This window comes from Camelus bactrianus, chromosome 13 (genome assembly GCF_048773025.1).
Source record: "Camelus bactrianus isolate YW-2024 breed Bactrian camel chromosome 13, ASM4877302v1, whole genome shotgun sequence".
Taxonomy (NCBI): domain Eukaryota; kingdom Metazoa; phylum Chordata; class Mammalia; order Artiodactyla; family Camelidae; genus Camelus; species Camelus bactrianus.
Window position 1 is genome coordinate 41,192,167 of NC_133551.1, and position 224,096 is coordinate 41,416,262.

A 224,096-nucleotide genomic window follows, 5' to 3' on the forward strand; every position below is an offset into this window, starting at 1 on the left:
AGCCGACCAGAAGTGGGGCTTCTTTATGTCATTGGTTTGGGGAGCAAATTTGGTTTTTCTCTGGCTAGTCCTGAGTTGGAGGTAGAGGCAAAGATTAGGAAAGCTGACCACTACGGACCCAGCCCTGACTGTTTTGGGCTTATTACTGCAGAGGCTGTGGGTCAGAGTTCAGTCATCATGTTTGGTCAGCCCACTATCTGTTTATATATTCGACCTCCCAGCACACACAACATCCTCGATTTTCATTTTTGGATGTTTTGAGACATTTATCAAATAGGGCACAAGTTAGAGGCAAAACTGGATTAAGAAGTGAAGAGAGGGGTTCAGCACAGTGATGAGTAGGCAGCTGACATTCAGTAAGTCCATGGTTTGTTACTGAGGCTGGGAGATAAGTCTAGGACATCAGGCTTCTATTGAAGCCCATCTTCATCTCTTCAACTCATTCCATTCATTCAACAAATATTTCTATTTGTTATTGGTATGTTAAAGTTGTCTTCTGTTTGTCCATTAGTTCCTTCCCCCAATAAGCCATCTGTTCTGATGTTTCAGCTTGGTTTCCCTCCTCCAAGTTTCTGAATCTACCTCCCCCCAGTTTATGAATTCTTCTAAGTGGCTTGCAGTGAGTTGAATACAGGCTCTCCAAAAAGATATGTCCACATCCTAATCCCTGGAATCTGTGAATGTGACCATATTTGGTAAAAGGGTCTTTGCAGATGTAATTAAATGAAGGATTTTGACATGAGGAAATTCTTCTCCATTATCTGGGTGGGCCCTAAATCCAAGGACAAATGTCCTTGTAAGCATGCTTCAGAGGGAGACCACACAGACACAGAGGAGAAGCAATGTGACTGGAGTGATACGGCCACAAAACAAGAAATGCCAAGGATTGCTGGCAGTCACCAGAAGCTTGGACTAAAGGATGAAACAGATTCTCCCCCAGAGCCCATGGGAGTGGGATGGCCCTGCTGACACCTTGATTTAGGACGTTTGGCCTCCAGACCTCTGAGGGAATAAATTTCTGTTGTTTCAAGTGGTAATTTTTTACAGCAGCCACAGGAGAACAATATAGTCACCCACAGGAAAAAATTACTTTTGTTTAGGTCAAATCATTGTGTGATTTTTGAATACTATGTTTATACAAACATTGTTAAAACCATCTAACAGTTTTTTTCAAAAGGAACAAAAAATTACCCATGATCCTCACCAGACATGTTGACCATTTCCATTTCTTCATAGTCTTTTCCATTTATTAGGCTTATGTGTATTGTAAAACTAGTATTTGTAATTCTCCATTTTCTTTATTTTTCTTTTTTTTATTGAGTTATAGTCATTTTACAATGTTGTGTCAAATTCCAGTATACAGCACATTTTTTCAGTTATACATGAACATACATACATTGTCACATTCTCTTTCTCTGTGAGTCACCACAAGATCCTGTATATATTTCCTTGTGCTACACAGTACAATCTTGTTTATCTATCCTACATTTTGAAATCCCAGTCTGTCCCTTCCTACCCCCCTGTAATTCTCCATTTTCATTCAGCTTTAGAAAGCAGAGATTGTCCCATGTGGCCTCATTGTGGTCACCATTGTGTCATGATTGTATTTCATAGAGTGACACTGTAAGCGTTCATGACTTAACCATGCCCCTATTGTTAGGTATCTGGGCTACTTCCAAACTTTTTGTTACAGATAATGTTGCAATGAAAAATAACAATAGTAACCACCATTTGTGCTGCGCCTATGACGCCACCTACTCAGACACGTCCCTCCATCTGGTTTTTATCTGAGACTCTCGATCAATAATTTTTTGAAGCAAGAAAGTATTTGTTTGAAGGAGGTTATGGGTATACAGATAAGAAAATGAGGCTCTAAGAAGTAAATCAACATGTCCCCAAAGGCCCATCAAGTCAGGAATCAGGGGAGCCTGGGTTGGAATTTGGTCCGTCCGACTCTAAAACCACGCTTTGTCATGAAGCCATACTGCTTCCCAAAAGTTAGTATAACTAACATGTTTAATTTGTGTCATATCCTCAGACTATGTTTCCAGGAGTGAGATGACAAAATGTAATCCCACCTGCTCCCCACCAAAAAAAACCTTACAAAATCTTACTAGAAGCTGGGGCCTATAGATTTGCCTATTTTAAAAAAAAGAAGAGGAGGAATTTAAGGCAAGACTAGAGGAGAATAAGTGCAGATTAGGACTCAGAAGGCTTAGGTTTATCTTGTGCTTTCTAGCTGTGTGACCTTGGGGAAGTTACTTGACCTCTCTGCCTCAATTTCCCCATCTGAAAAATAGGGATAATGAAAACATCTAATAAAATCGTTGTGAAGATTAAATTAATTAAGGCATGGTAAGTGCTTAGAATAATGCCTGACACATGTTGAATACCCAATAAATGTTAGTAATTTATTGTCATCACTGTTATGAACAACCCTGAGTAGGTCACATAACATTTCAGCTTCAGTTTCTTCCCATGTAAAATGGGGGTTAATTATAACATCTCCCTCATGGGTAAAGCCCAAGTGAGAAGAAGTAAGAGAAAGTACTTTATAAACTAGGGGGAGCTTAAACTGGGACTCAAAGCCTTTAGCGGGTAGCTGTTCAGGGAACCCAGGGAGATGAGTGATGAGGTGGAAGGAGATGCAGTCATGAGAACTACGAGCAGAGCGAGAAGCCAGCACTTAGTTCCAGAGACTATGGTCATACAGATGTTTCTAATGAAGCCACAAATCCAGATTTTTATGTAAGATCTCTCCTTTTTAAATGTTGGCAATTAAGTTGGATTTTTGTAAAACACTTTGAAAGCCAATCAAAACAAGGATACAGGCTGCCAACTTGTGACCTGTTGTAAACTTTCACAGCTATTACTTAATAAACCAAGGCAGGGGGGACAGGGAATCTATCAAAACAGCTGATGCAATAACTAAACTGAAAAGCCAAGAAACAACTAACATTAATTGGGTGCTATGTGTCATGCACATTATAGCATTCGATTCTCCCGGCAGCCCCAAGAGATAGGCACCCGCATTCTACAGATAAGGAAACTGAGGCCCAGAGACATCTAAGGTCGCACAACTGGTGAGAGGCCAATAGGGTTGGTTGCTACCTCTCTGTGACTCTAAACCCAATCTCTTTTCACTCCTATGGTGTTTCAAGATTGCAACACGGTCACCTGAGCCCACCAGCTCCTAGACTTCACTACAGAAGTAAAATGTCATGGCAACGGCCATAGTCAGTGGGCCCAGCATTCAGACTCATTGCCCTGCCCTGCTTCACAATGGGGGAAACCTACATGAAGGCCATGAATGTCAATCAACACCTGAACTAGTCCTTGCCCAGAAAAGGGTTTTTTGGGCTTGAAGGTGTTTTTTCAGTGAGGCTTCTGGACCTGCAATAGGCAGCCTAAAGAGTAAGGAGAGAGAGGGCATCAGAGTCTCCAGATCAAAAATGGTCTCAGAACCAGTCCCAAAAGCAATGTACAAAAATGCAGCAAGCTCTCTAGATTAATATATTTTATGTTTATAATCCAAACCGTAAGTCTCTACATTGCTGTGGCTTAGACCAGTGGCTTCCATCACCCTCAACCCATTGCTGAGTCCACCCCCAAATTACATCAAAATTTGGGCATTTGCAAACATTTGGTTATCATAGAAGAAAGAGTAGGGAAGGATAAACTAGGATTTGGGGATTAACATATATAAAATAGATAACCAACAAGGGCTTACTGTTTTGCACAGGGAACTATATTCAACATCTTGTAATAACCTATAATGGAAAAGAATCTGAAAAAGAAAAGATTCATATATATATATATATACAATGATTTATAAATATATATACATACATATAATGGAATCACTTTGCTGTACACCTGAAACGAATACAACACTGTAAATCAATTATACTTCAATTAAAAAAAACCTTGAGCATCTGATGGGGGCACTGGTAAGTTTTAAAAGCTCCTCAGGTGATCCACCAAGAATCACTGACTGAATGTACACTAGGAGAATTCAGCAGACACTGTATTCATTCAACAGCTATTTTTTGAGCACCTACTATGTGCCAGGCAAAATAGTTGTGTTGGAAATCGAGTCAGAAGTAGAAAGGCAATGCCCTTACTTTAGTCTAGCGGGGATGGCAGGGGAGGGGGATGAAAAGCAAGTAAACAAAATAACATCATTCTAGGCATAATAATAATAATTGTTATAAAGAAAAACAAAACAGTTCAAGGGGATAGAGAGTGATGGAAGGGTAGGTTATTTTAATGGCACATAGGGTTTTTTTAAACTGAGAATTTTTTGAGTAGGTAATATGTTCACATGTTTAAAAAAATCAAAATGATAAGAAAAAGATAAACCCTGAGAAGACTTCTCCAGCCTCTGAGTCTGTCTATTCCATTTTCTGGCCCAGTAGGTCTCAAAGTATGATCCCCTGACGGGCAACCTGGGAACTTGTTAGACACGCACAGTTTGGGCTCCATCCCAGACCCACCGAAGCAGAAGCTCTGGGGTGGGAGCTAGTAATCTGTTTTGTAACAAGCCCTCCAGGTGATGCTGACATGCACTGGTGTTTGAGAACCATTGCTCTAGATTGATACATAAACATTTTCTTCATTTCTGATATATCCTTCCAGTGTCTCTTTTGTAAATACCAGTAACATGAATATTCACTCTTTTCCCTCCCTTCTTACACAATTACTATTCTGCACCTTAGTTTTATTACTTAGTATATGCTAGAGATCTTTCCATTTGAGCACAAAGTTCATTCTTTTCTCTACATTCCTCTCCTTTCCTTGCATGGATGTACCATCGAGCATTTAACCATCTCTCACGTGATGATTGTAGGTTATTTACACCATTGTTATTACCCAACTTAATGACCTTGTGCATGTGTCATTTCACAGTTACACAAGTCAGAGGCTGAATTCCTAAAAGTGGGATCAAAGGGCAAATGAATTTGGAATTTTCATGGATGGTGTTTGCTGCTCACAGAGGATTTTGCTTTCTTGTCTGCAATGACAAGAATGTCTGTTTCACCACAAATTCACCAAAAAAAGTGCTGGATTTTTGCTAATCGTTAGGTAAAAAAAAATTGTAGCCTCATGTCATTTTAATCTGTATTTCTCTTATTCTGAATGAAGTTGACCATTTTTGCATGTGTTTAAGGGCCATCTGTATTTTACTGTGAACTTCTCATTCCTGTCTTTTGCTGAACTTTTTCTATTAATTGATGCTCTTTTTCTCTTCTATTTCTAGAGGCTTTTTATATATTAGGGGGATTAATCCTTTGTGATATGAGTTAATCAAATAATAGTTTTGATTAAATAATCAATAAATAAAAATAATCGAATAATTTTTCCCAGTTCATCAGTCACCTTTTGGATTTTATGGAGTTTTTTTGTTGCTTAACTTTCATTTTTAGTTTTAATAATTGTTTTCTACTTAAAATTTAGTTCTTAAAAATCTGAATTTGGGGAAAAAACCCTCAGTATTTTAATTACAAAATTTAATACAAGTATTATTTTTATTGTTGGAGTATTGTCCAAGTATACATCACAGTTATTTTTAGCATAACACGGAGAATTAAAAAAGCTTGATCTTATAGTAAGTATCAATGACTCCAAAAAATCTGGGCAGGATGTTCTATTTTTAAGAAACGTCCAGGTGATTGTGATGCATGCTGAACTTTGAGAAGAATCTTATCTCTGAATTCAGTTTTTAATTTTTTAAGACTTTAAATTCTTAGTTTAATAATTAAATTCTTAATAAAACATGATCATTTAAATAAAAAAAAAATCTGAATTTGGTTACTCATCTAAGATCAACTACAAGGCTCACCAGAGCCTATCAGAAGCAAGTGACCAAGTCCTGAGGATGGCAACTGAGACCAAAAAAAATTAGGTTTTTGTCTACAATATTTTGTTGACAAATATTTTGTCTACAATCATTTATGTATCTACCATGTGTCAGAAACAAACAAGTGGGTTTTTTATTCTGAGCTGTATATTTTTTCCTACAATTTTTCACTGCAAATATATGTCACTATATATAGTTATATATAATATATTAAACATTTTTCCATGGATGGGGCCAGGAATACAATATAGAGTACAGTGTGTAACTTTTTATTCCCTCAAAGAACAACTTATTGTGAGAGCCAAGCATTGGTTTACAAGTGAAATTCTGGAATGCTTATAGGTTCACAAGTGGGTTGGTACATTTTATGTCTGCAGCTCAGCTCTAAGCTCTGAAGGCAGAGCCCAGGTCCCCCACAGTGCTCACTAAATACTTCTGAGAACAATTTACTAACTGCTCAGTCATGGAGAAGGTGGCCTCCTTGAGGGCATCATGTCTTTAAGTGTCCACACCTGTGCCCAGGCTGTTCCCCTAGTCTGGGGTCCTTCTATGCACCTCTTCTAAGATGAGGCCTTAGCCAGCTTTCTGGGCCAGGGCCCCAGGCTGGGGGCTTGTCACTTTTGGATCACAGCCCCTGTGCCTGGGAGGGACCACACCCAACCCCTGTGCCCGGGAGGGACCACACCCAGCAGATGAAAAGTAGATGCTTACCAGCTTTGGCCAGAGCCTGAGAACTGGTCTCAGAATTGAGTGCTTCACACTCTGAGCCAGCTCCACCCCTTTGGCTCAGAAGCCCCCTATGAATACAAAACCCCCTATGAGCTCAAGATAATCTTTCTCTCTCTGAAGCTTCTAAAAGGTGACAGAGGAAGAAAAGAGAAACCCCACTGAGGTTGGGGTTATCATGAATCCCCACGGGTAGCCTGAGGAATCAGAGGCCCAGAAAGGAGAGGGACTTGCTTATGGTCACATAATTAATAGCAAGCTGGTCTAGAGCACTAGCAACAGTAGTAACAGTAACAGCCAACGATTATTGCATGTTTACTATGGGCCAGAAATGGCCAGGCTGTTCTAAGAATGTCCACACCAGATATGAAGTGGTGAAGTCACCATGGCCACAGGAAGAAACAAGAACAAGGCTCGAAAGGAAGATGCTTATGTTGCTCACAGATCCCAGAGAGGGCTCAGTGTGGCCGCAGGGGAAAACATCGATGTCCGTCAGGAACCAGAAAGGAGCGAAGGAAAAGTCTAGGCCAGAGCCTTTCTGGGAGTTTCTGCGGTAAAGACGAGCCAGGCCAAGGTAAACAGGATAATTCTGGTGAGCTTTGGTCTCTAGTTGCCTGGAACCTACCCTAGGATGATTGAAGGCCGGGAAGATACTGGCTTCTAGTATGAGAGTTAGATAAGGAGGTGGTAAGGGAGTAGAGATGCGGGACTAGCTGGTTTGCGCAGGAAAGACGTGCTCATGGGTAGGTTATTATTTTTCGGAATCAGCTAGCCCTGGGAGGGGCAGTCTCTTCCTGGGTCTGTAAAGCCCCCAGATGCCGGAGCATCAGGAAAACAAGAAGCTATAGTTAATATAATTGGACCTGTGATGAATGGATGCCAAATAGACCAATACAGAATCTAAGAAAACAAACTTATGGTTACCAGGGGGGAAAGGTGGGGGTGGAGGAATAAACTGGGAGTTCGGCATTTGCAGATACTAACTACTATGTATAAAATAGATAATGCCATTTGTAGTAACATGGATGGACCTTGAGATCATCATTCTAAGTGAAGTAAGCCAGAAAGAGAAAGAAAAATACCGTATGCTATCACTCATGTGTGGAATCTAAGAAAAAAAAAACTTATTTACAAAACAGAAACAGAGTCACAAACATAGAAAACAAACTTATGGTTACCAGGGGGAAGAGAAGGTGAGAAGGGATAAACTGGGAGTTCGAGATTTGTAGATACTAACTACTACATGTATTTAAAAAAATATATATATATAAACAACAAGGTCCTACTGTATAGCACAGGGAACTGTATTCAATACCTTATAACAGCCTATTATAAAAAGGAATATATATGTATAACTGAATCACTACATTGTATACCAGAAACTAACACAATATTGTAAATTAACTATACTTCAACGAAAAAGAAGAAAACACTGTTGTAACGTGTTTTTCATGTGTAATGCTACTTAATGCTCACAATGGCCCTCGAAACAAGAAACTATATCGCTCCACAAGTCACTGATAAGGGAACTGGGCTCCTGAGAGGTTAAGTGACTGCCCAGCGTCCTCCAGCTGGTGGGTGGTGGAGCGGGACTGACACCTAGGTTCCCGTCACTCCTGGGCCCTCTGTGCCCCCTTGATGTCCCCCTGTACTAAGTACCAGGGCTCAGAAGGGAATGGGAGGGAACGTGGCCACACCTGCATCCCCTCCCACCCCCTGCTTTCCTGGCTGCTCCATGTCAATTGAAAACTCTTCTCTACAAAAGCCTGGTTCTCTGGTTTCTCCTTCAAACAAGAAGGTAAGAAGTGCGGGTTCCAAATCCTGGCTCTGCTACTTACTAGCTGAGTTTCCACTGGAAAGTCAACTTATTTAGGCCTAAGTGGTCTCATTCATAAAATAATGATAACATCTTCCTTGTATAGATTAAATGAAATCAGGTATGACAAGAATAAGTGCTGGATGAATACATGGGTTTTCTTCTGCTGTGTTGTTGAGACCAACGCCTTCATCCATGCTGGGGAAGGCTATTTCTCTCAGGGTACAGGTGTCTGCTCTCTTAGCCCAAGAAAGTTATTCAGCATCAACCAGTGAGGAAGGGGAGGTGGCCTCTCCTTGGATGTGTGGGGATGACATCTGGGTGTGGAGAAAGCCTCACCCCCATGTGCCTGACCGGTCTGGCTGCTTCAGAATCAGTTAAAAGACGGCTGTCCACACCTTCCTGTTGAATCCAGGACTGATGCAGGAGAAGCTGGCTGTGCTTCACACTCCACATACGTGGAGACTTTGTACCTCAGAAAAGAAATTCAGAACCAAAAGCATTTCACATTCCTCTACTACGTACATCTATTTATGTACTGAAGTTTCCTAGGTCTGTCTGACTTCGAAAGGCAAAAGCTTCTTTCTCTGTCATGTTTCTGCCTCCTTATACAAACAATGCATGATTTGAATAACCTGTTAAGAACTTGTTAGTATTCTCTGGCACCCCAAGGAAAAGACACTGCCAAGTCAAAGACGATGTCCTGAGATTAATATAAGGATGTGAGCCTGGCTGGGAGAGAAAGGGAGGGAAAGATGCTATACAAAGACACTAACTGTTTTTGGTGGCATTTATCACCTCACCAGATCAAATCTTCCAAGTATACAGTCCCTGGACTTCCTCCCTGAAAGATATCACTGCCTGACACAACAGACTTAAAAAAGAAAAAATACTGTTACAGATAAAGAGTAAATGGTAAAATGATCAGATCTCAAGGAAAACTTAAATAACACAGCCTTGAAGTATATAAATTACAAATCAAAAGGACGACAAGGAGAAAAAGACAAATCATATCAGTAGATTCTAACATGCCTAAGTCAGTAATTGATGGATCAAAAAGACACAAGAAACGAGTCCAGATATGGAAGATTTCAACTAATGTATTCTCAAGTTTGATTTAATGGATCTACAAACAACACTACGCCATCATCTGCAGAATATGCATTCTTTATGGGCACATGATGAACATTTATGAAAATCAAACATTCACTGGGTCATAAAGCAAATATTTACAAAACTCAAATGATCACTCTTATATATCCTCATTCTCTGTCCAAAATAGGGTTATTAGAAACCAATAACAAGTTTTTTTCAACAAAAAAATTGCTGGAACAATTGAATATTCATATGCAAAAAGATTAATTTAAACCCTTAACTCATACTTTACACAAAAATTAATCCTGAATGGATCATAGCCCAAAATTTAAGAGCTAAAACTATAAAACTTTTAGAAAAAAATAGGAAAAAATTTTCTTGACTTTGGATTAGGCAGAGTTCTTAGATGTGACATGAAAGGCATGATCCATGAAAGAAAAAAATTGATAAAGTTGACTTAATAAAAATTTGGACTTTAGAAGTCACTATTAAGAAAATGAAAAGATAAGCCACAGATGGGAAAAAAAATATTTGCAAGTCATAATTCTGATAGATTGTGTAGTCAGAATCTAGAGAATTTTTACAACTCAAGAAGACAAGCAACACAATTTTTTAAATAGACAAAAGATTTTGAATAGATATTTCACCAAAGAGGATATATGAATAGCTAATAAGTACATTAAAAGATGCTCAGCATCATTAGTCATCAGGAAAATGCAAATTAAAACCACAAGGAGATGCTACTAGGATGGCTATAACCAAGAAAGACAGACAATTATAACTGTTGGAAAGGATGTGAAAGAACTGGAATCCTCATAGATTGCTGATGGAAATGCAAAATAGCATATTCGCTTTGGAAAATAGCTTGGCAGTTTCTTAAAAAGTGAAACAATTTAATTATGTTTAAAAACCTAGTAATTCAACTCATAGATATCCATTCAAGATAAAAATATATGCCCACAGAAACTCTTGCACAGGAAAGTTCATAGCATCATTATCCATAAAAGCCAAAAAGTGGAAACAATACATTCACTTGTAAGTGGAGAAAAAATGTGTTACATCCATTCAATATAATACTGTTCATCAGTAAGAGGAATGAACTACTGATACATGCTACAAAGATGGATGAACTTATGCTAAGTGAAAGAAGTCAAATGAAAAAAAGAGCACATATTGTATGGTTCCATTTATATAAAATATCCAGAAAAGGCAAATCTACAGAAAGAGGAAGCAGATTGACGTTTGCCCAGGGAATGGGGATTGACTAAAAATGGGCATAAGGGGTCTTTTGGGATGGTGGAAATGTTCTAAAATTGGATTGTGGTCATGATTGCACATTCAGTCAATTTACTAAGAACATTGAATTGTATGCTTAAAAATGGGTGAGTCATATGGTATGTAAATTATACCTAAATAAAGCTTTTTAAAGACGTAACAAAAAGATAAGTGGGAAAACCTTATGCTGGGAAGTTAAGAAACATCCTTATAAAAAAAGCAAAAACCCTTTTAGCAAGTTAGGAATAAAAAAGAACTTCCTTAACCTGATTAAGAGTATCTACCAAAAAAAAAAAAAAAAAAAAGAAAAAAGAAAACTATCACAATAGGAATACTTAGTGATAAAATGTTGAAAGCTTTTCTCCTTAAGTTCAGGAATAAGACATGGATGCCCCAAATCATGATGTTTTCATCCAGCTTTGTCCTGGAGGTCTTAACCATGGCAGTAAAAGGGGGGGGGGGGGAGTATAAAATGTGTAAGGATTGAAATGGAAGGAGCAAAGCTATCATTATTTGCTGATAATATGGTTGTCTATATAGAACTTCTCAAAGCATAAGAGAATTTAGTAGTCAACAGGATACAAACTCCAGGCACAAAAAATTTTATTTCTATATACCAGAAACAGAAAATGCAAGCAAACAGGATACTATTTGCAATATCGTCAACAAATACAAAGTATGTAGGAGTAGATCTGAAAATAGATGTTCAACACATGGAGAAAAATGATAAAACTATTGAAATAAGACCTAAATAAATAAATCATGTTCATGAATTGGAAGATTCAATATCATAAAGATGCCAAATCTATCAGATTGATAAAAATAATTTCCATGTAATTAGAATAAAAATCACAATTTTTTTTCCTGAAACTTAAACTTTTTCCTAAATTTGTTTGTGCCTTTATTGAAAACTATTACATTTCTGAAAAGGAAGAAAATGATAAAGAGGCTTGCCTGGCAAAGTATCAAGAATTATCACAAACTTAGCTCACAGCAAAAAAAAATGTGACAATGAGTATATGTATGTTCATGTATAACTGAAAATTGTGCTCTACGCTGGAATTTGACACAATATTGTAAAATGACTATAACTCAATAAAAAATGTTAAAAAAAAACATTAAAAAAAAGAATTATCATAAACTTATAGTAATTAAACAAAGTGGTATTGCAGACCCAAACACAAACAGAACTTAATTTTACTGCAGAGAAGGCATTTTAGTTCAAGGTAAAAAGATCGATTTTTCAACATGTGGTACTGGGACAATTAGCTAACTTATGGAGAACATGATATTAGACTCTTTAACCAGGTCTTTAACCAGGTTGGTTAGACTCATATGAGAAGAGTAAAAGCACACAATTCTCAGAAATTTTCATAGAAGAATAATTTAATTAGAGGAGAAAATTTTTTTAAAACAAGATACAAACGAATCATAAAGAAAAAGATTGATGCATTCAATTATATTAAGTTATAACTTCTGTTTATCGAAAGATATCATAGATAAGCCATAAACAGGGAAACACATATAAATGATAGAGTTAATATCCAGATTATGTAAAGAAGATCTATAAATCAAGAAGGAAAGATAAACAACTCAATTGAAAATAGGCAAAAGAAATGAACAGGAATTTCACTGAAAAGGAAACTGAAAAGTGTCTCACAAACATATTAAAAAAGATGTAAATTCAGTATTCAGGAATGCAAATATACACCATAATGTAATACTACTTCATACCTACCAGATCAGCAGGAGTTAAAAATTAATCAAAATCAAATGCTGGTGTGCATGTGGAGCAAGGGAACTTTCAATATAATGTGGATGAATGTATCACTTGGTAAAAGTAACTTGGAAAACAGGTGGCATTACCTAGTAAAGCTGAATATCTGCATAACCTATGACCTAGTAATTCCAATGCTATGTGTATAACCTAGAGGGAGACTTACACATGTGCACTCGTAGTTAAGAATGTTTCTAGTGGCAACATTTACAATAGTCAAAAATTGTAAAAACACAAATGTCAATCTACAACATATGATAAATAATACTCCATTCATACAACAAAATATTACATAACAGAAAAAATAAATTATAGCTATTTTCAGTGACACTGAATCTCTACAACATGATGTTAAGTGGGAAAAAAATTCAATGGCATCATTTACATAAGTTCAAAATAGGCAAAACTAAATATATATTCAAATCTATTCTTAAAAGGCAATGCAATGATAAAACACAAAATTGGGAGAGAGGTTACTTTGGAAAGAGATGAAAAGACATAAAATAAAACCGTAAAACCTCCTCTTTTAAATAACCAGCATGTGAGATAGTTAAGACTCATGTTCTCAATTATGGCATCCTTAGATTTCATTGGTCATAGCCTGGGGCCAAGGGAAGCAAAACAGCCCTCTGCTGTAGTGAAATTGCCCCTTCTTAAGAGTTCGGCTGCTGTCAGGGGCCAAGCAACTGAGCCAGCCTTACTGACCCCAGCAGGAGCCAACCTCTGACGTTGACCTCTTGATGCTTGAGCTAATGGCTAAAGATGCTACGCACCATTGCCCATGTTGTCTTCCTCAAGTGCCACTTAATCACAACCAATCAATCATTCAATCAGTCAATCACTAATGAGTCCTGGACTTGATGAGAAAAGATGAGACTGAATTACAACTCAGAGCCAGCTCACTTCTGATCTAGGGTAAGTCCCTTTCCTTTGCTGGCCTCCCTTCGCTCCTCTGAAAAACACTACTCGGTCTAGGTCACAGTTACTTGATCCTTCCAAACACAAACTGTCTTTGGAGGGACAGAAAAGTTTCACAGTCCCCAGAGATTATGATGTGGACCTTCCCAGGGAACATTCTCTCTCCCCCAGCACTGGGAATTTTCTTGGCTGATGGGGTTATGTAGAAAGAGTTCTGCCAGCCAAGAAGTTCTTGTTGAGTTTAATTCTGTGGAGTAAAAGAAAAGGGGATTTGTGTTTATTTTCCAAAAATGAAATTATGGTATTGTGGATACTTTTTAAAGCAAAACCTTCCTCAGAGGTAGCGCCATGCCCCTCAAGGTTCTGTGCTGCTCCCCTTTCTCCCAGAGCAGAGAGTCTCTCGATCAGATGATCAGTCTGTGGTTGTGCCCAGCTCTGGTGTCCGGTCTGGTGGTCTGAGAAGGCCCAGGAGGGGAGGTTAGTGAGCTGCTCCCCCAAGCTCCCCATTCCTGCTCCCATGAAAGCTCATCTCTGGTCTGGAGATTCTCACTAATCACCATAGGCTCATCTTTTAAAAAAAATTTTAACTGAAGTACAGTCAGTTTACAATGTTGTGTCAATTTCTGGTGTACAGCATAATGTTTCCATCATACGTGTACATCCATATATTCCTTTTCATTTTCTTTTTCATTATAGGTTACTGAAAGATATTGAATATAGTTCCCTGTGCTATACAGAAGAAAGTTGTTATTTATCTATTTTCTATATATAGTAGTTAGTATCTGCAAATCTCGAAATCTCAATTTATCCCTTCCCACCCCTTTTCCCCCCTGGTAACTATGAGTTTGTTTTCTATGTCTATGAGTCTGTTTCTGTTTTATAAGTTCATTTGTGTCTTTTTATAGATTTCACATATAAGTGATATCATATGGTATTTTTCTTTCTCTTTCTGGCTTACTTCACTTAGGATGACAATCTCCAGGTCCATTCATGTTGCTGCCAATGGCATTATTTTGTTCCTTTTTATGACTGAGTAGTATTCCACCATACAAATATACCACAACTTCTTTATCCAGTCATCTGCGGACATTTGGTTGTTTCCATGTCTTGGCTATTGCAAGTAGTGCTGCTGTGAGCACTGGGGTACATGTATCTTTTTAAATTAAAGTCCCTCTGAATATATGCCCAGGAGTTGGATTGCTGTTTTCCCCAAGAGTATTCCTCAGAGTCAAAAAAGACCTTAAACCTTTGTCCTTCCCCTGACTCGTGCACCCTCTGCCAAGAGCCTTTATGTGTTGGCCCACTCTCACCCCAACTTTCATCAGAAACCAAGGCTGAATCCATTCCCTGTTCAGTTTCTTAACCTGATTCTCGAGCTAATCTGTGGCCCCAACTGCCCAAGATTCGTCTTTTCCCAGCCACTGACCACTGTGGCTCTGCAGACAGCTGTCCTGTGTCTCCCGCCCTGCCTCCCCCATTCAGCAACCACTGGCCTCAGCACCTTCCCAAAGGAAATGAACATCTGGCAGCCAGAGGCAGCAAGTAGCAAGAGCATGGACACAGGTTGTACAGGAAGCTGAGGTGGGCGGGGGAGGGGGCGGGCAGGAAGAGAAAGGTTATTCCAGAAGAGGGGCCACACAATTACTGCTGTGCAGGTTAAGGGGTGGAGGCAAATTCTAGACCATAAAGGAGACAGAGGCTGCAAAATCACAGCCAACAGCAGAATGATTCTTTGAGGAATGTTTTCAGGTTTAGTGAGGACTGAAGAGAAAGGAGGGGAAGTTCTGTTCCTGACCTGGCACCTAGTTTCCAGGTGGCTTTGCCCAGGTTCCTTTCTTTCTCCAGGCCCCAGAGAATGGACTAGAATGTTCCTAAGGCTCCCTGTGGGCTTTAAGCCTGGGTTCTGAGTGCTGGCTCCCTGAATTGGTGGCTTTGTGGGCCCAAACAAGCGAGAAGCAGTGGGCTGAGAAGGACAAAGAAATAACCTGGACCAGACAGTAGCCTGCAGTCTGTTCTGAGCCCACTGTGGGTGGGGCCCCAGGTGCCTGCTGCCCTAAAGGGGAGAGGCAGACAGCAGAGAAGGCAGAGCAACAAGGAGCCTTCAGCAGCCGCTCCTAAGTTCTGGCGCTGCCTTATAGGAGAGAAGATGTCACATGTTTTATACAAGAAGGAAAACAAAGCCAAAGTGTAAGCACACCTTGCCAAGAGCTGAATGACAAGAATAATGTACTAGATATTTTGCTGTGTCTATTCAGTCCACTTTTCTAACTGTTCCCGCACACATCTACAGGGTTACCTTGCAAGCAGTGATTTTAAACAATGTGACCCTCCCCCTTGCTGCCATTGGCCGCAGATGATGGGTCCAGGCTGGGCCAATCAGAACCTCCCCTGGGAATTTTGGACTTGGAGTGAGAAGGAGCTACTGGTAGCCACGTTTCCTCCACCTGGACCAGAGCAGTGGTAGAAATGCTCCATTTTCTCCATTAGAGAAAGAATAATGTAGCACAAATGTCGCCACCAAAATGTAAGCTCTGTGAGAGCAGAGACTGTTGTCCATTTCCATTTATTGCTGTATCCCTAGAATATGCCTGGCACGTAGTAACAGTGATAATAATAGGAACATGTATGTAGTGCTTATAATGATCAGACATATGCAATTCATTCAATCCACATAACAACCCTGTAAGATAGAACATTAGTATCCTCCTATTCCATATGAGAAAACTGAGACACAGGGTAACTTACCAAAAGTCACACAGACAGCTGGTCTAGGAGCTGGGATTCAAACACAGGTCCTCCAGTTCCACAGTCTGTGCTCTTAATCACCAGCCTACACCACATCTCAGTGAACCTGTGCTGAATGTAGAATGAATGAATGGATCAGGCATGCAGAAAGGAGAGCAAGTAAGAGAGAGAATTTTATGAACAACTGAGCACCTAGTGCAGATGGTCTTTGCAACTCAGTTCTACCCTTTGCCCTTGGGTTCTGTGAAAGCCTTGCCATCCAGTCTTATAAACAGGACTGGTTTCATGGGCATCAGAAGGGTCCCATGCTTGGTTTAATGCTCTGCTATCACCACCTCTAAATTCATAATAATTTTGTCTTTGAATCTGTGTTTTACAGGCAAAGTCTGGCAGGACAACGGAGCATGCACAAGAGCAGACACAGTCAGTGTGGTATCACTGTCCACTGCTGTTCCCAGCCTCTCCATCCACGGACAGTGTACATGATGCCCCATGAGCTCAGAATCTCTTTTATTTGCATTTAAAATTGGGGTTGCAAAGGAAATTAAAGAAGACTTTAAAAAATGGAAAGATATCCGATGCTCCTGGATTGGAAGAATCAATATTGTTAAAATGGTTGTACTGCCCAAGGCAATCTACAGATTTAATGCAATCCCTATCAAATTACCCAGGACATATTTCACAGAAATAGAACAAATCATAGTAAAATTTATATGGAAGCACAAAAGACCTAGAATTGCCAAGATTACTGAAGAAAAAGAAAGAGGCTGGAGGAATAACTCTCCCAGACTTCAGACATTACTACAGAGCTTCAGTAATCAAAACAGCATGGTATTGGTACAAAAACAGACATATGGACCAATGGAACAGAATAGAGAGCCCAGAAATAAACCCACAAGCTTTTGGTCAACTAATCTTCGACAAAGGAGGCAAGAATATACAATGGAATAAAGGCAGTCTCTTCAGCAAATGGTGTTGGAAAAACTGGACAGCAGCATGTAAATCAATGAAGCTAGAACACTCCCTTACACTATACACAAAAATAAATTCAAAATGGCTTAAAGGCTTAAACATAAGACAAGATACAATAAACCTCCTAGAAGAAAATATAGGCAAACATTACCTCACATACATCCCAAAAATGTTCTCCTTAGGGGAGTCCACCCAAGCAATAGAAATAAAAATAAGAATAAACAAATGTGACGTAATTAAACTTACAAGCTTCTGCACAGCAAAGGAAACCATAAGTAAAACAAAATGACAACCTACAGAATGGGAGAAAATTTTTGCAAATGAAACTGACAAAGGCTTGGTCTCCAGAATATATAAGCAGCTCATACAACTTAATAAGAAAAAAAAAAAACAACCCAATCCAAAAATGGGCAAAAGACCTAAACAAGCAATTCTCCAAGGAAGACATACAAATGATCAATAGGCACATGAAAAAATGCTCAATATCACTAACTATCAGAGAAATGCAAATCAAAACTACAATGAGGTGTCACCTCACACCTGTCAGAATGGCCATCATTCAAAAGTCCATAAATGACAAATGCTGGAGAGGCTGTGGAGAAAAGGGGAACCTTCCTACGCTGCTGGTGGGAATGCAGATTGGTGAAGCCACTGTGGAAAACAGTATGGAGATTCCTCAAAAGACTAGGAATAGACTTACCATATGACCCAGGAATCCCGCTCCTGGGCATATATCCAGAAGGAACCCTACTTCAAAATGACACCTGCACCCCAATGTTCATAGCAGCACTATTTACAATAGCCAAGACATGGAAACAGCCTAAATGTCAATCAACAGATGACTGGATAAAGAAGAGGTGGTATATTTATACAATGGAATACTATTCAGCCATAAAAACCAACAACATAACGCCATTTGCAGCAACGTGGATGCTCCTGGAGAATGTCATTCTAAGTGAAGTAAGCCAGAAAGAGAAAGAAAAATACCATATGAGATCGCTCATATGTGGAATCTAATAAATAAATAAATAAATACAAAACAGAAACAGACTCATAGACACAGAATACAAACTTGTGGCTGCCAAGGGGGCGGGGGGTGGGAAGGGACAGATTGGGATTTCAAGATGTAGAATAGATAAACAAGATTATACTGTATAGCACAGGGAAATACATACAAGATCTTATGGTAGCTCACAGTGAAAAAAAATGTGACAATGAACATATGTATGTTCCTGTATAATTGAAAAATTATGCTCTACACTGGAATTTGACACAACATTGTAAAATGACTATAACTCAATAAAAATGTTTAAAAAAAACTGAGGTTGCAAATATAAATATGAATGGGAAAACTCATGCTCATAATTTAAAATTTTTATTTGCTTAAGAAGGCTATTAAATAGCAAATAAAAAAACACTTCTGATAAGTTGAGAAAGCGACTGTGGAGAAAAGAAAAAAGCTTCATGTTTTAGTACATTTCATGCACTTTCCCCTGTGCTTTTTGAACAAAAAGCCCCATGTGTTAATTTTGAAGTGGGCCCCACAAATTATCTAGTCAGTCTTGCTTATAATTTTCTTTTTACTTAAGCCAGCTTGATTTGATTTCCTGTTATTTGCTAACAAGAGTCTTAATTGATTTGGAAACTTTAGCTGAACTTGCCGGGGGTTTTAACTTTATACTTTGTTCTAACCATTATATTCAAATAACTGGGAATGTGATGCAATGTAGAGAACGCAGGCTTTTATAGATGTAGAAAAGAGGCTCAGAGAGGCCTACTAATTAGCTTAGCTTCTAGGGTAAAGTTTTAAGATTTGTTTACTTACTTGTTTATTTTCACAGGAAGTACTGGGGATTGAACCCAGGACCTTGTGTATGCTAAGCATGCATTCTACCACTTGAGCTATATCCTCCCCCGAGATCTAAGATTTGAATTCAGCTCAGTGTGACTCTAGAAAGTTCAGTAGAAGTTTCTATGATCATGGAAATATTCTGTATCTGCACTGTTCAATATGGTAGCCACTAGCCACATAAGGCTATTGAGCCCTTGGAATGTGGCTAGTGCAACCAGATAATTGATTTTTTTCTGTGTAAAGCAGGACATTTATTCTCCTGGTTATCTTAATATTTTCATCTCATTGCAAATTGATTAGTGTTGTTTCCAGTGAAGAAGACTCTACTGAAGTAAGTTTAAGTGTGTGTGCTTGAACAAATCTAGTCCCAAATTCACACGGGTGTGGCTAGCAGTCCACTTATTTGATTCAATGGCTCAAGTGATGACAACATTGGTTTGATACCAGTTGTCCTTGTCAAAGTCCTATATACATCCAGTGACCAGAAACTTTTTTCGGAGACTGCGATAGTTAATTTTATGTGGCAACTTGACTGGATCAGAGGATGCCCAGCTATCTGATCAAGCATTATTTTTGAGTGTGTCTGTGTGTTTCTGGCTGAGATTAACAGTTGAATCAGCAGAGTAAAGTAGATTGCCCTCCCCAGTGTGGGGAGGGGCATCCTTCAATCTTTTGTGGGCTTGAACAGAACAAAAGGGCAGAGAAAGGAGGAATTTGTCCCTTTTTTTCCTGCCTCATTGCTTGAGCTGGGACAGCTCATCTCATCTTAGAGAACTGAATTTTACACTTTATTTCTTTTTCACTACTTTCACTTTAAATAGTGCTGCTGTATTGGTGTGCACAGATCCAGAACTGGTGTCCTTCCCCTGCACCCCAACACTTGATTGGATTCAGTTGCTGCCTATGGAGGGGCTGAACCGGTCACTGGCGCCCTCTGTTTCGAGGCTCTTTGGCAGAGTCTGGCACATAGTAGGTGCTCAACAACAGCAGCTGAGTGGTTTTGTAGGTGCTCCGGCCTGATTTCTACAGATGAGGAATCTAGATGTGGGTAGGGGGCTGGAAAGGGAAGAAGAAGCGGGTGTGAGTGTGCCTATCACCGAAGCATCACTTTACCCCGACCCCCAATGCAAACAACGGAGAGGACCAGCCTCAGCGGAGGTCGGACAGCCCCTCAGTGACTAACGCTCACAGGAATCCACACCCAGCTGGGTTGGTTGTCCACAGAAACCTTCCGGGAAGGGCCTAGCCTACAGTGAACTGGGGAGACGTGTCAGGGAGGAGATTAAGGCGCCTCTGGTATGTCTCTGGAAAGCAGCCAACAAACCCAGAGCTGTCATCACCATAAACCCAGCTGGGAGCTCAGACAGCTCAACCTAAACTCACTTTGATACACGGTGGAGGGGGTGAGGCCCCAGGCCTGCTGGTTTCCAGAAGCAGCTCTCGGACCTCCAGCCTGGGCCCCTCTTTGAAACCAGCTCTCCTCTTGCCACCCCATTGACCAACACCCCCTTCCCTGAGTTAACTCCTAGCTTATTCAGGTCTCTGACTATATGACCCCTTCTACACCCACCCCTCCTATGCCTCCTGTGCTGAGTCGGCCCCTCTGTTGACCCTGGGGAATCATTAATAATTAGCAAATACATCGACCTTGCTAGTTTCCACCGTGGCATACCCGGCACAGCCCAACTGCAAACTCACTTCTGCAGAGTGGGGCAGCTGCCCTTGTGATTTGGGGCTCATTTTTGATGACACTCTGTATCTTCTCTACCAATAACATCTTAATCGGTGCAGCTCAAGTCTCCCAGGAAGCATCTTCCGGGCGTCCTGCTGCCCAGCAGTTTCAGCTGCTCTGGAGGGCAACTCCTTGCTCTTTGGGGCTCCCAGTTCCCCCCAGTATACCATCTAACTTTAAGAATGATCCATCAAGTTGTTTCAAATGACATGGTAACAAATGGAGACATTTTATTCTCACAGATTTTTACTTCCTTGTCAGAGCCATTCACAAGGGAACTGGGGTTAATCCCAGATGGTGACTGAGGAGGGGCCTGAGTTAGTGGGAGGAGGAGGGGTTGTTGTATCTGGGGTGATCAGGGAAGGCTTCAGGGAAGATGGGGCATTTGACCCGGGCCTTTAGAGACATTCCAGGCAGAGGAGGTAGCACGGGCATGGGTGCGGAGACCTGCGAGAGGATGCCAGACTCAAGGAACTTCAAGTTGTTTGGATTATAGAAGCTGGAGGTATGATGAGTGGGAGGAAGTTGCGTGCTGAAGGGGCGAGGTGAGCAAATACAAACCCCTGAGGACCTCACACACGTCCCTAAGGAGCAGGGACTTCATTCTGGAGGCTAGAATGTTCCAGAGTGTGTTCCCCAAACCCCAGACACATGGAATTCTCTGCTCCAGAAGAGAACTTTGCTTCTGTACCCACTACTGGAAGACTTCCTCCAAAATATTAGTTTTGTAAAGGCTCTGCTAAAATGAATAATAACTGCCTGTGAGTGTCTGCAAGGCACCAGGCAATGCTCTAAGCGTGTAGCACACATCACTGTTTTTGACCCACATCACAACCCTATGAACTAGGTACTATTGCATTATTCCTATTTTATAGAGAGTTTAAGAAATTTTATAGAGTGGTTATGGTCACATAGCTAGTAAGTGATAGAGCTAAGATATGAACTTGAACAGTCTGACTTTCCTGGAGCAAAGAACAGGCTTAACTTTGTTTCATCCAGCTTTTTTTAATTATGGAAAAAACGTTTTGCATATCTAGTAACATTGTAAGGCCATTGATTCTGTGGGCAATGGGCACTATTAAAGAGTTCTTATCCAGGAGCCTTTCTTTTTGATTTGCAAATATCCTTAGTAAACTCATTATCAGTCCCTTACACTTTAGTGTGAATTAGCCCTCGCTTAGAGCCCCTCAGTTTTCTTATAAGCTCCCTGAAGGCAAGTACTGTGTCAACTCATTGCTGTGTCCCTAGTACCCAGGAGGGGTGACTAGGGATGGTGCTATAAGAATATTTGCCTGAATGAGTTGTAACTTTCCCTGTTGAAGACAGTGGGAATGATGGATAGAAAGGCCTGGAGTCTGGAAGGCAGGTGGTGGTCGTGTTGGAGTGTGAGGGACAGGAGGCAGGAATGGTTGTGGGGGCCCCACGGGAATCAGAGTCTTGGAGCTGAAGTGGAAAGCAAGATTCACCTACTTCATGGCATGACTAAAGGCCAGGCCTGGACATTGATTGAAATGCAAATCCAAATATCTACTCAGAATGGTTTCCCCTCTAGACAGTAATTAAACCACCTGGTTAATTGGAAAATGAGGCACTTGTTGGAGCTGAAGGAAGAAAAACTCAGACTTGTAGAGCCCCTTCACCCAGAAAGCTACTGGCAGTGAGCAGGGGATATAGAAGACTGGCTTGTTGAACCGAGGGATCCTTAGAAAACACCTAGGCTGTTTCTGTCATTCTAAGGAAGGCAAGACTGAGGTCCAGAGAGGTCAAGTTCACAGAGCTGGTTAAATTGAGACCGGAACCCTAGGGTACCCTCCCAGTCAGGGGCTCTGCCCATGGCTTCAGGGCCTGCACCCTGATCCCCTCCACCCGGAGCCCCCATCCTCACCTTGCTGTTTGTTGGCTCTGTCCCCTCTGTCAGGAGAGGCCAACTTGTGCACACCCCGCCCTACCACAGACCCACTGCACTCCCTGCTGCCACCTGACTGCCCCTAATGAGATTACAGACTCCCGGTGAAATGGACGAGAATTAATTCCCTCTGGCTTTAAAGGGCAGGACAGGCCACAAGAAACAGCAAAAACAAAAACAAACAAAACCCCTTTCTCTAAAACAGCTAAATGTAGAAGATGATCCTAACAGCCCTTCCCCTCCTTGGCACACTGCAGTTCAGCACTGCTTTCACAAGCATTCTCTGGATGGAACGCCGCACCAGCCCTAAGGAAAGAAATGCTATTTTTATGTCTGGTTGGTGGGGGACCCTGAGGCACACTGTGTGCTTAGATGGCTTGTCCAGGATCACACAGCTAGTAAGTGGCAGAGCTGGGACTTGAATGTAGGTCCTTAGGGCTCTGTCATCTTTAAAAATAGCAAGCCCTGAGAACCTACAGGGTTCCCAGCTTTAGGCTTAACTAAAGCAGCCCTGAAATATACACATCACAGGGGGTGGCAGAGCCCAAACTGGAGCTCAGGTCCACTGGACTCAAAGCCTACATCCCCCATGGTACTGGGAAGCATCTTTGAACCCATCCACCTATTCATGTGGTAGAAACCAAAGCAATGCAGGCCTGAATTCCACTCTGCCTCTTTCTAGCTCTGTGACCATGGCCAAGGGACCCTGGCTCCTGGGTCTCAATCTCCCTTTCTGTAAAATGAAGGTTGGAACTCTAGAGTTGTTGGGAAGATTCCCGAGGGTTCGCATAGGGGAAGCAACTAGAGCAGGCCTGCCACACAGCACATACTCTTTCCTCAGCCTCTCTTTGCCTCAGTTTCCCCAAGTGTAAAAAATGATATGTGTAGTACTTACTTCTTGGGATTTGTATCAGGATTAAATGTGCTAATACAAGTAATGTGCTCCTAGAACACAGTACATGGTGCACAATAAGTGCTCAGTGCTGGCGACTGCAGCCTTGTTATCTATTGATTGTTGCTAGTTGGTTGTTACTTATTATTGCTAGTTATTGCCTTGCCTTCAATTCTTTCTGAAAAGACATGGAGGTAAAAATCAAGCCAACCAAACAAATGTTCCTCTTGCTCCTCCCACCAGTCCCTGGGCCCCTCCCCTGTTTAAGAGGAGCACTTGGCTTTGAGGTCTGAACCCCCAACCACGTGGCCTGCTCTAATTTCCCAGGCTCTAATCTGCTCCCGGCTCCTAATGATGCAGCTGGTAATAGGATTGTGGCTTCCCTCTAGGGCAGCCACGCAGGCCATGGCTATGGGGCTGGCGACAGGTGCTTAGCAACCCTGACCACCTGCCCGCTGAGAAGCCAGAGCCCCCAGTCAGGACCCTGTGCCTGGGCTGGCCTCCCGTGTATGGAATGGTGCTGTGCCCCAGGCCAGCAGGCTGGGCTCACCATGGCACTGGGTGCCATCCTGGCCCGAGGGCGGGACGTGTGCAGGCGGAATGGACTGCTCATCCTGTCTGTGCTGTCCGTCACCGTGGGCTGCCTCCTCGGCTTCTTCCTAAGGACCCGGCGCCTCTCACCACAGGTCAGCCACCCGGGGCATCACAGGTCCCCATCTTGGAGGGCTGGGTGGGCCTTAGGGATCTGGAGGTCACATTCCCACTCTTTGGCTCCCTGATGACATGACAGTGGGAGAGTCACTTCACCTCTCTGGTTACCAGTTTTCTCATCTGTAATGTGGATGTGACAAATACATTGCAAGACTAGAGTGACAGGGCAAGTAGCTATAAATCAGCATCTCCAGGTGAATAAGAGGCAAGGATGCCTCATTAGAATAACCACAGGCTAAGAGCTGGCGGGGAGGGGAGACTTGGGTCCCTAAGCATGCAAAGCAGGCATCGGATAACACCTCCCAAAGCAGCTCATGGACAGACTCAGAAAAGGGCATTCTAGGCAGAGGGGCATGAAAGACTTCCAGGGGCATTGGAGCAGGATGCTCATTGCAGCTAGAATGTAGGCTGTGAGGCAGGGGCTGCACACAGGGGCCATCAGGCCTCTAGATCCCATCACCAAGCACGTACTCGGGGCAACCATGAGAAGCTTGGAGCAGGGCAGTGATAGGTCAGACCTGAACTGGGAGACATCCCTCTGGTGCTGAGTGGAGGAGGGGGGAGCGGTGGGACGGGGAGGGGGCAAAGTGAGGGGTGAGACATGACAGTGGGGCTGAATGGGGCAGATATGAGAAGTGTTTCCAAAGAGGAAGCTTCAGGATGTAGCGGCTTATTGGATGTGGAGTTGGGGGATGGGGAGGCAAGGCAGGCCCCCAGGGCTCTGGCTGGTGTGACTGCAACAGTGAAGATGCTTTGCCTGGGAAAGTGCCCTTTTCTCACTTAGCACCATCTCCTACAGGAGAGGGAGGGCCACTCATCTGGCATGAAGGGAAAATTATTGACACTTTCTATCGGTAAGGAAGACTATTCAGGATTCACTATAGGCGTCAAGGCTCCAGCCATACAGGAGGGTGATCAGACTCAACTCCAAGTAAAACAAAGACAACTGGAGATTTACAGCCAATCAGCACAGTGAGGGGCCAATGGAGAGAAAATGACTAAGAGGAGACCTCAAGGGTAGAGTCGGGGGATTCTTGCTAAACCCACTTTAACAGGACTCTTGTTGAAGGCCAAGTTGGGGGCTGGATTCTAATTAAATTGACTTACCTGGGTTTTTGCTACATGTAGGTGAGGCAGGACAAAGAATCAGCCCAAGGATGAAGCTTAGTTGAAAAGAGGGCTCAGAATAGCCTATCTCAAGTTTCGTCAAGGAGAGAGTCCTTGTCAATGGGCTCCTGGGAGACTCCCTATTTCATAAATTCCTCTTCATGCAGCTCAGCGATATCCAATGTGATCTCAACCACTGGGGCTCAAGGCATCACAGTCCATCTTCCATTAAAAGGAAAACACCCATCTCTGGGAATTTAGCCCAATTATTCTAGTGACACTGTTAAGCTGCTATCAATGGTTCAGGGAGAAGCATGGACTCTGGAGGCAAAGGAACCCTGAACTTTGACTCTACTAGTGTGGCCCTAAAATCCTATCTCCTTTATGGGCTTCAGTTTCTTTATCCGTAAAATGGAATGGAGGGCACTCTCTGTCTGCTAGGCTTGTCATGAGAGGTAAACAAGTGTTCAGCAGTGCCTGGAGACAGTGGGTGCTTAGTGGGTGTTACTCCACTCCTCCCTCCCTTCCCCGCCTGTCCAAGTCCCACCTACATTAAGAACCACCTCATATATTCCCTATCTTATAAAAATTCTTCCAGACCTGCCCACATCTGAAATAATACTCTCCTCCCACATTTACTCCGTGCTCATTCCACCACCGGAACCCAGCTGCTAGCGGTCTTGCTTCAGAACCATTTGTTAAGTGTCTATTTCTCCCATCAGACTTCGACTTACTGAATATCACATGGACTTTCTTGAACCAAAATGTGAGCCTAGCTCAGTGTCACAGAGAGAACTCTCAGCTAATTGCTGAATGAAACTGGCAATGGCACAAACATTCTGCAATCCCCTTTCTTTAATTTTCCTCAGCAACTAAAATATATTTCTTGCAGGAAGATTATTTTGTGAAAACAAATTGGAATGCCTGCTATTAAAAGCCAAACTCATCTGGGACCTCCTTCGCCAAAGCTGCCTTCCCCATCTGTTTGGAAACACAAACGTGGATTAACTTGCTGATAAATTGAAGGAAGGATGTGGAGTCTTAGAACAGTTATTTGGCAGGAATTGGCTTTCTCAGCATCTTCCTTTGAAATCCAGGAGTTGTTTGTTTGATCTCTGCTTATGACTCAGAAACCAAACCCTTCTTATTTTGTAAGCTTATGCAACAAGGCAAAATTCATAAACAATATGCAAAATGGTAGAATGTCCTATTTGTGAAAAGAACTGACAAAAATTACCAAGATTTGTCTTTAAAGATGAGTCTCTCATTTAAAAACATAGATCCTTTTGAGAGTTCCAGTTAAACCATGATGAACTTAGAATTGCATCCATTTTCCTTCCTTTCCTGGATTTCCATCAAAATTATAGTAATGGAATTTTTAAAAGATACAAACTCCCAAGAGCAAAGATGATATATAAGGAGACAACTGAGGAAAGAAGTTGAGGGATTACAATAAATTAGACAAGATGGGACGTGGATAGAGTAGAAAGATCTCATTTGGTAGAGCACAGAAAGCTGAAATCATGTGTCTGTAGAAGTAGATGCCATTTGAGTTTGTCTTGGACTCTGAACTTGAACGTGCAAGTGCTGCAGGAGGCAAGGGTCAAGCATGGAGTTGAAACTGGGGACACTGGTTAGAATTTTTGTAACTGGAGCAGTTAGACCCCTAGGTCCCTTCCAGTTCATGTAATTGGAGGACTCCTTATCCACTCTCTATCCCCCTGCCTGTCCCAAGGAACCAGAGACGCTTGACTTGGGATATTAGGCCCATCTGTGTGTACTGGGGAGGGGAGGTGGTGAGGCACATGCTTCAGATGAATTAGTGGACAGTGGACGTCTGCATCCTGAGTGTGGGGTGCCCATACGATAGCTGTCAGCTGGGCTTAGGCACAGCCCCACCCCCCAGCCAGAGGTAGGAAGGGACTTCTCTCACTGAAGCTTCAGAGACAAGACCTCCAAATTCTGATGTGAAGGAGAATCCTCCTCTATCCCACCCTTCCTGCAGTGAAAAAGCCAGACCCCCACCCATCACCCTTCTTTGAGGAACATCAGTTGATAAGTTCTACTCACACACACAGAAGCTTGGTGCTTCACACTTACATACAAGCAGAAGCTGACGTCAAAGCTTCTGATGTGGAGACAGAGACCAAACGAACAGAAGAGGGGGTCTCCAGTGAAGCAGAAGCAATGAAGGGAATAGAAGGGAGCTTTTTAAATATTTTCTTAAGTTATTCAGAGATAGGAGAGAAAATATAGTGACCATAAAACAGAACAGGAGGTAAAAAGAAGAAACAATCCAAGAGCAAGAAGGAGATTTTTGAAATTGAAAATAGGTGAGCCAAGATAAAAATGCAATCACTGGGATAAAGCTGCAAAAATCTCCCAGAAAGTAAAACAAAAAGAGATGAAAATAGAAAAAAATGAGACTGTCCAACATTCAACTCACTAATAAGAGTTTTAAAGAGAGCTAACAGAAAAAAAATGGAGAGAAAAATGTCACAGAGAACACAAGAATATTTCTTAGAAGTGAAAGGTGTGTAAGCACTATGAATTGTAGAAAAAAGGAAAAAAGAAGAAAATCTCATACCATGGTCCATCACTATGAAAATTACAGAAAAACTGGAGATAAACAGATGATCCTTAAATGGTTCTGAGGGAATAAAACAGGTCTAATGTACAGAATAGGAAATAAGAATGGCTCCGAAGATCTTAAGTAATACTGGAATCTAGAAGCCAAAGAGAAAATGCCTTTGAAATTTGGAGGGGAAATTATTTTAAACTAAGAATCTTATATATAACCAATCTATTATCAGAGGTAAAAGTAGAATAAAGGCATTTTTACTATGTAAGGATTCAGAAGTTTCTCTCTCATTCACCCTTACTGAGGAAGCTACCAAAGGAGATGTTCCAGCAAAACAAGGAGTAAACCAAAGAGACAAGGAATCCTGGACAGAAGGGATCCTGCACAGGAGAAAGCCCCAGAAAAAAAAAGCAAAGAGGGGACCCATGAAAACCATTGGGGCTAGAGAGCAACCTGTGCAGCCTGAAACAGGAGCATGGAGAGATCCTGGACTGAGGTCCTAGGGGCCTAAAAAGGGACCAGTGTGTTTGAGTAGGTAGAAAATACTATTGTTAGGCATTTTACAAGAGATGTTAAAGCATTTGGAGGAAATCGATGAGTGGGTCACAGAAAACAAGGAAAATGAAAAATCAGTCAATTATTAACTTCAGGAAAAAAGTGAAGGTTGCACAGAAAGGAGGCATGTGAACAATATTTTGTGATCAAAACATTTTAAACCTTGGCAATTAATTTAACCAAAAATCGATATAATAGTGAAATGATAGGAGGAAAAAGGGAGTAGGAATTAATCCTCATCTGTCATGGCAGGGAAGTTAACAGATGTCAAAAAAAGATATATCTAGAAATAGCATTATAGCCATATTCTTTACAGATAACAATACCTAGGGGAACAGCTAGAGTTGTTGAGGATGGTCACTCCTGGGGTCGAGGATAGAGATGGGTGAGGAACGGCTGCCTTATAATCATTATAGTACTATCTAAATTAAAGAACATACACAAGGATTAAAATTAATAAAAAAGACATAGGCATGATGGTTATATTTTTAAAAGTAGATTTTCTGGTGCGTTGGAAATGGTAGTGGAACGGGACCAGGAGGCCTGCACTGTGGCTAACTCACTCTGTGGGCAAGTCACGTCCCTCTCCTGGCTCCACTTCTTCATCTATAAAATGAGTCAACTGAACCAGAGATCTTTAAAACCCCTTCTCAGCACCAAAATTCTATAATTTGGGGCTTTTCAAAGCATCAGGCTATTAACCTTGGGTTGTATTTGGCTTTGGTTTAAAAAAAAAAAAAAGAAGGCAGTTAACAAGTACAAAAATTTAAGTCAGATGGTGTTTGAAAATCCATGTACTGGCCTTACCCACGAGCTTACCCTCTGAGGAAAGCAGACTCCAGCAAGCATTGCCAGAAATAGCAACATTGAATTAAATTAAATTTAAAAAGTTCAAAAACAGCGCACTCAGTTAAATTTGAACTCCAGACAAACAACAAATAATTTTTATAAGTAAAGTAACAATATATGATATGTATAAGTAAAGAACAAATATTTGTGGCTTATCTGAAATTCAAACTTAACTGGGCGTAGGGGTTCCTTCTTCTTCAGCTATCAGGTTCTGGTCATGTGACCAGTTACTCTAGAGACAGCTGACTGGGCAAGGACTTGACGCCCTCAACCAAGGCCTGGTTGATAGGCTGGAACCAGCAGCCTATGAGGAAGCCGGAGGCAAGAACTCTGCTCAGTAGGGGCTCTTTAATACAGAGTGGTGTCTCACCAGCCTAATCCAAGTCTCTCTTTTTCAGCATTTTAAAAGTGAGCAATGTTTCAAGGGGCTGGTAAGAAACTGTGAAAGTGTAGGGTGAGGGGTGCTAGACAGGAGACCTAGGACAGAAGGAGAAACTGACTCAAGAAAGCCATGGTCAGTGAAGCGGGTGAGAAAGGATAAATTGGGAGTTGGAGATTTGCAGATACTAACATATATATGTAATACATAATGACAAGTTCATACTGTATAGCAAAGGGAACTATATTCAGTATCTTGTAGTAACTAATGGTGAAAAAGAATATGAAAATGAATATATATATGTGCATGTATGACTGAAGCATTATGCTGTACACCAGAAATTGACACAAAGTTGTAAACTGACTATACTTCAATAAAAAATATATATATATATATATATACAAAAAAAAAAAAAAGAATGCCATGGTCTATTTATGAGGCCATCTCCTCTTAAAGCAGACTGACAACTTTTCCAGTGCAGGAACTGGGCCTAACCCATTCTTGGGTACCCAGTATGATGCCTTGCACAGTATGGGTTGAATGGAGGTATGAACACTATGCAGCCCTGCCCTCTTGCCACTTACATGAGACAGATTTATACCACAGCTAGGTGGGTGAATGGTGCAGAGGTGGGGGAGAGCTGTTAGTTACTGTGATTACTGACCATCTACTCTCATCCAGGCGTTCTGCCAAGTGCTTTACACACATCCTCTCATTTAAGCCTCTCGGCAGCCCTATGAAGTGGCTATTACCTCATGTTACAGATGAGAAAAACTCAAGGAGGTGGAGTAACTTGCTTAAGGCCACACAGTAACTTGTAGGGGGCCAGGATTAGAACCCAAGTCTATTTGACTGCCAAGCCAGTGCTTTCCCCATGGATTCTGCTGCCCACATGCTAGACGGGAGAATGCAGGTGAAATGGTGCTTTGAAGATTGTAAAGCAGCTGTGAAGTCTGCGTGCCTGGTATAACCCCAGCTCCTGCTGTGTTTTCAGGAAATTAGTTACTTCCAGTTTCCTGGAGAGCTCCTGATGAGGATGCTGAAGATGCTGATCCTACCACTCGTGGTCTCCAGGTGAGGGGCAGGGTGTTTGGCTGGGAGGTCTGGGGAGAGGGGTGTGGGGAGAGGATTCTGTACAGAGCTTGCAGGTGCCCTGCTCCTGCTGGGGTGGCTGGGCTGCAGGCCCTGCATACTGTGACTGCAGGGCTTTTAGGAGGAGAGGGCTGTGGTGCGGGCTGCTGGAGTCTGGGTCGTTCAGTGGTACCCGTTGTTTCAGTCCCATTCAGGGGACATTTCAGTGACCTGAACAAGTGATCTGGAGTCTCAGGGTGTGACCTGACTCCAGGGTAGCTCAGGGCCAGGGAATTCAGGGATTGCTCCCAGGGAAGGACTCTGTGGTGAATGCGGCAAGACGTGGAGAAAAGATGACCTTGGAGATGCTCATGAGATGATGTCCTGGCTCAGCTGTGTGTGTACTGGCTTTGCAACCTTGGGCAGGTTATCAAACCTCTCTGACCCTCAGTCTCCTCATCTGTAAAAGGAAAATAATAACACCTTACTCCAAAGGGTTGCTGCAAGGATCATAGGAGGCTATCTATTTGCGTGAGCTGATTCCGGGGCTGATCACAGGGTGTAAGGGCGGTGGGCGGGAGATGAAGTTGGAGAATGGGTTCTTGCTCAGTCATGAAAGACCTTGAATACCAGGCTAAAGAATTCAGACTTTACCCACTAGGATGAAGGCCACAGAAAGTCCTTGGAGATCACCTGGGCCCTATCACTCATGTGCTGGGTGACCTTGGGCAAGCCCCTGCCCCATCTAGGTCTCAGATTTTCCAGCTGTGTAATGAGATGGCCACTCCAGATAGTATCTGAGAGCCCTTTGCTCTGAGGCCGTGTGTTCAGAATCCTCACCTCCCAGGATTTCTCTGCAGGAAGGGAAGTGGACAAACCTCTGAGTCCTGGGAGATGTCGTGGGCTCTGTCCCCTGGGGCAGGGTCATCAGCCTTCCCAGCTTCCCTGCTGCTGAGGAGCCAGCCAGTTCCTCTCCCCTTTCCCTCTAAGCTGGTGGAGATTATGCTCTCCAGGCCCAGGAGGCCAGGTAATGTTACTCTCTGCTGCCCACAGGTGGCTTTGTCAAGCTCAGTTCAGCTTAATGCAGGCAGCATTTGGGTCTCTCAGGACTCAGCCTTCAGGGCCCTACTGCTACCTCCCTCTGGAAGCCTTCCCTGCCTCCTCAGCCCTCTCCTGTTTTTGTCTCCTCTTCACATGTTCTTTGAGTCATTCGCTGAGGCAGGGAATCTGTCAAGGTCACCAGGAGCCTCCATTCTGTGAACCCCAAAGGACACTCTGAGTGCTTGCTGGACACGATCTGTCCACAGAGTGGATACACCTGGTACAGCAGTTGACCTTTCCCTCTTGAAACACTCCTCCCTATGGCATTACCCTCTCCGGCTTTGTCTGCTCTCTGCTCCTCCATCCCATTTTCTCTCCTTCTGCTCAGCCGCTGAACGTTGGCGATTTCTCAGGCCTTTTCCCATCTGTCCTCACAGTGTTAAGATACTGCCTGCAAGCCCAGCACTTCCAGACAGAGCTCTCCCTCCCAGACCTCCCCTCCGAGCACTGCTCAAACTCCCCATTTGACACCACCGCTTGATGTTTCACCAGCATTTCAACTCAGCATAACTACTTGAGATTTTACCAGCAAACCCGTTCCTTCTCCTGTTTCCTGCTTGTCAGTGAGCATCAGCTCCGTCTACCCGGGGATTCAAGCCTCCTTGCTCACCCTTTCCCGCAGAGCTATTTAGAGCAACTCCAGCTGACTTCCCCCAGCTGGATGGAACCCGGCGTCACCCCCACCACACAGGTGCAGGCTCCGCAGTAACCTCACTGGTCTCTTGCTTCGGTCTGTGTTCCCCTCCCCTCCATTCCCCACCTAGCGCCCAGGATACCTCGTGCAAAGTCGATCAGGCCCTGCCATTCATTCATCTAAAACCCTTCGATGGCCTCCATGGCACTTAGAATAAACCCTCACATTCTTCATCTAATCAGGGAGGCCCTGCAGGATCCTCCACTCCACCTCATCTCATACCTCACTCACCCCAGTTCCCTGGGCTCTTAGTTTACTAAGCAGATGCAATCCTCCCCCATCTCAAGGTCTCCACCCATGCTGTTCCTTCTGCCTGGAATGTGCTTCCCCAACACTTGACATGTCTTCCCCTTCCTCCTCCTTTATGTCTTCATGTCCCCTCCTGAGAACGTCCCTCCCTGCCCGGCCCCCTCACCACCACCTGCACTCTGCCCCACCACGCCCTCTCTCTTTTCCAGCACAGCACTTATTATATGTTGTTATTCTGTACATATTTAATATTGAGCTTGTTTCTCTATCTTTCACTGGACCATGAACTCTGTGAAGGCGGAGACAATATTCTCTTGAGGTTCCACTCGGGACCTCGCCCAGTGCCTGGCGCATCATAGGTGCTCATTCATACTTGTCAAGAGGATTAATGATTTCAACAGTCATGTGTTGTGCTTGCTGGGTACTTGGTCGTGTCCTGGTTACGCCAGATGAATGAGGTCCTTCCCTGAGAAGCTCACAAGCTGTGAGGGAGACCGATGAGAAAATAGACAATTACACGGCAGCCAAGTGTGCATGTTGGAGGAAGCACAGGACTCTTTCCTGTTGTTTCCGTTTTCCCCAGGTGTGGTGCAGTGTTGTTAGGCAGCCTGACCTTCCTTTACCGTGGACTTTGCTTACTGCTTGGGTGTTGCCTGTTACTCAGAACAGAAGCCCCTCAAAGGCAGAGGCCCTTGCATGGGCCCTGGAGTCAGACAAACCCAGGCCCCCATCTTGGCCCTGCTGTTTCCTAGCTCTGTGACCTTGGGCAAGTTATTAACTCGAAAAAAATCCTGGAGTCAGAGGGTCAGAGGCCTGGGTCCTACACCTGCTTCCAGCACAAATCACCTTGTGATCTTGAGGAAGGCGTCCTCACCCTGGGCCTCAGTTTACCCAGGTTACCCAGTGGCTTCGGTCCGAGTCCTGGCTCTCAAAGACCTGGTCTCTCCATCAGACTCAAGTGCTTTCTCTTGGCTGGAAACGGAATGTGGTATTAACTTGAGAAAAGCCAGTGTGTCTTCATATGTTTTGTTTGTTTATTACACAGTTTGGGCTGGTGCAGAGCAACTGTGTCACTGAAAAATGAAAGTGCTTTAAAACTGTTCTACTAAGCAAGAATTAAACCTTCTTGCAGGGAAATGACACATTTCTGTGCCGCTAACCCCTCCATCCCTGAACCTTCCTTCCTTTAACTTCAACTGGTCTATAACCCATCCATCCCTCCATCCTGCCACCCACTGTAGTTCCCTGAGCCCCTGCCCCTGGCCAGCCCAGGGGGCTGGGCATTCCTATCCTCAAGGAGCAACCACTCTGGTGGGGGGTGTCTCTCAGGACAGAGCAAAATCATCAAAGCGACTTTGAAAATTCAGATGTCAGGCCTCAGGCCAGGCTTCCTGAACCAGTGCTGCCAAAGGGCCTAAACAGGGAGCTGTTTTAAAACATCCGCGAGTGTTCTAATGATTTAAAAAAGAAACCCTGATGTCTTGGGATCAGGTCTTCTGGCTGGACAGCTAGAGAGCCTGGCACGAGGGCTGCTGCTCTTCTGTCCCCAGGGGCTCCGAGCCGTAACCCCAGGAGACAGAGGTTTTCTGCAGTGTACTTGCTCCAGGGCAGTGGGAAGGTACACATCACAGCACGTTTGCTTCCGTTCCAATAACCTGGTCCCCAAAGCCTGGTACCCATGACTCTAAATGCTCCCACCTCTTTTCCAGGAAAACCTGCCTCCCTTTCCTATGCCAAGGCCCTGGCATCAGGCTGGTCACCTCATTAATCCCTAAACAAGCTGAATACAACCTTCACTCTTGCTGCTCCCCTTCCTCAAATGCCTTCTCCTCTTAATTAGTTAAGCCCCACTCTGTGTCAAGATGCATATCAAGTGTCTTCTGTGAAATCCTCCCAGCTCTTTTATTTATGCATAACTACTGATGATGACCCAACTGCATCCCTGATGCTGCTGGTAAACCTGGATGGACTCGGTACCGTTAGCTAAATGACTCAGCTGGCATACCGCATGATGGGGCGCACACATCATTTTTTCCACAGTAGTGACGTAGATATAAATCAGCATTCTATCTGGACTAGCCACTCATGTTGCTGAACAAGAAATGGCCCTGCCAACAGGTAGGACCAGTCACCATGACCCCTCCTTGGAGAAGGGCCAGGTGCATTGCTGTTTTCATGTAAGATACTGGGAGGCGGTCATCCACACTAACTTCTACGTGGTGGTCAGCGTAATAGATTTTTTGCAAGAGGTGAAAATCTAATAGCAAAGAGAAGATGAGATGTAAAGAAGTATGCGCAGTAATAGTGGGGTTGGCATGAGGGGCGAGAAGACCCTGTGCCTGCCTTGGAGGGTCTGTCTGGCAGGGAGAATGGCACAGAGATACTTTGTTCCAGAGAACGGAGCCCCAGGGGGAAGAAAGTGGGGCTCGTGGCCTGGGTTAGAGCCCAGCTGAGTCACTCTTCCCACAATATGGCATCTTCCAGCTCACAGGCCTCTTTTCTCTAGCATCTACTCCAAACCAGCCCCCAGCCTGAGCCCCTCCTCAGACAGGCACGCTATGGTCCAAGCCAGTGCCACCTACCCAAGCCAGTGCCACTTCCCTCCCAATGAGGGAGGCGAGCAGGCAGCACAGGCTCCAGAGGAAGAACGGGGCTTTGGAGTCGCTCACAGACATGTGAACTTGACCAAGTCTCTTAGCATCTGAGCCTCAGTGACCTTATCTGTAAAATGAGAAGATCATCTATGTCCTTCTCAGGGTTATTCTGAGAACAAAATAAGATGATGCACTTGGAGCACCCAGCATAGCTCCTGATACATTATGGATGCCACATCTTTTTCCCAACTTATTAAAGTATCACCAGGCTTCTTCAAGGCCCAGATGAGATAGTTCATGAAATCCTCCATCTGTTTCTGCTCTCAGCAAGCAGACCATTGGGGTGACTTCTTCCCTCCTCGGGCTTACTTAGCACCTGCGGCTTACTTGTCACTTCCTCTGGAAAGTCCCTTGATTCAGGCACACTTGGTGCTCCCTCGGCACTGATACGGATACAGTGCACATAGCACTCCTCCACCTGAGTCCTGCACATCGGTGTTAACGGCAGCCTTCGCAGGGGCACGGACCGGGTCCTGCACATCTGTCCTTTGCCCAGAGCCATTCCCCATGCCATGATTGTCAAAACTGCCCCATTTCCCATGAATTCCTAGTTCTTTCTGCCTCTTGCTTTTCTCTGCCCTCATATGCCTACAACCAGCTACAAGGCGCAGCCTTTGCCAGTTTCCTATTCAAGTGTAATCCCTTGCTTTCAGCGGTTCATAAATTTTGCAGCTTCACCTACAGATGGGAGCAAGATAACAGGTAAGGATTACATTAAGAATTGTAAGCCCTTCAGCCATCTCTTGGTGTTCGTCCTCTCTCTCTCTCTCTCCCCCTCTCTTTCTATGTGCTAGTTATCTATTGCTGTTAACAAATTACGACAAACTTAATGACTTAATACCATTTACCATCTACCAGTTTTCATGGGTCAGAAGCATGGCTGAGTTGGATCCTCTGCTTAGGGTCTCACAGGGCTGCAATCAAAGTGTCACTTGGGCTATGTTCTCATCTGAAGGCTCAGCCAGAGAAGAATTCACTTCCAAGCCTATTCATGTTGTTGGCAGAAGTCATTTCCTTGTGGCTGTTTGTCTGAGGGCCCATCTGCTTAATGGCTATCAGTTGGAGACCACCCTCAGGTCCTAGAAACCACCTGCAGTACCCAGCCTTCTCGGCTTTTCCAAAGGCAGTTCCCCTGTGGCTCATTGCTTTGTCAAGGCCAGGAGGAGGCTCCCTCACTCGCCAGTATTCTAAGACAAAGTCTTATGTAACATAATCTTAGGCATGACATCCCATCGCCTTTGCCATATTCTGCTAAAAGCAGGTCACAGATCTCACCCACACTCAGGGAGGATTACACAAGGGCATGGATCACTGGGGGTTGCCTTAGGGTATGTCCACCTCTCTCCCTCTCTTTCTCTCCACACCTTCCTTCTCTCTATCCCTCTTCCAAGACCAGCCAGAAATCCTGCCCTCATTGTCCTTAAAAGTCACCTCCACTCATGCCCTGTTCCTGGAGTGGGGTGGGGTGGAGGTTCTGTTCAGCTTCTGGTCCAAGTGGTTCATCAAGGAATTTCTTCTGAACAAGGACAACTCCCTTACCATAAAAAGAATTCTGAAGAATATGAATTTATCTCTTTCCCAGGGACATCAGAGGGTCTGGTACATAGTAGGTGCCTAAGAAATGTTTATTAAATGAATAAAGAGCAGTGGAAGGGAAGTTGAGGCAGAATTCAGGGATGTTTCATGACCGACATTTAAATTGAATCTTGGAAGATGGTTAGGAATTGTCTTTTTAAAATATTTTATACTTTTTAAGTTATATAAGCAAACACAAACATTGTGGATAACCAATAATAATAATAATCCTATCATCCCACAACCCTAATTCTGCCACTGTTCTCTTTTTTCTTAAACATGTTCTTATTCTTACTTGTGAGTTTGCTAGGCCCAGGGTGTGGCCCTTGGCTGACTGGTTTGGAAGCTCAACCTTGCCTGAGCCTCTGAGCTGGTCAGGCCTGTCCTCTGATGCTGGCAAGAGGTTACCAATAAACCAAATGCCAATTTATTCATTCACAGAGATAAATACAATTGCTAAGAAGGACAGATGCACACAGCCTCTGGCTAGAGCATTTCTCCCTGCAGGCTTATCACTTGGGGAATCCACTGGTTAAATCTATCTGCTGGCAGGATAACTTAATTATTTAATGTTATAACAGGTCTGGGTCCAGGTTTGCCATTTTCAGTTAATTTCTGGGGCCCCACATGATGGAGTCCCATTCTATGTGCATTTAACTTAAGTGAATTCAATTACATGTGCTATGAAAAAGAAAAATAATTTAAAGGGGGCAGGCAGCTTCCCCTGTTCAAAGAGCTAGCCCGGGGTGAGCGTGCCTCACCCTGAGGCAGCCTGAGCTCCCACGTGCCCTTCAGAGCAGCTCCCTTGGGCAGCCGTGGTTCTGAGCCACGAAGAGTGGGTTGTTCGGTTTCTCTCTTATATCATGGCCTCTACGTGTATGCTGACTGCTTCAGTTGGTGTTCACCTAAAGAATCAGTAACTCATTCCAAAACTGGGAGAGAAAACTGTCTGGAATGAAAGTATATGAAACAAAACCTCCTGAACTTTATGGACAACGTAAGGGATCTTCAAGGGCAAATTTAATTACGCTTGGTTTTTGCTCTGTGCACTGACATGAGAACTTAATATGCTGAATATGGTCCTACTCCTCCACACAGACAGGAAGCCCAGTGTCTTCCTCTGCACCTCATGGGCTAAGGTCGGCTTATTTCATTCAGTGGAAGTAGATAAAGCGAGAACAGGAACATCTGATCTCCTTGGACTAGCCCTGTTGCTCTGCTTCCTTCCACATGGTGTCGCTGTTGAACACAGGTCCTGCATGGTTTGGTTAAAGCCTGCACACAGCCCCTTGCAGGCGCATGTTCCCGTTCAAGCCACAGGGATGCTCTGCGCTGGCTCCTAGATTGCACCAAAGAGCTCAATCGTCATTCCTCAAAGCAGCTTCAGTTATACCCTGAGCTTAGCTCCCTGGGGTAGAGCCCTGAGTCCATTTTCCCTCCTGGCAGGTTAGCCTTTTAGTGCTGACAGGCCTTGTTTATGGACACCCTGATCCTAACTTCAAAACTGCAGGGAACAGGGGTTGGAGCCTTAGTCTTTTTTTTTTTTTTTAACATTTTTTATTGATTTATAATCATTTTACAATGTGTCAAATTCCAGTGTTCAGCACAATTTTTCAGTCATTCATGGGCATATACACACTCATTGTCACATTTTTTCTCTGTGAGTTATCATAACATTTTGTGTATATTTCCCTGTGCTATACAGTGTAATCTTGTTTATCTATTCTACAATTTTGAAATCCCAGGCTATCCCTTCCCACCCTCCACCCCCCGGTAACCACAAGTCTGTATTCTCTATCTGTGAGTCTATTTCTGTCCTTATTTATGCTTTGTTTTTGTTTGTTTGTTTTTGTTTTTGTTTTTTAGATTCCACATATGAGCGATCTCATATGGTATTTTTCTTTCTCTTTCTGGCTTCCTTCACTTAGAATGACATTCTCCAGGAGCATCCATGTTTCTGCAAATGGCATTATGTTGTCGGTTTTTGAGCCTTAGTCTTTTTTCTCTCGGAAGGCCCCTGAGCTTCTCATGCAAATTGGTGCCCCTTTCCATAACTCTGCGGAACTTAAGGTCTCAAGGAGGACACGTCTATCAGACCACCAGTCCCCTCGCCCTTCCCCTGGACAGTGTGTGCCTTACTGCCTTAACTATGCCATCTGAAAAATTCTTCAAAAAAAAAAAAAATTGACTGCAAGGAGACTTGCTGTCTCTACCTTTGAACATAGAAACCTCAGGTGAAATTTAGAAAACTCTGCCTCACGTTACATTGGCATGGGAACAAGTAGTATGATGGTTAGGACCTGCCACGGAGTTATCATGTCCTTGAACTAGGGCCCCCCTCCCATAGGTGGTGTTCGGATGGGTGCTGAGTGTTTTGCCACTCTCACCTCGCTTCTCTGTGCCCCACTGCTGACTGAGTCCATGCTCATTACATCTTTTTTCATTAGAAAAGTCAAGCTTTGGGGACCTGGGAGCCTTCCTTTCCCATTTTCTCCCAGTAATACTTGTTGCTACTCTGATCCCTTTTGCTTTTAATTTATAGTTTAAACCAAAGAGTATTGGCAAATTTCTGTTCCTTTAAATTCTTAGAGGATACCTTACTGTTACTTCTGCAAAAGTAAGTCTATCTGCTTCTTTTTTTTTTCACTCAACATAATGTCATAAAAATTGTCCATCCCACACCCTTATCTTTGTACTCCTGTTTCACTCTTCCACTCAGGGGCTGGAGCAGAGTTTGCAGAGCCCTTTTCTTTTCACTAGACACTTAGGCTGCTGTTGGATACCCTGCTGGGACATCACTCCGCCCTGGGACTCTAGATTTACCTCACCTTCTGTTATTGAGCACACTCTTGGCCTCAGCCATAAGATAGACACAGCGCCATCTGCAAACTTACAAAGTTCTGAGCCTTATTTTCACACGTCCCCAGACAAAAGCTACATGAGGAACCCAGGGTGGGTCACCCCTAGCATCTGAATCCAGCTAGGTCCTCCAAGTCTCCACTTGCTTTTTGCCAAACCCTCCTCTCCCCTTGTTCGTCAATTTCTTAAATCAGGCATCATTGAAGGAAAACTGGATCCATGTGTTTGTGATTCACTGATGCTGAACATGGCAGCGTGTTTTGTAAGCTCCACATCACAGCAAAGAAATCAAGTGCGTGTGTGGGTGAGGATGTGAATGTGCGTGGGTCTCTACATGCATGTATGGTGTGTGTGTGTGTGTGTGTGTGTGTATGTGTACATGTGTAGGTATTGCTTTCCTTTCTATTTCTTGTAAGAATTTTGAAGTGATTTTTCTTAGAATCAGGAAGTCATATTTGGCCAAAGAAACTCAATACTCCCTTCTCCCCCTTCCCAAGGAACTCTAGTTTGGCAGAAAACTTCCAAACACCCACATTCTAACTTACTGGAGATGGTCCAGGGCCAAGCAGCCATCGAAGTCTGGTTTGGGAGCCAGTGTGCAGGGGGCAGCTGCCCCAGGCATCCGAGGATAGACAGTGAGCGGGAGGAGGCAGGAGGAAGGGGCAGCCTGGGCTTCTGGGCTCTGCCCCGCAAGCCAGGGGGCAACTGTTCTTAGCAGAGCTCTGCTGACCTCTCTGATGGGAGCCCTGGGATCTCTCTTTGGCCCTCTTGCCGAGTCAGCTGACCTCCTTACTCATCAGGAGGGGAATAAGGCCCAGCTGTGGGCTGTGGGTGGGGTCAGAATGTTAGCCTGGTGACTCCGAAAACCTCCTAGATTTGATCACCCATCACAGATTCCCATGCTCTTTCCCCCTTCCAGTTAGAGGATCCCTACCCCTCCTTCAGGATCTAGTCAGCAGTCACCTCTGGGAAGCCTAGCCTGCTTCTGGCCTCTCTCAATCCCAGCCGTGACCCAGGGTTTTGTGTTGTCCAGCCTGCTGGTCTCCACCCACTTGAGGACCACAAACCCACCTCCTTCATTTCTGGGACTCACACACACAGAGCAAGTGTTCAACATGGGGCACATCGGGGACCTATCTGAATCTGGGGAGGTGGGTGAGGTCTGGAAAAAGCTCCTTCTGCTCTTCTCTGTGGAGGACCACCTCACAGAGAGGGTCTCATTCAAGAGCCTTGGGCGGGCACACCCAGCAGAGCCTAGGGGGAGTAGACACCAGCAGCCCCCCTGGTGGAGGGTGGGGACGAGGAGACCTGTGTTCTCATATACTCTGGGTGGGGTCTTTCCCTCCTTCTGGAGGAGGGCTCCTAACCACAGCACGATGGCTCTGGTCATAACCAGCCATGACCATGATGGGCATCCCAGGGAAGTCATTCCTAATGGTGGAGATGACAATCTGCAAAGGCAGAGCACAGTAACAGTCATCCGAGGGGATGCTGGCTCCCTCTCACCTGACATTCTTTGTCTTGTGGGAAAGAAAGGGGTAGAGGTTCTTCTCATGTGGACTGGGAACTAGACTGACCCTTATTACACTTTCCTGGTAGAAAGTGGTTGAGACTGGTTGATGGTCAGACGGTGAGCTCTCTGAGGGCTGCAGCTCCTCCAGCTTTTGCTTTTGACTGAGTTCAAGCTTGTTATTTGCACATTCCCAGTCGATCTCCATCCCATGCCCAGGGGCCTGGGAGGGAGGGGCCTGCAGAGGGCAGTTGGGGTTGCCAGGGCAGCGGCAGCCCCCTGGGCCCATGCTTGTCTCTGTGCCGCCCCTACTCCTCCCTCTCCCCCCACCCCACCTCCCACTCTCCGAGCCCTGTGCTCCCTCCCCTCATGGTCTCTTAAGTGGAACCAAAGAGAGCAGGGCTGGGCCCAGTGTGGGAACTCTCTTCCCTGGAGACAGATTTCATTCTAATAAGCTTCACTAGCCCACAGTAGAGGTAGTGAGTTCTCTGTCTTCTGAGCTATGTAAACAGAGGTGGTAGACAAATTTCTGCCTTTGGGAGGTGGGTACTGGGACCAGATGACCCAGACTTTAGCCAAGTGGGAGTCTGGGCATCCTGCCTCAGGTCTTAGCAGGAGCTGGCTTGAGGGGGTGGGGGTAAAGCTCAGTGGTAGAGCGTGTGCTTAGCATGCATGAGTCCTGGGTTCAATCCCCAGTACCTCCATTAAAAAAAAAAAAGAAGAAGGCATTGGCTTGAGGGTGGGGGTGCAGCAGAGACATGTGGGGAGCATAATTTGGTACTAACATGGCACTTGCTATCAGCTGCTGGGCCTGTCATCTGCTCAGGGGAAGGAAGTAGGCCAGGATACTTGGAGGGGCTGACAGGACTCTCACAGATCCCCAGATACTGCCATCTGGTTGCCTGTTGGGTGGACTCCCTGCAGCTACATCCCGGGGGTCAGCTTGGGAGAGTCTCAGCTGAGGTCAGCCGAGGCCAGAGCCCAAGGACTCCTTCCTGTCTCTAACATCCCAGGGCCAGGCTGTTGTGACTATGGATGTTGTCATGCTAAGTAGACCAGGATTCAAACCTGCTTACTCACTGTGTGACTCCAGCAAGTTGCTTGCACACCTCCAGTGACTGGGAGTTCACTACTTCTCAAGGTGGTCCCCTCCAGGGCAGGACAGCTCTGTTTGCTAGAAAGTTATTCCTGGTCCTGAGCTGAGATCTGCTTCCCTATGACTTTCCCCATCAGCCCCAGTGTTCCCCAGGTCTGCTCTGCTCTACTCCACAGCCCCTGCCCCACAGGCTGGCATCACTGTCACCTGCCACCTATCCCAGCTACACTCTTGGGACACACACCTCTCCCCTGTCCCTTTCCCAGTGAATCTCAACATCAGGGCAGGTCTGTGGGCTCCTCAACCAGCCCTCCAGGCTTCTAGCCCCACAGGCTGAGGGCCCCCCAGCCGTTTGGCAGCCTCGTTCCCCAGTGACTCATCAAGCTGGCTGCAAACCCCCAAACTTCCCCTCCCATGAGCTGCCGCTGCAGCTCAGGCCCCCCTTCACCCCAGAGCTTGTGCTCTCTGAGCTGTTGGAGCCAAGTGTGGCTCCGCATGTGTCCGTGTTCACTTTCATCGTGTCAGTCAGAACTGGCCTGCGGTCCCGGCCTGCTGGGGTCTGCTTATTCCCAACTCCCTCGTCCAGCACATGAGCTGTTCCTCCCAGTTTCCTGTCATCTACAAATCTGATCCACATGCTGTCAGCAGCCTTGGCCAAGCCAAAAATGGCCAGGAAGGAGAGAGCTGAAGGCCGAGCCCCACAGACTCCAGAGACCCTGTCAGGTTCCCATCACTCAGAAGAGGGCACTGCTCACAATAATCATTCCCCCAAATTCCCAAAAGTTCCAGTGCCAACTGCCCCGATGTCACACAGATACACAGTGCCAGGGGCATTCCCCTAAACCTGGCTGGTCCAGGTGACTTGTTCTCTGGGAATGCACAGGAGGTGCACTTGGTCACCAGAGCTCACAGTTCAACCCTTTTCACAGTCTGGTCTAGAACTCCCCCTTGGCTTCACATCACACACACACCAACAAACCTGCACCCAGGCGAGGCCAGGCCCTGGGCTCTGAGGACGTAGAGCTGAGCCAGATTCAGCCCTTCCCTGGAGGAGCTCACAGTCTGCTGGGGCCGGTGGTCACAAAACAGACAATGACACCCCCGAGTGGATGCTCATAATTGGAATGTGTTGAATACTTGCTATGAGGCCGGCACTCATCTAAACCTAGATTAGCACTCACAATAAACCACCATTATCCTCATTTTGCCCTCCAGTGGAAACTGAGGCACACAGAGGCTCAGGAACTTGCCCAGGGCTCCCAGCTAGTGAGGGATGCATGAAGGAGCCCACGGGAGCTGCCTGGCCTGGCTGGCTCAGGGAGGCATTCCAAGGGAGGTGGTGCCTGACTGGAGACTGGAGAGCAGCAGGAGAGGACCAAAGCAGCAGGAGGATGAGGCAAGGGGACTGGGGGCCTTCAGTGTTCACTGCTACACTTAGCACGCCTTCCTGCCAGCCCCCCATGTGCCAGAGCTGGGTGGGCCCCAACGATTTAGGGGTGAGCATGCCAACAGAGTGCCCTGTAACAAACTGGGAAGCACCAGGTGCCTTAGGGAGATGGGTGAGGTGGACACATCAGGGAAGTCTTCCCGGAGGAGGTGATGTCTAAGCTGACCTAGGGAAGGGCAACTGGAAATTTGTTGGTTTAGGGAGGTATGAGAGGTGGGGGTGGGGGAATAGAGAGTTCCAGGCTGAAAGAACAACTAATGCAAAGGTGGCTGAAGGAGCAGCAGGGAGAACAGGGTGGCCGGAGCAGTGCTAGTGAGGAGGAGGGGAGTGACCCAAAGCCATGAAGGAGTGTGAACAGAACTGGGGAGCCACTGAGGACTGCAAATAGGGAGGGACCCCCAGCAGTCTCAGCAGCCTGACTGCCCGCCACGGTGAGGGATGGAGGCAGCGGTGGGTGCCTCTCAGTGTCATAAGGGGTCACAATACTCACCTCAGGGGTTGGTGTGAGAACCAGGAGAGGGTCAGGAAGCAGCCTTTTCCTCCTTCCCTGAGGAGCCTGGGCAGCTGCTGCCTCCCTTCCCCCACCCCTGCAAGCGGAGCAATTACCAGACTGAAACAGGCTTGCCCTGGAGTGCAGCCGGCTCCCGCAATCTCCTGACCAACAATCCCTGGGCCCTAGGGGTGGCCAGAGGGCTTGGGAGGGAGTCCCAGACCCCTGGCCTTCCAGCAGCTCCTCCCCAGGGCCCTCGAGGATGTGGGGGCCTCCCAGGAGCACCCAGCCATCGTGGGAGTAAGGGAGGCAAGGTTTCCTAATCTTCTCTCCCCATAAGTCACAGAGCCAGTAGGAACATTTGAAGTCATCCTCATGGAATCTCCCAGTCATTCTGGAAGCCTTGATCTAGCACCCCAGCAGGTGGCCAGCCAGGTTCCACTTGGATACCTCCAGAGATGGGGGACTCAGCAGCACAAATCTGAGGGCTGTAGCCATGGGGCGGGTCATGTTGAATCAAAGAGCCGTTACGTGGACTGAATCACATTCGTGGCCAGCCAAAACCAGAGAACATTTTTCTTCCACAGGAGTTAAACCAGGTCTGTACCACGGAGAGCCACTGTGGGAGAGGGGAAACCCCATAAGGCCGACTCCCAAACCCCTGTTCCAGTCTTAACTCTACTCACCAGCCGGGCGGCTTGGCCAGTTATCTCCACCCACTGGGCTTTGTTTTCCCCGCCTGTAACTCAAACCGCTCAGCCCAGTAGGGTTGTCACTAGTCATAAGTGACTAGTGACCCCTTGAAATGTGGCTAATGCAACAGAGGAACTGAACTTCTTATTTTTAATTCATTTAAATTAAAATGTTAAAACCAGAAGCAGTTTTTCTAAGCATTTTTATATTGATTGCACATTTGAAATGGTAATATTTTGGATATACTGGGTTAAATTATCATTAAAATTAATTTCACCAAAAATGAACTTCACTGGCTTCTTTTGACTTTCCTTCTGTGACTACTAGAAAAGGCTCCCATTAGCATTCCGCAAGACAGCGCTGACTTAGAACGTTAAGAATCAAAAGAGGTGGGTGTTCAAGTGCTTAGGGACAATTAAACTCCAGACAGATTGTGACTCCTATGGCTGCTGGGCACTTGGGAGTGGTGTTTTTTTTTTTATCATACAAGCAAGACATGCTTATTCTAGAAATAATAGAGAATGTGGAAAAAAATTAAAAACAAAATGAAAATTTCATACCACCCAAAGACAGCTACTGTTCAATGTTCTAGCTTTTTTCTTGTGAATGTCCATATGACCTAGCATTCCCTGCAGACCCCCTACCCCGGCTTGTAGGTTCTCAGAAAGTCCACTCTGACAGCTTGGCCCAGAAGTCTGAGACCTCTAGGAGCCCTCACCAGCCAAATGGCAGGAGCTCGAGCCTCCTTTCTTGTTACTGTGAGTTCCAGGAGTGGCTGCTGTCTCACGTGGAATCCATGCCCTCGCCACACTTGGCTCCCATTCTCCTTGGCCTCCGCCATCACCTGCAGTCACCCTGACGCTGCAGGCACCAGCCCAGAGAGGGGAGGTTCTGCTCTGTCAGCTCTTTTCAGCAACTCCTCCCCAACTGCCCCATCTCCGCTGCTCACCTCTGACTTCAGCCAGTAGGAAAACCCTTTCCATTTTGGGGGCTGGGAGCGAGGTTCCAGAGTAGAACTGCTTGGGTCTCAGGTGATGGAATTCTTTCCATTTTACCCATCAGCCTTCTCCTTTCCAGAGCTATGTCCAGAACCTGCATTCCCTCCCTTACCACATCCCATCTGTCCCTGAGTGGGCACCACCCCCGTGTGAGACCTCTTCTTCCTCAGAGAGGCCCTCCGAGGGGCCCTTTGCCCCTTTCTGAAATCTGATTTTCATCAGCACTCCTCATCTGCACAGTCCCTCAAGCAGGACTGTGTTTAACTGGACCGCAGACCTAGAGAGGAGTCACAGGAGTACCAGGGGGCCTCCACAGAGCTACAAACTATCCTGTATCTTGTTTTCCCCACTTAACTCTAAATAGGAACATCTTCCCAACGACACCATCACTTCTAACGGCTGCTTAGAACTCCACTGTATGGATATGCTATAACTTTTACTCTAGTCTTCACTGATGATTTAAGTTGGTCCCAGGTTTTTGCTCTTACAAACCACTTCAGTGACCCTCCCTATATATTTTCTTTACTTTGATATTCTCAGATTTAAGGAATTCTTAGTTCTCCCTTCTCAGACATCCAGCAAATTCTGCGAGATGAGTTGTGTTGGACCCCACTCTCCCCTGTGTCCCCCTTGGCCTGGCACTCAAGGCCGCTGACACTCCTGAGTTCAGTCTATCTTTTCTGCCCCACACATCACTGTACCTCAAATATAACCTAAGCACTGGCCACAGTAAATAGCAAAACGTCCTCAAACTTTCCAGCCTCTCGCCCTCCCTGTTGGCTTCTGGTGTCCCACTGCCTGGCACATCTGCCCCATCTCCAAAGAACCTCACATCCTAAGAACCAACTCAAATGCCCCCTCCTCCAGGTAGCCCTTCCTGATTCTCCTAGCTAGAAGTGACTCCTCCCTCCTCTGAATACAGATAGCACATTCTTGTCCCTTCCCTTATGTTACTGATGCATCCACCTGTTCACTGTTTACTTGAGTCCACTTCTGTCCTAGTGTCCAAGTCCATGTCCTCCTCCACCCCTCTGCTGGACCAGGAGCTACCTGAGGTTGAGGACTGACTCTGATTTTTTTCTGTGGGCACAGGGCATGGCACCAAGTGGGCTTGTGCTGAAGAACTGAACAACTACATGGATAAAAGGGAACAGGTCTGGAGTTGGGGACTGAGTTCTGGTCCAGCTGGCCTCTAGTGTCCTGTGTGACTTCTAGCAAGGCATCCTCTCAGGGCCATGGCTTTCCTGTGGCTTGAAGTAGTTGAACTTGGTTATGGGAGATTTTGTTGTGGTCAGAGGCCTGCCGGACCCTGAGTGGATGTGCTGGCCCCCTTCTGGGGATAATCTCTCTCATGGATAATGTTGTAGGGTGGCCCCCCATTTCCCCAGGCCACACAATCTCGTTATGAGCCCTTCAGGATTTATGTCTAAGACCCACCCTAAGCCCATCACTAACATATGGCGTCCTGGCAGACAGAGATGAATAGAGATTGTAAACATTGACTCATTCATTCATTTATTCACGTCTTCATTCAGCAAACCACACTCCAACTGGGCCCCTGCCTGGCTCAGTGGACCCAGCATTAAGTCAGACCCAGGCCCAGCCCTGGAGGCACTTCCAGTAAATATCAGCTCAGTGAGGTGGGGCTGGGCAGAGGGCCGCACAGGGGCTTTACCCTTGCCTGGTGGTCAGGGAAGGCTTCCTGGAGAAGGGGACCCTTAAATTATGTCTTAAAAGAGGAGTGAGCCTTTGCTACAGTGAGCAGGGAAGAGCAGGGTGTTCACAGGCAGTGGTTACAGCCTGGAGTGGGGGAGAGGTTTCTGTGCTCAGCCCTGAAGCTGGAGGCTGCCTGTATGTGACCTCATGATAAGAGGAGTGTGGATGGGGAGGGATTATCTGCTCTTGTTTACATGATTAAAACCAGGCAAATATTTCTCTTATCTGAAAGAATGAAAGGGCTTTGGGGAAAAATCCTTTTGGCAGCAAAGCAAAGTGCAAGCATCTCCGTAACTAATCTCTCACTCCCCACCTGCCCCACAGCACTCCTGCCCAAATAGTCATGTAATGAGTAGCTCTGGGGCTGACCTGCTCTGGTGGGCAGAGGGCCCGGGTCAGGGCAACAGGGGTTGGGGAGAGAGATCCCCAAGCCCCCTCCACACAGCCTCCCATGAGGGGAGCCTGGGTCGGGCACTAACCCAAGATGGCCACAGGGTGGCACCTCTCAGGGAAAATCTAACCATGGCCCCATTTTATAGATGGGGATCCTGAGACCCAAAGACGAAGGAGTGATCTGCTTGCCTGAGGTCACATGGCCATTGGGCAGAGCTAGGACTAGGACCCAGGTCACCAACTCCCAGCCCAGGGCTCTAACTCACTCACTCACTCACTCACTCTCACTCAGTTCGTTCTAAAGCTTGCAGTAGTCACCTGCTTGGTGGCAGCACCCAGCGCTCATGAGGCACTAGGGACCCACAGAGAAGTCAGATCTGCCTCTCTTCTCACAGGTCCTCAGTCTGATGTGAGAAACAGGTGACAGTGACAACCAGGGTTGTGACAGAGGCAGCCAGGGGCTGTGTGAGACCCAGAAGGGGCTCCTAACTCTGGTGAAGAGGCAGGTAGTCCAAGACAATGTCACCAAAGAGGTGATGCTGAGCTTGGTTTTACCTGGGGGGTAAGTGAAGGGAGCTGCTCAGAGCGCCCCAGACAAAGGAGAGAGCTCCCGGAAGCCTCCAGGTGTGAACGGGCTTGGCTGGTGACGGTGGGCAGGGTGGGGGGAGCAGAGCAGAGCGAGGCTAGACGGAGCCGTGGGGACTGGACTGCTGGGCGGATTCGCAGGCCTGCACTTGCCCCGGAGTGCTGTGAGGGTGCGGGGGCAGGCTGGGGGGTGGGGGCGAGAGCGGGTACGCCTGAGCGCCTGGCCGGCCGGCCGCCCATGGACCTGACCCGCGTCACTCTCCCAGCTTGATGTCTGGCCTCGCCTCCCTGGATGCCAAGACCTCCAGCCGCCTGGGCATCCTGACTGTGGCATATTACCTGTGGACCACCTTCGTGGCAGTTATCGTGGGCATCATCATGGTCTCCATCATCCACCCAGGCGGTGCGGCCCAGAAAGAGACTACGGAGCAGAGCGGGAAGCCCATTATGAGCTCAGCTGACCCCCTGCTGGACCTCATCCGGTAACCCTCCCTGCTGACACCCTGCCTGGAGACGCCACGCCTGGGCTGGGGCTGCTGGCTCCACAAGCCCAGCCCCACATGGCAACCAGGGCGCAGGAGAAGGTGTGGGGACAGGGTGCTCAGGGTCTGCTCTTGATCACTCATGGTAATGAGGGGGTTGGCCACAGAGGTCATTCTCTGAGCCCTCAGCCCCCATGCTTCCTGCTGGGCTCACTCTGCACCATCCGCCCCCATCAGGGTGAGTGGGAGGGCACCGGGGAGGCAGGAAGGGCACCCCCAAGAAGCTGACAGCTGTGCAAAGACCCTTAGCTGGGAGGGAATATTGTGGAGGAAAGTCATGGCCCATTCAGTGTGACTGGGGCAAGAAGTGTAAGGAGGGGAGTGGACAGTCATTGCTGGAGAAGTTGGTTGTGTCCAGACCACGAGGAGCCTTGGGAACCAGGCCCCAAATTGTGTTTTATCCTAAAGGCTACAGGAAATGGGTTTTAAACACAGGAGTGGCAAGGTCCAACTCAGGAGGCTCACTCTGTCTGCCAGAGTGCTGGTGGATCAGAGTGCGATGCATGGTCCGAGGAGAAGACAGAGGCAAGGACTGGGCCAGGGTGCTGGCCAGGGACCTGGGGGAAGTAGAAAGACTGAAGGCTGCTCAGGAGGTAAAAATCAGCAGGAGATGGTGAGATGAGGGAGGGGTGGAGGAGGTGGTGGTGCTGATTGCAAGGACATGAAGGTCTCTGGCCTGAGCACCAGAGTGTACAGCAGTGTGGTCACCAATCCAGAAGACAGTGCTGGAGCAGGTGCAGACATCCCTGGGGAGATGTCAGCTGATGGTTGGCTAGTGGATTTGAGTCCTGTGGGGGAGTCTGAGCTGAAGACAGAGGTACAGAGATCAGCAAATAGCTAGCTGATGACGGAGGGGTCTCCCAGCACCGTGTGGGTGAGGAGAGCAGGGCTGGGACAGAGTCCCGGGAAGCACCACACTGGAAACGGTTTATTGGGCTCAACAGCCCCCATTAAACTTGCTCCCTAGACTCCTTTTAGTCCCTTTCATTTCCTCACCAATTTCAGCTGTAAGTAATCCAGTCCAGTCTAACATTAAAACTCCAGACTCTTCCAACTTAAAATGAGTCCTGGGGGAGGGTATAACTCAGCGGTAGAGTGTGTGCTTAGCATGCACAAGGTCCTGGGCTCAATCTCCAGTGCCTCCACTAAAAAATAAAATAAAGTAAAAAATTAATTAAAGCATACATAAAAAATCCTAATTACCTGCCCCCCACCCCAAATGAATCCTATCCTAGCCTTTTGCATCTGATGCAAACTTGGAAACTTGGAGCAGGAAGAAGGTCACAGATTTCTCTCTTTCTTACTCCACCTAATCCCCTATTGCTAGCCCTGGGGTTGGCGCAGCAGAAAGAGGAGCGGGAGTGAGCTCAAAAGATCTTCCTTTGCTGGTAGTGGAGTGCACTGGGGTAGGTGCTGCCTGGCTGTATTTCTTCAGGGGTGCTTTTGTGGGTTCTTTGGAGCTCACCCTATTGCTGGTGTCTCTCACCTTGATCAGGCACTCCCTGCTGCAGCTGGCTGCTTGCAATGCCCTCCTTAGGCCTGACCTCTGGTCAACTCCTCTGCTGGGGTCACCTCACCCCACTCCCACCCCACAGGTGATCCTCTTAGGCAGGGTCCCTCCTGCAAGGGCCACATTGGCCCATGGGAAGCACACAGTGCAGGCCTTTCCCAGGGCCTTTGGACATGAGTCAGGCACTAGCCCCTACATGCCTCAAATCTTAGGGGACACAGCCAGTCTTTGAGTGGTCCTCTTGGCATAAAGTCAGGGAGAAGAACTCCTTTACTCCTTTATGGGGATAGATGCTCAGCATACAATCTCTCTCTCTTTCTGTTTCTCTCTGTCCTCTCTCAAGAAACTCTCACCCTCTGTAGCTATTAGCTGTTGCTGTGTAACAAACCAGCCAAATCTCTAGTGACTTACAACAACAACCGTAAATCTACAGGTCAGCTGGAAGGTTCTGCTGATTTGGACTGGGCTCAGCTCATGTGTCTGCAGGCAGGTAGGGAACAGCCGATCTAGGATGATCTTAGCAGAGATAACCCAGCTGTTCTTGCGGTCTCTCATCTTTCAGCAGGCCAGCCTGGATTTATTTTATGATGGTGACAGGATTCCAAGAGACAGCTAGCCTGGGCATATTCTTACGATGACAGTAGAGGAACAAGAGAGGAAATAGAAGCCTGCTAGTGTTTTACCAAGTTCCTGCTTTTGTCAAGTCCGCTAACATCCTATTGGCCAAAGCAAGTCATGTGGCCATGCCCAGACTCAGGGTGGGAGGGGACTGCAATGTTACAAAGCAAATGCACACATTAGTCCACAATCAAGGCAAACAAGCTACCACTCCCTCCATTTTCTCCATTCTCCCAGTTCTTTTTATCCTTTAAGATGTGTGATAAAATAAGGATCACAAAAATACTTGCAGTTTTATTCCTATTGTACGGTTCTTGCCCGTGGGTTATAGAGCCTGAGAGACCCAGGCAGACTCTGTTGTAGCTACAGTTACCTGCTGGTGATTTCATCCACACCATGGCATTGAATACTTTCTGTACACTGACACTTCCGAATTTTGTTTCCGGTGGAAACCTCCTCCATGCGCTCCAGATTGTTACATACACTTGTCCAAAGGCATCTCAAAATTAACTCATCCAAAGGTAAACTTTTGATTTTCTCCATAAATCTGCCCTTTCTTCAGTCCTGCCCATCTTAGTCTGATGTTTCTCATTCTCTCATATCCTGCATCCAATTTGTCAGCTCTACCTTCAAAACTGTATTCCAAACCTTGCCCCTTCTTTCCCCCTCACTTCAACCATTGCTCAGACCACAATCACCTCTCACTCGAGGGTCCAACATGTTCACCTGTTATCTCTCTGCTTCCCTTCAGACTGGTCTCAGCACAACAGCCAGAGGGATTTTTTAAAAAAAAAACCTGCACAACCCATCCGCAGTGTTCACCATGACCTACAGACTCTTCCTGATGCCCCAGCCACACACGTATCTGTCTCTGACCTCTGCTCTACCTCTTCCTCCCCTGGCTCCAGCCACGCGGGCCTCCATGCATCTCCCCAAATGTCATCAGAGGGTCCCACCTCGGTGTCTTATCCTCATGGCTGCCTCTGCAGGGAGAGCCCATCCTGTGGAGCATGTGTGGCTCCTCCTCTCTCCCGAGGGGCCTCCCAGCCTCCATCACTCTCTCTCCTCATGCTTGTATGGCTACCTGACATCCTGTCTGTGTATTTCTCTGTTTCTTTTTCTGTCTCCCCGACTGGAATAAAATATGCTCCAGGCCAGAGCTTTAGAAATCACCCCACCATATCCCAGAGCCTAGAACAGCCCCTGACACAGAGGAGGTGTGGAGTGTTTGCTGAGTACACCAGTGGGGTGCAGGCCATTGGCGGTGCTGGGGCTTGAAGCCCCCAGAGAAGAGACACTGGCACAGCTGAGCGTGCGGTGCGGAGGCTGGGGGTAAACCTCGGCCCACAGCCACCCTGGAGCTCTGGGCAGAGCTGATGGAGCAGGAGCAGAACCAGGAAAACAGACGTCCTGGAAGTCAAGGGGAGAGGAATTTCGAAAAGCTTTCATTTTTAAGATCCACTATGTCTAAGATTTGGTGACTCTGACTCATCATTTCTTGGAGCCTATGATTTGAAACAGCCTTTCGTTGTGGTGGAAGGAGGGTTGGTGCTGGGGAGCTCCCGCCCTCCGCACATGGCCTCCCCTGCTCGGGGGCTGAGGGCTCTGGATCTGACACACGTGTCAGAGTCAAATGTTCCAGGAGGAGTTCCTGCTCTCAGCTGCTTTTCACGTGGTGAAAATTGATCCTTCTGGTTTGAAGTTTTTCCCCTCAGTTGTTCTCAACCCCAAGGCAAGTTGTTTTGCAAAGCTGGGTGATTGGACATCACTGTCACCGTTTCTTAGTCAGAGAGTGGGGCTGCAGGGGAGATCACGTGCTCCTGCAGGGAACCCAGACCTTGGAGATGAGCGAGTTGGGCTCAGCTCTGCCCATAGGCTGCTGTGTGGCTCCGGGCAGGCAGCTGCCTCTCTGGGCCTGTTTCCCTTGAGGTTTTCAAGATCCCTTCTAGCTCTGTAGTTCTGAAATACAAAGTCCTAGAGGCCAGTGAGGAGGCCGCTGGGCAGGAGCAGAGGGTTCTGGAGGCGGGTTCTGGGAGATGAGGTTGTGAGGACAGTGCAGAGCTCAACCTTGAAGACCTTGATTACAGGCTGTTACACTTGAGAAAGGGGAGGCCAGTGAACTGGGGAAGGATGGATTGGAGCAGGGTAGAGTGGAGTGGACAGGATGTTCCCAGAGGCAAGGGGATGCCCTGGGAGGAGGCACAGTCACTTCTGTTCCACTCAGCCCACCTTTATTCAGTAACTGCTCTGAGCAAAGATACTGTGCCAAGAGCTGGGGGTGGGGTCGGGGGTGGTGGAGGGATAGGGGAAACATACAGTTCCCTGCATCTTACTGTCCACCAACTTAGGACAGACAGACGAGACAGGTGCCCTGGACAGCCACTCTCTGAGACCTTTTCTAGCTCTGACGTTCTGAGAGGCTGTGCAGAAAATGAGGACCCCAGCAGTGAGAGTACGAGCAGCCCCCTCACCCTTGCTCTGGCCCAGAGCAGCTGCCTACCAAATGTTGAAAACTGAACAAGAACACGGAAGAGGAACACTGGAAACTGGCGACTGGAGGCAGGTGTGACTAATGAAAAGTCAGAAAGATGAGGGGTCCCACTGAGCAGGGAAATAAGGCCCACAGCACCCCTCAGGGCGGGAAGATTTACATCCAACTCTCAAAGATGATTCCAGAGGAACACAATGGGCCCTGTCCCTGGATGACTCTCCAAGACATGAGTTCATTTCCCAGGGCTCTGAGCAGGGGCTCCAGAAAGCTGACGTCTGCTCACAGCGCAGCCTCCCAGGAAAAATCCCAAGCGGAACACTAACAAGAGCTGGGCCCCTTCATTTTTTCCCAATCTTTCGAAAACACCAGAGAGATGAAGTAATGACTTGGCTCTACTTGTAGCTCCCAGTTACCCCCTCAGGGATTGGACGACGCTCTCGGGAGCTGTGTGTGGGAAGGAACAATTCCCACCTTTGGAGCTTGGGTTGGGGACACAGGATTGGGGTGAGTTTGGAACCATCACAGTGGGAACTGACAAATAGTGAGGTGGACTGTGGCCTTGTCCCAAGAGATGTGCGGGGAGGCCCAGGGCAGAGTGTGTGTGTACCCGATGGGCTGGGCTATTCCTATCTCCTAGGCACATTTGGTCTGCATTTTGTGTAACTGCCACCAGGAGCACAGGCCTCATAGGGCAAACAAGAAGGCTTCCCATGGGTCTTCAAAGCCAAAAGAAAATGTCGTATATTTTCCCATTTCATAATCAAAAATATAATTCCTTACTAAAATCTGAGGATAAGTTCATTGATAATTAGCCAAGCACATGTATTAGTCAGGAATTGCTTTCAGCTACTAATTAAGAGAAACTTGAAGTGGCACAGGCATAAGTTAAGGCAAAGGCCTGCATTTTCTCCCAAAGAAGCAGCCCAGAGGTGAGCAGCTCATGGTCTTCAGGATCCCATGTTCCCTCCCCCTCCCTGCTTCGCTGTACTTATTTAGCACTTGGCTTTTATCATCAGTGTGTCACATGGTTCAATAAGGTTGCTGAAGCTCCAGCTATTATGTCCAGGTTCCAGGCAGAAAGAAAAGAGCTGGAGGAAAGGACCAAAGGGTCCTGACTGCATGTGCATCTTTTCAAGATTTTTCCAGGAAACACAACCCAGTGACTCCCACTTACTTCACATTGGCCACCCTTTGGCAAGAGAAGTTGGCAAACAGCTTGACAACAAGGCCCTCTTGGTCTCCATAACATCCCTGGGTTTCTGTTAGTGAGGAAGGAGAGAGAATGGAGACTGGATAGAGAGCTAACCATCCCAGCCATAGCACATATTTTAAATTATTCTCATTTTAAAGGATGTTGTAAAGAGATGTACATACCAGGTATAAGTTTCATTCAGTTTCTTACATTTGACCTTTTGATGGCTCTCGGTTTCTGCTCAGGCTAAAGCAGCCTTCCCTCTAAGTTTCATTAGAAAAACCACTTTGTCACTCGAACCTGCCTAAACTGTAACCAGGAGACATCTTCAAACCGTTGCCACTTGGTGCAGTGTGGGCCTCCTCCACTCCAGCCACGAGCGCCCCGGGCCGGGGGCCACGCACTCTGGCAGGCTGTGGGCCTGGCATGAGCCTCGGGTCTGCTCGTTGATGTCCAAAGCCCTTGCAGGCAGCTATTATTCTGGTGGCAGAAATCTGCTCGTAACTCACTGAAAAAGAGCCTCATGTGAGCTTCTGCAATCTCAGCTCCTGACCCTGCTTCTTCTCTCCCCTTGGACGAAGCTGAAATCGGGGTAGAAGCTGTGAGCATTCTCTACCAGTTTTCTGCCTTGGTAGCTCATTCTAAGCCCTCGTCCTCCTGCCTTATGCTTACACTGAACCTGCATTTTAGCAGCAGTGAAAACTTTCCAACAGTGGCTGCTGGGGTGTAAAGCTGAGAAAGAATGCACACTCATATTCATGGATATAACTCAGCGTATGTGTGGGCTGAGTCTTGAAAGAGAGACTTGCCAAGAACAAGCGGCAAGTTGAGTGGAAAGGAGGATGCAGGCAGAGGAGGCAGTGTGAGCACGAGGCACGTGGCCTGTTCAAACATGGGAACAAAAATTCTTGTTAGCATCTCAGATGCAGGATGGATTCCTAAAGCAGAGTGTAAAGGCAAAGACCTCAATAGGAACTGCAAATTGCTTTACACAGAGTTTGCTGCCAGAACCACGTGAGGGTGCCCACATCACCAAGCCTCCCGGGCGGTGTGTATCGTCATTTGAAAAATTCTTTACTAGTATGATAGGTGAAAATTTATCAGTGAAGCCGAATATTTTCAAAAAGTTTTTTTGGCTACTTATGTTTTTCCTTCTGAGAAGTGAATTACCCGGTCATAATGTTCCATCATTTTTCTATTGAGGTGTTAATGTTTTTACAGTCCATTTATTTATGCAGCAAATAGTAAGTGCCTGTTAGGTGCCGGGCACTCTTCCAGGTGCTGGGGACACAGCGGAGAACAAAACAGAGATCGCTGTCCTCCAGACAGCTAATGTCCCAGCGAGGAAAACAGTGAACACCACGAGGCCAAGATTTGTAAAAATTCTTTGAACGTTTACAACGATGACATTTGGTCATATACGTCGTTGTTTGCTTTATTATTTTATTTGTATTATAATCTGTCTTAGCGAGTATCTTAATTTTTTTTACCTTTTTATTTTGGTGTAATTTTAGGTTTACAGAAAAGTTGCATAGAGTCCCCAGCTTCGCCTGATGTTAGTAACTTATATCAAGCACATTTGTCAAATTTAAGATATTAAATCAGTACAAGGCTAATAACTAAATTGCTTCATTGGATTTCACCAGGTTTTCCACTAGTATCCTTTTCTGTCCCAGAATCTAATTCCAGGATACCAAGTTGCACTTAGGAAATTCTTATTTTTAATGAAGTAAAATCTATTGATTTTTTAAAATTACTCATTTTGTTCTTAGAGAGTCCTTCCATATTCTAAGAGCTGATGAAATATTAACCTATATTTTCTTCTAGCTTTTTAAGGCTTCATTTTAAAAATTATTTGTTCCTTTAACCCATCTGGGATTTATTTTGGAACAAAGTGTACATAAGGCTCTAGCTTTTAGCATTCTGAATAGTTGGTCAGCTGTGCAGTTCTCTAGAATGAGTCTTTCTTTATTTACCGATTTGTGCAGCAACGTCTATCAAATACGAAATACTTAGATGTCCCAGGTTCTGTCTCCACGCTACAGGCTCCATTGCATTGATCCTTCTGTTGACGGCTGTGTCAGTAGCTCACTGTTTTGACAGTTACATCTTTATAGTGTATTTTCATTTCTGATAGGACAAGACCTCCTCCTCCTTTAGCTTCATGAAAACAATATGAATAAGAATAATGATCCCATTTATGTGCCAGGTTCTGTGTTGAGAGCCACAAATAAGATATGGATGACCAAGTCCCGCCTTCAGGAAAGCTGGTCTGTGGGGGAGGCAGACACGTGAGCCAGTGCCACCGGGCATCGCGTTGGAGTGCAGGCGCCCCACAGGGGAAAGGCCACAGGGTCGACCTGGAGCAGTCAGAAAAGCTTGGCCTCTGCTTGATTGGAGCAGGAGTTAGTCAGAGAAGTGGGAAGGGCATTTCAGGCTGAAGGAACAATGTGGACAAAGGCCTGGAGCTGGAAAAGTATGCAGCACATCATGGGAATTGTATGCAGTTAGTGTTGGAGCTTTAAGGGCTGGGGGTCGGGGTGGGGGTGGTGGAAAGAGGTCTGACTGCAGAGGGAGGTGGGGCTGGGTCATGGAAAGCTGCCACTGCCAGGGAGGTGTTCAGATAACCCCAAGGGCGCTCCCGCTTTGGTTCCCTGGAATTCTTCAGTTGCTGACTCTCTTTCCAGGAACATGTTCCCAGCCAACCTGGTGGAAGCCACATTCAAACAGGTGAGTGGGTCCCTGGGCAGTGGAGGGGTGGGCAGGCTCAGCCAGCGGGCCTTGCCAGGAAATAGCAGGTTTGCCCAACCAGTCTCCCAGCCTCCTGGGGAGCAGGATGCTCCAGGGGAGGGGAGGTGGGAAGACCTAGATCCTGAATGCCTCTTGTGGCCACACCCCTGCCCTGGGTTCCAACTTTTTGTGAAGAATTATGAGAAGCCCCAGCTGGGTACCCGCTCTGCTCTGTTTACACCTGTGCTCACACAAACTCCATCTCTCTCAGTCCTCACATTCACCCTGCCCCGAGGTAGGGCCAGCCCCTGTCCTGGAGGAGGAAACTGAGGCTCACAAGGATTAAAGGATTTGCCTAGTAGCTGGAGGGAACAAGGGATCCCAGACCTGTCTGCTTCTAAGCCTGCTTTCTCCATCTTTTTAAAGTAATCCTTTCCCTCTAATAAAAATAGTAATAATGCTCACTGTAAAATGTTAGGAAAATACTAAGAAACATAACGCAGAGAATAAAAATCACCTCTAGTTCCTGCACCTGCTGATAGTAGTGGTAGAAGGTATGTTTCTAGTCTCTTTCTTTTCCCCTCTGCGAAATGTTTTTAAAAAATAAAATTGGGATCATAGTATATATACAGTGTGCATCTTGCTTTTTTCCCCACTCCCATTATATCATGAGCACTTTCCATGGTTATTAAATGTTTCTTAAGAATACAGTATTTTCTGATGGTGTAATAGCATGTTATAAGGCTGGGCTGCAATTTATTTCCCCATTTCCACTTTTGGTTGGTTTCCAAGTTTTCCCCTTTTAGAAATTATGGTAAACAACCATGTACACCAATCTTTGTCTGCACTTTTAAAAATTTCCGATTCTTTTCTTATTCTAAAATGTCAGCCAGTTTGCTGACTCCATCCAACAGGCATTTCCCGATCCTCTTCCCTGTGCTGGGCCCTGTATTGGGCCTGGAGACACAGAGGAGGTGGCTGAGGGTTGAAGAGTCTCTGAAGTAAGGAGCTGTGAAAACTTGAGCTAATCACTGAATCTTTCCTAACCTCCTAGGTCTTCATCTATGAAACGTCCAAGTCATGAAGGGCCCTGAATACTAGGCTAGGGAGTTTGGATGTTATTCCAACAGTGATGGGGAATTATTGAAGATGTGAGAGAGAAAGAGAGAACACTGCTTTACTTCATCCTTGCCTGGAATACCCTTTATCTTTTGGCAAACTCCTACCCATCCTTCAAGACCCAGCACCTAGCACAGAGTGTTCAATACAGGAATGATGCTGATGCTGATGACAATGATGGTGGTGATGGCAATACTAGCAGTAGTGGTTACATAAAGCTTATCATGTGCTGGGCACTGTTGTCAGCACTTTACATGCACTGTCTTATTTAACCTGACAAGGTAGATAACCATTATGACCCCATTTTACAGACAAGGGAACTGAGCAGGGAAACTTTAGGTCCCATGAGTTTTCTGGGTTTTTCCATTGCACAGAAGCCTTGCCTTATTGATGCTATGGTGTAGGGAGGATAGGAGACCCCCTTGCTTGGGCTCCTAGTACCTGAGGAATGACAGGAAAAGACCCAAGGAGCTGGGGAGGAAAGGTAGGCAACTCAGCTAGTCAGTTCTTCCCAGCTGGGGCCTCATCTCATCAAGAGAGCTCAGGGCGAGCTGAGCTTTTCAAACTGAAAGTCCAAATTTCCATCAGAGGAAGGCAGGCCTGGCTGGCTGCTAGGTGGATGGATAATGGATGGTTGGAAGGGGATGAACAGGTGAATGAAGGGTTATCTAGGTAGATTATACAGGTAGGAAATGGATGGATGGTTAGAGAGCGGCCTCGGTGAGTATAATGGTACACAGACAGAAGAAGAGGGAAGGAGGGATGGAGGGAGGTGTAGCTGGGTAGTGTGTAGATAGATGAAGCAATTGCAGTTTTGTTTTTCTGAAATAGTGATAATAATCCCTGTCCTGCCTGCTTCACAGAGTTATTGTCAAATAGTTCATGAGCAGATGCAAATGTGCTTCCAGGATGTTATTACTGTTGTTGTTGTTGATATTAATAACAACACTTGGCTCTGACTCATTCCTAATTGTGGTGTCACCCACCAGTACCGCACCAAGACCACCCCCATCGTCAAGTCCCCCAAACTGGCATCAGAGGAAGCCCCTCCCCGGCGGATCCTCATCTACGGGGTCCAGGAGGAGAATGGCTCTCGTGTGCAGAACTTCGCCCTGGACCTGACCCCACCACCCGAGGTCGTTTACAAGTCAGAGCCTGGCACCAGCGACGGCATGAATGTGCTGGGAATCGTCATCTTCTCTGCCACCATGGGTACGTGCCACCTGCCACCCACCCTCCGGCAGTGCCCTGGAGCCTGGCCTCCTTGCGTTTACCCCTCCCCACATCCCCGTGTCCAGTAACCTGAATAGCCTGGAGTCTCCCCATCTTCCAGATGGTTCCTCCCTTTCCTTTCCAATGGCTCAAGCCTCCATTCGATTGGGGGAGGGGGTGCCTCCTGCCCTCTTCCTCGTTGGAGGTAATGTTTCTTAATCAGAATTCCCCATCCTTGTGTTCTGTTTGCCTCCAGGGGCGTCAGCCCTCCCTCAAAGAAGACCACGCCTCTGGCCCCCTCCCAGCTGCTGTTAATTTAAAGCCCTCACTCCTCCCCTCCAGCCTCAACTGCAGGCCTTCTCACTGGCCACCTCTCTCCGCAGACCACTTCTCGGGGCCCCCTGACCACACCTTTCCCTTTGCTACTCTTCTCTGGGTCCCCAAGTCCCACCACAGGCTACATACCAAGAAACTGGTGAAGCTTAACTTGTACCAGCCCCTGCGGAAGCCTGTATCATTTTTCCTTTTTTAAATTTTGTATCCTTTTTCTTCAAGAGGGCCCCAAACTGTGTGAGCTTCAGAAAATCCACAAAACCTGTGGATATGCCCCTGCCTTCACTGCCTGCCACCACCACCACCGACATCCACACATATTTTTTTATTCTTTGGAGTCTAGGAATTCCTAACCTCTCCACGACAATCTAGCTTGTCAGTCCCCACCTTGTCCTTCTGGGCCGGGCCAGGGGTCATCATGACTCTTAGTATAAAATTGGCATCAGCTTCCCCACCGCACCAGCCTGGGCCTCAGGGGGCCTCTCTGGCTTCCCTGGCTGCTTGCAGGGTTTTCTTCTCAAGTGCAAAGCCTCCCCATCCTCCTGGTTGCTCAGGCACAGAACCCGGGGTCAGTTTCTACCTCGCCCTCTGCCTCAGCCCACTTCCAAATCCCAGCACGCCCACCTCTGAAATCTCTCTCCAATCTGTGCGCTTCCTTCTGCCCGCCGCCCGAGCCTGGTCCAAGGCCGTCGTCATCTCTCACCTGGTTTCCGCAGAAGCTGCCTGAAGAGTCCCCTGTCCTGGTGTGTCCTCCCCATGAGGTCACAAAGTCCCACATAAAGCCTCCCCTGGCTCCACTGCACTCAGAGATGGGTCCAAACAGCCTGCAGAGCCCCGCGCTGGGCCAGCTCGTCCTGCTTCTCTGGTCCCGCTCACTTCCCGCCTCCGCCGCTCACGCGGCCTGTCAGGTCCCTCCCCACCTCCCCCAGCTGGGCTGCTCCTGCCCCTTCCTCTCCCCTGCACCTTCCTCATCCTTGAGGGGCTCTAGATGAGCAGCACGTCCTCGGGAAAGTCTCCCTGACCCCCTAGACTGGTCAAGTCCTCTGTGTCACTCCTTAAACGTCTGGCCTGAGGCAGTTACGCAATTGTGTGGCTGTTTAATGCCTGCACGGAAGCTGTGTCCACTCCCTGCAGGCAGACAGACCTTGTTCTCCATTTATCCCCACAGCCACCACGTGACTGGCTTGTACAGGTGCTCAGTAAAGTCTGCAGGAGAGATGGGTAGACTCATGGATGAATGGATGGACGGTGATGGATACTGAATTTCTTATCATCTTGGTCAAAAGGCCAGGCACACAGAGGGGCCAGGACCTCAGAGACTTCAGTGTGTGAGAGGGAGGTGTTTGGAAGCGCCTTCAGCCCATCTGTAAATCTGTTCCCAATCCTGGACTTTCTTCCTCCTCCCCAGCCATTGCCCTCTCTTAGCAATTGGCAGAGTGAAAGAAACCTTTGAGACCCTTTGACTCAGTTCACTGTCTACTGAGCACGTGTAACTGTCCACATGTTAGTTGTATATTTGTGTGTGTGTGTGTGTGTATGTTCGTGTGTCCGAGTCAGCACGTGTCGCACCCATGTGTGCCCAACTCTAGAAATGTAAAAAGGCCAGCGCTGCCTGAGCCTAGTGCGGAAGGGAAAGAAGGATGGAGGTGGGAGTCATAGATGGGGTCAGATCAGTGGGACCTGAAGCGCAGGGAGCTTGGTTATGGTCTACAAGCTCAGGGAAGCCAGTGTAGGGTGTCTGCAGGGAGCATTTTTATCTTAAGAAGATGGCACTTGCTCTGGTTGGAGCAGGGTTAGAGCAGGTTAGATGAGAGCCCTGTGGGGACGTCACTGCCCTCGCTCCAGCCTGGAGGCTGAGGAGGAGAGGAGAAGTGGAGGGGAGGTGCCGGTGCATCAAAAGCTGCTGGGAAGCCCACCAAGCGCTGAGATCTGTGCATGCCGCAGCTCGTCCCTGCTGGGCCACCAGCGTGCATGAGCGTGGGCATGTCTGCATCCTGGTCTGCGGCGTCTGTGATGTGCTGTGTCCCTCTCCCCCCACCTGCAGGCATCATGCTGGGCCGCATGGGTGATAGCGGGGCCCCCCTGGTTAGCTTCTGCCAGTGCCTCAATGAGTCTGTCATGAAGATCGTGGCGGTGGCTGTGTGGTAAGTCTGGTCATGGGGGGCCGGGGCAGGGTCCTCGTCTACCCACCCCACCCCCTGCCAGATCTGCCCTGGGCAGTCAGAGGGACACCATGGGCCCATCCTCTGCTCTCACAGGAGTGAGCAGAAACCTGCATGGGAGGCTGCATGCCCCTGGATGTCCCAGCCCTGACCAGCCCCGGTTCCAGCTCTGGGCCGGCCACTTCTGGCCCCATCAGGCCCACTGGAGGAGAGCTAAGAGCTAATAAGCCTGGGCCTGCTCTCCCATCCTCAGTTTCCCCATCACATGGGGCTTCATCAGCTCAGCTTTCGGAGAAAGGAAACACTGGAAGTGACAACCAGCTGCTGCTCCTGGGTTCAGATTTCAGACCTTAGGAATCTTCTAGTCCAACCTTGCACAGTCAGAAGGGGAAATGCAGAGGCCTGCCAAGGTCACCCATGGGCCTGTGGCATTGCTGGGCTGAAATGCGGGCCTGAAAGTGGAGAAGGCAGAGGCGTGAGAGGTTGTGCTGGGCTGGGCTGGCTGAGGTGGTGTTAGTCACACCATGTGCTGGGCACCTTGATACACAGTCTTATTCTGTCCTCATAGGAGCCCTAGGAGGCTCGGGGGGGTCAGGCCAGGCAGTGATGTGGTGCCAGGATCGCCTGGAATCTTTGGCTGCCCAGCACTGAGTTGGCTGCCCGGCCAATTCCAGGTACTTCCCCTTTGGCATCGTGTTCCTCATCGCTGGCAAGATCCTGGAGATGGACAATCCCACAACGGTTGGAAAGAAGCTGGGCTTCTACGCAGTCACGGTGGTGTGCGGACTGGTGGTCCATGGCCTCTTTATCCTGCCCCTGCTCTACTTCTTCATCACCAAAAAGAACCCCATTGTCTTCATCCGAGGCATCCTCCAGGCGCTGCTCATTGCGCTGGCCACCTCCTCCAGGTAGCCCTGGGCAGCAGGCAGGATGGGGGAGGAGGCCGTCCTTCTGTCCAGCCATCATTTGCCCATACCCACAGAACCACAAAATGTGTCAGCGTGACCTGCTTCACAAACTTGGGGGTAGCTATGGTAACAAGACCTATTCTTGCAAATGCAATGCTTGAGCCCCCACCTGCCCGAATGGCAGAAAGCCCTCCCCAACTTGCCCACCTCCCCAGGGTTCACTCAATCTGCATGGGGTCAGCTTCCAGGCACCAGTGGCAGAGAGAGCTGAAGAGTGATGAGTCTGCAATCACTGTCACCTGTCGCTGCCATGCAGTGCTTCTGCTGGAGTCAGGCCCTGTACTGTTTAGGGACCTTGCCTGTCTTCTGTCACTGGGACACTGGCAGGTTTCCCCATCACAACCATGGCAGTGTCTCCAGACAGTGGGAATTTGAATCACGGTTCTGTTACCCACTAGCTGTGTGACTGTGGGCAAGTCACTTGACCTCCCTGGGCATCAGTTTCCTCATATACGGATTGGGGATCAATGTAGCCTCCGCCACAAAGGGTCGCTGTGGGGATGAACTGAGATAACCCACTAAGGCCAGTCTGGGCTCAATGAAGGAACACCTGCCCAAGGATCCCAGACTGCAGCTGAGTGCAGAAGACCCAGAGTCATGCAAACCCAGCTGTTGAGCAAGGGGGAGGAAGGAGGTGGTCACTTACTGGGCATCTAACCCTGTGAAGAAAGAGTGGTTCTCCCCACAGAGAGTGTCCAAGTGCCACGTGGGGGAAGTGGCCCAAACTTGAGCCCAAGACTTTAGCACCAAAGGCCTGGCTCTTCTCTCCATCCCTTACTGCCCTCTCTTCCCTGGGCCTCGGCTCACTAATCTGTAAAATGGGATGAGGGCCACCACAGACCCCCTTCCCCAGCAGCCACATGACCCACCCTTGGCAGCAGAAGCCCTTCGTGCAGGACTCAGGAGGAGCAGAACCCCAGCGAGGAAGAGCTCTAGAAGCCTTGTCTGGGAACCCCCACCCAGGGCAGAGGGAGGTGGAGAGAGGGAAAGACAAAGCCCCAGGCACCTGCCAGGCCCCGTGCTGCTGGCCAAGCCCTGCTGGAGCCGCCCGCCCTCACCATTCCCCGCTTGGCAGAACCACAGCCCTGGGCGCAGCACGCCCGGGGCCCAGGAGGGCCTCTGGCAAGTGGAAGTGGGCTTCCCAGGCAAGGGCCTGTGGGAGAGGAAGGGCTCTGGGGCCACACTAACCTGGGTTTCAGTCCCGACACTGCCACTGGGAGCTCTGGTGACAAACACAGTAACAGTAAGAGCACCACTGACAAGCGCCTGTGACGTGCCAGACGCTGTTCTAAGTGTCGCCCGTTGACTCCTCCTACTGGCTCTGCAATGGACATGCTGTTTGGGACAAGGATACTAAGGAGGTGCCAGGGCCACTCGGCTAGTGGGAGGCTGGAATCTGGCCCCAAGGCGTCTGGCCCAGAGCCCTGTGTTGACCTCTCCACCTCCACTTGCTTGCTAGCTCAGCACGGTCCTGAGATGCTGGGTCAGCCCCTCCTTCCCTCAGTATCTACATTTGTAAATGGATCAAAGCCCTGCCCTCGCAGGAAGCTGTGAGGATCAGATGAGAGTTTGTAAAGTGTGGTGCCTGGCACATAGTAGGTGCTCTGCTAGTGGTAACGGCCTTCCTGGCCTGTGTTTGTATCGGTGAGGTGGGGGGGTGTCTCTGAGGCCCTGGGCCTGGGCGAGTCTGGCCATGTGACCATTTTCAAAGCCCCTTCAGCCTGTTCTCCCCCTACCCCAGATGGGCCAGCTGCCTGGGGTTGGGGGGTGGGGAGAGCGTCCATCCCTGGCTGGCGGGCACCCTGGAGGCCCTGACCATCCTAAGGAGGGTGGTCGGCAGAAACTGGCCCCTCTGCCCACAGCTCAGCCACTCTGCCCATCACCTTCAAGTGCCTGCTGGAGAACAACCACATTGACCGGCGCATTGCCCGCTTTGTGCTGCCCGTGGGCGCCACCATCAACATGGATGGCACCGCGCTCTACGAGGCTGTGGCCGCCATCTTCATTGCCCAGGTCAACAACTATGAACTGGATTTCGGCCAGATCATCACCATCAGGTACACTCCTGACACCTCACACCCAGTGTGTATTGGGGGTAGGGTGCACTGGAAATGCCTTCAGGATTCTTGAGCTGAGGGAAGGGGGCTGGAGTGAGGGGAGCAGGCCAAGGGGAAGGCCTCACATGCCAGCGTGAGGTACAAGTCTGACCCTGGGGACCAGGCCCCCAAGGGAGGCTGGGCAGATCTCTGCCAATGGACAGTCAAAGTCTCTGTGAAGCTTCCCAGAAACTTACAGAGGCAGTGGCTCCAGACACAGGGATTTCCACTAACTGCTCAGGAGGTTCTGCTGAGGCCAAGGATGGGGCCTCTGGGACCATAGGTCCTTGAGGGGACACATGCCCCCTGCCCTAACAACTTCTTGATGTGACAGTCCTAACAACTCCTGCCCCACGATGCCATCCCCAGAGGCCCTGGCATTCTGGCTCCTTCCTTGGGGCCAGGGCCCAAAAACGCTCCCTGCCCCCCCTACAGCATCACTGCCACCGCGGCCAGCATCGGGGCAGCTGGCATCCCCCAGGCCGGGCTCGTCACCATGGTCATCGTGCTTACCTCTGTGGGACTTCCCACAGACGACATCACCCTCATCATCGCTGTCGACTGGGCTCTGTGAGTGGGGGTGCTTCTTGGGCAGCAGGCCCGCGGGGTGGGCTGAGGAACTACCGTGCTTTGGCACAGTGCAGGTACAGTACTATTGACACAGGCCCAGCTATATAATTTGTGGGGCCCAGCTTTCAAAAATGAAAAAGCAGGATCCTTTGTTCAAAAATTTTAAAGAATTTCAAGAGTGGGAGCTGAGCATCAGACCGAGCCCAGGCCTTCTTAGCACAGGCCCTGAGCCACTGCACAGTCATGTGCCCGAGAAGCCCGCCCCACATCCCCCGCTTCAGCACCACCAAAGGGGTGGTGGGCGGGGAGGACCAGGAAAGCGCCTGGCTGCGGCTCGCCCTGGCAGCCATCCCGTGGGTGCTGCCGGGGTGAGCACTGCCCTCTTCCAGCTCCCCTTACAGCAAAGTGCCTCCTGCTCGCCGCTCACCGCCCACCCTGTCCCACTAGGGACCGTTTCCGCACCATGATTAACGTGCTGGGTGATGCACTGGCTGCCGGGATCATGGCCCATATCTGCCGGAAGGACTTTGCTCAGGACATGGGCACCGAGGTGAGAACAGTGCCTCCCTCCCAGCGCAGCTGCCCAAGGGCCTGGGGGTGGAGCCGGGGTTGGGTAGGCAGGGCACCACATCAGCCACCCACCAGCTGGGCAGCCCTCAGCCGATCCCTCCATGCCTCCAGGCTTTGGTCTCCTCATGGGCACCAGGGGTGACAGATTTCCCTAACACCTAGTAGTTGAGCACCCACAGTGCTGATCCAGACACAGGAAGAGCAGTGGTGAACAGAGTCCACTCCTTCAGGGAGCCTGTGCCCTAGTGTCCTGCCAACCACAATGCCAGCATTTGTACGTCTGCTCAGGGCTTCGTGGTCCTCAGGGCTCCTTCAGTAACCAGGTGGGCCAAGCTGCCCCACTCCATGGGGAGGATGCTGAGGCCCAGGCCAGGGAGCCACCCGTTCCCTCACTGGACCCCGTGGGTCAGGGGTCCTCCTCTACAAGGACAGTCCCAGGAGGTGGCAGGACAGCTTGGAACTAGAGCCCAGAGAGGCCCTGTGACCTATCAAGTTTCCACAGCATGTCTGTAGGAAAACCAATCATGTTGTTCCCAGCCCTATGCTGGTTCAGTCCTCCCTAGTATCTAACCTCAGTCTCTCCTGCTGCTGCCAAGACTGTTTCCCTTCCCCAGAAACTGCCACCCTGCGAGACCAAGCCTGTGAGCCTCCAGGAGATTGTGGCGACCCAGCAGAATGGCTGTGTGAAGAGTGTGGCTGAGGCCTCAGAGCTGACCCTGGGCCCCACCTGTCCCCACCATGTCCCTGTCCAGGTGGAACAGGATGAGGAACCAACCACCTCCAGTCTGGACCACTGTACCATTGAGATCAGTGAGCTTGAGACCAATGTCTGAGCCTGCAGAGATCCAGGGTTAGGGGCCAGGGACAGGATCTCAACTCGCTACTTTCCTGAGCATGGAGGCCAGGCGCACACAATTGAGAGACGGGCTCCACTCAACAGAACATGGAGTCTCAGAGAGGGGCAAGAGTGTATGTGGGAAACCCAGCCAGACAGTGACGGGCAGACATCACCCAAGCCTGGCTGTGACATTTCAGCAGACAGAGATTATGGTCCTTACTTTCCAGATACAGAGTTGAGGCTCTGAGGGCTGAAAACACCTGCCCCAGGTCTCAGAACAAGTAATGTCAGGGCCAGGACAAAGCTAGTTCAAGTTCAAGCTCTAGTTCAAGGCTTTCACTTGGAGGACAGGGATGCCTACAGGGCCAGATGCCCAGATAGAGAGGCTCTGCCCCTCTCCAGGAGCCCCGCTGTTTTCAATTTATGAAGATGTAACAATGTCCTGGTTCTGCCCCAGCTGTGTCCCAGCCCAGGCCAGCCCCCACCCTGCCCCATAACACGTGGCCTCAGACAAACAGCTCTCCCCAAGGATGGGCCCAGTCCAAGGCCAAGACCTGCTGCCTTCCACATGCCACAGCCCGTCCCATCGCCTGTCCTGTTACCTCTCACAGATCACCTCCAACATGGAGACAGGGATGTCGTCAGTCTGGGCTAGCCTGTCCCTGGACAGGTGGGCCAGCTGGGACTGGGAAGGCAGGCTCACTGGGATGCTATAGTCAAGCTGCCCACGTGGCCCTGAGGTCAGCACTCCCCAAAAGCCTGCGTGATAGAGTGGAGGTAGATTTTCTATTCCTTTCTGTGTTTGCAAATTCAGTGATAGCTAAATAAAGGTTTTTTTTTTTTTCAAGTCTTGTGGGCTCAGCAACCATACTCCAGCCAGCATCTCTTTATTGGACTAATAGAGGCTGTCAAAGTGCAGACTGGTCTGTCTGAGCAGCCAGAGTTCAGACAGGCCTGTCCAGGAAACCAGAATGTAAACAGCCTTGTCCATGTAGCTAGAGTGTAGACAGATCAGCCTAAGCCGTCAGTGTGTGGAGAGGCCGGCCTGGGCAGCCAGAGAGCAAATGAGCCTGTCCAGGTGGCCAGAGTGAGGACAGGCCTGTCTGAGCTGTCATGTGCAAGGGGCCGAGTGCAGACTGGACTGCCCAGGGCCTGTGTACAGCCACAGTGTGGACAGGCCACTCTGCCTGGGCTCTGCTCTGCAGGCAGGGCCCTGAGGTCAGTCCCCACAAAAGCCAGCCTGGCTCCCATTAGTGAATGCTCTGCTTTAAGGAGGGGATACGCCCATGGACATTTGAAGCTGTTTCATCCCTCGATCTCCTCAGCCCTAAGGTGCCTTGAGGAGGCTTGCAGGGGACACACAAGATCCTTGGCCACGCAGCCTGCTCTGGATGTGCTTTGGAGTCTTGTGCTGTGGAGTCCATGAAGACACTGAAGCTCCCAGGGTCTCTCAGAGCATCAGGAGGGTACCTGCCTCCCAGCCCCCAGTCCTGAACCACCTCCATCCTCCTCCCAGGGCCATAGTCTAAGGAGTCCACGAAGGGCCCCAGGCTCCCCCTCACACTGCAGGGCTGGGGGCTATAGACTCCACCATGGGAGCAGCCTTCATTCCTTAAGGCCTAATCACTAGGAGGGTCAGATTGCAAGCCATTGTAGCTCCCATCATTGTGTGGCCTGGCTGAGTGGCCCCTTCCCTGTGTCACATCTCTGAGGCCCTTTGAGCAATGGAGTCTGCCCCACACAAGGCAGGAACCTGCTCTTTACTAGGCTCGACAGAGCATGCTCACACACCTCCAGTAGCAAAGCACCACTGCTTCCTGGGCACCTCGTCCACTGTGGGGCAGCTGTGCCCATCATAGGTTCTTCTTTGCTCTAAGCCAGGTGCTGCCTTCTGGTCCAGCTCTGGCCCAGTTGGGGGTGGTGGGCACACTGAACACGTTTGCCACCTTTTCTTGGGCAGACCTGCAGAGACGGGGGCCCCCAGGTGGGCTCTGCCCCAGCTCCCAGGCCTGCCTCCGGCCCCCTTCCCATTCCAGTGTCCCTATGGGACAGTTCCCATCAGTAATGCCCACTCAGTGCACAGGAGCCCTGAGTAGCCCAAAGCTGGCAGGTCCTTTGCTTGGATGCCCAGCTTCTGGGGGTGCAGAGGGAGCTCACAGGCCCAGTGTGGTGCTCCCATCCCAACCTGCTGACCCCTACCAAGCTGAGGGGCTGCACATGCCTCCAGGCCACCTTACCTTCAACTAAACCCTGCATCCCTGGATGTCTGCCTGAGTGATTACTTTGTGGGCCCCGAGAACTGAACTTGGCCCTGACTGCTGCTGGTCCAGAAGGCGCTGAGGTGCTTGGATCCTGCCCACCCCAGCCAGGCAGCAGCCAGCACCTGGCAGGAAGCACACACAGACACGGCCATGGGCAGCCAGACAGGGGTAATGCTTTTATATTAGTTTTTCTGTAACAGGAAAAATCGGCTTTGAAGTTTTTAACATTTTTTTTCTTTAAAAAAAAAAGAATAAAAAACCAAAGGCATCCAGAACTCCTGCAGGCCCAAAGAATAAAAAAAGGTCTCTCATTGGTGCAGCTGTGCCCTTCACTCTTGCTCGGGCCCAAGGCCCCCAGCAGCCCCAGGAGACCTTCCCTCTGGCCTCAGGGGGGCCTGCCCATCAGACATGCCTGGGGCCGGTCAGGGTGTAGTGGGAGCGGGGCAGGCGGGCCAGGGCAGCAGTCCCAAAAGTTCCTGTCCCTAAAAGGAGGGAAAGGAACAAAAGCCAGCTTTTGTGAGTTCCAGGGGGCTCAGGCACCTGGCTGCAGAGAGTACAGAGACAACTCTGTGTCTTCTCCAGGGGACAGACAGACAGATGGGTGGGCAGACAGCAAGCCGTTCTGACCGTTTCTGGCTGGGACAAGAGCTGTTGGTGGCGTAGGCTGAGGGAGGCTGTTTGCATGTGACTTGTGTGTGTGTGTGTGTGTGTGTGTACACATATGAGTCCACAGGGCAGAGAGCAGGCACCCGTGAGTGCCAGGGCTGGTCAGACCCTTCCCGAGTCTGCAGGACTCGTGGTGGGTCTGGGGTGGAGAGTGGGACATTTAGAGGACAATGTGCAGCTGGCTGTGTGAGCGTGTGGTGTGGTGTCTAAGCGTGTTCGGTTATGGATGCACTGCAGGAAGGGCAGGGATGGGAGACTGGGTCCAGCCTGTGTGTGGAGGGGGGCCCGGCAGGTGCTGCACTGAGTGTGTCTGTGAGGATGGCAGAGTGGGGCTCCTGGGGCTCAGGCACGTACTGCAGAAAGTCTCCAGCGGTCCATGGTCCTGCAGAACACGTGGAGAGTCAGGGGAGGCCAAGGCGAACCCTCCAACCACAACCAGCCTGGGGGAAGTAGATTAGACCTGGGGGCCCACCAGAGGGGCTCTGGGAGAGCCAGACAACTGCAGGCATGAGGGGGAGTTGCCCCTGGGAGCCCAAAGCCAGCAGGCCACCCACTGGGAGGTGCTCGTGGAGGGTCTGGTATGGGCTGGAGGGCCTTTGGGTGCCTCTGGACTCTCCCTGGGGCATCTCCCAGGGCCCTACTCAGCAGACCTGACTTTGGCCAATGTCCTCCAGAGGGGGCAGATTCTCTCCACCCCAGGACCCCCAGCACCCTTCCTGAGGGTCACAGCATCCTCACTGAATGGTCAGTCACACCTGTCGCTGACCCCTGGCTCTGCCTGAGGACAGTGCTTGAAGAGAAGGGGCCCCACCTTCACGCCCCAGGGCCCCAGGAGTCGAAGAAGGTGATTTCCAAGCACTGCCTCTGGGCCTGGCCTCTACGCTCCAAGAACCCCCGCCCAGCACACTCCTCTCTCTGTCATCAGCTGGACCCCTTTCCCCATCTCCCTCTTTCATCCACCCATGGGGTCCTCAACCCTCCTCAGGCTTCTCTCTGACCCAGGTCCTACTTCAATCCAATATCCTAACAGTGGCCCAGTGGCTCCCTCCCATGGCCACACCCTGGCCCTGGGACCCCCCATTTAGCTCACTCTGATACTCCTTCCTGACCACACCTCTCCCCCTGGCTACTCAACACCACCTGCCGACTCTCCAACATTCTCCTCGCCCACCAGCCCTTCTGTCTGCACCCACTTCCCTTCCCAGCCTGAACCCTGGGATTCATGATGCAGCCGTTCTATAGTCAATACTCTCAATTTGTTTGTTACTTGCCCTCCTGTCCCACACATCCGGCCAAAAGCCATGGATAGATCCAACTGTCTATGGTCTCCAACACCTGCCGGAGTCTGCTGAGCACCTCCTGCTGCACTGAGAAAACAGAAGGCTGAAGGCATCAAGCAGATGTGACTTCATGTCCAGCCACCAAGCCACTAGCCTGCATGTGACTGCAGCCACTCAGTCCTCCATCTTCCTGCCACCGTGGAGGGAGCACTGACCCTGCTGCCCAAGCTGGTCCTTCCTCCAGTTTACACAGGGATCACTATACCCAGCTCTCCTCCCTTAAATCTTTAACTCCTCCCTCCACACTGGCCACTCCCCACCAGCATTCAAACCTGCTCTATTCCTTAAAAAAGGCATAACGTGAACAGAGCCCTGCCTGAGTTTCATGCCCCCTTTCTGACTACCGCCTTCTCTCATCTCTTCATAGCAAACTTCTTGATAGAGAAGTGACCCCAGGTCACGGTGACCTTCTTGTGGATAAATCTGGTGGGTCCTCGGCAGTGCTCAGCTCCATCAATTACTCAGCAGCACTGACACGGCTGATTCCCCCCACTTCCAGAGAAGCCTGTGCATGGATGTGTAACGGGCATGCTCATTTTTGTGTGTGTGCACATGTGCACACAAGGGCACGTGTTCCTGGGGAGGCATGTGTGCATGTACTCACATGCATGCACACATGTGTGCAATGGTGCACCCGTCCTGCATTTGTAAACATGCAATGGAGTATATGCATGTGTGTTCAAGTGTGTGCTTTGGGCATGTGCACAAGGGCATGTGTTCCTGGGGAGGCATGGGTGCATATACTCACATGCATGGACATGTGTGTTGGTGCCCCCTGTGCATGTGGGGGTGCTTGTGCTGCATGTATGTATAATCCCCCTCTGTCCTTAGCTGTCTGCAGTTTACCTGCCTCGTTCCCTAGGTGCTTTGTCCCAGCTCCTTCTGTCACTCCCCTCTGGCTCGCCATGCCCTCCCACTCACTCTCCCCAGGCCAGCTCCTCCAGCTTCCTGTGGCCTCCATGACCATTTCTAAGCATTTGATGCCTGGATCCCCATCTCCAGCTCAGACCTCTTTCCTGAGCCTCAGACCCACATAGCCAGCCCATCCTGGGCAGTTCCCCCAGTACCCTCCAAACTCAATATCCCAGACATCAAACCTGCTCCTCCTAGTACTATCATCCACCCAGAATTCCAGGCTAGAACCAGGATCTGGTCTTCTCCACCCAGCAGGACTGCTTGAGCCCTTTAAGCCTGCACCCCTAGACTCCTTTCAGGCCCATCTGCATCCTCACTGCCTGTCACCATCATCTCTGGCTTGGATTACAGCAGTGGCCTACCCCTGGGTCCCCACATCCATTCCCTGCTTCCATCATAGCAGCCCCTGCGCATGTCCCATCAGGGCACACATCACCCTCGACACAGTCTCCCAGCACGTGCCGCCGGCCTCCCTCAGGCTCACCACCATTCTCAACCTCTCACCCAGGGCCTGGCGCACACGAAGTACTCTAACAGGCTTGCATAATGAACGATGAAGCAGGGGACAGAGGGTGAAAAGTGAACAGAGAGACCCTAGACTGGGGTCAGGGGCAGGAAACTGGTGAGCAGGTGAGTGCGCCCCCACACAGACCCCCTACCTACGTCAGATCAGCTTGGTCAGATCCGTTCACTCTGTCACTATCGCTTTTCCTCTTCCTCCTCTTCCTCCTCCTCCTCCTCTTCCTCCTCCAACCGGCTCCGGTCCTTGGAAACGTCACCAAACTCAAAGTTGCCTTCTATGTCCAAGACCTGCAGGTGCTTCAGCCTCCGGAAGGCACTCTCCACCACGGAGCCCACAGCCAGCTTGTTAAACCTGTGCGGGCCACCCACGGGGTCAGCGCCATGGGCGGGACCTTGTCCCCACTCTCAGAAGGGAAGGGGAGGGAATGAGCCCTCCAGGAAGATGCGCAGCAAGCACAGAAGGGGCTTAGAAGTACAGTGTGTCACAGGGAGCTCAGGCTGATTGGTGTGGCTACTGCTGGGGGCAGGGCCGGCCCTGGGCCACTGGTCTATACAGGGAGGGGAAGGCCTCCTCCCATCTATGCTCTCGCTATGATTTGGGGGTGGCAGACATGGGCACCTCCTCTCTGTCTTCCCTCTGGCATTGACCCTGAGGCTTGAGGCTCCTGGGCTGCCAGCCTGGGGTCACCAAGGTACCTAGTGTGGAGGGACATGCAGGCCAGGACAGGGCCAAGCTGCACCAGGAACATACTCAGATTTGGGAAGGCAGAGGCTGAGCTCTGATCTCAGGCTCCCTCAACTCTCTGTGCCTCATTCCTCTGCAGGAGCTGGGACAGGTCATACTCCACTCCAGCGACACCCAACCTGGGCCTTTTTGGCCACCAAGCCGCTGGGAGGGCACATACTGCCTTTCTCTGATCTGTCTCCTTCTCTCTGGCTCAAGGGGTAGGGGAGGGATGTTCGGAAGAAACAGGCTCTGCTGTTCAGAAGCTCCTCATCTCCTTGGGGAGCTGGGTCCCCTGAGTCATTCTAAACCCCCAGAACCCAGCGAGGACTTGAACATCTGCTGTCCTGGGTCTGAGGCCCAGGCCTAGCCTGGGTGGCTGTGGAAACAGCAGCCACCTGTGCTCTCTGGGCCTCAGCTTTCCCAGCTGTAAATTGGGAAGATGTTCTCTGTGGTCCCTTCCTATCATAGGAACATCAATAATGCCCACATGCACCGCTTTTTAAAGTTTCTGAAATCCTTTCACAAACCTATGAATGTCCCCAGGCATGGCCAGCACTGTCCCCACCATTGAGAGATGAGGAAACAGGGGCTCAGTGGGGTTCTGTGACGTACCCAGAGTCACACAGCTGGTCAGCAGTAAAGCCAGGCTTCAAACACTGACCTCTCCCTGCAAGCTGTTCCCATCTGCCTGGACTATCACACTAGAGCCGGAGCAGACCCCAGAGGGGCTCAGGCCTACCTGAGAAAGATCCCTTTGAGGTTGGGTGTGGAGTCGAAGGCATTGGCAGGCACGGTGCTAATCTTGTTGTTCTGCAGGTACAGGTACTCGAGCGACTTGGGGAGCCCCTCGGGGATGTCTGTGAGCTGATTCCCGGCAATGTCTAGCAGCTGCAGGGGTGACCAGGGGAGCCAAAGCACTTAGCTTGCAAAGCTCCTACCAGTTCCCCACCCCCTGCCTATCTAAATCTCATAACCCTGTGAGGTGTGTTACAGACTACCCTCACTTTCCAGATGGGGAAACAGAGAGGTTAAAAGATCTATTCAAGACCACACACACAGCCTGTACAGGCTGGAAGCTGGTGCACCTGACTCTGAACCCTTATCTAATTGATGTATAGCCTCCCCAGTCCCTGCCTTCCCACGTGAATTCACGGCCAAGGCGTCTGGTATCAGAGTCCTCCCTCCTTAACACATCTGTCACCTCATCACACTAAAGACCTCAAAAGGGCAGGGGCTAGGGGTACTCAAGTCTTTAAATCTCACCCCACTGGTGTCAGATGAAGGGTAGGGGGTGGCTACTCATTTGTGGACCTCAGGCCATGTGGACAGGGCAGGGGTAAAGGTTTGAGGCCCACAGTGACCCTGGTATGGCAGCCAGGTCCTAGGCTGGTCAGTCTCAGAGTCATCACAAGCCTAGAGCCCAGGAAGCAGGTGGCCAGGGAAATGGGGTAGCTTTCCCAGGGGGCAAGATGCACCTGCAGCAGACAGCAGACTCAGACGCAACCGGGTGCAGATCACGGCCTGGCCCTCGGGCTGTCAGCACGCCCTTGCCCGGACACACATCTGTGCAGCCACGGGTGGGCTTTCGTCATGTCTAATCTCCCTCCTCACCTAACAGGCTGGGGCTCAGGGACAGGTAACTGGAGGCCATGAATCCAGATTCAAGATTCAAGGGGCGCACACACTTCAGGTACCTTAGGGAGCCTCCCAGTCACTGCCCCTACCCAGCAGGGACCCCTGCTCTCCACTGTGTTCCTTCCACATGATTCCAGCACTTCCTCATTCATCCCAAACATCCTCACTGCCCCTGGGTGTTGGGGACATGGAATCCACTGAGATCTGCCTCCGCTCTCAGAAAGCCAGGCTGGCAGGGGATATCGACGCTGCAGTCTGACAATGACAGCAGCAGAACTGGGCTGTGATCAGGGAGCCCAGGGAAGGGGCCTGATCCAGCCTCAGATGGGGTGGGTTGATGGAGCCAGTGCAGCCAGGGGCTCTGAAGCAGCAAGAGCAGCTGCTTATAGAAAGATCCAACAGGGTGAGGAAGAATCCCCCACACCAGACACCCCATCCCTGACTGATCTCACCCAGGCCCAGGCAGGCATCTAAACTGCACATCACTGGAGACTTTCTGCAGGAGGTGACACTTGAGCTGAGTCTCATGTATATTATAAGCTCTAGGAGGTTGACCCTGATCTATCTTATTCCCCTCTGAGTCCTCAGTTCTAGAGCTGTGTCTGCACATGGTGAGTGCTCAGTACAGACTTAAGGAATGAACGAGTGAGTAGGTGTCACTAGGGTGGAAAAGGAGCTTCCAGCAGAGAGGCCAGTATAAGCAAAGCCCAGTGTGCCTGGGAAACTAAGAAGCTTGTCTAGGAACAGGAGCAGACCAGGCCTTGAAGGCTGTGGCAGGTATTCTGATCTGGGTTCTAAAAGCAATGGGAAGCCACAGAAGAGTTCTGGGACGGGGTGTAAGGTGAGCATGTGTTTTTCAAGATACCCTCTGCATGTGGAATACAGGACTGGAAAGCTCCTAGGAAGGTCGAGTCCAGGCAAGAAATGGGGGTGGCTTGAGTTGGTGGTATGAGCAGTAGGGATGGAGAGAACTGGAGAGACTGGGAGATGCGATGGTGGAGTTGGCAGGGTTTGGTAACAATGGGTACTGGGGGGCAGATGCCGTGAGAAGAGGATGTCATGGGCAGCTTTCAGGTTTCCTGTGGACACCTGGTGGGTGTCGCCTCCTCCAACGAGTTAGAAAATGCAGCAGAAGGAGCAGGTGTGGAGGACAGGATAATGGGGTTTGGGCCCCTTAAGAATACCAAAGAGAGCTGGCACAGGGGTTGGATCCTGGGGTCTGGCACTCAGCAGGGCTATCTGGGTGAGGAGAGACCCTGTTGCTCCTGCAGGGCCAGTTGCCTCCCCGCCAGCTCCCACCCTGCTCCACTGTCAGAGCTCTGCTCCACCTCCCTGCCCCCACCCCAGGGCCTCTCCCCTGCACTCCGCTCAGACACCTCCGTCCTGACAGCTCCCTGCACAATCATGTACTGTGCGCCTATATGACGAGGGCCCTGCATCCAGCAGGGAACACCACAGACTAAAATGCCTGCCCCTTATTCTAGCAGGAAGAGCGGGCAACAAACAAGCAACAGATGACCTACTGTCGGAAAGGATGAGGGCTATGAAGAAAAACAAAGCGGAGGACAAGCAGCGAAGGAAGACCTCCCTAGGAGGTGACATTTGAGCAGAGCCCTGAGAAAAAAGGAAGGGTAAGGCCTCAGGACCCCTGGGAGAGAAGGGCCTGGTAAGGTAGCAGAGCGGAGAACCCAGCCCTGCCTCCCAGATTTCTCTAATGAAGTTCCTTTTTGGCCCCTCATTGAGTCAGGAGGTTTTGCTTGTAACCAAAGAGGCTCAGTTCACTTGGCCTGATATCCCTCCTGTCTCTGTGGCCGCAAGAGCCATACCCACTGCCCAGCCTAGAAGCCTCAAGTAGATGCCCCTAGACTCTGAAGACTGGTGAGGTCAGCCCCGTCACCAACGTGCCGTTCTCCCCACTCCCAAGCCCAGCCTGCTCCAGGCAACTATTCCTGTGCCCACAGGTGGGTGAGTCCACTCTCCCATGCCACCTGAACTGTCCTTGTCCCCCATTTCCCCCACCTGCAGCCATGACTTCCTCTTATCCCCACGGCGCTCCTCAAGCCTGTCCCTGCAGGTGTGAAAGGGGCCTAGCCATTCCCCTGAACTCTGCCCTGCACTCCTGCACCCTCGGGCATGGTCCAGCCCCCTACCCCAAGGCCTAGCCTGCCTGACAGGTGGGTTCTTCCCTCCCGCCCAGCCCTCCCGCCCACTGCTCGCCGGCCACCGCAATGGGTGGGCTCAGGGCAGCCAGACCAGTAGGACTGCATGGACCCCCCACCCCCTCACCTGCAGATGAGCCAGGTCGGCCCAGGCGCGAGGGCCCAGGGCCCGGCTGCGCAGCCGGTTGCCGGTGAGGTAGAGCTCCCGCAGCTGGGCCATGCCGGCCAGCGCCCCGCGAGCCAGGGCGACCAGCTCGTTGCGCTTAATCTTCAGCACGTGCACGTTGCGCGGCAGCCCGGGCGGCAGCGTGTGCAGCCGGTTGCCCGACAGGTCCAGCGAGCGCAGCAGGCGCAGCTTGCGGAAGGCGTCGCGGTGCACCTGCGGGCTGGTGATGCGGTTGTAGCTGAGGTTGAGCTCCTCCAGGAAGTAGGTGGTGGCGAAGTCATCGCGGCCGATGCCCGTGATCTGGTTGTGCAGGATCATGAGGGTGCGCACGCGGCGGGGCAGGCCGCTGGGCACGCGCTCCAGCGCGTTGTTGTACAGGTGCACTGTGTGCAGCCGCTTGAGGCCCTGGAAGGCCCGCGGGTGGATGCCCTGCGCGCGCAGCTGGTTGCTGTGCAGTAGCAGGTACTCGAGGCTGCGGATGGGGGTCAGCACGTCCGCGTCCACGCTCCGAATGACGTTCTTTTCCAGGTGCAGCAGCACCAGGCTGCGGGGTAGCCCCGCTGGGACCCGCGACAGGTTGTTGCTGGACAGATCCAGGTACTCCAGGCTGGAGAGCTTCCTGGGGGCAGTGGAGGGGATTAGGCTGGTTGGCAGGAGCAAGTGGCGCACGTGTTTCCAATATTATTCCCAAGGGAGGTGGCAGGGGATCTGTCTCTAATTCATCCCAGCTTCTGCCATTAGCTGACTGGGGGTGTCAGTCCTCTGCAAACCTCTCATTGGATTGATTCAATGATATATTGGTGTAGGAAGGATCTAGCATTGGTTTCTGACACATAGGAGTTATTTGAAGACTGACTGTTTAATGCCTTTTGTGGTTACCCTGGGCCCTAAAAACTGAAAATAGATTCACCTTCAACAAGAATGCTTGAGTTTCTATTTTGTACCAAGAATCCAGCCTGTGCAAACACTTCCTTGCCACACGGGAATTTTGTCAGGCCTTACCTACACCTATCACTATTCATGGGGACAGAAATGTCATCAAAGGCACAAGCCTCAAAGTTCCTTCTCTGGGGAAACTGCAGGGGCAGGTGAGCAAGGGCCTGGCCGGTGAGCCCTGGGAGGGGCTTCCCAGGTGCTGTACTCACACCAAGGGCCCAGGTGGGGACTCACCAGAAGGTCTCATTGTCCAGGCCCTCATCAGTCAGGTAGTTGTTCTGCAGGTACAGCTCACGCAGGTTGCTCAGCTCGCTGAAGGCGCCTGGCGGGATCTTCTCCAGCTTGTTATTCTATGGGGGCGTGGGGACGGTTGGGAGGGGAGCATGGGGGTCAGCCAAAAGGCAAGGACAGACAGGGCCTTGGGATCAAGTGTGGAGAGGGGTCTGGGGGAGCCATAGGGAGGGGGCCTAGGCCTAAAGTACTTGGTGTGGGGCTGAGTCAGCAGCCCAGGCTTCCGCCTGCTTCTCTGCAATGGATTCTTTGCCTACCATCACGTGCCTGAGGCCCCGCAGCCTGACTGCTGTGCCCAAGTGGGCCTGGGCTCCTCCCCTGATGCGGGCCCCTGCTCCAGCTGTGCTCCTCCCTGCCCTCTCCCTCCCACCTTGAGGTGCAGCTTGTAGAGGGCAGGTGGCAGGTGCTTAGGCACGTGGCGCAGGAAGTTGCTGGACAAGATGAGGATCTCAACGTTGCTAGAGCCATTGAACATGTTGTCCGGCAGCCCGGCGTCTGCTAGCTTGTTGTTGTGCAGGTACACGGACCTGGGGGACGAGGCACAGGTACTCACCCACCCGGGCCCCCGGCCCCAGCACCAGCTCACCTGGTGAACCTCCAGACAGACCTTGCTCAGATTGGGCCTGGGGCCCAGGAAACCTTCCTCCCTCTGAAGGACCTGAAGAACCTCTGACCCCACCAAATCCAGTCCAGACTACATAGCCTAGGGGACTAAGGACATGCCACACAAGTTAGTGGAAGAAACAGGATTTCTCCACCCCGAGTCCCTGCTCCTGCATATCCTTCAAGGTTCTCAATTGTTCCCTGACTGTTGCAACCCTGAAGTCCCTACCTGTCAACTCCACACAGCTGGCTCTGAGTTCTGTAGGATTTCCTGAAGACAGGGCCTGTCCCTATCACCTCTTTGTCCCCAGTGCCCAGCACAGGATCCTGGCTCAGAGGAGGCGACCCTTCATCCATTCAGCAAATATACAGTGAGTGCTCATACATACCAGGACTGTTCTAGGCCCTGGAGATATAGCAGTAGACACAATCAAAAAGACCTTTCCCTCATGGCTAACACACTAGAAGGAGAGAAGACAAGGAGCAAGAGAAATTCACAGGAGATATTGTTCATTCTTGCTGTCTGGTCTCTCCTGGGCCTCAGCCTTTCCATCTGTGGGATGGGGCCATGCACAGCAACTCTGGCTCTTCCAGGGGTTGGAGAGAATCAGGATGACAGACTCAGGGACAGAAGTGGCACCAGAGGTTGTCAGTACTTTCCCCTCCCCAGCCCCACCCTGTTCTGCTCACACACCTGTGCTGTGGGGCCTCTCTTGTCCCAAAGCAGCTCTCATAGAGGATGACTCTGCCTGTTGGAAGATGCTTCCTTCTCCCAGGGGCTGGGGAAGGAGGAAAACACCCTCACCCAGCTCCCCACAATTCTCTGGAAATCACCCTCTGTTCTTGCCTCCTGGACTGATTCCTCCTCATCCTTTACGTGTCAGCCTTCCAGATCCTGTGCCCCTGCAGCCCTGGGTGACCGTGACCACAGCCTTGAGCATGGGGAGTCATGCCTGCACTGCACAGCCCCTCCTCCAGGGCCTATCTGGGTCCCCTGTGCCCCACTCAGGGCCTGCAGCTTCTGCCTCAGCTCCTCCCTTTTCTCCAGCCTAAGTCAAGGGTCCCCTCCCCGACCTCTGACCTCAAGTTTGGCTTCTGGCCAAAGGTGAGCCCATAGATCTTGGTGAGATAGTTGGCAGCGAAGTCCACACTGATCAGGGCATTTGGCAGGAACCGGGGTGCCAAGGTCAGCTGGAAAGGGAAGAGTTGGGGTAGAAAAAGCAGTGGAGGGTCAGAGGCCAGCTCTGAGTCACACTGCCTGCTGCTCATCTGAGCCCTTTCAGTTGGTCTCCTCCCTGCAACCAGAGACATCTTTCTAGAATGGAAACCTGTCCCACCCCCGATTACACAAGATCAGAACCTCTCCAGCTTCCCACAGTCCCGAGCTTGGCATTCAAGGCCCTCTGGGCCTGTCCCCTGCCCTGCCTGATCCCCTGGCCTCTCCCCTCATTGCCCCAGACACCAGCCCTCTGTGCAGCTACAGTGAGCACACACACATCCCCAGACCCAGCCCGTGGTGTCCCCCCTTCCTTCATTCATTCAACAGTAGTCCCTGAGTCTGCAACATTCCAGACACGGTTCCAGGCACTGGACATGTCCTGGGGAACAAGACACAGAGGTATCTGTCCCCTCCTCCCCCACCACCAAAAGCTTTCATCCTAGTGGAGAGGACAATAAACAAGGAATAAAAGTATCTGAGAGTGACCACAGCTCTGCAGGGAATTCAAACAGCCTGATGACAGAGTGACTGGCGTGGGTGCTCAGGGAACAGGTGACACTTCAGGCATGACAGCACCCTGGATGCCATTTGCGGGGAGAGCACCACGCAGCAGGGGCAGCAGGTGGAGGCCCTGTGTTTGGGGTCTTCTTGGCTTAGGGTGGAGTGGAGTGAGAGGGAGCCAGTGGGGAGATGAGTTAAGAGAGGCAGGCAGGCCTCAGGGAGAATGTGGGTTTCTCCCTGGGCGGAGGGTGAAGCCATGGGAGGGTTTCAAGTGGGGAGAGGAGATGCAGAGGTAGAAGCGGACATGATTTTGAATAGCCGCTCTGGCTCCTCTGAGGCAAAGGGGCAGCAAATGAGGAGGCAGGGGGGTCCCCTGAGGAGTGGTGGTCCTGTGCCGATGGGTGGGGGGAGCTGAGGGCCTGCAGTGGGACCAGATGTGCATGAGCGAAGCACTCCCAGATCTGTGGCTCTGACTGGTGGTGCTGTAGGTGGTCGGAGATGCTCTTTACAGACATGGGGTGATGACAGGAGGATTGGGGTTTGGGGCCTGTGGTAGGAAGTAGGGGTTCTACTTCCATTAGACATCGAGGGGAGTGGTTAAGAAGGCAGGTGGATCTTTGCGTCTCAAGTGGGTGTGGGGAAAGGCTGGAGACTGCCCCTGGACGTGGCCATGATGAAGATGGTAGATGGGCATTAAAGACCGGGGAGGAGACCAGTCACCTTGAGAGTTCAGAGAGAATGGGCCAGGACAGAGTCCTGGGGCAGGCCAGATATCATTTTGAGGTTGAGTGCCTTTGTGCCTTCACTTATGCGGTCCCTCCCCCTTGAGGCCTCTGGCTGAAATCCTGTTACCCTTCATGGCCCTTCAAATGCCCTTCCCTCCAGGAAGCCCTCCAAGTGCCCCCTCCCCATAGGAATGAGCTCTCACCCCCACTACACCCTTGTAGGCCTTGGCCTCTGTTCTCATCATCTGACCACTCTGATGCCCTGGGTTAAGGTGTGGGGTCTGGGCTGTGTCTGAACAGCAATGGGGACCCAGCAACCAGCCCAGAAGAGGCCCTGTTCAAAGTTCCCTGAGCTCAGCCCCCGACACCCAACCCTGCTACAGGCCCCTCACCTTATTATTGGCCAGGTACAGGTAATTGAGGTTGGTCAGATGCTCAAATGCCTCTTCCGGGAGCCCTTCAAAGGACAGGCATCGGTCAGAGCCCTGGATGAAGGAGACGCTACAGGGCAGCACGTGAGTACTTACGGCCCCCCACCCACCCCACCTGTCAGGACAGGGAGGGCACTCCCCGGGGCAGGTGAGGCTCTGATCCCTTCCCAGCCAGTCCCAAAATGCCTGTCCAGCACATCCTCCTTTCCCCCTGGCTTGCAGGGGCCCAAGTTCAGAGGAGCAGGTGGAAAGCATCCACTGATAGATGACTGATCCTTGACCAACTCAGGGCAGCCTGGATGGAAATGGGTCCCTGTAAGGTCAGGCATGGGGCAGCAGACCTGCCAGGAAGGAGTGCTCCCCTGGGGGCAGCCCCAGAGGGTCAGAGACCCTCTTCATACCTGCCCCAGGGCAGGGCAGGGTGGGGTGACCTCTGAACTTCCCCGCCACCTGGCCCACCCCTGCCCCATCTGGCAGATATAGTGTTAGAACTGGGCTGTCACTTGGAGCCCAGCCAGGCTGGCTCTTCTCCAGTCCTAAGGCCGGCCTCTGACTCTTGGTTCCGGGTTCCCAGACCCTCAGATGCTGGGACTCACCCAAGTATCTAACAAGAGGGAACAGTTACATAAACTGTTCAGCATCCCTCCATGGAATACCCTGTTGCCAATGTGCGAGAGTTTTCAGCAACGTGAGAAATGCTCCTGAACTAATTGCTAAGTGAAACAAAGCAGCTTTAATAGTTAATGACATCAATGCTGTAAGTCCAGCTATGAATTTTAAAAACGCAAAGAAGAAGGACTGGATTGGATTGTGGTGATGGTTGTATAACATAAACTTACTAAAACTCATCAATTGTACCTTTAAATTGGGTAAACCTCATTGTTTATAAATTGTGCTTGTTTAAAAAATGGAAAGAAATATACTAAAATAGCCATAGTGATTAACTCCAAGTGGCAGAGTTATGAGTGGCTTTTTTTTCTATTCCATTTTATTCCCTACATTTCCAAATTTTCTACAATCAGAAACTTCTCAACATCAGAGAAAATAACTTTTTAGAATCTGAGGCCTCCACACTTTTTGATTCTAACAGCCTTCTGTGAACTGAAGGGTCTGGGACTTGTCAGGCCCTACAGTCTAAGCTGCTCTGAAGCCTCCTCACGCCACTCCCAAGTCTCAGAGAGCTCCGGGGGTGCCTGTCAGACACCCACAAGGAGCCAGCCCCCTGCCGTGGGGCCTGACACCAGCCCAGCCAGGCCTGCTCTTTCCCACATGCCAGGGTCTGCAGGGCGGGGCTCTCCCCAGCGGCATCCAGTTCCCTGCCTGGGGGCTTGTCCCCATCTTGGGGTGATCCCTCACCTCGGGAAGTCAGGCGGTTGTTCTGGAGGTTCAGAGTCTCCAGCCGATGCAGCCGGGAGAGCTCCCTGGGGTAGATCTTCTCCAGCTGGTTGTTCTGGGGGATGGGAGGTGGAGGCGGTGAGGAGGCAGCATCTCCAGAACTGCTGTCCGACGGGAGGCCTGCATCCACCCTCAGCCCGAGTCCCAGGAGCCAGTTCTTCTGTGTCCCCTGGGATTCTCCCCCGTAGTGGACAGCCCCACATGTGGGCATTGGAGGCACAGCAGTGACCACAACAGAAGTGTAGGTCCCCCACTCTATGAGGGGGCGTACACACACACACACACACACACAGGGCCTGACTCTACTGGCAGGCCTCAGCCCAGACTCCTCCCCATGAGAGAAGGCTGGTTACATCATGGTGCTCTGTCCCCAGGACATCAGAGCGGGGACGCCCCGAGGTGCAGCCAGCCCACTCTGTCTGCCTCGCACCCTGTGTCAGGAGGTGGGCAGCCATGGGCAAGCAGGGAGCTATGGCTGGCGGTTCTGGGATAGGAAACACATTGTGGGAAGCAGCCTCTGGTGACCGCTGGCGCGGCACCGGCCTCACCTGCAGAGACAGGTGGTTGGTGTGCTCGGGCAGGTCCCCTGGGAACTCGCGCAGGTCGATGCCACCACAGTCCACGACACCCTCCTGGGAGCAGGCACAGTCTCGGGGGCAGTCGATGGTGGCCGGGCCGCGCCCTGGCTCCTCGGGGCTCAGGACCAGTACCGGCTCCTCCTCCACGAATTCATTCTCTTCAGGGCTCAGGCTGTGGGCACCACTTCGGCCAAACACCGGGGCTCTCACCGCAAGCACCAGTCCTAGCTGCAGCTGCGGGGGCAAGAGCAGCAGGAGCAGCAGCACCCTGCTTCGGGCCATGGTGCCTGCGGGAGGGGTCCGGTCAGACCACCTGGGTCCTCGGGGTGTCAAACCTGCTAGGCACAGCAGGCAGAGGGCTGCGGCCCACGAAAGCTGTAATGGGGCCCTCCCACGCACAGGGCAGAGCCTATCTGTCCCTGTCCTCAGCGTACATCTGATCTGCTAGCTGCCGCCCTCCTCTCCCCACCTGCCCCATCAGGGCTGCCCTCTGGACTGGTGGAGGGGCGGTGAAGCCCTTTCCTTAGGCAGGTCTGCAAAGCCTCCCATAATCCTCACCAGGACTGGTCCTGAGGAATCTGTACCCCCATTTTACAGAGGGGAAAGCTAAGGCTCAGAAAGAACTGTGACTTGCAGGGCTTGCCCTGGACCTTGCTGAGCTCTCACTGCCCTGGTACAGACAGTACTGGGAGGCCCTGTCCCTCCTCCAGCAGCCACAGGCCTGTGTGGGCCAGCACCAGCAGTGTGTGTCCCAGCTCTTCAGCTTGCCATTCTAGGGCTCTTGAGGATGTAGCTCTGCCTCTCTTCCAACTCCCCCATTCACCTGCCCCAGTTATACAGGTCAATTGAGTAGTTCCTCCCTCCAGGCCTTTGCACATGCTGTTCCATCTGCTTGGAATGCCCTCCTCCTCTCTTGTATAATCAGCAACTTCTCCAAGAACCAACTCCAGCATCACATCCCCTAGGATAACTAACTCTGAGATGTCCTAGGGCTCTCCATCACTTTGTTCAGCCAGGGCTTGGCATGAGTTGGGTTATGACTGTGTGATGGTGTCTTTCTCCCACACAGGGCTGTGAGCCACCCTCTGCCTCTGTGTGCCACCCTTTATCTCTGTTTGCACAGAAAAGTCATTAGCAATGGAGCTGCTGCTGCCCCCAGGACCTCCCAAGTCCTGTTCCTGCCCTCAGCTGCCCTTACCAGGGCCTGCAATGCTCGCACGACCACTGCCATCTGCAGGAGACCACTCCCCAGCATGGTCCCCTGGGGCAGCAGGGGAGGATACAGGATCGACTTCAGGCCATTGAGGAAGATGCTGGGGTTCCATCGTCCCAGCAGGCAAGGGCCTGGGCTGATCCCTGGAGTTCTCTTTGTAGGGACTCAGAGAACACCTCTGCGGTGTGGTAAGTTGTGACAGGTGGTAGCTCAGCTGCACTGACTCTGGAGTCATACAGACCCCGTTCAAGCCTCCCTCTATGACTTAGTGGCTCTGACTGCTGAGCCTCAGTTTCTTCGTCTTACAATGTAGATAATACGTCTAAACTCAGAGCTTCTGTGAGGACCCAGCAAGATAGCAGATGCAAAGCACCTGTTACTGCTGCAGCAATTATGAGCACAGGTGCATGACAAGCGTCCAAGCCTCTCTCTCCATCATTATTAGATCAAGGATCAGAACCCAGAGTGGGTAGAAGGGTAGAGCCAGAGAGCGGGGGTGGCGAGCTGGGCTCTGGCTCTTATCAGCTGTGTGACTTTGGGCAATTTTGTCACCCTCTGAACCTCAGCTTCTCACCTATCCACTGGGTGGTCACAGAACTGTCCTACTGGGGAGACTGTGAGAGTGTGTGCGATGCACGTTCTGCACACAGTAAGTGACCAATAATGTTATCTACTCTGATCCATGGGCACTGTTCACATGCCAGCCACACCACACCACACCCACCTTAGAACCCCCTACTTTTTCCCTGTCCCTTGTCACTCTTGATTGTGCTTTCCCTCCAGTCCTAGGCCCACCTCCTCCCAGAAGACGTGCAGATTCTAGCCACCCATGAACCCTGCTGGCCTGTGGCTGCTTTGATATTTCAGATACTGCTTTGCCTTACTCTTGGCTTGGCCAGCTCTCTAAGGTAAGGCTCTATCTGCCCCCAGCCATGTGTTGAGCATGGGGGATACAGGTAAAGTAGGTAAGGACCCTGCCCTCAGTCTGCAAGAGGCAGTAGACCCCAGTACCAGACTGGGTGGGCCCTGTAAAAGGGGTCCCAAGATGCACAAGGCCCCAGAAAGAAAGCTGGGAGGAGAGAGAAGAGGGCCGGCAGCCGGGCTTACTTGACCTTATAGGAAGGTCCACAAGGCCTAACTGACCTGGGCCCCAGCCATTGCCCAGCAGAGAACCAGGGAGCCCAGCACACACAGCTCCCAGGCTCCCAGGCTCCATCGGCAGCAGTGAGTGATGCATTCTGCAGCCTGGCCCTATGCCCACCCTACCATGTCCCTGTTGCTCCATTTCCTGATCAAAAAGGCAATAAATCCTTGGCCAGTCTACAAACCATTATTCCCACGGCAAGTTATAACCCCCCACCTAGCTCAACAGCCTTCAGCCCTTGAAGACACCAACCAGCATTAGACCAGAGTCTCCCTGCTTTGCCTGCCTGCCTGCCATCTGTCTGACCCACTGCAGATCCAGACTCTGGGAGGTGGAGTGCGGGCATAGGCCCAGGCCCCAAATTCAATCAGGGCAGGAGGCAAAGGAGAAAGATCCTCCCCACATATCCTGTGCACTCACTGGATCAGCTTATTTTCCCTCCCTCACCTTCAGTTCTGTATCTGTAAAGATCTGTAAACTGCACCTGTAAAAATATTTATATTATGAACCATATTGAAAATGTTATCACCACCACTTTTATATGTTAAGGAGCTGAGGTCCAATGGGATTGGCCAGTGTAACCCAGCAGTTAAGTGGCAATGCCCAGCTCCCAGCCTAAGTCTTAACCACAAAGCTACTGGGCCCTTCCCTGGGCCAAGCACAGTTGGGCACTGAGGACCCAGATGACTCAGGTACAGTTGCTGCCCTTAAAAAGCTCACACCTGCACTGTCCAATGTGGTGGCCACATGTGGCTACTGAGCACTAAATGTGGCTACTGTAAACTGAGAGGTGCTGTAAGTATAAAATGTAGTGTCCACTGGATTTCAAATATTTAGTACAAAAAAAGAATATAAATTAGCTATCTCATTAATATTAATGATATCTCTTAAAATACCTTTTATTTTTGTAGTGATCACATGATAATATTTTGGCTATATTGAGTTAAATAAATTATTAAAACTTTACCTGTTTTGTTTTGTTTAACAAGGCTTCTAAAAATTTTACATTACATGAGTGGCTTGCAGTTGTGACTCACACTGTATTTCTATTGGACAACGCTGGTCTAGACATTATGTGTAAACTGAGTATTATAATCCCAGTGTCATCAGAGACTGTAGGGTCCCAGAGGAGGCCTAATTGTGGTCAAGAAGATATCCCAGAAAAAGTGATACCTTATCTAGCCATGAAGGATGAATATCAAGCAAAAAGGAAAGGGTGATACAAGCGGGGGTGGGGGGGGTGTCAGCATGTGCAAAGGCCAGGGGGCAAAAGAGCCCATGCTATGACCTCTACAAACCTCACTAGAGTGCCTGGTGGTGGTTGAGGACTGGGAGTGATGCCAGTGGGCAGTGGCCTTAGTCCAGGCCAAGAAAAGATTCAGAAGCCAGGTTAGGAAGAGTGACCCTTATCTTAGAAGAACTGAGGAGCCATTGGAGAGCCAGAGTGTGGCACAGGCAGGTTTATGGATGGACCAGCAGGGACCTCTCAGAGGCTGTGCAGTGATGCAGGCAAGAGATAAGAGGCCTGATCTGGGCAAAGGGAGGTGCTGGGCTGCAGGGATGGAGAGGAGGAAAGCGGATTCAAGGGAGAGGGAAGGGAGAACAGACAGGACTTAGAGAGTGGTGACCCCAGTGCCACCTCCCCCTCCTCCTGGCTTGGCCAGCCACCCTCAGGACTTTGGGATCCTGGGCAGCTCCAGCTCCACCGTCTGGTTTGCTGTGTGACTTTGCAACATCATTGCCCATCGGAGTCTCAATTTTTTTTTGTTTCCTTAAGAATGCTGAGCAAGATAAGCCCCCAAGGTCCCTTCTTTGTGCCTAGCCATGTTGGAGCTGTGTGTGGGATTAAGGGCAGAGAGACTTCCTAGTTTCTAGAAGTCCCCAGAGTGAGGAGTCCTCCTGGTGAGGAACAGCTCACACTGTTGGGACAGCAAATGCTGGGTGAGAGGGGCAGCTCAGTCTGCGGTGAGTTGTTCCAATCTTGAATGCTGCGTGGGCTTGGACGAGTCACTTCACTGCTCTGAGCCTCTTTACTAGTCTAGGCAATGGAGATGGGAGCTCCTCATAAGGATTAAATGAAATGACATGCCCAGCTGATGCTGGCACCCAGCAAGTGCAACACTGCCAGGGACACTGAGGAAGTACCTGGGACCTCCTGTCTCCCACCCCAGGGAACCAAACCTCATGGTCCTGAACGGTTTAAGGGGGTGATTAAGGCGGGACTAGGGAAAAGGAAATCCAAATCAGGAGGCAGATTCTCAGCCTCCAGAACCACCTTCCTCTTCCACTCAAATTCAGTGAAGATTCGCTGATCACCTGTTCTGTGCTGGGCCCCGAACAGCTGCATCTTACTGACTCCAACAGAATTCCCAAGACTAAGAGTTAGTGTTCTTATTTTGCAGATGAGGAAACTCAAGCACAAAGAGGCTCACATTGCTGCCCATCCCCAGTAAGCTCCTACTCAGAATCTGCCCTGGGAAGCTGCTCCTGCCTACTTGGCTGGTTTAGGCAGTTCCTTGATGCTCCCAAAGCACCCCTGGCCCTCTGCATCCTTCAAGGCTCAGCTGAGTCTTCCCTGATTCTCAGCAAGTAGCAGGTGCTCAGGCAGTGTTTGCTGAATGAAGGTATGTACTTATGAAAAGCAGAGTTGGAAAAGATCTGCAACACTATTATCTGGTCTGGCTCTCTCAGTTTATAGATAAATATTCTAAAGGCAAGGCCAGAATTAGAATTTGTGATTTCTGACTCCTGCCGAGAGCCTCGAGTTGGTCTTGAAGACTGAATAAGAGTTCTTCAGGTAGACAAAGGGGAGGAAAGGCACTCAGGGCAGAGGGCAGGGCACGAAAAAAGGTGAGCCAAAGTGTGCGGAGGGCGAAAGAGGGAGGTGTGTTTAAGGAAGGGTCAACAGAGAATGGCGGTCCAAGTCTCCTACGGCATCAGCCACTATGCTAAGGGGTTGATGACAGGGAACTATCAAGTGTTCCAAGCAGATCATTGTCCAAGCTCTTATATAGGACTCTACCAGGCCCGGGTGCCACCATTAGTCACCCTCTCCCAAATTCAGATAGAAGGGACAAAGTATGCTCCAACAAGATTTCATGAAAACATTCATGTGAATCTGACATTTCTTAACTTGCACTCTAGTTTAGAATAGGCTGGGTTTTGGGCCCTAAAAGGGGGCATAACCGCCCCGGGTCTCCTGTGGTGCCTCCTGCAGCCGGGTCAGCCACAGCTTCACTTTCCCGGGCCGGCGAGAATCGAAAGGCAGATGCTCAGGTTGTGTGGGCCTCCACAGTGATGCCCTGCAAGCGCCGGGGGGCGCATCCCTCTGCGCCTCCGGACGCGAATGGTCAGCGCCGCACGCATGCTTGCGCCCACTCCTCTCCTGAAGTTCAGGCTGCAGCAGCTTCCCGCCCCCAGCCCCAGCGGCCGCCAGGGGCTCGCCGCCGCCACCACTTCCACCTGACGGCGCACCAGGTATTCTAACGCCACGATCTCGTCCCCCGTCCAGGCCAGCCTGGGGCTTCAGGGACCTACAGCCTGGGGGCTTCGGCCGCATTCGCTGGAGCGCGCCGGCCTCGCTGCTCGCGCTCCGCGGCCACCTGTCTGCCTCCTCCTCAGTCTTGCTGTCCCAGCAGGGAGGGCAGCCGTATAGACAGACAGACACCAGGCCACCGGTTGAAAGCTCTGGCTCAGCCAGTGCGCGGCGCGGGGCTGGGGAGCCGAGCCCCGAGCGGGTCGGAGATGGACACAGCGCGGGCTCCGCCTCACCTGTCCGCGCGTCCTGGGGGCAGATCTCTGGCCCTCTCTAGGCCTCAGTATCTCTGTAAAGAGGTCGAAGGGTGGGCTAGCTGGGATGAGCTAACGTGTTAAGACACCGGGATAGTTTACGCCCAGGCTCTAAATACAGGGGGCTTCGCCCTCCCCAATTCCACCTGCCCCCCACATTCCCAGCTGCCCGCCCGCGTCCTTCCACTCCCCTCTCCCATCCGCCCTCAGATTCTTTCCAGATGTGCGCAGCGGGAGGGGCCCGGGGCTGGGACCAGCCTCTGGCCAGAGAGAACAGGCCCCTGCCGGGTCTGGATCGCAGAAGGTCGCGCCCCACGAGGGAGAGCTCTCCGGCCGTACTCTCCGTGTAAGGCTCAGACGGGGGGCGAGATGCGCGACCCCGCCCGGGCCAGCTGCTGGAGCCGTCCGGGCAGGGCGGAAAGTTCGAGTCGGCTGCCCAGCTCGGCCCCGGTCCTCGGCTCACCCGGTCGCCCGCGCCCGGTACCTGCTGCGCCCCGGCGCCGCGCCGCGCCCTGCCGGCCGACCGCGCTCTCCCGAGTCTCGGCTGCACTCCGCGGGCGCGGGCTCCTTCCATTCAAGTCGAGCCGTGCGCTCGGCGACGCAAGTTTTGTTGTGGGTTTTCTCCTCCCCGCCTCTCCCCCGCCCCTGCCCCCCCGCGTGCATCTGCTGGACGCCGGCCTCCTCCGGACACAGGCGTAGGGTCCCGGCAGGCGCGGGCCGGGGAGGGCCTGCCTCTCCCCGCGTCGGACTGGGCCGAGTTCCACTTTCCGGGAAGGCAGAGCCGCCGCACGACCCCTCACCCCCTCTCCGCCCCGGCGGGGCCGCCGTACCACGCCCCCCCTCCGCAGGAGACTCGGGAGGCGGGGTGTCTAGCCCGCAACGCTTCCTAGTTCGTAGCCTTCCGAAGTGGAACTGGACCCCTTCTAGGCCCCAGCACCTGAAAGGAGGGCCGGTGAGCGAGGCCCCTTCTACCAATGGCCTCTGAGCTCAGTTTCTTCCTCACGGCAGAGGATTTTGCCACGGCTCCAATCATGAGTACCTTTCCGTTCACTCTCCCACCCTGGGGTCCTGAGCCGTGGCTAATAGGGGCAGCCAGCCAAGAGACCCTACTGGGCCCCTTCCCGGAAAAGTTCTCCGCCCCACCCCAACGTTGGCCCTGGTGAGCCTTGAAGGACGATAAATTGGGCTGGGAGTAGGTGCATGCGGATCCCAGTCTAAGGGAGACAGGGGGAGGGTGAGCCATGAGCCCTCATGGCACCATATTGCTCCCGGGAGCGGGAAACGTTTCCAAGTAAAGGAGCATTAACTACTAGCAGCTGAAGCAACACCGTTTGGCGCCAACGTCTTTGGCGGTAGAACGCGGTTCGGCTGAGTTTAGGTGGTACTTGGCACCTCCACTGCCAAACAAGGCTCTCCCCTATACCTGCTCTGGCCTGTGGGCAGAGCACCCACAGCTACCTTACCTGGCTGCCCTCCTGCTGGAGAGGAAAAGGATAAATAATTCAAACTTGGCACTACTTGCTCAACTTAATTGCCAAGGCCAGGAATGAATGAATGAACAAAGGAACGAATGAATCAATGAACAAAGGAACGAATGAATGAATGAAAGGCTTATGTAAAGGCTCCAGACTTTTTCACTCGCTTCTGCTGCCGCATCCTGCTTGTACCACATGCATTACTCTCCCTAAGCATCACAACCCTGCAAGAGAAGAATTGCTGTTGCCTCCATTATAAGTAAGGAGACAGCCTTGAAAAGGATAAATGACTGAGTGAGTAAAATGGCCAGGTTTACTCTTCCCACAGCCCAAGTTTTTTCCATGATGGAGACAGGAAAGTAACCTGAGCAGCCAAGTGCAGAGTCTGGATTTGAACCCAAGACTGTCTATTTCCATTACATCAAGAACTCAAGAACTCAAGAATGGAAAAGGGGAAATATTTTGCCTTCTTTGGCCTCAGATTCCAGTTCTCTCTGAGCTTGAACTTATGAGAGTTGGTATGATTCACAGGACTGGACAGGAGCCAACACAAAGATGTGTCTCGTGTCTTCTCAACATTGAACCTAGATTCAAGTGCAGCTAAAAGAGTAAGATTCTACTGGCTTGAATACCCATGAACTAAAGAAACTCTTCTAGAAGGACAATGAGAACCAGCATATACTGAAGGCCCACTAAGTGCCAGGCACCATGTTCAATCCTTGAAGATATTAATCATCCCAACCCTGTGGGGAAGGTATTCTCCAGCCACACCACATCCCCCTACCCCTGCCCACCCCTCAGAGCAATAGGGTCTTCTGTGGAATGCCAAGCCAGTGCCCACACATGCTCTGTGGCTGTCCAGGGCTGTAGGTACAAACTAAAGGCACCTGTCTGAAGTCTAATGTGCAGGAATCACTCTGAGTGTCTCTGGTGGAAAATGGAGGCAATCCTGGTACTCTAGAAGCAGATAATCTAACTCTCACATGGGCTGTAGAGACAGTGGAGTTGGACATTTAGGTTTCCTAAATCTGCTTGTGCTGCTTTGGCTCCCTCATGCTGCCCCTAGGTTTCAGCTCCTGTTTAATTACTGTAGTGCATGGTGTCTAGAACAGGCTATGGAGTTAGATTTGGGTTCGAGTCCCAGCTGAATTCAAATGAAGAGAAATGGGACGTATACCTCACAGAATGTCTAAATTAAATGAGCAAATGGAGGTACAGGACTCTGCAAAGCACCCAGCATGTGGCAAGTGCTCAGTAAATGACAGCTGCTATTATTACAAAACTATAGCCAAGATCTGACTAAACATCCAGGAAGCATTATTAAAGAAGAAATGACCAGTGGCAAGAATTAAACAGAAACCTCTGCATTGCCCCTGGGTAAGTGCCTTCTAATTCAAAACAATAAGAAACAAGAAAACTCAAAAAAGAGAAGTAAAGACAGATACATGGACAGAGAGAGCTAGGCGTATAGGCCAAGAAGGCTCTCAGCTGGGGTTTGATGAGGAGAAAGAGGAGATAAGGAACAAGATGAGGCGAGATAAGGTGGTGTTATACTTCATCATCAGAGAAGAAAATAATTCCTCTTACTTTGAGCTGAGGGCCCAAGACCTTTCCTTATTAAGTTACAGGGCCCCCAATACTGAGCTATGGCAGCAGCTTAATTTTCTGGACATTGAGAAATTAAATCGCATGGTGGTGTTTTGTGCCTATGGATTCCACCTGAAGGATCTTTATCAAAGATGAGACATTGAAGAACAGGCAGGGCATGATGGAAAAACCACAGGCCAAGTCAGGTACAGAAAAAGTCTTCTGGGCTCCTATAACATGCCATACAGACCCTTTATTATTGGACTTTTCTTGCTGTATATTATGTTTCTCAGCTCTCTCCCCTACTGGATTGTAAACCGTTCAGGGTAGGAACCTCATCTCATGTACCGTAAGGTCTCTTTCTAACTCTAAAATACCATCACTGTTGTAGGCAGAACAGACCCCCAAAGATGTCCAGAGCCTAATCCCTAGAGCCTGTGGATAGTCACATGATATGACAAAAGGGACTTTGCAGGTGTAATTAAGGTTATGGACCTTCAAATAGGGAGACTATCCTGGATTAACCAGGTGGTTCTAACCCAATCACAGGGGCTCTTAAAAACAGAGAACTTTCTCTGGCTGGAGGTAGGAGAGATGAGGCAGAAGGGCAGATCAGAGAGATCTGACATGTGAGGACTTGACTAGCCTTAAAGATGAAGGGAACGCAGGCCGCCTCTAGATGCTGAGAACAAGCCCAGGTTGCCAGCAAGGATATGGGACTACAGCCCAACAGCAGCATGGAACTGAATTCTGCCAGCATCCTGAATGAGCACGGAAGCAGGTTCTCTCCCAGAACCTCCAGATAAGAGCCCAGGGCCGCCAACACCTTGACTTTGGCCTTCTGAGACCTGGAACAGAGGAACCAGCTGAACCCACCCAGATTTCTGAGCTACAGAAATGAGATGATAAATTTGAGTCGCATTAAGCCACTAAGTTTGTGGTAATGTGTTACAGTAGCAATAAAAAACTAACACAAACATTAATAACTAAAACTGGAGCATGGTACATTTACCCACACACATCATTTCACTTAATCTTCACAAGCATGATGGTGTTATTGCCACCTTATTTTAGGAAACTGATGCTCAGGGAAGATAAGTGACTTGCTCAGGTGACTGGCTAACCAGTATATATTTGAGCCAGAATTCAAACTCAGGCCTTCGGGTTCTAACTCCAGTGAGAATTGTCTCTGACACTGCAGCTACCATTTGGTGGCTTTCAGATTGTACTACCTTAAGCTAAACAACGAACTAAAAAAAAGGACAAAAACTCCGGCTGCTTTCACACTATGAAAACTTAAACGCTTCTAAATACTCACTTCTTTCTGTTTCTCCTGAAGATATCTCAGTACATCAGGGCACAGGTCAGAGTATAAACAAGTAAATATAAAAACATCAAGTCTTCTTTCTGACACACAGAAGAAAAAAAAAAAGGTTTTGATAAATGGCAAAAGGAGAAATCCTCCAAAGAGTGGCTATCCGTGAAAAATATTTTCTCCCACTCAGGTGCTCTTCCAGCCCCTTTAAGGTACATCTTTCTCAAAAGAATGCCCTTCTTTGCCAGCTCGGTTTAGGAACATCTCCGTGGTAGGAGCTTTTAGTCCACTCCTGACCAATTTTTTGTCAGAAATTAAGCTGATTTTCAGTCTGAAATTTCCCTTTGTATATTTCTTCCCATTACTTCTAATAACTAAGCAAAGTAACACTCCTCACCCTTGGTTTGGTCTTTCCATCTCTCAAATATTTGTGAACCGTTATCACAACCTGCCCTTGGGTATCATTTTGCCAAGTGCAAGGCTCCTTTCAGCCTGCCTGAGTCAACCTTTCTCTTATACTGCTGTGCCTTCACATCTGAAATTCTTTTCCACATTTTCATGTTTTAAATGAGGTGCTTAATCTTGACCCAGGTGTTCTGTACACTACAGAAGGTGCCATATTCTAAAAGGTGAATTGTACAATAACTTGCAAAGGAAAAAGAAAACTTACAACTGTTTGATACCTGGTTAGAAAACTGTTGCACTTACTGCTTCTCTGCCTGCAATTTAAATAAACAGCAGACTACAATGAATTTCCCCCAGTTTTACATAAAAGTTTACGGCCACAAATTCGGGAACTAAAAGGTCAAGCATTTTGCTACGAAATATTTAAGTGACTGTTAATAGAATAGATAGACTAAATGGACATCACTTTTTGCAGTAAGTTTTGGATATGTTACATTAAAAAAAAATATTTCTCCAAGAAGTTTGGCTAAAGTTCTATACCAGATTAAACTTCCTGCCAAATGAAATCAGACACCACATTTCTTAAGGGCCAGAAATCTGGCCCAATATTCTCTGTTCTTACCAAGAACTAAAGAGCTGTTTGTTTGCAGCAGTCTCCAGATAGACATTAATACTGGAAATTTCCAATGGATTTTGTAACTCTCTATTGAGAAAAACCCTCAAATTTGGCTAGACGTGGCTATGGTTCCTGATAGCACATAAATCTTTCTGGACCCTCATTAGCTGTTCAGTAGTAGACCCAAAGGTCCTACTTCGTATCAGTGTGGTCTTTAAACAAACTCAGTTCCATGGAGTAGTTTACCCAGAGGTACAATCTGGCTAATTACCTTTTTTCTTCCAAGTCAATAACATCAAGCAACTTCTTTGTGTTCAAAAAGCAGCCATACCATGGGCAGCTGGAACTGTAATCTTTGGCTGAAATGCATACCTTCTGAAAGTCTAAATAATTCTATATCCATTCACTTGGTTACAGAGACTATTACATTGTAATGATTCTTAAGAAAAATGTAAGGATGTAGATAGTAAGAAATGCAAATTTTTGACACAACATTGTAAAATGACTATAACTCAATAAAAAAAAAGGTAGAAAAAAAAGAAGAAATGCAAATCGTCCCCAATCCTGAAGTCAGCTGATTATTTGAACTCAAAGGATTATCACAAAATTGTTCCAATGAATAAACTCCTTTGTGTTAAAAAAAAAATTCTCAAATAACTTTAGGCACCATCTATTGAGTACCCTCTGTGTCCCTGACATTTTACAGCTACAATTGTTAATCCTCACAACCAGCAAAGTCGGCATTATTACTGCCTTTTTACAGAGTGAGAAACAAGCTCAAAGTCATTATTAGCTCAGAGTCCCAATCTTTAAGTGTCAGAGCAAGGACCAAAACCCTCATCTGATAGGCCCCAAATTCCCCCACTATACCAGGCTGCTCTAAATGTATTACTTTCTGAAACTGCTAAAACTTTAGAAGATAAAGCTGTTAATTATAGGATTTAATTTCATATTTCAAGAAGTTTATGTTTATATGTGATTGAACCTTTTACAAGGTATTTAAAAAGAACTTTAATGGATCATTGTCTGCTCATTTGTTTGAGAAACCTTTATTGATGCTTACTCTGGTAGACATAGTATTCATACTAGAGACAGAATTGAATAAGAGATTCCTATCCTCAAGGTGTTCACAGTCTAATGAGACTACTTTAAAAAAATATTAAGTGTGCACCTTGTGCAGAGGAAGAAACTAAAGGCTGATGAGGCTTAAATGCCTTGACCTACCTTAGCTTCCTGGAGGCAGACAGGACCTGATCTGAGGTTCTTCTAATCACACATCAGTGACTCCCTGACTCTGCCACCTCCACACTCAACTTCCCAATCCTGCTCTCCATTACAGTTCTTCTACATATGGAACAAGGATTACAGAAACCTAAGATTTTAAATTCATCTGGATAGGTACAGCAATAAGACTAATGATTTTAATGCACACACAATCCACACTAAGCTACTTTGTTTTTACAAACATGTAATAAAACCACAAATAAACGTATTACTTCAAGCTGCTTCACTCTTAAGTTGAAAGACTATTTTGAGAAGCTGCAAATATTTTCAAAGAAGGAGCAGGGTAAGTCAGGCTAAAGGAGAATTAATAGTCTCTTTCATCGTCAGGGCAACAGAAGGTCACTGTAATAGAGAATGCTTTCTATGATGAGTTCCTATCTTCAGAAATGCCCTGTGAGTATAGAATTGTTATTCGGCTTGTCACATTCATTCACATTAGGACAGAGAGCCAAGACTCTGCGCTGGGGGTAGCCAAAGGGAGGCATGAAATGCAATCCCTGCCCTTACGGAGCTCTCTGTTCAGTGGGAGACAGAAACAAATTATCACAAAGGAATGATTACATAGTTCTATTTGTGGCAAACAGGGACACCTTCCCGAAAGCTAAGGCATGAAAAGGATGAAAAGGAATTTGCAAAGTGGATAAGGTGGGGGGCAGCAGGGGGAGAATGGTGAGGGTGGGCACAGAGAACAGCATGTGCAAGATGACCTAATTTAGAACTAAAAGTATTAGCTAATGTGCTTGCTCTGTATTAATCACTTGGAAACTGAACATATCACTACCAAATAGAACTTTTCTGTTATTATTCATAGCTCTTTATGACACCAGTTCCAGTCTAGCATTGAAATTGATTTTGTAGGAATCACCAGTGACTTCCATGCTGCCAAATTTAATCCAATAGACACTTTTCAGACATCTTAATTGACTTCACAGCAGCATAGGACACAGTTGACCATTCCCACTTTTTGGCCATATTCTTTTCTCAGGAAATTTCCCTCCACCTCTGTAGTCCTTTTCCTCATCTCCCTGCCAGATCCTCCTCCTCCACCTGATCTCTAAAAGCTGAAGTTCCTCAAGGCTTACTCTAATTTCCCTTCTTCCCTCCCCAGGTGATACCATCCATTCTTACAGCTTTAAATACCATCCATGTGCCCATGACTTCCACATGTGCATCTCCAAGCTGACCTCACCCCTGAGCTCCAGTCTTGTAAATCCAACTGCCTCCTTGATATCTCACCTGGCAATCTTTCAGGAATCACAAAATCAACATGTTCAAAAGTGGAGCTTATGTTCCGTGACTGTGCATACACCTGCACTGTCCAACTTGGTAGCCACCCACCAACTGTGACTATTGAGTAGTAAAAATGTGGCTAGAGCAATTTAGGTGGAATGGAAAATACATCCAAGATCCTGAAGACTTAGTATGAGAAGAAACAATGTAAAATATCTCATTCATAATTTTTATATTGATTATACGTTGAGATGGTATTATTTTGGATCTACTGAGTTAGATAAAATATACTATTAAAGTTAATTTCACCTATCTCTTTTTTACTTTTCTTAATGGTATAAAACATAAAATCACATGTTTATATTATATTTCTGTTGGATAGCACTGGTGTTAGAAACAAAATAAAATATTCTAGAAGTTAAAAAAAAAGAGGGGTTTAAATTATTTCAACCACTCTCCCTAAAACCTGCTGTTCCCTCATCATTCCAGTCAAGACCCACCCACCTGGCCAGTCACCATCTTCTTGCACCTGGACATCCATTCCCCAGCCCTTTGCTCCCAGTACATTCTCCACTCAGCAACGACTTGGACAGTTTAAATCATTTCATTCCCCCGCTTACAGCCCTTCTGTGATGGTCATCAGTTCCTTCACAAATATTCCAGCTCCATTCTCTTCCCCGGTACCTGGTAAGACTGTCAAGTTGGGTGGGGCACATGACTTTCTTTGGACAATGAAATGGGAGCAGAAGTGATACGTATCACTTTTGGGTGGAAACTTTAAGAGCCAACACATATTTCACGTTTTTGTCTTCCTGTGCCACGACAATCACAATGCTCCAGACAGTAACTGCTCCATTAGCCTGGGTTCTAGACTTAGGATATGATGGTGAAGCAGATATACAGCATGAGTGAGAAATAAACATATGTAAAGTTACACCTTCAACAGCTCCTGACCGCAAGAAGAATGAAACACAAACGCCTTACCATAATGAACAAATTCCAATCCAACTGGCTCCTGTGTATCTTTCCAACCTCATCTTGGGCCTGTCCCTTCAGGTCACCATATTCCACTCACACTGGCCATCTTACAATTTCTAGAACAATCCAGGCGTCTTTCTACCCTTTGTTGCATGGTTCTTTGCATGGTTCACTCCTCAACCCGCAGATCTCAACTTAAATATTACCTCCTCAGAGATGTCTCCCTTAACTAGTTTATCAAAGGAGGCCCCTCATTGTGACTCCCCATCACCACACCCTGACCATCTCCTGCATGGCACATCAGTGTGTAATAATTATTCACCTCTTCGACTGACTGTCTCTCCCACTAGACTGTAAGCACCATTAGGGGAGGAGCTCTCTGCTATCTCCAGTGCCTAGCATTGTACCCTCAATATGGTATCCTATATATAGTAGGCACTCAAGAAATACTTGTTCAGTGAATGAACAAATGAAAAAAGACTCCAAAAGTGGGATGTAAAAAAACCACTACAGACATCATACCACATATCACAGAGACAAAAGGTGGGGATAGTAAGGGAACTCACATTTATAGTAAGGGAACTAAGAATGACTGTGACGTACACCTAACACTAATTTAGGTACTTTACATATGTTATCTCTCTAGATTCTCAATAATCCTAGGAGGTCAATATTAATATCTCCACATTCTAGATCAGGCAACTGAGACTCAATCTGCTCTAGCAGCAAAACCAGTAAAAGCAACAGTTTCAACCCAGACCTGTTAACCTCTTTCCTCCAAACCATGCTTCTCTAGAAGTTAAACTGCTACTATATTTTATCATTAAGTACTTTTCTATTATACATATAAGTTGCACTTATATATGAATACATTTCTACTCCAAGAAGCAGTTTTTGTTTTTCTTTTTTCTTTTGTTTGTTTTTTCAAGTTCATCCTAAAGCCTGTAACAGATACCTCCTATTATCTGGGACAAGTGAACGCAGAATAATGCAGCAAATCCAAACTACAAATAAATCACAGACATTCTGTTGGAACTTTTTTCTTGAAGTCTTTTTTCGTCTCAGAGTAAGAAGCCACTATGATTAGGAAGTAGGTCTGTGTTCTGAATTCATTTTATGGGACTTGAGATCAATTTACACTGGCTTAATGTACCAAAATACTGTTCTGCTGGTCACAGAACATGCAAAACTAAATGGTCTAAGCAGATTGGGTCCACAGCCCTGACTTGATTAGCACAGGGTCCAAACATCTAAGCAAACAAATGAAACCACCTGGCTTTTACCCCAACCACCTCTGGGTGAAGTAAACTTGTTAACAGCGGGCTGGTGGGGCCCGGATGACTACCAAACAGTTCTGCTGGGCTCTGAGGAGACTCACAGGAGTGGTCAGAGCAGAAGGGGCTCTTAATCTTAAATGCCTTCTATTAAGAGTTTAGCAAACAGGCCCAAGCAAGCAGTTACTTCCTTGCCTAAGAGAAGCAAGACTCCTGGCTCCTGGTCAGGTGCTCTTCCCACTGAAACACAGTACCCTCCTAATCAAGAGCCTAGTGATCGATATTGCCAAAGCAACCAGTAGACAGTAGCCTAGAAACACAGACTGTAAACCCCCAATGTTTCTCTTACTCACCATCATTTAGAAATCCCTGGACAAACAGAATATACACAATAAAAACAAAGCAGATGAGGAAGAGCTATTTTAATTTTCTATTAAACATTCTTCCAAAAACATTATTTTACCCCATACTTACTGAGTTATTAGAAATAACATTTGCATTAGAAAAACTGGGAAGACAAATGTGGATAGTTAAACTAAACATATGAAAAAGGAAAATTAAAAACAAGGGCAGGAGAGCTTTACAAATTTAATTAAATGAATATGAGATTATAATCTGAAAACTGTGCATCTCAAAGCAAACATTTTTTCAGTTATTTTTAACAACAGTGTTTTTTGATTCTAATACAGTGATTTTTTTCAAGAATGAAAACCATTTAAAAAATATTTTTATTTTAAAAATAGGCCTGTGTTCAGCTATAGATTTTTTTTCTCCCAAGCTCTGATCATATTTCTTTGATTTGGGAAGAAAATATCATTTTGATGGCAAGAAATGCAAAATTTTAGTTTTTTTAAAATCCCAGTACAGAATTTTAAAAATTATCAATGGAAAATAGATTAAGATCATTAAGTGCACAACACTAATTATTGGCCAGCTACTTGTATTCTGCTTCTTCCCTAGTTCTCCCAAGGAAAACTTAAACTGAACCTTCAGCAGAATAATCCTCAAATATACTTTATAAGCAAAATGAGAGCTTTCGTTTACATAGTTTTTGGATTTTGCTGTTCCTAATTTTATTTTAAAACTCAATTTTACTCCAAACCATAATTACCATATTAACTTTGTAATGCACAGTTGTATGTAATTCAGCAAAGCAGTAGTGTACCATCAGGTTCTATTCACCCAGAGCTTAGGGAAAACAAGACTGGTCATACCCATTTAAAAACAAATCTCATGCTATTTGCCAATGTGCAGTTTCAATCTAAGTTCTGACAATGAAATATATGGATATATATCTATATATCTCATCCTGATTTTCAAAGGTGAGCAAAGGTAGTTCTTCACAGCTTAGCTTTGCCTGGTTGAAGCTGAAGATTTTGTAACTTCATAGCCAGACCCATGTTGCCAGTGATTTTCAATTTGCCTTGAAAGAAGGCCTGTGAGTAAGAAGAAAGAAAATGTATTATTGGGTGGTTTTTGTTTTGAGATTGCTGTTATTCCTAGACTATCCAGCTCTGAGAGGATTTATTTATCCAGGTCTCTTAAACATTCTTTAAAATATGAAAGTTGGCTTTCTGGAATAGATTTAGAAACAGACTCCTCAAAAGGATGAACTTAGTGGGGAGGGTAGAGCTCAAGCGGTAGAATGCATGCCTAGCATGCACAAAGCTCTAGGTTCAATCCCCAATACCTCATCTAAAAACAAATAAACCTGATTACCTACATTCCCTGCCAAAATAAAATAATTAAATAACATAGTAATAAATAACTAAAAATTTTTTTAAAGGATGAACTTGTAAAAGCCGTTCTTTACATAGAGCAGTCAAAAGTTACATCTTTCCCAAATATCTTCTCTTAGAAACTGAGTCTGCCTTTAGCTGCCTTCCTCAAAGGTGGTACATTTTCCAAGTATCAGGCAAAGTGGGTTCATACTAGATTGATTTTGTTTAAAAATATTACATGTGGATCAGGAATATGAACTGAAAACTTCAGTAGTCTGCTAACAGGGAGAAAAAGTACATGCATAACACAAAAACTCTTGGGATTCAATACCATGTGGGTGAAATGTCACCATCTCTTTTTCCTTTTTTGGTCTACATGATAAAGATCCATTCCCTACAGAGGAAGGTCAGGCAGCCTGCTCAGACTGAGGAGCCTGTGTTAATCTTTGGCTCGAAAAGAACAATCAAACCGATCCCAAGTACAGAGCCACAATTTGTTCCATTTAACAACTGCCTGAGATTAGGTCACATGATATTTGCTAAATTTATCATGTAACAAAATCCCAGGAAAACTTTAAAGAAATAGCAAAATTGGGAACATAGCATGATTTCCCTGCTATGATCTCAGTCTTTTAACTCGATCTTAAAATAAGGAAAAGCTAGAGAAGTTTCTGGTAGTCTTATCTTACTAACAAGCACATGAAGAAGTGAGGAGCTCTTCTGCCCCATCCACAGGAAAGCACAGAGCTCTGCTTTCTTTACACCTTCTGGTAAGGGTGACTAATTCCTTTTTTTTTTTTTCCCTCCTCTGTCTGGACAAACTAAGTATTTCCTTTCTATATGGCACATAGCCTTCTGTCTGATGACTTAAAGGTCACGTGTCTCAGAACACAATATATTTAACATACGTCCTTGAAAAATATGGACCAGTAGTACCTAGAAAAAAAACTCACCATCTTTTCCTTTTTTTAATTAAAAGGGGAAATGACTTTTTATTTAATAATTATTATAGAGAAAGACGAATCTTTATCCTTTAGAGAATCCAAAACATAAGAATCATTTTAATCTGGCCCTTAAGGTGTTCTTCATGTGTGCTTTCTGCTGGAGAGCATATTGCTTTGTTTCAACTGCAGCCAAACACTGAAATTATAATTTCCACTGCATTTAATGGTTTCCAGTCAAATCCTCTACCAAGCATAAGGGAAGGCCATTAGTCCATTAACAGAAAGGTTTCCCATTTTTATCTTTAATTCCTTTGGGTGTTAACAGGTGTTCAGGAAAAGTAAGCTGCCATTTCATTCTCCAAAACGGGTGGTGAACAGATAAACTGAGAGCATGAGGGTAGCTGAATGTGAAGTCTGACTACCCTGCCAAGGAAGCATACGGTGGAATGAGCAGCAGTGCGTGGGAAGGAGGATGTCGGCCAGCTCCAAGATTGGTGGCCTCTGCTCTGTCCAGATTTCTGGAGAGCGTGCAGTGGGCGGAAATATCAGTGTCAATGGTGTGTATTCAGTTGAAATGTCACAGATGTAAGTCTCTCAGCTGAAATAGGTTTAGTTGCTTAGAAAAAGCATTTTTAAAAAAAGGGAATACAAATCGAAGTCAGATTTAGTTGTTTCATCCAATCTTTTGAATTACAAGGGCATCACAGAAGGACCTAAAACAAATCAGGCTGAGGCAACAACAACAAAAGGTTACAATGGAAAGAAGAATCTTAGTTTCCTTTGTGTTTTCTATGGCTAGTGGAAAGCTCAGTATATCATGTCTGTTCAACACTGTGCAACTACAGAGTATATGAAGACCCTTGACAATCTGGGGACCCAGAAAAATCTATATAAGGCATAAATACATTTTAGACAAATACCAATTAATTCAGCAACTGTGAAAACCTAAAAACACCAGGCATCATGCTAAGTTCTGGAGACACGAAGACGAACAAGATGTGGTTTGTTTCCTTGAGACAGTCACAATCCAATGCAGAGATAGGCACATTATGACTAATATAATGAGACCAGTGCTAAGCTAGCAGTCCAGCGTGTGGCCCAGAAGAGGGACTGACTACAGCTCCCCTACTATGTGATAGGAAGTCTTTGGACATAATACCTAAGCTCATTTTGAAAGACAAAGAGTTTGTCAAGGAAGGACAGTTCAGGCAAAAAGAGCACAGACAAAGATATGAGACATAAAAGGTCATGCCTCTGTTCATACCAGTCCCTCCTTCTACGTGAATCGCTCCTACACACCATCTGTGCACTGCTAACTTGTAATCACCCCAGCACTCAGTGCAAGTATCACTTCCTCTGTGAAGCCTTCTCTAATGGCCCAGGAAGGCATGGCTGCTCCTTCCCCCACCCTCCCTGACCACAGGCCAGGCAGGGTGCCTGGATATTTGGCTGCTACAGATCTGCTGCATACCAAACTGTGGATGCCCTGAGCATGAGAACTACTTCTTATTCTTCTGGACATTTTCAGCAGACAGGGCAGAGCTGGTACATGGTCAGCCCCACAACTGTTTGTCATTTGTTAAGTGAACATTCTGGGGAACACTGAGTTTTGTGGCTTTGACCACTCAGCACTTTATGGGATGAGGCTGAGGTAGGTGATGAAGTGGGACAGGCTAAAAGCCCCAGCTGATGGAAGGATATAAGCACCATCATACTTACCGACTGAGGATTCATTTTACCAGTCATCAAAGCCAGTAAGTCCGAGTCAGCCATTGTGATTGTGCAGTCGGCCTTCTTATCTAAAAGAGAAGGAAGGAGAAGAGGTGAGTGCTCAGTTTTATGCATACATTTTAGTCAAAAGCCACTGACTGCAGCAGAATCACAGGCAGTATTAGGGCAGGACAATGGGCACTCATGTACACTTCAATGGCAGTCTGGTAAAATGTGGCACAGATCACAAGCAACCTTGGTATTTAACAAGAAGGAATTTATTACATTAGCCAAGGTATATTCATAGAATGGGATATAATGCAGACATTAGATGATGTGGATCTACATTTTACTGACCCGAAAAGATATTCATGTTACATCATGTTCATGATACTGTTATTTATATAAGCCAGTTACAGAGCAAACTGTAAGCATGGACCCATTTTTTTTGCTGAAAAGCAGATATTCAATTATACATGCATAGAAAAAAAAATCTGTAAACTCAGACACCAATATATTAACAGCAGTTATTGCGACGCACAGACTCTAAGGTGACCCCTGTGATCCCTGTCTTCTGGTGTCCATGACTTTATATAACCCCCTACCCTCAAGTGTGGACAGGACCTGTGACTTACTTCTAGCCTAAAGAATGTGGCAAAAGTGATGGGATGTCATTCCTGTGTTCTGTTACATGTATCAGACTCTGTCTTGCTGACTAACTCACTCTCACTCTCCTGCTGGCCTTGAATAAGCTAGCTGCTTTCCTGTGAACTACATACGGCATACGAAGAGGGCAACCTGGCAGAGTACTGGCCTTTAGGAGCTGAGGGCAGACTCTAGTCTATAACCAGTAAAAAACTAAAGCTATCATTCTCATAGCTGCAAGGAAATTAATTGTGCCAGCAACATGAGTTAGCCTGGACATGAACTCTGCCCCAGTCAAGTCTCCAGGTGAGGACCCAGCCCTGGCCACACCTTGATTTCAGCCTGTGAGACCCTATGCAGAGGACCCAGCTAAGTTGTCCTCAGTCAACTTATGATGGAAACTGTGAGATAATAAATGTGTGTGTTGTTTAAACATTAAGTTTGTGGTAATTTGTTATGTGGTAATAGATGATGAATACTTATCTAGACAGGGATTAAAAAACTTTTTCTGTAAAGGATCAGACACTAAATTATTTTAGGCTTTGTGGGCCACGAGGTCTCTACTGCAAGTACTCAGCTCTGCACTTGCAGCACACAGCAGCCACAGATAACACATAAACAAATGAATGTAGCTGTGCTCCGATAAAACTATTTTCAAAATAGGCAGCAGATCGAAAGGTAGAAGATATTTGAAACTCACATACCCAACAAAGAACTTGTATGCAGAAAATATAAGAAACTCCTATCACTCAATTAGAAAAGGTTAGATAATCTGATATAAAAATGGGCAAACAGCATAAACAGGCAAATACCAAAGATCTTCAAATGGCCAAAAAAAAAAAAAAGTCCATGAAACAATGTTCAACTTTATGAATTACCAAGAAAATGCAAATTAGAAGTATGGATGAGATACTACAACATACCTACTAGAATGAATGGCTTTAAAAAAAAAAGACAACACCCAGTGCTGGTGAGGATGAGGAGCAAAGGAAAATGGTCAATACCATGCTGGAGGGACTGTAAAATGGTGCAGCCACTTTAGAAAACAGTCTGGAAGTTTCTTAAAAAGCTAAACATACACATGTCATATGAGCCAGCAACCCCACTCTTAGGTGTTTACCCAAGAGAAATGAAAACATAAATCCACACAAAAATTTGTATGTGAATGTTCATAGAGGCTTTATTCAAATTGTCAAAAGCTGGGAAAAAACCAAATATGCACCAACTGATGGATAGATAAACTACTCAGAAGCAAAAAGGAACAAACTACTGATGATACGTGCAACAACATGAAGGAACCTCAGTGAAAGAAGCAGGCTCAAAAAGCTGCCTACTGTATGACTCCACTTGCACATTCTGGAAAAAGTGAAACTACAGAGACAGAAATCAGATTAGTGGTTGCCAGGGCCTGAGGGTAAAAGAAGGGGACTGACTACAAAAGGACATGAGGACATTTTGGGGAAATATTTTATATCTTGATTTTTGGTAATCGTTATGTAGCTGTATGCATTTATCTAAATTCACAGAATTGCACATCTATAAAAGGTAGATTTTACTGTATGTAAATTATACCTCAATGAACTTGACATGATAAAAAACAGATATTACCAAGTACTGTCAAAAATGTAGAGCAAATAAAACTCTCCTATAATGTGGAAGAGAATGTAAAATGGTTTATCAAAAAACTGGCTATACTGAACCTCAGGACTTAGTATTTCTACTCCTGGTTATATGCCAAATGGAAGTAATAAGCACATATGTCCACTGAAAGACACACGTGAGAATGTTCATAACAGCTCTATTCATAAGGCCCCCAAATGGAAATACTGCAAAGATACAACAACCATCAAACAAATAAATAATTCCTGGAGCATTCACATAGTCAAAATGAAATACTGCTACATGCAACCATATAATGAACCTTACAATGCTGAGCAAAGGGAGCCACACCTAAATGAGTAAATATTGTATGGTTCCATCTATATGAATTTCTGAAATAAATAAAATCAATCTACGGTGACAGAATTCGGACTAGTGGTTCCTTTTGGGAGCGGACAGTGATGGGAGGTGGTGTGAGGGAGGTGTCTAGCAACACCTCTGGTGCTGGCAACATTCTGCATCTTAATCTGGGAGATATATTCATTTGTTAACATGTATCAAGCTGTGTGTTTCAGATTTATGCCCTTCATTACAGGTTGGACTTCAGAAAATTTTTACATGTAACCAAACAAAAAAACCAGGCGGTGGGATGGATTTGGGCCCCAGGCCATAATTTGTCAATCCCTAATGTAGACAGAGGGATTATAGACAAGTAACTTTTTCATTTTGTTTCTCTATCTTTTCTGATTTTTTCTGCACTTGGTATATATTACTTACATAATACAAAGTTTTAAAAATGTTAAATTTTAATAGTATAATCTAATTATAATGAAAAAAAAAAAGGCCATACAACAAAGACTCTAATATCTCATTGCTAAGTCAGTCATATCTACCTTGGACAAACGAGATATTTCAAGCGCAAAGGGAAAAATTCACAAGAAATCAAAATTTTCAGCAGTCGTTATTTTAGGTAATCAACACAATAATACTCTAATAGTATTACTGCTACTAATAGTAATAACATCAAATTACAGCCCAATAGTCAATCAGATAATCTGTGCCTTAATAAAAATGATAGGGGTTGCTATGGTCTGAATGTTTCTATCTCCCTAAAACTCATGTATGTTGAAATCCTAATGCCTGATGTGATGGTATTGGGAGGGGTGAGGGCTTTGGGAGGTCATGAGGGTGGAGCCCTTATGAACTGGATTAATGTTTTATAAAAGAGCCTCCAAAGGAACCGCTAGCCCCTTCCACCATGTGAGCCCACAGCGAGAAGGCATTGGCTAAGAAATAGGAAGAGGGCCCTCACCAAATGCGACCATGCTAAAGCTTTGTTCTTGGACTTCCACCCACCAGAACAACAGGAAATAAGTTTCTGTTGTTTATAAGCCACCCAGGCTGTGTAGTGTGTTCAATATGGCAGCCCAAATGGGCTAAGATAAGGATAAACTATTAAAGCACAGCATGCCCACATTATTAAACAACTAAAACAAGAAAATTTGAAGTTTTCATTACAAGTCTTAGCACTCAGGGACAGCGCCTAAAAAGACTGTGGTTCAATGGCCATTCCACCTTTGCCTCTAACAAAATCCTCTCTTATTACTTGAAAAAAGGTCTGAAGTCTTAAAAATTAAGTTATTTACAATCTAGAAAATCCACTTCTCTTGTAGATATATATAACATCAAAGAGCAGGGAGAAAAAAGGCTGGCAAATTGAGATACTTGGACTTGATTTATAGTTGGACTAGATCCTAATATTCCAAGGAAGGACTCCTGGTCAATAAAAAGTTGATTTTAGAAAGTACAGTCTGCTGTTGCTGCTGTTACTGTATCAGCATTTACTGAGCTCTCACTATGCTGATTACTTCACATGGACTCATTTGATCTTTATAATAATTCTATGAGGCTCAGAGAAGTCAAACAACTTGCTGAAGGTCACACAGCTAATAAGTGGCTGAGTGAGGTGTGAAAGCAGATTACTGCTCCCTAAGTTCATACTCCCATCTCCTGAGCTCCTGTTACAGGAGGGGTACAAACATTCAGCAGCTCAGTTTTAACTGGGCTTTCACCAATTCATCAGCATCTGATGAATCCCAGATGCTTTCTCAGCTCTCCAAGTCCTTTTGAGAAGTCATAGACAAGACTGATGTGTTAAAGCAAAACTAATGTTTAATATATGGGCTGGGGAGGAACAATGATTTACCGAGCACTTACCACACCAGGTGCTTTACATACCTTATCTCATTTAACCTCCACAACATATCCATTGATAGACATTATTCTCATCATTTTCTAGGTGAAACAGTTGGACTCAGGGAAGGTATATACCTAGCAAGTGACAGAGCCAAGGTTTGAACCCAGGTTTGGGTGTCTGCAAAGGCTATGCTCTTTTTACTGTATTTTGGGGATTGGAGACTCTGAGGCTTTCTGCATCATGTTACCCACAAAGGGGCAGGGTTGAGAACTCCAATAGGTGCTGAGAGGGCAGAATAAAGGAATGTAAGAATAATATCATTGTTAAATTAATCAAAGTTGGTTTCCTGGAGATATGCTATGTGAGTAGTTTCAAAAGCGGGTGGGTGTGAGTAGAATTCATGGAGAGGCACCCAGGCAGCAAGAAAAGATTATGGAAAAACGCACAAAATTGAAAAGCTCTTGATAAAATCATCTGTATCATTACCAAACTCCTAGAATATAAGCAAATGAAACACATTTAAGTAAATCTTACTTTGTTAACAGAAAGTAAAACTCTCATCAGTATGGACATGCCAAAAAGAACGAGCAATTCTCTTTAAGATGCCAGTTCAAACTAGGACAGGTTATTAGTACTTTAACATAGCTGATCTCTAACAAACGGTCATTTGTTGGCTGATGTAAATGGAGCTGGCAATTTCTCATGGTAGCTTTTACTGGTAAGTCCATATTTCAATGCTACTCCAGGCTGCCAACATGTATCAATTTCAGCAGAAATTCAGGGTATAATCCCTTCAGGTCTGGGATGGGGCACCTAGTGCTGGGAGAGCTCACTGCCAGAGTCCATGTGCAGAGAACAAGGCTTTTCTGAAATTATGGAATACATTTCCATAAGCATATTATCTTTCATAACACAAATAACAAAACAGGAAAGATTTCCTTTAAAAATGACCTTAGTGACTGTCTGGGCATATCAATATAATCCTGAAGTTACTATTAATCTTCAGTCACAAAAAAAAAAAAAGGCATTATTTCCCCAAAGTTCTTTTTATTTCGAAAAGCTAGAGTCCAGATGAAGCATTTAGTTTTCTTCCTACACCACAATGGATGGCAGCTCATAGAATGTAAACGTAGTTATTTTTCTGCCCACTCATTTAAGAAAAAAATGCTGCCCACACCAAATGCCCTTACTACTCCTCAGCTTTTCCTTCATTAATCTCTAGTTGATTTCTTATTCAACAGTGCATATAACACTGCTCTTAGCATTTTCTCCTTTCTCCAGGCTCTAAACTATTCCAGGAGTTCTGCCAGCCTCCTCTCTACTTCAAAATGTCCCTGAGTATTTCTCTACCCTCTTTGGGAAAGAGCATCCGTCCCTCCTCACTGAAACTGTCCTCCTTCCACCTGTGCTCCTGACGTCACCCTCTCCTCCAAGACCTCCCTCGATAACGAACCCTACCATCTCCGACAGACCTCCTTCTCCTTCACAGTTTCTAGGTCCCATCAACTTCACCCTAAATATCCCTGGCGACTACCATGTAGCAACACCCTTTATTTCTCCTCACTGCCAACACTCAGGCTATCCTTTTTGCTTACTTAGATAGTAGTACCATCCATCTTCCTAACTGTTCTCTCTGCCTCTGATTTCTTCCCTTCTAATTAATTCATCAGGTCTAATGCACCAGCTTCATCCTCTAAAACACAGCTTTGACTTTCACTTTTCTACTTAGAATGCTTTAATGGATTGATTATATATCAAATCACTTTCAAAGTTCATAGGGTAGCCCTCTAAAAAGGTAGTTCCCATCCATCATCTTTCCTAATCACACCAGGCTCTATCCAACAAGAGAAACGTAACATACAGTATAGCTACCACTGACTGAATGCTTACTAAGCATCATTCATTCATTCTGCTGTTCATTTTTCACTTATTTATTTTACTGAAGGCCTTCCATGTATCAGGTGCTATTCCAAGCACTGTGAATGCGGCAGTGAACCTAAGAGGCAAAAGTTCTGCCTTCATGCAGCTTTCAACTCAAGTGGGGGATGGACAACAAGCAAATAAATAAGATATGGTATCTGACATGCCTGTAAGTGCTATAAAGAAAAATAAGGTGGGAAAGGGGGTTAGGGAATGGTAATGGGTGTGATTTAAAAGTGTGGTGGGGAAAGGCTCACTGAGAAAGGTAGCATTTGGGCAAAAATCCTAAGGAAGTAAGAAAACAAGCCATGAGGGTATCTGAGGGATGGCGATTCCAGGCAGTGGAAAACCCCTGAACTAGGAACACCCTATATTCAAGCAATAGCTCAGAAGCCAGTGTGAGCAGAGCAAAGTGAGGGAGAATATAGTAAGACAGAGAAAACTAGGCCCAGAGTATGTGGTGCCACTGTATGGACTCTGCCTTTTACTCTGGGTGAGCTGAAAGCCACTGGATGCTTTTGAGCAGAGAAGGGTCACAACCTGACTTAAGTTTTAAAATGATCACTCCAGCTGGTGTGTGTGGAGAACCTGCAGGGCAAGGTTAGAAACAGGGAGAACAGGCAAAAAAAATGGTGGAGACTTAGACTGAGGTGGTAGCAGTAGAGGACAGAATTCACTGATGGATTAGACTGGGGAGTGTGAGAAAAAGAGGAGCCAATGATGACTTCAAGGGTTGTGGACTGAGGAATCGGTAAGACAGAGGAAAAGTTTACTCAGACAGAGAAGACAGTGGGAGGAGAACATGATTAAACGGGAGTGGGAGGAAAACCAGGAGTTCAGTCTCATACATGCTAGCTTTGGGATACCTATTAAGTATCCAAGTAAACTTGTCAGTTAAACAGCTGGATATACACCTTGGAGTTCAATGTCTGACTCCATGCTGAACATATCTGGGAGTCATCAGTGTAGAGATGGTTTTAAAAGCATGAAACTAGAAGAGAGCCCAGGCAGTGAATGTAGATAGAACTGAGCCTTAGAGCACTCCGGCATTTGGAAATTTAGAGATGAGGAAAAGACAGGAAGAGAGGCCAAGAAGAAACAGCCAGTAGGTAAGAAGAAAGCCTGAAAGAGTAATATTATCATGAGGGCTGGGAATTAACCACTGAATTTAGCAACATGGTGGTCACTGGTGACCTTGACAAGAACAGTTTTGGGATAGTGATGAGGACTAAAGTTGACTGGAGTGGGTGCAAAATAGTGACTGGGATGAGATAGTGGAGACAGTGAGTACAGACAGGTCTTCTGAGGACACGTAACCATGCACTGAACCATGTGCTTTACAGGTTAATTAGGAGATAACTCTCTTAATCCTCATATCAACTCTACAAAATAGGTACCATTTATCATTCCCATTTATAAATGGGAAAAAAAAAAAACCCTGAAGCTCAGAAAAGTTAAATAATTCACTCAGTGGAGGAATCTGTGATTGGCAAGACCAGCAGCCCAAACCCAGATTTGTCAAATTCCAAAGTCTAACCCTGGTGAGGAAGCAGCTGTGACCTATTTCTGTTTCCATGGATTCACCAGTTCTTTAACAAGGTCCTATACCTCTAAAGCCAGCCCTCTCGGGGAACACCAAAGCAGACCCCCGTTTTCCTTTGCGCACCTGTCAGCGCTTCTCTAGACGAAGTCATCACTGCACTGACCTGAGTTAGGGAGCACTGATCCTTTGCCGTTCTTCACATCCACCACCCAGGTGGCTTCTTTACCCTCAGGGCCATCTTTCACCTTGAAGGCAAAAATACCACCAATTTTCTTCACAAACTGCTCCCCTTCCTGGAAAGAAAAATGATACAGTTATATTAAGTCCATTTCCCTGGCTTTTCCCCCAAACTAAATGTTTAAATAGATACATGACGTGAGCAGCTGGGCCAGCAGGCAGTCCCCAAGCTCCCTTAAGATCTTTTACGCAGAAAAGTCTGAAAGACAACCAGGCAACAACTCCCTCATCTGCCAAATTTCTTGTTAAAAATGGCTTTCCGGATACAACTGGTGGAAGGACAGGGAAAATGGGGGAGTGAGTGGCACAGCCAGCAGTATTTTACTAAAATAGCCTTCCCTTGTCTCAATAATTTCTCAAAGATTCACTCTGGCCTCTCTAAATGTAGGAACCCTAACTCCTCTTTTTTCTGGGGGGGGGCGGGGGCAGGAAATTTCCTTCACATATATTTTGGGTGTTCCACAATCAGAATTTTTTTTTTAATTTATCCATAGTCATACAGGACTTACGTATTTTTTTCCACTTTTTAATTGAAGTATAGTCAGTTTACAATGTTCTATCAATTTCTGGTGTACAGCATAATGTTTCAGTCATACATATACATATATATTTCTTTTCATATTCTTTTTCATTATAGGTTACTACAAGATACTGAATATAGTTCCCTGTGCTATACAATATAAACTTGTTTATCTGTTTTACATATAGTAGTTAGTATCTGCAAATCTCAAACTCCCATTTTATCCCTTCCCACTCCCTTTCCCCCCTGGTAACCATGAGTTTGTTTTCTGTCTGTGAGTCTGTTTCTGTCTTGTAAATAAATACATTTGTATCTTTTTTTTTAGATTCCACATATAAGTGATATCACTTGGTATTTTTCTTTCTGTCTGTCTTACTTCACTCAGAATGACATTCTCCAGGTCCATCCATGTTGCTGCAAATGGCATTATTTTATTTTTCTTTATGGCTGAGTAGTATTCCATTGTATAAATATGCCACAACTTCTTTATCCAGTCATCTGTCAATGGACATTTAGATTGTTTCTGTGTCTTGGCTATTGTATGTAGTGCTGCTGTGAACATTGGGATGCATCTATCTTTTTGAATTACAGCTTCTTCTGGATATATGCCCAGGAGTTGGATTGCTGGATCATACAGTAAGTCTATTTTTAGTCTTTTGAGGAATCTCCATACTGTTTTCCATAATGGCTGTACCAAACTACATTCCCACCAACAGTGAAGGAGGGTTCCCTTTTCTCTACACTCTTTCTAGCATTTACACAATCAGAATGTAAAGATAAATGGTTCAACTTATTTCCTGGATTAGTATAAAGAATTACACAGGAATAAAGTGTAGAGAATTATACAAGTAATAAACCACCTACCACCTACTTTTGGATCTTGGGGAATGAAGCTGAAAAAATAACCTCAGATCCACATCTCTGTAGGTTGGTTTCCTTTCTCCCTCCTTCTCCCTTCATTCCCACTCTGTTTCATCTTTCCTTACTGAAATATTTATTGACTGAAACAATGACTGGCACTAGATATTGTTCCAGGCATTAAGGAGTAAGAACTGTAAATGATAATACACTCTGACCACTATGACAACATACTGGGATAAAGGAGAACACAAGGAGAACAGAGGAGCCGCTAGGCTGGCTGGCAGGATGAATAACTCACACACCTTAAAAAACACACACACAATCATTTTATTGCAATTATTTTCTTCAGAGAAGACATACATTTTATTGTGGAAAAATAGAAAATTATTGATATGCAAAAAGAAAATATAAGCCATTCATAATTTCACCAGAGAAAAAAAAATTGATATAAATGCCCTCCATTTTTCTTCTCTGCATATATATTTTTTAAATGAGATCACAGTGTATATACTGTTTTGTAATTCACTTTTCAGTTTAATATAGCTATCTTTACTACTGTGTCATTAAATATCCTTCTACATAGTTTAAAATGACTATACGTGGTCTTTAACTGTAGAAGTATACTATACTTTATTTAACCTGTTAAATAAATTAATCTCTAAGTCTATTTGAATTTTCTTATAATTTCTAATAGTTTTTATTCCTCATCTTTAATTTTAGCCCTATACCCCTACAGTAATTTATGTTCAAGATTATTCCTTTTGGTATCATAATATTTGTTCTTTTAACAGACATTTAAATGCTTATTATGCTCAGGTACTGTGCTAGGTACCTGAAATATTCAAATAATTATCATTAGATACTAAACTCTAATTCTATGTATGCAGAGAGTCTGGCCTAAGTTCTTTCTTTTTGCTGTGTTTTGTTTGTTTTACAACAACTTCATTGAGATGTAATTAACATAACATAGAAGTTCCTTTTAAAATATATAATTCAGTGGCATTTTAGTTTATTCAAAGTTGTGCAACCAACACTACTATCTAATTTTAGAACATTGTCATCACCCCAAAAAGAAACCCATACCCATTAGTAGTCATCCCCTGACTCCTGCCATTCTCCCCTCCTGCTCGCCCCTGACAACCACTAATCTACTTTCAGTCTTGGTGGATTTGCTTTTTCTGGACATTTCATACAAATGGAATCACACAACATATGATCTTTTGTGACTGGTTTCTTTCACTTAATGCTTTTAAGGTTCATTCATGTTGAAGCACGCAGCAGTAATTAAATCCTTTTTATGACCAAATGAGATTCCATTGTATGGATGTAGCACATTTTGTTTAGCCATTCATCAGTTGACGGCTGTTTCCCCTTTTTAGCTATTATTAATACTACTACTACAGACATCTGTGTACAAATTTTTACATGCACATGGGCTCTAATTCCTCTTAAGTATATAGTTAGAAGTGAAAATTTGGGTTGTAAGGTGATGTTTAACTTCTTGGGGAACTATCAAACTGTTTTTTTAAAGTGGCTGCACCATGTTACAATCTTACCTGCAATAAATGAGGTTCCAATTTCTCCACATCCTTACCAACATTTTTGTCTGTCTTCTTGATTTTAGTTATCCTAATGGGTGTGTCAATCTTTTTCTCATATATAGATAACACACCTGAACGAATCCAGAATCAACCATGGGTCTCAGGACTTCAAAAAAGCTATTCTAAAAATATTCAGTCTAGGCCTACTTATCTCAACAGCCATGGAGGCAATTCTTATATGTGAGGGTCCTTAAATCAACTACCAACATTTTCTAGTTAAATCAAGAAAACAAAATGACTGTCAGATTTTTTTAAAGGTTATATGTACTTTTTATTTTTATACAATTTTTAAAGGTTATACTCCATTTACAGTTATTACAAAATATTGGCTATATTCCTCATGTTGTACAATACATCTTTTAGCTTATCTTATACCCAATAGTTTGTACCTCCCACTCCCCATCCTTATGTTTCCCTTCCCCACTCTCTCCCCACTGGCAACCACTAGTTTGTTCTCTATATCTGTGAGTCTGCTCCCTTTTTGTTATATTCACTAGTTCATTGTATTTTTTAGATTCCACACATAACTGCTATCATACATTATTTGCCTTTCCCTGTCTGACTTATTTCACTCAGCAGAATGCCTTCCAAGTCCATTTATGTTGTTGCAAGTGGAAAATTTTTACTCTTTTTTTAAAAGCTGAGTAGTATTCCACTGTGTGTGTGTGTGTGTGTGTGTGTATACGTATAGATAGATACAGCAATATATATATTGACAAAAGACATAGATCAATAATACAGAATCAAAATCCCAGAAATACACCTACATGAATGCATTCAACTGATCTTTGACAAAGAAGCAAAGGTACTTCAATGAAGAAAGGATAGGTTTTTCAACAAAAGGTGACGGAATAATTGAATGTCTATAAATAAAATAAGTATGAATAGGTTTCCATTTTGTAAATAAGTTCATTTGAGTCATTTTTTTTCAAGATTCCACAATATAAGTGACATCGTATGGTATATTTCTTTCTCTTTCTGGCGACTCAGATTTTTTTCAGTGAAAGAGAAATTCTCTTATTTTGGCTTCCCTTAAAAGATCTCACTCAAATTGTTTAAGTGAACTTTAGGAAAAATCATTAACAACAATAATAATCTTTGGGGAACTACAAAGTTTTCAAGTGTTTTTTATATACATTTTTCTTTAATTTCATAAAACCCTGTAAGTAGCTGGACAGGTGTTAATAGTAGCTCATTAAGCAGAAAAAAACAACTGAGGCTCAAAAAGGTTAAGAATCCTTTAGACTGTTCTCTATCCTAGTGCTAAGAAACTCATCTACGATAACCCACCTAACAATACTGTAATCCATCTAATATCACTTTCAGGTTTGAATTTAAATGGCTTCCCAAAGCCTCGAGGATTAAAGTCTGTCTTTACATATCATTCAAGATACTTCATAATCTCAAGGATACTTATTTATTCTTCTCTTCAGCCCCTTTTTCATCCCCCTCAGGTTTTTTGTTCTAAAAATATTGACCATTTTGAATACCATGAACACACATGCCTCTATGCCTTTGCTCATGCCCTGTCGTGGGTCACTCACCTCCTCCTCTTCTCCATTCCCACTCCAACCTCATCCAGTCAAGTCTCAACTCACAGGCTAACTCCTCTGGGAAGGCTTCTCTGTCTCTACTGGACACCCTGACGGTCCTTTGCACATGCACCCACATGTAAGTTCCTTGCTAAAGCAGTTATTCTTTTCTGGGAAAAATTTTCCATGTCTATCTTCCCACTACACTGTATGTTCCCTGAGGGGCAGGGACATATGACAAGTAAGCAGTCCAACCAGAACTCAATTTCAGGTTGGTTTAGCTTCAAGTTGAATGCTCTTTCCATTTGATCATACCATACGACAATGCAGGTTACATCAATACTTCCAAACTTTAGTCTATGAAAGTAGTTTCTGTCACCACAAATGAATTAAAAGAAAGTTCAAAGTCTTTTCCACATTCCTTGAAATCTTTTATCATTCAAGGTTCTGTGGAGATAATCTAGAAGAGTAGGTTAGTAACGCTGGTGTGCTGAGCCACCCAAAGAGTCAGGCTTCCTTTGGGGCCAATGGCTGATGAACAACTACTTCCAGCAGCATCCATGCCATCTGCTTGCACAATGCATCAGGAATAGAGTCATGGCAGACACCAAGTTAGACCCAGGAAAACACCAGCAGACGTTTAGAAATTCTACCTGAAACTTGGAGAGAAATTTCTCCCACTTCCTTAAGAGAGGTGTAGGTTAATTCTGCACTTGCTGTTCCTTTTGAGAACCAACTGATCTTCTTATAGAATCATACCCTTTGGTCAATAAAACACTTTCAGTTGAAGAGGGAGTGAGAAAGGGTAAGGAAACAGACAAAGAGGAGAGAGTTAAAACGGTAAAAACATTTGTTGTGAAACTGGAGATCACTAATCCTAAGAAAATTCTAAGTGCCTCCTTGCTTGAAGAAAAGTACTTTCTGAGTAGGCAAAAGGTCAAGGAGTAGGTCCTGTCGTAAACTTAATAGGAACAAAAAATTAAGACAGAATTCAAAGAAGGGCAATGGGGTATTGCTAACAAAGACAAAAGTGGAAATAAAATCTCTTGCCAGACTTCCTTTGCTGATGCAGAAAATGCATGAATTGACAAAAGATTTCAAGACTTTCACTTTCTAGTGCTACAAACATTTAGGAAACTGACAGTCGTGGGAAGGAGAAAGAAACAAGGGGACAAGGTCCATGCCAGTGAAGTTATAGCGGGAGTAGAAAAGAATTAAAATGGGAGCAAGAGGCATTCATTTGCAAAGCTAAAAAAAGACTGAAATAAAAATAGACTGTTGTTAATCTCAATAATAAAGTATTCAATGACTGATATACAGCCATATCAGATACTCAGTATTTATTTATTTGACAGAATAAAGTTGAAAAAAAATGGGACAACTTGGCAAAAGCAACTATCCTATAGGTTACTCTGAGGGCAATAATTGGTAGCATGAAAAAACTTTTTTTCAAGCTGAGCCCTTAGAGAGTCTACCTTCATTTTAGTGGACACTTGTAATGAAAGAAATTTAAAAAACGATAATGAGATATATTTTCCTACTAGACTGGCAAAGATTTTTTTAAAACCAGCCAACAAAGCACTGGAGACAGTGTGAAGAAAAAACAGTCATTAAGTCTGTAAATTAGTACCCTCTTTTTGGTGGGTAGTTTGGCAATATGTATCAAAATGCTAAACATCCGTATCTCATGACCCAACAATTTCCCTCTCTATTTATGCTAAAGTGATCATGACATTTTTTTACTTAAAGACAGTACAAAAGGAAAACATACTATTTTTTTATTTGTAAGATTTAACAAGATACAACACAATGTTCATCATAGGAGGCTAGTTAAATATATTATGTTACATATATTCAAACATGTACTATGTGGTCATTAAAACCAATGGTAAGGATTTATATTTATGGGCAGGAAACATACTATCAAGAGAAAAAAGCAAGTTATAAAACAATGGGTAACTTGACAAAATTCAACACTCATTTATGATAAAAACTGTTACCAAAGTGGGTATAGAGGGAACATATCTCAACATAATAAAAGCTATTTATGACAAACCCACAGCCAGCATAATACTCAATGGTGAAAAACTGAAAACCTTTCCACTAAAATCTGGAACAAGACAAGGATGTCCACTCTCATCATTTCTATTCAACATGGTCTTGGAAGTCCTAGCCACAGCTATCAGGCAAGAAAAAGACATAAAAGGGATCCAAATTGGAAGAGAAGAGATAAAATTGTCACTATATATGGATGACATGATACTAAATATAGAAAACCCTAAAAGCTCCACATATACTAGAGCTCATAAAAGAATTCAGCAAGGTAGCAGGAAACAAGATTAACACATAGAAATCAGTTGCATTTCTTTACACTAACAATGAAAAAGCAGGAAAAGAAAGTAAAGAAACAATCATTTTAAAATCACATCCAAAAAATAAAATACTTAGGAATACATCTGACCAGGAAGGTGAAAAACTTATACATGGAGAACTATAAAACACTGATGAAGGAAATTAAAGATGACTTAAAGAAATGGAAAAATACCCCATGCTCTTGGATTGGAAGAATCAATATTGTTAAAATGGCCATTCTGCCCAAGGCAATCTACAGATTTAGTGCGATCCATACCAAATTACCCATGACATTCTTCACAGAACTAGAACAAATAATTCTAAAATTTATATAGAATCACAAAAGATCTAGAATTACGAAAGCAATATTGAAGAAAAAGAACAAAGCTGGAGAAATAACCCTCCCAGACTTCAGACAATACCACAGAGCTACAGTAGTCAAAACAGCACGGTATTGTCATAAAAACAGACAATATGAACCAATGGAACAGAATAGAGAGCCCAGAAATAAACCCACAGACCTACAGTCAATTAATTTTTGACAAAGGAGGCAAAAATATACAATGGAGAGAAGACAGTCTCTTCAGCAAGTGGTGCTGGGAAAACTGGACAGCACCATGTAAATCAATGAAGAACACTCCCTCGCACCATACACAAAAATAAACTCAGAATGGTTTAAAGACTTAAATATTAGACAAGACATGATAAACCTCCTAGAAGAAAACATAGGCACAATATTATCTGACATAAATCTTAGCAATGTTCTCCTAGGGCAGTCTACCCAGGTAACAGAAATAAAAGCAAAAATAAACAAATGGGACCTAATTAAACTTAAAAGCTTTTGCACAGCAAAGGAAACCATAAGCAAAACAAAAAGACAACCTATGGAATGGGAGAAAATATTTGCAAATGATGCGAATAACAAAGGTTTAATTTCCAGAATAAACAGCTCATACAACTTAACAATAAAAAAACAAACAACCCAATCCAAAAATGGGCAGAAGACCTAAACAAGCAGTTCTCCAATGAAGACATACCAATAGCTAATAGGCACATGAAAAAATGCTCAATATGGCTAATTATCAGAGAAATGCAAATCAAAACTACAATGAGGTATCAGTCAAAATGGCCATCATTCAAAAGTCCACAAATGATAAACGCTAGAGAGGGTGTCGAGAAAAGGGAACCCTCCTACACTGCTGGGTGGAAATGTAGTTTGGTGTAGCCATTATGGAAAACAGTATGGAGATTCCTCAAAAAACTAAAAATAGACTTACCCTATGATCCAGTAATCCCACACCTGGGCATATATCCTGAGGGAACTCTAACGCAAAAAGATACATGCACCCCAATGTTCAAAACAGCAGTATTTACAGTAGCTAAGACATGGAAACAACCTAAATGTCCACTGACAGATGACTGGATAAAGAAGTTGTGGTATATTTATACAATGGAATACTACTTGGTCATTAAAAAGAATCAAATAATGCTATTTGCAGCAACATAGATGGACCTAGAGATCATCATTCTAAGTGAAGTAAGCCAGAAGGAGAAAGAAAAATACCAGATGATATCACTTATATGTGGAATCTTACAAAAAGGAAAAAAAGGGCACTAACGAACTCATCTACAAAACAGAAACAGACTCTCAGACATAGTAAACAATCTTATGGTTACTGGGGGGAAAGAGGTGGGAAGGGATAAATTCGTTGAGTTTGACAATTGTACTTCAATAAAAAAAAATTTTAATTAAAAATAAAACAACATGGGGGAGGGTACAGCTCAGTGATAAAGTACGTGCCTAGCAAGCACAAGGTCCTGGGTTCAGTCCCCAGTACCTCCATTAAAAATAAACAAATAAATAAAAGCCAATTACCTTCTCCCCAAAATAAAATAATAAATAAATTTTAAAAATAAAATAAAATTAAAACAACAGGTAGATCCACACACGTGTATCCCTGTAAGACAGCGGTAGGATAGGCCTGCAGTTCCTGGGCCAGTGCCTGCCTGCTGGGAACTGTCAGCCCTGGCCCCTTCTACCTCAGGAAGGTTGTTGATCATTATGAAAATTCTAGAAATGCAGGGTACTTTGTCAAGACCCATCAGTCACATTAGCTGTTTTCCCATCTAGGGTGTAATCACCTCAAGATGTTAAGAAATCCTTTGTGCTACAATAAGGGAGTTAGGAGATAGGCATGATGTTTGTCTTCACACTGTAGCTCTAACATGAGAGAAATGTGCACCTTAAATGTTTTGAATCCTTTTCTTTACTTCAGCCCACTTTAGTCAGCTTAATAGACGTGTAATTGGAATTGTGTGACTCTGGCTATAACTGTGCCTTGTTGGTCTCAAAGTTAAAATTAATTATGAAATTCCAGGATGCCTTTAAGTTTGAAACAGTGAAGTAAATATCTAATTTGGCCTGAAAAGAATAACTCTTTTTGGAGAAAAATTACTGTTAGGTTGCCTTAGTATGATTATTAGATAAACATAGGTCTGCATATATAATAAAATTAAAAACTCAACGTATGTTGTATGATCCTAGTTATATAAAACTGTATGTTCATATACATAAAGATGTCTGAAAGAATGTCAAATCACTGTTAACATTTTAGTGAACTCTAAGTAATGGCATTTCGGGAGATTTTTAATTTTTCTTTTTTATATATTTCTGTATAAATTTTTAATTAGCTCATTTTTGCAACAAGAGAAACAAATTTTAAAACTTTGAAAAACCCAAGCACAAAATCTTTCTTTCCAAAAGGAGTTTTGATATAAGGTACCTTTAAAGGCTCCTTTAATTATTCTTTTGAATGGTTCTAAGTGAGATCTTCCTAATTCAGAAGGAAATTACACCAAAATAAATTAGAATCCCTTTATATAACTCAAATCTGAAGATTTATACATGTCTGAAATGTACTCTTACCAGAATTATAAGGAAGCCAAAATACACACTTATAAATCTAATATACAACAACAATACTTGATAACATGGTATAAATTTTCAACTTGTACTATTTCATGACAACACCTGAAATCTGTATCTGCTTCCTTTAGCCCCAGGGTCCTCCTGGTAGCATTTTATATGAATCTTACTTACCTCTTCAAGCTTCTTCTCAATCTCCTTAAACACAAGATTTGCCTTAAATCCATCAACTGCAGAGCTGGTTGGAGCAGCCTCAATTTGATGAGTTCTAAAAGAACCGGGGAAAAGAACTCATTTCAATCCATGGAGTCATATAGGTCCTAGGTTTTTTAACATTGATATAGTAGTAACTTCCAAAAACCCTAAGAATGGAAATATTGTGACTCTTATCCAAAGGAAACTGTTATTAAGCCAATAAAACAATTAACCTTTTTTTCCCATTTTTTTCAACCAATACTGAGTGCTCACTAGGTGGTAGGCACTGTCCTTGAAAATACTGTAAAACCACCGAATCTACTCCCATGAAGCCTCTATGCCGGGGGGGAGGGGGGAGACAATGAACATGCAAAAACACGCAAAAAAAGTAAAGAATATCATTACTATGAAGAAAATAAGGCAGTTTAAGGGGATATAGAGAAAGTATATCTATGTGTATTGGGTGGTCTATTTTAGATAGCCTAGTCAGACAGGCCTCTGGGAGGAGGTGATATTGAAATTAGATCTTAAATTATGTAAATGAGCCAGCCATGTAAGGATTTAGGTGGGGAAGCCAGTTCTATACTTCTAGTATAAAGAACTTGAGGTAGAAACTACCTTATAGTTAAGGAACTACAAGAAGACCAAGCATGGCTGGGGCAGAGCAGAGGAGAAGGATCTAAGGTCACAGAAACATACAGGGCAGGATAACAAGGGGCTTTGCAGGTCGTGGTTAGGAGTTTGGGTTTTAAGTATAGTGAGAAGAACGCTGGGGTATAAGCTGGAGAGTAGCACAACCCAATTCACATGTTTTAAAAAATAAATCTGGCTGCCAGCTGGAAAACAGACTGTAAGGGGGCAAGTGGGGAGGCAGGGAGACCAATTCAGAGGTCACTGCAGTGGTCCAGGCAAGAGATGATGATGATTAAACAGGGTACAAGGAAGTGGGGAGTAAGCAGAGGTTGGACTCAGGGTTTATTTTTTAGCTACGGTGCAAGACACGAATTTAACACTATGAGCCTACTGGCTGTTACTTACAGAACAATTCTAGACAAGTGGCCTGGTGTGGCAGAAGGAACACAGCCTCTGCAGCCACAAGGGCTGGGTTGGAATCCCAAGGCTTCCTCCGCTCACTAGCTGTCTGATTCTGAGCAAGCTACTTCGTCTCTGCAATGTCTAGTGGGAAGGCAGGGAAGGAGGTGGAGAGTGCCAATAAGGTGGCAGAATTAAATGGAATCTTGGGTGTAAGGTAGCTAGCAGACTCTGGCCCATGGTTAAAAAAAAAAAGAGACAGCCATGGCTGTTATGGGCTACAGAGCCTCAAGAATTACATATAGATGGAAACTCAAAGGGTCTGAGGAAGGTGACAGCATCTTAGGATGTTGAGTAATTCCTCTGATACACCACAAGTGTGCTGTTGATGGCTGGGGCTGCAAATGAAACAACCCACATGGGAAGAATATGTCTGAAGATTCAAGGGCACAGCAGCGGCTCAGCAAAGCGTTCCTTTCTTCTTTCTCTACCCTCTCTCTCCTTCCTTCTCTCTTTTTCTCTCTCCCTACCCACCCAATCCATTTCTCCTTCTTCTTCCCTTTCCTTCTTTCTATCATTTTGTAAATATTTAATGACTGCTTGCTACATGCCAAGCATTGTTCAAGGTACTGGGAGTATAATGGGGAACAAGTCAGACTCAGTCCCAGTCCTAAGTTTATATTCTTCTGGGAGAAAAAGAAGTAAACAGACAAAATAACTGCAAGTATTAGGAAGCAAACAAAAAGAGGAACCTACTTTAGGTAAGGCAGTCAAGGAATAATGTCACTGAGCAAGTGAGTTTAAGCTAAGACCCAATGAAGGGTAGAAAAGGAGCTAGCCATACAAAGAGGAAACTGCAAAGATCCTGAGAGAGAAAAGAGTTTGGTTTGTCAAAAGAAAGTAAAATAGGTCACTAGAGTACAGTAACTGGGGGGAGAATGACATGAAATGAAACTGGAGAACTGGGCAGGGACCAGATCATGCAGGCCAAAATAGGGAATCTGGGAAGCCACTGAAATGATTAAATAGGGAAGTGAAATAGTTTGATCTGTGATTATTCTTACAACAGTGTGCAGAAGGAACTGGCGGGGTTGGGGTGCAAGAAACTAGCAGGGGAGAGAGTTACGAGGCTGCTAGAGTAGCCCAGGTAAGCAGTGATGGTGACCTGGACTACAGCATGGGCAGTCTGCTAGTGGAGACGGAGAGAAGTGGTTTCAAAGTATATTTTGGAGATAGAATCCAGAGGTCTTGCTGCTGGGAATAAGGGAGATTTAAGAGGGAGGGGAAAGGGCAACGATGACTTAGCTGCTTGGCCTGAATAACCAAGGGGATGGTAGTGCCATTTATTGACAAAAGGAAGAACGCAATGGGAGTAGAGGGGATCAAAGTTCCATCTCAGGTATGGTCAGTACAAGATGTGAGACATGAGACAAGAGGCAGTTGGATATGAATCTAGAGCTCAGAGGAGAGGTCAAGGCTTGAGATAAAGCGGGGTAAATCATTAGCGCAGCGAAAGCATTTAAATCTGTGGAACTCAACAGAGTAATAATTTAGAAGTCTGGGAGAGAGGAGGAAGCAGCAGCCAGTAATGCAAGAGGAAAGCTGGAAGAGCACGGTCTCACAGAAGCTGAGAGGGGAGAAAGAATCTGGGAGGGAGGGAGGGAGGTGTGAACTCTGTCAGATGCTGCCAAAGGTCAAGCACTCACTAGATTTAGCAACACGAAGAGTTCAGGTGACTTTGACAAAAGCAATTTTAAGGAAGAGCTGGAAGGTAGAAGTCAGATTACAGTAAGTTAAAGAGTGAATAGGAGAGGGAAATAGAGACAGTGTGGCTCTTTTGAGACATTACTTTTAGGGGAACAGTGAAATGGAGCGGTTTCTGCAGTGGAGTGTGGTAGTAAGGAAAATCTGTTTTTGTTTTAAGATGAACATACCAGAGCATGTCTGCCTGCTGATGGTAATGAACCAGGGAAAAAGAGAGAGGAGATAAATCTTGAGAAAGTGATGGGATGAGATCTAGTGGCCTGTGAAGGAAGAGAAGACGCAAGGGAAGAAAGAGGATCAGATGAGTGCAATCCTAGACAGGTCTTGGGATGGAAATAAGGGAGTTTGGGTCTAACAGCTTTTATTTTTTCAACAACATACAAAGCAAAGCAATCAGCTGAGAAGGAGGGTGAAAGGTGCATATGGGAAGTCCAGGAGGTTGAAAAGTGAGCCTACTAGAGGAAATCATTACTATCACAACAAGGAATGGAACTCAGCTCCCACCAGGCTGAAAAATGGGTCCTTCTCAGAGGATGGCATGCGACTCCACACACCCACACCTTTGCCATTGCTGCTCCCTGTGCCTGGAATACCTCTGGCCTAGCAAACTCCATTCTACCTTCAAGATCCAGGACAGGAAACTCCCTTTTTACGAAACGCTACTAAATGCCAGCTTCTCAAGAGTAGATACCAAAGCTTAAAAAAAACAAAAACAAAAAAACACTTTACTTATATTCCCAGTTCCTAGCACACAATAGGTATTCGGTAAATAGTGACTCAATAGAACTGAATTACACTGAATTCTTCCTTAGCTAAGTTCTAATTTTCCTCCTGTTCCATTTAGAGCAGAATTATCTATGGTACACCACCTTCTCAGTCAAAAGTCTGAATGAGTGATCTAAAATCTAGGGACCACAACTAGTCCTCCACAAGCCAATTTCATTTCATTAATAGTCATTATAAATAATAATTTAGAAGTCTGGGAGAGAGGAGGAATTTTCAGCCTTTAATCATAATTATCACTGTGCCCTTTTCTAAGCATGCCACTTTCTAACTGTATGTGATAAAATAACAGACCCTTTTCACTGTATGTACAAAATATCTTGATACGTGATGGGGCAGAGTCCAGACGAGTTCCCACAGGTCACAGATATTTATATTGCTTGTTTTAAAAAGCTCGTCAAGCTAATAGCCAACTTTTCATCCAGATTACAAAAAAAATTACTATATAAAGTTATAGCAATACTTTCTGAAAACCCCTCACATCTGACAATTTGCTTGATGTATGCCCTGCTCTAGGGAAGCTATATAACTTCAGCAAACTCAGAACAGAGATTACTCATATTACAAAAGGATGCTCCTCATGATTTCTTTATATACGAAGTTCTCTTAGTAGAAACTAAAATTTGACTGTATTTTTTTAACTTGGTTTATACATAAGTTCCCTGAAATAAATTTACTATAAAAAATTTTGGAAGGCACTCTGAAGATTAACTATTTGGTGTATGAATTCTCTCTCTGCTTCCTGAAATTTTCATTCTAAGGCCTAGAACACAGGCACTGTTTCAACAATGTCAAAGGTCAGAAGTGCAGCGCAGCCAACAAGACAGTAAACTTTGAACTCAGACAGATAAGGGTTAAAATGTTGGAAGGTACTTTGAAGATTAACTGTTGGGTGTATGAATTCCCTCTGTGCTTCCTGAAATTTTCATTCTAAGGCCTAGAACACAGACACTGTTTCAATAATGTCAAAGGTCAGAAGTTCAGAGTAGTCAACAAAACAGGAAACTTTGAACTCAGATAGAGGAGGGTTAGAATCGTGACTGCTAGGACTTATGACGCCTGTTAGATAAATTGTTTTAACTCTGATCATCAATCTCCTCATCCATAAACGAGGTACAAAACCTACCATGTGGTCTTTTTTAAGGATTAAACAAAGAAGTACAGACAAAGCACCTAGCATGGTCCTGGGGCTCATATTAGGCCCTCAAAAAGTAGTTGTTAAAGAACTATTATGACTCAATAATAAAAAGACAACTCAATTTTAAAATGGCCAAAATATCTGAATAGGTATTTCTCCTAAGATATACAAATGGCCAATAAGCACATGAAAAGATGCTCATCATCCTTAGCCTTTGGGGGAATGCAAACCAAAACCACAATGAGATGCACGCCACACTCACTAAGATCAGTAAAATTAAAAAGACGGGCAATAACAAGTGTTGACAAGGGTGTGAAGAAATCGGAACCCTTATCATGAATATTATTCGGCCATAAAAAGGAATGCAGTGCTATATTCATTCTCATAACATGGATGAACCTTAAAAATATTATGCTAAATGAAAGCAGCAGCCACAAAAGGCCACATACTGTATGATTTCATTTACATGAACTGTCCAGAATAGGCAAACCTTTAGAGACAGAAAGTGGATTAGCGGCTGCCAGAGCCTGCAAGAAGCGGGGCTGGGAAATGACTGCTAATGGGTACATGGTTTCTTTTAGGGGTGATGAAAATGTTCTAAAATTGATTGTGGTGATGACTGTACAACTCTGTGACACACTAAAAACCACTGAATGTACACTTAAAATGGGTGAATTGTGTAGCATGTGAATTATGTCTCAATAAAGCTGTTAAAAATAATTTTTTAAAGTGGTTGCTGTTATTCATAGTGTTTAGGAAGAACAAAGAATGCTACATTTTAATCAAATCTCCATCCCTAAATCTAATGTTTTATCAGTAATTAGTCTGTTCAAACTAGAGATGGTTGTTCAGTGCACACAGGACTAATGAATAAAGTTCATTTGCAATCAGCAACTGCCCTTGACTTCAGAGAGAGCACAGAGTCCCATCCTGAACAGAAACCCAGCCCAAAGAGCCAAACTGTGGGCTTCAATGAGTTGGCTATGTTCCCCACTCTGAACTAAAAATTAAAGTTCATTTTTTCCAAACCCCTTGGTGATATTTATAATTTAATAAATAAAACCATTTTCAACCATTTAATCAGTGATGTGAACTAGAAAAATAGGGAAGAAAAATGGAAAATGCACAGGGAAATCAGAAATCAACAGTTTACTGAGCAACTACAATGTGTGGCAGGTACTTTGTGTTAAGTTTCCAAATCCATAAAGTAGATACTCTCTTTTCTAACTTTTCTAACTGAGGGAAAGGTTAAGTTAACACATCCAAAGCAAGCAGCATAATAGAAAAGCTGATGGGGCGCTCTTTCCACTGATGAACACTGCCTCTCTGATTAAAAAAATAAAAAGAGATGTCACATATAGTTGACATTTCAGTGGTTTTGTAATTGCTTCATTCTAACTGCTGACTAGCTGGTGGCTACATTAGCATGAAGAAAGATAAAAATCATGTAAGATTTTTGCACATGTTCTTAAATATCTCTTTTAAAACAAAACTAAAACTGTGTGTGTGTGTGTGAGTCCACTGTGTCCTCTGAGAAGGCCTGGAAGTTAATAAAGACAAGCACTCAGCTAGCAGCCACACTGTGGTTTCTAATTACCATTCTCTACTAAAAGGAACCCGGGCTCTTTGGAGAAATAGTTGATCCTAGGGCTGGGGCATGGAAAATACAGGATGAGCCTAGAATACCTTCTTGAGCTATAAAGCAAGGAAGTATTAAAGAGAATCATAAGACAGTACAAGTCAGCTAGAAGGGGTTCCCACTAGCCAAAGCTGAGACATTTTGAGTATCAAAATAAATGACACTAATGAATTATAACCCACTGAGTAAAATAAAAATGCATGCATTCATACTAATATATTTATTGATAGGTATAGATAGCCATGAATTCATTTTAAAATGGGAGAGAAGAGAATCTTCCTTACAGCAGAATGCCACTTAATAAACATTAGGTACGATTAAGTTAGAAAAAAATTGTCAATGGATGCTAAAATGAAAGAATAATGGGTAAAAAAGCTGGATGAGGATCAGGCTATTTATATAATCTCAAAGCATCTCACCACAAATTACCTATTAACTAGAAAGGAGAAAAAGAGTAACTTTTTCAGAGGAAAACATGGTAGATACCACGTTAATCAAGTGATCAAAGCTAAACATCACCAATATGGGACAATCCACATCACGTGCTTCCAGATATGATGTGCAGATCTATCTAAAGTGCAATATAATCACATAATCTTTTGCTAAAACTCATATTCTATAGGATAAGCTGCAAACTCCTAAGCATAGCATTTGAAGCATTTCAAAACCTGAATCCAATCTACTGTTACAGCTGACTCTCTGGTCACCTATATGTTACTGACTCTGCCCTACTACCCAGGTACAAAAAAATAATCTACTCTCTACCCACACAGTACAACCAGTCACCAAATCTTGTATTTTCAAATCTCTGTACCTATGTACAGGCCTGGAATGCCCTTCGTCTCCCCTTCTGCTGGGCAATCCTAGTCATCCCAGTTCAAATTTATGTTCTTCATAATAATTTCTTCTTCGCATCTGCAGCATTTTGAAAAAAGTATGTCTGCCTTCCCCATATACTCGGAGGGGAAGGCCTAAGCATGTAGCTGCTGCTCCAACAAAGTTAGAGAAATGAGAAACTAAGGAAATCCGATCATCTGCAATGAGTATCTTAAAATTACTTTCTTTAAAACCAAACCACAACCTCATTTTAAAACTATATTTGCACCATCAGAATTAGAATTATTTTCCCAACTTTGAAGTGGGTTATGTTCTATCACTAAAACTATCAAAAATGTCTTCAATATTTCAAGCCAATTTCTTTCAGTCATTAATATATCATCTGAATTTTTTCATACTTTAGACTTTCCAAAAATACCAACTGTAGTTATTATGAACAATTCTATCTCCCAATTATTTTGTCTCCTGAAAAATAAAAGAACTATTAGAATTCCACGTTTAACATAGAATTTATTGAGGGGGGGAGGGTATAGCTCAGTGGTAGAACATGTGCTTAGCATGCACAATGTCCCAGGTTCAATTCCCAGTACTTCCATTAAAAAAATTAAAAATAAATAGAATTTGTTGCCCAAAATGCATAATCTTCTATTCTGAGTAAATGAGATAGCTATACTAATATGTTGACTCTGGTAGCTCTTTATAGTTTGGTGTTTACTATGGGTTTTCAGCTCCAAATACAAACTAGATGGAATTCCAGAGGCCAATACAAATTAGACTTAGATGGGAACTTAAAATTCACCATTTTAACATATTTTTATTTGATTCAATTTAGTAAACATTTACTCACTATGAGAGAGATCCTTAAAGGGGTAGGGAGAATCACAGTCTTAGATCTCAGATTTCAAGGGCTTCACATAATAAAGGGAATAAAAAAACCCAGCTAAATACACTACAACTAAACAAAAATTGGATAGGGACCCAGGAGTTACAAAGTGCTGTGAATATTCAAAGGGAGGTGTTACCTAAGACTGGCCTTAATAGGAAGATAGAACTTTCACAACAGAACAAATATTCCAAAACTTTTAATGAAAAAGAATACGAAAATGAATATATGTATCTATATGCATGACTGGGGCATTGTGCTGTACACCATAAATTGACATATTGTAACTGACTGTACTTTAATTAAAAAAAAAAGAAGAACTAATATTCCAGGCAGAGAAAGAAGTGACAGAGAGAAGAGACTCAGGGGCTTTTCATAAAACATAAGGATATAATGGATTCTGTAAAAGAAGTGTGTCACATACTGCTATGGAACCAAACGTGTGAAAAAATGAATAACTAATTACCAAGAATTTCAGGATAAAAGAGGGAGCCAATTAGTGTTGAAAGCCATGGCAGGGTTAAAGAGAATAAAGCTGGAAAATAAAGACAAGAACATTTCATGATCAGATCATTGGGGGCCTTACCTGACCTCAGTGGTGAGATCAGAGACTAAATCTAAGACATTTCAGAGAAGAAAAACAAAAGTGGCTCAACATAAAAGGCTCATCATGAAAGAGAATAATTAAGGTAAGGAGAAAACATATTTTTAGAATACGGAAGACCTAAACATGCTTGTTGACGGGAGGAAAGGAGCCAACGGAAAGGCAAAAGTGGAAAGATTCAAAAGGGTATAATTAATTATGTTAATTATAACATAAAGGTATAATTAATATTTGGAACAAAGTTACAGAGAGTGGTTGGAAACAAAAGCATGCAAAGACAAAGCTGAGCCTTGGAATGGAAAGGGGAGTTTTTTCCTCTGGGAAGGATGAGGACTTTTCTGAAAGAAAAGTAAGGAAGTCAAGGGATCCTGAAAAAGCTTGGAAAAGAAAATACTTGGAAATTTGGGGGAGTACAGGCATTTGACAAGGGCGGGAAGAAAACCAGCAAGACAAACAGAAAATCAGCAGCAGTGAGGGCTTAGCTGGAGTCAGAAACATACATTTGCAGAGATACAATAAGCATATTTGATAATCTTCTCCAAACAACCTCAGAAGCCTGGGAAGCTATGAGGAGAAAGTAAATTGTGGTAAAGGAAACCAAAAAGTGACCTGCCTAAATTAAAATTACTCAGGTTGGCAGGGCTGAGACAAATACCCAGCCAGCCTGGGCTTAGAGTTCAGCACTCTCTTTTGACTATGTTGCTTCCTATTTGAACAAAATTTTCCTAAGGCTGGTTAAGTTTAAAAGTTAATTGCCAGTTTTAAAGCCATACTATTAAAGCAAAGTTAACAAGATACTTGTTCTTTGAGTAGTAAGACAATAAAATAAGGACTTTTTTTACATTGTACAACGTCATCAGTTGTGAAAAGTCACACTGCCAGACAAAACTCAGAATGCCACTTACCTGGCAGCTTCAGGAAAACCCATCTTGTACAGCGTGACAACTACAGCTCCTCCAAGGCCTATATTATGCTGCAGAGCAACCTTCGCACCAGGAACTTGCCTCTTTCCGGCTTCCCCTCTCAGCTGCCAGCAGAGTTCTGCGCACTGAGCCAGACCTAACAAATCGAGCACAGAGCAGTCAGATTCCGCCGGTTTAGAAAGCTGCCCAGCCAATTTTCTCAAACCAGATAAAAGCTAACGTTTAATTGTGACTTTAAACTAAACCATTTTATTCAGCCGAGATGACGTCTGCCTAAGTAATAACTTCTCTTAAAAGCCTGGTGGGTTTTTGCAGCTAGTTATATTTAGTCCCTAAGTAATTCTCTGTATTTAGGCAATATTCGGGCTTAAGAAGTTCCCTGCGCTCTTTAAACTTAACCAGCCTGTCATTTTTTGGCAACGTTGAAAGAGATAACATGGAATATAGTGTTCTATGGCTCAGGCACAAGTATGATTTTAAGTTGATTTAAAATAGTAATTATTTAATTAAATTATTTAACTAGATTAAATAAATTAAAAATTGAAAATAATTTAACTTTTTTTTATACCATTTTTAATGTATCAAAGGAAAATAATCTAGGATTTGGGAGTTAGCTTTCCCTAAAAAATTCAGCTGGTATGGGAAATTTTCTTATTATTCTCAAGTAGTTCCTAGCAGGAATGAATTGTTTTCCAGACCTATTCACAGCTATTCACAAAAATATCTTTTCGTCCCCTGGATAATAAAATCAGAGATTTTTTGAGCTGGAAGAACTTAATAATGTTGAAACTGAGCACCCCAAAACCGAGTTCCCTTACCGAGTTTATGACTAATCTATCTAAAACTTTATTCTCTGGCTTGTCTCCTCTGACCTCAATCCTTTTCTTGTCCCCTCTGACCTCAATCCTGCGCTTACTGAACACTAATCAACCAGAATCAGATGACTAAAATTCTTATTGTCAATAAAACTGCTAATAAAACTGCTGTTGTAGGTATTAACGTACAAACTCAGGTTGTTTTTCCAGGGCAAGATGAATGCACAGACTCCTGAGCCATGGACCACCTGTCCAGAGAATAATAAACCAGAGACATCCTGACTCCTAAAGCCATGACTAAGAAATGTCACAAGATTAAACTTAATCCTAGTTTTTTTGTTCTTCCCCTTTAAAGCATCTGTAACTCAAAACACCAAGATGGAGTGGATCTGAGACTTGTCTCCCAATCCCTTGCTTGGCACCCAGCAAACAAATCCTTACTTTGCTGCTAACACCCACTACCAGAGTTTGGATTTTTGTGCCACGGGTCCTTGCTTGGTTACAGTGTTGACAGTGAGAAACTGTAAGATTAAGTAATTTGTGAAGAAGTTTTACAAAGCAGCCTAATTCCAGAGTAGAGGTTAGAACCCAGGTCTCCTGATTTACATGTCTTTCAACCACACCAGCTAATCAAGGACAGATGCGTTAAGAATGTTAGATCAGGATAGACAGGTTTCAATGTCCTGAAGGCAGAGCTACAGAGGTCTACCTATAATGCCTGTCTTTCCACCCACACCCTCAATCACAGCTTCTGTTTCCCAAGAACTTATGACAGTTTCCTTTATAACCTCAACCTCCTCAAGAAATTTAACTGCCATTTCTTATTTTTGAGCAGTGTCTATATTTTTACAGAATATATATATTTTAAATGCTGTTTTAAGCTAGGTAATTCCACATCCTGTAATGATTTTTTGAATCGTGAACATTTCAAATATTGAGGTCAAAGTGAATGATTCTACTAGTACATCCAAACTTTGGGGCAATCAGTTTTACTTGAAATCTGCTGTAAAAAAGCTTAAACATTTATAAATATGTAAGACCAAAAAAAAATATTCAAACTGGTCCTGTATATACATGGGTGGGGAAATATAGCTAGCTGTCTTCACAAAAGAACGAATACACATAGTTTATAAATATTTCAGAAAAATACTTACTTCATCTTGATCAAATAGAAAGATGCTGTTTTTAACCAATCAAATTGGTCAGGATGTTCAAAAATGGAACTAATCAATACTGGGGAGACTATGGCAAGACAGCTGCGTTCATACACTACAGGTAAAAGTTCAAACAGGTACATTTTTGTAAAGCAATGTACAAAATTATTAAGAGCATTTAAAATGCCTTGAAAAACCATTCTATAGAAATAATCAAGCATAGGCAAGATCCTACATGTAAAGCTATCTGTTCATCACATTGTTAGAACAGTGAAAAACTAGGTCACCTATAAGTAGAATAACTGAGGAATGGTTATATAAATTATGATCCATCCATATGACAAAGTACTATGCTCCTATTTAAAATGATGTTTACAAAAATTTAGGAAGATGCTTATGATATAATCTTAGTTAAAAATTCAAGGAACCAATTACATATTCATCTACCTATCCATCAAATATTTACTGAATGCCTGTTACGTGCTGACACTGCTCAGGGCTCAGAAGATCTAACAATAAACAAGATAGGCATATAAAGGAACATGGCCCGCTTAAGGAATAGAAAGTTAAGTGAGTGAGGCCTAGAGAGTGCTCAAGACAGCCAATGAGAGTGGAGGGGGGTGATGGAGGGAGAGCGGGAGGGGGAAGCTAGGCCCAGAGAGAGTGGAGAGGAGAGGAGAGGAGGGAGAGAGGACAGGAATGAGCACTTCATTCAGATTCTGCAATAATCTCAGTTGCACCATACCACTGATACTGTGGTACACGGCATTAAATTTCTACCCATGATTTGCTTAACTGACAGAAAAGGATTAGAAGGGAGGGAGGGAATAAGGACCCATGCTAACTTATCTTGTCATTTATTTGCTCTGACAAAAGATGAGCATCAGTGAGAAAACATACTGATTACATGAGCTTTATGGTTGCCTGATTTCAGAATAAACTGGCATTTCTTGTATTTCTAGAATCTAGATCTGTGAAGGGTGGAAGTCAAAAGATGGCCTCAAATTCACTTGCCAAGAAGGTGCAGCAGACAGTTACGAAAGCATCAACTATGTGAGCAATGTTTTCTTTTTTTTTTTTTTTAATTTTCCTTCTTTGGATAACTTCTGGCACTGAATTGAAAACTGTATTTTTCCTCTGCTTGGAAAAAAATAAACTACCAAACATGAATACGATGTATCTATAAACTGTGGATGGGCATGGGAATGGCATTCTGTCAAAGCAGTATATTCAAACAGAAATGCCCTTCTTATAGTCTCTTATGAAGGGAAAAACACTTTTTAACTTGATTATTTCATTTTTACTACCATCTTGCTGCAAAAATTTCCTACAAGATGTTGGTCAATCTTTTTATATAAAAATAATTAGCCTAGGACTCAGCTACAAAGGTATATAGTCTGGTTGCTACTGAAGATAAACTATTCAAACATGTATCAAATACTCTACTAAGTACTAAAGATAAAAAGAATTCACTGTGTAATAACATAAAATGCTAATAAAGATAAGAACTAAATGCTATGGAAATCCAGAGTGGAAAAACAACAAGAGATAATATCTTAAGATATAACCCGAGGTCTTTTCTTCTTCCTGCTTCCTTGAACCCCTAATTCTTCCTATACCATTAAGACTGCCAAGTACAAAGAAGTCATAATTCATCTTTAGTTTCAAATTAGACATCTAAAGGCCTTAGCGTGAACAACATAAAAAAAGCATGTTTTTCTACTGTTGGAGCCTGGCTTTTTTATAAAGTAAAGGTTTGTCGAACTATAAGGGGAAAAAGCTTTGATGGACTCAGCATACACTGAAAAATGCATATTTATATAAGAGCAGTTTTTCCCTCCAGAAGTCATAAAATTATCAACCTAGAAGGCTATCAAATATAAAGTACATTTCAAGTTCAAAAGCAATATGAGGATATTTTCAGACAAAACAAGCTGAAAGAATTCATCACCATACTGCAACACCCACACTGTAAGAAATGTTAAAGGAAATCATTTAGGCAGTAGGGAAACGATAGCAGATGGAAATACAAATTTTTCACAAAGGAATGAAGTGGTAACTACATAATTAAATAGATACGGTTTTCTTCTTATTGTTTAATCTCTTTAATAAAAAGATAAGTGATTGTTTCAACAAAAATAATAGTCTCTTGTGGGGTTTATAACATGTGTAAAAGAAAAATTCACAACAATAGTATTATAAGGCCTAGACAAGAGAAATGAAAGTATGCTATTGTAAGGTTCCTTTACTACTAATGAAGTGGTATATATTACTTGAAGATAGACTATGATAATAAAGATAAAATGGAGTAATAAGAAAATAATCCAAAAGTAAGCTGAAAAAAAAAAGAGAGAAATGGGAATAAAGAACAGCTGAGACAAAGAAATAGCCATACTAATAATCTCATCAAATGTTAATGGTCTAAACACCCCACTCAAAAGCAGAGATTGTGAGTAGGAAGAGGAAAAAAGCAAGACCCAACTAAATACTGCCAATGTGCTTTAAATGTAAAGCCACAAATAGGTTAAAAGTAAAGGGATGGAAAAAGATATACCATGTTAGCACTGGTTAAAATTTGGAAGCTGGAGTGGCCATATTAAATCAGCCAAAGTAGATATCAGAGCAAAGAAGGCCATTTCATAAAGGTAAAGGGGAAAATGTAAAACTTTTTATTCACAGACAATATGATTGTCTGTATAGAAAAATCTGATGGAGTTTCTAAAAAGCTACTAGAATTATTAAGTGAGTTTTAGCAAGGATATGAGATGAATATATAAACATTGTTTGTAGTTCTACATACTAGCAATGAAAAATTGAAACTGAAAAAATACCACTTACAATAGCATCAAAAATATGAAATACTTAAAGATAAATCAAACAAAAGATGTGTGAGACCTGTATAGTGAAAACTATATTACTGAGAAGAGTTGAAGACCTAAATAAATGGAGATATATATTTGTTCATGGGTCAGAAGACTCATTATTGTTTAAATCTCAATTGTCCCTCAAATAAATCTACACAGTCAACATAATCCCAATAAAAATACCAGGAGAATTTTTTGTAGAAATCAGCAAACTGATCCTAAAATTTCTATGGAATTACCAAACAACCCTGAAAAAGAAGAATAAAGTTTGAGGGCTAAGGCTACCTAATTTCAAGACTATTATAAAGATACAGTAATCAAAACAGTATGGTACTCATGTAAAGACAAATACATTAACTGAACAGAAAACGGAGTCCAGAAATAATGCCCACATATTTATGAACAATTGATTTTTGACAAAGGCAATACAGTGGATAAAGTCTAGTCTTTCCACAAATGGCACTCAAACAACTGGAAATCCATATATAGAAATTGGGCATGAGTCCATACTTTGTGCCATACACAAAAATTAACTCAAAATGAGTCATAGATATAAATGGAAGACTTAAACGATACAATATCTAGGAGAAAACACAGGAAAAGAGCTTTGTGATCCAGGGTTAGATCAAGATTTCTTAGTTACGCCAGAAGTAAAACCATAACAGAGCAAACTGATAAATGGGAATTAAAATTAAAAACTGCTCTTTAAAAGACACTAGTAAGAGAATGAAAAGGACAGTCACAGACTGGGATAAAATCTTTGCAAAGCATATATCTGATAAAGAACTCGTATACAGGATGTTTAAACAACTCTCAAAACTCAACAAAAAGAAAAAACCTATTTTGCCCCCAAAATGGGCAAAAGATTTGAATAGACACTTCATCAAAGAAGATATACAGATAGCAGATAAGCACATAAAAAACTAGCCAGTAGGAAAATGCAAATTAAATCCACAAGAAGATGCCACTATGTACTGCTTAGAGTGGCTAAAATTTAAAAGACTGATCATACCAAGTGCTGGAGAGGATGTGGAGGAACTAGAACTCTCATACACTCCTGGTGGGAATGTAAAATGGTACTTTGGAAATCCACTTGACAGTTTTTTAAAAGTTAAACCCACACCTAGCATATGATCCAGTCATTCTACTCCAAGGTATTTACTCAAGAGAAAACATAATCTATGTTCATACAAAGATCTATACATGAATGTTCACAGTAGCTTTATTTGTAATAGCCAAAAACTGGAAACAACCCAAATATCCACAAACAATAAACATGACATACCCATACAATGGAATACCACTCAGCAATAAAAAGGGGTGAACTATTGGTACATACAAAACATGGACAAATCCTAGGCAGACAAAAAGAAAGATAACATACTGTAGGGTTCCATTTATATAAAGCTCTAGAAAATGCAAACTAATCTACAGTGACAGAAGACAGATCAGTGGTTGCTTTGGGATTAGGGATGGGGAGAAGTGGAAGGGAGGGATTACCAAAAAAGTCTATATAAAGAAACTTTTCGGGTTGATGGACATGTCCACTGTCTTGACTATGGTGATGGTTTAACAGGTGGATATAGATGTAAAAACTGATTAAATTGTGCAGTTAAATATGTGCAGTTGATTGTACATTGATTTTTACCTTAATAGAGCTGTTAAAATAATAAAATAAAATTTGGGATATATAGGCACTATCTTCTCTCTCTTCCTTTTACTTGGCAAGAGCAATAAAAGCCAGTGCCTGCTTCTAGCTATCTCTACCTGGCAATAGGTATCAAGAGTAAATGTTTCTCCTGGCACTCAAGAGTGTCCATTAGAGTCTAATGATAAAACTTACCTCCCCTCACATCACAGTGGTAAACATACAAAATTCTGAGCCATGGATGGGTGCCCAGAGGATGGGGGACCTCTAGGATATGATGAAAGGTGAAACAGATGCTTTGGTTAAAAGCTATTTAGGCTTTGCTGACTTATTGAATTTTTAGAATCAGTACTGGATTTAGGTCTTGCCAGTCATCTTCCTAGAATGTATTTATTTTGGTGACCTCTTATAGAGTAGAGGAGCCAAGACATGGTTTAAGTATGCTAGGTTCCCTGGCTAAAATTCTATTTACTCTCATTTCATTTTAACCTAAATCCTTAAAATCTAAGTTTATAATACCTTTAAAAGTACTGAAACATTTTTTAAGTCACACAATAGAATAATATATGTATCATTAGAAACAAGAAGAACTCAGGAGATTCAGGAGGAACATCATTACATCCCTTTGGGGGATCAGAGCATTTTAGAATTAGAAAGTATCTAATTGCTCATCAAATCTAAGGCCCTATCAGATGGGCAGTTCTCCTTACAACATTTCCATCAAGTTGTTAACTTGTATTTCTCATGCACAGCCTCTGTGGTAGCCAATGTATGCTCTCAGGAGACAACCAATTCCATTTTTGAAAAGGCATGTTAAAAAGTTCTTTACTGCATCAGTCCCAAATCTACCTTCCCATGAATTCTTCCCAATGATCGTAACCATCCTCACACTAAACAAGTTCATCCCCTCTGCCTCATACCACATTTCAGACGTTAAAGGAGCAATAATTTATTCAACCATCCTCTTTACACGTGCAAAGTCTTGTATTGGGCACTGTTCAGGGTACAGAGACAAATGAAATATGGTTCCTGTCCTCAACGGCTCTCAGTCAAATAGAGGAGATTTTTTAAAAGCCATAAATAATTATAACATGTACTAAAAGCATAAATAAAAAGAGAAGTATTAATAAGAATGTATAGTAGGAGTTCAGAAAAGGGAAAGTTTCATAAGATGGGTAACACCTGAGATGGATCTTAAAGACAGGCATTTCCACTGGGGAAAGGGGACTGAAGTTAACATGTTAGTGGGGTTAAGAGCTTGGATTCTAGAAATACACTGCCTGGATCTGAATCCTAGCTTTGCTACTTTCTAGCTTGGTGACTTTAGGCAAGTTACTCTGTATCTCTATTTTTCTCTTTTATAAAATATAAAAATAGATATGAGGTTAAGTGCATTTATACATGAAGAATAATTGAAACAGTGCCCAGCACTTAGCATTGGATATGTGTTGACTATTGTTATTATTGAGAAAACAGCAAAGCCAGCATTTGTAGAGGTGAGAAGGAATTAAACACATCTGGGAAAAGCAGAGTCTAGTTTAGTTTAAACATGCTTCCTATTTCTTTATCTCCTCCCCCAAAACCCAACTAGATATGAATGCTAGCATGGAACATGGCATGTGGTGTGTATTTAGTAAATCTCCACCCTTCCCATTCTCCTTTTCCTTTTTCCTCTCTTCATAGTTCTGGTTTGTGCTTTGCCTAAGGCACTTATATTCTGCCTTGCATTCTAATTATTTGTGTTATATTATCTGCCTCTTGTATGCTTCTTGAGGGCAATGGTTACCTTGTGTACTCTAGCCGTAGTTCCCAAACCTGGCTATACATGAGAGGCTCTTGGGAGAACTTAATAAAAATACAAATTGTTAGGAGCAACCGACCTAGGAATCAGAATTTCTGAGGGTAGGGCGGGATATACATGTTTAAAAGCTACAGGAGATCCTGAGTCAGTCCACCAGTAGACTCCCATCTTTGAAAAGCAGTTACCTACAGCACCTAATGACAGTGTGGGCACACAACAAGCATTCGTTGAACATTGAAAAGTAGGAGACTAGGATGTAAAACTAGCTTGAAGTCATACTGGAAAGGCAATAAATGCCAGGCTGAACTGGTACAAAAGACCAAACTAAATACCCAACTTACAGCTTCAAAGAAACAATCCCTTGTTAGGAGTTTTATCTCAAAAGCACTTTAATGCCCTTTCAGCAGATCACAGGTATTAATATGCATTTTCGAAAATCAGAGATAGCTAATAATAAGCTAAAGTTAAATTTTACTTATTCATTTTACACAAATGTTCAGATTAAATGTTGTACAATATATGTGAAAGCACTTTAAAAACCAGAATAAAATATGATACTATTATTTGGATACCTTTGCTTTTTGTCATATGACCATTGCAAAGTAAACAAACAAAGAAACACTATTTCAAAATGTAGAATAGATAAACAAGATTATACTGTATAGCACAGGGAAACATATACAAGATCTTGTGGTAGCTCACAGCAAAAAAAATTTGACAGTGAATATATGTATGTTCATATATAACTGAAAAATTGTGCTCTACACTGGAATTTGACACAACATTGTAAAATGACTATTATTCAATAAAATAAAAAGTTAAAAAAAAAAGATCCTGGAAGAATCCTACTAAATAGCCTAAAAATAACAGCTATATAGAATTCAACTTATTCCAAGTTCAATAAAGCAAAAAAGCTTCTGAGAATACACTTGGAGGCACATAATAAATAAATAAATAAATAAATAAATAAATAAATAAATAAATAAATAAATAAATAAAAAGACAACCTACTGAATGGGAGAAAATATGATATGATTAGCAAGGGATTAACATCCAAAATATATAAACAGCTCATGCAACTCAATATCAAGAAAACAAACAACCCAATTAAAAATGAGTAGAAGACCTGAATGGACATTTTTCCAAAGAAAATGTAAAGATGGCCAATAGGCACATGAAAAGATGATCAACATCATTAGTCATCAGAGAAATGCAAATAAAAATCACAATAAGATAGCACCTCACACCTGTCAGAATGGTTATTATCAAAAAGACCACAAATAACAGCTGTTGGTAAGGATGTGGAGAAAAGGGAACCCTTGTACACTGTTGGTGGGGATATAAACTGGTGCATCCATTATGGAAAACAGTATGGTGATTCCTCAAAAAACTAAAAATAGAACTATCATATGATCCAGCAATTCCACTCCTGGGTATATATCTGAATAAAACAAAAACACTAATTCAAAAAGATACATGCACCCCAATGTTCATAGCAGCATTGTTTACAATAGCCAAGATACGGAAACAACCTAAGTGTCTATCAAAAGATGAATGGATAAAGAAGATGTGGTAAATATAAATGTATGTATGTATGTGTATGTGTACACACACACACACACACACACACACACACACACTGGAATACTACTCAGCCACATAAAAGAATAAAATCTTGCCATTTGCAACAAGAATGGACCTGGAGGGTATTATGTTTAGTGAAATAAGTCAGGGAAGACAAATACTGTATGTTATTACTTATATGGGTAATCTAAAAAATAAAACAAATGAATGAATACAACAGAACAAAAATAGATTTTTTGTTTGCAGATACAGTGAACAAGCTAGTGGTTACTAGTGGGGAGAGGGAAGGGTGAGGGACAAGATAGGGATGGGGGATTAAGAGATACAAACTACTATGTATAGAATAAATAAGCTACAAGGATACATTGTACAGCACAGGGAATTGTGTCAATATTTTATAACTTTAAATGGAGTATAATCTATAAAAATTTTGATTCATTATATTGTATACCTAAAACTAATAAAATATTGTAAATCAACTATACCTCAATAAAAAATTAAAAAAAATGAAAAAATTTAAAAAAAAGAAACACTAAGGTTTAATGTGATTTTTCTTATTGGAAAATCTAAAAGGAATCCATGTTTTTAACTAACAATGAACAAAGGACTATTCAATTCAAATACATAAATCTTTTTTTATTCTATTACAGGTAATATTATGGAAGCTACAAGTTTTTTTTTCACCCAGATCTCAACAAGTTAAGATCAGAAACTAATATTATGGAAATATAATTTTAAAGCTAATTCTCCAATGCTGAGTTCCCGCCAAAGTAGCAGTATCATACAATTAAACTAATACCATTTGTAGAAAAGAACTTTACACTTTCCCTACTGCATCTTAACATGTTTTGGAAACACTTACTTGACCATTTTCTGATTCTCTCTGAATCCTATTGCAGTTTGTTATCCAAGTAACTAGGGCAAAAATATTTAAACAACTTCAAACTGTCACTCTGATATATTTTCCAGGAGTCTGAATTCTTTATGTCTTTTAATGCCTACATAATATTCTGATTGTAAGAAATTTACCTAGTCATTCACGTATTGATAGACATATAGGTTGTGCCAAGTTTGTTACTACAGGCAGTGTTGCCCTAACCATCCTTGTCTTTACATATTTTTGCAAGTATACCCATAGGATAAATTCCAAACAGTAGACTCAATATGTCCAAGGACATTATGTATTTAAAAATGGATGGATATTGCCCAGTTTTCTTCAAAAGAGATTGTACCAATGCATATTCCCAGCAATAGCAAATGAGAGTGCTTCTTTTTCTACAATCTTGTCAACATTGGATTTTTAAAAATCAAATGTAAACAATTTTGACAAACTTGACAGATCATCCAGTTCTTTCCCCCAGAGACTAAAAAGCTAACCTAAAACACCCAGGAAGATGGAACTTACACAATTTTTAAATACTCCAAAGAGAGACTCATACCTTCTGCAGTATTTTTTGAAAACTCTCTTCAATATTTGAGTCTACACTGTTGGTAACATTTTCTCTTATCATCAGTCTTTGAAGAGAGTGTTTAGTGGTGGTGTAGCATTTTAGGGGGAAAAAGTTATAAATCTTGATGACTTTATTGGTAGTCTGAATAAGATGAGGAATTATTGAAGAGTAAATGTTTACTTGCTACATACTGAGGATCAGGATATAATTCAAGTAAATCTGACACGTGGCCATTCGCTGTAGCCCAAGAAAGAATTCAGACTCCTGGAAAATATATCAGAGTGACAGCTTTACTTTTACTCAGACCCTGAATTAAAGAATCCAGACACAAGAGTACATATATACACTGTATTATTCCATTTATTTGAAGTCCTAAGATCAGCAAAACTAATCTATGATGGCAGAAGTCAGTAAGTCTGTTTGAGAGGCAGGGTCAGAGAGTGAGGGAGAGGTGTTCAAGGGAGGTCAGGGGATTTCCTGGAAATAGATACAGTGGAACTTCCTTGAGTGATGGAAATGTTCTAATGCCTTGTTTTGACTGGTAGTTACATGGGTGTATACAACTGTCAAAACCAATCACCTAGTTAAAGCTTACAATTCAGTGGTTTTTAGTATATTTACAAATATGTGCAAGCATCACAGTAATCAATTTCAGAGCATACGCATTACCTCAAAATGAAATCCCACACTTTTCAGTTCTCTCGCCCCATCCTAGGCCACTACTAATCTATTTTCTGTTTCTACAGATTTGCCTATTTTGGCCATTCCATATAAATGGAATCATGTAATATGTGGTCTGTTGTGAAGGCCATCTTTCACCTAGTGAAATGTTTTCAAGGTTCATCTATCTTGCAGTGGGTTATCAGTACTTCATTTCTTTTATGGACAAGGAATATACCACTGTATGAGTATATCACATTTAGTTTATCCATTCATCAGCTGATGACAGATATCTGGGTTGTTTCTATATTTCGGCTATGCTGAATAATGCTGCTACAAACAACTGTGTTTTTGTGAGAACCTTGCATTTTACTTTATGAAAATTATACCTCAATTTTAAGAAAGAATATGGATATGAAAAGTCATGTTGTTACAACAAAGCATGACTTCTGAGTGTTTTAGTGGATGGCAGAACAAAAATATCTCAGATGGCCAACAAGTCAATTATAATAAAAACATGCTCTTTCAGAGGAGAAAAATGTATCAATAGAAACAACTAGCCAAAATGTCACATTCATCTCTTGATAAAACGTAAGTTTCCTATATGAGAGTGAAGAAGCTGTCTGGAAGGAGAATTTTAACCACTGTCTCAGACACAAACTGTAACTCTTTAAGGCTTCAGTGACCATACCATAGAAATATTTATTATCACCCTGGCTTCTCTATGTCCCGTTAGCAACAAAATCAACACTGAAGTATGACCTCATTCTTTTGAGGGATAAAGGAAAAGGTTTAGTCTATCTTCCAAAGGCAGAAAATAATATAAAAATAATGTCTGTGTAGTATTGGGCACAATATTTACAAAGAAAAATTGATGCCTTGAGGCTGTCATACTAGAAGGTAAATTATTTTCTTTACAAATTGAAGAATGTTCTTTTCCTGAAATGGTTACAAATTATTTTTCAACTGTGATACAAATAAGTGCTTTATTTCTAGCAACAGTTAACTGGATCCCTGATGGCTTCCTTTTACAGGAAAAGTGGGAAGAGAATACTAGCAATGGTTGCTTTCCTATTCTGTTTGGGGGACTCTGCTATATACTTCACACACAAGTATTTACTCATTTGATCCCCAGCACAACCCTATAAGGTAGATTCTATATTGGATTCCTATTTTACAGATAAAATGACTAGGACTAATGAGGCTATAAACTGAAAAGAGTGAAGAGGCAAAGATCAAAGCCATGACTATCAATTCATGCAGAACATATACTAACAATTGAGGTACACCCACCACATAACCCATTCCAATCACAGCCTAGTCCTTAAAGTTTATCTGCACTATTGTTGCTACTTTTTCACTTCTAATTCTTTCCAAATTCCCATTTGCTTCCCTGCAAAACATCTATGTTTCACTAAAATTGCTCCAAGATTGCCAATGACTTGATAATATCCAAATCCAGAAGACACTTTTCTTCACTCTTTATCAATGTAACTTTCCTGGCCTGACCGCTAAACTTTGAAACACTCTCCTCCCTTGGATAACTGACCATTTCTTCTCATCATTTTTAAATGTCTCTTCTCCACCTACAGCTCTAATTTTTATATCCCTTAGGGTTTTACCATTGATCTATGTGCCGGATTTGCCAGCATGGTATTCCACGTAGTATTTCCTCTGATTAAGAAGTCCATTTAACAGCCTGAATAAATGAAACGCAGGAATGAACTCCTGCTTACAGCATGTACTGGGCTTAACATGTATTCTATTACTCCGAATCAGATGGTCTGACAGAATGATGTAAAGGCCATTTGAAGACTCGATAATGGAGCCAGCAACACTTTGCAGGGCTGGGGTAATATCCTTCAACATGTGGAGGATGTGCTGAATCTATGATGCTGTTTCTTCATAGCCAGGATACAAAAAAGATCAAAGGATGGAAAGGGGAGCAGTTCCTCTATTACCCCGAATTATCCACTAGCGAAATTTTATTTGCCATTCCTGAAATTTTGGGCTCTGCTGGTTTAGAAATCTTAGACAAAACTGTGGTTACACTGAACTGGAAGCAGAGACTGCCCCTGGACATTTGGGGCTCTTCATGACACTGAACTAAAAGGGAAAGAAGGGGATTTATTGACTGAGGTGACTGACTTGATTGTCATAGAAATATTGGGTTGCTACTATACAGTGAGGACAAAAAAGATTAGCCTAGAACCCAAAAGACACCAAGGGGTACCTCTTAGTATTCCTATGTCTTATAGTAAAAATTCTGATAACTTTTACTACAATAACCCAAAGAAGCAGGGCTGCTAGTTGCACAGACTATTCAGGAATGAAGGCTTGGGTTATTACACTAGATGGAAAACTACAAATGAGATGCTTGCTAAGGGCAAAAGGAATATGGAAAGGGTAGTGAAATACCAACTTATCACCACCTACAAGTTGCAGAAATAAGGACTTTAATAATGACCAGTAGCAGAAAAAGGACTTTAACACTTACACAAAAGTATCTTCCTTGTTTTGATAGGAATATATTTGCATATATTAACTAATTTTGTTTTTCTGTCTTCCATCACCTATCATCTAACATAAATATATATTAATAGAGATTAACTTTTTTTCTAAAAATACCCTTTATTTTGTAGAGTAGTTTTAGGTTCATACAGCAAAATTTAGCAGAAAGTGCAGATTTCCTGTACACTCCCTGTCCCCCACACATGCATAGCTTCCCTCAATATCTGCATCCTGCCCTACAGTGGAACATCTGTTAAAACTGATGAACCTATATGGACACATCATTATCACCCAAGGTCCACAGTTTACATTAGGGTTTGCTCTTGGTGTTGTATACATTTGCCAAATGTATAATGACAGGTAGCCACCATTATAGTGCACAAAACAGTTTCACTGCCCTAAAAACCCTCTGTGCTCTACCTGTTTATCCCTTACCAACCTCATCTGTTTACTGTCTTCATAGCTTTGCTTTTTCCAGAATGTCATATAATTGGAATCATACAGTATGCAGCCTTTTCAGATGACTTATTTTACTTAGTAATATGCATTTAGGGATTCTCCATGTCTTTTCATTACTTGATAACTAAATTTGGAGGGGGAGGGTTGAATAACACTGCATTGCCTGAATGTACCACTGTTTACTTATCTATGCACCTAGTGAAAGACATTTTGGTTGCCTCCAAATTTTGTCAGTTATGAATAAAGCTACTATAAACATCCATGTGCAGGCTTTTGTGTAAATGTAAGTTTTCAACTCATTTGGGTAAATGCCAAGGAGCACAACTGCTAGATCATATGGTAGGTGGATGTTTCATTTTGTAGGAAAATGCCATATTTGGTGTTGTTTCAGTTTTGGATTTTGGACAGTCTAATATGTATGTAGTGGTATCTCATTGTTGCTTTAATTTGCAATTCCCTAATGACATGGGAATCTCTCCATATGTTTGTCACCTGTATATCTTCTTTGGTGAGGTGTCTGTTTGGCTCTTCTGCCCATTTTTTAATCAAATTGTTTATTTTCTTATTGCTTAAGAGTTCTATGCATATTTTAGATAACACTTCTTTAGCAGATGTGTCTTTTGCAAATATTTTCTTGTAGTCTATGGCTTGTCTTCTCATTCTCTTAAACTTTAGTCTTTTTTAATCCATCTGTTTCTCCATTATTTCCTTCTTTTGTGTTATACAGGTATTTTCTAGGATACCTTTTTACTCCTTTGTCATTTCTTTTACTATATATTATTTAGTTATTTTCTTAGTGGCTGCTGTAGGGATTATAATTAATATCTTAATTTATAGCAATCTAGTTCAAATTAATACTGACTTGATTTCAAGAGCACATACAAAAATTTGCTCCTATATAACTCTGCTCCTTCCCCTCTCCTCTGTGTTACTGTCATACAAATTATATCTCTATGCATTGTATACAGATGATTTTAAATCAGATGGGGGAGAGAAACGTGATAAACAAAAAAATACACTTATATTGTCTTTCATATTTACCAACGTAGTTACATTTACCAATGCTCTTTATTTCATGTGCTACTTCACTGTCTAGTGCTCTTTCGTTTCAGTCTGATGAATGACTCTTTATAAAGCATTTCTTGTAGAGAATGACTGCGATAAATTCTCTCAGTTTTTATTTATTGAGGAATGTCTTACCTTCTTCATTTTTTTATTGAAGTATAGTCAATTTACAATGTGTTAATTTCTAGTATACAGCATAGTGATTCATTTATTTATATATATATTCCTTTTCATATTCTTTTCCATTATTGTTGAAATTGTTGTAAGCCTTTGGCTAATTTCCAAAGTTCTGGAAAAGCTGATCTTGACAATTTTTGCAAGTGTTCTTGGTAAATTTATAACAAAGGGCATTTTCAGATGTTGTTATTCTGCTACTCCCAGTGACATCACTCTTGTTTACCTCATTTTTAGATTACTTTTAAAGATATTAAATTACTTAAAGCAATAATAATTAGTTTCTTGTGGGATTTATAACATATTTAGAAGCACATGTATGACAGTAATAAAAGGATGGAGGGGTACATGGAAATATGCTGTTGTAAAAAAATCCCTTCCATTTTATGTGAAATGGTATGGTATTGAAAGGCAGACTATGGTAAATTAAAGACGCATGCTGTGAACCCTAGAGCAACCACTAAAAAACAAGAAAAAGAAATAATTCAATAGAAGAGAGAAAATAAAACACTTTTAAAAATACCCAACTAATAAAAAAAGATAGACTGAAAGAGAGAAGAGAACCAAAGAACAGAGAAGACAGAAAACAAACAGCAAGGCGGCTCGTTATACGGCAACTGTATGTGCCTCTCTGTCTACTTCTCTCTCTCTTACTCTCTACCTAGGAACACCCATTTTCTCTAGTAGATTATAAGCTTACTTAGTTTGAGTAATAAACAGAAATCAACCAAAGTTAATTGCTGTAATGAATACACTAAGAATTCTAACTTCTCTATTTTGGAATTTGTGATAATTTATAAAACGTTTTATTTACATAGAAGACAATATGGAAAAAATACAAAACTCACTTATCTTCATAAAATGAATTCCAGAATGTCAGTGCTAAGTTATTTCATAAACTGTTTTGTACAATTTCTTCATTTTACAATTAAGGAAACAAGAATCAAAGTGATTAATGGACTAATTGTTAATTAATCAGAAGAGTTACAGGGCCAGTCAGCAGTAGACCCATAGTGAAATTCATATTTTATACCTTTTAGTCCAGTTCTCTCAAAAAAAAATTCCCATGTAACACCAACTACATACACAACTACAGATAAATAATATGTTCATTTCAAATGATTCTTATCCAGTAAGATTTCTATTTGGAAGCATCTTGTTAATTAAGTTGTATACCTATTTTAAAATAATCAAACTTTTAAAAAAGTATATTGTTGAATTTAGAGCTTCAACTAATTCAAATTCTCATCAATTAATGAAGATTATTGAAGTACACTACACTTAAAGAAAATCAAAAATACTGTGGCTAAACAATCATTTAAAACACTGACTACCAAGTTCAAAGAACCAATCTTTCATTCAAATGAGTGACTAAGTCATTCACACTTATGCCAAAAATGATTTAAAAATTATGAAATCTGTATCCATTATTACCTGTAGCTCCAATTGGGTGTCCCTTTGAAATCAATCCACCACTAGGATTTATGACCCACTTTCCTCCATAAGTATTATCTCCTCTATCAACCAGTTTTCCACCTTGACCTGTAGAAGGAAAAATAATATTCACAAATGTTAAAAATAACATTGGAACAAATGATACGTTTGTTTTTAAACATACAGACAGCCAAGAATTTCTTGGAACATTTCTTGATGGCTCAAACTAATATCAAATTGATATAAGCACTTCTAAAAGGTAATAAATATTGAGTAATAAAGGCTTATATTTTCAGAACATTTCCTGCATGAAACAAAGCTCATAATAGTTCCTAAGAGCTCTCTGGCTTACAAAACTGCTACAAATATAACAGATTCAGCGAACCAGAAGGAAAGACTGAAATGAATACAGTACTATAACTAAATTAATAATATCAGGTTTAAAAATTCATAATTTTGCCAAAATGTATTCATTTCCATTTTTAACTGTATTGTTACATGCTATATAAATATTCTTAATAAACAACAGGGGGAGGAGGGAAGAGGAACAAGGAAACAAAGAGCACTTTCATGAAATGAAGGAAATTGGCTGAAAATACTATTGAGCATAAATGTAAGCTTAAAAGGAAACATTTACATCACAAGCTTGGCAGCTTCAACATTCCTATCAATTCCCTGGTCATTCTTCCAGGTGGTTAAGAAGTAAACAAAAATGTATGCACTGTATAAAACAGTCTTCTCGATGATACTTCTGGTAATGAGAGGTGGACTCTCCAAATAATGATGATAATGGTGGTGGTAGTGCTGACAGAGGCAGCTAATAGCTTTTAAGCACTCACTCTGTCAGGCCTTGTTCTGATTATTTTACATATATGTACATAATTTAATTTAATCTTCAATCCTAGGAAGCGGGTACTATCGTTCCCATTTTACAGATGAGGAAACAGACACATAGATATTAAGTAACCAATCGAAAGCAACAAGCATGGGATCCAGGATACTCAGGCAGCCTGGCTCTACAGCCTGTGCTCTTAACCAATACATCTGGTTGCCTTCAGAAACCAAAGAGTTTCTCCATTGGCAAAATGAAATATGCTGATCATAGAATTTTAGAAGACTAACACTTTTAATCTGACTTTAAATCTAGGGTGTGGATTAAAAATATCAGTGGAGGTATTCTTTTTTTTTTGGTGTGTTTCTAATGTAGAACCTGATACAAGGCTCTAGTCATAACAGGTGTGGTATCTACTATTACTGCTTTCACATTGTTAAATATTATTACTGTACCAAGTAATAGCAGGCTGAACACAAACCTACCCCAAGAAGTGAATAATTTACTGTATGGTTTTTTTCCATAATATATACAATCCTATAAAGTATCAGAAGATTCCACTGGGGAGTTATCTTGAACTCATCAAGTACAAATGATCTAGAGATGAAAGTGTGGTAAAGGACCACTCTCACATACAACAGATAGGAAAATAAATGTGTACACTTTGGGAAAGCAATTATTATGCCAATTTTGTGCCAAAAACTGTCCTGGGAATTTGGGGATGACACAAATATCCCAGCTCTCATGGAGTTTTATGTGGGGAGAGGCATTAGGAAAAGACAGACAGTATGTAAAATAAAAAAATATATAATATTTAGAGTGGTGATAAATGCCATAGGAAAAAGAAGGCAGGAAAGGGGTACAGGAAGTATTGTAACAAGGAAGACAGAGGTGAGGAGTTTACATTTTATACAAAGTGATTAGAGGTTTCCAATGACATGACACTTGATCAAAGACCTATTGGGAGCGAGAGAACAAATCAGATGCATTATTTGCAACAAATGCCCTGAGCTAGGAGCGAGCCTAGAGTGTTTGAATAAGGAGGCCAATATAGCTTCAGCAAAGTAAAAGAGTCAGAGAGAAGTAGAAGTCAGATGGATGGCAGCAGGAAATAAAGAGGACAGATCACATTTGGCTTTTACTCTGAGAGAGCTGAAGAGAGGAATGACATTGATCTGCTGTATGCTTTTAACAGGATCATTAAAGTTTCACTGTAGAGAACAGACTGTGAGAATAGGTAGAAGCAGGGGGACCAGTGACGAAACTACAGCAATAATGTAAATGAGAAAAGACAGTGGTCTGGGTTAGACTGGTAGTGATAAAAAGCACTAAGATGTGGTCATATTCTGGATATATTTTGAAGATAGAGTCCATAGCCAACAGGACTTAAGAGGATTCAATGGAAGTTGTAAGAGAAAGAGAGAATGCAAGAATGATCCTACAGCTTCTAGTCTGAGTAACTGGGGATGACTGAGGAAGGAGGAAGTTTGTGAAATATTAGGAGTTCAATTTGGACTTAGGTTTGAGATACTTACTGAGACATCAAAAAAAGCCAACCAAACAAAAAAAAATACCTGAGAAGTAGGCAGTTGGATATATGAGTCTAGAGATAAGGGAAGCAGTCAGAGCCAGGGATATAAATTTGAAAGTCATCATCAAATATATGATACTTAAAACCTTGAGACTGGGTTCCAGTTCTGCTAAAGCAGCATATATATTCATTACAGTTTATCTCTCCTACTGATTAGAGCTCAAAACACTGGAGAAAACACAAAAAAACAACTACCTGAAGACTCTGAAAAGTAAACAAAAGCAGGAGGACTGTGGAGGGAGTTAAAACTTGAAGAAACCAGTGCACAATAAGTTCCCAGTTTTCTCTTTTTTAGGCTTTCTAAACAGCCTTTCCCCAAGGATGAACACAGTCCTGGAGAAGCATGGCAGCAGGGGCAGCACAGGTGGCAAAACCCTAACAGAAATCCCATCTTTTTAAGCAGAGGAACCAGGAAAAGACACCCCTATAGGCCAGAGGGAAAGGGGAAAAGCCCACAGTGGAGGCAGCCAGTGAAGAGGATCTCTGACTTACGTGCCTGGACCTGTGTAAGTCTCAGGCCCAGTGCTGAGCTAAGCATGCACAGGACAGACCCAAAACAGCATAGCAAAGGCTTGAAGAACTGAACAAAGGCTTTAACCCATGGAAGGCAAGACAGAAGTTGTCTGAATCCAAATGGGTTGACTGCTTGCTAAAAAAAATACATCAACTTTCTCCAGAGGAGCTAAACAACATAACGTTAGACTATTCAGGATACAATCCCAAATTACTCAATATACAAAGAACCAGGAAAATGTGACCAACTCTTAAAGGAAAAGATAATCAACAGATGCAAAAACCCAAGAAGGCTCAGATTATAGAATTATCAGAAAAGACAAAAATAGCTATTTGGACTATGAGATAAAGAAAACACACTACAAATGAGTAAAAGAATACAAGTTCTCAGCAGAGAAATGGAAACTAAAATAAATCAAACAGAAATTTTAGAACTGAAAACACAAATTTTGAAATTAAAAAGCTCACTAGAGATGGGTTCAAGAGCAGAAAGATAATAGAGGAGGAGTCAGTGAATTTAAAGATATATCAGTACAAATTATTAAATCTCAAGGACACAGGAAAAGGGGATTAAAAAATGAATAGTCTCAGGGACGTGTGGGATAAGACCAAAAGGTCTACTATATGCATCATTGGAATCCTAGAAGGAGAAGATAATAAAAAAAAACTGGGGCAAAAAAATTACTTTAAGAAATAATGGCTGGATACTTCCCAAATTTGGCAAAAGACATTTTTACAGACTCAAGAAGCTCAGAAAACCCTAAGCATAATAAATTAAAAGAAAACCATGCTTAGATACAGCACAATTGAACTCTTAAAAATTTTGAAAGCAGCTAGAGAACAATAATCGGTACACATGAACAATAATATGAAGAACACATACTTCTAATGAGAAAGCATGCAGGCCAGAAGAATGGAAATGTATGTTTTAAGTGCTAAAAGAAAACATCTGTCAACCCAGACAGGTCTTTGTCCAGCAAAAATTTCCTTTAGGAATTAGGGTTAAGACATTCTCAGATGAAGGAAAACTAAGAGAATTCATCTCCAAAAGACCTACTTTATAAGAAATGCTAAAATAAATTCTTTAGGCCGAAGGAAATGGTAACAGAGATCAGCATTAAAGATCAGCAATAAAGAAGAGAAACAGAAATCATAAATATCTGGGTAAATATAAATTTAAAGACCTTTTAAGTTCTTTAAAATATGCGCAACTGTTGAAAACAAAAACTATAGCATTGTCTGGGGGGTTTTTCAATGTACATAGATGTAATACACTATACGTTCGACAATTTAACATAAAGGTTGGTGTAAGGCAGCGGAGACTTGGTTAATGGATGCATATGTTTCCAAGTTTTCTATATTTTATGTACAGTGGTATGATATTAACTCTAAGGAGACCCCCATAGCAGTGGTTCTCAAACCAGAGAGATTTTGTCCCCAGGGGATATGTGGCAATGACTGGAACATTTTTGATTATCACAACTATAGGGGTAGGTACTACTGGCATTTAATGGGTAGAGGGCCAGGAATGCTGGTAAACATCCTCCAATGCCCAAGCCCCACAAAAAAGAAAGATCTAGCTCAACTGTCAACAGTATTGAGGTTGATAAACCTTGTAACCACTAAACAAAACAAGAAAAGCAAGGGGAAAAAAAAAGCTAACCCTAAAATAAAGAGATATGGCCAAAAAGTCAATACATGTTAAAATGTCATACAATAAATATTGAGATAATCCAAAAAGCAGCAGCAGAGAGAGAAAAAAGAGGAACAAAAAACAGGGACAAATAGAGAAAACAAAGAATAAAATGGTCAACCTAAATCCTCCATTTACCTTTCTGCAAGTCTTTATTCAAACACAATTTAAAATAGTTGGAATTACATGTGTGATTTTTTAACCTTTTCTTTTTTTTTTTCTTACTTAACAGTATATTATAAACAGCCCTGATTTACATAAAACAAGTTATTTGTATACTCTGACATCTCACTTTGTACTGTCCAAGACTACATGTTCTAAAAGTCCAGGATCAAGACAGCGTACATTCACTTTGCACAGTATGGCAGAGGCAACATGGAGGGAAAGGCAATTTGTGAATTATTTTGTTTAATGGTGAAAATGAAATTTTCTCAGTGAAATACAGTAAGTTAACCTGCATCTCATCAAGGATATTACCTTCTGGACAGAGTCCCAGTGCTTCATAAGTAAGGAGTTCATTAGTAGAAAAGCAATCATGAAGTTCTATTACATCAATATCACTTGGTTTCAGACCAGATTTCTCATAGCACTTTCTGGCAGCTTCTTTACTCATATCAAAGCCAACCTAAAACCAAAACCATATATAAATAAATTAAGGGCATCAAAACTGGAACTTTTATATAAGGATTATAAGAGATTAATATGTCTAACCTTAGCAGTTGAGAATTGACTGTAAATATTGAAATCTCAGTTGATTCTATATTTCACAGAAAGTTCAAAGTAAAGAATATCCAGTTGGGAGTATATACTCATTAAATTTTGTACTATAAGGAACAGCACTTTAGCGGGGGAGGGTATAGCTCAGTGGCAGAGCACATGCTTAGGATTCAATCCCCAGTACCTCTATTTAAAAAATCAATCAATCAATCAATCAATCAATCAATCAAATTACCTGCCCCCCTCCCAAGCACAGTAGAAATTTAAAAAAAAAAATTTTTTTTAAAGAAGAACACTTTAAATAAGATATATAAAAAGGACTTACAATTCCTCAGGTCATATCCTGTGCTAAGTTACAAAAACGCTATCGAACCACAATATATAGTTGTATATAGAGATTTATCAAGAGAGCATTACAGTTCAGATACACTGAAAAATATAGGGGGATTTCAATATGAAAATAAACAATCTTCTTTTAGAAGATCATACATAATGCGAACCATTTTTCCAAAATTCATACTCTTAACATCCCTTTGGTCTCTGATAATAATATGCAAATTTGGCTGCTCTCCAAGGAATAAAATTGTGGTGTAATGAAAAATGTACTGCAATCAGAAAATCTGAGTATAAGTTCCCCCTCTGCCGCCACAATCTAGCTTTGTGATCTTGGGCAAGTTATAAGAATATTTTCAAATTCAAAGCATTATTATAAAATCATTTTGTAAACTCTAATGAAACCATATGATTTGTTATGTATGTGTGCACATATGCATATTTTTATATGTATATATGTATGGATCTTCAAATATTCAACAAACTTTAGGTCAGAATTCTCATCTTTTTTACTACCTCCATTTTGCACTCAATTTTCAATCGGGATTTTTAAAGTGCTAAGGGTCCAGGAAGTTCCCTGAAAATATTCTTGTTTTTCCCTTAACTCTATAAACTTGAAGTTCAGGGCTTATTTAGTCAACTCAGAACTTTTTAAAAATAGCACACTACTTACTTAAAAGTGCATGTATTAAATAGAACAGACTCACAGACATAGTAAACAAACTTTTGGTTATGGGGGGAAAAGGGGTGGGAAGGGATAAATTGGGAGTTCCAGATTTGCAAATATTAACTATTATATATAAAATAGGTAAAAAATAAATTTTTTCTGTATAGCACAGGGAATGATATTCAATATCCTGTAGTGATCTATACTGAAAAAGAACATGAAAACAAATATATGTGTATATGAATGACTGACACCTTGTGCTGTCCACCAGAGATTGACACACTGTGACTATACTTCAATTTTTCAAAAGTGCACGTATTGCCCTCTCCTAAGAAGTTTTTGTTCTCATAAGTTATTTTCCTTTAACAGATTCTTAAGAACGGGTTATAATATTAAATTTTCTAGACCAGTTTTTTTCAAGTAGATACCTTTCAGAGCTAATGACATGTCACCTTGAATTTTTTAAACAGAAATCCCTCAACTGATTAATAAAACAGAATCTCAGACACACCATTTTAATAACACTGTTTTCTTCAAATGAGCTTGGCTTATCAGTCACCATCTCTTGTGCCAGAATTTCCACAGCTTTGGATTTCAGGCCATGCTTCTGTACAAATGCTTCACTTGCCAAAACTGCCGCCGCAGCACCATCTGAAGTGGGACTAAAAGGAGGTAAAAATAGTTATTGACACGCGGTTCACCTCAATCCTAGGATTTCAGACTAGAAGTTCTTTCTATGTGGACAGAAAGGCAGGATATGCTTGTGGGTTACGGGGCTGTCTTTGTAATGTCTTCAGTTAAAAATTATATATGCTTCCCACCTGAAGGATGAACCTCTATCAAGAACTTAAATGCTGTCAGTCACTGCTTGGTCTCTAAGGATCTCTCTCAAAAACTTCTCACTGCAAAGAATCCCAGATTTGCCTCTGAAGATACAAGGTATCTTCTGGTAACTTCTGAGGAGTCCACAAGGTTATTCCTAAATTAATACAATAAAGATTCTACTACAGGCCTAACTAGCTCCAACTTTACTATTTTCCAAATAATCAAGGATCCTTTTGGAAACTGGGAAAGGATGGAATAGGAGATACCAGAAAGTCCTGGTTTGGCTAAGTGTTTTGAGATCTCCTCAAAATAGATCTTGTCCTTAAAGCAGTCTGTGAAGGAAGGTAGCAAACACAAGAAGCCTTCTGTGAGTTATAAAGCTGTACTTTATAAGTGGGCAGCCCCTCATACTACAACAGATAAAAGCTGACCCCACTTGTTCACTTGCATCCCAGCATCCCAACAGTATCTCCAGGACACAGCCGGGTGATAAGTAGGCACTGGCAGGAGTTATGTAGTACTAACAGTCTTCCAGGAGACAAACACTGTCAAGCAATTTCCAAGATGCAGAAATTATCATTATTGGAGCTATGATTTTTGTTTTGTTTTACTTTATGTTTATTCTTAGCTACTATAATTGAGTAAAATTGCCTAATATGCAGCAGAAAAAAGAAAATGGTCAAGGGAAAAGATGGTCTGTCTCTAGACAGGAGCAGAAAGTAAGGGTGCTCACTGCAGGGTAAGGATTACACAAGCAGGAGTTCTACAAAAGCAGATATAGATACAGATATACCCAGATACAGAGTCTAAGGTTTACCCAAGGGCTTGGATGTAGGGGAAGAAGGGAGCGGCACTTCTCTCCCATTAAAAATTAATTTTCTTACCAACACTGTAAGACAGTCAAAAAATCAAAAATGTTTCGAGAGGTCATCACTTCTTCTAAACTGTACTCCTTTTGGAACTGGGAATACCTAAATACAAAATAAGCAGTTGCAGAATGTGAGGTAGCAGTTACAATTTTTGTTGAAGATATTCTGGTCCAGAAGTTAAAGAGATAATAATAATACATAAATTACATAAATAATAACATAAATTACAAACAAAAGACATGGATCATTTCAATCTTTAATACACAAGTCATTTGAATCAAAATTTTAAAACTCCCAACTCCAGAATATCATGTTGTATAATAAAAATTTTGTCCAATTTTTGGCCTGGCATGGAGATTATGAAACCCTTGGAATTTCCTAATAAGAGTGTCTCTGTTATGCTAAATAGGTGACTTCTCTCCCTTTTTAGCTGGGGAGTAGGGGAGAGATGAGGCAGGGGGCTGCTCACCAGAAAGACCAACCATGTGAATACAGGGTTGGAAATTTTGAGCCAGTGGAACCCTAGGGAGAAGATGGGGGCTGGAGATTGAGTTCAATCAAGTGGCCAATGATTTAATTGAGTATGTCTGCATGATGAAGCCCCAATAAAAACTCTGGTCACTGAAGCTTGGTGAAGCTTTCTGGTTGGTGAGCACCTTCACATACCAGCAGGGTGATGTGCCCTGAGTCCATGGGAAGAGAGCATGGAAGTTCTGCATTAGGAACCTTCCCAGACCTCACCCCATGTTCCTCTTCATTTGGCTATTCCTCAGTTGTACCCTTTATAATAATACTGTAATTGTAAGTGCAGAACTTTCCTGAGTTTTGTGAGTCATTCTAGTGAATTATCAAACCTGGGAGGATCATGGGAACCCTTGAATTTATAGTCAATTGGTCAGAAGTGCAGGTGGCCTGGAAGACCCTACTTGCGACTGGCATTTGAAGTAAGGGCAGTCCTGTGCAGGACTAAGTTCTTAATTCATGGGGTCTGCATTAATTCCAGGTGGTTAGTACCAGAATTAAATTGCATTACACCCAGCTGGTGTCAGAACAGTTGGAAATTAAAATAGAATAACCTTTTCCCCTCACTGCGGAATTACACAAATACTAGTTCCTTAAAAGCAAAATTAAATGACTTGCAATTCAGCCAACATTTTTGGTGATATTACACAACTATATTTAATGAAGGCTAATGGAGTTCTTAAATTAATGTACAAAACCTATAATAAATTATTGGCATTCTTCAAAACACATTTTCTTTCTGCAAAGAAGAAACTGACTTTTATCTCCTTTAGCTCCTCTAATAATATAATCACATGGTTTCAGAAAATTGCTCTGGCGAAATACAGTACAAATAAACACCATGAAGGAGTTTCTAAAAGCAAACTTTAACTGATGTGGAAATTAACAAACAATTCAAATGTTTAGAAATAAAGTCCATGTAACTTAGATTTGCATACTAATGTCTGCATCTTTGCCTCTAAAGTTAACTTTGACCATCATCAACTTTTAAAAAACACTTTATTTGTGCCAGATCCTGTACTAGGCACTGGGGACATGGACACAGTCCCCATCTCTGGTCTGAATCCATGGCAACAAATATATCATACTAGTACAATATGATAAATGCCATGATAGAAATGTTATTCAGGGTGCCATGGGAGCAACAAGATATGCATCAAACCCAGATACCAAAGGGGGTTTCCTCTCTGAGGTTAAACAAATAAGGGGAAGTAGGAGACAGATTCCTGGTAAAAGTATCAGCACATGCAAAGCCTCTTGAAGTGAAACAGTTCACTGAAGCTAGAGTGTGACAATTTGGAAGGAATGTGGAGGCAAGATGAGAAGATGGGGCAGGAGACACAAACAAAGATCGGGTCATGAAAGGCCTAAAGGGTATTAAGCTGAGGAGTGATGGGACCAGATTTGTTCTTCAGCAAGAAGGCTGCGGTATGGAAAAGGGATGGTAAGAAGACATTACCAAAAGCCAGTAAACCAAGAAAGAGACTGGAGCAATAATTAAGGCAAGAAATGATAAGGGCCTAAAGTAGGGAACTGGAAGTGAAAGATGGAGAGAAGGAATGAATTCAAGAAACAGTGAGGAGGCAGAATCACTAGGATCCTGTTCATCCCCACCCATCTGCAACCCACATGGGACACTGAGGAAGAAGGCAGAATCAAGGATGACTTCAAAGTTTCCATCTAGGATAATCAGGTATATGTTAATGTCATTCACCCAGAGGGAGAATGCTGAAGGTAAAAGAGGGTTGAGGGGAAATGAGAAATTCTGTATGGACATGTTAACTCTGAGGCACCTGTGGGACATCTAAATGGAGACAACTAGGAGAAAGTTATAGACACAGGTCTGAAGGCTCAAGTGGCACAAGTCATCCCTAATCCTACAGTACTTACCACGGCTTCTCACTACCTTTAAGTATTCTTACAATTTGTGAGGAAACACTTGTTGGAAATAATTGCAAAGAACAGTTTCTTAATTCAATCTTCTTAGAAATACGTAACAGGGTATCTCTAATGACTAGTTAGAAAACAGACTTCTCTTTATTAGCATCTGAAATTACTGAGCCAAACCTAGAAGGCTATTCTTGGCTGTTTCAATGAGTTTTAAATGACAAAGCTGACATCCAGAAATACCATTTGCCTATTCAACATAATTGAGAACTTATACTATATAACGGAAGATGCATGGGGACAAGGAATTTGTCTGTCTGTTTAGCTCACTGCTATGTCACTGGTAGCTTAAGCAGTGTCTTGCACATAGTAGCCTACTGAATAAATATTAGCTGAGTGAATGAAATTCCTTTAGAAGAATGCTGCAATGAGTGGATAAGTGAATGCCTGGTTAGGGAGGGAGGTAAGTAAAAGAAAGACTTGGAAGCTTCAGTTCTCTGGGGAAAGTCAAGAGCTGCTCTTTGGAGCCTCAAAGCCAGTGCTGTCAACTTCTCAATGTGTTGGTATAGTTCCTCACAAGGAAATCACAAGGATTTTTAATGGTTCTCCAAGTTCTAAGGACAGAGAAATCAGCTCTAGACCACATTTATGGGCTTAAGACTGCTCATTCTAACTACTATTTAGTAACAGCAAAGTTTTATTGAGCATATACTATGTTCAATACCCTGCTAGGTACTGAAGATACAAAGATGAGACATAATCTCTGCTCAAGGACCATCATCATCAGAGGAAAAAGACTTACAAATAACTAAGTATGACACAGTGCAATGTGTTATAATAGAGGTATACAGACAATACAGTGAAGCTCATGAGAAAAAATAATTATGCCCAGGAAGCTTTAAGATGGTATTAAGAGAAGCAATGATATTTGAGTTGGGATTTGATGCATAAGTAGATATTCACCAAACAAAAGAAAGGCAGAAGGGTATCCTAGGGAGAGCTAACAGTATAAATAAAAACACAAAAATAAGCACTGTGTAGGACACTTGGGAAATACTAAGTAACTTGGTGAGGCAAGAGACTGAGAACAGCCAGGGAAGTGCTAGGAAATAAGACGCAAAGTGGAACGAGGCCAAGTGATAACAGGCTTGTTATCTCATATGCGGGAATTTCTATTTTATCATATAAGCAAGGGAATTAACCAAAGCTTTCATAATACACTTAGATCTTTCACAAAATACACTCAGATCTAGGGCATAGGATTAGATATTATTTGTCAATTAGGTATGCTCTGAATTCAAATATCAATTTAAAATTAGAATAATAAGGAGAACAAGTTGTAGCATGAAGTATTAGAAATATGTGGTAATGATTCACTTGTGGTATAAAATGTTCCTTGTCATGGTTTTATGTTTACTAAACATAATAAAATTTGTTTAATAATTCAGAAATAAGTTCCTGAGTACCTATTATGTTCCAAACTCTGTGCTGAGCACTAACATAAAGATAAGAGATGGCTGGAGTCTTCAAGGAGTTTGTAATCTAGTAGGAGGAAAAATATGAACATTATTTTGTCACTATTCAGAATGATCCTGAACAATCTGCCTAATTTCTGTAAACCTTATTTTCCTCATTTATAAAATGAGAATAACAACTACCTTATGGGGTCCTTGAGAGGATTAAATGAAAATGTACATAAAATTACCTAGCACAGAGACAGAGTTGGCATTTTAAAAAGTTAGCTACTATTCTTTTATTGCCTAATGGTTTTGCTTTTGTAGAGATTTTAGTTATGTGGCACTAATTCAATGCCCAGTGAATCAATTTTATTCAACAACCATTAAGTACATGCTATGAGCCATGCACTGCACAAGGCAGTCAGGATTCAAAGATTAACAATCAGTAATACACATGATTTAATTTTACTTCAGATTATTTTATAGGGTATAAATAACCATATTATTCTATCAGAGTAAGAGTTAATGACACTAACATAATTTAAATGCACAATTTAATATAAAGTAATTAAAACAACTACTAATACATATTTTACAAACATTTAAACTGATCAGAACAAACAGAAAGTTTTAAAGAATGACTTAAACTGGTGCCTGGTTATTTCCAACTAAAATTATTACAATAAATTTCATTTACTAGGATTGCAATGTACGACCAATTACAACCTTTAACACCAGCCATTCACATTCTTGCTTAAAAGAGCCACTAAGCTAAATGATATTCCAAATATAAACAGACCAAAACTAAAAAGTAGTCCAAAGTTCACTTGGGCACAAGTCTTTTATAAGAAAAACATAAGACATTCCATTCAACATTTTTGAGGTCTTATATTTGCATTTCAAGTACAAAGGTGCATATTACATAGCAGAATAACCCAGATTCTCACTGTTTCAGATCTCCAAAACTTACGGGTTATTAACTGAATGTTTGTGATTTTTCCATCCAATTTTTGCAAAGTGTTCAATTTTTGTTCCTGTAGAGAAAGCAAACTTCTATTAGCAGGTTAATGTTTTTCTTCTACTAACAAATGTTGCAATGGTACTCAGTGTCCTGCTAAATATTTCAACATTTTCCCATGAATTTTTTCATCTTATTAATAATTTCTAGTTTTATTACATTGTGATTTGAGAGTGTTATTTTTAGATTTGAGGGATTCCTAGTTCTATGACACCTTCTTATGTCAGTGTAATAAAGTTCTATTTCTGTAGTGGGTTTTTTTGAAAGATGGATTGTGTATCCTCTGATTTTTTGTTTCTCCTTTCTTTCTTTTTTTTTTTTCCTGTCTTGCAGGGCCCTAAAAATCCCCCCACTTGCTTCTTTTCTCTTTCACCATCCAGTCATCAAGGGACACCTTTCTCTTTCCAAAAAATCAGGCCCAGATGGTTTCACAGAGTATTCTATCAAACCTACAAAGATCAAGTAGTCCCAATTCTCCATAAATTGTTTCAAAGCATCAAAAGTGGAGAATGGCTTCCTATTTCTTTTTATGAAGCAAATGTAAAATTAACTTGAAAAAGATATAAGAAAAAAATTATAAACCAGTATCACTTATGAATACTGACTGGAAAGTACTAAATAAAATAATGGTGACAGAATCTAACTCCATATTAAAAAAAATCAATACATCATAACCAAGTGACATTAATTCCAGATATGAAAAACTGGTTCAATATCAGGAATCCACTAATAAAATATTCTATTAATAAATCTAAGTGGGGATATAATACAATCAATTCCACAGATGTTGGAAAAGCCTTTAACAAAATACCCATCCCTGAAAGTAAAAAAAAAAAAAAACCCTCCAGAAAATAATAATTGATGGTTATTTTCTCAACAAAATTAAATAAATAAATAATTACCCTAAAACCAGCAACTTGCTTAATAGGATAATAACACCACCCATCATTAATTGTGAGAACTGAATGAAATATACACCACAAAAAGATGTGCTATATATACACAATGGAATATTACTCAGACATAAAAAATGAAATTTGCAGCAACATGGATGGAACTAGAGATTATCATACTAAGTGAAGTAAATCAGACAGAGAAGGACAAGTATCATATGATATCACTTATATGTGGAATTTAAAAAAATGATACAAATGAACTTAATTACAAAAAAAACAGACTCACGGACATAGAAAACAATCCTATGGTTACCAAAAGGGAAGGGTAGGGAGACATAAATAAGAGTGTGGGATTAACAGATATACACAAATGTATACAAAATAACAACAAAGACCTACTGTATAGCACAGGGAACTATATTCAATATCCTGTGATAACCTATAATGGATAACATATATACATATATATATAAAACTTTGCCATAAACCTGAAACTAACACAATATTGTAAATCAACTATACTTCAATAAATTAAGTAATTAAAAAGCTAAAAACTGGAAACAAAAAAAAAAAAAGGAAAGAAAGAAATGGTCCTTGAGAAAAGATCAAATCCAGGGCACTGCAAGGAAAACATGGTCCAAAGATGAAGCCCAAGGTGTGACAAATCCTTTGTTAAGATTTCCAGAAAAATCAAAGGTGATGGCTCAGAATATTGTTCAAACATAAAAACAAGCCCTCTAAAGAGGAAAACGCTGTGCTTCACAAATCTTCTAAAAGCACTTCTAAGAAGGTTAAGAATGTTGCTCCTCAGCCGTCTCAGAAAGAACCCAAGGTAGAAAAGGGCTTAGCCCAAAGTGATCTGCAGGTGCAGGCTGTTGACTAATGGAGCAACCCAAAAGGATTTACAGGAGACCCATAAAGTTCTTGAGAGGATTCTTGGATGTTAGCCTTCTATTTTCGACCTGGAGGTGATTTAGGTCACACAGTTATGAGCTTTATGAGAATTCACCAAGCTGTATATTTATGTTTTGTGCACTTCTCTGTCTTGAGTTATAATACATAACAACAACAAATTTCATATTTTAAAAAAATGTTGGGTTCAATCACTAACTTGATTCCTTGATTTCCTAGCAGGTCACAGTTCAGTTTGAAAAGTTCTGGTCTGGATAAGAGCTGATAATAAAAGGAACTGGAAAAATATATGTATATAGTTTGGAGTTTGAGGGTAGACTTAATAAGACATAGTGAGGGACTGGAGTAGGGGAAAACGGAGAATGTCAGTGATGACTCTTGTTTCTGCAGCGAACAGCTGAATAGATGAAAATGTCACTTACTGAGATGATAAAAAGTAGAGGAAGAGTAAGTTTAAGATGATGGGGGACCAGAATTAAGAGTTTGCATTTGAACATGTTACACTTGAGACATCTGTTAAATATACAAGCAGAGATGCAAAGATGCCAAATGGATGCACAAGTATAAAGACCATCCTTAACTATCTTAAATTTATCCCCCTCTCCCCACAACTACATTATCTTGTTTTATTTTCTTCACAGGACTAATAATTATTTGAAATGATCTTCATTTTTTTCATGTGTTATCGTCTCTCCCCTACTAGAAATTTAAGCAAAAATCACACATTTCATCTGCTTACTTGTTGCTTTTGACTGAATGCATTAATGTCTCCAATTCCTTTTCCATCCCGAACATCCTTTATGGTTTGACTTTGTAGTTTCCTACCACAAAAAAAGGTAGAGCATATTTCCCTACCCCTTGATTCCAAGTTTGCCATGGGACTTGCTTTGGTCAGGTCTCAAAAGGCCTTGCATGTTACAGATTACTCTCTTGTGCTTCTGCTATCATCATGAAAAGGACATGCCAGAGCTGGCCCTCTGATTCCAAGAGGAGGATGAGAGCCATACGACCCAGCCAAACAGGACTAAAACAGAGCCTCCAACCAACCTCAGGTCAGATGATTAACCCATACAAAAAGAGCTGAGTATGGCTTAGAGCAGCTGATTCCCAGTCTAGCTACAAAATTATAAACTGTAATAATAAATAATCATTGTTTAAAATCACTGAGTTTTGGAGTGGTTTATTACACAGCAATAGCTAACTAATACACTGCTATATTCTGGTGCCTAGAATAGTGTTTGGAATATGATAAGAGCTCAATAATATTTTAAATGAATTATTTAATTCAAAAGGAAATAGACAAGGAATGGCCAACAAGGTAAGAAAAACCAGAAGAATGAAGTGTCACAGAGGCCAAGAGAAGGGAATGTTTCAAGAAAGAAGTGATCAAAAGGGACTAATGGTGCTGAAGTGTATTAAATTAAGATTGAAAAGTATTTACTGGATATGGCAACATAGTGATCAATGGTAGCCTTGAGAAAGAAAGGATGCCAGACTGGAATGGACTGACTTAAAAATGGTAAGAAATAGCTACAAGAAAAAATTTCCATGGCCAAACACTGGCAGTGCTCCTCTATACCATCCCACCATTCTTCCTTGAAGATTTCTTTCTTTTCTGATTACTTGATCTTGGCTATCAAACCTGGGATATTTTTCCTGCAAAGAATAGAAATGCTGAACTTTCAACTACAACTGTTTTCTTTCCTATCTCACAGTACTCAAGGCACTGGTTCAGGGTTATACAATTAAAAAACAACAACAACAAAAACCCTATCTGCACTATCCCATGCTTTAACTAACTGGCTAAGGTGGGCCAATCATTGACCAAAAAATTAGGATGTTTACCTACATAATAAAAATCAACTATGACTGGGACATTATGCCATACACAAGAAATTGACATATTGTAACTGACTATACTTCAATAAAAAAATTTTTTTAAAGAAAAAAAATCAACTATGAAATTTAAATATCATAAAACACTATGGATTGACAAATGATGATGGACTCCTGATGAATTCAAATACTGAGAATAAAATTTGACTATATTAAATCCATTAACAAGAGCAAGCTTTAAGTGTCATTACCATATTCAGAACTGATAAGCCTCAAGTTGGAGTCCATGATTAAAGGAGACAAGATTTATGTTATTTTTCCTATTTCAATGTCTTGTTGTGGATCACTCCAGGTACATGCCATATGACGTCCTATGTGTAAATACTTTTTATATGACTAAATTCTACATAGATTATGTTTTCAACTTAACTGAAAACCACTTAACTGAAAAACCACTACATCCTAGCATCCTCCACAGTTCCTTATTAAATAGCTATTGTTTCTCAGACATGTATATAACCACCAATAAGTCTTAAAGCTTTTTTAACATACCGTATTTTTCCATGTGCTCTTTTCCAGCACACCCAAACATCTGAGAAGTAACTGGTTGGGCAGACAATCCGTACTTATTGATCAGGACCTCAATATGTTTATCAAGTGGATTGGTCCTAGATGAAAACTTAGGGGAAAAAACAAAATTTAGTAAGTACTTGTCATGATAGGTGTCTCTTTTAACTATTACAATGTTACTAAGGCATTTGCTTATTCCAAAAGCAAGGTAAGCAAAAAATGGACAATGTGAATAAAATCAGTCAGAAAATGCTTTGCAGGGAAACATGGGAAGGAAAAAAAATCCAGTGACCAAAGAGGTATTAATTCTTTCAAGAAACATTTGTAAGGAATCCTGTATGTGCCAGAAACTACTCTAAGTGCTGGGGATAAAACAGTGAACAAAACAGGTAAAGTCCCTGTTCACCAGGCATTTACATTTCAGGGAAGAGGAGACAGAAGGTGATGAGGATGAAAATTAATTAAAATGTAAATAGCAATGCTATAAAGAATAAATCCAAGTAAGGGATATTAAAGGTAAGAAGTGGTATTTTATAGAAAATAGTCAGGGGAGGTCTAGTTGATAAAATGATATTTGAGCAGGGATATAAAGGAGTAAGAGTAAATCATCTGTATAATCTTGGGAGAGGAGCATTGTAGGCAGAGGAACAAAGGTCCCAAGGCAGGAGCAGTCTTGAGTGTTTGAGAAAAGAAGCAAATTAAGATTCAGATAAAGTGATACTCAGTGCAATCACCTCTATTTCCATGATTCTGGAATAGAAAAACACAGTTCCTACTGCAAATATTCTACAAAAGGAAACTGTTTCTTGACAGTTTATTTATTAGACTATGAGCTCCCTGAGGGCAGGAACTCTTTCTCATACACTTTGTATGTATACACAATGCCTAGCATATAGCTCACCACATAGTAAATATTCCATAAACAACTGTTGACTGAACAAATAAAGTTTTGGGGGTCCACAAAAGGGTTCTAAATGAAATGCTAAGAAAAAGTTAAGGTTAAGAAAAAATAGGCTTAAAGGAGGAAAATTATTGAGTTAGACATGATAAGCAACTTGACAATCCAAAGGATAAAGACAAAATGAGCTGATAAATGGGTCCTGTCGAATCTGTGAACATAGAAATCTTAAAAATAAGTATAGATAATTATGTGTTTGGATTACCACAGGTGGAAATTTATTTCTGTCAAAAGAAATCTAAAAAAAGTTTCAATACATAAAATGTTGCATACAAGTTAAAAGGGAATGCTAATGAAAACAATGATAAATAACTTCTGCTTCTAGTCATGATGGACTACAGAAACCAGATTTACCCTTCTATCTTAAGTAACTAAAAACCTGGACAAAACACACAAAGCAACTGTCTTCAGACAATGGATAACATAAAGCTAAGTACACTGATCTCTGAAAGAAGGGAAATAGATAAGGTGAGCATTACAATTGCTCCCAGATTACTACCTGGAAAGAGCAGGGAGGAGTAACAGAGTCCAGCAGACTCCCTAAGCTGAAGAAATAGAGTTCAGGGTTCAGAGAGACCAAGACACCTAGAATTCACAAAGAAGAGTAATGGAGAGAAGAGATAGACACCTGTCTGAAGATCTGAAGGGAGCTCCCCTTGAGTCTGATCAATACGTAAGTATGAGAAAACTACTGAAACCAGGGAAAGAATCACCGGAAAGGAGCAGACAGAACAATTCTCACAGGGCCAGGAATAGTTTTTATTCCCAAAACCACGATGGAAACATTTCCTAACACATGAGGCATCAATGGAGTACTGAAGGTATTGCTCAAGTAGCAGGGTCAGTTTAGCCTTAGAATAAAAGCTGTTCTGATTCTACCTAACAAAGCTTAAAAGCATATCTCAAAATGGTGGAACCATTTTTAAAAAACAACCACCCCAGAACAAACCCCTAAATAGTTAATGGAATATAAAAATTCAACACCTAATAAAGTAAAATTTACAACATCTAGCCTTCAATCAAAAATTACAAGGCATGATTAAAACAAATTACATGGCATGCAATGAAACAACAAAGTACAACCTGCAAAGAGTGAATTACTCAATCAATAGAAATGACACAGATGATAGAATTAGTAGATAAGAACATTAAAAAACAATTACTATAAATATATTCCATTTGTTCAAGAAGATAAAAGAAATCATGAACATGAAAAAGAAAAAGATGGAAGATATTTTAAAAAAAGACCCACATGAAACTTTTAGAGACAAAATATACATTGTTTGAAATGAAAGGTAAACTCAGCAGAATTAACAGTAGAGACAATGCTGCACAGATTAGTAAACCTAAGGAATAGTAAATTAAAACAAAAAAGTGAACAAAAAAATCAGTGAATTGTGGAACAACAATCAAGAAGTTTAGTAGATGTGCAACTGGAGTCTCAGAAAAATAGAAGATGGAGAGAGATGTTAGAAAAAAATATTTTAAGACATAATAGATAAAAAAATTTCAAATCTGATGAAAACCATAATCCACATATCCAGGAATCTCAACAAACTCCAAGCACAAGAAACATGATAAAACTACACCATGATACACCATAATAAATTGCTCAAAACCAGTGATAAAGAAAAAAATCTTAAAATTAACCAAAGAAAAATATACATTAACTATAGAGGAATAAAAAATAAGAATGACAGCAGACTTTAAATAAAAAATAATGAAAGCCAAAAGACAGTGAAACAACATCCTTAAAGAACTAAAATTTTTTTAAAAAGTAAAGCTAAACTAGAATTCTGTACTCAGCAAATTCATTTTTCAAAAATCAGGGTAAATTAAGTCTTATTATAACATACGAAAATGGAGAATTCATCACCAGCAGATCAGCACTATGTGACATGTTAAAGGATATTCTTCACGAAGAAGGAAAATGATCTTAGAGGAAAATTAGAATCAATATAAAGAAATAAAGAACACTGAAAATGATAAACATGTAGAGAAATATAAAGTTTTTTCTCTTTAAGAAGTCTTTAAAAAATGATTGACTAAAGAAAAATCAATAACTAATGTGGGGTTTATAACATGTATAGAAGTAATATGTGTTTCTGGGAAGAGACAACAAAAAATACTTTGTAAGGTTCATGTAATACTATAGTGAACAGTCAAAATGTTACATTAAACATTGAAGATATTTTGTGAACAAGTTAATGGATACTTTAAACCCTAAAGCAACCACTAAAAGCAAAACAAAGGACCAGAGGTATAGTTAATATGCTCATAAAACAGACAAAATAAAATTATAAAAAAATTCTCAATTGACAGGAGGCAAAGAGGAAAGAAGGAATAAAGAAGATACTAAACAAAAGAAAACAAGTAGAAAAATGATAGATTTAAATCAGTGGTGTCCTAGTAAATGTTTAATAGGCTCAAGGGGGATGAGGGAGCCTAACTGATAGCAGGTGCCAATTTTGTGGTATAAATATTCCCACCATGGCCAATTTGAATCTACTAGCATGATGTCACTGAAAGCATAGATGAGTAGAGATATGCATAACCAGATATTACAAGCTGGTATAAGCCAGTAGGCATCAGTGTCCACTAACCACTAATTTGAAACCAACTATCTCAATAACTACATTAAGTGGAAATGATATAAAAAGCCCAATTAAAAGGCAGAGATTTTTATACTGTTATAAAGCAAGACCCAACTAAATGCTGCCTACAAAAACCTAATTCAAACATAAAGACAGAAATAGGTAAAAGGATGGAAAAAGAAAATTCTAATTCTACTCAAAAGAAAGCTATAATGGCTATGTGAATATCAGACAAAACAGATAAAAGATCAAAGAACACTACAAGAGATAAATTCTTAAAAGCAGCCTAAAATCCTTCTAAAGGCAGGGTCTGACAAAAGGAGCACCTGGCTGGGATCCATAAAAAATTTCATGAATGCATTTTCAGTTTCATGGTGTCACACACCTCACAGCCTCTCACAACGATGAAGAGGCCAGTCTATAAAGGACATAACAATTCTAAATGCTAACATATCTATTATAAGAGCTTCAAAGTACATGAAGGAAAAACTGATAAAACTGAAAAAAAAGGACAAATCCACAGATTTAGCAGGAGACCTCAATACTCCCTTCTCAATAACTGATAGAACAAGTAGACAGAAAAATTAGTAAGTATATAGAAGACTTGATCAATAATACCAACCAACTTCACTCAGCATTTACAGAACACTCCATCCAGTAACAGTAGAGTACATACTCTTCTCAAGCACACACAGATTATTTACTGTTCAGACTATCTTGAGCCAAAAATCAAGTCTCGATAAATTAAAAAGTAATCACGTCATACAAAATATATTCTCTGACTACAGATAATTAAAATAGAAACAAATAACAGAAAGATATCTGGAAAAAGCACTAAATATTAGGAAGGTAAGCAACACACTTCTAAAACATGGGTGAGAGAAGAAATCACAATGGAACTACAAAATAATTTGACCTAAGTGAAATGAAAGTATGACACAAAAAATGTGTGGTATGCTGCTTAAGCAGTGTTTTAAGACACCTACAGCATTAAATGCCTATATTTGAAAATACTTAAAATCAGTGACCTAAGCTTCCAGCTTAATAACCTACAAAAATGGAGTAAATTAAACCTAGTGTAAGAAGAAATGAAATATTAAGGATCGCAACAGATCAAAACAGAAAATGATCAGAATGAAACAGAATGAATAAAAATTAGTAGAATGAAACAGAAAAGAGAAAAAATAGAGAAAATCAATGAAAACATAAGCTGGTCTTCTGAAAAGATCAATAAAATTGGTAAACATCTTTTGTTATATTGATCATGGAAAAAAAGAGAGAAGATAAAGATTACCAACATCAGAAGACGAGAGAGGACATGTCTAAAAATCCTGCTCTAAGGGGATACTACGTGCATAATATGAACAACTTTTCGTCAATAAATTCAACAATTTAGATGAAATGGATAAATTCCTTAAAGGGCACAAACTATCAAAGCCTTCTCAAAAAAAAAAGATAACCCGAATAGTAATTTATTTACTAAAGTAACTGAAATTAAAACCTTCCTATAAAGAAAACTACAGACCTAGATGTACACTGGTGAATGCTACTAAACATTTAAGGGAAAAAAATACCAGTTATATACACAAACTCTTCCCCCGAGAAAAAAACAGAAGAGAAAGGAAAAATTCTCAACTATTCTTTGAGGCCAGCATTATACTGATATCAAAAGTAAATAAACATTAAAACAAAAAGAAAACAAATCAACACTCTCATGAACATAGACACAAAAATCCTTAACAAAATGTTAACAAATTTAATCCAAAAAAACATATGAAAGATAATACATCACAACCGAGCATTTACCCCAGGAATACAGGATGGGTTAATATTCAAATATCAGTCAATATAATTCACCATATTAACCAATGAAATAATAACAACAAACAAAATAAAGATCTCTCATACATACAGGAAAAGCATGGGAATAGGGGGTTAATGATGGGAAAACTTTTTTCCTCCTTTGGATTTTATAGTATTGTTTGAATTCTTTGTAATTAGCTTGAATTCATTTTTGAAAATAATAAAGTCATCATTCTTTAAAAGAAAAAGTTCATAACTTTTACTAAAGAATATCACTTTAGAATCTATCCTAAGAAAATAATCAAATATAGAAAAATACTGTTTAAATCATGTTCATCATAGTGTAATTTACAGTTATAATAAAGAAAAAAAATCTAAATGTCCAATAAGAGGAGCAATGTTAAGTAAATTATAATATAGCCACATGACAAACTGTAATGCAGCCATCAAAAATTTTTGCTTACAAATAATTTTTAACATGAAGTACTCAAAAATAATGTTAAGTGAAAAATGAAGTAAATCAAATTATAGATGCAGCACAATCAACTTTTTTTTTGCTAAATTAGCAAATCACTAATGATTGTCATTACACATGATTGTATCTTCTTTATTTTTTCTGTCCCCCCTAGGAAGTTAAAAACAGAGCAACCTCAGCCTAAAGAGATAATGAAGAGATGTCTCGGCGAAAAACAAAAAACAAGAATACATTGTTCCTCCACTTCTTCAGTAAATTTAAGTCCCAATTTTCTCCTGTATTTGTCTGTGATATGAACAGTTAACCCCAGACCTCCTCTGACGCCTAACATCCAATCAAGAGATGACTTAAGCAATTCCTCCTTGCTTGCTGCTGACTTGAGGACCAACAGAATCACATGCTTAAATGGACTAAAAAAATAAGTGGTTAGAGGACATTTGAGTGGCAACATTCCAGCTCTGAAGAAGTTGCAAAATTAACCAACAAAAACCAACTAGTAGGAAGTGCCAACACTGGGAACCATAGATCCATTTCACCTCATAAGAGCAACAACCTCTTAAGTCCCTTGCCTACACTCAGGTCAATAAAGAAAAAAATAATGTGTAAGCCATATATGTAATGATAATTTTTCAAGGAGCCTTATTTAAGAAATTAAAAGAAATACGCAGAATTAATATGAATATATTTATTTAACCCAATATATCAAAAATATTATCATTTCAACGGAAATATTTTTTAAAATTGGGACATTTTACATTCTTTTTTCTTAGGAAATCTTCAAAATCCACTGTGTATTTTATGGTTACAATACATGTCAACTTGGACACTAAATTTTCATCAGAAATATTTGAACCAGGTAGGTAGCCACATATATTTGTTTGTTGTGAATAGTATTCCCAGTGGAACAAGTATCTTTTTAATTCAAGGTAATAATTCTATCCTCTATAAAAGGAAATTATTACTTTTGTTTGCAGCATACCCATAAAAAGGGAAAAGTCAGGACACATGATCTGAAGGGAAATATACAGAACAATGACAGAAACCACTTAACAGCGAAGCAGGGGTGTTAAGTTAAAGCCTCTGCCTACAGAGCCACCTAGGGGCCAGAAACAGAAATAGCAAGTTAATTTTTGTTACATTCAAATAGACTGTTCAATCACCTGATATTTAAATTCAGGATCAGAAATACAACACTGTACTCAATAAATTCAGTTACAAGTTGCTATAATTAAGAAATGAATAAGGAAAAAGAAGAAGAAAAAGAGGGGAAAAAATAAATGCAGATGTAGGTGAGAATAAGGGAGTGGTGAAATACCAACAAAAGTATTTCATGTCAGATAGAGTTAAAAAAGAGGGAAAAACAAAGCATAAAAGAGAAATGGAGAAAGAAGAAACTCAGTAGAAGAGAAGGGAGAAAATGATAGGTTCTCCAGGGATAGCAAAAAGTTTACATTTGGACTAAGAGATCTGGTCTTAGCTGTATCACTAACTGCTTAACTGGGTCCTATGTCACTAGGTAATTACTTCACGCTGGGCCTCATGAATTCACTTTACCTGTAAAACATCTTCAGCCGCCTCTAACTAAAACACTGTTTAAATTGTTCACCTACTCCAGGAATCTATCCTATAGAAAAAATAGCCTGAGTAAGTAAAGATATATGTATAAGAATGTTGACTGGAGCACTATAACAGCAAAAACAAGCAAACAAAAAAGGTAAGACTAAATTAAACAACCTAATCCAAAGGGCAGACGGGAATGGTTAAAAACCTTACAGCCATGCAATGGGATACTAGGCAGCTGTTAAAAGTAAGGAAGCATATCAATATAGCCTAAGCAGGAAAGCTGTCCATTTTATAACTAAAAAAGTAATATACATAAAATCATTAATCTTTACGAACATATCAATTTTTTTGAACATTATGAACATGTATAAGTGTATAAATGCTTGGTTAGGTATGTCTGTATAAACTTGGAAAAAAGAAAGTACATATAGATACACTGGCTACCTCTGAAGGGCAAGATTAAACAGGCACAAGGACTTTATTTATATATATACATATACACACACACACTTTTTTTAAATTATGGGATTATGGATGAATTTTACTATTTTGTGGCTTTGGTAATTTTGAAATAAAAGGTATAAAGGTAACTACCCTTCACTACTAAAGAAAAAAAATCTATTTTTCATGTATCATAATGTTAGTCACTCCCATTAGGCAATCACCTAACAGTCTTACTTGCATCTTCTCGAGTTGCCACTCTCTAATCTAGTTTTTCAGGCTGTCCCCTGAATATACTATATTCACTCCAACATTCATGACTTGGCTCAGGATGTTTTCTCCCACACCCAGGAAGACCTTATCTTCCCTGACCTTCAATTATCTTTATTTTATTATTATAGTTATCCTTATTTATTATACAAAAAATTATACATATATATATATATATTATTATCTCTTAATCATCTTTAAGACCCAACCTAACTTCCACCACTTTCTTAAAACGTTCTCTAAGAGAAAAAGGAAAATAGCTTCTGTTGATTTGAATCCCTGTTCTATGCCGGACACTCTTGATTCTAAGAGATACTATCACATGTATTTAACTTAATTTGGGCTAGAGGTCCTTTAATGTCTGAACACAGAAAATTGAATCAGACTGACCTCATGAGTTAGATTAATAGTATAATTTCAGACAAAAGACAAGTTATCTTCTACAACAAATAACATAGAAATACAGAATATCATACGAGAATATTATGAAAAACTATATGGAACCAAAATGGATAACCCAGAGGAGATGGACAAGATTCTGGAAACATGCAGTCCACCAAGACTGAATCAAGAAGAAAGTGACCCCTTGAACAAACCAATCACTAGAAATGAAACAGAATTAGCAATAAAAAACCTCCCTACAAATAAAAGTCCAGGACTGGATGGCTTCATCAGAGAATTCTACCAAACATACAAAGAAGGACTCATACCAGTCCTTCTCACACTCTTCCAGAAGATTGAAAAGGAGGGAATATTCCCAAACTCATTCTATGAAGCCACCATCACCCTGATACCAAAACCAGGCAAAGACACTACCGAAAAAGAGAATTACAGACCAATATCACTGATGAACATAGATGCAAAAATCCTTACCAAAATATTAGCAAATAGAATCCAACAGCACACAAAAAATATTATACATCATGATCAAGTGGGGTTCATCCCAGGGACATAGGGTGGTTCAACATACGCAAATCAATCAATGTAATACATCACATCAACAAGAGAAAGGACAAAACCACATGATCATCTCAATAGATGCAGAAAAAGCATTTGATAAAATTAAACACCCATTTATGATAAAAACTGTCACCAAAGTGGTATAGACGGAACATATCTCAACATAATAAAAGCTATATATGACAAAACTACAGCCAGAATAGTACTCAATGGTGAAAAATTCAAAAGCTTCCCTCTAAAATCTGGGACAAGACAAGGCTGCCCACTATCACCACTCCTATTCAACACAGTCTTGGAAGTCCTAGCCACAGCAATCAGGCAAGAGAGAGAAATAAAAGGGATTCAAATCATTGGAAAGAAGAAGTAAAAGTGTCACTATATGCAGATGACATGATACTATATATAGAAAACCCTAAAAGGTCCACACAAAAACTACTAGAACTAATCGAAGAATTCAGCAAGGTAGCAGGTTACAAGATTAACGTTCAAAAGCCAGCTGCATTTCTTTACACTAATGATGAATCAACAGAAAAAGAAAGTAAAGAAACAATCCCCTTTAAAATAGCACCCAAAGTAATAAAATACCTAGGAATAAATCTAACCAAGGAGGTGAAAGACTTATACATGGAAAACTATAAACCACTAATGAAGGAAATTAAAGAAGACTAAAAAAATGGAAAGGCATCCCATGCTCCTGGATTGCCTGAGGCAATCTACAGATTTAATGCAATCTCTATCAAATTACCCAGGACATATTTCACAGAACTAGAACAAATCATAATAAAATTTATATGGAACCACAAAAGACCTAGAATTGCCAAAACATTACTGAAGAAAAAGAAAGAGGCTGGAGGAATAACTCTCCCAGACTTCAGACATTACTACAGAGCTTCAGTAATCAAAACAGCATGGTATTGGTACAAAAACAGACATATGGACCAATGGAACAGAATACAGAGCCCAGAAATGAACCCACAAACTTTTGATCAACTCATCTTCGACAAAGGAGGCAAGAATATACAATGGAATAAAGACAGTCTCTTCAGCAAATGGCGTTGGGAAAAATGGACAGCAGCATGTAAATCAATGAAGCTAGAACACTCCCTTACACCATACACAAAAATAAACTCAAAATGGATCAAAGACTTAAGCATAAGACAAGATACAATAAGCCTCCTATAAGAAAACATAGGCAAAACATTATCTGACATACATCTCAAAAATGTTCTCCTGGAACAGTCTACCCAAGCAATAGAAATAAAAGTAAGAATAAACAAATGGGACCTAATGAAACTTACAAGCTTCTGCACAGCAAAGGAAACCATAAGTAAAACAAAACGACAACCTACAGAATGGGAGAAAATTTTTGCAAGTGAAACCGACAAAGGCTTGATCTCCAGAATATATAAGCAGCTCACATGATTTAATAAGAAAAAAACAAACAACCCAATCCAAAAATGGGCAGAAGACCTAAACAAGCAATTCTCCAAGGAAGACATACAAATGATCAATAGGCACATGAAAAAATGCTCAATATCACTATCAGAGAAATGCAAATCAAAACTACAATGAGGTATCACCTCATTCCAGTCAGAATGGCCATCATTCAAAAATCCACAAATGACAAGTGCTGGAGAGGCTGTGGAGAAAAGGGAACCTTCCTATGCTGCTGGTGGGAATGCAGTTTGGTGCAGCCACTGTGGAAAACAGTATGGAAATTCCTCAAAAGACTAGGAATAGACTTACCATATGACCCAGGAATCCTGCTCGGGCATATATCCAGAAGGAACGCTACTTCAAAAAGACACCTGCACCCCAATGTTCATAGCAGCACTATTTACAGTAGCCAAGACATGGAAACAGCCTAAATGTCCATTGACAGATGACTGGATAAAGAAAAGGTAGTATATTTATACAATGGAATACTACTCAGCCATAAAAACCGACAATAACGCCATTTGCAGCAACATGGATGCTCCTGGAGAATGTCATTCTAAGTGAAGTAAACCAGAAAGAGAAAGAAAAATACCATATGAGATCACTTATACGTGGAATCTAAATTTAAAAAAAAACATAAATACAAAACAGAAACAGATTCATAGACATAGAATACAAACTTGTGGTTGCCAAGGGGGTAGGGGTTGGGAAGAGACAGACTGGGAGTTTGAAATTTGTAGATACTGACAGGCATATGTAGAATAGATAAACAAGATTATACTGTATAGCACAGGGAAATACATACAAGATCTTGTGGTAGCTCACAGTGGAAAAAAAAGTGACAATGAATATATGTATGTTCATGTATAACTGAAAAATTGTGCTCTACACTGGAATTTGGCATGACCTTGTAAAATGACTATAACCCAATAAAAAAAAGTTAAAAATAAAATAAAATAAAGTATATAGATAGAGTGCCGGCCATCTCAAAAGACGAGAGAGAGAGAGAGAGGTGGCCAAAACTCTGAACTTTTAAATTAAAGGAAGTAGTTTATGATTTAAAAAAAAAAAAAAGAAAGACAACTTATCTTCAACTCATTTTCTAACAGTGATTCTATTTTTATATTGTAGCACCTTCTATAATAAAATATGATTTAGCAGTGAGATTAATTACTAGATATTTGTATTTTAAACAGTCATCAAGTATATAATTTAAGAAGCAATTCCTCTTGGGCAGGGAAATATAAGTATATATGAAATCCACTTGATACTGGAGAAACAAAACTAAAAAGTAGGAACCTTCACTACTGAAGAAGATGATTATTACTAAATGATTATTACTAAATGAAGACTACTTTTAAGATGAAGAGACTACAATTAATCTAAAATATAACTCTTTAAAATCATGTTGATAACTAAACTCAGAGGCCCTTAGTCTTTAAATTGTTGAGAATTGCTTTACAAGTTGCTTCAAATTACTTAAAAACTGCTTTGAATAATTTTCTAATTGCTTTTTGACAAACAGAATGCAGAATTATTCTAAAGCTGGCATGAACCCCAAACTCAACACCCATAGACATACAAAAAAAAATTTGTAACTTTCTGTTCTAGTAATATTCTTCATAAAAGAAGATACTAATATTAACCCCACTATTCTCTTTGTTTTTGTTTTGTTTTGTTTTGTTTTGTTTTGTTTTGTTTTGTTTTGCAGTTCACTGTGACATGTCTATGTACTGGTTTCTTTTTATTTATCCTACTTTGGATTCACTGGGATTTTTCAATCTGTAAATTAGTATTCTTTGCCAATTCAAGAAATATAGTAACCATTATTTCTTCAAATAATGCCTCTACCCTACAAGACAGCCAGAAAACAACAAAATGGCAATAAGTCCATACTTATCAACAATACTTTAAGTGTAAATGGACTAAATTCTCCAATCAAAAGATACAGAGTAGATAAATGGATTAAAAAAAAAAAAACACCCATCTATATGCTGCCTACAAGAAACTCATTTCAGGTGTAAGGACACACAAAGACTGAAAGTGAAGAGATGGAAAGTGAGATTCCATGCAAATGGAAACCAAAAGAAAGCTATGGTAGCTATACAGTTGAACCTTAAACAACATGGGGGTTAGGGGCCAGTTGAAAAATCCACATACAACTTATAGTCTGCCCTCTGCATATACAGCTCCTCCATATCCACAGTTCCACACGAGCGAATTCAACCAACCGTGGATAGTACTATAGTATTCACTTTTGAAAAGATCTGCATAAAATGGACCTAAACAGTTTAAACCCATGTATCAAGGGCTAATTGTACTTATATCAGACAAAATACACTTTAAAACAAAGACTGTAATAAGAGAAAAAGAAGGTCATTATATAATGATAAAGGGGTCAATCCAATAAAAGGGTGTAACATTTGTAAATATTTATGCATCCAACACAGGAGTATCTAAATATATAAAGCAAACATAGCAGACCTAAAGGGAAAAATAGACAGCAATTCAATAATAGGAGGGAATTTTAATACTCCACCTTCACCAGTGGATAGATCATTCAGACTTCTGTCTGGGAACATTGACTTTAAACAACACAGTGGACCAGATGGACTTAACAGATATTTACAGAACATTCCACCCAAAAGCAAGAAAATACACATTCTTCTCAAGTAGGTCCTCCAGGACATATCATGTGTTAGGCCACAAAACAAGTCTTAATAAATTTAAGATTAAAATCATAGAAAGCTTCTTTTCCAACCACAGTGGTTTAAAATTTGAAAACAGTTACAAGAAGAAAACTAAAAAATTCACAAATATATGCAAATTAAACAACATGCTACTGAACAACAAATATTTTAAAGAAGAAGTCAAAAGAAATCATAAAATATCTTGAGATAAATGAAAATGGAAATACAACATACCAAAATTTTGGGGATGCAGCAAAAACAGTTCTAAGAGGGAAATTCATAAAAATAAATGTCTATATTAAGAAGAAGAAAGATTGGAAATAAACAACCTAACTTTATACCTCAAGGAACTAGAAAAATAACCCAAGACTAAAATTAGTAGAAGGAAGGAAATAACAAAGATCAGAGAGGAAATAAATAAAATAGTGACAAAAAATAGAATTTTTAATTTTTAATTTTAATATTTCATTTTTCTTTTCTATTTGTTTCTTTCAATTCCTTTAATGTCCCTTTTTGCAGTTTCCTGCACCCCTACGGTATTTCCAAGCTTGTCTTTTATTTTTTTAAGCACAGTAAGCATGCCTAAGTCTGTATCCAATAAACACAGTTTTTGATGTCTGCACAGATCACTTTTCACTGTTCCTCCTTTCTCCTGGTTCGCAAAGATGGTGCCTTGTTTCTTTAATGCTTGGTTATCCTTGGTTGCATGTCCTTGAAAACTTACTTGAAGAGTTCTCAAAGCCTAGAAGGAAAATGCTTTCCTCCAAAAGAAAATTTGCAGTTGCTTCTGTTAAGTACCTAGGTTACTACCATTCTGAAATCAATTTAGACTCAATTTATGGTTTGAGGTTTCTTTGACCACCCAGGTAAATGAAGATTTTGGCAACAAGCCCACATGAGGGATAGCCTGTGCTTTATTAATCATCAGTGAAAGGCTTTCTGATTATTTTCCCTTCTCTCTTTTCTCCCTTGCTCTGCTCATGGCCACGGCTACTCTCCCTGGAATCTCAAGGAACTGGGGAAAACAGGGTGGAGGGTGGGCAGTTTTACTTCACATTCACCTTTACCTAAAAGGTTTAACCCCACAGGTGGGGAGTGGGTGTTAAATTTCTAATCTCGGGAGGACCTGAGCTGTGACTACTTTCCTCTTCATTTTAGGGGACCATCAAAATTGAAGTTCACAGCTTCCTGATCAGCAAAGCCAAAAGCAGCGTCAAATGCTGATCTTAATTTTCTGGCAATTATTCTCTCTTGTTAGCTCTTCAGTGTCTTTAGGATATTTTAATTCTATTCCATTCAAATATTTTAGTTGTCAACAGTAGGAGAAATGATTTAAAAAACTTGGCTAGACATTACCAAAAACAGAAGTCACACACTTTATTAAGGCTCTTCAGTGTGTTGAATGGAATTAATTTTTGAATGAATGAATGACTTTCAAATTAAATAGACAAGTCAACCTCAGAGTCAATCATCTGACCTGTCTGAACATTAATTTCACAAAATAAAGGGGCTGAACAAAATTATATCTGTGATTCTTTACTGTCTAAAATACCAGGATCTGTGCATACACAACAATGTCACCTTTCAGCTTTGATAAGTTCTGTTTATGGTAGTCAGATGGGCAAAGTTTTCTCATAGTATTATAGTAATTCCAAAATAAGAATACATGAGACTCACTGAATTTACAATGGGTCCCTTCTCCATCTTCTCAAAGCCAAGAGCCAAGACACAATCTGCCAGACCTTGAAAGAAAATGTAATTATTTTGAAAAATTAAATTTCCAGATACCCAACAAAATACCATTAAATACTTAAGTAAGTATTTAAATAAGTATTCAATCCTTCCTTTGACTCTCAATGTTAATAAAACTTTTCATTAATGTGGAAATATGTTCCAGTGAATAACAAATGTAAATAGCTAATTTTGCGTTTTAAAACATTAATTAAAATTTTAAAATATTTTAAAGGATCTTGATCAAAATCTCAACAGAATTATTTTTGGAGGGAGGGGACACCTAAAAATGATGTTAAAGTTCAACTGAACAGCAAAACAAGGCAGAATTGCCAAAATTTTTCTTTAAAAAAAGGAAAGAAAAATAGTGAGATAGGGCATGGAGCATACTAGCATTTTCAAACATGAAGACATAAAGCTCCAACAATTAAAACACTGAGTAGCGGAGCAACAATCAGTAATCAATCAGAAGAAAGAACAGAGAGCCTAATGAAAGAGCCTAGAACATTTGGAAGTACAGAATATGACAAATACCCAAGAGAATGAAAAACATATGACCACAAAAAATGTTGTACACAAATGTTTATTGTAGCATTATTCATAATAGCCAAAAAACGGAAACAACCCAATGGCCATCAACTGATAAATGGACAAACAAAATGTGGTGTATCCATACAACAGATTATTATTTGGCCATAAAAAAGAATGAGGTACTGATACATGCTTCAACATGGATGAACTGTGAAAATATACTAAGTGAAAGAAGCCATAAAAGGCCATATATTGTATGATTCCTTTTATGTAATGTTCAGAATAGGTAAATCCATAGAGACAGAAAGTAGATTAGAGGGGCTGTGGGGAGGGGGAAATGGGAAGTGACTGCTAATGGGTACAGCTTTATTTTGGGGGTGATAAAAATGTTCAAAGACTAGACAGAGGTGTTAGTCGCATGAATCTGTAAATATACTAAAAAATACTGAATAGTACACTATAAAAGGGTGAATTTTACGGCAGACACTATATCTCAATAAAATTGCTATTTTTTTTTTAAAGAAATGCATTATAAAGCAATCCCTCTGATGGCCATATGGAGAAATGATGAAAGAGGGGCAATAACCCGACATCTATTCAAGTACAGTAGACAGACAGGCACTTCTTACCACCCTGAATCAACTGCCGGGCCATAAACAATGCAGTCGAACCAGTAGAACAGTTGTTATTGACGTTGATTATAGGAATTCCAGTCAGTCCCAAACTGTGATAGATAGCCCTCTGCCCACAGGTAGAGTCACCTATATAGAGAAAGAAACAAAAAATTTTATATATGTAGTAAGAGAATTATGGAGCTGCAATGCAACATAATAAAACATACTGGTTTTTTTCAATATAATGCCTTTGTCTAGCTTACAACATGGGCAGAACAATAAATACACTATTGATATCTTACTCAGGAACAGTTTTAGCATTAGGCATCATAAACTGTGCAAATATAAAAAGTTCTCAAAACACAGAATATATGTGCACTTTCTTTACATAATACAGAGGTAGGAAAGTAGAGAAATAACCACCAAGTAATAGGAAACAATTCAATCTGGCTAGGGCAACATGATAAAGGAAGCAATATTTCATGTATACTGCCAGATATAAATCTTTTAGAACTAAACCAACTGATTAAATGTCCATGCTTTTCTCTTCATATAAAGTTTCACAACTTTGAAAAGTTAAAAGATCCCGCATGCCAGGGCATTCCAGAAAAATAATGATCCAAGCTGAATACACATTTGACTCCCTTTCTCATGTAACATGCCACCAAGGCAGACATGTTGGAGCAGTATGATGGGAACACCTGGAGTACAGACTCTCCCCAGAAGTCTTCAAGGAGAACAGCAAGGTTCAGGATCTCCTTTTCATAAATACATTTTACTTTTCTTTGACCTAGTAAATTTCCCTTCAAGCATTCTCTTGAGAGGGAAGATGTAGTTCAGTGGTAGAATGTGTGCTTAGCATGCACGAGGTCCTGGGTTCAACCCCAGTACTTCCGTTATAATTAATTAATTAATTAATTAAACCTAATTACCTCCCCCCTAAAACAAACAACAAGAAAAAAAATTCTTTTGCTATCTTGAAATCACAAAGGAATAATCACAGATATGCACAAAGATTCATCTACTGTAATGTCTATTATAGCCATTTATAATAACTAGAAATGAGAAATAATTTAAAATGCCCAAGAATCGGGATCATTATTACTAATAAACTGTAGCAAATCTCCAAGAATATCATGCAATAATTTAAAATGCTGTAAAAAGACTGGGAACATTCAAAGTGTCCATTAAAAGGGGGTAAATTAAATAAATCATGATATATCTATCCAATGGAATATTATGCTATCATTAAAAAAGACCAATGAAGCTCTTTATGAAACAAAACAATTTGGAATAGTCATCAAGAACTAAGTAAAAAAAAAAAAAGCAAGATACAAAATAGTGTGTATATTATGCTATTGTGTGTAACAAAAGAAAGGAGAGAGAGTACTTACACACTCACACATATTTGTTTTTATATGTATAAACTACCTATGAAAAGATACACTAGAAATTAGTGAAACTGCATTACTATATATAAAATAGATAATCAATAAGGATTTACTGAATAACACAGGGAATAATATTCAATATCTTGTAATAACCTATAATAGAAAATAATCTGAAAATATGTATGTAATTGAATCACTTTGCTGTACACATGAAACACAATATTGTAAATCAACTACACTTCAATTTTTTTAAAAAAGGAAAAAAATTAAAAATTAAAAGATTGTTTAACGGAATTAATGAAACTAGTTTTCTAAGGGAAGGGAAACCATGGGACAGGAAGACAGGAATAAGAGTGAGACTTCCCACTATATAACTATCCACCTTTTGTATTTTTGTACCATGTAAATATTTACTGTATTCCAGAAAAAAACAATTGAAAAACATTAATAATGATATGAAAGAAGACTTAATGACATGGAAAATACTGAATATAGTAAAATGAGAAAAGGAGGTTACCAAAAAAGTATGTATACTAAGACCTTATTTTAAGAGAAAATTATATGTGCATATGTTTTCACACATATTCATACTCACTGAAGGATATACACCAAAGAATTAATGGTAATAATCTCTGGATAATGAGATTACAGGTGACTTATTTTTTCTTGTGCTTTTTCTGTGTTTCCTTTTTTTAAAATTACACTTAGTATATATCATTTTTCTAAGCAGAAAAAAGTTTATTAAAAAAAGTTTAATACACAAAAAGTCAATAAATACAAATTTTATGACAACAAAGAACAAAAATTTATCTTCTGAACAGTAATTATCTTTACATGGTAGAACTATGGGCAATCTTTTTTTTTTTAAAGATAAGAAAGGTTCTTAATTTGTCTCCTTTTTTGGCAATTACATTAATGGCATATATATACACACACACATACATACACATATATTAAACCAGGCTGACACATAAGGGAAATCCAGGAATGATGAGAATAAGACTCTGAATTCTGAGTTGTGAGGGTTAAAATTCACAAATTCTTCTGCATTGTTTGTGTAGTTGCTTAGAGATTTAGGTGAGTCATTTGTAGAATACATAGGCTACCACGTACCATAAATGTAGCCAACACATGCCTGTTCCACTGCTGAATATGGGATCTGAGCATCTGTTAAAGCCTTCTGGCCTGTGAAAACAAAAGAGTTTTATCCAATAGTGCTTTAAGTGAGTAAAATTTAAGTTTAGAATCTTTCCAGAGTGAATAAACCTCTAGATAGTCTATGTTCAATTCAAATGACAAATCGTTCATCAAATCATCTCAGATCTTGCCTTTCAGGAGTTATCACTTCTTCCTCTAAGCTACTGCATCACTTTTTCACACCTCCTTTTTGATACTTAATATTTTCTGTTCTAACTGTATACTTAGCTATAAGTATATTAAATCTGAAGAGTCCTAAAGCTTCTTAATGACAAGTTGTCTTACTCATCTTTGTGGCTCTACCACGTATCTAGACGGCAAAATTGGGACAGAATAACATTGTTGGGAAGGGGGCGTATAGGAGCACTCATGTGGTCATCTTACAAGCCAAGATCAAGAGATGACCATGTCTATGCTACAAGAAATAGAGATTTAAAGCTGCTATTCAAAGTTGAAGAAACGATCATTAGCAGAACTGAGAAAAGTTATGAAAATAAACAAGAAGAGAATGGATGCTGGAGAGAAGATATGACCTAAATCCTCATCTACCATACTCAGAAGCAAACAGATGTCTAAAACTGATAAATCAAAAACTGGAATAAGAATGGAGGAACAAATAGAGATATGGAAATTAACCACCAGAAGAATTAAAGCCAAACCAGTTAAAAGAAGGTAACGCCTGGGGAACAGGCCTGGGAAGTACCATCCTGTATGTGTGTGTTTAACCATACGAATGTATTATTTTGAATTTTTTTAAGTTAAGAAGAGGTATGATTGATTATAGGATTGGCTCAGTCAGACCAGTTATCTTTTTCTGCTTAGCAAAAATAATTAATGTTTTACTTATAATAATGGTGGTGAGATTATGTTAAAAAGAGCATTCTCGTATGATACTAGTGAGACTCTAATAACATAAACAGTCTGAAAAATAATTCAACAAGAGTCTTAAAACTGTTCACATTTATTGTTCTAAGGAGTCTACTTCTAGGCTCTGTCCTCAAAAATAACTAGAAATGAGAACAAATATTTGTGTTTCATGAGATATTCACTAAAATTCTTCTAAAACATCAAAAAATTGTGAAGCTAAAAGTGTCCAACAAAAATTATAGTATAAACATATAATGAAATATGCAAAAGTCAATTTTACAGCTTTAAATGACAGGAAAATGCTCATAATAATAAATTTTAAAAATCAGGATACAAAACCACATTTAGAATATGATCCTATATAGCCATATTTTAAAAAAAAACTAAAATAGAATACACAAAGATGTTAACAGTGGCTAGGCTTGAGTCACAAAATTTTCTCTTCATTATTAAATAATTCTGTGTTCCAATAAAATACATACATTGCTCTTCTAATCACTGGGAAAGAATGAGTTACAACAAAAAGGTATAAGGTTTATCCTGTGGTCTTTCCCTTCTCAAAGCGCCAACAGCAAGTTGTACCTCGCATGGTCTATGCACCATCTATGTGAACTTGCCTTATTTTCCATGCTAGATGGTGAGACCGCTGACATCTGTAAACCATACTTGGAATCCTTCCCAGTGCCCAGGATTCACTCATGAATATTTGTTGAACACTTTCTCCTAAGATTTTCTGCATATACTTTAAGATTTAAATAATTATTAAATAAAAATGTTAAAGGGATGAGGAAACAAAGGAAGCACAGAAGTTAACTATCTGAAACAGTTTCAGAGAGTTACATGGTGTCACTATACCACTTTGCATTGAGCTGCAAAGGGATCCCCAACCTTTCTCTGAGGGAAAAGAGGATGCAGGAATGTGTAAGGAGTTCAAGTCTCTAAATAATGGAAGTGACAGGATATAATTCTGCTGGTTGTGCTCCTCCATTCAATGCATTTAAAAAATGATGGGAAAGAAAATGCAGAACCCCCTCCTAAAACCAGTTTGGAGAATTAGAGGGTAAGACTTCCATTAAACCAATCCTCTTACCTCAGCACCACCGTCTACATATAAGTCCAGAGACAGCACAGTGCAAAATCATTTATGGGATCTCAGGGTTTTCCCCCCAAGTTGTACTTGAACATATATATGTTCAACTAAATGCGACGAATGTGGTCTGAAGGTGCACATATCTCACCTAAGACTACATCAGATATGTGAATGGAGTCATCCTTTAGCATTTCTCATTTCCCTCCATAAATAGAACCAAGGGCTTTTATGAGAACAAAGTGAAGTTTTCAAAGTTTATTCTATATAAAAATTCCTTTATTACGTTTATTTTCCTAATTATGCTCAAAAGAAGAAAATTGTAATCAGTAAACAGAGTCAATCAGGCTGAATTTCTGTAGTTAGACAATCCCCACTGATAGTTTCAAACTTCATAACTTCACCTCAACATTACCATTTTATAATCAAAATATTATACTCATGTATTATAAAATTAACCTCAAATTTTTAAACTAAATAAAAGAAATAGAAAAAAATATATAGAAAGAAATGATTAAATCACATCCAATTCCAGAGAAAGCCAGAAGATGTTTGAAGACATCAGTCAAGGGAAAAAGTTTGGGGAGGAGGGCATAGCTCATTGTTAGAGTGCATGCTTAGCATGCACGAGGTCCTGGGTTCAATCCCCAGTACCTCCTCTAAAAATAAATAAATAGACCTAATTACCTGCCCCCTCCCCTCCAAGAAAAAGTAAATAAAAGAGGAACAGGTTTAACAAACAAAAAATAAACACTGAATGAACAATGTCCACCCAGAGAATCAACATCACTTAATCAAATCTCATGAACCTTCCTTTTGGGGTAAAGAGATGCTCTGATTCCCTGGTTAGTAATATCTAAATACTGAGTTAAATAATAGAGTTGAAACAATATCTACTTTATGGGCACTGAGTGGACTAGTTACTTGAGGAAAGAGTGTCTAATGAAAAACCACAGTAACTCTTTTTGGGTTGCCTGGTGACAAGCTGGCAGGAACGGGAAGAGAGGGGAGGCTTCCCAGGAGAAGTACTGTACCTAACAACTTCACGGGGCCATAGAGCTCCCAAGTTGTCGGAAGCTTGTATTTCCCAGCACTCCCTTAAACAACTGACACCTAAGCTTAGATAGCTTGGCCCTGAACCTAAAACATTTATTTCTACCATGCAAAGGAGCTCCCATGCTTGCCCTCTTTTTTTTTTTTTTTTTTTTTTTTTTAAGAGAACCAGGGAATCTTCCTGCTGGAACTCAGATCCGTACTTCAGCCAGCTACAGCCTCCCTCAATCATGTGACTCTGAACAATACCTAGAGAACAAGGACCCACACACGTGTGGATGCCTCTCTGCACCCCAGCTTACAAGTATCCACCCAAGTCCTTTGCTTAACGGTACCAACACTCACTAGAATAAACCACAAACTGTATCACCTCATTGAGTTACACACAAGCCTAGTGACAGAAAAAGAATTATCTATGTTGGCTCAGCAAAGAGAGAAAAACCACCATACAGTTATTTAATACATTTTGAATGTGATTATTCCTTTTCTAGGAAAGGAATACACAAATTTTGTCATAACTTCTAAGGTACACACACACCAGAATCAAGTCATCCCTTTTAGTGACCGTACTTACTTGCCAAGAGGCTTTTGCTGTCCCACCCAACAGCTGGAGAGCACATAAAATCACAGGCCACTGTCTGCTCTAAGTATCCAGCTAAAGATGCCCAAGCTCTTTCCTCTTTTTCCTTTCTAGTGAGCCACTAGGCAATTGTCTGTATAGTTCTTCTCTGTTGACCTCGCTTCCTGTTAAGGTTGCAAGGCTGCTCCACTATCAAGACAGACCACACAATAAACTACAATGTTCAAAGATTGAAATATTCTATATTACCTGCTTCCTTTGCCAAATTAGGGTAGTCTCTTGAATCCTCAAGTCCAGGCTTTGTGAACTAGAAATACAGAAGGAGATAATAAATAGAAACAAGTATAGTTAGATTTTCTCACAAAAGTGCATCGCAGAAATACATTCATCTGTACATTGAAACAAAAACATAATGAGCACCTAACGTGTTCCTGGACTCTAAGAATAAATAATATATGGTCCATGCCCTCAGGGAGCTTCCAGTCTAACAGAAAACAGGCAATTACACTACAGTGTCCTAAGTACAGAATGATTTGGGAGAGACAACTACTCAGCCTCGGAGGACTAGAAAGGGTTCCCAGAGGAACTGATCCTTAAGTTAAGTCTTTAAGGATGAAAAAGAGTTATCTAAGTGAAAGAAAAGGAAATTCTAGAACAAAGGCCTACAAATGAGAGAATATGGCAACTTAATATGCAAACAATTTTATATTGTAGAGGTTGAAACAGAAGGTGGGAAATGGCAAGCGACAGGGATAGAAAAGTTACTTAGGACCAAATGATGGTAACTACTAACATTTACAGGGCACTTACTGTGTTACTGTACTAAGTACTTCATATATATTAACCTATTCAATTCTCACAACAACCCTATTAGTTAGGTACTATTATCATCATCATTTTAAGATAAGGAAACTAGGGCACAGAGAGATTAAGTAACTTGCCCAAGGACACACAGTTAATAATTAGTGGAGCTGAAACTTCAGACAATCTGGCTCTAGAGTCAACCCACAAGCAACTTTATATGCCGTCCTGTGATGCCTGGGCTTTATCCTGAAGACAATGGATTTTTTTTTAAAAGAGACTGAAAGAAAACAATGAGATATACTACAACACCAAATGCTGACAAGGACGTGGAGCAGCAGGAACTCTCATTCATTGCTGGTGGGAGCACAAAATGGTACAGCCACTGTGGAAGACAGTTTGGAAGTTTCTTACAAAACTAAACATCCTCTTAACATATGATCCAGCAACTGTGCTCCTTGGTATTTACTAAATGAGTTAAAAATTTATGTTTAAACCTGCACATAGTTGTTTATAGCAGCTTTATTTGTAACTGCCCAAATTTGGAAGCAACTAAGATGTCTTTAGTAGGTGAAAGGATAAATAAACTGTGGTAGGTACATCCAGACAATTAAATATTATTCAGTGAACAACAAATTTATACTGTATAGCACAGGGAACTATATTCAATATCTTGTAGTAACCTATGGTGAAAAAGAATATGAAAATGAATATATATATATGTTTCTATATGACTGAAATATTTTGCTGTGCACCAGAAATTGACAAAACATTGCAAACTGACTATACTTCAATAAAAATATATTTTTAAATATATATGTATATATATACACACACACATATATATATATACACACACACATATATATATATAATTTAGCACTAAAAATATACGAGCTATCAAGCCATGGAAAGACATGGAGGAAACTTAAATGCATATTACTAAGTGAAGAAGCCAATCTAAAAAGGCTAAATACTGTATGATTCCAACTATATGACATTCTGGAAAAGATAAAATTATGGCGACAATAACAAGATCAGTGGCTGTCGGGGCTGAGGGGAGGGAGGGATGAACAGGTAGAGCACAGAGCAATTTCAGGGCGGGGAAACTATTCTGTATAATATAATAGATATGTCATCATGTATTTGTCCAAACCCACAGAATATACGACACCAAGAGTGAATCCTAACATAAACTACACACTTTGAGTGATAATGAATTGTCTGTGTAGGCTCATGGACTATAATAACTGACACACTGATGCTGATTATGGATAGTGGGCAAGGCTGTGCATGGGTAGGGGCAGGGAGCATGTAGGAACTCTGTACTTTCTGCTTGATTTTGCTGTGAACCTAAAACTGCTTTGAGAAATAAAGCCCTATTTTAAAAAGAGAGACAGAGTAGGATGAGAAGACTTGCATTTTAGATCATTCTAGATGCAATGTTAAGAAATGTATGAAAGGGGGGAAGAGATAGGTCAGTGGTAAGAATGCCTGCCTAGCAGGCACTAGGTCCAAGGTTCAATGCCCAGTAGCTCCACTTAAAATACAAGTAGACAAAGAAATGTATGAAGAGAGCAAGGCTGGAGACAGTGAGACCAAGTGGCATGATTCTGAAACAGTCCAAGTGGGAGCTGATTAAGATAGCAGCAGAAGGGATGGAAAGAAGCAGAAAGACTTGAGAAACATAAAGGAAGAAAAATTTACCAAACATGGTAACTGATTAGACGAGATGGAGTGGTTTGCTGGTGAGAGGTTGGGCTAACAAGAAATGGCTTTCAAAAATGTTTTACTGCAAACCACAACAAGATACATATTACAAAACGACTCAGTAGGTACCTACATAACTGAAGCACATTTTTCATGAAATACTTATCCTATTATATTGACACAATATTTTCTATTCTATTTCAATTTTTTTTAACACTAGAAGCAAACTTCTAAATTGATTTCATGACGCCAGCAATGGATCACAAAATCAAATTTGAAACACTGTGTAGATACTTGACTTAAATGCCACACTTTATTGCCCAGTGCCAAAATACATCTGTTGAACTGAACCAAAATAAAACATTTACCATTTGTTCCTATCTCTGCCCCACCCCAATTCTTCATAATTCCTGAATTAGGTAATCCTTCATAATTTCCAAATTCAGCAGCCAAAAATTACCTATTTCCCCCCTACTAGTCACTCTTCAGTTCACTAGTTACAACCAGAGCATGTATAAGGGTTAGAGAGCACTTACTACAAAGGGAGAGTAGTGTGCTGCTAGGCTCCCCTCTTCCCACTTCATGTAAGTTTTCACTTCCCTGACACTACAGCCGGCCCTGTGCATCCTGAGGCCAACTAAGGAGATTGAGCATCTATGGATTTTGGTATCTGAAAGAGATCCTGAAACCAATCCCCTGCGGATACCAAGGGACCACCATACTGAGCTCCTTACTCACCACCGTCCCTAATCCCTTATTCTCCCTTTAAAACAGCCAGTCACCTCTGTATAAAATTAGATCCATTCACACTGGACTCTTTTTTCCCTTTTGCAATAGTGTATAACTGATCAAAATCTGTCCTAACACTTTACCTAGTGTCTGCCTTTGACACCAAACACCCAGACAAAATACAACTTTGCCACTCTAGAATCTCCTCTAAACCTCTGTTCCAATCTCAATCCTTGCCTCACCACCAAAGTAATTATTATTCTGATTCCTACAGTAATCACTCCCTTGTAGTGTTTCAGTTTTATCACCCAGTGTCTTATCTGTAGACACTATAATTCAGTTTTGTCCATTTTTTTTAATTGTATGGGCTTTTAATTCTCTTTTACTTATTTAATTGAAGTACAGCTGATTTACAATGTTGTGTTAGTTTTCTTTCAATGTACAGGTTCCCCTCCACCCCTTTCTTTTCCTCTCCATGTATCTGTTGAAAAACCCAGAGCATTTGGCCGGCAACCCCACACCGCCTGGATTTTGTGGACTGTATACTCATGCAGCTCAGCATGTTCCTCTGTTTCCTTTACTTCCTGCAGCTTGGCAGCTGGATCCAGAAGCCTGCACACTCACATTTTACCTCCTTGGTAAAACTACAGGTGGTGGCGTAGTCATTCATCAGGGAATATCTAACGTCTGACTGTTTCCTCTCTTTGTGTTGTTAGCAGCTATTGGTGCTCAATGACTAGATCCAGCAATTCTTAAAACTTCTCAACCTCAGGACCACTTTATACTCTTAAAGATCACTGAAGATGCCAAAAGCTTTTGATTATGAAGGCTATATTTACCAATATTTACTCTCTTTGCACTTAAAACAGGACATTTTTTAAAAGCCTTCAATTCATTCAAAAAAATTTTACCCATTACGTGTTAACATAATTTTTATAAAAAATAACTGAAAAAAAATAACAAAAAAAGCGGTAAGTGACATTGTTTTGCATTTCTGCAGTTCCCTTTAATAGCAAATTTAATAGAAGACACCTGAATTCTCATTGCTGATTCTTCATTCAACTTTTAGCATTATGCTGTTTTGGTTGAAGTCTATAAAGTAAATCTGACCTCATACAGATATCTGGTTGGCAAAGGGAGGAGTATTTTAATAGCCTCTTTAGATAATTGTGGATACTCTTTTTTAATACTACACTAAAACTTGACAAGTGGGAGTTTCTTATAGGTTAGTTGAAATGTTGAATTTTTTAAAATACCAATGAATTTTTCATACTCTTGTTATATTAAAGTCCATTAAAATCTTGCACTTTGAGTGGAATGGTAATTTGGCTTTTCTCTGGAGCCGTTTCACATAATTTTCCAAACCTTTGCCAGGAAGCTAGTATATGTCTGACTGCCAGTATTCTGGGAACAGGGGTGGGAAGTACCATCATTTAGTATACTGAATTTCATTCAATTCCCTTTTTTCAGCTTGGGACTCACTCCTGCCTTCCACTAAGCCTAACAGCCAGATGATTCTAGAGATTTACCTGTTCAGTTTCTCCAGAGAACAAGCCTCCAACACCCTGACAAGGAAGGACAGTCACCTAGTGGTAAAAGGGATCTTGGGATCCAGTTATTCCACTGAAGTGTTTTCCTTCCCTTCTCTCAGCCTCACCTTACTTGGCATCTCGTACATGCAGGTCTTGAGCCTTGTGGAGTTCTGCAGGAAGACTCAGCCAGCATAACCCCTCTTCAGAAATTTGGTCTGTGGGTTCCTCTGTTCTGAGTCAATGACCACTTTTCCATCAGCTGTTAGTCATCCAATGTTTTCCTGACATCTTCTGCTATTGTTTCCTCTCCTATTCACTTTACCCTTATGGGTTAACACCTTTCTTATTTCCTCCCTGTCATTTTAGAGAGGTTTGGAAAGCACCAATATAGAGATAAATTCATATCTTCAATCTGCCACGCTTAATCAAATGTCCTAATACACTGTATGTAAATTACTTGTTTATCTTTTCCTCCTCCATACTATACATTCGTTAAAAACAGGAGCCCTGCTTTCTCCATCTTTTTATTCCTAGCATATAACAGGAATGTTTATTGAATATATGTTCAAATGATGAATTAACTGTAACAGCAATGTGTGTTAGAGCTGCATGGAAGGAATACGAGATTTTAAGTAATGAAGTTTCAAAATTTAGGAACGGTATCAAGATAGGTAAATTACTTAGCCCCTGTGACCCTCAAAGATGGACAATAAAATGGGGATAGTAATCCATTATACGGTGAAAAGTAAATGAGATAATGTAATGTTTTTCAAACTGTAGGTTTGTAGAGGGTGGCAAAATCAATTTTGAGGGTTGTGGGTTGTGAACAGCATTTTAAAAAGTGAAATAGAATAAGAAATATCAAGAGTTTATCACACATAATAAAGATAAGGGTTGCTTTAGCAAACTTGTTTCAGTTGTGTGTGTGTGCATGTGTATGGAGTTGTGATGTGAGACATTTTTTTCTGTGGGTCGGGGAATTATAAACAGAAATATTAGAAAAATTAAGTATTCAATTATATGGTCCTGACTATAAGGGCACCAGAATTTCAAAAAATAAAAATAAAAAAGGTGGCCAGTGTAACTTAACAGCAGTTTGAGGAAGTTTTAAGAAAATACTTGGATTCTGCTATAGACTGAATGTCTATGTCCTCCCCAAATTCTTGTATTGAAATCTAATTCCCAATGTGATCATTTTGGGAAGTGGGGCCTTTGGGAAGTCGTGAAGCCCTCAGGAATGGGTTTGGCCTTTGTAAGAGGACAGCAGGTTCCCTTGCCTCTTCTGCCATAGATAGCTGTTTATGAACCAGAAGCAGGACCTCACCAGACACCAAATTTGCCTGTGGCTTGATCTTGAACTTCTCAGCCTCCAGAACAGTGAGAAATAAATATTTCTTGTTTAAGCCACCCAGTCTATGGTATTATTGTTATAGCAGCCCGAACAGACTAAGGCAGATCAGTTCTTGAAAACAAGTAGAATCTAAATTGATGAAAAGAGGGCATATCAGGAAGCAGGCAGCAAAAGCAAAGGGACTCGGCCCGCTGTCAGCGAGGCAGTAGTTGTGATTTAGTTGTGTTAAAACCTGTCAACATGCACCATAGCAATTCTAATTTACCAATAGGAATTAATTTCCTACACTGATAATAAAGCCTCATTAAGAGAACTTCAAGCTGTCTAGGAATTCAGCTATTGAAATCAAGAAGCACAACACAGGAACCCAACCAGTTGAGACCTACCAGTAGAGCTTAAAGTATTACCTACTAAATTTCTCTCTTCATTAAACCCTCCCCCAAGTTCCAAAAGTCTAAACCCAGAGGAAAGTACATTGGCCTAGTAAACACATCAATAAAACTGCTCTCCATACTCCCAATCTCTTTCCTCAAGATTGTAACTAACACCTCCCACACCTCCCCCTCCTAACCTTACGAAAAATAAGTACATCTCCCACTTTCCGAAGCGTTAGAAAACTCAATTCTTTTCTAGTTAGCCAGCATATCCAGACATTTAACAGACAATGGAGGATCTGACTGCATTAATACTATACTTTAAAGTTTTACTGTCCACCTATATTAGAAGTCCCCTCTTCCATGAAACAATAGGATGATCTTCAAGTATCTGCTTGTACTAGATAATGTACTAGACTGACTTTAATATTTCCATGTTTTGATTGCTTTGTGTACTCTCAGTCCATCGGGTAAGATAAAAAGTTTAAGGCTGTTTTCTCAGAAAGAGAACTTCCTCTAGGAACTCTCTTTCACAAAGCATATCCATTTAATATTGTTCAACTAACATTCACTGAGGGCCTTCAGACACCAGTATTTTCAAGGTGCTAGAGGTATATAAATAGACATGAAAAGAGGCAATGAATTAGATGCGGTTCTTGACTTGGAGGAGTATACATGTTAAGGAAGAATACAGACATATAAGCTGAATGTCAGGATATCACAGTAAGTACTAGGACAGAGGTAAGTACAGGGCTCTGTGGGCAAGTCAGGAGGATCTGAGGCTTCTTAGAGAAAATGTGAATTGATCTTTTAAAAATGCAAATAAATTAACCAAGTGAAAACAAATGATATTAAGTGGTGAGGACAACAGAAAGCAAAACAACAGAGGCATAAAAAGGGGTGGAGGGAAACTAAAAGCACTTCGGCATTGTTAGAGTACAGAAGTGGGGACGGTATCAAGAAATGAGACTGTAGGAGCCTCTGGCCTCCTGAGTACCACTTGAGAAATACAAAGGTCCTAGGATCCAGAAAACCTGACACTTGTGCTAAGCATCACTAATGCTTCTCCTTCTCATCCACACCTGAAACTGTACCTGAGAATGGATGCTTCGGGGACTATTCCTGAAAGTGCAGAACCGGTGACATTCACGACATGCTTTCCTTTCGGGTATGAGGCCGACCTGGCTTCGGTCAGAGGTCCACACACCCTAGGATTTCACTCAGATTCAAAGGAGGTGTGGACTTTGGGTAATCTTGGGGCGTCCTTCACAAACTGTGCCCCAGGGAGAAAAAGGAAGAACGGGGAAAACATGGCAGCAGGAACAACCCTGAGACATTACATTCCCCCAGAGACACTCTACATCACAACCCACCCGAGTCGCCACTCTGATGTCCCCAGAGCCAAGAAGCCGAGCTAGAAGGGAAGCCCCCGGCGCCCTGCGGGTAGGAAGGACGGACCGACGCACAGCACCAAGCCTGACCCACCCCCGTTTCCCGGTCACCTCCGGGCTACCCCGGCCTCACCCAGACTGAGAGGTGCAAGGGCCCCGCCTCTGGGGGTCTACGGCTCTGTTTACCTTGGTCATCCCAACCCCCACCACAAACACCCGGTTCCGGGGCTGAGACCGTGCTGTGGCGACAGGCATGTCTTGGATCAGTGGTGGTAGAAGCTAGCCCAGCAGACGAAAGGACATCACGCGAGAACTGGCCCGAGACTGACGCTGCAGCAGAGCCTGTGTTCCCAAGGCTAGGGGCGGGGCGGGAGGCCTCGGAGGGGCGGGGCGGGGCGGGGCGGGAGGGCAGGGGCTAGTGCCCGTGTGCGTGCCCGGAGGTGCTAGCGGCGGGCGCTCGTCTGGGAGCAGTTTGAGGAAAAAGCTCCAGGCCGGGTTTCAACGAAGAGTTGGAGACCTAGGGCCCTTCAGCCCCTGAAAAAAGGCTTTATAGCCTGGGACCAGCCCTTCAGGTTTAGGTTCTGAACGTTGAGGGCTAGTGTGGCCTGAAGCAAAGCCTGACACTGAGGGCAGGGCTTGGCCAGAAACCGGACTCACAAAATCACTAAGAAAATTTTGGAGTTGAGAGAGATGATTAGACAGGCTTACTGACCCTAACTGATTAATAACAGAGGAAAGAAAGTGCTGGACTGTTAGGAAAAGGGTTGTTTCCCAAGTCTTAAAGCTGGCACCTTGGTCCCAAGAACATAATCGTTCAATAAGATGTTTCATGTCCCATAATTGCTGCATTGATCCCAAGGATATACCCCATTATCTCTTTCTTTGTTCTCTTTCTCCCACGGAAGTTTTGGTTTTAGGGCTGAACTCCACTGGAGGAAAGAGCCTGTAATAGAAGCTGATTGACACAACCGAAGTGAGGATAATGATGGCAGAGCTTTCCAATAAAAGATCCCACCCAATCAGGGGCTGGATCAGTCCCTACCAGCTACCTGGCTGACGGCTCCCACCTCGAGTGATTTTTTTTCTCTCTGAGTAATAAAGCAGCTTTCTTTTTTTCACTTTTTCCCTCTGCCTCTATTGAGAATTCTTAGTTGGCAGGCAAGGACCTACACATGATTGGTGAGGGGAGGGCCTTGCCTACCTGTTTGGTAGGCTTGTCCACTCATTTGGTGGGTTTTCTAACTTGGGGTCCCTCTATCTGCTAACAGAGTGTTGGAGTTGTTCTGTGTCCGGTTGATGGTAGTTAGAAGAGTCACTGCACGTGTTAAAACTCATGACTGTACACCAAGGGGGGAGGGGGCAGACTTTACTGTATGAATGTCTAAAACGGTAAACCAAAGTTCAGTCACTAGCTGTGAGACCTTCTTTTTTAACTTCTCTGAAACTCATTTTCCCGTGGTGTGTGTGTATGTGTGTGGATTAAACGAGATGATAGAAATAAGCCTTTAGCACTTAATAGAAAGTATATATATGTATGTATATTGTGAATATATATAGTGGATGCTTTTTATGTGCTGATTCTGAATTTGCAGATTTGCCCACTCAAAAAATGTATTTGTAACCTCAAAATCAATACTGAAAGAGTTCTTGAGGTGGCAGAAAATGTGAGTTGCCCCATGTGCCTATTCTCAGCTTGATGCAGGAAAAACGGATGTGGGGCATGAGGAGGGCCATGTCCCAGGCTTCCGTTAAGCCCCTGGGACATGCCCCGCCAAGTGTGGGTCCTTGGCTCTGTTGTAGAAAAAATGTGTTACAGCTCGGTGTTACAGCTCAGTTGTGACAGCAACCTGGATCCGGGGACAGACCAAGCAGCACTCGGAGAGTTGGAGAACTCAGATTTATTAAGCCAGCGGGCCCAGAAGAGTTAACACTCCAAGCTCTGGACCCCAACTATAGGTTTATACAGGCTTTTAGAGGCTGCCAGTTAGCACTTTGCAACATCATATGGAAATAAGGTATAACAAAAGTTGACTGACTAGGAACAAGCTTTGTAGAAATGGACCAATCAGGAGGGAGAGAAATAACCAATCATGGACCAATCAGGAGGGAGAGAAATAACCAATCAAGAGGGAGAGAAGTAACCAATCAGGAGTGAGCTCCATGCAAATGAAATACTACAAATGGACCAATCAGAAGTTAGGGAAATGGACCAATCAGGATGCAGGAAATAACCAATCAGGAGTGAGCTCAGGGAACCAATAGAATTTTAGGGGTAAGTTCCACTTTCCTAGAAGTAAGCCATTTCAGAGGCAAAAAGTGAAATAGAGCCTCTGGGCCAGGGAACATGATGGTGCTGGCAGGAGAGTAGTGGCCCTGCCTGGGGGGTCCTGCTTGTCTTTTTTATGGGATTTCCCACCTCGGCTTTGCGCAGGAAAGAATTCAAGAGCGAGCCACAGTTGAGTAAAGGTAGATTTATTCAGAGAGATACGTTGAAAGGCAAGAGAAAGGCCACAAGGTGTGGGAGTTGGGTGCTCAGATTAAAAGTAGGTGCACACTCCATAGACAGTACGGGCCCACTCCAGAGAGAGAGAGAGGAGGTGGCCACGATGCACCGTGTTGCCAGTTTTTATGGGCTCAGCGGCTTCATGTGTTAATAAGTGGAAGGTCTAGTCTAACTAGTCTGGAGAAGGGGCTGGGATTCCTAGGAAGCTGGCCATTTCCCACTCTTTCACCTTTTGTGGCTAGCCTTGGGACTGTCATGGGCCTGTGAGCATGTTACTTACTCATCGTGTAATATGTTACAATGAGCGTATAATGAAGCTGATGGTCTGCCAGAAGTCAAACTTCTCACCATCTTGAGCCTCAAGGCTTTCTGGGGGTTGAGTCTTTCACCATTTTGATGTTAATTGCTGTAGCATTCCTTGAATGGCTGTGCCCTCCCACCTTCTCTCCTGTCTCAACAAGCAACATGGAGGAATGGCCAGATGATCCATAACCTGAATTAATTCATTGGAAGCAAGAGCAGGAGGTAAAAAATGACCAGGACTGAAATAAACCCCAATTAATCTTGAGGATCACAGAGAGGAACTTAAGGACCCATGAAGGAGGTTAGATCCCATTTTTGTTTAAACCTTAATAGACATAGTGATGATCCGAACAAGCACCAATAACTTTAAAAAGGGAGTTTTACTTCTAGATTGCTTAACAGTCTAGCTATTGGTTGGAAACCAGGATTATTAATGGCGTTCGAGTCTTCAATAAGTGGAAGGTGGGGGAGGGGGGAGAGTACACAGAGCACGCTTTATTGATCCACCCAGAATGAACTAAACAAGGCCATTGGTGACTTCTGCAAAAGCAGTTTAGGTGGAAAGTAGGGGCAGAAGCTAGGAATTCACATTCACAAATATTTTTGCAATCTAATTATTGAGCAGAAAATTGGAATGAATTCAGATGCAAATGAGAGGTGAGGTGGTGAAGTCCATAAATGTAGACACTATGCCTGAGTGAATAAATGAAATGACATTTTTTATGAGAACATTTATTGAGCATATGTGTAAGTAAGGTTCACACACACTACCCAGTCATCATAACACCACCATGATGTAGTGACAAAGATTCTCCCTCCATCACCCAACTCTAGTCAGGCTCCTCTGAGCCCTCTTCTCTCCTAGGGTTCATCCTCCACCTATAAGGCCTATAGGAACACTAACATGGTTTCTAACAACTCAAAGGCCACATCCCTAGGATGACCCTAGCCCCCTTAACGTGCCTGCCTGAGAAACCCCAAGGCTGCTGAAAGAATTTAATGTTTGTTCCAGCCAAAATCTGAAGATAGGGCCCCTGTCTTCCAGTATCTGTGGGAGCCTAAACTTGCATAAGGGCCAGTTAGCAAACCCAGGATGGATTCCTATGGGCTAACCCTCCCTCTCACTCATTTTGTAAATTTTCACTTCCCTGAGTCTACATAGTCCACACTCACTCACCTCCCTATTCCTTCATTCTCCCTTTATAAAACTGAATCACTGTGCTGTACACAAAAAATAAATACAGCATTGCAAATCAACTATACTTCAATTTTTTAAAAAAGTCACCTCTGTAACAAACAGAACTTGATTCGGTTCACGCCAGACATTTCCCTTTTGCAATAGTATATTACCGATTAAAATCTGTTCTCACTATTTTGATTAGTGTCCGGCTTTCTATATCTTTGACAGCAGTCACTTTACTATGCGCGCTCTGCAGATTAAAACACTGGGGCTTAGAGAGGTTGGCAGTCTTGCCCAAAATCACACGGCGTAGCTGGGCTTTCTACTACTCAGGTCTTCCGTTCTCCAAAATGTGCTGAGAGCGGTGTCCGGCCCTCGGCCCATAGGAGGAGCAGTTTGCGAACGCCTGGGGCCGAGCTGACAGTTTCAGGGGCAGAGGAGGTAGCCGAGAGGCCGAGCGGCACCTTCCCAGACTGCGCCCCGATGCTGCGCGCCCTGACCTGCGCCCTGCGCCTTCTGCGCTCCTGGAGGCCCCTGGGGGCCCGCGGCTGTGCCTCGGAGCCGGCGGCCGCGGGCCGCGAGATCCAAGTGTGCCCTCTGGAGGGTCCAGAACAAGGTAAGCGCGCTGTCCTGCGGAGCGCCCGGGAGGCGGCTGGGAAGAGAGCTTGGGCGGGCCGAGGGCAAGCCGGGAGCCTGGCGCTCACTGCTGCCGGGCCCGACCCACGGCCAGCGTGCCCACTGCACGCGGGAAAACTGAAACCTGAAGGGGAAGGCGGGTAGCCCAGTGCGTTTGAGGATTTGACCCCAAAGCGCCTGCATCCCGGTCTAGGCTCCACAAGTCTCCCTAAGGCCGGAGGTAAGTGGCCACGTTACTGACCGCCCCGACCCTAGTTGTGGTGAGACTCAGTATCAGTCCCCACAGTGTCCTATCTGGTAGCCTGGGGCTGTGAGGAAAGAGATGGGATTCGCTCAGGGCTAGGACTAGGCACCGACACTCTCTCCTGCCCCTCCCCCTCCCCCGCCCCATACACAGAAAAGCGTTCAAAGGCCTTATTTCTCTCCTGGGCCAAAGGTCCTGGCAAGTCTCCTGGGGGAGGGAGGCTGCGGAGCCAATCTAGCTTGGCTCACTGTGCAGGGCCACAGTGTAGGGTGGAGGGTAGGTGTGGGAAGAGGGGCAATGGGAGAGAGGGGAGGGCAGAGGAGGGGCGGCGACAGGAGGGCGAGTCTCTGCGCGCTGGCCCTGCAGCTGCTGGCGGGCTTTTGAGCCCTGTAGACTCAAGGGAAAGTTCGCGCGGGTCACTGACAGAACCTCGATTGGTTGAGCTTTGTGTTGGGTTTTGTTTGGTTGGTTTTTTGTTTGGTTTAGTTTGGGGGTTTGGGGGTTTGTTTTTGTTTTTTACTTTAAGTGCATTCAGTGGCGTTACTCTCCGCAGTCCCCTGGGCGTTACCATCAGAGCAAAGCCCTTCTCTTGTCTTTCTCCCAATTCCAAGCCCTCTTCCCCTCCGTGCATTTGATATAGCATTGTTTATATCCGAGCTTTAATTTACACAGGAGGCATTGTACTAGACATCTCCTATTTCTTCTTTTTTCTTTACTTGATACTGAGTTTTGAAGAGCTGCTTCGCATATAAATGTAGTTCCTTGCTCCTTGTTGTTGCATATTACTCCCTTGGGTGTACCCCCCCCCCACTTTTGATGGACATATAGGGGCTACCAGCGTCCCACTGCATCACTTGGTGAGAATTCTTTGGGCATGTGGGGTTGCTGGTGTTAGAGAATACCCCTTACTCTCATGTTGAGCTGCCAAACTGACAACGGCGCTTGCCTTCAAGTAGTTAAAATTACTCACCTCACCTTACAGATTAAGAAACAGAGGCACAGGGAGGTTAAGCAATTTGAACCAGGTCTGGTTTCAAAACCTGTGTTCTCAACTATTAGGTCATCAGTAACCCTTCTGGTGACCCAGTGACTCAAAACACAGACTTGTACACTAGTTAAAAATTATCACAGGTGCTAGACCTTAGGACTCACTTGTAAATAGGGAAACTTTTTATCCAGAAATAAGAAACATCAGGAGATTAAGCCTCTGCCCCTACCAGAGGGCATATAGAAGGTAAAGAAAGTCATTGCGGGAACCAAGAAGAAGGAGCAGGGGAGGCACAAGGAGGCTCACACACGGGAGAACCACCCCACCACCCCCATTAGAAGCCACAGATTCTGCCTTCTACTTGGGCTGATGGCACCAGACCATTGTCACATTTTACCTGCTGTCCTGGATAATAGGACTGGTTTGTTAATCACACTTCCGTCCTCTTTATGGCTCTACTCCAGCTCCTTAGCTGGACGTTCAAAGTTGACCACCACAAAGTTCACTGCCCTTTCCATCTTAGCTCTTCTAACCCATGTGTGCATTTGAAGCTGTCCCACCTCTGTGTTTGGTTGTAACTATGCCCCTGACTTGGGTCCTCTCCTTTCCTCTCTACCTATGTAGCTCCTTCTGGAATTACCACCCCCGCCCCCCCACCATCCCTTTACTTTCCTTGTGTGTGAGCTTGTCTCCCTCATTGGTTATTAGCTCTTTGACAGTGAGGATTGCTAGCTGGGTCCAACTGCTAACTTTAGCAAATTCTCTTCTTTCTTGGGCCTCAGTAAGGGGTTGTTAAACCAACTGGTCTTTATACTAGCTTCCAGTGGTTTCTGTTGGCTCCCACCCACATCATCTTGTGATCCAGGCCACCCAGACAGATGTGATCCTAGGTCAGCTGCTAAGGAAATCAAATCATCAGCATGGTGAGGCTGGTAAGAGTGGAGAGGGTGCAGTGCAGACCCATCTTCACTGCTAGGGTCCAGCCAAAGACCCCCTGTCTGGCTCCTCAGGGCTCCCAGCTTAGAGTTCATACTTCATATTGGGTCCTAGACTTTCCCCAGCTTCTGCGCATTTTCCCTGCTCACAGTACCCGCAAACTCTGGTTAAGCACTGATGGGTATTATCTCTTTAAATCCTCATTACAGCCTTTTTAGTATTTCTATTTACAGATCAGAAAAGTGAAGGTCAGAGGGTAAAGTAACTGGCCCACATCCCTGGAGCTGGTATATGCCTGCGCTGTGACTTGAGCCAAGCAGCATATTTGCATTCTGAAAGAGGGAGATAAAGATGAAATATGGGAGAGTCAGCCAGAGAAAAAGGAAAGACAGAATAGGAAAGCGAAGAGGAGAGAGGAAAGTTTCTGTCAATCCCAGGACATCATGGCTGTATTAGTTTTCTATTGCCACATAACATAATACCACAAATTTTGTTGCTTAAAATAGCACACGCTTATTATCTCATGGTTTCTGTAAGTCAGAAGTGCAGGCACAACTTAGTGGGGTTCTCTGCTTCAGGGTTTTAGCAGGCTGTAAGCCAGGACTTGGCCAGGGCTATGGTCTCATCAGGCTTGGCTGGGGAGAGAGCTGCTTCCAAGCTCCTCACGTTGTGACAGAATTCACCTCCTGTGGCTGCTGGACTAAAGTCTTGTTTTCTTGCTGTTGGCCGGGGGCCACTCTTAACTCCTAGAGCCTGTCCACAGTTCCTTGCCACATGACCTCCATAGGTCCACCAGTTTCTCTAGTGTACGCTAGCAACACAGAGTCTTCTATACATCACAGCCTAATCAGAGAAGTAATATCTTATCACCTTTGCCAAGTAATTGGACCTAATCTTAGAATTGACATTTTATGACCTCAGGTGTATTCTCTTGGTTAGTAGCAATTCACAGGTCCTGCTCACATTCAAGGGAAGGTGACTGTTCAGAATGTGAACAGATACGGGGGCCACACTAAGGTCCGTCCACCACAATAACCTTGGACTTAGACTGTTTTCCTCAACCCCTCTGATATGGTTTCTCTGTATCCAGCACAGTTTCATTTCCCCAAAGTTGCAGCATTTTCTCGTCTGGAGAAGAGCTGGAGAGGACTTTTGGGGACATCTGAGTTCCTCGGTGGAAACTGCAGGGCTCAGAGAGCTCTTTGAAGGTTTCTGGGGAGGCTAAGGAAGCCCAGATTGCCTGAATGTTACAGTTCTCTGTCCTGGACTGCAGTTCTCTAACTGTGGCTGGAAACTCTGTCCCTTAAGAGCCCTGAAACTTTCATTGGCCCTTCTTGGTGTCTCAGATCAATTCACTGAAATGGCCATCATCAGAAATCCTGCTTGTTCCACCGACACAGCTGAGTACCCTGCGAAAAAATAATAAAATTGGTAAGCACTCCTCTAGTCCATCCTGATACTTTACAAGAGGGGAAATGGCCAAGAAGGCATAAAAGTATTTGAGCCCCTGCTCAGAGCTGGTCTCTCTTCACCGTACCTGGCCCACATTTGTGGGGAGTGAGTTAAGGCCAGAGTGGGGTGCAACGGCCAGGTTGTAGAGGGTCTTTTGAGTGGAATTAAGGAAATGGGCTTAGTTTTAATGAAGAGGGAATGGGAAGGATGTGGTCAGATTTGAGTTAGAAAGATGACTCTGATCCAAATGAGGGAATGACTGTGGAGGGGCCAGGGGAGGTAAGACTCAGAGCAGAGGGCCAGTAACCGAGGAAGGAGCCCACACAGGTTAGTGGCTGCAAGGAGGGATGTGAGCTGAGAGGTCTATTGAATTGACAGGTCTCGGAGACTGAGTAGACTTCAAGGGCGAGGAACAGGGAGGCAACAGGTCTGCTATGTCATTCACTCACCAAGGGAGCAGGAGGAGGGTCGATCATTTTTGGACTTGTTGGTTGAGGTGTCAAGTGGAGTTGGGTGTTCAGGCTTGCAGCTCAGAGGAGAGCTGGCCAGGTGTGCAGCACAGCCCTGGTGTACGGGAGGCAAGCCCACGGGAGGCGTGGAAGAAGGAGAAGGGGCGGACGAGCAAGCGCCGGCCCTCCTCACTCTCCTGCCTCACCTCAGTCTTCTCTCCCTTTGCTCTGAACCCCTCCATTCTGGAAGCTACTGAAAGGTGGCAGAATATGTCCCCCCTCCCAACAATATGCCACATTGGTATAAGGAATTTTTTGAGCTCAAGGCACTTGAAAAAACAGCAGATGCAAGAAGGGCCTCCTAATCGCTCCATTTCTGCCTGAAAACAGGAGATAAAAACTCCTGTGTGAAAGATGCTCTCCCTGAACCTGAAGAAAAGAAACATTCTTTGACAGAGAGTCAAAGCCAAGAGAATTCTGTACAACAGACAACTGTGGACAAACATCTCTTGTTAAAATAGTTCTTACCTTCCATTAGCGCCCCCCTCCCCCCACCATAGTTTACTTTTCCACAATTACTGCTCTTTGTTCAGCCTACTATAAAAGCATGTAGGTTCCACCATTTCTAGAGGTCTTCATTTCCTTATAAGGGCTCTTATGTCATTTAAAACTTACATAAGTGTGTGTGCTTTTCTCCAGTTAATCTGTTTTATCTTGGTTTAGTTCTCAGGCCCAGCTCAAACCCTGCAGTACCCTGCTCTATGACCCTCAGGGCCCTCATCCCTGCCACTCTCCCTGTCTGGATGGGCTTCTCCTCCCTAAAAACACACACACACACACTTTTGCCTTGCTGACTCCTGTTCACTCCTCAGCTCTCAGCTTAATGGTCACTTCCTCCTCCAGAAGTCACTGCTGACCTTCCACACTAGGGGTCCCCTCTGTCCACTCTCTATGTCCCACTTCCTTGTCCTGTTTTTCCCTATGTTCTCATCACAAATAGTAATTATTTGTTGAATGTCTGTCTCCCGTTTCAGACTGTAGGATTTAAGAGGACAGGGACTGGGTCTGTCCTGGTCTCTGAAATCAGTGTCTAGTACAAAGGCCAGCGTGTGTTAAATACATAATTGTGCAAACAACTGAATAAAGGGCTCCTGGACTGACCTTTTAGGAACTTCAACATTAAAAAAATTGGGTAGTCCCTTACCTATAGAATTTTTTTCCCACCAGGCCTCACTCTTCAAATAACAACACTTGCTATCCTCACTTTGCTCACATGCTTCCATCTGTGAGCTGCCATCTGTAATCCATTAGTACTTTATACACTCACCTTACTCATGACCTCATATTATAATGTACTTGTAAGTGAGTGGAAGGCAAGAAAGTGACTGAGTACAAGAAACCCTTTCAAGAAGCTTGGCTGTTGTTGGTGAAAGAACATCACACACTAGGGCAGAGATTAGTCTCTTGCCAAAGAGGACAGAATGTTAGCATGTTCAAGCCTCTGGATTAGTAACTAAATTCCTGTGACATAGGAGCCTGCTGACTTGCACCATGAGTGTGCAATCAGTAAATTTCATGCTGCAGGAAACCCTACAGGTCAAATGCCCCACATTCCTTAATAAATAACTTTTGAGGGAAAGACAGGGCTAAAGGCAGAACCTGAGGACTTTAACACATTTTTAAGATATAATTTAAAAGAAAATTTTGATTTGTCTTAAAAAAATTTTTTTTTAAATTAGCAAGTCTGAACTGTAATGTCTAGAAATTCACATTTGAGTGATAAAATTGTAAAGTAATGCATTGAAATGATCACTGTAAGTCAGGAGAGTTGTTACTTTTCGGGGGAGGGCAGAGCAACGATTGTATCAGAGCACATGAAGGGGTTTCTGGGTGGTGGTCTTATAACTCATTCAACTTGAGAGGAAGAAATCTGACTATGGAGAAAACAATAATGTGGAGAGTTACATGAAATTGAAGGAGTATGTGTGCATGTGCATGTGCGTGTCACAATGGCAGAAACAGGCCAGAACCACTGTGGCAGTCTTTCTTGTCTGTCTCCCCATTGTTGCTCCAAGGGTCACAAGTCCTTCCACTTCTGTGATGCAGAAAGGGCAAGGGCTGTTCTCCCCATTTTATGGTCAGGAAAACTGAGGCCTGGGTGTGTGTGACTTGCCCCAAGTTACACTGCTCATCAAGGGTAGAGGCTGCCCAGATCCCAGGCCCCAGCCCAGGAGTGAGCAGGCCAGCTGGCTCACCCAAGGCTGCCCTGTCCCCTGCAGGGATTACTGAGATTCTGATGAACAGACCGAGAGCCCGCAATGCCCTGGGGCACGTCTTTGTCAGCGAGGTGAGGAAGGGCGGGCCCCAGGGTGGGCTGGGGCTGGGCTGGGAGGATTCTGACGAGGTCTCCTCTGCAGCTGCTGGAAGCTCTGGCCCAGCTGCGGGAGGACCGGCAAGTGCGTGTCCTGATCTTCAGAAGCGGAGTGAAGGGTGTGTTCTGTGCAGGTGGGTTCCCTCCCTGACCCTCACTGCCACCCCAGGGCTCCGCTGAGCTCCCACCAGAATGCAGGGCATGGTGGGGGTGGGGAGGGGCTGGTGCTTAGGTCACCTCTAGCAGAGGACTCATTATTCCCATTTTATAGATGTGCACTCAGAGAGTCAGAGGTAAAAATTCCTTCCCTAGGGTTATACAGCTAGTAAGATTTCAGTTTGAACTTGGCCTCTCTGCCCCCCAAATGTTTGTTCTTTGAGCTACACCACACTCTGTTCTGACCCTTCATTGAGGAAATGAGGAAACTGAGTCCAAAGACATTTACAAGGTCTGTGCCCAAGATGGGACTCTCTGCCCATTTGCCCACCTACAAGATCTCAGTCCATGTCAGCAAAGCTCTTCAAAGTTCCTGCTCCATTTGGTCCTCACAACAGGGCAAGCACCATGAACTTTGTTTCAAAGAAAAGAAATGACTCTGGGGTGACTGGGGAGGTGGCCCTGGGGAGGCAGGAAGAGGCTGTGGAGGGATTAAGATGGGAGGACCATGATTCTTAGGTTTTAGGGAGGCGTGGCTCCATCCCTAGGTCTCAGCTGTGGGGACCAGCTTGGGGTCTGCTGTGGCAGAATAAGTATGCACACCAGTCTGCCTGACCCCCTGCCCTGGCAGAGGCCCTCATCCTACCCTGGCCTCTCCCTTTGGCTCCATCTCTGTCTGACCTCTTCTATCATGGTCGCTTCATGCCCACTGTTAACCCCTCTTCACTATCCTAACTAAGGGCGGGGAAGTAGAGGGTGCAGGTCTGGATCTGCCCCACTTGCTCTGGAATCCTAGGCTTATCCCTGTCCCTCTCTGGGCCTCAGTTTCCCCATCTGACACTGAGGGGTTGGAACAAATCAAAGACTTCTGAGGATCTTCCCAGCTGCCTTTCATATAGTCTAGGACTTGCAGAGACTATATCCACCCCTCTATCCGGCCTCAGGCCCCTGCCATCTGGCCTTTTATGACCCCTTCACTGTCACTACTCTCACCAGGGTGCATGCCCACCTCCGTGCCTCCATGTCCTGAACTCACTTCTCAGTGCTCGTCTCACTTGACCTCTCAGCCTCCTTGGACCCCACCGACCCCTTCTTGTAAAAAATAATCAATTATACCATGACATATGTCAATTATTTCTCGAACTGGAAAAAAATAAACAACAAATTTTTATTTTATATATTTTTTAATTGTGGTAAATATATACATTACAAAATTTACATTTTAACCAGTTTGAAGTGTAAAATTCAGTGGCATTAAGTACACTTAACAAGGTTTTGTTTTTTGGAGATACGTATATATTTTTATTGAAATATAGTCAGTTTTGTGGGCTTTGTCCAGCAAAGACCCACCACGGAAGAATGAATTACTCGAGACTTTATCAAGTCAAGAGAGTGAGAGGGAGCCGGAGACCAACTCCCTCAGACCCTCCGAAACGCTCGTATTTATTGAGAATAGTCAAACAAAGGATGAAGGTAAAACACGTCATAGGAATGTGCAAGGGGCATGGTGTACATGCAGGTATGCAGGTCAGCAGTTTCGTGAAAAACAGAAACATTAGTCAATCTATACATTTAGGGAAAAGTTTACAATGTTTAGGGAGTATACAATCGATAATGAAAACCAGGCACAAGGACTCCACAAAGTTCAAAATCTAACTAGATTAGCGAAGAATGTCCTGCTGTTTTCAGCAAGGGCTAAAGGTAATGGTTTTCCAAGAAGCAGAAGCAGCCCTGCAGCTACCAACCTACATCTAAGATAAGCAAGGCAAAGAGCAGCAGTTTTCTGCATTGCAGCCCTACTTATATGAGTGTGCTCCCACAAGTTTACAATGTTGTGTCAATTTCTGGTGTACAGCATAATGCTTCAGTCATACATCAACATACATATATTGTTTTCATATTCTTTTCACCAAAAGTAACAACATATTGAATATAGTTTCCTGTGCTATACAGTATGAATTTGTTGTTTATTTTACCTATACTAAATCTGCAAATCTCAAATTCCCAATTTATCCCTTCCCACCCCTCCCCCCCAACCATAAGTTTGTTTTCTATGTCTGAGTCTTGTGAATAAGTTCATTTGTCTTTTTTTAGATTCCACATATGACTGATATATATTTTTCTCTTTCTGGCTTACTTCACTTAGAATGACGATCTCTAGGTCCATCCATGTTGCTGCAAATGGCATTATTTTTTTTTTACGGCTGAGAAGTATTCCGTTGTATAAATATACCACAACTTCTTTATCCAGTCATGTCAGTGGACATTTAGGTTGTTTCCATGTCTTGGCTATTGTATATAGTGCTGCTATGAACATTAGGGTGCATGTATCTTTTTGAATTAGCATTCCCTCTGGATATATAACCAGGAGTGGGATGCTGGATCATATGGTAAGTCTATTTTTAGTCTTTTGAGTAATCTCCATACTGTTTTCCATAAGGGCTACACCAAACTACATTTCCACCCACCAGTGTAGGAGGGTTCCCTTTTCTCCACAGCCTCTCCAGCATTTGTTTGTGGACTTTTGAATGACAGCCATTCTGACTGGTGTGAGGCGATACCTCATTGTAGTTTTGATTTGCATTTCTCTGATAATTAATGATATTAAGCATTTTTTCATGTGACTATTGGCCATTTGTATGTCTTCATTGGCAAACTGCTTGTTTAAGTCTTCTGCCCATTTTTGGATTGGGTTTCTTTTTTTTTTTATTAAGTTGTATGAGCTGTCTTTATATTCTGGAAATAAAGCCCTTGTCAGTCTCATCTTTCGCACATATTTTCTCCCATTCCGTAGGTTGTGTTTTGTTTTGCTTATGGTTTCTTTTGCTGTGCAAAAGCTTGTAAGTTTAATTAAGTCCCATTTGTTTGTTTTTGCTTTTATTTCTATTGCCTGGGTAGACTGCCCTAGGAGAACATTGCTGAGATTTATGTCAGATAATGTTTTGCCTATGTTTTCTTCTAAGAGGTTTATAGTGTCTTGTCTTATGTTTAAGTCTTTAAGCAATTTTTAGTTTATTTTTGTGTATGGTGTATTTCAATGATTTACATGCAGCTATTCAGTTTTCCCAACATCATCTGCTGAAGAGACTGTCTTTACTCCATTGTATGTTCTTGCCTCCTTTGTCAGATTAATTGACCAAAAGTTTTTGGGTTTTACAATGTTATTCAACAATTACCACTGTCCATTTCCAGAAAATTTTTATCATTCCAAACAAACTCTATACCTGTTAAGCAATTCCTCCCCATTCCCCCAACCCCTGGTAACCTCTATTCTACTTTCTTTCTTTATTAATTTACATATTCTAGGTACTTCATTCAAGTGGAGTCATACATTTGTCCTTTTGTGTCTGGTTTACTTCACTTAGCATAATGTCCTTCATGTTCATCCATGTTGTAACATACAGCAGAATTTCCTTCGTTTTTAAAAATGAATAATATTCCATTGTATGTGTAGCCCACATTTTGTTTATTCATCCATCTGTTGATGGACCTGGGTTGTTTCCACCTTTGGGCTATTGTGAATGATTCTGCTGTGAACATTAGTGTGCAAGTATCTGTTTGAGTCCTTGCTTTCAGTTCTTTGGGGTATACACTTAGGAGTAGAATTGCTGGACCATATAATAATCCTAAATTTAACTTTTTGAGGAACAATCAGTGTTTCTCACAGCAGCTGCTTCATTTTACATTCCCACTAGCAATGCACTGGGGTTCTCCGTATCCATGCCAACACTTGTTTTTTGTATTTGTTGTTTATTAATAGCCATCCTAATGGGTGTGAAGGGGTATCTCACTGTGGTTTTTATTTGCATTTCTCCAGTGACTAATGATGTTGGGCTCTTTTCATGTGCTTACTGGCTTACCTGCTTTGGAGAAATGTCTATTCGAGTCCTTTGTCCTTTGTAGGTTTTGTTTGTTGGTTTGTTTTAGTTGTAGGAGATCTTTATATATCATAGATATCAATCTTTTACTAGATATGTGATTTGCCAATATTTTCTTCCATTTCATGGGTTGTCTTTTCACTCTCTTGATTAGTGTCCTTTGATGCTTGGAAGTTTTTAATTTTGATTAAGTCCAGTTTATCTTTTTGTTGTTGTTGTCTCACCTCTTTTTTGACTGCCCCCATCCTTTCCCTCCCTGGCTTCCTTGACCATGTTTTCCTTGTGTTTCTCCTTCTCTGACTGCTTCTCTTCCAGTTTCCTTTGCTGGATCCTTTGACAGCCTGGGATTCAGTAACAGGTCATTTCCCAAGTGCTGTCACCAACCCCTCACCATCTGCAGGTGCAGACCTGAAGGAGCGGGAGCAGATGAGTAACGCGGAGGTGGGGGTCTTTGTCCAGCGGCTCCGAGGCCTGATGAATGAGATTGGTGAGGGTCCTGGAATGGGGGGGGAGGGCATTCAGGGGGTCCTGCTGATCCCAGCCCTACCCCACCCACCATCTTCTACTCTGATGAGAAAATAGTTTCTGTTGTGAGCTCTGTGAAGAGACAGATGACCTTAGAGGGGCGGAGGGGAGCAAGGATGACAGGGAATTCTATGAAGAGGGTGCCAAGAGGGTTCAGAGGGCATTCCTTCTGGAGGGAACCCTGGCCCCTCAGCCTGTGCCCTGCTAGTTCCCACTCTTAACCCCTGTGCCCTCCAGGTGTAAGTCTGGCTATTCTAAAGGAGTCAAGTTTCACCAAGCATGCTTTTAGGCTTTGGCAATTGCTGTTTCTTTTGCCTGGAATACCTCTCCTTGGCCATCTTAGCTTTTTATTCATTTTATAAGACCACCAGTACCTCCTCCTCCACGAAGCTGTCCCTGACCCATCCTCCAAGCTTCTTTTGTCAGAGCACTGATCGCCCTGGGTCAGTGGAGTGATAGGTCTGCCTCCCCATGTGTGATTCAATTCTGTGTTCCCAGCACCCAGCACAGGGCTTGGCACACAGAATGAGAAGGGAGAGCAAAAAGGCTGATCTCAGGGAGGCGAGAAGGAGAGTGGGCCTGAGTAGGGATCATCCAGCCCATCTCCCCACTGCCGCTCCTCAGCTGATCCCACTTCTAAGGTAACCTGGCTGAGGTACCAAGTAAGGTCCCCAAACCTGGGACCAGTGAGGCCCTCTGTCCTAACCAGCTAGCCCCTCCCATCCCGAGTCCCTGTCCTGGTCCTGCCAGGGCCTCACAGGCTGAGCCCTTCTTCACCCCCACAGCGGCTTTCCCTGCGCCCACCATCGCAGCAATGGATGGATTTGCCTTAGGTGGAGGCCTGGAACTTGCCCTGGCCTGTGATCTCCGAGTGGCAGGTATGGGGCAGAGGGAGAGGTGGGGTAAGGTGGGGAGGGAAGAGTGAGTGAAACAGGCTACTTCTGGGGTTCTCTTGGCTTTCCACCTACTGACCAAGTTCCCATTCCAAAGCCCAGAGAGTAATCCCAACCCACATCTTAACTCATCTACAGAACCAAGTTGGAGATGCAGGCTGACCCAGAAGTCAGTGGGGTTCAGGTCTGCTTACTTTGGGCTCCCAAACAAGGAGCTCTGCCTGGTCATGTGGGCAGACCAGGCTCTAGGGCTGTGAAAGAGCTGAGTCATAGCCCTGCCTTCTATAAACCTTGGCTCCAGTTCAGGTAGAAGCTAGTTCCCCTCCTGGCCCAGCCCCTGACTACAGCGGTACCCATCACTTCCCAGGGCCAGCTGCCCTCTACTCAGGAAAGCTCCTGCCAAGGCCAGAGGAGCTGCTGACATGACAGCAAAAAGAGCAGAGAGGAAAGGCTGAGGGCAAAGATAAATTATTTAACCTTTTAAGTCTGTTTATCAGTCATGTTTTGAACAAAGGTGAGCCATGGAGATAATCTGTCACCAGCCCAGTTAATCAGAAACATCCCTGGGCAGGAGCATTGCCCTCTGGTTCACTGGCACTGCCAAGGTTTGTGTTACTTGTTGAGAGAAATCGAGCTTTGAAGAGTCAAGGGAGATGATGATGATCAATTTTTAACCTTTATTTTAACCTTAGTGACTTGGTTGAGTGTGTCCTTCTCGGAGGCAATCGGAAAAAGTCTGAGTGCCATCATGGGGCTACCTGCTTCCCTTCACTGCTTGCTCCTGCCACCCAGGAAGAACATTTTTAAAAAATGTTTAACTCCAGGCATAGAGAGAGCTACATGATGCATATCAAAGAGAAGGCATCAAAATACCAGGTCAGGTCATAACCCCTACTCTGCTTCTCACCTGCCCATGTCCTGCAGGGTTTGGTGGATAGGAGAGTGCACAGAAAACCCTTCCCTCCCATGCACAAGGCATGGTCCAGTTGGCCTGTGCTGAGTGAATTCAGAAGAATGTGGACTAGAACACAGGGAAATTTCAGGCCAACAAAAAGCTAGGAGGAATAACTGGTGGAAGCAGGAGTCATTGACACTTGAGGCCAGACCTGTGAGTTAATGGATTCTCTGTCTTGTGCAGAGAATCCATTAACTCACAAATAGGTGCTGGGCACCTTCTAGGAACCCCTTCCTTGTTCCAAAGACCTTACCTCATGTGATCCTTGGCAGCTCTCTGAAGCAGGCAGAAGTAGGGTAATCATCTTTTTCCCACCTCTGAGGCTCAGAAAGGGAAAGAGACTTGCCTGGTGATGTACACCTCCAGTGAGGGAGGCAGAATGAGGGCCTGGGTCTCCTGACTGCCAGGCTAGGTAGGGCTCTTCCAAAGGTAGAGCCTGGAGGAGTCTGGCTGTGGCACACCGTGAGGGAAGCGGTTGGCTGGAAGGGTAAGCAGAGCCCACAGAGGGGTGTCTCTTCTCTTTGGGGATTGGCACTGGAAGACAGGGTGGGGGCTTCATTCTGTTCTGTTTAAGCAGCTTCCTCGGCTGTCATGGGGCTGATTGAGACCACCCGAGGGCTCCTCCCAGGAGCAGGTAACCTCAACCCACCACACCCATCTTTCTCCTCTTATCTGTTCAATTCCACTCTATCCAGCAAATTCCCTGCTTTTTTTTGCCGTGTTCCGGCTCTGCCCTGCCATTCTAACTCAGTCTGCTCCTCTGGGAGGTCTTGGCTGAATCCCAGGCTAGGCCTTCTCTGGGTTCCCACTTCCCATGCAGTTTCACCACCCCTACTCCATCCTGGCAGGAGGGACTCAGAGGCTGCCTCGATGCCTGGGGGTGGCCCTGGCGAAGGAGCTCATCTTCACAGGCCGAAGACTGAGCGGGATGCAGGCCCAGGCCCTGGGGCTGGTGAACCACGCCGTGGCCCAGAATGAGGAGGGCAACGCTGCCTACCACCGGGCGCGAGCACTGGCCCAGGAGATCCTGCCCCAGGTGTGGCAGCAGCACAGCACAGGAGGGCCTGTGCCATGGGGGACTCACACGTGGGGAGGCCAGGGTGTCTCTGGGGCTGCACAAGATCCATTTATCCAGACTTATTAACCCTCTTTGGAGTTTTTGCATGCATTCAGCCATCCAGTAAATAAATCAAATTTTAAGTTAAAATGAAAATTGAATAGTTCTGAGGGACTGGAATCAAATGGGCTTGAAAATCCTCAGAAGAGCACCATAAACCAACTTCTTGACATGATGTAAATGCTCTCTACCTGTGCCATCCACTAAGGCAGCCACTAACTACATGTGGTTATTTAAGTTAAAGATTTAGTTTCTCAATTACACTTCCTACATTTCACATGCTAATAGCCACATGTGGCTACTGGCGACTGCACTGGACAGTACTGCATTTAAAAGTCCCCCAAACTGAAAAAGCAAGATTCTAAAGCAGACAAAGAACTACCAGCCCATCTCTCTGACCATACCACATGGCAGAAAAATTTTTGAAATACTTGATGTAGGACATGTGTTAAGACCCATTACTTTTTTAAAATCCTCAAATAGCCTAAAAGCATAGGCTCCCAAAAGGTTTAGAGACCAGGGAGTGGGTTTAGGTCCTGCCTAAGTGTAATTTCCAAGTACATGAGAGGTTCCACTGGCTTCTCACTGCTCTAAGGGAGGTCTGAAGTTTCCACAACGATATGGAAGGAACTGAAACAGAACTAGGTTTTACTAATTTATAATAATGACTTGGCCCATGTGGAGCACCTCCCACCCATCAGACAGAATTCTAGGTATTTTAATAGTGTCTCAATTATTAGAACAATCCAGTTGAGTTGATTATTCCCACTGTATTTGTGATATAACAGACCCAAAAAGGCTGAGTGACTGCTCAAGATCAAAGAAAGTGACTGTATCACCAGAAAGTCGGTAACTAGTATTTTGGCATTTATTTTGCATAATGCAGACTACAGTATAAAAATGTGTTTTATTCTAAGGAGTGCAGAACATGTACAAATTTTTAAAAAACAAACTAATGAATTTCAAATTAAAAAATTACAAAGATGTTACAAAGTTAAAATATAAGCCTATAAAATGTTAACTATACATCATTTTAATATTAACAGATAAAAGTATTTGAATTAATCATGAAAAAAACTTAAAGAAGTATTTTATTTTGGAAAAAAATTGTGTCCCTTAAATAATCCTGTCTTTTTTTGTAACTCTGAGGTCTTCTTTGAGGGCAGGGACTATAACTTTAAAAAACTGATAGTGAGTTTGGTTTAAAAGAAAGCATTTGTTTTGTCTTCATTTCTTCTTTTTTAGTTTCATCACATATAAATGGAGAGTCTGATTCTGTCATCTGGACAATTTTAATGCTGTCAGGTTTCTGTTATACTTGGTCAGAAAGTCTCTGAACTAATATAAAACTGAGTGACTCAGGGTAGTGGTTGATTATACTTCCACAGAGGGGGCTTATCTAGCAAGACTCACAGACCAAAGGGCTTGACTTTTTGCATAAACTAAATAACTGGGTCTTTGAGCTTGATCTCAAGATGATTCAGGCTCCAGATTTTTTAATATGCTGAAATAATGGTATTCTATTTCAAAGCAGCTTTGTATACCAAAACACCATCATACCAAAAACTATTATTACAATCACTAATCCAAATGCTGGGTCATTCTGATGCAACCTGAAAAACAAATCTGCAACTTCCAGCTAAGTTACTAGGTGCCAAGGATGTGAGGGTTCCTGGATGGAGTGAGTGCCAGGGATGGTGTGGTAGAGGCTGCCCTCTAGTGGACAAGCCACCAAGACTAGGGAGTCAAATGGTTTGAGATTAGAGCTCAGAAGACTGTCAATAAATACAAGGTCCACAACTTAACACTGAGATTTTCCGCCTAAATAGTAAATATACATTATTCTTTGAATATGGATTTGGCTGTGTTTTCCACTTGCACATCAAAGGAATGGAACATTCTGTGGCCAAAATGTGGGTCACTCTTCTCATTTCCAAACAACATGAAATTATCGGTATTTCTAATAATCCATACACACACACACACACACTCACAGTGGACTCTTGAACAACACAGGTTTGAACTGTGTGAGTTCACTTACACATGGATTTTTTTCCACTAAATACATACTACAGTACTACATGATCCGAGGTCAGCTGAATTCACAGATGCACAATCATGTATAGAGAGGGCCGGCTGTAAAGTTATATGCAGATTTTCTACTGCGTGGATGGTTGGTGCCCCTAACCCCCCAGGTTGTTCAAGGGTCAACTACATATCTATATCTATATGTCTGTGTTTGTGTGTATATAAGGAAATTCTTCTATCATAAGTATCATGAATGTATTTTCTCAGTTGTTGACTTTTATCTTTTATTTGTGGTATTTTTCCCAGTCTGAAGTTCTTCATTTTTATGTAGCTAGCTCTTTCATTTTATGGCTTCTATGCTAACAGACTTTAAAAATCATTCTTTTTCTGACAGTCTTTCTTACAAACAGCCACTCTGATGCTCTTCCTTCCCAGTGGCCCTGCAAAATGCCCCCTGGGGATTTCAACCCAAGCCTGTCAGACTCCAAAGCCCAAGTTCCTAATCTTGACCCGTCTTCACGCTCCTGGGGTAAAACTTGCTTGTAGCAGAGGCCTGAATTTGCTGAAATGAGGGGTAGAGGAAGGGGGCAGCAGAGGGAAAGGTGACTGGGAATCAGATCCAAGCCTTACCACTGACTCACTGGACAAATGTGGTCAAGTGCTTCACCACCCTGAGCCTCAGTTAAACATGGCACCATCCTGGAAGGGTGGGTAGCACCATTAGACCATTAGACAACCCTGGGTGGGAGAGCATTTGGAAAATGGAGTGTTATACATGTTGGATGGATGGATTAAATGACAAGATGCCTAGATGGTCAGGATGGTCAGGATTGGGAAGGTCAAGGATCAGTTAGGCTTCTTTCATTATAGAAAATGAACATCAACTGGGAAGTAGTAGGTACTAACACTAACAAAACATAAGTGTCAGTAAAACAGCTAGAACTCAACCTAAACCTCTTTCCCCACTGTGGAGCTACGTGCCTAACTATGAGCATTGATCCCCTCCTCAACCAAGACTTTTCTTTTCCCTAGGCCCCCATTGCTGTGCGGCTGGGCAAAGTAGCCATTGACCGAGGAATGGAGGTGAGAGGGTTCTGGGTTAACTTGGGTCCACTAAAGTCAGTGGGGTGGCTGGGAGGTGTGCTTTCATGGCACACAGATGGACAGCACAGCTGGAAAGAGCTCAGGAACTGAACTCTTCTAGCAGGCTTCAAGTCTGACCTCTCTTTGTGCCTTACTTTTACCCATCTACAAAATGAGGTTTGGCCAGGTGATATTCCAAATTACATTTTATCCTCATCTCTCTCCCTTGGAGAGGAAACTGAGGTTCAGAAATGGTAAATGACTTATCCAGGGTCACAGAGCAAGTGAGTTTCAAGAACCCAGGTCTGTATGGCTCCCAGTGCACATTCTCGGGTTTGTGTTGGTGGTCAGTAATGTGACCTCATGGACAGGGCACAGGGTGGTTCCTTGGCTGCAGCTAAGCTATCCCCCGACATCAACTAACTCTTCAATTCATTCAGCACACACTGAAACTACACCTTAACTCAGGACACAGAAATGAATCAGGTATGGTCACTGGCCCCAAGGTGGGGAGTGGGGCAGACACAGACATCAAATCACTAACAAAAGGTTAAGGGTGCTAAGCAGACACCCTGGAGAGGTTAGAGATGTGCTGTCCAGTGGTTAGTAGCTATGTTATGATAGTGCTGGGCTAAAGAATGTTTTCTAGAGTTGAGCCTTGGGAGGGATGAGAATTCCAGAAAAGTGGAAAAGTGTGAGTAAAAACACAGGTTATTGATAAGCAACTCAAATGCATGCGAGGAAGGGGTGAGACAACACAGCATGGAGGTTAGGGATGCGGGCTCTGGTGCTGGACTGTCTCGGTTCAAAGACCTGCTTTTCCATCTACTACTGTGCCCTTAGACAAATGGCTTCACCTTTCTGTGCCTCAGCTTTCTCAGATGTACAGTAGGGGTAATAACCCTTGTTGTGAAAAGTAAATGAGTTTTCATAGAATAGTGCTTGTAAGTGGTAGTAATAGCAAGCACCAGGCAGTAGAGGCTGGGAAGTTGACGGGGGCCAAGTCATAAAGGCCCAGGGCCTTAGTCCTAAGGGCACAGAAGGCCTGTAGATTTCACTAATAGGGGTGACAGGAGGCATGGTGAGGAAATAAGGAAGACTGGCTGTGCACGCACAGTGCACACACACCCTCCTCAGCTCTAGAGGCTGTGTGTGCAATCCTCCATTATTCCCCCAGCCCCCATTCATCCCAGCACTGATCTACCACTGTTATGAATGGTGCGCCCTCTCAAGGGAGGGAATTCCTATCATATTCATCTCTGTTCATACAGGCAGGCATACAGTAAGCCTCAGTAATTCTTAGCTAGAAGAATCCATGAAACAGTGGAGTGGTGTAGGGAGCAGGGCAGGTTGGCTCCCAGTGCAGATGGAGGTGGACAAGGTCAGACTGATCCACGTATCACTTCTTTCTCGCAGGTGGACATCGCATCAGGGATGGCCATTGAAGGGATATGCTATGCCCAGGTACGTGGCCACTGCCAGTCCATCCATGCCTGTAAGCAGAGGCTGGGGGCCTTCTGTACTACATGATCAATTTGGTAGGTTCCTTCCAACCCAGAGTTAGACTCCATCCCACTCCCTTCTCACACTTAGCCTGGGGTGAGCCCTGGGGAACACACTGCCTCTCTGGGACTGTTTCCTCAGCCATCTAATGGTGGTACATCCTGCCCCACTTTGGTACCCAGAGAATCACCGAGGTACTTGACAGAAGAATAGTAGCTTCTGTGGTCTCTGTACCAGTGGGTGCTATTAAAACCAGGCTCAAGTGGGATGCCAAGGCATTGGTTATATAGCCTATAGGCTGTGTGCATTTGGTGGTAGGGCAGTAAACCTGGGGCTGACCCGTTTAGCCCCTACTCCTGGGTGACTCAAAAATACTAATCTCCAGGTTAACAAAGTACTGAAAATACTCTGAAATAGGGGGTCCTGGACTTGAAGGACCTAGTGTGAACTAGCTACACACCAGGATTCAAAGCCAGATTTCTTACTGCAAAGCCTAATATTTCGTCTCTACTGAACAGCCTCATTTCAGACTGCTGCAGGAGACTGAGCTCTCTGGAGGCATGCAAGCTGTGTGCAAATAGAGGCTAATATGACAGGCCTCATGCTAGAGAGGCAGCCCGCCTTGCATAGGAGACCAAGGAGCCACCAAGGCCCATACCTTTGCATGGCCCAACACCAGAGTCCAGAGACAGTAGGAAGATTTGGATGATGGCCTTGTCATGGGCTGAACAAGCTTGATCAAGTCTTTATTGGCCTCTAGTCCTGCTCCCCACAAACTAATACTCTGTATGTTGTTTCAGAACATCCCCACCCGGGATCGGCTGGAAGGCATGGCAGCTTTCAGGGAGAAGCGACCCCCCAGATTTGTTGGCGAGTGACTTCTGTTTAACGTTAAGCACGGGAAATGCGCACCTTACAGGGCAGGATTCTGAAAGAAAATCTGCAGTGCAGCAGCCCTCATCATTTCACCTCTCTGGGCTTAAGTCTCCTCACAAGGATGATGGATATAAAATGAGTGGCATAGTACCTGGTACTAAAGTGCTGACCATGCCACCTACTACTACCTTCATTATTCTTCACCCAGGCTACATAATCACTGGGATCGGGTTTGCTTAGGAGAATACCTTTCTCTCCCTACTAGAATGATAAACTAAGGGTAAAAAAAATCCTCCGGGCCTTTGTATTGCTGGCACTCAAGCCTGACCTCTGCATCTCAGTCATTAGGTGCTCACCAGAGATGGCAAGAGGTTGTAAGAAACCCTCGTTTCTTCCTCTGTACAACAGAGATAATAAGGAAACCCTGGTAGTGGTTGAACAGGCATCAGGAATCAGACTGCAGATCCCAGCTCTCTGCCAGTTACTCACTATGTGCCTCAGCTTGTGCATCTATGATCAAACTGTTGTGAGGATTTAAAAAAATAATAAAACATCTCAAGTTCAATAAATGTGAGTTATTGTTTATGTACAGTGATAAGAACTAGATGAAAGCACTGCTATGAAAACCGGATGAAAGCTATAGGGTGGCAGGCAAATCTTTGATGGGTGCATTAAATAGCTTTCAGGAGCACTGAGAAGAGAACAGTTAACTCTGATGGAGAGAATGGAGAGTCAGGAAATGGGCAGATAACACTGGGTTGAAGGCTGAAGGATTATAGGCATTTGAGGCAAAGAGGAAGGCTGATGGGAATAGCATGAGCAAAGGTAAGTAATATGAACTCTTAGAAAAACAAAGGGGGGCTGATATTCACATATGCACACCTCAGCAGCCCTCCTCCTGATCAAGGCAGGGGAAGGGGCAGTCTTACAGTCATTCTTTAATTGATTTGAGCTCTGCCTGAGCTTCCTGAGATTATGCCTGGCCAAGCCCAGGAGTCACTAGGCTATGAGCACGGACATACACCAATAACATTGTTGATTTGCTGCTAAATACAAATGTGCCCCAAAGTTGTGCTCATTTCCTAGAAGGGAGAGTAACACAGAAGAGCCCAGATCTTAGAATCAGCACCAACCACATGAGTAGTATCTACTCAGGAAAGTAAACCACCTTACTGAACTTCCTTTTTCTCAGCTGTTAAATGGGGAGAATAAAACCTACCTCTCCCAGAGGACTGCTGTGAATGAGACAGATACTCAGAGGGGTGCCTAGTGGAGAGCTGGACCTCAACAGGCACTAGTTCCCACCCGCCCTCCTCACATTAGCCTAAGCTAGTATCTGGTAACAGCATGTCCCAAAGTACAGAACCCAGGTCAGGAAACTAAGACAGCCTTCAGAGGAGTCATGCAGAAGAATGAAAGAGAAAATACAGTGCGGTTTCAGGACTACAGAAGGAAGCAGGTTACCAATTCCTGTTATCCAGTGCAGCAGTTTGGCATATGGTTTAGAATAAGAATAAGCCTCATTTGATTCCAAAAGACGGTATACAGCATTCCAGTTAAGAGTTTGGCCGGCTAACAGCACAAAAACCTAGTCCTAAAATATGTGACTAATTCAAAAAGGAATTTATTTCTTTGAAAAATTTAAATTTAAACAAATGAATAGCAAAACATGTTTTGTTAGTTATCAATAATAAGGCAAAGAAGGATTTCATACTCTTTTCCATAGAGCAGGTTTGCAGAGGACAGAAAAGCTTCTTATAGTTTATATTCTGGTTGAGGCTAGTCCTCAGAAAACCCCGTATTTTTCTCATCTCCG

The 224,096-nt window shown here is 43.0% G+C and overlaps 4 protein-coding genes and 1 long non-coding RNA gene across 13 annotated transcripts; 2 read left to right on the forward strand and 3 right to left on the reverse strand.

Moving 5' to 3' along the window:
• The first annotated feature begins 24,081 nt into the window (after positions 1–24,081).
• On the forward strand, positions 24,082–68,577 carry SLC1A7 (solute carrier family 1 member 7). Its single transcript, XM_010951779.3, has 11 exons — positions 24,082–24,252; positions 30,743–30,822; positions 49,146–49,361; positions 57,920–57,962; positions 60,071–60,293; positions 62,671–62,770; positions 63,463–63,696; positions 65,619–65,813; positions 66,288–66,422; positions 66,870–66,972; positions 67,607–68,577. The coding sequence occupies exons 1-11, from the start codon at positions 24,118–24,120 to the stop codon at positions 67,823–67,825; spliced, it is 1,683 nt and encodes a 560-aa protein (XP_010950081.2). The 5' UTR covers positions 24,082–24,117; the 3' UTR covers positions 67,826–68,577.
• LOC123615902 (uncharacterized) lies at positions 56,439–65,534 on the reverse strand. The gene is made up of 2 exons (XR_006723714.2): positions 64,945–65,534; positions 56,439–57,700 (listed from the first exon to the last, which is right to left on the reverse strand). It is a non-coding gene; the product is annotated as an uncharacterized LOC123615902 (long non-coding RNA).
• Positions 68,578–70,242: 1,665 nt separating the features above from the next.
• PODN (podocan) lies at positions 70,243–91,696 on the reverse strand. 5 transcript variants are annotated; one of them, XM_074376471.1, is made up of 11 exons: positions 91,531–91,696; positions 84,871–85,187; positions 84,284–84,377; positions 82,889–82,953; positions 81,133–81,242; positions 79,819–79,975; positions 79,392–79,507; positions 78,183–78,840; positions 75,001–75,149; positions 73,676–73,886; positions 70,243–70,573 (listed from the first exon to the last, which is right to left on the reverse strand). In XM_074376471.1, exons 2-10 carry the CDS (start codon positions 85,180–85,182, stop codon positions 73,712–73,714), a joined length of 1,836 nt encoding a protein of 611 aa, XP_074232572.1. In that variant the 5' UTR covers positions 85,183–85,187; positions 91,531–91,696; the 3' UTR covers positions 70,243–70,573; positions 73,676–73,711. The 5 variants fall into 5 exon arrangements, with proteins under 5 accessions (XP_074232572.1, XP_074232573.1, XP_074232571.1 ...); XM_074376472.1 differs by having other exon boundaries at positions 73,672–73,886; XM_074376470.1 differs by having other exon boundaries at positions 70,243–71,139; positions 73,672–73,886; positions 91,531–91,695.
• A 9,921-nt stretch (positions 91,697–101,617) lies between these two features.
• On the reverse strand, positions 101,618–198,547 carry SCP2 (sterol carrier protein 2). The gene is made up of 16 exons (XM_010951783.3): positions 198,391–198,547; positions 190,566–190,623; positions 186,646–186,717; positions 184,157–184,288; positions 182,943–183,007; positions 168,057–168,183; positions 163,813–163,876; positions 158,992–159,078; positions 157,794–157,944; positions 156,043–156,190; positions 150,937–151,044; positions 133,299–133,452; positions 123,693–123,786; positions 113,653–113,782; positions 105,595–105,674; positions 101,618–102,646 (listed from the first exon to the last, which is right to left on the reverse strand). The coding sequence occupies exons 1-16, from the start codon at positions 198,457–198,459 to the stop codon at positions 102,551–102,553; spliced, it is 1,635 nt and encodes a 544-aa protein (XP_010950085.1). The 5' UTR covers positions 198,460–198,547; the 3' UTR covers positions 101,618–102,550.
• A 3,988-nt stretch (positions 198,548–202,535) lies between these two features.
• ECHDC2 (enoyl-CoA hydratase domain containing 2) lies at positions 202,536–222,438 on the forward strand. Of its 5 annotated transcripts, none has more exons than XM_074376476.1 (10): positions 202,536–202,806; positions 209,175–209,242; positions 209,313–209,400; positions 213,701–213,787; positions 214,611–214,703; positions 216,248–216,307; positions 216,522–216,709; positions 219,851–219,901; positions 221,318–221,365; positions 222,205–222,438. In XM_074376476.1, exons 1-10 carry the CDS (start codon positions 202,674–202,676, stop codon positions 222,280–222,282), a joined length of 894 nt encoding a protein of 297 aa, XP_074232577.1. In that variant the 5' UTR covers positions 202,536–202,673; the 3' UTR covers positions 222,283–222,438. The 5 variants fall into 5 exon arrangements, with proteins under 5 accessions (XP_074232577.1, XP_074232576.1, XP_074232575.1 ...); XM_074376473.1 differs by having other exon boundaries at positions 202,559–202,806; positions 216,251–216,307; XM_045514295.2 differs by lacking the exon at positions 202,536–202,806 and adding an exon at positions 206,363–206,425.
• The last annotated feature ends 1,658 nt before the right edge of the window (positions 222,439–224,096 follow it).

Excerpts from the sequence above, each read along its gene's own strand:
- SLC1A7 (XM_010951779.3), top strand. The coding sequence starts at position 24,118 with ATGGCACTGGGTGCCATCCTGGCCCGAGGGCGGGACGTGTGCAGGCGG. Across the intron at positions 60,294-62,670 it reads CATCTTCTCTGCCACCATGG|GCATCATGCTGGGCCGCATG; the intron begins GTACGTGCCACC and ends CCCCACCTGCAG. Across the intron at positions 66,423-66,869 it reads ATCGCTGTCGACTGGGCTCT|GGACCGTTTCCGCACCATGA; the intron begins GTGAGTGGGGGT and ends CTGTCCCACTAG.
- PODN (XM_074376471.1), bottom strand. The coding sequence starts at position 85,182 with ATGGCCCGAAGCAGGGTGCTGCTGCTCCTGCTGCTCTTGCCCCCGCAG. Across the intron at positions 78,841-79,391 it reads CTGGACAATGAGACCTTCTG|GAAGCTCTCCAGCCTGGAGT; the intron begins GTGAGTCCCCAC and ends CACTGCCCCCAG. Across the intron at positions 73,887-75,000 it reads CTCAAAGGGATCTTTCTCAG|GTTTAACAAGCTGGCTGTGG; the intron begins GTAGGCCTGAGC and ends TGGCCCGCACAG.
- SCP2 (XM_010951783.3), bottom strand. The coding sequence starts at position 198,459 with ATGCCTGTCGCCACAGCACGGTCTCAGCCCCGGAACCGGGTGTTTGTG. Across the intron at positions 186,718-190,565 it reads TAATTTGGCAAAGGAAGCAG|GCCAGAAGGCTTTAACAGAT; the intron begins GTAATATAGAAT and ends TTGTTTTCACAG. Across the intron at positions 105,675-113,652 it reads ATCAGTGCTCCCTAACTCAG|ATAAGAAGGCCGACTGCACA; the intron begins GTCAGTGCAGTG and ends CTTCTCTTTTAG.
- ECHDC2 (XM_074376476.1), top strand. The coding sequence starts at position 202,674 with ATGCTGCGCGCCCTGACCTGCGCCCTGCGCCTTCTGCGCTCCTGGAGG. Across the intron at positions 216,308-216,521 it reads AGGGCTCCTCCCAGGAGCAG|GAGGGACTCAGAGGCTGCCT; the intron begins GTAACCTCAACC and ends CCATCCTGGCAG. Across the intron at positions 219,902-221,317 it reads CCATTGACCGAGGAATGGAG|GTGGACATCGCATCAGGGAT; the intron begins GTGAGAGGGTTC and ends TCTTTCTCGCAG.